Source organism: Xiphophorus maculatus, chromosome 7 (assembly GCF_002775205.1).
Source record: "Xiphophorus maculatus strain JP 163 A chromosome 7, X_maculatus-5.0-male, whole genome shotgun sequence".
Classification (NCBI taxonomy): Eukaryota; Metazoa; Chordata; class Actinopteri; order Cyprinodontiformes; family Poeciliidae; genus Xiphophorus; species Xiphophorus maculatus.
In genome coordinates this window covers 8,655,100-8,881,389 of record NC_036449.1, presented here as the reverse complement: position 1 = coordinate 8,881,389, position 226,290 = coordinate 8,655,100, and the positions used below count along the sequence as shown (strand labels likewise).

At 38.7% G+C, this 226,290-nt stretch overlaps 9 protein-coding genes and 4 long non-coding RNA genes across 21 annotated transcripts; 5 read left to right on the top strand and 8 right to left on the bottom strand.

Moving 5' to 3' along the window:
- The first annotated feature begins 11,480 nt into the window (after positions 1–11,480).
- On the top strand, positions 11,481–14,833 carry LOC111609244 (oxidized low-density lipoprotein receptor 1-like). Its single transcript, XM_023336528.1, has 5 exons — positions 11,481–11,533; positions 12,207–12,281; positions 12,693–12,791; positions 14,256–14,426; positions 14,651–14,833. Exons 2-5 carry the CDS (start codon positions 12,224–12,226, stop codon positions 14,800–14,802), a joined length of 480 nt encoding a protein of 159 aa, XP_023192296.1. The 5' UTR covers positions 11,481–11,533; positions 12,207–12,223; the 3' UTR covers positions 14,803–14,833.
- Positions 14,834–16,831: 1,998 nt separating this feature from the next.
- On the top strand, positions 16,832–17,552 carry LOC111609245. Its single transcript, XR_002753004.1, has 2 exons — positions 16,832–17,362; positions 17,453–17,552. It is a non-coding gene; the product is annotated as an uncharacterized LOC111609245 (long non-coding RNA).
- A 4,198-nt stretch (positions 17,553–21,750) lies between these two features.
- LOC111609246 lies at positions 21,751–22,519 on the top strand. Its single transcript, XR_002753005.1, has 2 exons — positions 21,751–22,329; positions 22,420–22,519. It is a non-coding gene; the product is annotated as an uncharacterized LOC111609246 (long non-coding RNA).
- A 10,300-nt stretch (positions 22,520–32,819) lies between these two features.
- On the bottom strand, positions 32,820–40,860 carry LOC111609355 (CD209 antigen-like protein E). Of its 2 annotated transcripts, XM_023337454.1 has the most exons (7): positions 40,678–40,860; positions 39,451–39,525; positions 38,935–39,033; positions 37,907–38,044; positions 37,545–37,693; positions 35,276–35,376; positions 32,820–33,855 (listed from the first exon to the last, which is right to left on the bottom strand). In XM_023337454.1, the coding sequence occupies exons 2-7, from the start codon at positions 39,506–39,508 to the stop codon at positions 33,711–33,713; spliced, it is 690 nt and encodes a 229-aa protein (XP_023193222.1). In that variant the 5' UTR covers positions 39,509–39,525; positions 40,678–40,860; the 3' UTR covers positions 32,820–33,710. The 2 variants fall into 2 exon arrangements, with proteins under 2 accessions (XP_023193222.1, XP_023193223.1); XM_023337455.1 differs by lacking the exon at positions 40,678–40,860 and having other exon boundaries at positions 39,451–39,546.
- A 1,503-nt stretch (positions 40,861–42,363) lies between these two features.
- LOC111609263 (CD209 antigen-like protein C) lies at positions 42,364–47,513 on the bottom strand. The gene is made up of 6 exons (XM_023336578.1): positions 47,332–47,513; positions 47,137–47,238; positions 46,800–46,931; positions 46,360–46,502; positions 45,485–45,588; positions 42,364–43,453 (listed from the first exon to the last, which is right to left on the bottom strand). The coding sequence occupies exons 1-6, from the start codon at positions 47,399–47,401 to the stop codon at positions 43,297–43,299; spliced, it is 708 nt and encodes a 235-aa protein (XP_023192346.1). The 5' UTR covers positions 47,402–47,513; the 3' UTR covers positions 42,364–43,296.
- A 5,511-nt stretch (positions 47,514–53,024) lies between these two features.
- On the bottom strand, positions 53,025–64,157 carry LOC111609262 (CD209 antigen-like protein C). The gene is made up of 7 exons (XM_023336577.1): positions 63,950–64,157; positions 58,165–58,273; positions 57,970–58,071; positions 57,614–57,790; positions 57,174–57,316; positions 56,306–56,409; positions 53,025–54,261 (listed from the first exon to the last, which is right to left on the bottom strand). Exons 2-7 carry the CDS (start codon positions 58,232–58,234, stop codon positions 54,105–54,107), a joined length of 753 nt encoding a protein of 250 aa, XP_023192345.1. The 5' UTR covers positions 58,235–58,273; positions 63,950–64,157; the 3' UTR covers positions 53,025–54,104.
- Positions 64,158–75,440: 11,283 nt separating this feature from the next.
- Positions 75,441–76,689, bottom strand: LOC111609209. Its single transcript, XR_002752984.1, has 3 exons — positions 76,551–76,689; positions 76,366–76,458; positions 75,441–75,588 (listed from the first exon to the last, which is right to left on the bottom strand). It is a non-coding gene; the product is annotated as an uncharacterized LOC111609209 (long non-coding RNA).
- A 6,259-nt stretch (positions 76,690–82,948) lies between these two features.
- Positions 82,949–84,011, bottom strand: LOC111609357. Its single transcript, XR_002753084.1, has 4 exons — positions 83,912–84,011; positions 83,717–83,818; positions 83,383–83,514; positions 82,949–83,004 (listed from the first exon to the last, which is right to left on the bottom strand). It is a non-coding gene; the product is annotated as an uncharacterized LOC111609357 (long non-coding RNA).
- A 3,753-nt stretch (positions 84,012–87,764) lies between these two features.
- LOC111609356 (C-type lectin domain family 17, member A-like) lies at positions 87,765–92,001 on the bottom strand. 2 transcript variants are annotated; one of them, XM_023337466.1, is made up of 7 exons: positions 91,874–92,001; positions 91,683–91,784; positions 91,025–91,183; positions 89,602–89,744; positions 88,630–88,733; positions 88,296–88,466; positions 87,765–87,821 (listed from the first exon to the last, which is right to left on the bottom strand). In XM_023337466.1, exons 1-6 carry the CDS (start codon positions 91,941–91,943, stop codon positions 88,304–88,306), a joined length of 741 nt encoding a protein of 246 aa, XP_023193234.1. In that variant the 5' UTR covers positions 91,944–92,001; the 3' UTR covers positions 87,765–87,821; positions 88,296–88,303. The 2 variants fall into 2 exon arrangements, with proteins under 2 accessions (XP_023193234.1, XP_023193232.1); XM_023337464.1 differs by lacking the exon at positions 87,765–87,821 and having other exon boundaries at positions 88,155–88,466.
- Positions 92,002–109,516: 17,515 nt separating this feature from the next.
- plekhm3 (pleckstrin homology domain containing M3) lies at positions 109,517–152,796 on the top strand. Of its 7 annotated transcripts, none has more exons than XR_002753060.1 (9): positions 109,517–109,576; positions 112,593–113,500; positions 118,492–119,589; positions 129,566–129,711; positions 129,971–130,164; positions 135,989–136,052; positions 146,375–146,532; positions 148,131–148,368; positions 148,453–152,796. XR_002753060.1 is itself a non-coding variant. In XM_023336965.1 (9 exons), the coding sequence occupies exons 3-9, from the start codon at positions 112,978–112,980 to the stop codon at positions 148,291–148,293; spliced, it is 2,346 nt and encodes a 781-aa protein (XP_023192733.1). In that variant the 5' UTR covers positions 109,517–109,576; positions 112,593–112,671; positions 112,976–112,977; the 3' UTR covers positions 148,294–152,796. The 7 variants fall into 7 exon arrangements, 6 of the variants coding, with proteins under 6 accessions (XP_023192733.1, XP_023192730.1, XP_023192736.1 ...); XM_023336965.1 differs by having other exon boundaries at positions 112,593–112,671; positions 112,976–113,500; positions 148,131–152,796; XM_023336967.1 differs by lacking the exon at positions 109,517–109,576 and adding an exon at positions 112,288–112,369 and having other exon boundaries at positions 112,593–112,671; positions 112,976–113,500; positions 148,131–152,796.
- A 4,926-nt stretch (positions 152,797–157,722) lies between these two features.
- Positions 157,723–163,084, top strand: LOC102227689 (frizzled-5-like). The gene has a single exon (XM_005802981.3). It carries the CDS (start codon positions 161,199–161,201, stop codon positions 162,924–162,926), a length of 1,728 nt encoding a protein of 575 aa, XP_005803038.3. The 5' UTR covers positions 157,723–161,198; the 3' UTR covers positions 162,927–163,084.
- Positions 163,085–164,978: 1,894 nt separating this feature from the next.
- On the bottom strand, positions 164,979–177,325 carry LOC102227430 (cyclin-Y-like protein 1). The gene is made up of 10 exons (XM_005802980.2): positions 176,338–177,325; positions 174,008–174,082; positions 173,660–173,703; positions 173,146–173,246; positions 172,821–172,856; positions 172,691–172,742; positions 171,065–171,184; positions 170,572–170,738; positions 168,561–168,723; positions 164,979–167,869 (listed from the first exon to the last, which is right to left on the bottom strand). The coding sequence occupies exons 1-10, from the start codon at positions 176,495–176,497 to the stop codon at positions 167,753–167,755; spliced, it is 1,035 nt and encodes a 344-aa protein (XP_005803037.1). The 5' UTR covers positions 176,498–177,325; the 3' UTR covers positions 164,979–167,752.
- Positions 177,326–178,257: 932 nt separating this feature from the next.
- Positions 178,258–187,686, bottom strand: creb1 (cAMP responsive element binding protein 1). The gene is made up of 8 exons (XM_005802979.2): positions 187,538–187,686; positions 185,352–185,458; positions 185,033–185,179; positions 184,848–184,948; positions 184,485–184,639; positions 183,513–183,701; positions 183,199–183,352; positions 178,258–182,414 (listed from the first exon to the last, which is right to left on the bottom strand). Exons 2-8 carry the CDS (start codon positions 185,448–185,450, stop codon positions 182,270–182,272), a joined length of 990 nt encoding a protein of 329 aa, XP_005803036.1. The 5' UTR covers positions 185,451–185,458; positions 187,538–187,686; the 3' UTR covers positions 178,258–182,269.
- Positions 187,687–226,290: the final 38,604 nt, after the last annotated feature.

Here is a 226,290-nt window from a genome sequence, read left to right as displayed (position 1 = left end):
CTTGTATGTCAAACATATTGATACCATATTAGGATAAACTGGGTAGATACAAATCTTAGCATTTCTGACTTCATTTATTGTGCGTTGTGTCGTGTTTGGGTTTGAATTATTTAGCCCACACACTGAAACACACTGGAAGAAGATGAATGTTTAGCTGTGTGCTTATATTCTTATTTTTCCCTTAAAATAAAGAAGTGTGGAACTGACTCAAAAGAAAAGGAATCCTTCAGATTAAAGTATAGTTAAAGTTTAAGAGGGATTCATTTTTTTATGTAGACAATTAGAAAAATGTTACTGTTTAATTTTTTAGGTGGATAAATTCTAAAACCTTTAATAGAAATGTTCTTTACCTTGGTTTTTGTCATGGCATGTTATAACATAAAACAGATAACTGCTGTACTGAAACCTTAATATTTTTTCTATAATATTGACAGAATTTTCTTTCTGCAATCATCAATGAAGAAACATGGATTGGTTTGAATGATATAGAAACTGAGGGATCCTGGAAGTGGGTTGATGACACTCCGCTGACTCAACTGTGAGTTTTCCACTTTATTTCTCATTCATTGCTAAGAAAAAAAAAACTGGTTTTACCATTCAAAATCTCACTGAAGTGTAAAAGATTAGACAGGACTTACAGTGATTAGTGGCAGCTTTGAGACATAAAATTTCACTCAAACAATATGTAAGAGTTATTATTTCTCACATTAGGAAAATGAGTAAAACATTTGTTCTTCTGAAAAGCTCATCTTATCTAATAAGCATTTGATCCACGACTGACTTTAAAACATTTTATACAAAAAAATAAATGAAACGTCTCATAACTTTATGCCAGATTTATTTTAACAATGACGCATAGAATATCAAAGAAAAACTGAGAAAATTACTTGAGAAAAAATATATAATTTGCATTTTATTGAAGGAAATAAGTATTTGACCCCCCCAGTGAAACATCAATTAATATTTGGTGACAAAACCCTTGTTGGGAAGCACAGCAGTCAGACATTTCTCGTAGTTTTTATAATGTATGCAGAACCTTCAGGAGTAATTTTGACCCTCTCTGCAGATCATCTCCAAGTTCTTGAGGTTTTAAGGTGTGTGTTTGGAAATGTGAAGCCTCAGCTCTCTCCATAGATTTTCATTTGGATTGAGGTCAGGAACTGGCTGGGTCATTCCTTGACTTTGATATGCTTCTTCTGGAGCCACGTCTTTGTTTCCTTGGCTGTATGTTTGGGTCATTGCCGCGCTGGAAGACCCATCAATGACCCATTTTCAGTGACCTGGTAGAGGCAAAGAGGTTGTCACCCAGGATTTTGCGATACATGGCAATGTTTAACTTCCTGTCGATGCGGTGACGTTGGCCTGTGCCCTTAGAAGAAAAACACTGTCTAAACATAATACTTCCACCACCATGCTTAACAGTGGGGATGGTGTTCTTAGGGTCATATTCTGTATTTTCCTTCCTCAAAACACGTGGAGTTGAGTTGTGGCCAAAGAGCTCAATCTTGGTCTCATCTGACCACAGTACTTTCTCCCAATCTCTCTCAGAGTCATTAATAGGTTCATTGACAAACTTGTGGTGGGCCTGGACGTGAGGCTTCATGAACAGAGAAACCTTGTGTGCACTGCAGGATTTCTCAGTGTATTACCAATGGTTTTTTTGGAGACTGTGGTCCAAGCTGTCTTGAGATCATTAATCAGCTTCTCCCATATAGTTCTTGGCTGATGTTAATTTTTCTCATGATCAATGAGACTCCATGAGGTGATATCTTGCATGGAGCTCCAGGTCTGGGCCGATTGACAGTAATGTATTTCTTCCACTTCCGAATATTTCCCCCAACAGTTGTCACCTCCTCAGCCATCTTCTTACTTATGGCTCTATAGCTCATCCCAGCCTTGAGTAGGTCAACAATTTTGTCCCTGACATCTTTAGTCAGCTCTTTAGTTTTGCCCATGGTGGATATGTTGGGGTGTCACTGAGTCTGTTGGCGGGTGACCTTTTATACAGGTGACAATTTGGGCAGATGATTCTAATGCAGGAAACAACTTCACCGAGATCAGGTGGTCTGTGGGAGCCAACATTAGTCATCAAATACTTATTTCCCTCAATGAAATGGTAATTATATTTTTTATTTAAATATTACTTCGTTTTCTACATTATTTTTTATATCCTATCTCTCACTGCTAAAATTGAGCTACCATAAAAATCATAGACTGTTAAATTATTTGTCACAATACAAACTTTCAACATCTGAGGGGGATCAAATAATTATTTCCTCCACAAGAAACACACCAATTAATAAAAAGAATATATGAAAAAACAGCATTTTATAACAACTGAAAGCAGCATTGTGTGTGGGATTGATTATGCTGTCAATGGCACAGTTTGTAAAATACACAATACCGTCCATTTAATGGACACAAAGAGAGACTTCACCAAATGGCTCTATATGGCCTCCTAAAGAGCTTAAAATGTCAGATTTCTTATTTCATAACATTGTTATAACTAAGCTGTGAAATGATTTTTTTTGTTTGCAGACTTACCAAACACTGGGCAAAAAAACAGCCTGATAATGGTGGTGGAGACCCACATTGGGGGGAAGAGGACTGTGCACATATCAACACTGAAAAGTTGTGGAATGATCTTAAATGTTCTGATTCTATGCAGTGGATCTGTGAAAAGGATCCAGTCTAAATTGGGAGTGTGTTAGGAATTGCTTTACAGTTGAGACTAAGTTTAGCTTGCTCTGCTTTATGCTTGACTGCATTATTGTCTGTGACTGGCCTCTGTGGTCTCTGTGAACGTCGACATGAAGGCCTGATTGTAGTGACTGCAACAACTGTGTGCACCAACACTGAAACTTCAAAGGGTGGTGCTAAACACCAAATTGATGTTTAATAATAATGATGAAAATCAGTGAACTCATGAACGGAAGAAAAGAAAATACCACAAGACTAGTTTTAAGTATAACTGTGGGGAGATTGTATTGTTGACCCATTTGGATTATTTCTCAGGAACCACAAGGACAAAAAACTGCACTGTGTGTTTATTGACAAATCATGTTATTATATTCTTCTTCTTTTGTAACAAGACTGTGAGGATTTGGGTTTTTCTCTGTGTTAATTTAGGTTTTTGTGTCATTTTCATTTAATTCAGTCTCCGTGTTGTCCTGTCCACCTCTTGATTGTCCCCAGCTGTCCCTTGTTTCTCCTTATTGTCTCCCTGTGTATTTAATCCCACCTGTGTTCCTGGTTATTGTTGGGTTCTCGTCTTGTCTGCTGTCAAGTCTGTCATTTTGGTTTAATTATCCCAGTTGCTACCAGCTCTGAGCTTTGTTGTGTCTGCTTTTCTGTGCTGCCTGGATTTCTGGACTTTGGAATTGCATTTTCACCATTAAATCATCTTTAATTCACTCCAACATGGGTCCTCTGCGTCTGCCTCACCACCTCTCTACCACAATTCATGACAAAGACAGTAAACAAACTATATCATTCTCACCATAAGACTCATCTCTGAGTGGAGCTCAGCAGTTCATCTTAGTGAATATGAACACATTCCTGTCCACACAGTCTGAGTGACTCATATAATTTCAGGTCTCAACATTTGATCATGTGATCAATTTTCATTAACTAATGTGTGTTCAGTGAACTTACAACCAGCAGAACAGCAGGTACTAAAAGCCTCTTTTGGTTACTTGACAGAGCAAAAGCTTCTATCTGCTACGTTTACTGTACTGGTTACTGTCCATGGTGATGATGGTGTTGGAAAGTGTTGTAATGGATGATATTATCTTTAAAAGTTGGACCTGTATGTTGTATTTTATTTTCTCTTTTGTAGCTTTTTAAGGCAATTAAATAGTAAGCTTTCAGATTCTGGAGGTGTCTTTTTTTGTACTCTTCAAGTTCTGGTGATAATTCAGACTTCCAAAAGAATTACAAATTTTACTGGTGAGAAAAGGTTTTTGAACCACTGAGCAGCATTGAAGTTTGTTCATTCATTCGATTTTTTTCTGTTTCAGTCGATCATTTGTTAACTCGTTTCTTTCTTCTTTCTTTCTCCATTTCCTTTGCCTGTTTATACTCAACCTATTATTCCATTTTTAGAGAACGTCTCAGAGCATCAGACAGGAAATCTATTCATTAATGAAGTTTTACTGTTAAACTTTCAACATATATACACTGTTTCATTTATCTGTCTAATTATATTCCATTAGGAAATTACACCAAACTGTCTGAAGCAAAAGGTGGCAGTAAATAAAGTAACAAAATAAATAAACACACATAGATTTGCCAGTTCAAGGTTAGTTGCCAATCTTGATATTTTAGATGAGAGGGAATGTTTATCTGGTTTATGTTTATTTCCTGTGTCTAGTTATTCTTAGTTACTCTAGTTTAATCAGTGAGAATGCATTGTTGCATTCTCACTGATTAAGATCCTGCTCACATTTTTCAATCATTAACTTTTTCAGCTATATCAGGTTTTATACTAATTTCTGCTTCTGCTAATTTATGCTATTTCTTTTACTATGTTTTAGTTTTCAGCTTTTTCAACTTTTTCAGGTTCTTAGGTTTTGTTCTGCTTTTTCTTGCATATTCTGCAGCAATCATTCTGCAGATATGCATTTTCACGGCTGTTTTGCTAGGAACAGTAATTTTTCTAGTCTAATCAAACTTTTTACGGATCCTTACGTGAAACTCAGAGAGGTTCCATCAACTCACCACCAAGATCCCTCAGTTTCTCTCAAACTAATCCAGGCGTCCTTCTTAAATTCAGAAAGAAAATTCTGTAAAATGTTGACATAAACAGGTTTCCTTTTTGTTGTTAAACAATGCAATGTGTGTTTTTTAAAATCAGTTTAATCTTAAATTGGTTTCCTAATTTGTTTGCTCCATTATCTAATTTTAAAAATTGTACCACTGATTACCCCACATATTATAACTAAATACTCATTTAAATGCTTCAGAAGAAACTTTCACAACAAAAAAAGCAGGCTGCCTTTTTGTCAGTGGAATATCTGGTGGTTGATGGTTTTAAGTTTACATAATACTATGCAGAAAATACAAGACAACATGCCTGTTGACTGTATTAATATGTAATAAGCATAATTTCAATTTTTCTTAGCGGTGTCCCTCTAAAATCTCTCATCACCTGCTCCTCAGGATTATTTATTACCACCAGATCTCCTCCTTCTCTTTTGCAGTCCGCTCTGCCTTCATCCCAGGAGCCATTACCTGAGATTTGTTAGAACAATTGAACTTCAGCCACCCAACAGGACACGTTGTGTCTGAAAGGAAAGAATCAAGTTCAGATGTTCTTAAATTTATATGAAGATCAATTTTTAATTTTTCTGCAAAATATTCAAACTGTTTATATTCGGACCATAATGGCTCCACCAATAGCAAACCAATAACAATTGTGTTGAAATAGATTAAATGAGATCTGTTAAAATGTTGAGCAAAAGAGAAATATAATATGAAAAGGTTATTGACAAACAATATGTTTGTCATGTTTTTATATTAAACATATCGTCTTATTGTGATGCACATATTTCTCACATGATAAAGAAAATCTTTGCATGTTAGTATATTTATATTGAAGCAACTTGATCATTTATTGAGCAAACATCAAAAGGATGTAAGTTTTTTAAATGTAAAACATCTCTTGTATAGGAATGCCATAAATTCCTCCATACAAACACATTTTAAAGTGATTACATTTATCTTATGTGTGAGCATGCCACATAATTTGGGCAAATTTATCTTTAGATGTGTCATAGTACAACATAAAAACATAAATTCCCTATATATAATATATGTAGGGAATATACTGTATATAGGGGATATAATCCAAGAAAGAAAGTCTTCTCGTGAGATAACTGAGTCCTTTGACATGGCCTGTTGCAGGTTTTTCAAGACAGACATTGCTTCATCGATATGGGTTTCATTGGCATCAGAAATATAAGTACAACATCATGTTCCTATCATTACACACACACCACCCTGGCTAGCTGTCAGTATGTCCAACACCATTCTGTTTTGAAGAACCATCAAATGCATTTCACTGAGTTGTTTGTTCTGTCCTTCCTCAATGTCCATGGTAAGATTTAGCAGGGTCTTTATCCTGTGTCTCAATCATCAATGTGGATTTTGCTACTCCAACCCATGGAAAAAGGGACAGTCCCCATTTTTCTGCAGTACTCCAATGTTTGTGTTCCCTGGGAACATTGGAAACCCAGATAGGATCGTGTGGTTGGAAAACAATTCCTGTACTTGTCCTCCGTTGCATGTGGTGGGAGTGTACTGCTGTAGTAGAGATGATGATGGTGTGATCAGAAATGAACACGGGAGCACAAGTACCTGACCAGTTCATAGGCAGCGAAGGATAGATATTGCGTCCTCCACACAGGAACCAGCTGCCCTCAGTGGATCAGCGAGGTTGGACCGAAAAAACAGAACACACACGCAGCAGCCGCAGAGCAAAAGAGGTCCCATCTCCATGGGGACCCCATTTTCGTTGGTTACAGAGATATCAGAATTTACTCAGGTCTCTATGGAACAGGGGTTAGATGGTTTCTTCACCGACATTGAGACGAGTGGTCCTATAAAACCAAACCCCTTTGTAGCCGGACTTCGCCTCTTCCACAGAAGAGGGGAGAGAGGCCAGACACGGAGAACAGCAGTCAAACAACTGTCTGGGATTAACTCCACCGACTCTCACCTCTCAGCTGCTTTTTATTATCATAACAAGGAAAAGAGGGTTGGGTTTGTTCACATAGTCACACAGATAGTTTCGTCAGAGAATTCTGATGTTCTAGGACGCTCTTACAAGGCACAAAGCTGTCTCGTCTATGACAGGCAGTTTGATAAAACCAGAAGAGTGAGTAAGCATTTCTAATCTCCAAGCAAACATTGATAAAACAAGAAGAGTGTGTAGCGTTTCTAATCTTCAAGCAAACATCCAAAGAACATTTAATAATGTACCATAAAAGAAAAGGGGCCAAAGAAAAAACAAAAAAAAAATAATAATATGAAAACATATAAACTCATAATTTAAATGAACTTGAATAATAATTTTTCCAACAGCATGACATAAGAAAGATCATATCAGGAGAGCTTTAAATTTCACATTAAAAATGCCTCACAAAGACAAAACTGACACTTTTATGTCTTCAAACTACACCCAAAGAATAATGGCAAAGCCATTTCAACGAGCAGCAATATTTAGTATTTAAAGAAGAAGAGCGTTGATCATGGAAGAGGTTTAGATTGTGAGGGTTCACTCTGTGCAGACATGCTTTGCTTTGTAGATTTCTCCTCCATCTTTATTGTCAGCTGATCTTTTTCTGAAATTGTGGAGGCATGAGTCTTTTTCAAGGCCTGGAGATCCTCAGTCAGTCGACGTTTGGCGTCATTGTCTGCAATACATCAACATATCCAGACAGTTTTAGTTTTACTGTATATGTTGAGTGTATTTGTTTTTCAATATTGATTGTAAAAGAAAAAAAGGAAACAAAGGCACTAAACTAATAAGGGCCGTAGTTAAGTACACAAAACCGTTGTGATAGTTTTAGGTTTCTAAGCAGACTCACACTGAGCGTTGGTGAGCAGGCAGATGCTGGACACTCCGAAAAACAGAATAACGCTCAGATGGAAACGACTCTCCAAACCTAAACAGAAGGAAGATTACAGGCAAGACACCAGACAACAGAAACATCAGGTTGTTGGTCTGAACTAAACTCACCTCTGCAGTTCATTAAATAAACAGAATTGGAAAGTCTGCATGAATGTGTTGAACATGAATGTGCTTTTTCTCCATTGTGACACGTTGGTTGCAGGCTGTGCAGCACCAACAAATAATGTAATATGCAGGATTGGTTGCAAAGTGTCTTATTGTGCATACAACACCTCCCCTCAGACATGATAACTTGCCTAACCAGACAGAAATCAAATGGACTTTTTGGTTTGCACTTTCATATGCAAAACAGTTATTTTTTTGCATGTTGGTTTCTTCAAGAACCCCCCCATAAAAAGTCAACATCCTGCTTTCTCTGAGATTTGGTAAAACCACTGTATACAAGCTATTTCACTAAAGTCCCAAAGCCTGATAGATGTTCAATGATTTTTATTTACATTATCTTCTGTCATTAAATTTTTTTCAGATCACGTCAGAAAGTGTTGCTTTTGAGATTTTGCAGCCAACCTCACTTTGGTTTGGATATATTCTTCCCTTCAAGTTGAAAACATCACCTCAAAACTGCTTGTCATATTTGCGTATTCATATCAGACAAGTTATCTTTGTCTGATATCAAAATTACATCGAAGATTTGAAAGACTGATTATGACAAAAAACAGTTAATTCAGAAGAAATCAGTGAGGGGGGGGAAGTACTCAAAATAATGCACAAAAACTATGAACAAAATGATAAGTCTGCAAAAATTTATTGAATTTTTTACCTGAAAAAGTAGGTTATAATTTGCAAGTCTGGTGACATGGGGGGAAAAAATGTGGCCTTGAGTTATTAATTCATTATCACAAAGTGTCAGAATATTGTTTTATATTTATAACTTTGTTGTTGCAACTTTTCTAAAAATATCAGCAATTTCAGCTAACGAATAATTCATGCACAAAATTGACAACCAGACTTAGTTTTTGGTTATATATTTACAATTTTCAATATTACACCATGAGATGGCTTGCTCTCAGTGTTTGGATTTCTTCAAGATGCTGTTTTCTTTAAAAGAATAAAATCTGCTCTGGGATTTATAGGTGTTTCATAATCCTGTTAGGTGTGAGTGTCTTCTTTTCTTTCTCCACTGACCCCTTGATGGACCGCTGACCCCTGTCTCTCATTTGTTTGTATTAGTCCAGCTTATCCCTTAAATGTTCACTTTAAATTTTATTCTTGAAGGCTTATTACTACAGCAATAATAGATGGTCTTGCTCACAACTACTTCATAAAAAATGCCTCCTGGAGTAAAGAATAACTTCAATATTCATGAATAAAATTCTTTCCTACAGTGTTGCAAACAAAAAAAGAGAGAATGTTTTATCTAACAACCACTGTAATTGCAAATGCAGATGTCAGAAAAATGTTTCTTATCGTCTAATTTCTTTGTTTTCATTGTTTGTGCAAAGTTTATGATGGTTCACATAAACAAGAAAACCAAACTATGAACCAACAGGAAACATTGCTGCTTGTCCATTTGTTTGTCTTTGCAAAAATCTGCCACAAACTTTTAAAATTCTTAGAGTGCTGTGAAAAGAAACACATAGGCTTAGACCAATTTTCCATTTTCTTTTCTGCTCTACAATGATTACTGCCCCCAGTTTCTTGTGTTCACGGAAAAACAGCATTTCATCAGTTACATGAATTAACATTTAGCTCTGTTACTGAAAGGTAAGTGAACTGCTGAACTCTTTATGTTTGAACCTCTGAGAGGATTTTTCAACATGTTTATGGTCAAAATAGCTTAATTTACCCATTGCTTGTTCAAATACAAGAAAGAAGTGCAAACTGAGGCTGGTCTGTGCCTCACCTCTGCCAGTGTTGTGTCACACAGTAAACGTTGCAAGCGGTTCATGGCCATTGCTGTCTCTTTATTTCACACAAAAAAAACATGTCTGACCGTACATGTACTCCACATACTGACGTTTCACTGTCTGTTTGACATATTTAGTGTGTCTGCTTGGCCATAAATGTGCAGTGAAAATGACGCAGAAGGTATTGGTACACACTGATCTCATTAAAGCAGCCAGACTTTTAAAAATGAAAACAAGCAAGGATGACTTGCAAAAATGTTGCCCATTTCAGCTTCATCTTTTTATTTTTTGTTTTGTTTTTTTGAGTAGTTTTGCTTGCCAGCGATTAGCATTTATTGTGTTTCACACTTAACTCAAGAGCACGTCAGTGGGATTTTGTGGGGTCATCTGTGTAGATTGTTTTACATAGACCCCTAGTCTGTTCTTGCAGACTAGCGGTCAGCTTCATAAATTTTCAATAGTTATGTAATTCAGTGGGTACTGTGGTTTACCTTTTTGTTTCCACATATCTGAGTCAGCATTTTGCCTCAGTAGTTGCGGTAGTGTATTGTTAGAGGCGGGTACGGCTTCTTCCTCTGAGTATTTTGGCTCTCCCTCAGAGGAGTTTTTCAATAACCGAATTAAAAGTCAATTAGAAATATGTGAACATAGAATTGGAAAGTCTGTGTTTCCATATTTCCATATTTCAAGAAAAAATATGAAGGCTATTTTGGTCACAAATTTTGAAAAAGAGATTTTAAAATGACCAGTGAACGATGTCCACTTTAACCTGTGACTTTACAGGCTTTGACCAATTTTTATTACAATTTGAAGATGACAAATTCAGAATAAATCTTTTCATTTATTTCTACTGAAACCGTCAAATGTAGTAGTTTTCTCATTCTCTGTAAACAAATGTTAAATTCTAGATCTATGGTCTGTGTTATAAATCAAAGATTTATGGGTCAGGAGACTGACTGAGTCTCAGTTTGTGCAGTGAGCCAAAACAGGAACCTCCGGTCGCCGATCATGTCTTCCACAGAAGAAGGTCCAGGCCTTACATCTGTGAACCGCAAACCATGTCCACTCATAATCAGTAAAAAGACCTCTACAAAACAAAATCCATGTTTCCTGCAGATAAAACAGAAAGTCATTACAGCCAGGCAGACGCCGACCTGACAAAGTGAAGCTATTCTGACTGAAAACCCAGTACAGGTGCCTCACAGCTGCACCAATCGCATGCAGACAGTGAATTGATAAGATGATCAACTGTCCAGCACACAGCTGCTTTCAAAGAGAGGTTCAGCTCTATCCTTCAATCACTGATGCAAATTAAGACTCCTGCAGCAAAGGTCACCTTGACAAAAGGCCATGTCTTCCTGTGTGTGTGCAGATCTTCGTTCTTCAAGCTGGGTCGTAACTCAGTTTTCTTTTCTTTTTTTTTTTAACAATTTTTTTTCTTGCAGAGAGAAGAGGGAAAATACATAAAGCAAAGGTACAGAGGACAGGATTTGACGAACGGGCTGCTCGCTCTAACCATTGTACCAAGCCTACTGAGACTGCTGTGTGCTTGATCAACATAGATATTCCAAGGGTTTATCCGGCGGCCAAGAGATTCTCAAAGGTTCCTCCGATCGTTCATGGGTACCAAGACCACTCTCCAGGACTTCTCTTTGTGTTCCAGTGTCCAGACCCAGTCTCTGGAGCTTTGCAGTTAATCTCCTGACAAGTTTTTCTGTAGATTCTCTGTGCCTTGGAGTTGACCACCGGACAAGTTTCTCCTCAAGTTCTTCTCCTGGGTCTCCAGGGTTCCCCTGTTGGGAATATCAGTTCCTCAGTTTACCCAATCTCCATTCTGCAACAGTTGTTCCTCTTTTGTTTCTGATTAGCTCATCTGATTATTCTGCCAGTTCCACCTCTACCTCGGTATATAAGTTCATTCGTTGTCATTATTCTTGACTTTACTCTTCTGCTTTCTGCCTGCCTCCTTTGACTTGACCTGCGTTAATTTATTGTAAGTAATTCATTATTTTATTAAAGTATTAAATTTTGCCACAGTCAATCTCTACACTTGGGTACTCTGCAAACTGAAATCTAACAATAACAGCTGTGTGACAGTCAGACAGTGTAATCCAGAGAGAAATTTAAGCTATGATGTCAGAAATACGTCCTAAGTGTCTCTTCCATAGGACTCATATGTCATTTACTGGAAGGAGCAGCCTGGATAAAAAAACATTTCTTAATTGGTTCAAGAACTGGAATAAACTGTTTTATATCAATCTATTTTTATTATAAGAGGAATGGCCTTAAACTTCTACATGTGAACTGAAAAAGAAGTTATTTAAAGAAATGCTAAATTGACAAGCTTATTTTGCAATGTTGCTAGAAAATTACTTTACAGAAAATGTAGTGTACATTGTGTTTGGAAGCAAATGATGTTTCCATGATGTGTTAATTAAATATAAATTTAGTCTACAGTTTGAGATATCTAATTTAGAAGCCCCCCTCGGTGTTTTCTCTGTAATTTAAGCATTAAACTTCTAATTTATGTTTAAGGTTGTAAGAAGATTAAGTTGTCTCTCTCAAAAATAACATTTGGTTTTAACTGTTCAGCATGCTTAAAACCTGCAACTTCCTCATGAAAAACCAATTCTCACAGTTTTCATGTAGTTCTGTTTTGGCTGCAGATAAGACAGACAAACCAATGGAGGAAATCTATGCTAATGGTTCTTTCAGCAACCTTTCCATTTCAAATGACAGAGGTAAGAATGATCTCTGAGAAAAAAGCACAAACATATGTTTTTAATATTATCCAGGAAAAAATTAATGGTTTTGAAGCTATTCTTTATTTTTCATCAATTTGAATTATGTTAGTTTACTTTATTTTTTCTTGTATTATTTACAGAGTTTATTTGTTGGTTAATAGTTATTAATTATATTTATTTTTTGTTTAATTATTTTTGTTATTTGCTTTCCTAAGCAAGACAGAACTGTGGGTCCATTTTCTATCAGTACAGGGAAAAAAATGAACCATAAAGACGTTTTGGACTTTTGCCTATGAAACTTCACCCCAGTGCAGCAGCAACGGCTCATGGATTGAACTTTTATAGGATGTTTGGTTTGACAAACAATCACCTTTACAAATGGTATTGAAATAAATTGTCCTTGTTAAGGTTCTAGCAGCTCTAAGAAGTGGCTCATTGTGGGTCTTATCTCTTTGGGGATCCTGAGTGTTGGCCTCCTTATTGGACTCATCAGACTTGGTGTTCACGGTGAGTTTTGTTATTTATTTATCTCCCATCATCCTGCTCTGCTACATTGTTTAAGGCACGAAACATGGCTTGAAATAAGCTTATTTAAAGAGAAGGAATAATTTCATGAATGAATACCATCACAACAATACAGTGGCTTATGAAAGAATTAATGTATCTTGAATTTTTCCATATAATAATACATTCAAATTAATATGTTTCATTGGAATTTTATGTGAAAGAACATTTTTTATTTTTATCAAATAATAATTTTATTTAAAATTATTTATGATTCAAAACATTTTTTACAGATAAAAAAAACTGAAAGGTGTGGTGTGCAAAACTATTCAGCTCCACTGGGACAATACTTTGTGGAACCACTTTTTTCTGCAAGTCTTTTAGGGTTTGTCTCTACCAGCTTTGGCATTAGAGTGATGTGAAGTGATGGTTCTTCACCACACATTGTTTTGCATTTTGGCTAAAAAGGTACATTTTGGTCTCATCTGACCAAAACACAGATGAGCAAAACAACCATAAGAAGCGGTACTTCTCATAGTTTTCTTTTTGCCACTCTTCCATAAGAACCACATTTGTGCAGTGATGGCTACTAGTTGTCCTGTGGACGGATTCCCCAACATGATGTGTGGATCTCTGCATTTCACCAGAGTCACCATGGGCCTGTTGGCTGCATCTCTGATCAGTACTCTCCTGCTCTGCTAGTTCGGCCTGTAAGTTTAGGTGGACGGCCTTGTCTTGGTAAGTTTTCAGTTCTGCCATACTTTCTCCATTTCCAGATGATGGATTGAACAGTGCTCTGTTCAAAACTTGAGAAATATTTTATAGTGTAAATCAGCTTTAAACTTCTCCACAACTTTCTCCCTGACCTGTCCTGTGTGTTCCTTGGACTTCATGATGCCGTTTGCTCCCCAATATTCTCTTAACCTCTAAGGCGTCACAGAGCAGCTGGATTTAGTCCTGAGATCAGATCAGATTACACACATGGACTCTAGTCAGTCATTAGGAGTCATCAGGCAACTTCTGAAGGCAATTAGTTGCACTCAGAAAAAAATGGGGTTGAATACTTTTGCATGTCGCACTATTCAGTTTATTATTTGTTAAAAATGTTTTGAATTGTTTACAATGTTCTTTCTACTTTACAGTTATATACCACTTTTGTGGTTGTAATGTGACAAAATATAGAAAAGTTCAAAAGGTATGGATACTTTTGAAAGTCACAGTATTTCCTTGGAATTAAATAAAAGTTTTAGCAGAGTCTCTGTTTCATTTTTTTTCTGTGACAAACCCTTTGAAAAGGATTGCCTTGCCTATAAATCGGGAAAAAAAATATATTAATGTCATCAAAATCCAGAGTAGCAGAGGTTTTCTCAGTTTGTTGAAAATTTTTTTAAACAAGTAAACATATTTTATCACGCTCAAATAGACATGTTTTGCATTTCTGATATATTTTACCTTAAATTATTTCAGCTCATGCATTATCCAGCTTGGCAGCAGGTCTCTCTGATACGAAAGACAATCTGACTGATCGTCTCCAGTCCAGCAAAGACCAGCTTTCTGCCATGACTAAAGAAAGAGACCAACTGAACGCAACACTCTTGCAACGGTCTAATGAAGTGACCAGGCTACAAAGTTTGTCAAGTAAGTTGTGAGAACAGTTTATTTATAGAAAGTTAAAAAACCAATGCAGGCTTTGCTTTAAGTTGGTTTTAAATTATCTACTTATAGTTCATATCTTAATGACTGACGAAGCAAAACTTCAGTAAAAAATTTAACTGAATTTGACAACACTTTTTTTAACAATAACAAACATAATAACAAATATAAAAAAATATATACTGTATATTTTTTTTTTGTTGCTTTAGAGAAAACCTGTCCTGACGGATGGAGGATGTTCAGCTTTTCTTGTTATCTCCTCATTACTGAATCTGGTCCTTGGAAGAAAGCCAGAGAAGACTGCAGCAACAGAGGAGGCTATCTGGTGGTGATAAACGACGATGATGAACAGGTGATGTGATCTTTCAGTGTGAAATTCATTTATGTTCAGATTAACAGATTCATGCTTTCCTATTTGCTTTAAGAGAAACATTGTGCTACAAAATGTTTCCATAATGTTTCTAGAATTTGAATACAATCTACAGACATTTCCAATAATTGCACATTTAAAATATATAGCAGTAGTTCTGTCTACAATGCCTATTGCTGCTTTGAATTTGTTCACGTTTTTCTGTTTTGATTACTTGCCAAAACAATAATATCAAAGATAAAGTGAGTAGATACAAACTTTCTTAATTTATGAAGAGACAAAGCTGTGTAAACACATATTGCCCTGTGTGAGAAAACAGTGAGTTTTTAAAGTTAAAAACTGGTTGTGCAATTTTCTGCAAATTAATTCAACCACAATGTGTTATGTTGAGGTTGGGTTTTCTTAGCCAACACTGAAAGCAGATAAAGGTTTAACTTTCATTTTTTATTTCTTGTAAAGCACAGAAGTGTGGAAATTGCTTGCCGGAGAGGGGATGTGTAAAATACCAGTTTAGTTAAAATGGTTGCTTTTAATTTAAATAGGATTTTGATTATTTTTAAAAAGACATATTAAAATTTGATTTTTTTATTTACTGATTGAATACTTTTATGCTGCTTTCTTTTTATTCCTAGAAAATGTTTCTTTTCTTTGGCTTTTTATTGTAATATGTTGTAAGACAAAACACATAACTGCTTTGCTGAAACTCATAGCTTAATAGTTTTCAGTCTCAGTTATTGATTATGAATACCTGCCTACTAAGGCTTATGTATTGCATATAATACATGAATGATTAGAGTTCTGCATTGGAACAGCATGATTCTTCACATGTATAGAATAAACACAAACAACTTTTCTCCAAAATGTAAGAGTTTATTTAACAAAAATATTTCAACCTTAAAATCCCTTAATCAACAAAATCATTAAGTTAGAATCATTCACCCCAAATACAAAGTACAAAATTTACTTTTGGCCAATAAAGTCATGCAATGATGTCATAGTTCAATGTGAACTGTGAATGTTTCAGCTAAGTTTTGAAGTACTGGAGCATGGAGCTACCTTTGTATAACTAGCATATAATCATTTCACCTTTAGAATTACAGTAACACTGCAACGGACTGGCGACCTCTCCAGGGTGAACCCAGCCTCTCGCCCAGAACGTTAGCTGGAGACAGACACCAGCACCTCCTCCTGACCCACTAGGGACAAGGTTGTGAAAACATTAATGGATGGATGGATGGAATTACAGTAACAGACTTTAGTACTTTTTACTAATTAATTTTACAGGTTAGCGAGATGAGATGAAAGAAAAAATACCAATAGAACAGACAACAAGGGTTACTTTGAAGTTGCAATGCCTTCATTTTCAAAGCGATTGGATCTAGGCATGCAGTCGTGTCCAATGTAACCTGTAACAGCTGCAGAAAGGGAAGGAAATGTAGGAAGTGGGCCACTAGGCCGTGTTTGTAATGACACATTGATCAATCTGTCACACTTCTCCTTTTCCTCATTAGACTGAAAGTGAGTTCCATCCATCCATCCATCCATCCATCCATCCACTTTCTAACACCCTTGTCTCTAGTGGGCTTGTGATGTGCTGGTGCCTATCTCCAGCTAACGTTCCAGGCGAGAGGCGGGGTCGTGGCGGGTCAGTGTTGTACTGGGTGTACGCACCCAGTACAACACTTTCATTCTATTGGCTGAGAGGTTGCCAGGCGACAGTGCCAAAAGGCAGTTTTATGTTTCGTAAGTGAGCAGAGTTAATGCAGTTCATTTTGGGTTTAGTAGTTTTTTTATACCAGTGTGTTTGTTAACTCTATGGCTGGGTCCCAACATGGCTGATCTGAAACATTTAAACAAAAAATTTAAAAACAATTACTTTTAAATAGTACTTTACAATAGAACATTTCTTGATGTTTGAGACAGTGTTCTTCATTTTTTCACATATAACACGTTTATATGTGGAATTAAACACTTACACTAAAGTCTCCAACATATAAATTGATATAGTGCGACTGGAGTGTAAGCATTTAGAAATATTGATCTCAAATAGAAACCTGCAAAATAATTCAATTACATTTCTTTGACAAATGAGTCTGCATGGAAATGGTTTCTTTTGGAAGGGGAAGGACAGGAAATATTTGTTGTGTTCCGGGGCTCTCTGTCCTATTGGTGGGGTTGCCTGCGCGCCGTTCTACATATTACCACCAGAAGGCGACAGGTTTCGGATGGAGCGCGGTGACGTCATCATTTTCCCCAGCTGTTCCCGATCACCTTCATCAGCGGAGCAGTCATAGGAGTGGGCCGTCAGTCCAACGTCGCCTGAGTGTTGTGCCAGTCACGGTTGCCCGAGTTCCCAGACTCACCTCTCTGCTGTTTGCAAATCTCCTCTGGACTCCACGGCTGGCGGCCGTTCCACTCCTCCGTGTCTCCGTTTCACCCGAGCCTACCTGTCCGCTCCCCGCCGCACTCCTCCGCTGTCCCTGGATCCATTAGGGACCGAGACCCCGGACAAACCCAGTTTCCCTCCACAACTCTGCTCCAACAACCACAAGTAAGATCTACCCGTTTTTTCCCCCCCAAGAGTTTTCCATTCTCCCACGACCCCTGAACTAACCACCCTGCCTTTTTTTTTCCCTCCCAGTGAACTGTTGCTACCATTACTGTTTATTCCCCTGGACCAGACCACCCCGACTCTCTCTCTTTGATTATTGTGTGATCTTTAATAAATCATTTAAAACTGATTTCACTTCTCCTGTGGTTGTGTTCTGCATTTGGGCTAACATTCAAACCCAACATGACAGAACACTCAGGCCAACCACTTAGCCCAGCAGACGCAATACGGAGAACCCTGTCTGAACAACAATCACTTTTACAAACGCACGATACTGCACTAAGGGAACTAAACAAATTGCAAACAGAAACTAATCAACAATTAACGGAGTTAAAAGACTTCCTCCAGCGCGCCTTTCCTCAGATTCAGTCTCCAGCTCCCGCACCTGTTCCAGCTCCAGTCCTCGCAGTCCAGCCTACGTTTTCCGATGTCCGACCTCCAACTCCAGAAAGATTTTCAGGTGATCTAAATAAATGTAATGGATTTCTGCTTCAATGCTCAATAATCTTCAACCATTCTCCACAAAGTTTCTCCCATGACAGCGCAAAGATTGCGTATGTTATATCCTTGTTGTCTGAACGAGCGTTATTATGGGCAGAAGCCCGTTTCCCGGACCCCGCACGGTACGGGTGCTCGTTTAATGATTTTTTAAAGGAGTTTAGACAAGTTTTCAGCCACGAATCAGACAACTCCTTTAATTCTAGGGAGTTATGGAATCTCAAGCAGGGCCACCGAACGGTAGCTGACTTTGCAGTGGATTTCCGCATCAAAGCCGCGGCAACCGGCTGGAACGCCGAGGCGTTAAAGAGTGCATACTTTAATGCTCTGAACGAATCTTTAAAAGATGAACTCGCTACTCTCGACGAGCCTAAGACGTTAGAGGAACTGATAAATCTCACCATTCGTCTTGACAGTAGAATCCGGTCTCGTGCTAGAGAAAGAAGCCGAAGAAATCAGCCGGCAGAACGCCTGACTCCCACTCCGAGGGTTTCTCCTCCGCGAGCTTCCCCGGAACCCGAACCCATGCAGGTGGGACGGACTCGGTTAACTCCGGAGGAACGGCAGCGGCGCATCACTGCCCGCCTATGTATTTACTGCGGTGCCCCTGGTCATTTTCTCGCTCGTTGCCCGATCCGTTTAAACCCCCAGGTCCGCCTTTAGAGGCGAGGAGGTTGGCGGACCATTTATTAAGTAAAGATGCTCCTCGATTATTACTGCCTGCTACTTTGAACTATCAGAATTATTCAATCCCGTTGTCCGCCCTTGTGGATTCTGGCTGCGAACAGAACCTTATAGATGAATCCTTGGTAACACAAATGGCCATAGAAATCGAGCCGTTACCAGTTCCATTGCGAGTAACTGCCTTAGATGGAAAGACTCTTCCACAAATCTCCCACCAAACCAAACCGCTTCACCTAATAATCTCCGGTAATCACAGGGAGTCCATTTCATTCTTTGTGTTTCCCACCTCTAACTCACCTATAATCCTCGGTTTTCGGTGGCTGCAACAGCACAATCCACAAATCAATTGGTCAGACAGGCATGTCGAATCTTGGTCCACTTCTTGCCACTCATCATGTCTCCGTTCAGCTGTCCCCCCAGGTGTCCCGCCGGCTGAACTTAAGGAGGCTGACCCCGTCGACTTGTCAATGATTCCTCATGAATACCATGATCTAGCTCCTGTTTTTAGTAAATCAAAGGCCCAGTCTCTACCTCCTTCTCGTCCCTACGATTGCTCCATAGACCTTCTACCCGGTGCTCCATTACCTTCCAGCCGTTTGTATAACATCTCCCGTCCCGAAAGAAAGACCTTGGAGAAATACATTAATGAATCCTTAGCCGCTGGCATCATCCGCCCATCTTCGTCACCGCTGGGAGCAGGGTTTTTCTTCGTGGGAAAGAAAGATGGGTCATTACGTCCCTGCATCGATTACAGGGGTCTAAATAACATTACAGTTAAAAATAAATATCCTCTGCCACTATTATCAGCGGCATTCGAACCAGTTCATGGAGCAACTGTATTCTCCAAATTGGATCTAAGAAACGCTTACCACCTCCTGCGCATCCGTAAAGGGGATGAGTGGAAGACTGCTTTTAAAACGCCCATTGGACATTTTGAGTATCTTGTAATGCCATTTGGATTATCGAATGCTCCTGCCTTTTTCCAGGCGCTAATAAACGACGTTCTAAGAGACTTCTTAAACATTTTTGTGTTCGTTTATCTCGACGACATCCTGATTTTCTCTAAATCCTTAGATGAACACAAGTATCATGTCCGTCAGGTTCTACAAAGACTCCTAGAGAACAAACTATATGTGAAGGCAGAGAAGTGTGAATTCCACAAATCATCCGTGTCATTTCTGGGTTTCATTCTAGGGGGCGGACAGGTAAGGCCGACCGAGGAGAAGATTCGTGCTGTCCTAGATTGGCCAAGACCAGAGACCCGCAAACAGCTGCAACGTTTCCTAGGATTTGCCAATTTCTACCGTCGTTTCATTCGCAATTACAGTCAGACAGCCTTGCCCCTTACCGCTCTAACCTCTTCAAAGATTCCTTTCAGTTGGACCCCGAAAGCTGAAGCCGCTTTCTCTCGCCTCAAGAACCTCTTCGCTAACGCACCCATCCTCATCCAACCGGACCCCTCAAAGCAGTTCATCGTGGAGGTGGACGCCTCTGATTCAGGAGTTGGAGCAGTACTGTCCCAAATTTCATCCCAAGACAATAAGACTCACCCTTGTGCCTTTTTTTCACGCAGGTTAACACCACCCGAAAGGAACTATGATGTTGGGGACAGGGAACTACTAGCCATAAAATTAGCCCTGGAGGAGTGGAGACACTGGCTGGAGGGGGCAGAGCACCCAGTGTTGGTCTGGACCGACCATAAGAATTTGTCCTATCTACGTTCCGCAAAGAGGCTAAACCCACGACAATCACGCTGGTCACTATTCTTCTCACGATTCAACCTTTCTATCTCTTATAGACCAGGGTCTCGCAACGTAAAACCTGATGCCCTCTCCCGTCTTTACTCGCAAGACGACTCCGAGAGAGACCCCGACCATATCCTCCCTCCCAGCTGCACGGTTGCAGTGATAACCTGGGAGATGGAAGACATTATAAAACAAGCACAGCTTTCCGATCCAGCCCCTGACTCCTGTCCACCCGATAAGATCTTTGTTCCTTCCTCCGTCCGAGCCCGGTTTCTTCAGTGGATCCACGCATCCAAGTTTTCCGGTCACCCTGGCATCAGTCGCACCATCGCCCTAGTAAACCGAAAGTTCTGGTGGCCATCCGTTCACAAAGACGTCCGGGATTATGTTCAGGCGTGCACTGTTTGTTCCCGAAATAAGTCCTCCCATCAACCTCCATCTGGTCTTCTTCAACCACTTCCCATTCCGAAACGCCCATGGTCTCACATAGCTATAGACTTTGTCACCGGATTGCCACCCTCTAAAGGCATGACCACCATCCTCTCCATTGTTGACCGCTTCTCCAAAGCCTGCCATTTTATTCCCCTGCGCAAACTACCCACTGCCTTCCAAACAGCCCAACTTCTGGTTAAACATGTTTTCCGGCTCCATGGCATTCCGCAGGACATCGTATCAGACCGAGGACCACAATTCATTTCCCAGGTTTGGAAAGCTTTCTGTTCTGCATTAAATGCCAATGTCTCGTTAACATCTGGTTTTCATCCGCAGTCTAATGGTCAAACCGAACGTCTCAACCAAGATCTCGAAACCACCCTCCGCTGTTTCACATCCTCCAACCCTTGTGACTGGTCCCAGTTCCTCCCATGGGTGGAGTATGCCCACAACAGCCACGTATCCACTGCTACTGGTCTGTCCCCTTTCGAGGCTTCCCTCGGCTACCAACCACCCTTACTCTCTTCCGAAGAAAAGAATATTTCTGTCACCTCAGTCCACCACCACATACGTCGCTGTCAGAAGGTATGGAGGACGACCGTACACAATCTCAACCGCACCGCAGAACAGATTAAACGTCTGGCTGATCGCAGGAGGATTCCTGCTCCTACTTACACACCCGGTCAACAGGTATGGCTCTCTGCACGTGACATTCCTCTCAAATCTATGACTAGAAAACTCTCTCCCCACTATATTGGTCCGTTTACCATTGAATCCATAATCAATCCTTCTGCCGTTCGTCTCCATCTGCCTGCCTCCCTCCGCGTCCATCCCACCTTCCACGTGTCCCAGATTAAGCCCGTCCAGACCAGCACGCTCTGCCCTCCAGCCGAACCCCCTCCACCCCCCCGTGTTATTGATGGCCATCCGGCCTACACTGTCCACCGGATCGTGGACTCCCGTCGGCGAGGTCGCGGCTGGCAGTACCTCGTCGACTGGGAGGGCTACGGTCCGGAGGAACGTTCGTGGATATCTGGTTCATCTGTCTTAGATCCGTCCCTCATTTCAGACTATCGCTCCTCATTGCCATCTACCTCTTCTAGGCCGCCAGGTGGCGACCATTGAGGGGGGGGTACTGTTGTGTTCCGGGGCTCTCTGTCCTATTGGTGGGGTTGCCTGCGCGCCGTTCTACATATTACCACCAGAAGGCGACAGGTTTCGGATGGAGCGCGGTGACGTCATCATTTTCCCCAGCTGTTCCCGATCACCTTCATCAGCGGAGCAGTCATAGGAGTGGGCCGTCAGTCCAACGTCGCCTGAGTGTTGTGCCAGTCACGGTTGCCCGAGTTCCCAGACTCACCTCTCTGCTGTTTGCAAATCTCCTCTGGACTCCACGGCTGGCGGCCGTTCCACTCCTCCGTGTCTCCGTTTCACCCGAGCCTACCTGTCCGCTCCCCGCCGCACTCCTCCGCTGTCCCTGGATCCATTAGGGACCGAGACCCCGGACAAACCCAGTTTCCCTCCACAACTCTGCTCCAACAACCACAAGTAAGATCTACCCGTTTTTTCCCCCCCAAGAGTTTTCCATTCTCCCACGACCCCTGAACTAACCACCCTGCCTTTTTTTTTCCCTCCCAGTGAACTGTTGCTACCATTACTGTTTATTCCCCTGGACCAGACCACCCCGACTCTCTCTCTTTGATTATTGTGTGATCTTTAATAAATCATTTAAAACTGATTTCACTTCTCCTGTGGTTGTGTTCTGCATTTGGGCTAACATTCAAACCCAACATGACAATATTTTAGTATAGTATAATTTTCAAAGTGACCAATATATCTGGATTACAATTATAATATGCACACACTGTGTTGTGATTCAACTCTAAAAGCAATATTTTCTATGCTGTTTCGCAGAAATTTGTTTTTGCCTTATCTGACAAGTCACCATGGATTGGTTTGAGTGAGTTGGTTGATGGCACTGCTGTGAGTTCTGAGTAAGCTTTTCCTTCTTTTATATTAATCCTGACTATGAACCAGAATGGGATCGCTTTACTTTAGTTTGTACCAAGATTGGTGTTTTATTCTGTATAAAAAACATTTGTGTTCAAAATAATAACAGTCCAATATTACAAATCAGACCAATCATGGGTTTGATGGAAACTTATATTTAATTTATAATTTTTCTACATGATAAGTAAAGTAGAGTACATCCTATATCCAGTGGGTGGCGCATGTTGCTACAATCGATAGTAGTCACACAGGCACACCAGCAAGAAGGAAACAAACACACCCAGTACAACAGTTTCATTCTATTGGCTGAGAGGTTGCCAGGCGACTGTGCCAAAAGGCAGTTTTATGTTTCATAAGCGAGCAGAGACTATATCTGAGCTCGAGGAGAAGTTTTGAGAAGTACAAGCGTTACAGGTTTTGAGAAGAAAGACGTGAAATCCTGCTTTCAAAATAAAAATGTAGGCAAAATTCTTAAAAGTTTTGAGAACAAAAGACAAACAAAACAAAACAGAACAAAATCTTGTTTTCAGATTGAAAATGTGTGCTCTTGGATTATGGCAAGAAAATTCCCCCTATTTTATTACAGAAATAAGGTTTTACAAACAAAACAATACAACATTACCCATATAAATAGAATATTTGGTTATTAGCAGCAATAGCTTGGCTGATGGTCAATTCAGGAAGGTGTCACAGCTAAACAGAAACACCAGGCCAAATAAAATGTGTTTGTAAAGGAAAAAAGCCTGAAACAATCAAGAAAATTTAAAATTGTGATAATAAACAGTTTTTGGAAACACTGCATTTATTTTGAACACAACTTTGTTTCTCTTTCAAAAGTAAAGAAATTGAATCCTTAAAATATGGGAAGTTGTTGTGCTAATGCAAACCATTAATGTAAATAATTTATTATCTTCTATGCTCCAAAACAACTGCAATGTAGAACATCACAACTTATGAGCTGACATTTCGTTTCTGATTGTTGTGAAATATAATCTGTGAAATAACTCTCTTGTTTACAGGCTTAAAAAGTTCTGGGGACATGGCAAGCCTCATAATTCTCATGGAAGTGAGGATTGTGCACAGATCGGGAGAAACCACAAGACATGGAATGATAATAAATGTGATCATTCTTTCCCGTGGATCTGTGAAAAAGCTCCAGTGTAATGATGGGTATATATTAGCGGTTGCTTTCCAATTGAGGCTAAATTTAAGCTTTACGTTTTGTACTGCAGATACCTGAAAATGTTCTAACTTTACATATTATAGATACAGTGCAGTAGCACCATTTCTAAAGTGCTCTTTTTAAAAAACACAAATTATCCATTTGCAGATTAGATTTAACTGTAATTTCTTTCACATAAAAGCTTCTCAAATATGGATCTGCAGCCTATTGTTGCTGCCACTCTGCTGTCTGCTTCATTGTTGAAATTAATCCTGTCATCTGTGACATCTAGCAGTTTGTGGAGGTCCACAAAAAGGCCTGATTTTTGTGACTGCAACAAATGTTCACATCAATACTGAAAGTACAGCTACCATTTAAATGGTGGCGATAGAAGAGAAAATAAAGAAAAACAACTGAACATGAGCAGAGAAACAACAAGACAATTGTTTTTAAGAAATACAGTGTGGAGAGATTATATAGGACAAAAAACTGCATTGTGTGTTTAGTGAGAAATTATGTCATTTTCTTCTTCTCTTGTAATTAGACAGCATACAAACTGCATCAATGCCCACAATAAGACTCATCTCTGAGTGGAGCGCAGCAGTTCATCTTAGTGAATATGAACACATTCCTGTCCACGCAGTCTGAGTGACAGATTGCGATCATATGATCAATTATCATTAACTAATGTGTGTTCAGTAAACTTACAACCAGCAGGTACTAAAGGCCACTTTTTGTTACTTGACAGAACAAAAGCTCCTATCTGCTACATTTACTGTACTGTGGCATTGGAAAGTGTTGTATGGACGACGTTATCTTGAAAAGCTTTACCTGTATGTTGTAATTCCTTGTGGCTTTAAAAGACAATTAAATAAAAAACTTGCAGACTCTGGAAGCGTCATTTTTGGGTATATTTCAGGTTTTCTGGCTCCCTCCCACAATATAAAAGTTTGCATGTTTTTATTTTATTTCTTTATTTAAATGGGTCAATTTTTCTGAGGGATACACTGTGAGAATATTGTGATTTTGGTAATTACTTGTTTATAAGAGAGATATTCTGTTGTCCTACCATGGACACTTGCAGCATCCAAACTAACATTAAAACACTTTCAACACAGGTTGCTGCTTTGACACGACTCCCAAGACATATGTATAAAGCATATGTATAAAACCCCACAAGAGAACATAAAATATTTGAAAACCAGACACCTATGACCTGACAAGTGAATCACAGCAACTTACTTGAACTTTACAGAAGTTCCATCGACCCACTTCCAGGAACCCTCAGTTTCTTTGTCGTTCAAACCAATCCAAGCTGATTTGTTAGTAAATTTAGACACACGTCTGATACGTTTAAATTAATTACAAATATAAATACTCTATGTCTGTTTGCTTCTGTAATGTCTGCCTTGTGAGAGATGCTTGCAGGAAGACATCTAAGAGTGTCAAATTGGAAGCTGATACCAGATGGTCTGCAGCAAGAGTGATAACTGACGTGGCAGAATAAACAATGGACGATTAAGGGTCGAAGTTTATGAACCAGAGACAGAGGAACTGTACATGAGACCACGGATGTACAAGACACCTCATTGTTCTGTGGGTTCATCAGTTCCTGCATCGTTTCTACAGAAGGAAGTAAACAAGAACTCTGAACTTTGCATTCTACATTACGGCAGCTTGTAGGTGCAACACACCTGTGACTCAAGAGAACAGAAGAAGCAGCTATGCTATGTGATTAACTCAAGATAATTAAATAGGCTATGTAACTAGGACAACCCTAAGGAAATAAAAAGAAAGGGAGACTGTAACTAAAGCACGCTCCTGTCCGTTCTCCTTGCAAGTAAATCTAAAACTCATTTGTCTCTCTCTTCCTTTTCAGTTTGAGAATGCTTAGGTAGATGAACCTGACAACGTCTCTGTCAAATATCAACACAAAAAACATGTTTTGAAATTATGAATCACAACACAGGAGATGCAGATTATTAGTTTCATGTTTTCAGCATTTCTATTGACATTAACATCTAAAAAGTAGAGGGATCACCAAAACACTGTTGTAACATTTTAAAAATGTTTTTTTTTTTGTCACATTTCTTTTTAAATACAACTCAGTATTTTTCACACATTACACACCACATCACCTGTTCATCAATGTCATCTGACACCACCAGATCTCCTCTGTTCCTGCAGTTCGCTCTGCTTTTATCCAATGGGGTCAAAATCCTTAGAGATCAAATGACAAGAACCGCTGAACATCCTCCACCCTGCATATCATGTTTTTTCTAAAAGGAAAAAGAATATTTATGTCATGATTTTAGTCGTCGAGAACAATGTAGCCACTCAGAAAGACGGTAGAGGTGAGAAACCGCTTCTTTAATTTCTTCAAGTGGGATCACAAACTGACACAGACTCCTGAACTGGTAGCTCAGGGAAACTCAAATCACAGACTGAATAGACAACGAACTATCAACACAGTAAACAAGACGAAAGACTAATTACATGCGGAACATAAACGGAGAACGAGACGCAGCTGGGTACAATCATCGAGACTACAGGGGAACTGATTAACTAATAAATTGGGAAAAGCAACACAACAGCAATACAAAATCCAAAATCCCTACAATTTAGCTATTCTTAAGCTTGGTTACTAATTATTACTGTAATAAGAAATCAATGGGTCAATTAATCACCCATTTGTCGAGTCATTACAATTTGAAATATAAACAGATTCTTTTGAGGATCCAGGGTCTTTAGTAACAGTTAAAAAAACATAAAATACCCACAGATGGAGGAGGATGCAATAAGTGAAACTCTGCAGGAAGGAACTTAAACCAAAGCTGGTATCAAAAGAATCTTCTGTCTTTTAGAAAATAAGGTTTTCTCACAAACACCTGAAGACTTACTTTTCTTCAACAAACTCTGAAGCCTGATCATCTCGTTAGACATTTCTGTGAGGGTTGCATTCAGACAATCTCTTTCTTCAATCATTACAGAAAGCTGGTTATTGGTGTCCTGGAGACGATCAGTCAGATTGTCTTTGGTGTCGGTGATTAAAGTATATTATTAGAGAAAAGCAGAAAAGTTTAATAAGATAAATTCATTTAACTTTAGCTTAAAAAGTTGGTTTTAATGCTGAGAATAATTAAACCACTCTGGATTATGATGATAGAATAATTTTTATTTTCTACCTTTAAAAATAAAGAACAGACTCATGAGAATTAAAAAAAAAAAAAACTCACAGAAAACACCAAGGCTGATGAGCCCAATCAGCAGGAAAACATTCAGAAGCCCCAGAGTGATGATAGCACCCACATAGAGCCTCTTCTTAGAGCTGCCAGGACCTAATCAAAGGAAATATACTGCTCAAAAAAATAAAGGGAACACTTTAAGTGTTAAACACCTGTTTAAGTGTTCCCTTTATTTTTTTGAGCAGTGTACATTTCAAAAATAATTTCTACTGCATAATAATGACAAATTATATGCATGCTTATCTTTCTTGTGTTGTTCTTACCTTCATTTTTTCTAACAGGAATTTGACAGACAGTTTTCACAGGATCAGCATTCATATAGATTTCCTCCATTGCTTTGACAGATGCTGAACGTTTTGTAGACTCTCTGATCTGCAGCAAAACCAGAAGTATATGAGAAATGCAAAACTGAGTTTGACATGAGGAAGCTGCAAGTTTTGAAAAAGATAAATATTATTCAGACAAAAACTTGTTTTGAGAGTGAAAAACCAAAAATCAAAAATGTGCAACCTATATTTATATTACCTAAATGATTGTGGTATTAATTCTAACGATGCTTTAAAATTAGTCATAAGAAACTCTAGACTAGTGTGAGAGATTTACACAGGCCAACCAGAGAGAAACTGAGTAGTTTCAAAACTGGCCAAACCTTTATGCAAACTACAATCTGGCTTAGACTGAATAAGAGCATATTATTTATACATGAACATATTTTTATGATCTACTTCCATAACAGTAATAATGTTTTTTTGAAATCAGTGAGGTAATCTTCAAATATTAATAAATTAGTTAATATTACAACTACTAAACCACCAACTGACACAGTCTGAATACATTTTTCTGCATAAAGTCATAATTTTCTTTAGGTTTATTTACATCTCCAGTAGCATCAAGCCATGCATCAGTTTTCATGTCACGTCCTCGGTGCAGTCACTACAGTCTCCAGCAGATGGCAGTCTCTGCTCTCTGTCAAACTGTGAAGTAATTTGAATACTTCCTCTGCGATGTTGCTTTACCTTGCAAATTACACTCACTTGATTTCACATAAAGCTGTCTAGCTGACACATTCAATCACACACAGACACCAGTTAATACTGCAGGTGGGTTACTGTGTACGAATCGCCTCTTTATTTTTGACATTGGAAATTGTAATAAACAGTGACCAGGCAGAAAGCAGAAAATAGAGTTTATTGTAATATTTAAATTCAGTGTAACTAGAAGCAGGACTATTAAAGCACTTTATAAAAGATTTGTTTTTAGAGATGGAATACTTAAAACTCAAGAATAAAATATAAAACATTATATTTAGAGACCTTTTTTTCAAACACCCAATTTCAGCACTTTTTCACAGATCCAGTGTTTATCACCATCACATGAAAAATCATTCCAAGTCGCTTTGTCGTTGTTATTGACATGTGCACAGTCCTCCTCGCCCCATCTTCCGCTTGTTCCACCATTATCAGGCTGAGAGTCATGCTAGTTCCTGTTAAATTTGTGACAGAATTAGATCACGTTTCATACGGCGCAACAATAGACACAAACATACAGCTGAGATTGTGCTTTAAAGCACAGAAATAAAACCACATGTTATACAGTCAACAGGCATGTTGTCTTGTATTTTCTGTATAGTATTATGTAAATGTAAAACCATCAACCATCAGATATTCCACTGACAAAAAGGCAGCCTGCTTTTTTTGTTGTGAAAGTTTCTTCTGAAGCATTTAAATGAGTATTTAGTTATAATATGTTTTTTTATGTCAACATTTTGCAGAATTTTCTTTCTGAATTTAAGAAGGACGCCTGGATTAGTTTGAGAGAAACTGAGGGATCTTGGTGGTGAGCTGATGGAACCTCTCTGAGTTTCACGTAAGGATCTGTAAAAAGTTTGATTGGACTAGAAAAATTGCTGATCCTAGCAAAACAGCCGTGAGAATGCATATCTGCAGAATGATTGCTGCAGAAAATGCAAGAAAAAGCAGAACAAAACCTAAGAACCTGAAAAAGTTGAAAAAGCTGAAAACTAAAACATAGTAAAAGAAATAGCATAAATTAGCAGAAGCAGAAATTAGTATAAAACCTGAAATAGTTGAAAAAGTTAATGATTGAAAAATGTGAGCAGGATCTTAATCAGTGAGAATGCAACAATGCATTCTCACTGATTAAACTAGAGTAACTAAGAATAACTAGACACAGGAAATAAACATAAACCAGATAAACATTCCCTCTTATGTAAAATATCAGATGGAATAAAGATTGGCAACTAACCTTGACCTGACAATTCAATCTGGAGAGACTCAGACGGAGATGAGAAGACAATTAGAAGAGTTTATTGACAAACAGAATTTAAAGTCTTTGGCGCTCGGGCCCCGGCTGGGGATAACGGTTATCGCAGCGTTAGCGATAGGCTTCAGATGAGCATCCTGATGCTGTTAGGAACGTCACACCCCAGGGCCCGGCACTAGTGGTGGAGGTTGAAGAAGGGTGCGGGCCTCAGGACCGGGCGAATGGAGGAGAAGGGGTGGTGGTGGGTTGAGCTCGGCTGGATAGCGAAGGATGCCATGAATGAAGGTCCTTATCAGCTGGGACTTGGTCGATGATTGGACGTGACGTGGCTTGGTCCAGCGTTGATAGGTCGACGATTGTGGGCAGGTCGCTTCAATTAACGGGTCCCGGTGGGGATAAAAGAGTCTTCCAGTTTGAATTTGCGCCTAGGCTTCATATCTATGTGTATTTGTGTGTTTATTTATTTTTGTTACTTTATTTACTGCCACCTTTTGCTTCAGACAATTTGGTGTAATTTTCAAATGGAATATAATTAGACAGATAAATGAAACAGTGTATATATGTTGAATGTCTAATAGTAAAACTTCTTCATTAATGAATGGATTTCCTGTCTGATGCTCTGAGACGTTCTCTAAAAATGGAATAATAGGTTGAGTATAAACAGGCAAAGGAAATGGAGAAATAAAGAAAGAAACGAGTGAACAAATGATCGACTGAAACAGAAAAAAATCGAATGAATGAACAAACTTCAATGCTGCTCAGTGGTTCAAAAATCTTTTCTCACCAGTAAAATTTGCAATTGTTTTGGAAATCTAAATGATCACCAGAACTTGAAGAGTACAAAAAAAACTGTTGGATTCCGGGGTTTTTATTTTTCTTTCTTTGTTTTTGTTTTCTCTTGCTGTTTCACCGTTCGTCCACCAGATAGCGACAGAGGCTGCTTTTCTGGAGGGGCAGCACATGGACCTTACCGCAGGGGCCGCTTTTCATTGGCTGATGCCCATTCTACGTAGTAGCGCGGCTACCACGTCTCACAAACACACTTAGCTTCCTGTTAGCTAAGAACAGCATAATGGCAGCACTGATACAAGTTCTACACCTTGAAGCCTGTCTGCTACACAGTCTTACGTTAGCTAAACAGATCAATATGCAATGTGTCTGTATCTGACATACACTAAAGATTTTATTTTAGCAGAAAAGGCTTTGGACTAAACTGTTACTCGTGTTAGCCACTCTAGCACCAACTACAGTGTATCAGGTCTCGGCACACTCAAACATTTGCCAACAAACCACAGGAATCACCCACTGATGTCAAAAGTAAAGTACAAAACGATGAATGCCCGACTTACCCAGCCTTGCAAGAGCAATAGGCATCAGTGATCTTGTCCACAGCTATATTGATGTAGAGGGTGTGTGGATCTGCAGTTTTCCTCATCAAGCGAAAGCGTTTTCCTGTGAAGTGCACAATGTTGGAGGCATCGCGTGACTCAAACACCTTGATCTCATCCAAAAAAGATGACATCAACTTCTTAGTTCCTCTGTCCATTGTAGTAGCTGATATATTGTGAAAATCCGGTAGAAATGATGCACTAATCGAGTCAGAAATACACTGCAGAGAAACAGTCAAAGTGGAAGACGCCTTGTTTGTGAGACTTGCGACCACGTGGGATTCTTTAGGTCGGTTGTGGGCGGAGCTTGGTAAGGTCCATGGTTCAATGCATCTGTCTTTGATCATCTCATTATTTATCCTGGAGCTTATGAGGAGCTGTTATTGGTTTTCTCAATGGTTGATTATGGTATATTTTGTTACTTTTTATTATTTGTGTTTTTTATTATGTAAAGCACTTTGAAACTACATTGTTGCCGAAATGTCCTTCACAAATAAACCTGATTGAAATGGAGCCAGCAAGAGGAAAAAAATCAGACATCTGGGAATAGTTGAGATGATCGTTCACAAGATTCTTAAATAAACACAATTTACCCCTTCACCTCCAAAATTCTCACCTTCTTGAAATTTCCACTATTTCTTTGTTCTGCAAAGATATACTAGTTTTGCACAGCAGAAACAGACTTAAAGCTGTTGGAAGAATAAAATTCTGGCCTGATGAGAAAAAATATAAGGGATCAGATCAGAGAGCCAATAGGAATCCAAGAAAAAGAGAATTTTTGAAGAATTTTAGTTTTTCAGGAGGCAAATCAAAACTCAAAGAATACTGTCTGCCCCAAGAAGCACTGCACTCCAAATACACTAAAACAAATTGTCTATTGTCAAATCAGTCGATGACAAAAGAAAACAGCCAACAGTCAACATATACCAGGATTAGCTACAAATAATTGTAATAACTAAAAAAGATTAGTTAAATAGGGTTTAATTGACTCTCCTGTTACTAAACATGAGTTTGACAAAAACTCATGATATTTAACATTAGTATGTTTAAAAAAACATACTAATTTTTTTAAGTATGTCTATCTGAGTGACAAGGCTGCCACAGTTTCAACAGCAGATGTCACTAGTGAGAAATGAATGAACCACCGAGTAATGAACCTCTGGGCAAAACTAATGGTCTGGGAAGCTTCACTGCTTCACGAGGCTTCATTTGGCCATCACTACTCTCTGTGTTTTTCTCTTGAGAAATATTCTGAGTAATTCCTCTCGTTGTCCTCTCTCTTCAGGTGTTTCTTCATGATGCCGTGGATCCTCGCAGAGAAGATCTTGTCCTTGTTTTTTTGGATTTCACTCTCCTCGTGACGCCGTGGATATTACCCACTGGTTGCCCGAGTTTCACCCTCACCTCTTCAGTCTGATCACAAGCATTTCCTGGTTTCTCTGACTGGCAGTCGGACCGATCCTCTGTCTCCCTCCACGCCAGAACTTACCTGTCCGCCCTCCACCGCAGCCTCCACGTCTTCTTCCGGATCCCGCTCAGCTTCCCCTCCCCTCTGGAACCTGGACCTGATTAAGGATTTTCATAAGAAGACCAAAGCCCTGTCCCCCGCAGTCAAACCCCTCCCAGACCGAGATCATCATTTCTACAAGTAAGATCAGTCCAATTCATCTCACAACTCCCGTTTCCAAATACCCTAAACTCACCATTTCTTTTTGCTGTCCCGTAGTGTGCTGATGACTCCGTGAATCTTCCCGAGGAACCATACCCTCTCCACTTCTCTTATCTCTGTATTTCAATAAACAATCTTTAGCTGATTTTCTGTTCTGCATGTGAGCAAAGAAAATGGATCCCAACATGACAAAAAGACACCTCCAGATTCTGAAAGCTTACCATTTAATTGCCTTTAAAAGCTACAAAAAATAAAAATAATACAACATACAGGTCCAACTTTTCAAGATAATGTCATCTATTACAACACTTTCCAACGCCATCATCACCATGGACAGTAACCAGTACAGTCAATGTAGCAGATAGAAGCTTTTGTTCTGTCAAGTAACAAAAAGTGACCTTTAGTACCTGCTGTTCTGCTGGTTCTAAGTTCACTGAACACACATTCATGATCAAATGTTCAGGCCTGAACGTATGTAAATGTGAGTCACTCAGACTGTGTGGACAGGAATGTGTTCATATTCACTAAGATGAACTGCTGCGCTCCACTCAGAGATGAGTCTTATTGTGGGCATTGATGCAGTTTGTATGCTGTCTAATTACAAGAGAAGAAGAAAATGACATAATTTCTCACTAAACACACAATGCAGTTTTTTGTCCTCATGGTTCCTGAGAAATAATCCAAAGGGGTTAATAATATAATCTCTCCACACTGTATTCCTTAAAAACAATTGTCTTGTTGTTTCTCTGCTCATGTTCGGTTGTTTTTCTTTATTTTCTCTTCTATCGCCACCATTTAAATGGTAGCTGTACTTTCAGTATTGATGTGAACATTTGTTGCAGTCACAAAAATCAGGCCTTTTTGTGGACGTCCACAAACTGCTAGATGTCACAGATGACAGGATTAATTTCAACAATGAAGCAGACAGCAGAGTGGCAGCAACAATAGGCTGCAGATCCATATTTAAGAAGCTTTTATGTGAAAGAAATTACAGTTAAATCTAATCTGCAAATGGATAATTTGTGTTTTTTTAAAAAGAGCACTTTAGAAATGGTGCTACTGCACTGTATCTATAATATGTAAAGTTAAAACATTTTCAGGTATCTGCAGTACAAAACGTAAAGCTTAAATTTAGCCTCAATTGGAAAGCAACCGCTAATATATACCCATCATTACACTGGAGCTTTTTCACAGATCCACGGGAAAGAATTATCACATTTATTATCATTCCATGTCTTGTTGACTTCCAAGATCTGTGCACAATCCTCACTTCCATTAACATTATCAGGCTGGCCCTGTCCCCAGAACTTTTTAAGCCTGTAAACAAGAGAGTTATTTCACAGATTATATTTCACAACAATCAGAAACGAAATGTCAGCTCATAAGTTGTGATGTTCTACATTGCAGTTGTTTTGGAGCATAGAAGATAATAAATGATTTACATTAATGGTTTGCATTAGCACAACAACTTCCCATATTTTAAGGATTCAATTTCTTTACTTTTGAAAGAGAAACAAAGTTGTGTTCAAAATAACTGCAGTGTTTCCAAAAAGTGTGTTTATTATCACAATTTAAAATTTTCTTGATTATTTCAGGCTTTTTTCCTTTACAAACACATTTTATTTGGCCTGGTGTTTCTGTTTAGCTGTGACACCTTCCTGAATTGACCATCAGCCAAGCTATTGCTGCTAATAACCAAATATTCTATTTATATGGGTAATGTTGTACTTGTCGATATCAAATTTGTATTTCTGGGTTTAACCCTTACAGTAGAATTTTAGTCCCAGGTTAGGAATAAAGTCATAATATTACAAGAATACAGTCATACTAATAAAGTCGTAATATTATCAGAAGAAAGTCGTAGTTACTCGAGAATAAAGTTGTAATATTATGGTAACATTTAAAGCCCTTATGGCCTTTTGTTCTGCCTCACAGTCTGACTCTGCTCTTGATTGGCTCTAATCAATCTAGATTGACTTCTTTGGTTATTTTTGTTTACTTACTGGGGCGGCACTTAGCCAGCTCTAGTCATTTTATTTTTGAGTGTTAATTGGATTAACGTGTAATATGTTTTGTTTATAAAACCTTATTTCTGTAATAAACTATGGGGGAATTTCCATGCCATAATCCAAGAGCACACATTTTCAGTCTGAAAACAGGATTTTGTTCTGTTTTTGTTTTGTTTGTCTTTTGTTCTCAAAACTTTTAATAATTTTGCCTACATTTTTATTTTGAAAGCAGGATTTCATGTCTTTCCTCTCAAAACCTGTAACGCTTGTACTTCTCAAAACTTCTCCTCGAGCTCAGATATAGTCTCTGCTCGCTTATGAAACATAAAACTGCCTTTTGGCACAGTCGCCTGGCAACCTCTCAGCCAATAGAATGAAAGTGTTGTACTGGGTGCGTTTGTTTTCTTCTTGCTGGTGTGCCTGTGTGACTACTATCGATTGTAGCAACATGCGCCACCCACTGGATATAGGGAGAAACAACGACGTCTTGACAGTTGGGTCTGTATATTTTCTGTTACTCTACTTTACTTATCATGTAGAAAAATTATAAATTAAATATAAGTTTCCATCAAACCCATGATTGATCTGATTTGTAATATTGGACAGCTATTATTTTGAACACAAATGTTTTTTATACAGAATAAAACACCAATCTTGGTACAAACTAAAGTAAAGCGATCCCATTCTGGTTCATAGTCAGAATTAATATAAAAGAAGGAAAAACTTACTCAGAACTCAGAGCAGTGCCATCAACCCACTTCCAGGATCCCTCCGTTTCTTCACTCAAACCAATCCATGGTGACTTGTCAGATAAGGCAAAAACAAATTTCTGTGAAACGGCATAGAAAATATTGCTTTTAGACTTGAATCCCAACACAGTGTGTGCATATTATAATTGTAATCCAGATATATTGGTCACTTTGAAAATTATACTATACTAAAATATTTCCTGTCCTTCCCCTTCCAAAAGAAACCATTTCCAGGAAGATTCATTTGTCAAAAATGCAATTGAATTATTTTGCAGGTTTCTATTTGAGATAAATATTTCTAAATGCTTACACTCCAGTCGCACTATATCAATTTATATGTTGGAGACTTTAGTGTAAGTGTTTAATTCCACATATAAATGTGTTATATGTGGAAAAATGAAGCACACTGTCTCAAACATCAAGAAAATCTCAAAGTACTATTAAAAAGTAATTTTTTGTTTCAATATTTCAGATCAGCCATGTTGGGACCCAGCCATAGAGTTAACAAACACACTGGTATAAAAAACAACTAAACCCCAAATTAACTGCATTAACTCACTATCAGCACCCGCCTCTCACCTGGAACGTTAGCTGGAGATAGGCACCAGCACATCACAAGCCCACTAGAGACAAGGGTGTTAGAAAGTGGATGGATGGATGGATGGATGGATGGATGGATGGATGGATGGATGGATGGATGGATGGAACTCACTTTCAGTCTGATGAGGAAAAGGAGAAGTGTGACAGATTGATCAATGTGTCATTACAAACACCGGCTAGTGGCCCACTTCCTAAATTTCCTTCCCTTTCTGCAGCTGTTACAGGTTACATTGGACACGACTGCATGCCTAGATCCAATCGCTCTGAAAATGAAGGCATTGCAACTTCAAAGTAACCCTTGTTGTCTGTTCTATTGGTATTTTTTCTTTCATCTCATCTCGCTAACCTGTAAAATTAATTAGTAAAAAGTACTAAAGTCTGTTACTGTAATTCCATCCATCCATCCATCAATGTTTTCACAACCTTGTCCCTAGTGGGTCAGGAGGAGGTGCTGGTGTCTGTCTCCAGCTAACGTTCTGGGCGAGAGGCTGGGTTCACCCTGGACAGGTCGCCAGTCCGTTGCAGTGTTACTGTAATTCTAAAGGTGAAATGATTATATGCTAGTTATACAAAGGTAGCTCCATGCTCCAGTACTTCAAAACTTAGCTGAAACATTCACAGTTCACATTGAACTATGACATCATTGCATGACTTTATTGGCCAAAAGTAAATTTTGTACTTTGTATTTGGGGTGAATGATTCTAACTTAATGATTTTGTTGATTAAGGGATTTTAAGGTTGAAATATTTTTGTTAAATAAACTCTTACATTTTGGAGAAAAGTTGTTTGTGTTTATTCTATACATGTGAAGAATCATGCTGTTCCAATGCAGAACTCTAATCATTCATGTATTATATGCAATACATAAGCCTTAGTAGGCAGGTATTCATAATCAATAACTGAGACTGAAAACTATTAAGCTATGAGTTTCAGCAAAGCAGTTATGTGTTTTGTCTTACAACATATTACAATAAAAAGCCAAAGAAAAGAAACATTTTCTAGGAATAAAAAGAAAGCAGCATAAAAGTATTCAATCAGTAAATAAAAAAATCTAATTTTAATATGTCTTTTTAAAAATAATCAAAATCCTATTTAAATTAAAAGCAACCATTTTAACTAAACTGGTATTTTACACATCCCCTCTCCGGCAAGCAATTTCCACACTTCTGTGCTTTACAAGAAATAAAAAATGAAAGTTAAACCTTTATCTGCTTTCAGTGTTGGCTAAGAAAACCCAACCTCAACATAACACATTGTGGTTGAATTAATTTGCAGAAAATTGCACAACCAGTTTTTAGCTTTAAAAACTCACTGTTTTCTCACACAGGGCAATATGTGTTTACACAGCTTTGTCTCTTCATAAATTAAAAAAGTTTGTATCTACTCACTTTATCTTTGATATTATTGTTTTGGCAAGTAATCAAAACAGAAAAACGTGAACAAATTCAAAGCATCAATAGGCATTGTAGACAGAACTACTGCTATATATTTTAAATGTGCAATTATTGGAAATGTCTGTAGATTGTATTCAAATTCTAGAAACATTATGGAAACATTTTGTAGCACAATGTTTCTCTTAAAGCAAATAGGAAAGCATGAATCTGTTAATCTGAACATAAATGAATTTCACACTGAAAGATCACATCACCTGTTCATCATCGTCGTTTATCACCACCAGATAGCCTCCTCTCTTCCTGCAGTCTTCTCTGGCTTTCTTCCAAGGACCAGATTCAGTAATGAGGAGATAACAAGAAAAGCTGAACATCCTCCATACATCAGGACAGGTCACATATTTTTCTAAAGTAACAAAAAATATATATTTATATATATTTTTTATTTTTATTATCGTTAAAAGAAAACAGTGTTATCAAAATCAGTTAGATTTTATAATGTAGTTTTGCTTCATCAGTCATTAAGATATGAACTATAAGTAGATAATTTAAAACCAACTTAAACCAAAGACTGCATTGGTTTTTAACTTTCTATAAATAAACTGTTCTCACAACTTACTTAACAAACTTTGTAGCCTGGTCACTTCATTAGACCGTTGCAAGAGTGTTGCATTCAGTTGGTCTCTTTCTTTAGTCATGGCAGAAAGCTGGTCTTTCGTATCAGAGAGACCAGCTGCTGAGCTGGATAATGCATGAGCTGAAATAATGTAAGGTAAAATATATCAGAAATGCAAAACATGTTTGTTTAAGCCTGATAAAATATGTTCAATTGTTAAAAAAAAAAAAGGTCATCAGACTGAGAAGACTTTTGACACTCTGAATTTTGATGACATTAGTATTTTATTTATTTATTTATTTTTCGATTTATAGGCAAGGCAATCATTTTCAAAGGGTTTGTCACATCGGTACCACTATATGATAGGGGTGTGCATAAGACTGACATGAGACTGTTGTGACTGTTATGTCATAAACATGACATAACAGCTGTCATGAATATAAAGGAGTCTTTATGTATGTTTATGACTGTTGTCATGAAGTGTCATTCGGTAAATAATGACATTTTTAATACAAAGTTAACACTTGTAATTGACTTTTTGTATAACTTTTAGTGCATCTTTGCGTTAAAATTGTTGCTATTTGCCGAGTGACACTTGATGACAAGAGTCGTAAGCATTTGTGAAGACTCCTTCATATTTATGACAGTCTTATGTCAGTCTTATGCACACCGTTATTTACACTGTTATATAAGCTACACCTATGTAGCTTATATAACAGTGTAAATTTATTATTACTCAAAATAATTATACAGCCATTAATGTCTAAACTACCAGCAACAAAAGTGAGTACACCCCTTAGTGAAAGTTCCTTAAGTGTCAATATTTTGTGTGGCCAGCATTATTTACCAAATCTGCCTTAACTCTCTCTGTAATTCACAGTAGTATTGGAGTTTACGAAATGTAATTCCCCAACACCTGCTGCACTCATGCAGCCCCAGACCATGGCATTGCCATGGCAAATAAGCTTATTTCAAGCCATGAAAGTGAAGCAGAGCAGGATGATGGGAGATAAATAAATAACAAAACTCACTGTGAAAACCAAGTCTGATGAGTCCAATAAGGAGGCCAACACTCAGGATCCCCAAAGAGATAAGACCCACAATGAGCCACTTCTTAGAGCTGCTAGAACCTTAACAAGGACAATTTATTTCAATGCCATTTGTAAAGGTGATTGTTTGTCAAACCAAACATCCTATAAAAGTTCAATCCATGAGCCGTTGCTGCTGCACTGGGGTGAAGTTTCATAGGCAAAAGTCCAAAACGTCTTTATGGTTCATTTTTTTCCCTGTACTGATAGAAAATGGACCCACAGTTCTGTCTTGCTTAGGAAAGCAAATAACAAAAATAATTAAACAAAAAATAAATATAATTAATAGGCTAACTATTAACCAACAAATAGTAATCGGTAAATAATCACAAAAAAAATAAAATAAACTACCATAATTCAAATTGATGAAAAATAAAGAATAGCTTCAAAACCATTAATTTTTTCCTGGATAATATTAAAAACATATGTTTGTGCTTTTCACTCAGAGATTATTCTTACCTCTGTCATTTGAAATGGAAAGGTTGCTGAAAGAACCATTAGCATAGATTTCCTCCATTGGTTTGACTGTCTTATCTGCAGCAAAAACAGAACTACATGAAAACTGTGAGAATTGGTTTTTCATGAGGAAGTTGCAGGTTTTAAGCATGCTGAACAGTTAAAACCAAATGTTATTTTTGAGAGAGACAACTTAATCTTCTTACAACCTTATACATAATTTAGAAGTTTAATGCTTAAATTACAGAGAAAACACCGAGCGGTGCCTTTAAATTAGATATCTCAAACTATAGACTAAATTTATATTTAATTAACACATCATGAAAACATCATTTGCTTCCCATCACCATGTACACTACATTTTCTGTAAAGTAATTTTCTAGCAACATTGCAAAATAAGCTTGTCAATTTAGCATTTCTTTAAATACCATTTGAGGTGTACGGAGCCCCGTGCTGGAAGAAAAACGGCGAGTGACTGAGGGTCATTGCGCATAACACAAACCCTGTAAATTCTAGACACTAACAGGTACCATAGAATTGCACAAAAATCCATGAGGGACGGCGGAGTCCCAGCTCGAAATTCTGTGAAAGACGTGTACGGAGCCTTGTGCCATAAGCCCATTAAAATGCTGTCTGCATCATTTTAAACTGTGATTGTGAGCGTGAGTGGGAATAAAAATAGCAACAGGTATTTTGTTCCATATAACACAGTAGGAGTGTAACAGGTAAACCTTCTATGGATGCAAACTCGACTAAAAACACACCTGTTTAGGATTGTATTTGAAACGCAATCAATTACAAATTTATTGATGGAACCTGAATTAATGTCGTGTTTTGATTGTTGATTCTATATTGCATTGTGTTTCTGTGTTGGTAATAATGTAAAGCACTTTGAAATGCTTTGCTGCTGAAATGTGCTATACAAATAAAATTTGATTGATTGATTGAAATAACTTCTTTTTCAGTTCACATGTAGAAGTTTAAGGCCATTCCTCTTATAATAAAAATAGATTGATATAAAACAGTTTATTCCAGTTCTTGAACCAATTAAGAGATTTTTTTTTATCCAGGCTGCTCCTTCCAGTAAATGACATATGAGTCCTATGGAAGAGACACTTAGGATTTATTTCTGACATCATAGCTTGAAATTCTTTCAGTTTGCAGAGTACCCAAGTGCAAAGATTGACTGTGGCAAAATTTAATACTTTAATAAAATAATGAATTACTTACAATAAATTAACGCAGGTCAAGTCAAAGGAGGCAGGCAGAAAGCAGAAGAGTCCAGTGGAGAATAATGACAACGAATGAACTTATATACCGAGGTAGAGGTGGAACTGGCAGAGTAATCAGATGAGCTAATCAGAAACAAAAGAGGAACAACTGTTGCAGAATGCAGATTGGGTAAACTGAGGAACGGATATTTCCATCAGAGGAACCCTGGAGACGCAACAGAAGAATTTGTGGAGAAACTTGTCCGGTGGTCAACTCCAAGGCACAGAGAATCTACAGAGGAGCTTGTCAGGAGATTAACTGCAAAGCTCTAGATGCTGAGGATCTAGAGACTGGAACACAAAGAGAAGTTCTGGAGAGTGATCTTGGTACCACTAAATGGTCGGAGGAACCTTTGAGAAACTCTGGGATGCCAGATGAACCCTTGGAAGATCCATGTTGATCAAGCACAAATCAGTCGTAAAATGTTTGTATATACAATTATTTTCCACCTTTTTTTTTTTTAAAAAAAACATGGCGCACCACATGGCACAGTGGTTAGAGTGAGCGCCCTGTACTTTGAATCCTGTCCTTGGTTCCTTCGCTGCATGTGTTTCACCTCTTCTTTCTGCACTCTGTTAGCTTGCTCGCAAATGAAGGCCACTAGAGGCAAAAAAATAATAATTCTTGGGGAAAAATAAAAAATCATGTAAGATGATCAACTGTCCTGCTCTTTGAAAGCAGCTGTGCGCTGGACAGTTGATCATCTTATCAATTCACTGTCTGCATGCGATTGGTGCAGCTGTGAGGCACCTGTACTGGGTTTTCAGTCAGAATAGCTTCACTTTGTCAGGTCGGCGTCTGCCTGGCTGTAATGACTTTCTGTTTTATCTGCAGGAAACATGGATTTTGTTTTGTAGAGGTCTTTTTACTGATTATGAGTGGACATGGTTTGCGGTTCACAGATGTAAGGCCTGGACCTTCTTCTGTGGAAGACATGATCGGCGACCGGAGGCTCCTGTTTTGGTTCCTGGCATTGAGACTCAGTCAGTTTCAATGCCATAAATACCTGATTTATATCACAGACCATAGATCTAGAATTTAACATTTGTTTACTGAGAATGAGAAAACTTCTACATTTCACGGTTCCAGTAGAAATAAATGAAAAGATTTATTCTGAATTTGTCATCTTCAAATTGTAATAAAAATTGGTCAAAGCCTGTAAAGTCACAGGTTAAAGTGGACATCGTTCACTGGTCATTTCAAAATCTCTTTTTCAAAATTTGTGACCAAAATAGCCTTCATATTTTTTCTTGAAATATGGAAACACAGACTTTCCAATTCTATGTTCACATATTTCTAATTGACTTTTAATTCAGTTATTGAAAAACTCCTCTGAGGGAGAGCCAAAATACTCAGAGGAAGAAGCCGTACCCGCCTCTAACAATACACTACCGCAACTACTGAGGCAAAATGCTGACTCAGTAGTTGCTGACTCAGTGAAAATAAAATACAACATACAGATCCAACTTTTCAAGATAATATCATCCATTACAACACTTTCCAACACCATCATCACCATGGACAGTAACCAGTTCAGTAAATGTAGCAGATAGAAGCTTTTGTTCTGTCAAGTAACCAAAAGAGGCTTTTAGTACCTGCTGTTCTGCTGGTTGTAAGTTCACTGAACACACATTAGTTAATGAAAATTGATCACATGATCAAATGTTGAGACCTGAAATTATATGAGTCACTCAGACTGTGTGGACAGGAATGTGTTCATATTCACTAAGATGAACTGCTGAGCTCCACTCAGAGATGAGTCTTATGGTGAGAATGATATAGTTTGTTTACTGTCTTTGTCATGAATTGTGGTAGAGAGGTGGTGAGGCAGACGCAGAGGACCCATGTTGGAGTGAATTAAAGATGATTTAATGGTGAAAATGCAATTATAAAGTCCAGAAATCCAGGCAGCACAGAAAAGCAGACACAACAAAGCTCAGAGCTGGTAGCAACTGGGATAATTAAACCAAAATGACAGACTTGACAGCAGACAAGACGAGAACCCAACAAGAACCAGGAACACAGGTGGGATTAAATACACAGGGAGACAATAAGGAGAAACAAGGGACAGCTGGGGACAATCAAGAGGTGGACAGGACAACAAAGAGACTGAATTATATGAAAACGACACAAAAACCTAAATTAACACAGAGAAAAACCCAAATCCTCACAGTCTTGTTACAAAACAAGAAGAATATAATAACATGATTTGTCAATAAACACACAGTGCAGTTTTTTGTCCTTGTGGTTCCTGAGAAATAATCCAAATGGGTCAACAATAGAATCTCCCCACAGTTATACTTAAAACTAGTCTTGTGGTATTTTCTTTTCTTCTGTTCATGAGTTCACTGAATTTCATCATTATTATTATTATTAAACATCAATTTGGTGTTTAGCGCCACCCTTTGAAGTTTCAGTGTTGGTGCACACAGTTGTTGCAGTCACTACAATCAGGCCTTCATGTCGACGTTCACAGAGACCACAGAGGCCAGTCACAGACAATAATGCAGTCAAGCATAAAGCAGAGCAGGCTAAACTTAGTCTCAACTGTAAAGCAATTCCTAACACACTCCCAATTTAGACTGGATCCTTTTCACAGATCCACTGCATAGAAGAAGAACATTTACAATCATTCCACAACTTATAAGTCAGGATTTGTGCACAGTCCTCTTCCCCCCACTGTGGGTCTCCACCACCATTATCAGGCTGTTTTTTTGCCCAGTGTTTGGTAAGTCTGCAAACAAGAAAATCATTTCACAGCTTATTTATAACAATGTTATGAAATAAGAAATCTGACATTTTAAGCTCTTTAGGAGGCCATGTAGAGCCATTTGGTGAAGTCCATTAAATGGACGGTATTGTGTATTTTACAAACTGTGCCATTGACAGCATAATCAATCCCACACACAATGCTGCTTTCAGTTGTTATAAAATGCTGTTTTTTTATATTCTTTTTAATAATGGTTGTGTTTCTTAGTTTGTTTTCCAGTTTCTAAATAAATATGAAGATACAGTGGAGGAAATAATTATTTAATCCCCCACTGATGTTGAAAGTTTGTACTGTGACAAATAATTTAACAGTCTATGATTTTTATGGTAGCTCAATTTTAGCAGTGAGAGACAGGATATAAAAAAATCTAGAAAACTAAGTAATATTTAAATAAAAAATATAATTACCATTTCATTGAGGGAAATAAGTATTTGATGACTAATGTTGGCTCCCACAGACCACCTGATCTCGGTGAAGTTGTTTCCTGCATTAGAATCATCTGCCCAAATTGTCACCCGTATAAAAGGTCACCCGCCAACAGACTCAGTGACACCCCAACATATCCACCATGGGCAAAACTAAAGAGCTGTCTAAAGATGTCAGGGACAAAATTGTTGACCTACTCAAGGCTGGGATGAGCTATAGAGCCATAAGTAAGAAGATGGCTGAGGAGGTGACAACTGTTGGGGCAAATATTCGGAAGTGGAAGAAGTACAACATTACTGTCAATCGGCCCAGACCTGGAGCTCCATGCAAGATATCACCTCATGGAGTCTCATTGATCATGAGAAAAATTAAAAATCAGCCAAGAACTATATGGGAGAAGCTGATTAATGATCTCAAGACAGCTTGGACCACAGTCTCCAAAAAAACCATTGGTAATACACTGAGAAATCCTGCAGTGCACGCAAGGTTTCTCTGTTCATGAAGCCTCACGTCCAGGCCCACCACAAGTTTGTCAATGAACCTATTAATGACTCTGAGAGAGATTGGGAGAAGGTACTCTGGTCAGCTGAGACCAAGATTGAGCTCTTTGGCCACAACTCAACTCCACTTGTTTTGAGGAAGAAAAATGCAGAATATGACCCTAAGAACACCATCCCCACTGTTAAGCATGAAAGTGGAAGTATTATGTTTGGGCAGTGTTTTTCTTCTAAGGGCACAGGCCAACTTCACCGCATCGACAGGAAGTTAAACATTGCCATGTATTGCAAAATCCTGGGTGACAACCTCCTTGCCTCTGCCAGGTCACTGAAAATGGGTCATTGATGGGTCTTCCAGCACGGCAATGACCCAAACATACAGCCAAGGAAACAAAGACGTGGCTCCAGAAGAAGCATATCAAACTCAAGGAATGACCCAGCCAGTTCCTGACCTCAATCCAAATGAAAATCTATGGAGAGAGCTGAGGCTTCACGTTTCCAAACACACACCTTAAAACCTCAAGAACTTGGAGATGATCTGCAGAGAGGGTCAAAATTACTCCTGAAGGTTCTGCACACATTATAAAAACTACGAGAAATGTCTGACTGCTGTGCTTCCCAACAAGGGTTTTGTCACCAAATATTAATTAATGTTTCACTGGGGGGGTCAAATACTTATTTCCTTCAATAAAATGCAAATTATTATTTTTTTTCTCATTTTATGTAATTTTCTCAGTTTTTTTTTTGATATTCTATGCGTCATTGTTAAAATAAATCTGGCATAAAGTTATGAGACGTTTCATTTATTTTTTTGTATAAAATGTTTTAAAGTCAGTCGTGGATCAAATGCTTATTGGATAAGATGAGCTTTTCAGAAGAACAAATGTTTTACTCATTTTCCTAATGTGAGAAATAATAACTCTTACATATTGTTTGAGTGAAATTTTATGTCTCAAAGCTGCCACTAATCATTGTAAGTCCTGTCTAATCTTTTACACTTCAGTGAGATTTTGAATGGTAAAACCAGTTTTTTTTTCTTAGCAATGAATGAGAAATAAAGTGGAAAACTCACAGTTGAGTCAGCGGAGTGTCATCAACCCACTTCCAGGATCCCTCAGTTTCTATATCATTCAAACCAATCCATGGTTCTTTATTGATGATTGTAGAAAGAAAATTCTGTCAATGTTATAGAAAAAATATTAGGGTTTCAGTACAGCAGTTATCTGTTTTATGTTATAACATGCCATGACAAAAACCAAGGTAAAGAACATTTCTATTAAAGGTTTTAGAATTTATCCACCTAAAATATTAAACAGTAACATTTTTCTAATTGTCTACATAAAAAAATGAATCCCTCTTAAACTTTAACTATACTTTAATCTGAAGGATTCCTTTTCTTTTGAGTCAGTTCCACACTTCTTTATTTTAAGGGAAAAATAAGAATATAAGCACACAGCTAAACATTCATCTTCTTCCAGTGTGTTTCAGTGTGTGGGCTAAATAATTCAAACCCAAACACGACACAACGCACAATAAATGAAGTCAGAAATGCTAAGATTTGTATCTACTCAGTTTATCCTAATATGGTATCAATATGTTTGACATACAAGCAAAAAAAGAAGAAGTCTGATGGACGACAGTGCCGTTTAAAATTAAAATGTTCACATTAAGGTATTTGAATTTTTTGGGTGTATTTTCATTGTATTAAAAATTTATTTAAAAAATGTAAACTGAACCTATTCAAACAGCAATATGCATGAAATAGGCAGCGGTATTGTTGTATATATAATACTATAACACAATGGTGATGTCTGTGGATTGTACTAAAATAATAGAGGCAATATGGAAACATCTTGTTACACAATATTTACATTAAACTATGAAAGAAAGATATGAATCTCATTTGCAAACATAAATGAATAATCTCACACTGAGGGACCACATCACCTGTTCATCATCGTCATTTATCACCACCAGATCTCCTCCTCTGTTCCTGCAGTCTTCTCTGGCTTTATTCCAGGAGCCAGACGATGTAGAGAGGAAATAACAAGAAGAGTTGAACATCATCCATCCTGCAGGACAGATTTTCTCTAAAAGATAAATTAATATTTAGCTTTTTTTAAACACTGCTTATTAATTTTGACAGTAACAGGAAGTCAATGTTTATTAATCACCCATTTGTAAAGTCATTAAGGTTTGAAATATAAACAGATTATTTTGAGGATCCAGGGTCTTTAGTAACAGTTAAAAAAACATAAAATACCCACAGATGGAGGAGGATGCAATAAGTGAAACTCTGCAGGAAGGAACTTAAACCAAAGTTGGTATCAAAAGGATCTTCTGTCTTTTAGAAAATAAGGTTTTCTCACAAACACCTGAAGGCTTACTTTTCTTCAACAAACTCTGAAGCCTGATCATCTCGTTAGACATTTCTGTGAGGGTTGCATTCAGACGATCTCTTTCTTCAATCATTGCAGAAAGTTGGTTATTGCTGTCCTGGAGGCGATCAGTCAGATTGTCTTTGGTGTCGGTGATTAAAGTATATTATTAGAGAAAAGCAGAAAAACTTAAGATATACTCATTTAACTTTAGCTTAGAAAGTTGTTTGCAAAGCTGAGAATAATTAAACCATTTTGGATTTTGATGATAGAAATTTTTTTATTTTCTGCCTTTAAAAATAAAGAACAGACTCATGCAAGTTAAATATGCAACAACAAAACTCACAGAAAACACCAAGGCTGATGAGTCTAATCAGCAGGAAAACATTCAGAAGCCCCAGAGAGATGATAGCACCCACATAGAGCCTCTTCTTAGAGCTGCCAGGACCTAATCAAAGGAAATACATTTCAATAACATTAATTTCTGCTTCATAATAATGATAAAATATAGACCTGCTTCTCTTTCTTGTGTTGTTCTTACCTTCATTTTTTCTAACAGGAATTTGACAGACAGTTTTCACAGGATCAGCATTCATATAGATTTCCTCCATTGCTTTGACAGATGCTGAACGTTTTGTAGACTCTCTGATCTGCAGCAAAACCAGAAGTATATGAGAAATGCCAAACTGAGTTTGACATGAGGAAGTTGCCAGTTCAGAGACAGATACATATTTTTAGAGTTAAAATTAGTCATGCGAAAGTATGACTAGTGTGAGGGATTAACACCTACCAGCCAGAGAGATACTGAATCGTTTTAAAAAGATCCTTAATTTATATACAGTATATTAAAAAAAGGTTAAAAAACAATATTTCAAAAAATGATGAATTGGGCCAACATAAAAACAGAAGACAACATATCGGACTTCAACTCGGGTAGAAACTCAAAGAACTCGAGCACAAATTGACCTAACAAACAAGACAGAAAACACAACTTATTTGCATCTTTACAAACCATGTGGTAATGAAAGAGACCAAAATTAATGTTCTAACTAAACTGTAAAAAACAGTTAGAACTTGTTGTTACATTTAATATTTTTTTCAAAATATCTCCTGTTGAAATCTAGAAATGTCAGGTCATTCCTCCTGTCATAAATTATATTGAATGAAAGTGTTTAGTCCAGGAGAAAAGCTGAGAAAATGCATGTTTAACAGTTTTCTGAAGCAACTCAGCATTTTATTTCTATCCAGGCCTCAACTTTCACTTAATGTCTGATGTGGGGTGAGAAGTGTCACATGAAACTTCTTTTAATATCTTTATCAAAGAAAGTAAGTGAGACTTGTTAGACTCTCCCATTGTTTCTCTCTGTTGATTATAGCGTTTGCCTGTCAGCTGTACTACAACAGTTTGACCAAAATGTGGGTCAGCCTGGTGTGATGGTTTGAAAGGAAACCATCATGAAGGTCATCATGATGGTTCATGATGGTTCAAAAGCACTAACAAAAAAAAATCAAATCAAAAGCACACAAAACAACAACAACTAAAAAAAGACTCAAAAATACACCCTTACACACACTTTACACATTTTTTAAATGTGGTTCTCAGCCGGGTGAGAAAGTTCATCCTCTGCAGATAGTTGTTGAATTAACACTGCATAAACTGTTCTTACTTATTAACAGTTGAGCCAAATCCACAATCAAAGTGTGTTGATGATAAGTAGCATATTGTTTACGCCACATCAGCTAAACACATTTCCATCATTATTTCTCATGAGTCCCACTCCTGTCGAATTGTTAATGAAGTTCAGGAGTTGTTGATTGCTGAGTTTGGCAACGCATCATGTGGAGTAGATGAAGTACATTAAAGAGCAAAGGACTGAGCACACGTCCCTGAAGAACCTCCAAACTGAAAGTAACACTTCAATCACACAGCTTCCTTAAAATACATTGCCACAGACATAGATAAGATTGTGTGAAGTACATTTATAACACATAAATGTACTTCACACAGTCACGTCATTTCCATGATGCACCATCAGAATTTTATTTATAGAAATTTTAGTTAATCTTTTTCTCACAGAAAGCAGAGGTGTGCTGCAGCATAAAAGCGTAAAGACACAAACGATATACTGTGATGTCACAGGACGGCAGTGATGGAGTTTGAATGCAAAACATTTTCCACCTTGAGGTTTGGAGAATCGCTCTGCTCAGTAAAATATTCCAGACCATCTCAGATTAACCTTCCCTGATGAGAAAATCATATATTTTTAAACTGAATAACACATTAACAAAGAAACTATAGCTTCATAATTATTTCTGTGTTTCATGTGTTTATGATTGTCAGTCTTTGACATCCATAATGTGAGACTCTGAGTTGTGTTTGTGTTCACCGTTTTTACTTTGAACACCTCTATCAAAAGTAGATAAACTGTATTTAAAATATGGGAAGTTGTTGTGTTTATGGTAAACGTCAAAAACCATTTCTGTCTTCTAGGGTCCAAAACCAACTACATCCTTTTCTATTGTGGTATATTTTGGCTGTCTATAATTTGGCTGTGTGTATTTTTTTGTGTGTAATTTCTGTGCCTAGATCCCTAACTTAGACCTGACCATCAAAAGAGCTGTCTGCGTCTCTGCTGAGCAGGTGTAGTGTGTGATTTTTAAGAAGGATGATGTGTGTAAGCAGGAACTACAATGACGACCCGTCCAGTATGGATTCCATTTATTTAGCAAGTCTTTAGGTGAACTGTTCAAACTGCACATGTACTTTTGGTGTGAATGAGGAGTGTTGTGGATCTGCATCCAAAGTTCATTCTGACCTGACCAGAGAAAGTAATGTGTCACTATGTAGACACAACCCACACATCATGGAGGACAATGATTCAACAACAACTGAGTCGTTGGACGTAGTGCATCCAACAACCTGCTCCCAAGACTCGTCTTTGTGTCCCCTGCCTTTGGGAGGCCTTTCAGTCAACAAGCCCTCTAAGGAGGCAGAAAGACACAGCAACATATGAGAAGAGTTGGCAAATCACCCCAATCCAGACCCCACGTCTTAAGCTGAAGAATGGAAGCTGCAGACGAGGATATTGGGGTTTCCCCTATAAAACTAGCTAAGCCTGGTGGTAATGAAGCTAGGGCATTCGTCCCGAGTTTTTGAATTAAAAAATGTTTAAAGTTGAGAGGAAATTTGAAAATATCACTAAGTGATATGTGCTATTGGAAGACATTATCAACTATCCCTAAACACCAACAATAAAGTCTTAAAAGCCATTACATTAAATAAAACTAACAATGCTTAGCCTGGTGGAGGCGCAAGTAAAACCTGGTGGCCCACCAGACTTATAATACACTGAGGAAAGTCCTGGTAAAATATTAATTTATCCTAAAGTACTAAATGCAGATATACTGTCAGGAATTTCCTGTCTACCAAAGTCCAACTCTATTTTTGTATGTCATAAAAATATATATTAGAATTGGTATTTCAACTCCTAAAAATGTTCTTATTCATTTGCCGCTTAAGTCATGTTTGGGTTTTTTTCTAGACTTTTAAAGAGTATGAAGTCATAAGCAAGAATTTTGTACTTCATTTACTGAGTTAATCTAGATACAGGGCATGTTAAGACAAACTACAGTCTGGGTTAGACAGAATAAGAGCGCATTATCTACACAAAAACATGTTTATGTTTCACTTCCTTAACAGCAATACTGTTAAGGAAATCAAATCTTTGAAAACAGTGAGGTAATCCTCAAATATTAATACATTAGTTAATATTACAACTACTAAACCACCAACTGACACAATCTGAATACATTTTTCTGCATAATGTCATAATTTTCTTTAGGTTTATTTACATCTCCAGTAGCATCAAGCCATGCATCAGTTTTCATGTCACTTCCTCGGTGCAGTCACTACAGTCTCCAGCAGATGGCAGTCTCTGCTCTCTGTCAAACTGTGAAATAATTTGAATACTTCCTCTGCGATGTTGCTTTACCTTGCAAATTACACTCACTTAATTTCACATAAAGCTGTCTAGCTGACGCATTCAATCACACACAGACACCAGCTAATACTGCAGGTGGGTTACTGTGTACGAATCGCCTCTTTATTTTTGACATTGGAAATTGTAATAAACAGTGACCAGGCAGAAAGCAGAAAATAGAGTTTATTGTAATATTTAAATTAATTGTAACTAGAAGCAGGACTATTAACCCTCTATGGCATGGCGTTGCCCTCAGGCAACAAACCACATAGCTGTACCTCACATTGCTCCTTTATTTTATTTTTTGGGGGGCATGATTTTTGACATATTTTTGTCCAAAAAATAGTTCTTTTATGAATATAGTTTTTGTTTGATTTGTATTTCATTTCTCATAATCAGTGTAGACAATCTTGGTGTTCTAGACCAATGTTACCCTGAGGCAACAAACCCAAATCTGGTTCCAGGAGGTGTCAGAGTCCGATTTTATGATTGACATGTAATTAGGGACCACCAAGCTCCCAAAGAATGCAGGAAAATATTTCTTCCCCACAAAAATAAAAAGTCATGCCATAGAGGGTTAAAGCACTTTATAAAATATTTGTTTTTAGAGATGGAATACTTAAAACTCAAGAATAAAATATAAAACATAGAGAACTTTTTTCAAACACCCAATTGCAGCACTTTTTCACAGATCCAATGTTTAGCACCATCACATGAAAAATCATTCCAAGACGCCTTGTCGTTTCATACGGCGCAACAACAGACACAAACATACAGCTGAGATTGTGTTTTTTTTTTTTTACCCCTCCAAGGGGTCTTTTGTGGGCTCTAGTGTCCCTTATATGACAGTGGGCTGACAGGAAACGGGGAAGGAGACGGTGAAAGACATGCGGCAAATGTCGTCGGGTCCGGGAGTCGAACCCGCGACGGCCACGTCGAGGACTCAAGGCCTCCAAATACGGGTCGCGCTACGCCCTACGCCACCACGACACGCCCGAGATTGTGCTTTAAAGCACAGAAATAAAACCACATGTTATACAGTCAACAGGCATGTTGTCTTGTATTTTCTGTATAGTATTATGTCAATGTAAAACCATCAACCACCAGATATTCCACTGACAAAAAGGCAGCCTGCTTTTTTTGTTGTGAAAGTTTCTTCTGAAGCATTTAAATGAGTATTTAGTTACAATATGTTTTTTTATGTCAGCATTTTGCAGAATTTTCTTTCTGAATTTAAGAAGGACGCCTGGATTAGTTTGAGAGAAACTGAGGGATCTTAGTGGTGAGTTGATGGAACCTCTCTGAGTTTCATGTAAGGATCCGTGAAAAGTTTGATTAGACTAGAAAAATTGCTGATCCTAGCAAAACAGCTGTGAAAATGCATATCTGCAGAATGATTGCTGCAAAATATGCAAGAAAAAGCAGAACAAAACCTAAGAACCTGAAAAAGTTGAAAAAGCTGAAAACTAAAACATAGTAAAAGAAATAGCATAAATTAGCAGAAGCAGAAATTAGTATAAAACCTGAAATAGTTGAAAAAGTTAATGATTGAAAAATGTGAGCAGGATCTTAATCAGTGATAATGCAACAATGCATTATCACTGATTAAACTAGAGTAACTAAGAATAACTAGACACAGGAAATAAACATAAACCAGATAAACATTCAATCTTATGTAAAATATCAGAGGGAATAAAGATTGGCAACTAACCTTGAACTGACAAATCTATGTTTGTTTATTTATTTATTTTGTTACTTTATTTACTGCCACCTTTTGCTTCAGACAGTTTGGTGTAATTTCCAAATGGAGTATAATTAGACAGACAAATGAAACAGTGTATATATGTTGAATGTTTAACAGTAAAACTTCATTAATGAATAGATTTCCTGTCTGATGCTCTGAGACGTTCTCTAAAAATGGAATAATAGGTTGAGTATAAACAGGCAAAGGAAATGGAGAAAGAAAGAAGAAAAGAAAGAAACGAGTGAACAAATGATCGACTGAAACAGAAAAAGATCGAATGAATGAACAAACTTCAATGCTGCTCAGTGGTTCAAAAATCTTTTCTCACCAGTAAAATTTGTAATTCTATTGGAAGTCTGAATGATCACCAGAACTTGAAGAGTCCAAAAAAAGACACCTCCAGAATCTGAAAGCTTGCTATTTAATTGCCTTAAAAAGCTACAAAAGAGAAAATAAAATACAACATACAGGTCCAACTTTTCAAGATAATATCATCCATTACAACACTTTCCAACACCATCATCACCATGGACAGTAACCAGTTCAGTAAACGTAGCAGATAGAAGCTTTTGTTCTGTCAAGTAACCAAAAGAGGCTTTTAGTACCTGCTGTTCTGCTGGTTGTAAGTTCACTGAACACACATTAGTTAATGATAATTGATCACATGATCAAATGTAGAGACCTGAAATTATATGAGTCACTCAGACTGTGTGGACAGGAATGTGTTCATATTCACTAAGATGAACTGCTGAGCTCCACTCAGAGATGAGTCTTATGGTGAGAATGATATAGTTTGTTTACTGTCTTTGTCATGAATTGTGGTAGAGAGGTGGTGAGGCAGACGCAGAGGACCCATGTTGGAGTGAATTAAAGATGATTTAATGGTGAAAATGCAATTCCAAAGTCCAGAAATCCAGGCAGCACAGATGAGCAGACACAGCAAAGTTCAGAGCTGGTAGCAACTGGGATAATTAAACCTTAACAACAGACTTGACAGCAGACAAGACGAGAACCCAACAAGAACCAGGAACACAGGTGGGATTAAATACACAGGGAGACAATAAGGAGAAACAAGGGACAGCTGGGGACAATCAAGAGGTGGACAGGACAACAAAGAGACTGAATTATATGAAAACGACACAAAAACCTAAATTAACACAGAGAAAAACCCAAATCCTCACAGTCTTGTTACAAAACAAGAAGAATTGAATAACATGATTTGTCAATAAACACACAGTGCAGTTTTTTGTCCTTGTGGTTCCTGAGAAATAATCCAAATGGGTCAACAATAGAATCTCCCCACAGTTATACTTAAAACTAGTCTTGTGGTATTTTTTTTTCTTCTGTTCATGAGTTCACTGATTTTCATCATCATTATTATTATTATAAAACATCAATTTGGTGTTTAGCACCACCCTTTGAAGTGTCAGTGTTGGTGCACACAGTTGTTGCAGTCACTACAATCAGGCCTTCATGTTGACGTTCACAGAGACCACAGAGGCCAGTCACAGACAACAATGCAGTCAAGCATAAAGCAGAGCAAGCTAAACTTAGTCTCAACTGTAAAGCAATTCCTAACACACTCCCAATTTAGACTGGATCCTTTTCACAGATCCACTGCAGAGAAGCAGAACATTTACGATCATTCCATAACTTATAAATCGTGATATGTGCACAGTCCTCTTCCCCCCACTTTGGGTCTCCACCACCATTATCAGGCTGGGGTTGTTCCCAGTGTTTGGTAAGCCTGCAAACAAGAAAATCATTTCACAGCTTATATATAACAATGTTATGAAATAAGAAATCTGACATTTTAAGCTCTTTAGGAGGCCATGTAGAGCCATTTGGTGAAGTCTCTCTTTGAGTCCATTAAATGGACGGTATTGTGTATTTTACAAACTGTGCCATTGACAGCATAATCAATCCCACACACAATGCTGCTTTCAGTTGTTATAAAATGCGGTTTTTTCATATATTCTTTTTATTAATGGTTGTGTTTCTTAGTTTGTTTTCCAGTTTCTAAATAAATATGAAGATACAGTGGAGGAAATAAATATTTGATCCACCTCTGATGTTGAAAGTTTGTACTGTGACAAATAATTTAACAGTCTATGATTTTTATGGTAGCTCAATTTGAACAGTGAGAGACAGGATATAAAAAAAGTCTAGAAAACTAAGTGATATTTAAATAAAAAATATAATTACCATTTCATTGAGGGAAATAGGAATTTGATGACTAATGTTGGCTCCCACAGACCAACTGATCTCGGTGAAGTTGTTTCCTGCATTAGAATCATCTGCCCAAATTGTCACCTGTATAAAAGGTCACCTGCCAACAGACTCAGTGACACCCCAACATATCCACCATGGGCAAAACTAAAGAGCTGTCTAAAGATGTCAGGGACAAAATTGTTGACCTACACAAGGCTGGGATGGGCTATAGAGACATAAGTCAGAAGATGGCTGAGGAGGTGACAACTGTTGGGGCAAATATTCAGAAGTGGAAGAAGTACAACATTACTGTCAATCGGCCCAGACCTGGAGCTCCATGCAAGATATCACCTCATGGAGTCTCATTGATCATGAGAAAAATTTAACATCAGCCAAGAACTATATGGGAGAAGCTGATTAATGATCTCAAGACAGCTTGGACCACAGTCTCCAAAAAAACCATTGGTAATACACTGAGAAATCCTGCAGTGCACGCAAGGTTTCTCTGTTCATGAAGCCTCATGTCCAGGCCCACCACAAGTTTGTCAATGAACCTATTAATGACTCTGAGAGAGATTGGGAGAAGGTACTGTGGTCAGATGAGACCAAGATTGAGCTCTTTGGCCACAACTCAACTCCACGTGTTTTGAGGAAGAAAAATGCAGAATATGACCCTAAGAACACCATCCCCACTGTTAAGCATGGTGGTGGAAGTATTATGTTTGGGCAGTGTTTTTCTTCTAAGGGCACAGGCCAACTTCACCGCATCGACAGGAAGTTAAGCATTGCCATGTATTGCAAAGTCCTGGGTGACAACCTCCTTGCCTCTGCTAGGTCACTGAAAATGGGTCATTGATGGGTCTTCCAGCGCGGCAATGACCCAAACATAAAGCCAAGGAAACAAAGACGTGGCTCCAGAAGAAGCATATCAAAGTCAAAGAATGACCCAGCCAGTCTCCTGACCTCAATCCAAATGAAAATCTATGGAGAGAGCTGAGGCTTCGCGTTTCCAAACACACACCTTAAAACCTCAAGAACTTGGAGATGATCTGCAGAGAGGGTCAAAATTACTCCTGAAGGTTCTGCACACATTATAAAAACTACGAGAAATGTCTGACTGCTGTGCTTCCCAACAAGGGTTTTGTCACCAAAAATTAATTGATGTTTCACTGGGGGGGTCAAATACTTATTTCCTTCAATAAAATGCTAATTATTATTTTTTTCTCATTTTATATAATTTTCTCAGTTTTTCTTTGAAATTCTATGCGTCATTGTTAAAATAAATCTGGCATAAAGTTATGAGACGTTTCATTTATTTTTTTGTATAAAATGTTTTAAAGTCAGTGGTGGATCAAATGCTTATTGGATAAGATGAACTTTTCAGAAGAACAAATGTTTTACTCATTTTCCTAATGTGAGAAATAATAACTCTTACATATTGTTTGAGTGAAATTTTATGTCTCAAAGCTGCCACTAATCACTGTAAGTCCTGTCTAATCTTTTACACTTCAGTGAGATTTTGAATGGTAAACCCAGTTTTTTTTCTTAGCAATGAATGAGAAATAAAGTGGAAAACTCACAGTTGAGTCAGCGGAGTGTCATCAACCCACTTCCAGGATCCCTCAGTTTCCATATCATTCAAACCAATCCATGTTTCTTTATTGGTGATTGTAGAAAGAAAATTCTGTCAATATTATAGAAAAAATATTAAGGTTTCAGTACAGCAGTTATCTGTTTTATGTTATAACATGCCATGACAAAAACCAAGGTAAAGAACATTTCTATTAAAGGTTTTAGAATTTATCCACCTAAAATATTAAAAAGTAAAATTTTTCTAATTGTCTTCATAAAAAAATTAATCCCTCTTAAACTTTAACTATACTTTAATCTGAAGGATTCCTTTTCTTTTGAGTCAGTTCCACACTTCTTTATTTTACAGGAAAAATAAAAACATAAGCACACAGCTAAACATTCATCTTCTTCCAGTGTGTTTCAGTGTGTGGGCTAAATAATTCAAACCCAAACACGACACAACGCACAATAAATGAAGTCAGAAATGCTAAGATTTGTATCTACCCAGTTTTTCCTAATATGGTATCAATATGTTTGACATACAAGCAAAAAAAGTCTGATGGACGACAGTGCCGTTTAAAATTAAAATGTTCACTTTAACATATTTGAATTTTTTGGGTGTATTTTCATTGTATTAAAAATTTATTTAAAAAATATAAACTGAACCTATTCAAACAGCAATATGCATGAAATAGGCAGATGTATTGTTGATATGTAATACTATAACACAATGGTGATGTCTGTGGATTGTACTAAAATAATAGAGGCAAAATGGAAACATCTTGTTACACAATATTTACATTAAACTATGAAAGAAAGATATGAATCTCATTTGCAGACATAAATGAATAATCTCACACTGAGGGACCACATCACCTGTTCATCATCGTCATTTATCACCACCAGATCTCCTCCTCTGTTCCTGCAGTCTTCTCTGGTTTTATTCCAGGAGCCAGACGATGTAGAGAAGAAATAACAAGAAGAGCTGAACGTCCTCCATCCTGCAGGACAGGTTTTCTCTAAAAGATAAATTAATATTTAGCTTTTTTTAAACACTGCTTACTAAGTATGACAGTAACAGGAAGTCAATGTTGCTTTATCACCCATTTGTAAAGTCACTAAGATTTGAACTATAAACAGATTATTTTGAGGATCCAGGGTCTTTAGTAACAGTTAAAAAAACATAAAATACCCACAGATGGAGGAGGATGCAATAAGTGAAACTCTGCAGGAAGGAACTTAAACCAAAGCTGGTATCAAAAGGATTTTCTGTCTTTTAGAAAATAAGTTTTTCTCACAAACACCTGAAGACTTACTTTTCTTCAACAAACTCTGAAGCCTGATCATCTCATTAGACATTTCTGTGAGGGTTGCATTCAGACGATCTCTTTCTTCAATCATTACAGAAAGCTGGTTATTGCTGTCCTGGAGACGATCAGTCAGATTGTCTTTGATGTCGGTGAGATCTGCTGCCAAGTTGCCTGCATCATGAACTAAAAGTAATTAAAGTATATTATTAGAGAAAAGCAGAAAAACTTAATAAGATATATTCATTTAACTTTAGCTTAGAAAGTTGGTTTTAATGCTGAGAATAATTAAACCACTCTATTTTTTATTTTCTGCCTTTAAAAATAAAGAACAGACTCATGCAAGTTAAACAAACAAAACTCACAGAAAACACCAAGGCTGATGAGTCTAATCAGCAGGAAAACGTTCAGAAGCCCCAGAGAGATGATAGCACCCACATAGAGCCTCTTCTTAGAGCTGCCAGGACCTAATCAAAGGAAATACATTTCAATAACATTAATTTCTGCTGCATAATAATGATAAAATATAGACCTGCTTCTCTTTCTCGTGTTGTTCTTACCTTCATTTTTTCTAACAGGAATTTGACAGACAGTATTCACAGGATCATCATTCATATAGATTTCCTCCATTGCTTTGACAGATGCTGAACGTTTTGTTGACTCTCTGATCTGCAGCAAAACCAGAAGTATGAGAAATGTGAAACTGAGTTTGACCTGGAAGGAAGTTGCAAGTTCTGAGAAAGATAAATATTTGTAGAGTTAAAATTAGTCATGCAAAAGTATGACTAGTGTGAGGGATTAACACCTACCTGCCAGAGAGATACTGAATAGGTTTAAGAAGATCCTTAATTTATATACAGTATATTAAAAAAAGGTTAAAAAACAATATTTCAAAAAATGATGAATTGGGCCAACATAAAAACAGAAGACAACATATCGGACTTCAACTCAGGTAGAAACTCAAAGAACTCGAGCACAAATTGACCTAACAAGACAGAAAACACAACTTATTTGCATCTTTACAAACCATGTGGTAATGAAAGAGGCCAAAATTAATGTTCTAACTAAACTGTAAAAAACAGTTACAACTTGTTGTTACATTTAATATTTTTTCAAAATATCTCCTGTTGAAATCTAGAAATGTCAGGTCATTCCTCCTGTCATAAAATATATTGAATGAAAGTGTTTAGTCCAGGAGAAAAGCTGAGAAAATGCATGTTTAACAGTTTTCTGAAGCAACTCAGCATTTTATTTGTATCCAGGCCTCAACTTTCACTTAATGTCTTATGTGGGGTGAGAAGTGTCACATGAAACTTCTTTTAATATCTTTATCAAAGAAAGTAAGTGAGACTTGTTAGACTCTCCCATTGTTTCTCTCTGTTGATTACAGTGTTTGCCTGTCAGCTGTACTACAACAGTTTGACCAAAATGTGGGTCAGCCTGGTGTGATGGTTTGAATCATGAAGGTGGTTCATGATGGTTCATGATGGTTCAAAAGCACTAACAAAAAAAAAATCAAATCAAAAGCACACAAAACAACAACTAAAAAAAGACTCAAAAATATACCCTTACACACACTTTACACATTTTCTAAATGTGGTTCTCAGCCGGCTGAGAAAGTTCATCCTCTACAGATAGTTGTTGAATTAACACTGCATAAACTGTTCTTTCTTATTCAAAGTTGAGCCAAATCCACAATCAAAGTGTGTTGATGATAAGTAGCATATTGCTTACGCCACATCAGCTAAACACATTTCCATCATTACTTCTCATGAGTCCCACTCCTGTCGAATTGCTGATGAAGTTCAGGAGTTGTTGATTGCTGAGTTTAGCAACGCATCATGTGGAGTAGATGAAGTACATTAAAGAGCAAAGGACTGAGCACAAGTCCCTGAAGAACCTCCATACTGAAAGTAACACTTCAATCACACAGCTTCCTTAAAACACATTGCCACATAGATATTTTCAAGCTGAAGACCTAACTGTTGCAGGATTGGCAGATATAGTTTAGATTGTGTGAAGTACATTTATAACACATAAATGTACTTCACACAATCACGTCATTTCCATGATGCACCATCAGAATTTTATTTAGAGAAATTTTAGTTAATCATTTTCTCACAGAAAGCAGAGGTGTGCTGCAGCATAAAAGCGTAAAAACACAAACGATATACTGTGATGTCACAGGACGGCAGTGATGGAGTTTGAATGCAAAACATTTTCCACCTTGAGGTTTGGAGAATCGCTCTGCTCAGTAAAATATTCCAGACCATCTCAGATTAACCTTCCCTGATGAGAAAATCATATATTTTTAAACTGAATAACACATTAACAAAGAAACTATAGCTTCATAATTATTTCTGTGTTTCATGTGTTTATGATTGTCAGTCTTTGACATCCATAATGTGAGACTCTGAGTTGTGTTTGTGTTCACCGTTTTTACTTTGAACACCTCTATCAAAAGTAGAGAAACTGTATTTAAAATATGGGAAGTTGTTGTGTTTATGGTAAACGTCAAAAACCATTTCTGTCTTCTAGGGTCCAAAACCAACAACATCCTTTTCTATTGTGGTATATTTTGGCTGTCTATAATTTGGCTGTGTGTATTTTTTTGTGTGTAATTTCTGTGCCTAGATCCCTAACTTAGACCTGACCATTAAAAGAGCGTCTGCGTCTCTGCTGAGCAGGTGTAGTGTGTGATTTTTAAGAAGGATGATGTGTGTAAGCAGGAACTACAATGACGACCCGTCCAGTATGGATTCCATTTATTTAGCAAGTCTTTAGGTGAACTGTTCAAACTGCACATGTACTTTTGGTGCGAATGAGGAGTGTTGTGGATCTGCATCCAAAGTTCATTATGACCTGACCAGAGAAAGTAATGTGTCACTATGTAGACACAACTCACACATCATGGAGGACAATGATTCAACAACAAATGAGTCGTTGGACGTAGTGCATCCAACAACCTGCTCCCAAGACTCGTCTTTGTGTCCCCTGCCTTTGGGAGGCCTTTCAGTCAACAAGCCCTCTAAGGAGGCAGAAAGACATAGTAACATATGAGAAGAGTTGCCAAATCACCCCAATCCAGACCCCACGTCTTAAGCTGAAGAATGGAAGCTGCAGACGAGGATATTGGGGTTTCCCCTATAAAACTAGCTAAGCCTGGTGGTAATGAAGCTAGGGCATTCGTCCCGTGTTTTTGAATTAAAAAATGTTTAAAGTTGAGAGGAAATTTGAAAATATCACTAAGTGATATGTGCTATTGGAAGACATTATCAACAATCCCTAAACACCAACAATAAAGTCTTAAAAACCCTTGCAATAAATAAAACTAACAATGCTTAGCCTGGTGGAGGCACAAGTAAAACCTGGTGGCCCACCAGGCTTATAATACACTGAGGAAAGTCTTGATAAAATATTAATTTATCCTAAAGTACTAAATGCAGATATACTGTCAGGAATTTCCTGTCTACCAAAGTCCAACTCTATTTTTGTATGTCATAAAAATATATATTAGAATTGGTATTTCAACTCCTAAAAATGTTCTTATTCATTTGCCGCTTAAATCATGTTTGGGTTTTTGTTCTAGACTTTTAAAGAGTATGAAGTCATAAGCAAGAATTTTGTACTTCATTTACTGAGTTAATCTAGATACAGGGCATGTTAAGACAAACTACAGTCTGGGTTAGACAGAATAAGAGCGCATTATCTACACAAAAACATGTTTATGTTTCACTTCCTTAACAGCAATACTGTTAAGGAAATCAAATCTTTGAAATCAGTGAGGTAATCCTCAAATATTAATAAATTAGTTAATATTACAACTACTAAACCACCAACTGATACAATCTGAATAAATTTTTCTGCATAAAGTCATAATTTTCTTTAGGTTTATTTACATCTCCAGTAGCATCAAGCCATGCATCAGTTTTCATGTCACTTCCTCGGTGCAGTCACTACAGTCTCCAGCAGATGGCAGTCTCTGATCTCTGTCAAACTGTGAAATAATTTGAATACTTCCTCTGCGATGTTGCTTTACCTTGCAAATTACACTCACTTAATTTCACATAAAGCTGTCTAGCTGACGCATTCAATCACACAGAGACACCAGTTAATACTGCAGGTGGGTTACTGTGTACGAATCGCCTCTTTATTTTTGACATTGGAAATTGTAATAAACAGTGACCAGGCAGAAAGCAGAAAATAGAGTTTATTGTAATATTTAAATTCATTGTAACTAGAAGCAGGACTATTAAAGCACTTTATAAAATATTTGTCTTTAGAGATGGAATACTTAAAACTCAAGAATAAAATATAAAACATTATATTTAGAGACCTTTTTTTTCAAACACCCAATTTCAGCACTTTTTCACAGAACCAGTGTTTATCACCATCACATGAAAAATCATTCCAAGACGCCTTGTCGTTATTGACATGTACACAGTCCTCCTCGCCCATCTTCCACTTGTCCCACCATTATCAGGGTGAGAGTCATGCCAGTTCCTGTTAAATTTGTGACAGAATTAGACCACGTTTCATACGGCGCAACAACAGACACAAACATACAGCTGAGATTGTGCTTTAAAGCACAGAAATAAAACCACATGTTATACAGTCAACAGGCATGTTGTCTTGTATTTTCTGTATAGTATTATGTCAATGTAAAACCATCAACCACCAGATATTCCACTGACAAAAAGGCAGCCTGCTTTTTTTGTTGTGAAAGTTTCTTCTGAAGCATTTAAATGAGTATTTAGTTATAATATGTGGGGCTGTCAGTGGTACAATTTTTAAAATTAGATAATGGAGCAAACAAATTAGAAAAACAATTTAAGATTAAACTGATTTTTTTTTAAAACACATTGCATTGTTTAACAAAACATAATAAAGGAAACCTTTTTATGTCAACATTTTACAGAATTTTCTTTCTGAATTTAAGAAGGACGCCTGGATTAGTTTGAGAGAAACTGAGGGATCTTGGTGGTGAGTTGATGGAACCTCTCTGAGTTTCATGTAAGGATCTGTAAAAAGTTTGATTAGACTAGAAAAATTGCTGATCCTAGCAAAAAAGCAGTGAGAATGCATATCTGCAGAATGATTGCTGCAGAAAATGCAAGAAAAAGCAGAACAAAGCCTAAGAACCTGAAAAATTTGAAAAACCTGAAAACTAAAACATAACAAAAGAAATAGCATAAATTAGCAGAAGCAGAAATTAGTATAGAATCTTAAATAGTTGAAAAAGTTAATGATTGAAAAATGTGAGCAGGATCTTCATCAGTGAGAATGCAACAAAGCATTATCACTGATTAAACTAGAGTAACTAAGAATAACTAGACACAGGAAATAAACATAAACCAGATAAACATTCAATCTTATGTAAAATATCAGATGGAATAAAGATTGGCAACTAACCTTGAACTGACAAATCTATGTGTGTTTCTTTATTTATTTTTGTTACTTTATTTACTGCCACCTTTTGCTTCAGACAGTTTGGTGTAATTTCCAAATGGAGTATAATTAGACAGACAAATGAAACAGTGTATATATATTGAATGTTAAACAGTAAAACTTCATTAATGAATAGATTTCCTGTCTGATGCTCTGAGACGTTCTCTAAAAATGGAATAATAGGATGAGTATAAACAGGCAAAGGAAATGGAGAAAGAAAGAAGAAAAGAAAGAAACGAGTGAACAAATGATCGACTGAAACAGAAAAAAATCGAATGAATGAACAAACTTCAATGCTGCTCAGTGGTCCAAAAATCTTTTCTCACCAGTAAAATTTGCAATTGTTTTGGAAGTCTAAATGATCACCAGAACCTGAAGAGTACAAAAAAAAAACTGTTGGGTTCCGGGATTTTTATTGTTCTTTGTGGGTTTGTTTTTGTTTTCTCTTGCTGTTTCACCGTTCGTCCACCAGATAGCGACAAAGGCTGCTTTTCTGGAGGGGCAGCACATGGACCTTACCGCAGGGGCCGCTTTTCATTGGCTGATGCCCATTCTACGTAGTAGCGCGGCTACCACGTCTCACAAACACACTTAGCTTCCTGTTAGCTAAGAACAGCATAATGGCAGAACTGATACAACTTCTACACCTTGAAGCCATTCTGCTACACAGTCTTACTTTAGCTAAACAGATCAATATGCAATGTGTCTGTATCTGACATACACTAAAGATTTTATTTTAGCTGGAAAGGCTTTGGACTAAACTGTTACCCATGTTAGCCACGCTAGCACCAAGTACAGTGTATCAGGCCTCGACACACTCAAACATTTGCCAACAAACCACAGGAATCACCCACTGATGTCAAAAGTAATGTACAAAACGATGAATGCCCGACTTACCCAGCCTTGCAAGAGCAATAGGCATCAGTGATCTTGTCCACAGCTATATTGATGTAGAGGGTGTGTGGATCTGCCGTTTTCCTCATCAAGCGAAAGCATTTTCCTGTGAAGTGCACAATGTTGGAGGCATCGCGTGACTCAAACACCTTGATCTCATCCAAAAAAGATGACATGAACTTCTTAGTTCCTCTGTCCATTGTAGTAGCTGATATATTGTGAAAATCCGGTAGAAATGATGCACTAATCGAGTCAGAAATACACTGCAGAGAAACAGTCAAAGTGGAAGACGCCATGTTTGTGAGACTTGCGGCCACTTGGGATTTTTTAGGTCGGTTGTGGGCGGAGCTTGGTAAGGTCCATGGTTCAATGCATCTGTCTTTGATCATCTCATTATTTCCTGGAGCTTATGAGGAGCTGTTATTGGTTTTCTCAATGGTTGATTATGGTATATTTTGTTACTTTTTATTTGTGTGTTTTTTATTATGTAAAGCACTTTGAAATTACATTGTTGCTGAAATGTCCTACACAAATAAACCTGATTGAAATGGAGCCAGCAAGAGGAAAAAAATCAGACATCTGGGAATAGTTGAGATGATCGCTCACAAGATTCTTAAATAAAAACAATTAACCCCTTCACCTCCAAAATTCTCACCTTCTTGAAATTTCCACTATTTCTTTGTTCTGCAAAGATATACTAGTCTTGCACAGCAGAAACAGACTTAAAGCTGTTGGAAGAATAAAATTCTGGCCTGATGAGAAAAAATATAAGGGATCAGATCAGAGAGCCAACTAGAAAACCAAGAAAAAGAGAATTTTTGAAGAATTTTATTTTTTCAGGAGGCAAATCAAAACTCAAAGAATACTGTCTGCCCTAAGAAGCACCGCACTCCAAATACACTAAAACAAATGTCTATTGTCAAATCAGTCAATGACAAAAGAAAACAGCCAACAGTCAACATATACCAGGATTGGCTACAAATAATTTTAATAACTAAAAAAGATTAGTTAAATAGGGTTTAATTGACTCTCCTGTTACTAAACATGGGTTTGACAAAAACTCATGATATTTAACATTAGTATGTTTAAAAAAACATACTAATTTTTTTAAGTATGTCTATCTGAGTGACAAGGCTGCCACAGTTTCAACAGCAGATGTCACTAGTGAGAAATGAATGAACCACCGAGTAATGAACCTCTGGGCAAAGCAATGGTCTGGGAAGCTTCATTGCTTCACGAGGCTTCATTTGGCCATCACTACTCTCTGTTTTTCTCTTGAGAAATATTCTGAGTAATTCCTCTCATTGTCCTCCCTCTTCAGGTGTTTCTTCGTGATGCCGTGGATCCTCCCAGAGAAGATCTTGTCCTGGTTTTTTTGGATTTCACTCTCCTCGTGACACCGTGGATATTACCCACTGGTTGCCCGAGTTTCACCCTCACCTCTTCAGTCTGATCACAAGCATTTCCTGGTTTCTCTGACTGGCAGTCGGACCGATCCTCTGTCTCCCTCCACGCCAGAACTTACCTGTCCGCCCTCCACCGCAGCCCCCACGTCTTCTTCCGGACCCCGCTCAGCCGAGCCTCCCCTCTGGAACCTGGACCTGCTTAAGGATTTTCATAAGAAGACCAAAGCCCTGTCCCCCGCAGTCAAACCCCTCCCAGACCGAGATCATCATTTCTACAAGTAAGATCAGTCCAATTCATCTCACAACTCCCGTTTCCAATTACCCTAAACTCACCATCTCTTTTTGCTGTCCCATAGTGTGCTGACGACTCCGTGAATCTTCCCGAGGAACCATACCCTCTCCACCTCTCTTATCTATGTATTTCAATAAACAATCTTTAGCTGATTTTCTGTTCTGCATGTGAGCAAAGAAAATGGATCCCAACATGACAAAAAGACACCTCCAGAATCTGAAAGCTTACCATTTAATTGCCTTTAAAAGCTACAAAAAATAAAAATAATACAACATACAGGTCCAACTTTTCAAGATAATGTCATCTATTACAACACTTTCCAACGCCATCATCACCATGGACAGTAACCAGTACAGTCAATGTAGCAGATAGAAGCTTTTGTTCTGTCAAGTAACCAAAAGTGACCTTTAGTACCTGCTGTTCTGCTGGTTCTAAGTTCACTGAACAGACATTCATGATCAAATGTTGAGGCCTGAACGTATGTAAATGTGAGTCACTCAGACTGTGTGGACAGGAATGTGTTCATATTCACTAAGATGAACTGCTGCGCTCCACTCAGAGATGAGTCTTATTGTGGGCATTGATGCAGTTTGTATGCTGTCTAATTACAAGAGAAGAAGAAAATGACATAATTTATCACTAAACACACAATGCAGTTTTTTGTCCTCATGGTTCCTGAGAAATAATCCAAAGGGGTTAACAATATAATCTATCCACACTGTATTCCTTAAAAACAATTGTCTTGTTGTTCCTCTGCTCATGTTCAGTTGTTTTTCTTTATTTTCTCTTCTATCGCCACCATTTAAATGGTAGCTGTACTTTCAGTATTGATGTGAACATTTGTTGCAGTCACAAAAATCAGGCCTTTTTGTGGACGTCCACAAACTGCTAGATGTCACAGATGACAGGATTAATTTCAACAATGAAGCAGACAGCAGACTGGCAGCAACAATAGGCTGCAGATCCATATTTGAGAAGCTTTTATGTGAAAGAAATTACAGTTAAATCTAATCTGCAAATGGATAATTTGTGTTTTTTTAAGAAGGGCACTTTAAAATGGTGCTACTGCACTGTATCTATAATATGTAAAGTTAAAACATTTTCAGGTATCTGCAGTACAAAACTTAAAGCTTAAATTTAGCCTCAATTGGAAAGCAACCGCTAATATTTACCCATCATTACACTGGAGCTTTTTCACAGATCCACGGGAAAGAATCACCACAATTATTATCATTCCATGTCTTGTTGACTTCCAAGATCTGTGCACAATCCTCACTTCCATTAACATTATCAGGCTGGCCATGTCCCCAGAACTTTTTAAGCCTGTAAACAAGAGAGTTATTTCACAGATTATATTTCACAACAATCAGAAACAAAATGTCAGCTTATAAGTTGTGATGTTCTACATTGCAGTTGGATTTGGAGTATAGAAGATAAATAAATGATTTACATTAATGGTTTGTATTAGCACAACAACTTCCCATATTTTAAGGATTCAATTTCTTTACTTTTGAAAGAGAAACAAAGTTGTATTCAAAATAACTGCAGTGTTTCCAAAAAGTGTGTTTATTATCAAAATTTTAAATTTTTTTGATTATTTCAGGGTTTTTTTTTCTTTACAAAGAAATTTTATTTGGCCTGGTGTTTCTGTTTAGCTGTGACACCTTCCTGAATTGACCATCAGCCAAGCTATTGCTGCTAATAACCAAATATTCTATTTATATGGGTAATGTTGTATTTGTCGATATCAAATTTGTATTTCTGGGTTTAACCCTTACAGTAGTAGTACAGTAATTTTAGGCCCAGGTTAAGAATAAAGTCATAATATTACAAGAATACAGTCATACTAATAAAGTCGTAATATTATCAGAAGAAAGTCGTAGTTACTCGAGAATAAAGTTGTAATATTATGGTAACATTTAAAGCCCTTATGGCCTTTTGAACTGCCTCACAGTCTGACTCTGCTCTTGATTGGCTCTAACCAATCTAGATTGACTTGTTTGGTTATTTTTGTTTACTTGCTGGGGCGGCACTTAGCCAGCTCTAGTCATTTTATTTTGAGTGTTAATTGGATTAACGTGTAATATGTTTTGTTTGTAAAACCTTATTTCTGTAATAAACTATGGGGAAATTTTCCTGCCATAATCCAAGAGCACACATTTTCAGTCTGAAAACAGGATTTTGTTCTGTTTTTGTTTTGTTTGTCTTTTGTTCTCAAAACTTTTAATAATTTTGCCTACATTTTTTTTTGAAAGCAGGATTTCATGTCTTTCCTCTCAAAACCTGTAACGCTTGTACTTCTCAAAACTTCTCCTCGAGCGCAGATATAGTCTCTGCTCGCTTATGAAACATAAAACTGCCTTTTGGCACAGTCGCCTGGCAACCTCTCAGCCAATAGAATGAAAGTGTTGTACTGGGTGCGTTTGTTTTCTTCTTGCTGGTGTGCCTGTGTGACTACTATCGATTGTAGCAACATGCGCCACCCACTGGATGTAGGGAGAAACAATGACGTCTTGACAGTTGGGACTGTATATTTTCTGTTACTCTACTTTACTTATCATGTAGAAAAATTATAAATTAAATACTAGAAAATTTCAGAAGAAATTTAGCCGGGGCCTGCCAAGGCGCGCCCGTCGGGTTTGGGCCCGGCGTTGTCACGCTAGAAATTGGCATCGACGCTAAAGAACGCCGCAACGTAATCAATAGCATGCGAAGAACCACAAGAACGTTAAGTAAGGCGGACGTGCACCATTCAGTATGATTTAAAATTTTCTCAAGGCTTTTATTTTGGAATTTTTGTTAAACTTCATTTCAAAGGGCCAAACTAATCCCATGTGTAATAGTCATTGGGTTAAATCAATTAGATAATGCTCAAAACAGCAATAATCTCATGTAAAAATTCTCAAGGCTTTTATTTTGAAATTTTCAAATAGTAATAGGTTCCTGCCAGGCCCCAATTATGTGATTGGGTTTCATTGAAGTTATGAGGAGTGAAATGGGGAATCGGACACAATGTCCTTCCCCAGTAGGTGGCAGTAAAATCCCTTTAAGTTGGTTGCCGTCAGTCTTAAGACAGGAGAAGAAGAAGAGGTTGAACTTTCTCAGAACTCCGGTCCAAGTTACAGTGAGCAAGGAGAAGAGGTTGAACTTTCCCAGAACTCCGGTCCAAGTGACGCTGAGCAGCAAGCAGAGAAATCCTGTTCTGTTGCTTCCAAATGTGTCATAATCGGTCGGTTTATATCAAACCAAATCAATATTGATTATTTATGTGGTTTGTGATTAATTTAAGAGGTTTTATGTGGGTCACTTTGCTATACTAGACGATACCAATGCACGCTAGCATCACAGCTAACAAACTAGCTACTTGACGCCATCTTGGCTAGTTTGGTAATGCAGCTTGATACTGGGTTAAATTAACCCTTTGCAGTTGGTTTTCATGCCGGTTAAAATAACTAGTAGCGTCAGTAGCTAAGCAAGGCATTTAGCTTTACCTTAGTTCACAACATTTAGCATATTCATTTAATAATAAGCTATGTGGGAGGTTCCTGTTTCTGTATAATATATTTTTAGGTGGTATTTTGTTAACTGCATTTTTTCTGGCATGTGAAAGGCTTCATCAGGAAAATATCAGCCTGCAGTTTCCCTGGAAATCCCTCCATATTAAGGAGCACAAAGCCCAACTAGAAAATTTCGGAAGAAATTTAGCCGGGGCCTGCCAAGGCGTGCCCGTCGGTCTGGGCCCGGCGTTGTCACGCTACAAATTGGCATCGAGGCTAAAGAACGCTGCAACGTAATCTATAGCATGTGGAGAATCACAAGAACGTTAAGTAAGGTGGACGTGAACCATTCAGTATGATTTAAAATGTTGTCAAGGCTTTTATTTTGGAAGTTTTGTTAAACTTCATTTCAAAGGGCCAAACTAATCCCATGCGTAATAGTCATTGGGTTAAAATAGTTATATAATGCTCAAAACACAAGTAGTTGATGTAAAAATATTAAAGGCTTTTATTTTGAAATGTTTGTTAAGCTTCATTTCAAAGCGCCAAACTAATCCTATGTTTATCAGTGCTTTGGATAAAAAAATCACATAATGCCCAAAAGAGCAAATACCGATGTGAAATTGTCAAGGCTTTTAATTTGAAATTTTCAGTATGCTTCATTTCAAAGGGCCAAACTAATACCATGTGTAACAGTGCTTTGGATGAAAAAGTCAAATAAAGCCAAAAAGAGCAATTACATGATGTAAAAATATTATAGGCTTTTATTTTGGAATTTTTGTTAAACTTCATTTCAAAGGGCCAAACTAATTAAATGTATAACAGTCATTGGGTTAAATCAGTTATGTAATGCTCAACAGAGCAATTATCTGATTTAAAAATATTCAAGGCTTTTATTTTGAAATTTTCAGTATGCTTCATTTTAAAGTTCCGAACTAATACCATGTGTAACAGTGCTTTGGATGAAAAAGTCAAATAAAGCCAAAAAGAGCAATGACGTCATATAAAAATATTCAAGGCTTTTATTTTGAAATTTTCAGTATGCTTCATTTTAAAGTTCCGAACTAATACCATGTGTAACAGTGCTTTGGATGAAAAAGTCAAATAAAGCCAAAAAGAGCAATGACGTCATATAAAAATATTCAAGGCTTTTATTTTGAAATTTTCAGTATGCTTCATTTTAAAGTTCCGAACTAATACCATGTGTAACAGTGCTTTGGATGAAAAAGTCAAATAAAGCCAAAAAGAGCAATTACATGATGTAAAAATATTCAAGGCTTTTATTTTGAAATTTTTGTTAAGCTTCATTTCAAAGGGCCAAACTAATACCATGTGTAACAGTGCTTTGGATGAAAAAGTCAAATAAAGGCAAAAAGAGCAATTACGTCATGTAAAAATATTCAAGGCTTTTATTTTGAAATTTTCAGTATGCTTCGTTTTAAAGTTCCAAACTAATCCCATGTGTAACAGTTACTGAGTTAAATCAGTTATATACAGCCCATAGCAGCAAGTAGTTCTAAAGGCCAGTTCAGTCCTGATCTGTTTCAACTGAGGGTTCCACTATAGATAGAACTACAGTGATGCGTATTTGTAGTCCTAACCACCAGTCAATAGCCTCTTGAGTTCCGTTGCTATGTTAAATAAGTTTCTCACCAAGGTGTGAAGTGTTAGTGACAGAGCCTGAGACAGCCTAGAAAATCCTGTCACATGACTTTGCTCTGAAGCACTGTGACAGAAAACCGTACGGTCTAGATACATTTCAAAAACATTTTACCGGAGTAGACATGCGTATCAATGTGAGGACCGATTTTGATACCAATCGTGCGATATTTGTGGGCGTGATGGCGATTTCAAAATTATTTTGGGGTCAAAAAATCTCTTCATTTCTCACTCTAGCAGAGGGGCACTCAGACAGAGAGACACTCTAATTTTAGGAAAAATGAGAAACTTTGGGTCGCTTGAAGACAAATCGTGGACAAACCGTAACTGGTATCGACGAGCCGTCTTCACTTTCGAAGAGATCACAGACGTGTCTACAAAATTAAATTTGAATGGCATTTCTACGTGAATTCGTGACGACACAGAAAATCCTCAAAAATAGGGTATTTCTAGGATTTTTCCCATTGACTTATAATGGGGTTTTTTTCGTAGTTTTTTGCGAATTATGTCGCCATGTTAACCCCGAATCCCACCAAAAGTAATAGCTCCAATGGCGTGAATTTTCTGCACGTTTTGATACCTCATTTGTAGGTGTGCACGCAGCGGTATGAGCCGCATTAACGGTTACGGATGAAAAATAAAGAATTGGGAGAATAGCAATAGGTTCCTGCCATTGCTTTGCATGGCAGGCCCCAATAAGTTTCCATCAAACCCATGATTAATCTGATTTGTAATATTGGACTGCTATTATTTTGAACACAAATGTTTTTATACAGAATAAAACACCAATCTTGGTACAAACTAAAGTAAAGTGATCCCATTCTGGTTCATAGTCAGACTTAATATAAAAGAAGGAAAAACTTACTCAGAACTCAGAGCAGTGCCATCAACCCACTTCCAGGATCCCTCCGTTTCTTCACTCAAACCAATCCATGGTGACTTGTCAGATAAGGCAAAAACAAATTTCTGTGAAACAGCATAGAAAATATTGCTTTTAGACTTGAATCCCAACACAGTGTGTGCATATTATAATTGTAACCCAGATATATTGGTCACTTTGAAAATTATACTATTCTAAAATATTTCCTGTCCTTCCCCTTCCAAAAGAAACCATTTCCATGCAGACTCATTTGTCAAAGAAATGTAATTGAATTATTTTGCAGGTTTCTATTTGAGATAAATATTTCTAAATGCTTACACTCCAGTCGCACTATATCAATTTATATGTTGGAGACTTTAGTGTAAGTGTTTAATTCCACATATAAACGTGTTATATGTGGAAAAATGAAGCACACTGTCTCAAACATCAAGAAAATCTCAAAGTACTATTAAAAAGTAATTTTTTGTTTCAATATTTCAGATCAGCCATGTTGGGACCCAGCCATAGCGTTAACAAACACACTGGTATAAAAAACTACTAAACCCCAAATTAACTGCATTAACTCACTATCAGCACCCAACCTCTCCCCTGGAACGTTAGCTGGAGATAGGCACCAGCACATCACAAGCCCACTAGAGACAAGGGTGTAAAAAAATGGATGGATGGATGGAACTCACTTTCAGTCTGATGAGGAAAAGGAGAAGTGTGACAGATTGATCAATGTGTCATTACAAACACGGCCTAGTGGTCCACTTCCTACATTTCCTTCCCTTTCTGCAGCTGTTACAGGTTACATTGGACACGACTGCATGCCTAGATCCAATCGCTCTGGAAAAGAAGGCATTGCAACTTCAAAGTAACCCTTGTTGTTTGTTCTATTGGTATTTTTTCTTTCATCTCATCTCGCTAACCTGTAAAATTAATTAGTAAAAAGTACTAAAGTCTGTTACTGTAATTCCATCCATCCATTAATGTTTTTACAACCTTGTCCCTAGTGGGTCAGGAGGAGGTGCTGGTGTCTGTCTCCAGCTAACGTTCTGGGCGAGAGGCTGGGTTCACCCTGGACAGGTCGCCAGTTATGTGTTTTGTCTTACAACATATTACAATAAAAAGCCAAAGAAAAGAAACATTTTCTATTAATAAAAAGAAAGCAGCATAAAACATATTCAATTAATAAATAAAAAATCAAATCTTAATATGTCTTTTTAAAAATAATCAAAATCCTATTTAAATTAAAAGCAACCATTTTAACTAAACTGGTATTTTACACATCCCCTCTCCGGCAAGCAATTTCCACACTTCTGTGCTTTACAAGAAATAAAAAATGAAAGTTAAACCTTTATCTGCTTTCAGTGTTGGCTAAGAAAACCCAACCTCAACATGACACATTGTGGTTGAATTAATTTGCAGAAAATTGCACAACCAGTTTTTAACTTTAAAGTCTAATTTCTCACACAGGGCAAGATGTGTTTACACAGCTTTGTCTCTTCATAAATTAAAAAAGTTTGCATCTACTCACTTTATCTTTGATATTATTGTTTTGGCAAGTAATCAAAACAGAAAAACGTGAACAAATTCAAAGCAGCAATAGGCATTGTAGACAGAACTACACTGTAAAAATAATTAGGGTGGTTAAACTTAAAAACTTGAGTTCAACAGCTGCCTTAAAAACACAAGTTAACACAACTTGAAATAATGTTTTTTTCCAACTTAGGATGGCAAGCTAGAAAACTAGACCAATTGCTGATAATTCATTGATTAAATATGATACCATAAGTTGAAATGACTAACTATAGAACATTATTCATTCTCAAAAAATTGAGTACTCTTGTCAAGTAAATTTACAATCATATTCTATTTGAACTCAAATAATTAAGTTATGCCATTTGTCTAACTAATGAATACTAGTTGTATGAACTTCATACTCCGAGTTTAAATAACTTGCAAAGTTACATTAACCATTCAAAAAAACTTGTTTTATTTTGTTAAAGTAGCAAGCAATTATATATACTTTCAACTCTCATTTTAAAGTTAAACTGACTAACTGTATTCATATCAATTCCCTTTCTGAGTTAATTTAACTCAAGAGTTTAAGGCAGCTACTGAACTTCAAATTGCAATTTAAGTAAACTAACATTTCCAAATATTGCTCACCTTCTCCACTAATAATGCCAAGTTTATCAGTTTCCTAAAAATAATTACACAAAATGCGGTTCCATTTCAAATATTATACATTTATTTTTATTTTTCTCTATCAAAAAAAGAGACGAGCCTTAAATCAAGCGTAAAAGAAAACGTTTGTTCAAGACAATCAGAAGTGTTGACATTTATTGAAGGACCAAAACTGACAAAAACAGAAATTAATTTTTTGACAAATAACAGAAATATATATTTTTTTATATAAATCTCAAATAAATGCACTTAAAAGGCACCAATTAAGAACTTTACCTAATGTTTTATTGTAAAAATTTTGTTTTTACCCTTTGTAGATTCATTTATGACTCTTAAATGTTTATTTTTATCCTTTTTCCCCCCCAAAACTTTTTTTTCCATAAGCTGCTTTTACATGTCTCATGTTTTTACTTTACCTTATGCATTTCTGCTTTATTATGCAAATAAGGTGGGCAGTGACATTTTTCTAAAGTCAGCTGGCTGTAAGGTCGACGCCCGCCCTGTGGCGGGCATGACGTCATGTTTCTGTGTGTGTTTTTTGCTCCAATGTGATAATAAATTTTGTCAAAATGAAACAAACACTGTAAAATCACAAAGTTTAGGATGTTCTGAAAATAATGATACCAAACAAGGTAAGGTAAATACTTTTTATGGTGAAAATATAAGGGTAAATTCAAAATTAGACCAAAACGGCCATTTAGACCCAAGACTCCAAAGGGTTACTAAGGGGGGCTGTCCTTCTTGGGTAAGTTCAACTATTGGTCAAAAGATCTGCACATGGATTCTGCTCCTTCTTGTCTGTTGACCAATAGTGAAGGAGCTGACCCAAGAAAGGCAGTACAACTTATTTGCAAAATGAGGCATAATACAAGACAGAGATATGTAAAAATAACAATTAAAAAGACTTGAGGGAAGGGGACACACACACAGACTTAAGACATGAATGCATCTACAAGTAAAGGGCAAACACACATATATATTAAATTATGTGCTACAAAAATATTGTTTGTAGGAACTAAGCTGGAAAAATATCAAGGTAAATTATAATATATGAGGTGAAGTTTTCTTATTTATTTAATTGGTGCATTTTAAGTGTATTTTATTGGTGAGTTTCAGTCCTCCATTTAAATCAGACCATTATTTTAAAAAACATTCTAACCACGTTGAACAGTGGCAGTGCAAAGTCAATACAACTAGCTAGCTCTCTCAAAAACAGTCCAAAAAGTGCAAAACGATCAGAATTTTAACAAACTCACAAAAACCCTGAGAGGTTTTTCCACAAATTCAGCACAATGCTAAATGTTTTAGTGCATAACCATTAGTATTAACATTTAGTGCATAGAACAAACTGAACAAATTCTTACAGGAACTCTTATTTAAGAAAACAAAACTGTAAACATACCAGATGTTACAGTTTGTACCTCAAGATTTTGTTTCTCAAACCATGTACTCGAGCTGAGGCCTGGTCTGGTCTGATCTTCATCACCACTCTCTGAAGAAACTGAAACGAATACTTCATGTCATTTGGATACTTGAGATTGATACAGTAGATGACACCCATAAGCATAGCAAAGCCAAGGGTCATCTTTAATGTTGTGAAGCACAATGGTCTCCTCCACCACAACTGCCACGTCGAAGACCTCGTGTGGGATGGCCCCCAGTTCACTACCTTCACAGGCAATCAGGAGGCCAACCTGCATCCCCTTCATGGCATCATCCAGAATATCAGCATGAGCCTTAAAAATAGAAAAGAAATAATGACATTTGTGTGCAAGTAAAGAATGCAAATACTCAGTTATTTTTAAACTGCAAGGTTTTGTGCTATTGTGAAGTTTAACAATCCGCATGTTTTGACACTTGTGGGGTTGTATGATGCACTTCTGTTTAGTCAGAGAATAACCTGACACACACTCCCAGTTTGACAAAGCATAGAGCATAATGGCAATGAAACAGGCCACTGTTGTGGATGAGGCCAACATCAAGAAGCATTAGACATTGAAAATAAGTCCCACCTGAAAAAAAGCCAGTTTATGTGTGCATATTCAACATATTTTCAGCACTTTACTTTGTCATCAGGTGGTCCTCCTTTTTGACAAACTTTTTTCATCCACAGAACTTGTATTTTCATGCACATGAGCACAGTGTATGGCAGATTAAAAACCACCATTGTGAAGCGCTGAAATTATTCTAAAAATGTAGGACACTAGAAATGTTTCCATTTAATGCATTTTTTAAATCATCAAATTCTTCAAATGTCAAAAGAAATGAAAGAAAATGCAAATCAGGCATGTTTCCATCAACTGGCTTTGAGCAAAATCAATCAGGACAGACGGAGTAATTACATCAGAATTTGATGTTATGCATGACTGTAGTAAACAGGAAGTAATGTCTCTTAAGGACTAAAAATAAATTTTTGCAAACACAAATACTACAAAAAGATTAAGAAATTATAGCAAGAAAGAGAAATAGGTCAATATGTAAATAGTCTTTGTAATAACATGTCTTAGTCTTACATCACACATCCTGATGACAGTTGATGGATCTTCCCCAGATATGTAGCGTGGCAAATCAAGCAGAGCAGCAACCCTTCTACTTTCATTCGTGTCCTGCAAGAGATGAGACATGCAGTAAGACGAATATATTTTAACAAAAATAACAAATTATGCCTAGTTTTCTAGCCATCTTCAGTTCTGCTCACATCTTTTGCAAGGCAGTCCAGAATGTCTTTGAGTGGCTGCTTCTTTCCAGATTTGGTTGCTGCTTTGTAGACCTCCAGCAGTCTCAGATCCAGGCCACTGACAGCTCCACTTCATCCACAGTTTTTGCCAAACTTTAAATAATGGACCACCTGCACAAAAAAACCCATACATTTCAGATTATGGTATTTAAAAAAAAAGTATTAATACATACGAATGCCAGTTTTGCCACTTAGTTAAAATAACTTGTCTAAATTGTTATCTTCACCAGCTTCATTGTCCAAACTAGAGGTTCCAAAGTTTTCAGAATTTGACCCGCACAATAACAGTAACATAGACTGTCCCCAATTTATTTTAAATGATATATACCTCGATATTGGGTCAAATGAACAAGAACAGAATTCATCATGCAAGTTTAATTCATTTTAAGGTGACCTAAGCACACTCTTTAGTAACAACTAAAGTAAATTAGTAGTCATCTTTAAAATGTAATAAAATTTAAAAAAGATTTTTCAGGACCTACAGTGGGGTCCTGACTATCTGGAAGCCACCGCAGCTCCCTGATATGCTATACTCTTAGGCGCGCCCAGACTGAGCAAAGACAAACGCTTGATAAATAATTACTGTAAAATTCAGAATACAGTTTAATCTGCAATTGCCGCTGGAGGTAGTTTCCTCTCTTTAACAGTGAAATTGCATTTGTCACCGGCAACCAGAAACGGGACACAGGTGCGCACCAACACATGAAACAAAGGACACGGCTAATTACTGACAAGAAACACGGCTAATTACTGACGCAAAGCCTTTCCCGAAGCCGCTAACTTACCTGCAGTCAGCACGTTAAGCCCGTCAAGATAACATGTGTTTAGTTAGTGATTGTCATTAGCACTGCAACTAAAATTCTTTGTCCCCAACCCTTTAGAGGTGCAGTGCTCTCTGTGATAGGGACTCTGAAAGTAATAAAAAGAGAGGAGCGGACAAATGTGTTTCAGAGCGGTTGGAGATTTGTAACTGTAAACACATCTCTGTCCGTTCTCCTCGCGAGTACAAAAGAATCTAACTCTCTTGTCTTTTCTGTGTTGTTCAACTTGTCTTTAATAGGTGTCAAACCTGACAAAATGGAATGATAGGATGAGTATAAACAGGCAAAGGAAATGGAGAAAGAAAGAAGAAAAGAAAGAAACGAGTGAACAAATGATCGACTGAAACAGAAAAAGATCGAATGAATGAACAAACTTCAATGCTGCTCAGTGGTTCAAAAATCTTTTCTCACCAGTAAAACTTGTAATTCTTTTGGAAGTCTGAATGATCACCAGAACTTGAAGAGTACAAAAAAAGACACCTCCAGAATCTGAAAGTTTACTATTTAATTGCCTTAAAAAGCTACAAAAGAGAGAATAAAATACAACATACAGAGCCAACTTTTAAAGATAATATCATCCATTACAACACTTTCCAACACCATCATCACCATGGACAGTAACCAGTTCAGTAAATGTAGCAGATAGAAGCTTTTGTTGTCAAGTAACCAAAAGAGGCTTTTAGTACCTGCTGTTCTGCTGGTTGTAAGTTCACTGAACACACATTAGTTAATGATAATTGATCACATGATCAAATGTAGAGACCTGAAATTATATGAGTCACTCAGACTGTGTGGACAGGAATGTGTTCATATTCACCAATATGAACTGCTGAGCTCCACTCAGAGATGAGTCTTATGGTGAGAATGATATAGTTTGTTTACTGTCTTTGTCATGAATTGTGGTAGAGAGGTGGTGAGGCAGACGCAGAGGACCCATGTTGGAGTGAATTGAAGATGATTTAATGGTGAAAATGCAATTATAAAGTCCAGATATCCAGGCAGCACAGAAAAGCAGACACAACAAAGTTCAGAGCTGGTAGCAACTGGGATAATTAAACCAAAACGACAGACTTGACAGCAGACAATACGAGAACCCAACAAGAACCAGGAACACAGGTGGGATTAAATACACAGGGAGACAATAAGGAGAAACAAGGGACAGCTGGGGACAATCAAGGGGTGGACAGGACAACACGGAGACTGAATTAAATGAAAACAAAACAAAAACCTAAATTAACACAGAGAAAAACCCAAATCCTCACAGTCTTGTTACAAAACAAGAAGAATTGAATAACATGATTTGTCAATAAACACACAGTGCAGTTTTTTGTCCTTGTGGTTCCCGAGAAATAATCCAAATGGGTCAACAATCCGAATCCAAATCCGAGGCCATGGTCTTGAGCCGGAAAAGGGTAGAGTGCCTTCTCCGGGTTGGGGGGGGGTCCTGCCCCAAGTGGAGGAGTTTAAGTATCTCGGGATCTTGTTCACGAATGGGGGAAGAAGGGAGCGGGAGATCGACAGGCGGATTGGTGCAGCGTCTGCTGTCAAGCGGGCGCTGTACCGGTCCGTCGTGGTGAAGAGAGAGCTGAGCCAAAAAGCGAAGCTCTCGATTTACCGGTCGATCTACGTTCCCACCCTCATCTATGGTCATGAGCTTTGGGTCATGACCGAAAGAACGAGATCGCGGATACAAGCGGCCGAAATGGGTTTTCTCCGTAGGGTGGCTGGGCTCTCCCTTAGAGATAGGGTGAGAAGCTCAGTCATCCGGGAGGGACTCAGAGTAGAGCCGCTGCTCCTTCACATCGAGAGGAGCCAGTTGAGGTGGCTCGGGCATCTGGTCAGGATGCCTCCTGGACGCCTCCCTGGTGAGGTGTTCCGGGCACGTCCCACCGGGAGGAGGCCCCGGGGAAGACCCAGGACACGCTGGAGAGACTATGTCTCTCGGCTGGCCTGGGAACACCTCGGGATTCCCCCGGAGGAGCTAGAAGAAGTGGCTGGGGAGAGGGAAGTCTGGGCCTCCCTTCTGAAGCTGCTACCCCCGCGACCCGACCTCGGATAAGCGGAAGAAGATGGATGGATGGATGGATGGATGGATGGATGGATGGATGGATGGATGGATGGATGGATGGATGGATGGATGGATGGATGGATGGATGGATGGATGGATGGATGGATGGATGGATGGGTCAACAATAGAATCTCCCCACAGTTATACTTAAAACTAGACTTGTGGTATTTTTTGTTATTCTGTTCATGAGTTCACTGATTTTCATCATTATTATTATAATAAAACATCAATTTGATGTTTAGCGCCACCCTTTGAAGTGTCAGTGTTGGTGCACACAATCAGGCCTTCATGTCGACGTTCACAGAGACCACAGAGGCCAGTCACAGACAACAATGCAGTCAAGCATAAAGCAGAGCAAGCTAAACTTAGTCTCAACTGTAAAGCAATTCCTAACACACTCCCAATTTAGACTGGATCCTTTTCACAGATCCACTGCATAGAATCAGAACATTTACGATCATTCCAAAACTTATCAGTCTGGATATGTGCACAGTCCTCTTCCCCCCACTGTGGGTCTCCACCACCATTATCAGGCTGGGGTTGTTCCCAGTGTTTGGTAAGCCTGCAAACAAAAAAAATCATTTCACAGCTTATATATAACAATGTTATGAAATAAGAAATCTGACATTTTAAGCTCTTTAGGAGGCCATGTAGAGCCATTTGGTGAAGTCTCTCTTTGAGTCCATTAAATGGACGGTATTGTGTATTTTACAAACTGTGCCATTGACAGCATAATCAATCCCACACACAATGCTGCTTTCAATTGTTATAAAATGCTGTTTCTTTCATATATTCTTTTATTAATGGTTGTGTTTCTTAGTTTGTTTTCCAGTTTCTAAATAAATATGAAGAAACAGTGGAGGAAATAATTATTTGATCCCCCTCAGATGTTGAAAGTTTGTACTGTGACAAATAATTTAACAGTCTATGATTTTTATGGTAGCTCAATTTGAACAGTGAGAGACAGGATATAAAAAAAAGTCTAGAAAACTAAGTGATATTTAAATAAAAAATATAATTACCATTTCATTGAGGGAAATAAGTATTTGATGACTAATGTTGGCTCCCACAGACCACCTGATCTCGGTGAAGTTGTTTCCTGCATTAGAATCATCTGCCCAAATTGTCACCCGTATAAAAGGTCACCTGCCAACAGACTCAGTGACACCCCAACATATCCACCATGGGCAAAACTAAAGAGCTGTCTAAAGATGTCAGGGATAAAATTGTTGACCTACACAAGGCTGGGATGGGCTATAGAGCCATAAGTAAGAAGATGGCTGAGGAGGTGACAACTGTTGGGGCAAATATTCGGAAGTGGAAGAAATACAACATTACTGTCAATCGGCCCAGACCTGGAGCTCCATGCAAGATATCACCTCATGGAGTCTCATTGATCATGAGAAAAATTAAAAAATCAGCCAAGAACTATATGGGAGAAGCTGATTAATGATCTCAAGACAGCTTGGACCACAGTCTCCAAAAAAACCATTGGTAATACACTGAGAAATCCTGCAGTGCACACAAGGTTTCTCTGTTCATGAAGCCTCACGTCCAGGCCCACCACAAGTTTGTCAATGAACCTATTAATGACTCTGAGAGAGATTGGGAGAAGGTACTAGATGAGCTCTTTGGCCACAACTCAACTCCACGTGTTTTGAGGAAGAAAAATACAGAATATGACCCTAAGAACACCATCCCCACTGTTAAGCATGGTGGTGGAAGTATTATGTTTAGACAGTGTTTTTCTTCTAAGGGCACAGGCCAACTTCACCGCATCGACAGGAAGTTAAGCATTGCCATGTATCGCAAAATCCTGGGTGACAACCTCCTTGCCTCTGCCAGGTCACTGAAAATGGGTCATTGATGGGTCTTCCAGCACGGCAATGACCCAAACATACAGCCAAGGAAACAAAGACGTGGCTCCAGAAGAAGCATATCAAAGTCAAGGAATGACCCAGCCAGTCTCCTGACCTCAATCCAAATGAAAATCTATGGAGAGAGCTGAGGCTTCGCGTTTCCAAACACACACCTTAAAACCTCAAGAACTTGGAGATGATCTGCAGAGAGGGTCAAAATTACTCCTGAAGGTTCTGCACACATTATAAAAACTACGAGAAATGTCTGACTGCTGTGCTTCCCAACAAGGGTTTTGTCACCAAAAATTAATTGATGTTTCACTGGGGGGTCAAATACTTATTTCCTTCAATAAAATGCAAATTATTATTTTTTTCTCATTTTATATAATTTTGTCAGTTTTTCTTTGATATTCTATGCGTAGCGTCATTGTTAAAATAAATCTGGCATAAAGTTATGAGACGTTTCATTTATTTTTTTGTGTAAAATGTTTTAAAGTCAGTGGTGGATGAAATGCTTATTGGATAAGATGAGCTTTTCAGAAGAACAAATGTTTTACTCATTTTCCTAATGTGAGAAATAATAACTCTTACATATTGTTTGAGTGAAATTTTATGTCTCAAAGCTGCCACTAATCACTGTAAGTCCTGTCTAATCTTTTACACTTCAGTGAGATTTTGAATGGTAAACCCAGTTTTTTTTTCTTAGCAATGAATGAGAAATAAAGTGGAAAACTCACAGTTGATTCAGCGGAGTGTCATCAACCCACTTCCAGGATCCCTCAGTTTCTATATCATTCAAACCAATCCATGTTTCTTTATTGATGATTGTAGAAAGAAAATTCTGTCAAAATTATAGAAAAAATATTAAGGTTTCAGTACAGCAGTTATCTGTTTTATGTTATGACATGCAATGACAAAAACCAAGGTAAAGAACATTTCTATTAAAGGTTTTAGAATTTATCCACCTAAAAAATTAACAGTAACATTTTTCTAATTGTCTTCATAAAAAAATGAATCCCTCTTAAACTTTAACTATACTTTAATCTGAAGGATTCCTTTTCTTTTGAGTCAGTTCCACACTTCTTTGTTTTACAGGAAAAATAAAAACATAAGCACACAGCTAAACATTCATCTTCTTCCAGTGTGTTTCAGTGTGTGGGCTAAATAATTCAAACCCAAACACGACACAACGCACAATAAATGAAGTCAGAAATGCTAAGATTTGTATCTACCCAGTTTTTCCTAATATGGTATCAATATGTTTGACATACAAGCAAAAAAAGTCTGATGGACGACAGTGCCGTTTAAAATTAAAATGTTCACTTTAACATATTTGAATTTTTTGGGTGTATTTTCATTGTATTAAAAATGTATTTAAAAAATATAAACTGAACCTATTCAAACAGCAATATGTATGAAATAGGCAGCGGTATTGTTGTATATGTAATACTATAACACAATGGTGATGTCTGTGGATTGTACTAAAATAATAGAGGCAATATGGAAACATCTTGTTACACAATATTTACATTAAACTATGAAAGAAAGATATGAATCTCATTCGCAAACATAAATGAATAATCTCACACTGAGGGACCACATCACCTGTTCATCATCGTCATTTATCACCACCAGATCTCCTCCTCTGTTCCTGCAGTCTTCTCTGGCTTTATTCCAGGAGTCAGACGATGTAGAGAGGAAATAACAAGAAGAGTTGAACATCATCCATCCTGCAGGACAGATTTTCTCTAAAAGATAAATTAATATTTAGCTTTTTTTAAACACTCCTTATTAATTTTGAAAGTAACAGGAAGTCAATGTTTCTTAATCACCCATTTGTAAAGTCACTAAGATTTGAACTATAAACAGATTATTTTGAGGATCCAGGGTCTTTAGTAACAGTTAAAAAAACATAAAATACCCACAGATGGAGGAGGATGCAATAAGTGAAACTCTGCAGGAAGGAACTTAAACCAAAGCTGGTATGAAAAGAATCTTCTGTCTTTTAGAAAATAAGTTTTTCTCACAAACACCTGAAGACTTACTTTTCTTCAACAAACTCTGAAGCCTGATCATCTCGTTAGACATTTCTGTGAGGGTTGCATTCAGACGATCTCTTTCTTCAATCATTGCAGAAAGCTGGTTATTGCTGTCCTGGAGACGATCAGTCAGATTGTCTTTGGTGTCGGTGATTAAAGTATATTATTAGAGAAAAGCAGAAAAACTTAATAAAATATATTCATTTAACTTTAGCTTAGAAAGTTGTTTGCAAAGCTGAGAATAATTAAACCATTTTGGATTTTGATGATAGAATTTTTTTTATTTTCGGCCCTTAAAAATAAAAAACAGACTCATGAAAGTTAAACAAACAAAACTCACAGAAAACACCAAGGCTGATGAGTCCAATCAGCAGGAAAACATTCAGAAGCCCCAGAGAGATGATAACACCCACATAGAGCCTCTTCTTAGAGCTGCCAGAACCTAATCAAAGGAAATACATTTCAATAACATTAATTTCTGCTTCATAATAATGATAAAATATAGACCTGCTTCTCTTTCTTGTGTTGTTCTTACCTTCATTTTTTCTAACAGGAATTTGACAGACAGCTTTCACAGGATGAACATTCATATAGATTTTCTCCATTGCTTTGACAGATGCTGAACGTTTTGTAGACTCTCTGATCTGCAGCAAAACCAGAAGTATATGAGAAATGTGAAACTGAGTTTGACATGAGGAAGTTGCCAGTTCTGAGAAAGATAAATATTTTTAGAGTTAAAATTAGTCCTGCGAAAGTATAGACTAGTGTGAGGGATTAACACCTACCAGCCAGAGAGATACTGAATAGTTTTTAAAAGATCCTTAATTTATATACAGTATATTAAAAAAAGGTTAAAAAACAATATTTCAAAAAATGATGAATTGGGCCAACATAAAAACAGAAGACAACGTATCGGACTTCAACTGGGGTAGTAACTCAAAGAACTCGAGCACAAATTGACCTAACAAACAAGACAGAAAACACAACTTATTTGCATCTTTACAAACCATGTGGTATTGAAAGAGACCAAAATTAATGTTCTAACTAAACTGTAAAAAACAGTTACAACTTGTTGTTACATTTAATATTTTTTCAAAATATCTCCTGTTGAAATCTAGAAATGTCAGGTCATTCCTCCTGTCATAAATTATATTGAATGAAAGTGTTTAGTCCAGGAGAAAAGCTGAGAAAATGCATGTTTAACAGTTTTCTGAAGCAACTCAGCATTTTATTTGTATCCAGGCCTCAACTTTCATTTAATGTCTGATGTGGGGTGAGAAGTGTCACATGAAACTTCTTTTAATATCTTTATCAAAGAAAGTAAGTGAGACTTGTTAGACTCGCCCATTGTTTCTCTCTGTTGATTATAATGTTTGCCTGTCAGCTGTACTACAACAGTTTGACCAAAATGTGGGTCAGCCTGGTGTGATGGTTTGAAAGGAAACCATCATGAAGGTGGAGGGAGAAGTTAAACAGTTCTTACTTATTCACAGTTGAGCCAAATCCACAATCAAAATGTGTTGATAAGTAGCATATTGTTTGCGCCACATCAGCTAAACACATTTCCATCATTATTTCTCACGAGTCCCACTCCTGTCGAATTGCTGATGAAGTTCAGGAGTTGTTGATTGCTGAGTTTGGCAACGCATCATGTGGAGTAGATGAAGTACATTAAAGAGCAAAGGACTGAGCACACGTCCCTGAAGAACCTCCAAACTGAAAGTAACACTTCAGTCACACATCTTCCTTAAAATACATTGCCACATATATAGACAAGATTGTGTGTGTGGCGACCACAAAAGTGTGACATTTGTGTTTATGACTTGAAATTGTTAATACAAGTTCTGTACTTTATTTTGGAGAAGAGTTTTTCTATATTTTTTTAATGTGCTCTGTAACATTTACTCCACGCCAGCAGGGGGCGGGTGGCGGTTTTGGTGTCCTGCTTGTATTTTCCCTCATTGCTGCATGACACTTGAGGTTAACAAGCCGTTTCCTCGTCTTTCTCCTGTTCTTCAGGTGGGTAAATATGTGAATAGGTTTTTAATCCAGTAATTAGACATGCTGGAACGTATTTGGAATATTTGTGAACGTATCTGGAATAGTTATGTACTGTATTAGTTATTCAGTTTTTGACTTTGTGTCGTTATGTTCGAAGAAAGTAACTACGCACGGTGTACATGCTAATATTAGCCATTAGCCAAGTCTGTTTAATACATGCGCTTCACCCACTTCAGGTTATGCTGGAATAACCGTTAGAAACTGAAGAACTCTATGTCTATTTTTCTGTTTTGGCTCTTGTAAGGTCCCCACCACCAGAGTTAAAATAGTTCTTTTACCATTAGGATTCAGGATGGAAAAAAAGCGACTTTAAAAATGATGTTTGGTTCTATTAAGGACTTTAGTGCTTAATACGGGTACCGTAGCGACAGCACCGCTGTTGACAGATATACTCCTGAAGAACAGGAGAAAGACGAGGAAACGGCTTGTTAACCTCAAGTGTCATGCAGCAATTTATTCAAGTTTCACATCCAAACATACTTGTTGTATTGAGTTTCTTTCTTTACAGTTTATATATTCAAAGTTCAACCTTTTTAATACATTTCAGTGTCCATAAGTGACAAAAACAAACATCTTTTAGCGACAAAACAAACATCTCTTTCCACTTTCCACATATCCACTCATTCTTCTTCTTAGCTTTCTAGCTGTTTATCCCAAATGAAACGCATTAGACAGTGGTTACATTAACCAGCTACTTTTTAACTTAAGACAGTACTGCATTTGACCTTCAATAAACTAACGTCCTTAATAGAACCAAACATCATTTTTAAAGTCGCTTTTTTTCCATCCTGAATCCTAATGGTAAAAGAACTATTTTAACTCTGGTGGTGGGGACCTTACAAGAGCCAAAACAGAAAAATAGACATAGAGTTCTTCAGTTTCTAACGGTTATTCCAGCATAACCTGAAGTGGGTGAAGCGCATGTATTAAACAGACTTGGCTAATGGCTAATATTAGCATGTACACCGTGCGTAGTTACTTTCTTCGAACATAACGACACAAAGTCAAAAACTGAATAACTAATACAGTACATAACTATTCCAGATACGTTCACAAATATTCCAAATACGTTCCAGCATGTCTAATTACTGGATTAAAAACCTATTCACATATTTACCCACCTGAAGAACAGGAGAAAGACGAGGAAACGGCTTGTTAACCTCAAGTGTCATGCAGCAATGAGGGAAAATACAAGCAGGACACCAAAACCGCCACCCGCCCCCTGCTGGCGTGGAGTAAATGTTACAGAGCACATTAAAAAAATATAGAAAAACTCTTCTCCAAAATAAAGTACAGAACTTGTATTAACAATTTCAAGTCATAAACACAAATGTCACACTTTTGTGGTCGCCACATGTGAAGTACATTTATAACTCACAAATGTACTTCACACAATCACGTCATTTCCATGATGCACCATCGGAATTTTATTTATAGAAATTTTAGTTAATCTTTTTCTCGTTGAAAGCAGAGGTGTGCTGCAGCATAAAAGCATAAAAACACAAACGATATACTGTGATGTCACAGGACGGCAGTGATGGAGTTTGTATGCAAAACATTTTCCACCTTGAGGTTTGGAGAATCGCTCTGCTCAGTAAAATATACCAGACCATCTCAGATTAACCTTCCCTGATGAGAAAATCATATATTTTTAAACTGAATAACACATTAACAAAGAAACTATAGCTTCATAATTATTTCTGTGTTTCATGTGTTTATGATTGTCAGTCTTTGACATCCATAATGTGAGACTCTGAGTTGTGTTTGTGTTCACCGTTTTTACTTTGAACACCTCTATCAAAAGTAGAGAAACTGTATTTAAAATGTGGGAAGTTGTTGTGTTTATGGTAAACATCAAAAACCATTTCTGTCTTCTAGGGTCCAAAACCAACTACATCCTTTTCTATTGTGGTATATTTTGGCTGTCTATAATTTGGCTGTCTATAATTTTGCTGTGTGTATTTTTTTGTGTGTAATTTCTGTGCCTAGATCCCTAACTTAGACCTGACCATTAAAAGAGCGTCTGCGTCTCTGCTGAGCAGGTGTAGTGTGTGATTTTTGAGAAGGGTGATGTGTGTAAGCAGGAACTACAATGACGACCCGTCCAGTAGGGATTCCATTTATTTAGCAAGTCTTTAGGTGAACTGTTCAAACTGCACATGTACTTTTGGTGCAAATGAGGAGTGTTGTGGATCTGCATCCAAAGTTCATTCTGACCTGACCAGAGAAAGTAATGTGTCACTATGTAGACACAACCCACAAATCATGGAGGACAATGATTCAACAACAAATGAGTCGTTGGACGTAGTGCATCCAACAACCTGCTCCCAAGACGCATCTTTGTGTTTCCCTGCCTTTGGGAGGCCGTTCAGTCAACAAGCCCTCTAAGGAGGCAGAAAGACACAGCAACATATGAGAAGAGTTGGCAAATCACCCCAATCCAGACCCCACGTCTTAAGCTGAAGAATGGAAGCAGCAGACGAGGATATTGGGGTTTCCCCTATAAAACTAGCTAAGCCTGGTGGTAATGAAGCTAGGGCATTCGTCCCGTATTTTCTAATTAAAAAATGTTTAAAGTTGAGAGGAAATTTGAAAATATCACTAAGTGATATGTGCTATTGGAAGACATTATCAACAATCCCTAGGTGGGTTACTGTGTACGAATCGCCTCTTTATTTTTGACATTGGAAATTGTAATAAACAGTGACCAGGCAGAAAGCAGAAAATAGAGTTTATTGTAATATTTAAATTCAGTGTATCTAGAAGCAGGACTACTAAAGCACTTTATAAAAGCTTTGTTTTTAGAGATGGAATACTTAAAACTCAAGAATAAAATATAAAACATTATATTTAGAGACCTTTTTTTTCAAACACCCAATTTCAGCACTTTTTCACAGATCCAGTGTTTAGCACCATCACATGAAAAATCATTCCAAGACGCTTTGTCGTTGTTATAGACATGTGCACAGTCCTCCTCGCCCCATCTTCCACTGGTCCCACCATTATTAGGCTGAGAGTCATGCCAGTTCCTGTTAAATTTGTGACAGAATTAGACCACGTTTCATACGGCGCAACAACAGACACAAACATACAGCTGAGACTGTGCTTTAAAGCACAGAAATAAAACCACATGTCAAACCACATGTCTCTGTTTGTGCCTCTCAGCACTGAATCAAATAACTAATCACTTACTTGAACTCCGGGGAGGTTCCATCAACCCATTTCCAGGAACCCTCAGTTTCTTTATCATTTAAACCAATCCAAGCTTCCTTCTTGAAGAGTGCAGCAAGGAATGTCTGTCAAATAAGGCACAAAACTATGTAATGTGTATAAAGCTTTTATAAATTGTATGCTAAATACTGCCTATGAATAAGTCTATGTAAAACATATGAGCAAAAAATCAATCATTTCAACAACAAAAAAAATGTGAATTTTTTATCACATTTTCCCCCCTTTTATTTATTTAGTTTTACTCATTTTTAAAAATTAGCCTTAGTTTCTGGTCTTGCCAAGTTTCACTGTATTTCACAGGGTTGTCGTGTGATACACAAACACAATGTACTGTGAAGTAAAAGGGAAATGACACTTGGTTGTCAAAGATTAAAAAAAAAAAAACAACTAAACAGTTTAGCCCCATTTAATCTCATAACCCTCAGCCTTTGTGTAATTCAATCTCAGTAGTTTTTAGGACATTTAGTAAACAAACAAGGAACAGAGCAGACTGGTCAGCAATACACTTGTGTAGTTTTCTGTCTATAATTGTCTAAATCTGATAGACGTACCTCAAAAGACCTGCAGCTGTAATTGGAGCAAACGATTGGCTCTACAAAGTATCAACTCAGAATACAAACGTAGCTATGCTGCTCTTTTAAGATTTTAGTTGCAAAGAAATGAGCGAACCATGCATCACTTCTCTAACACCTCACAGTCATGTGCTACTTCTTGTAAGTGTCAATGACCCTAACGCCCCAAACTCTGATATTTATGCTCTAACAGGACAAAAGTGTTGAACATTTCAAGAGGTGTGAATGCTTGCTTGAATGCTTGCATTACTTTTTTTTGCTAATATAAAAGCGTATAACATAACATTAAAGATTTAAGAAACTTATGGACTTATTTTGCACACAAATAAAATCCATCTGACTAATAAAGAGAACGCAGCACCTTCTCCTCAGCATTGTTCATCACTAGCAGATCTGCTCCTCTGTGAATGCAGTCGCTCCTGGCTTCATCCCAGGAACCGGCTTCGTTAGAGAAATAGTAACAGGAAACGTTGAGTGTTATCCATCCTTTAGGACATGTTGATTCTACAAGAATAAAAGAACAAACAGAGTTTTCTCTTGTATCGAAAGAGCTGACAGTCTTTCAATAACATGAATGGCTAAAATTTCATAATATGCTAAAAAAAAATCTGTATTTAGTGTCCATTCTATTAAATACTGACTAAATCAGCAGAAAATATGGTTTTGTCACCTTTCTAAACTTAGACATAAAATATTACAAAACAAGAAGCTACGTATTAGGGCGCTGAACAGAAATGGAAAGTTAACTCAAATTTCTTAACAGAATTGACTCTTCACAGTCATGCAGTTCGGCTGAATGAAGGTGTTTGAAGGAGTTTGTTGGGTGTTTATATTTCAAAACAGAACCGCATTTTGCATCCCACACCGGACTTTGTTTGGACCGTTTCTCTTTCCCGTTCTGGTGTGACTCCGAAATCTTCATTCCTGCGTCATCTGGCTCTGCTTCAGGGTGACCAGACTACCAGTGACGTCGGACCACTTTTTCCAGTAAAGAGTAATCTACCGCGTTACTATTTCAAATCCAGTAATCATTCACTTACCCAAATCACCTTGCGTTACTATTTTCTTTTGGAATTTAATTTGGTTTCCTCTACGCGTCTTTGGGGAGTGATCGCCGTTTCAATGCAATGGCAGCATATGATCACTGCGACATAAATGTAAACAATGGAGGGAGGAGAGCGATGCGCATTTGTTTTTCTATTTTTCTGCTTAAAACGCAGGAGCTATTTTGAGCTTCTGTCGCCAAGGCCGACTATTATAAACAACTTTGGGCTTGCTTTTTCTAAAGTGATCTGAGTTGTGGAGCGGCAAGAGGAGCTCTGTGCGCTGGGCTCTGACAGCAAACGCAGGGCCGTAGCGCAGAACCTGACTATTATAACCATTAAACAATCTACCATACAGTTCAACCTTGTAAGTGGAGATACATAGTTTATGTTAGCATTATGAAATAACTTGCAATTGAGTACTGACAAAGCTCAATGTAATTTTCACAGGTGGTGGAACATTATTGTCAACAGTTGCTGAAAGTTACTTGTAACCTAACTAAGTTACTTTCCAAACCAAGTAATCAGTAATCTGATTAAAGTTACTTTTTCAAAGTAACTATACTATCACTGCAGACTTCAACACTAAAAGATTGTCTAAGCAGACGTCGATTGGAACTCAATTTAATCTAATAAAACATTAATCGACAATTCCTCATTAGTCAAAAAATTGTTTGCATCACCGTCGCCGTCCAGTACCAGAACACGACTCATAAAAGAAATGAAGCTGTCTGGACAAACCTCGAAGCTTCATCAGCTCTTTAGTAACTGCAGTGAGGTTGGCATTCAGCAGGTCTCGTTCCTCAATCAGAGATGACATCTTGTTATTTCCATCCTGTTGACATCCAGTCAGATTGCCGCTGGCGCTGAGACCTGCGGCCATTTCATCTGTTTTATGATCTGTTAACAGCAGAATATGTTGTTAAAAAAACATGTAGTAAATTTGAGCTTATAATATTTAAGCTAAAGTCCCACATTATGTCATTCTGGAAGATAGTTTCAGAAAATTAGCACACAACCAGTACAAAGAAAGAAATGCAGCATACCATAGATTGAGTTTGGTATGAGATTCGCCTCTTTTAAAACAAAAACAATTAAGCTTCTGCTACCGAGGCGATGCTTTCTAACAGACTATTTCCAAGAAGGTTTTGCAGCGTGTCCTTTCAGCTCTTACTTATCAGAAATGTTCAAACTGGAAACAACCTGTTCTTCCGTTGTTAACTTTCACATCTTAGTTTTCACCTCTGAATTGGTGAAACACACCATTTCAAGCAGTAGTTATTTTGACTAGTTTTAATCAAGAGGCTGAAGAAATCCAAAAGACAGCAGCAAAAATTTCACTTTGTCCATAATTAGGCTAAAGACAGTGGGAGGGTAAACTAAAGGCAGTTGGACTCACAGTAGACACCAAGGACGACCAGTCCAGCCAGGAGGGAAACATTAAGGAGCCCGAAAGCAATAATAATACCTAAATAGAGCCTCTTCTCAGAGCTGCTTGAACCTTAGCAAAGATTAAAAACAAATACATGTGAATTCTACTGAAAAATAATGACGAAACACATTTATATCTGTATGTTGTGTCATTCTTACCTCGGTAATTTCGTGCAGAAATTTGGGGAATAAGTTTGACAGGTTGAACATTAGCATATATATCCTCCATTGCTTGAAAGGGGAGCTGAATATTTTCTTTCCAGCCAGATCTGCAACCAGCAGCTAAACTGAACACTATGAAAGCGTGGTCGGAGCGGTGAGGGGTAACACGGTGTTTGGATCAAAGTTTGAGGAAGGAAGTCGCACAGAATAAAAGTTTGAACCAAAACTTTAGCACCTATTTTAGGCGGGTCTAAGCTGTTCACCAACCAACACAGCAGATTTTACTGACAAGACCAAAGTGCATCTGCACAAAGAGTGTGTGCGTCTGGTTTTGCTTATGTGAACAGATGAAGAAACTCTCCCGAGGCTTTACCACCATTATCAGGCTGATTCTCCTCCCAGAACATTAAAGAAATGAGAATCACCGTAATCACCTTATGTTACAACAGAATAAAAAAACAAACAAAAAAGGAACTACTTTAGTGACTCAGCATAAATAACAAAATACCTTTGTGGACAGAGTCCAAGTCTTGGATGCGGTTGCTCGGCCGCAGAGACCCATTTCATGAAGTTGCATGTTTCTGAGCTAATCTGCAGCTAATCTACATTGTCTTATTAAAAAGATGTGTGTCCCCCTGGTGTAGTACATTAGCTCATTCATGTTGATTGTTGAACTTTCTACAGGGGTTAATTCCTGGCTTTGCTAAAACGCTTGCTCAAGAGTACGATTTAAAGCTCTCAGCCTTAAACAGCATGCTTGATCTGAAGCATATTTCTATCTTAGTCCACTCTATTCTTATGGACTAAGCAAAATAAAGAAAAATAAAGAATCCGAAAAATAAATATTTATTAAAAATTTACACATTTTTTATTGTCCTCACACGTCAAATATTCCTCAAAACACAAGTCAAAGTGTAAACTAAGAAGAATCCACATTTTTAACATGTAACGGTCAACACTGAACAACAAAAGAAATAAAGGAATAAAACTTACGTGAGAGCCGGAGAAGATCCATCAACCCACTTCCAGGTGCCCTCAGTTTGTTTGTCATTCAAACCAATCCAAACTGAATCCTCAGCATACGAAGCCACAAACCTCTGCCAAATGTGCAAAAAATAAAATTTGTTTGAACTACATTTCATTACATGCAGTTTAGTGGTGAGCGTTTGATGCATTAATGTTACCTTTTTCCATCCTTTCATTTATAAATATTACCAATTATACTACCTATGCAAATATTTAGTTGGTATTTATAGTTTTTTTTTACCTCAGTCAATCTTATCTGCTTCTAAAACTAAAAAAGATGCTGAAAATGTTATGTTTTTGTATTTTTACATATAATATATAGGTTTTATTCTTCTCTAAATGTGTTTCAACAAATCTTAGATCATTGTGGATTAATCATGTCCACCTTAGATTAGGCTATGTATTTTAGATTTTTAGCTGCACTTGATCAAAATTATTTTAAAAAATGTGAATCACAGGAAGAGACAATTACTCGACAACTAAAACAGGAAGTAGTAAAATAAAAAACAAAAAAACAGGCACAACCCAAGTTACGTTTTTGTAGCACTCATGCCGCTTCCTGACAGATGGACACCCTGAGCGGAGAGCCATGTTGTTCAATTTAAAACAAACTAAAAAAAATTAGCAAGTTAAATAAATGTACTGTCCATCAGAAATCTATTTGACAAATGTTAATTAATGAGATTTTTATGCAATTTAATATTTCCACAGACTGAGGTAATATTAAATTACCAAGTTAAATGTTAATTCAAATGATCTTAATATTAATTACATTAAATAATCTTAAAACCTTTCTCCAGCTTACGTGTTGGGTCTTTGGATCGAGGAACATCATTAATTGTTACATTGGGTAAGCCCTGCAAGCACCTAGTGTAAAATGCCATTTTCAATAGACCGGAAACGACAGAGCCGCTTTTCCCCGAACGCGGAAGCTGACGTGCAAAGAGCCCTAAACAGGCATTCTCACAAGCAGCTGAGGACTTACTTTGTCTAAGCCTGCTCAGCTCTTCATGCATGTCAGTGAGGTTGGCATTCAGTCGCTCTTTCTCTTGAGTCACCAAAGAAAGCTTGATGGTGAAATCCGCTAACAAATTGCCAGTTTGATCACCTAAAATGAAAAAACATTCATAATAAACTCGAAGATTCAACATACGTAAGTGATATGGTGCTGTGTTTTCTTGTTCAGTACTCATGTTCACAATGAATCACACTTCGCTTTGTCAGATAGCTGTATTCAAGAACTCGCTCTCAGTGCCCCCAGTGGACAACTGCAGTACAACATGTACATGCATAATATTAAACGGAACAAGGATACAGAAATTGCAGCTGTGCCTTTCAAAACAAATCAGAAAACATGAACACATAGCGCAAAACAACTCAAAGGCAAGTTAAGATGAGAACACATATGGTTATGCGTAACGAAGCCAAAAATGGAGATATGTTCGTGTGACAATGATTAGTTCTTGGGGGGAAACTTTTCTATTGGCTTTGATTGCCTGGGATCATCCAAGTCTGTGTCTTCACTACCTCATCTAGCTTGAGGCAAATTATAAAACTTTCAAAACACCTGAGCATCATTATGGGAATCTCATACTGGTCTATGCTTCCTGTAGGCTATCCCTGTTGGTGGGGTCTGCAGCTTGGAATCAGCACATCACGCTTTTGGCTTTAAAAATAGGTTAGCATTATTATGTTTGAGGAAGAAGAGTTTGATATGAAAGGGAAGCAGCACAGAGTTTATTCTGTTTATGTGAAAACAGTTAAGAATGAAAGCACTGATTTTGGAGAACCAGACTCACAGTGGAAAAGAACATAGATCAGTCCAACCAGCAGGAAAGTAGTCAGGAGCCCCAGTAGGATGATAACACCGACATAAACTCTTGTTTTAGAGTTTTCTAAACCTTAACAAAAAAGAAATGGGAATCAAACACAATTTGACATTTAACAATGGCTAAAAATACAAAAACATATATCCACCTTGCTCTTTTCTCCACTCATTCTTTCCTCCCAGGGTTATTTAGAGACAAATTCGATGGGTTCGTTCTCTCCATTGTCTGGACAGATGTTGCTCCTGTGCTTGATTGTCAGATCTGCAGAAATAGCATTCAGGAAAAAGGCATCCAGTTCGACCTCTTACCATTTGAGGAAGTCAGACGTCAGAGGTGACCATATCTTTCCTCAAGTAAAGTTTCACATTTTGTAAACATTAATTATGTTTCCTTGAAGGAAATGTATCACATTTTGTAAAAACAAGATGCATATTGTGAATGTCACAGTTGAAATGGTGACATAAAATTATAAACAGGAATCCCCACACATCTAATGTTTAATTTTTTTATTATTATTATTTAGAGTCTAATTAAATATTTTTATAAATGCCTCCCATCAATCCTGAAAAAATGCAGCGAATATGGAAAAAAAAAAAATCAAACGTAAACACATTTTGCTTAGCAATTTATTTTTGCATCTTCCTTACATTTATAGTGTCAATATGCAGCAGTTGAGCACATTGTTAAAAATGTCCTGCCTGAAAAACTCACAAGTGCCAGTTTGACAGTCAAACGTTTGCGCAAACACTAACTTGATAACTTTTGCACAAAGGTTTGCTGCTTCTGTATTTCTATTTCTGGCCTTCTCGCTGCTGTTGATGACAGAGGAAGTGCAACACTGCCACTAATTAATCCACTAATTATACTCTGAACCTGCACTCTCAGTTCCTTTCAGAATTTGATGATTGTTTTATTTTTCATTTTTTTAAGAAGATGAACATGTGCTTCCTCTTCTGATTTATTTTGGGCCCCGCAGCCGCAGATCCTGGGAAAGTCATAAACATATTTTCAAATGTTACAACTACTTTTGGCTTTCATGCTTTGCTTCTTTTCATGCAGTTAAAGTTTCAAAATACTTTTTTTTTCTTTCTTACACATTCTATATAGTTCCATTGGATTTAATTTAATGGATAATTTGTGTCAGCTTCATTATTTAGTTGAATTATTTTCTATTCCAATGTGACACTGTGGTTGCCTTTACCAGACTCTTTTTGTTGCAGGTACATTTGGCCACTGCTGCTTCTTTTCTTGTGGTTTTCCAAGAATACCGCAAGAAAACATCCTCATAGCAATCCTCACTCATATATGCTCATATTGTCTCAGTCATGGCCACTGCAACTTTTAAAATATTAATATGTTGAAATATGTGTCATCTAAGTGTGTATTTTCAATAAAGATTGTCAAAATAGAAACTTTACAGACAAACAATTGTTTTTATTTGCTTTTGTTTCACAAATAACAATATAACCTTTCCCAAAATCAACTGAAAAGGTTTTTCTAAAGGATTCAGACCCTTTATATAATAGCTCACTTATCAATAAAAAAAAACAAAAACAACAACCATCAAGCCAGAAAACATAACACTGTATCCTGCTGAATGTTTTTAGGTAGATGGTCCTGATACTCTTGAACGTTTCTCTGCCCTGCCAGCTTGTGGAGCTGTTGTTGCGCAGTTGCCACGACAACAGATGCATGTATGTTGATGGCACAGAGATTACTTAGACCGCTGTGTGATAACAGGGTGATGACAGTAAAACGTATCACAGATTTATGTTTGTGGTTTTAAAAAAAAAGAGAGAAACTTGTCTTGGGTTTCAGCATATTATGAAAAAATAATCAGATAATTCTCACAAAGATCAAGTTCATTTACAATACAATTGTAAATGAAGTCAGAGGAGCCTGGATCTTCTGGATCAGAAGTAATCTAATTTTCTCCACTGCTGGGTGAGCTGGATCAGGGAGAGCGATGAAGGCAGATGTGAAACGACCGTCGTTTTTAAAATTAAAGTGCCTGAAGGAATGGAACAGCTTTTGTCCCTCTCTGTTCACCAACCGACCCACTAGTAGGACATAATCACTAAAACATTTGTCACAAAAAGTGCTATATTTTTTAGATTACATTTATAGACCAAACATTCGGACACACCTTTTAATTCAATGAGTTTCCTTTATTTTCATGACTATTGACATTGTAGATTCACACTGCAGGCATCAAAACTATGAATAACACATGTGGAAATATGCACTAAACAAAAAAGTGTAAAACAACTGAAAATACCCATTATATTCCAGTTTCTTCAAAGTAGCAACCTTTTGCTGTGATTACTGCTTTGCACACACTCTGCATTTTCTTGATGAGCTTCAAGAGGTAGACACCTGAAATGGTTTTCACTTCATAGGTCAACCTGCCCTGTCAGGTTAATAAGTGGGATTTCTTGCCTTATAAATAGTCATGAAAATAAAGAAAACCCATTGAATTAGAAGGTGTGTCCAAACGTTTGGTCTGTACTGTATATATATATATATATATATGCAGGGCCGCAACTACATATTTTTGAGGTGGATGCGAACATCATCATTGTAGGCTAGCTTAAGCTAACCTGAATATTTACAACTCTCTTGTTGATACACTGACATTTCTTACCTTCTGTCTTTCAACCACTTTGAAAAGCTTTTCTTCGTCTCTCCAACATCTTTATCCTTCCCCCTCTTCCGTTCACCTGCAAGTTGCCGGGAGGTTCGGCGTGCAAGCCAGCATGTGGAGGGGTTTAAATAAATTAGAAGATTGTCTAAAAGTTTTATTTGAATACTTGAGTTAGAAAAAGTAAACTCATTTATATATTTGATTTATGTAATACGTTATTTTTATTATCTTGACAAAATGTTGAAGGGTTCGCCACAAAGCTCTATATGCAAGCGTGTTAATGGAAAGTTGAGTGGAAGAAAGAAAGTGTGGTAGGACAATGTGCACATCTGTCTAGGACAATCACAGTTTTGTCAGGATTGTGAAACGAAGCCCAATAAAGAATTTGGGAGAGATTCAGATGGTGTAGACAACCACTGGAGTCTCAAGAGACATACAAAGTTAAATTCAATTTGAATTCAAGAATACATTATTGATCCTAAAATTAAGTAAAATATGGTTCAATATCATGTTATTCAAGGTTCTTCAAGTGGTTGTTAGGAAGGATCTCTTGTACCAGTCTGCATTACAGCAAACTTGATGAAGCCTCTGACTGAAGACTCTTAGTCGTAAAGTAATCTGACAGCATCATGAGCGTCATACTTGGGATATAAAGTTGCCCAGTTGTCTTTATAGATGAAAATACATTTTGACTTTAATTTGGGAATTAAGGTCCCAGAACCTAAAGGAAAAGTGTGGAGGCACAGAATCGACCGTGCTTGAAGTCCAGTGTGAAGTTTATTCCACAGTCAGAGAGGATTTGGACAGCAACGCCATCTGCTGTTCATGTCCACTTTGTTTTTATCAAATATAAAGTCAGCAAAGCCATCTACCAGGGAATTTACTGCACTGCTGTCAGCTTAGTCCACTTTATAATTCAACCAGGTCAAATTCATCCAAACCAGTTTTTGTCTGGTTTGGTCTAAATTCAGTTTAAATCAATTCAATTCATTTGAACAAAAAATACTTAGATTCAGATCCAGTCACAATTTTAGTTCATCACTGTTACAAACTGATTACTGGATATAATTTAAGCCCATCTGATTGTTGATTTACCAACAATTTCTACATCTAAAGCACGGGGCGACTGTGGTGGAGAACAACTCCCTTTCAACAGGAAGGAACAGCAGTATGAGCGTTGTGACTGTACTGTGATCGGCTGAGGGTTGAGAGGACAGAGCAGACAGAAGCACAGGTCCAGGATTACAGTCAGAGCCGTAGGCGTAGGAACCGGGGAGAACTGGAGGGGACATTATAGTACCCTAGACCGTTACTTGGTCTCTGACACTAACGACAATAAACGCAGGTAATATACTTGAAAAAAGGTAAAACATTGTCCGTTAGAATGGATGAAAAATGTTTAGATACTTAAATAGCACATTTTTACAAGACAAATGTCTAGCATAAGCTAAAGCTAATGTTAGCCACAAAGTTTAAAGAAAGTAAAACTCACCTTTGTATCTGTGTATAACGAGGCGAACATCTTGAAACCTTTCTCCAGCTTATTGTCGGGGCTTCGGATCGATGTACATCATTAATTGTTACCTTGGACAAGCCCAGCAGACGCCCAGTGTAAAGAGCCTTTTTCAATAGATCGGAAACGATTGAGCCGCTTTGCCCCGAACGCGGAAGCTGAGGTGCAAAGAGCCCAACAGTTCAGAGTTTCTCATAAATCCTTTATTGTCACTATTTAAATATCATATTCATTGTTCCAGGTAGGGGAAGCCATGCTTTGCTGCATTTTACAATGAACTTAAGTTTTATATCCAGACTATCAAAGACAGAAAATAGCTATTAAAACAATTGAACTCTGTACTGCTTTGAATGAACAGTTGGGAACCGAAGCCCCGTAGCTTTTTCTTCATCTTGAATATATTTATCTGTATTTGTTTTTGTTCTGGAGGCAGAACAAATGTTTCACTCTGTCGTTGTACAGTATGTCTGTGAATAAAGTTTTAAAAAAAAACATCTCCCCCCTCCCCCACACCCAACAGACTTCTTGTGGCTTTGATGTCACAGTGATGTCACTCATCCTGTCTATGACATCACTGGCGGCTGCCTTTGTATTGCCAGATTCCACAGAGAAATTCATTTGCAGTCTGAACCAGAGAGCAAAGATGGAAGAAGAACATTTTTTGTTGGCGAAAATTAACAATTTACAGAAGAACCGCAGCAAGCTGCAGGAGGAGAACCAAGAGCTTCAGAAAACCGTAGAAAGTCTGAAGATTAAACTAGAGAGACTAAACAGAACGGACAAGACACACAACTGGCATGAGGAAAATTGCTTACTTCTAAAATCAAATGCATTTTACAAAAAACAAATCAGAAAAATTAATCTAGACCTGGAGGAAGAAAATGCAAATATAGGCCAACTAAGATGTGATAATGAAGCCAAATTAAGAATTAAACATAAACTGGAAGAGGACCGGAAAAAACAGAGAAACACTGCAGCGGACAAATTAAGAGCAAAAACAGAAAAACTCGAGTGGCTAGAGAGAGAAAATGAAGAGTTAAATAAAGAGATTGTATCGCTGAAGATTAAAAATGACAGGATCGAATCCAGGCTGGCGGAAAAAAGCAAAGATGTCCAGCAAAGGGAAGAACCAGTGAGGGTAAATATCCAGGAAGAGGAACTATCAGTATGTCAGAAAGTAGGGAGAATTTTTATGCATATGTACGATTCAACGGTGGCGTATTGGGTGCCACCCTGGGTTTTTTTTTAACAGAAAAGGATATTTTGGGTTGCTGGAAACAGGATGTTTGTGGGATAGTGATGTGTTTAAATTAATTACAAATATAAATACTCTTGTTTGCTTTTGGAATTTGTGCCTAGTGAGAGATGCTTGCAGGAAGACATCTAAACGGGTCAAACTGGAAGCTGACACCAGATGGTCTGCAGCAAGAGTGATGACTGACGGATGATTAAGGGTTGAAGTTTATGGACCAGAAACAGAGGAACTGTACATGAGACAGGGATGCACAAGACACCTCCTTGTTCTGTGGGTTCATCAGTTCCTGCACCGTTTCTACAGAAGGAAATAAACAAGAACTCTGAATTTTGCATTCTACATTACGGCAGCTTGCAGGTGCAACACACCTGTGACTCAAGAGAACAGAAGAAGCAGCTGCTATGTGATTAACTCAAGATAACCAAATCCAGGGGTCTCAAACTCCAGGCCTCGAGGGCCGCAGTCCTGCAGTTTTTAGATGTGCCACATGTACAAAACACTGGATTGAAATGACTTGATGACCTCCTCCTTGTGTAGATCAGTTCTCCAGAGCCTTAATGACCTAATTATTCTGTTCAGGTGTGGTGCAGCAGAGGCACATCTAAAAGTTGCAGGACTGCGGCCCTCGAGGACTGGAGTTTGAGACCCCTGAATAGGCTCTGTAACTAGGACCGCCCTAAGGAAATAAAAAGAAAGTCTCTGGGAGGAGCTGTTTTAGAGCGGGTAGATTGTAACTAAAGCACGCTGCTGTCCGTTCTCCTTGCTAGTAAATCTAAAACTCACTTGTCTCTCTCTTCTTTTTCAGTTTGAGAATGCTTAGGTAGATGAACCTGACATTAATTTGGTCCTTCCAAGCCGGATCCCAGGATCCTGAAGGATTCCAGCGGGTGAGACCGAATCCAGAAGGACCGTGCGCACGGCTAAACTCTTCAGAATGAGTTTAGATCCTTTTCCGGGACTGGTATTTGGTTTACCAGCTGGAATCTGACGCTTGACGGGACTCCGTTTACTGAGAGTAAATTCTCTTTTAAAAGAAAAGCGTGAATGAGTTGATGGCGTTCGCGTTAAAAGAAATCCTGTGTAAGAAACGCTGTGAATCCTGGGCTCTGAAACTAAACGGCTTTAACTTTATGCTGTTGTGGTGATAATTGGATGGCGGAGTCCAGCGAGTAGCCGCTTAAATCCGTCTTAAAAGTTTCATTCCGTAAAAAAAAAAAAAGTGCGGCGGAGTCCTGCGTGAAGACGCTTCAGCTCCGGAACTGAAGTGTGATTGGAGGTATAAACACCTTTAGGTATTTTATCTCATTTAAAGTAGCGGGTTTGGAAGGAGCAAACCAATTGTGGATGCAGAGGCAAGAATCTTCCACTCGTAAATGTCCAAGAAAGGATTACCACAATTGGTATTTTTAATTGTTACCCACTATAAAAAAAGAAACCAGTTTTTAGAACAGCCTAGGTGTTGACAAACTGGTCTAAATTGTTTAAAATGGGTAAAAATAGCAGGAAGTGGAGAGAAGTGTTTCAATATGTGTTCGTTTAATTTCTTTTATAAATGAATTCATTTAAATTGTCCGGAATGGTAGAAAAATAACTGCAGTACTGGAGAATACACAGCAGATGGCGGCATAGCAACCTCGCCATTAACAACCATTGAACGAATTACTGCTTTATATTTCAACAGTAAATGTAAATCAAAAGATTAACAGCAGTGAAAATATTGGGAGTGTGTTGAAGGGCAGGTCCCTGATAAAATACAAAATATCTGAATAAATGGATAGTAAATTACAGGTTAAAAGGTTAATTAAATACTAAAATAGAACTAGAACTATAGAATAAAATTAAAAACTAAAGAAAGAGCCAAGAAATTAAGGAAACAGAAGATTGTGATAACAGTGTGTTGGCAAATAAATAGATGACTAAATGAAACACTAACTAAATAAATAAATACAGGAATAAGTAGATGAATATAATAAATAAAAAAATATCTGAAAACTGGAACAAAAGTCATAAAGGAAAACAAGTAACAGACAGGAATGTGAAACACAAGAAAGGGGAATATGAAAGTTTTTTAAGAAGGAAAAGGATGAGGAAACTTTAAACAGTTAAAGTTTCATAGAAAGAAAAATAATGATGAAAACTACTAGCTCATGGTTTGCAGGAATTAATAAACTGAGTAGTAGGTTTGGTAAATAGGCATATCTGGTGATTTAGAAATAAGGAGAAAGGCAAGGAGCAAGTGAGTCAAAGTAAGAGAATGGAAAGATGATTTGAACAAATATCAAATTAAAATGATCGTTGTGTTCAAGTTGCTCTCATAGCAGTTTGGAAGAATGTAATAACTGGAAATAGAAAATAGATCTTATAGAGAAACAGCTAAAATGCTTTGCATGGTCCAAAGGATGTTTATAAAAATCTGAGTAATAATTATGTAGAATTATAAGAATTAAAATATTAGATAAGAATGTTAATTATTCTTTGCGCAGATTAAAAAAAAACAAGCTGCAGCTGATTCTGGACATCTTAACATTCTTTTAATAATGAACAAAACTTTATTAAGATAGAGAAATATTAAATCTACAGGACTTACTTTTAATTGATTCAGTGAAACTAAAACTAACTCTCTTATTAAATATTAATTGATCAAACAGAGGAACACATAGCCTTCATGGATTTCAAATGCACCATTAGCTCTGCTCCTAAAACCTTTATTTTTATTGCCAATATAAAACAAAAACAAATGTTTGCAGTCCAGTTTAAAGAATCCAAAACAGATTACAGTTTCTCTGGCTACAAGATCAATGTACCAATGGGCTCTTTGCACCTGCTGCGCTGACGTCACATCCTCATTCATCCGACACATTATGAGAGTCAAACTGTGTTTGCTGCAGCCAGGGCCGCAACTACATATTTTTGAGGTGGATGCGAACATCATCATTTTAGCCTAGCTTAAGCTAACCTGAATATTTACAACTCTCTTGTTGATACACTGACATTTCTTACCTTCTGTCTTTCAACCACTTTGAAAAGCTTTTCTTCGTCTCTCCAACATCTTTATCCTTCCCCCTCTTCCGTTTTCTGTTTTGGGCCCCGGAGTTTTTTCTGCGCCCCATCTTTAGCTCCTTGTTGTTGAGGCATTACTACAAATTTAAAAGAAAACAAAACGCGCCTCAGCCGCTGCCCAAGCTGCCTGTATGGGATGGGGGCGCCTAATCAGTGCTGTTCCTCTGTTATTGATCATTTCATACACGAACAGCTGTTAAGTACATAAAATGCTGACTATATAAAAAATAAATTCCCCACATCGTTTTTGCGCCCCGTCTACTGCAGCGCCCCTATGCGTTGCATACGCTGCATAGCCACCTTTTGCGCCACTGTATATATGTTCTAAATTATGTTAACGTGGTGAGAAGTTATGCTTATAAACCAGTAGCCATGCAAAAAGGATGTTCTCATGGAAGGATGAAGGTTTTAAAAGGATTTTATTGACATTATAATTACAATTTTTTAACAAAAATTTAAGCCGCCAAAAAGGGCAAATACATAAATTAAAAGAAAGTTCCAGATAGATTTAGGGTTTTTGAGAAAAAGGTTAGTCTAGTTAATTTCATGAATCATTTAAAGTGGTGAAATGCCGAAAGCTTTGGCCGCTTGATTCATAACAATAGTAGAAAGTGCAACAGTTGTAGTCGTATAGTTACAGAAATCAGCAACCCTGTTAGAAAATTGCAGTAAAGTGAAAAGTCTTAGCTGGAAATGATTGCTTATATCACTCTGGAGCAAATTTGACCCTCTCCTTAGAGTGTTATGTATTATTGTGATATTAAAAAATAAACTAAAAACCCTAATATACAGAGTACTTATGAAAGAAAACAAATGCTTTTGCATTTTTTAAAAACTGAAAAAATATATATATTACTAATTTCATTTCCTTCTGCTATTGAAATGAATAAAATTGTGGCTTTTCTTTACCATCTTCCTCTTTTCTTTTCCTCTTTCTAATTTTGCTTTGTAGAAACTATCTAAACGAAGAGTGCTTTCTTTATATTTTAATACTTTCTGACCTATTGTTTATGAGGGGCAACTTTAATAACGCACTTCTGAACTTAAGATTCAGAAGTAAATTATTATTTCCGCAAACAAAGACTCGTTAACTTAGTATTTGTTTTGCATTGTACCTTTCATATTTCAGCATACACAGTCATACTGAGGTTGCATTTTTACTGCATTTCTTTTCAATGAGCTTCATGAATTATGTGCTGTATACTCTGTGAAGTGCAAGCAGTTGAGCAGAAATAAAACATTTAATGACCAACATCACAAGCAAAAGTGTCAATTGAGCAAGCAGATAAATTTAACCTTACAAACGTGATTAAAATAACAGAAGGGAAATTATAATATTTATGTATATAAATGAAGGGTGTTTGAACAGAGCGAGCTCTTAGGTCTGTCGGCCAGCAGGGGGCCCTCAAGAGTGAAGAATGAATTCTCACAAGGGAGAAGATGGCATACAAAAGAGCATTTTCAATTGAATATGTAAATGTCATCTTTCAGACAATCTATTAATATAATGTATTAAAAATTATATATTTTTAAAATGGGATTACATTTCAAGGTCTCTGTAACTGCAAAACAATAAAAATAAAAGATTTCTGGGATTGCCGGTAAACCTTTTACAAAATGTGTTTTCTCACTGTCTCTCTCTCTCTCTGTGTCTCTCTCTCTTTCTCCCCCTCTCTCTCTGTCTCTCTTTCTCTCTCTCTCTCTGTGTGTCTCTCTCTTTTTCTCCCTCTCTCCCTCTCTTTCTTTTGTGTTATCTGCTTTTCACTCTTTACTGTATCTGCAGGAAGAAAAACAAACTACTTTTAACTGTGGAGACAGCAATTAAAAGTTCAGGAAAGCAAATTAAGATATATTTAGAATATGTTCCTAGGTTTGGCCAGAAGGGGTCAGTGTTTATGTGGCTCACCAAGCTGGTTCACCGTTTTGGTTACTCAAGTAGAAGTCAGCCTGTTGCTGTACATTGCTTTTTTAAATTCATTACATATGTATTTTATATTGGGTTTTATATTTATGTCTTAATTGAGGAAGGTGACTAATGGTTTGTTTGAACTGAAGTGATTTAAAGGGAGTGGCCAACTCTCTGGTCATGTCTTGGAGGCCACTGAGTTTAGGAAATTTATTATTACCTCAAATAAACTATAATCAAATGGTCATAAAAATGAACAATGCAGAAATGTTTGATTACAGATATTTCATTTTGATATTTTGATTACATTTCTTTCTCTTTCTTTTTGATGCATGCCTGAATCTCATTCAGGTGTGTTTGGGAATGGATGCATCAAAAAGTTGCAGGATTGTAGCTCTTGAGGACTGGACTTTGGCAGCCCTGATCTCTAAACCAGTCCAATGTAGCCGTTCATGTAAGTTTAGGGTTGGCATGTTAAAGATCTTTCGACGCAATTAGAAGACTTCTGGGGTGGATCGTTCACACAGAATCTTATCTAGGGGTATGAAAGTAAAGACTGATGAATGCAAAGTCACACTTTTCAGACTTTTTTCAAAACAATGAAAAGAATAAGTGACTTTTCTTTCACTTCACAATTACGCCCTACTTTGATAATGTAGCTGCAGACTGGTTGCGTCATAGGTGAGCAGATCATTTACATGTAAAGCATCGGTCTATGTGTCTCAATCAGACTTGTTCTGTTTTGTGTCAGCGAAGGGGAAACATTCACTAAACACACACACCCACACACACACATACACGTTTCCATGGGGACCAAGCGGCCACTCTGCTGTTCAATTGCCGGTGAGTGAGTTGATGTAGACATCTATTGTGCTGTGTGTGTTTGGGGGGTCAGGGAGCTGGCTTGAGGAGGGTTAGAGGGGAGCGGCATTGAACAACACAGTAGACAGATGAAAGCACTGCATATCCTTAAATCTAATCATAATTTAGTCCTCAGCAGCAGAAGATGGTTTGATTAAAATAAAGAGGGAAAGAGGCAAGACCGAGGACAGAGAGGGACCCAAGTGCACTAGTCAAGGGACGAGGGGTTGGTGGGTAGGGGGAGGACGTGAGATCGCTCTGAAATGGGAAATGATAGATCAGAGACAGCCTGATTCCTAAAGCTGATGCTTATTTCTTGCATCAGTCTTGATTTCCAGGCACGGGCACTTACCCTAAAAGGATTTCTAAAGCGCAGACGGAGCAATGCTCCACAGATGTCTGGACCGTCAATCTGACAATGTCAAATTATGACAGATGACATGACAAAACCTGGACGGAAACCGCAAACCGAGAAGGATGGAATGGTGATAAAGTTTCCAACGATTTATAAAGCTGTTTCTCTGAAAGCAAATAATGATGAGGTTGTCAAAGACATGTTACAAACAAGGTTTTAATATGGTTTTAAATCAATCAGATGCTTTACACAGAGTAAAAGGGGAATTTGCAATCTGTAAAGGAACCCCAATAATAAAACAATTACCTGGATGGACAGGTGGATGGACCTGTCCCATCAAATATGACTTCCAAAGAATTTTACTTCATAAATGAATACCTTAAAATTAGACCCCTGTCTCTTTAAGAAAGTCCTGTTCTTTCCAACTTTCCGCCTTCAGGAAGTCATCAAACAGCGCTCATCCACCAGCATTGCAGTGAGAAGTCACTCGTATTTAATGAGCTCAGCAGATGCTCAGCTCCACCAGGTGTTTGCTAATTGCTGCTAGCTAGTCTGAAGGAGCTGAGTGGGGAAGTCGTGGGATCGCTGCTCTGTGAGGCAGAAGCTTGAAAACTTGAAACTGGAAGCTCATAGGAGGAGCTTCATCCTCGAAGGCGGAGCTAGGTCTACCCAGGTGTTTTGGACAGCTGAATGGTTGCCATGGGAGAATCCAGGATTTCTCCAACATGCATTAAAGAATCAAAGCAACACACCAGGTATGTTTTTGATGAGGGAATACTATTATAACATGATGTGAAGCTCAAAAAAGTCGATTTTACATAAACCTGCTACTTTAATTGAGGCAACTTAGATCGTTAGGTGATCTGGGTTCCTTTCTTCCTCCTAGATGAGTTGTTAATTTGATCCTGGATTGCACTGATTGGCTCTCCATTCATGGGAAAGCTTACCCAGGAGTAAACTGGGTACTCCTGTACACTGGTCCATGTCTCCTCCATTTGTGGTTCACTGGAGTCCCAAAGCATTAGAAGTGACTGATAGCAGCCACTTTCTGTGTTTTTCATTTACTCTTAACTTGTTTTTAGATTGGAAAATGATGCAACGGTTATTCAGATCTTTTACCTCAGAACAAATTTCAAATAAAAACGTTAAACCGGAGAATTTATTCTCATTTTCTGCTAACAGAAAATGAGAAAAGGCCAAAATAACCAGTATTACATGCATGGCTTTCTGATCTCAGATAGTGCAAAGAAATCAGGTTTTAAATGACACGACACTTATTCTTTACCTTACTTACACTAAACTTTACCTTTTAATATCCTAACATAAATCTATGTTTAAATAATACTGATTTATCTTCTTTTAATCACAGCTTTCACATGTCTTAACATCTGTTTTCACAATGCTGCCGGGATCAGGTGATCACCTGATCTGTTCCTCATGAAATGAACTGGTGTGTGCAGGTATGGAATTCAATAGACGCTGGAAGCAAAGGATTATAGTGCATCTTGATACAGATTTTAAAAAAATACACATAAGTCTGACAATATTTTCTGGACTCTTATTTTTTGTATAAGATATGGCTATTTGCATTCATCTTTCCACATCAGTAAAACATAAGAATGGGTACATAATGCACTAAAATAACGACAATAACCATCACAAAGGAAACCAGAGCAGTGCTTGTGGGGCTAAAGGAGACTGGTTCTCCAAATATTTTTAACAATGAGAAGTACTCCATGGGCGCCTCACATCGTTTCAGCCCTCGTGAGAACTCTGTTTGGAGGAGAATTATGTGTTTTACCACGTTAGACGGATACTTTGGGTGGCAGGTCAGCTTCAAGGAGCCCATTAGCAGACGCCCGTTCTCCACCTCTGCTGTGTCCTCCTTTCTTCTGGCCCCTTTTCATTTTGGTCTGAATTTGTCAGTGCAGACGTATTTCATGACCTTTCTTTCTGAGACTAAGTAAATATACTACATCCTGCCTGCCGTCCTTGGTATTGATCATGCTTTTTAGAGATTTTCATCCCATTTCATGGTAATGACAATAATGGAAATGCACTATGTGTTTCAGAATTGGTTTGATGCAAAACACATCAGAGCACGGTTCTTGAAAAATCTGAAGGGTTTTATAAGATTTCGGAAAATAACTTTGATCCTCATTTCTAAAATGAAGAATGGAAACAGAAAAAAAAAGTGCTATGGTGTGATGTTTTTCCAACGTGTCCTATTTCGACATGAAAATTGCCAGCAAAGAGTTAAAACAAAATCAATTACAATAAATATAGGTGTAAAACAATACTGTGAAAAATTTAACAAAATAACAGCAACAACAATGATGATGATGTCTGCTTCATTTACTTAATTGTAACTAGTTTTTTTGGGGGGAGGAGTTATTGTACAGTAAGTCAAATAAGGTTTTCTGTTCCTCAGTCGGACAGATAGTTTTTTGTGTTTTCTAATGTATTTAGTTGGATTATTATATCTCACAGCTTACTTTATGAGCTTATGGAAACCTATTAAGTTGTGTGGATAATAAATAAATTAATAAAATGTTTATGTTTTTCACAAAAATGTTTAATCTTTGTTAATAAAATGACTAAACATATTGGGAAACTGCTGAACATGTCTATCTGAATAAAACAATGTTGAAAAATTCAGCCAAGTAAATTGTGCCTTACTAACTTCTCATTTCTTGAGAAAGAAAAACTGACTATATTTACTTTGAATGCATACAGATTGTCTTGCAAAACTATTTACACTAGAAAAATATTTTTACATTTTGTCACATTTCAACCAAAATGTTCAGAGCATTTACTATGATTTTAACTGACAGATGAACCCACAGTACAGCTAATTTTAAAGAGGACGGAAAAGCATACATTTCAAAATATTTTCACATCTTTACTCTGATGCCCCTAAATACAATACACTGTAAACAATTGTCCTCATAGGTCACATAATTAGAAAATAGAGTTAATAAGAATTAATTTACTATTACATTATATTCTTGGGTAAAGACAGAGCTGTAAACAAGTCACTTGCTAATTTTTTGTTTTAAAAAAGTACTACGTGTCTGTTTATTTATGTATTTTTTATCCAATGCATCGGATTTTGGTCAATGTTTTTCTGGGTATCTGCCTTTTTTTATTTCCATGGGAACGTTTTGTGGAACCTATTTCTCCAGTCTGAGTTTCACGCCGAGGACTTCCGCTCCGACGGACTGGAATGACATAATGGTAAACAGAGTAAGGTGAGTCTTATTTACCTTTACCGGTTGGAGCGTGACGGCAGTTTTACCGCCAGATAATCCAGCATCGGTCCAGTAAAACATGGTGGATGTATTCGGAGTGAGTGAGACCTTATCGGTGATGTTAAAGTCACATTCATCCATGATGGAGAGCGGCTACCGTTAGCTGTTAGCTCACATTAGCAAAGGATAAATAGGCCTAACTCAAGCAGATTTGCCGGTCAAATATGAGATTAATGAAATTAGTTATGTCGTTTGCAAGTGGTAATTGTAAAGAGAAGAGTATGCGGTACATTGTCAATTACTAAAACTACATAGAAGGTGGCTTCAATTCTGTCTCTACAAAGATGCTGAGTCTTAATGGACTCGGAGGCAAACACTTGAGTGGGACTGGATGGTGAACGCTGCTGCTTATTGATTTCTGACAGCGACTTTACACTGAGGTGAAATCTTCCTGTAGAGATTTTTTTTTCAACAAAACTCGTTAATTAGCGGATAATGTGGTGGATATCAATTTGATGTCTCTCTCTTAGATTATTTTAATTTTTTGTAGGTTCAGCTTTAACATGAACTTATTGAGTTAAATATGAACAAAGACGATTTTACTGGAGAAAAAAAATAATTAAGAAAAGAAAACTTTGTACTCTGAGAAAGCTTTGGTTTTCTCAGAGTACATGGTGTACGAGTCACCTCTGTTGAAATTAAACATGTAACTTCCAGCCTGAGAGAAAATTTTTCTATTAAAATTTAGTATTAAAACGCAACATCCACCTGATCAGACATTTTAAAGAAACCACTCCTCACATGTATTTTATTTTTGCTGAAAATAAGTAAACAATTTGTCAAGAATTTGATAAGCAAGCTCATTATGGAGTGTATATTTGCCTTTTTGTTTTACACATGAACATTTCTGAGTTTTTACAGAAACATGAATGAAATTGTCCTGGACAAACATTAGCTGTAGGAAAATAAAACTCGTAAACTTATGTGTAATCTTATATGGAGGACATGTAATAATCTTCAAATTAATATTGCAAGAATGCAATATTTGCTGTGTCGTGAATTTAAGCTCTGCTTATCAATAATGTATTTGGTCTGTTGGATGGAGTCCGGCTGCAGTAAATGATCAGAGACCATTCTAGAAGCATCTTGATTCATAAGATATCATCACAACAAAAATGAAATAATATTGCGATCTCTTTAATGTCTACTATTGCATAGTTTTAGTTCTATTAAGCCCAGTGTTTTTGGTGCGCTGTATGATCCTGATATAAAAGACATTACATTACATTTTAGTGTAATGTGAAAGAATTATAGAACCCTTCACAGATTATGTTGTTTAACATTTTGGGACAATACTGAGACACCAGATAATTTCAACAACAACATACTTTTCAAGATTATGTAATTAAAACATTAAAAGAATGTCGTCTTTTTCATTTAAACTGGCTAAAATCATACACAGGCGTATCGAATCAGTCTCTCTGGGACCTAGAGAAAGTGAACTGGAGTAGCGTGAAAGTGTTGGGTGATTTAAAGAGGTGCTTCTTTCCACTGAGAAGGACATTCAAAACAAAACATGCCAACATGGCCATACAAGATGGTTCACCCTGAAAGCAGACCGCATGATGCTAAAAGAAGCAACAAAAAAAAAAGTCTCTATAGCAGGTTTTAGAGCAACAGATGATATGAAAGTATATACCTCTACAATCAGAAGTTGATGGAAGATATTTAACTTTCATGGGAGTTGTGCAGGGAGAAAACATTTGATCTCTTAAAGAAAAAAAAACATGGATTCCACACAGTTTGTCAGAGAGAATATAGACAAATATCTGAACTTGTGGAATAAAGTCATTTGGACAAACAAGCCTAAGCTTTGACACAAGAACAAAGGACGCATTCAGTATTTCAGGTGAGTAACCCATTGTAGCATTTCCCCGTATTACTCAAACCATTGGTGACAGATATTACCCCATTTGTTTGCATATGTTAATCATATCTGGTCAGTTGAAGGTGGTGATTACGCAGCTTGTCATCAAAAGTACTCCTTCAGAAATATAGCATGGAAAAAAGCAAAAAGTTACCCGAGTGGTAAAAACAACAAAGTAGTACCTGGAAACAATTGGAGCATTTAGATTGTGATTCATGTGCAATATTTATAGAAGTGATATTTTCCAGCATCCCTGTTAGTTGGTTGGTAGAAGATGGATTTGGCAGCTGGTCTGTTTTTTTGTGATTCATCTGGAGGTCAGGAGGAAGTTTGATGAGTAACTGATGACGATGAACTCAAAGCTGAGTCTGCAGGCACATGATGTCACTCTAAATATGGTGGGTGTGCGTGGTAAAATGTTAATTACTACAAACTTTACAATACTAATAATTTGCTCCAAAGTGATGAAGCTACAAATCTTTTGAATTTAGACAATCATATCAATGATTATCTAAATCCTACAAAAGGGAATTTTTCCCCTTTTGTAGTCTTGAATGGTTTGTACATATTTTAACCCACCAGACATTGCATTCTAGTGATGTAATGTCCATTTAACAATTAATATATGAAGGGGGAGGGAAAAAAATCAATAGGAGCACAAATGACCCAGCGTATACAAACAGTATATAGAGGGAGGAGGATGAGGACGGATGAGCATGTCAGGCAGATGGATGATAACCCCACCCTGGCCTGATTCCTCGCTGCTCATTCTGCCGATAAGCAGCAGAGGAGGAAGTCCATCATTATTTTACTGGGACATAAAAGGCAGGATGACCAACTCTATTCAGCTAATCGAGATACCGCTGGTATGTTTGAAGTCGAATCTTTATTACTATCTGTTTGCTTCAACAAACGCTTGGTTTAAATGAACAAAATCAACTGTAACATGAAGTAGTTTTGTTGCTTCTTTGAAAAAAAAAAGCAAAAACCAAGACAAAGCTTTCTTCCTGTCAGTTGTGCATCTGTTCTTGGTATTGGTTTTGCACATCTTGTCTTCACTTCCTCTTTCTCGCTTCTCTTTTGTTACAGAGAACGACCCAGACACTCTCCGCCAGCTGACCTCACAGCCACCTAACAACCAAAAGCAGAGCATTGATTTCAGTGTCAGGTTAGTGAATTTCTAATCAGGCATCTTTGCATGTTCACGGAAGAAAAAAGCAAACTTTTGGAACTGGAAAAGGAAAAGTGGAAGACGTCTTCAGTCAGACTTCAAGCAACTATTTGAGAAATTCTCAGACATCCTGAAGATGGTTCTCCTATTCATACCTGACTCTCATGCCCAGAAGACTCCATTATGTCCTTGTAAATGTTAGTTTTGCTTAGTGGTCATGATTGCAGGGCTTTTGTTCCTGTTCTGGAAAACTGTCTTGCTACAAGATTAGTTACTCAGGGGAAGTCCTGTCCTTTCACAGCCATGGAGGGCCTTGAGCAGCTTGATGTGGTGGGTGACATCAGCCCAGCTCTGGAAGCAACCGAGGACTTCATCCACTCCATGGCTGGGATCCAGAGTCAAGGCCCAAGTCCCGCTCAATCGAGCAACCGCCAGCCTGCGAGGGCGCACAAGCAGCTGCAGGATGTGTCCAGCTCCGCTCTGGGCAAGCTGAGCTCCAGCGGCGTGTGGAACCTGCTGGCCGGAGAGCAGCCGGAGGTGGGGCCCCTCGGCTTGGCCTGGGCCGACAACTTCAGCGTTCTGGGCCTGGGCATGGGTCTGAGGCACGGGAAGAGGAGCCGAGCGCGCTCCACCAACGACCTGGTGGCCCACATGCAGGAGTGCGCCAACAACGCCGGAAGCGCCTCGTCGAAGTCGGTGTTTAAGAAAGGACACAATCGGTCCAGGTCAGACGTCAACTACCGTCCGTCTGCTTACACGGACAATGGGCTGCCCGCGGTGGACTGCGACACGCTGAAGAACATGATCTTCAACCAGCAGCAGGACGGTGAGTGCATGGACAAGATCGTCCTTCATTTGATGATAAACCTTAAAAAGAAATGATGACAAAACGGATTGAAGGTAATTCCTATTTTAGATGTTATCCAGTTTGTATCATGAAAATTTATCTTCAATTACAGTATACTAAGATTTTAGTTTCCAGTTTGTAGTTTTTTACCCACTTTTGTCTCTGACCCCTGGTCTGTGGCCCCATGTCTGCTTGTTGATATTTTGACCAGGCTGCTTGGAATCCACCAGAATTATAATGCACACTTTCACCGCACATGTACACTTAGCAGTAGTTCTTAAACCAGAGTAGTTGTTAAGAAATGCATTATCTAATGAACACTGTCCTTCATTTTCATGCTGAGGCCTTTGTCTGTGTCCAGTATTATTGAGTTCTGTTTAAATCATCATTCATAGCTCTGTGTGATAAGAAATGTATTCACAAGTGGAGGAAAACATTTTAAAGAGATGTCTCCTAAAAGCTGAATGTGTCTCAGGTGGTGATGAGAGCCATGTTCCGAAAAAGCAAGCTGTAAAAATTTCAGCCCATAATAAGCATATTGTAGTTCCTTTATTGCATAATTGGAAATTCTGTTGTTCCCTACTCTTGGTTTCACAATAACTTCAAGAAAAATCTTCAATTTAGCAACGTGCTCTCATTGTTGAATATTGGTGATTGAGAAGCGACCCTGCAGAAGCCTTTATTTTTGTCTATCTTTTTGCTTTATTTCTTGCTTTCCCTAGTAGGCTGTAGTAAAGCTCTTGCAACTAATATATTCTTCACCCAGCACATGTACTAATAACCTGGCAACGTTTATGAGGTGGCCATTGTTACTTCATCTGTGTGTGTGTGTGTGTGTGTGTGCGTGCGTGTGTGTGTGTGTGGTTTTACAGTTTTGACCCCTGGTGTAATTTCTCTTATTTGGGTGAACTGACCCTTTAATGACATAGCATTTGCCTAATTGGACATTCATGGTGCAAATTGTTGCTTTTGCTCTTTGAAGATGATGTCATGCCCTCTGTTGACCAAATCATTGAACCTGAAGTATTCTTGATTCTCACCAGAAGGCTGGCCCTTACCTGAGAGAGCCTTCCTTCCCCTTCCCCAATCTGATCGGCAGTCCATTCAATGAAAAGCTTTCTCAGGTTTTGAGAGGATTATGGAGGACAGAAGTCCCCGACTATTTGCACTGCAGATCGGGGCGTGTGCTGCACTTAGGTTGAAGCATCCCCAGAGAAAGCAATAATGATAGAAGATGATGATAACTTAAAATGACACAGCTGTGGCTTGACCGTCCATATTCAGACTGAGAGCGCTACACACACACACACACACACACACACACACACACACACACACACACACACACACACTCGCGGAGAGCTCATTTGTTTGTGTGTTTTGGCTATCCGAAGACCTGAGGAGATCCGAAGGGATCCTGAGGGATAATAGCCCGTAATCCTGTCAGCAAATGGACTCAAATGAGGCGAGAGAAGAGGAAACCCAATTACCCAGCCGCTGATACTGGCAGGATTATTTAGTATTAGCATATGTGTGAAAAGGTATCAGGCTGTTTAGACTGGCGAGATGTGCATTGAAAGAAGAGAAGTAGGAAAAAGACGGTAATAAGCAGAAGCCAAAGTGATTTACTGGGCCTCGCTGTGCCTCTTTATTCACATAAATAACAAAAAGGGGGCCTGTTTGCCTTTCCATTAGTGACAGCTGGGGATGTTTAGATGGTAAAAAGAAATGAGTAGCACAGTTTTATGTAAACAATATGCATACTGTATATGCATTTAGACAAACAAAGTCAATGTGAAATTTCTTTAGGGTTCCTTTTGGTCTTGATTAGAGAAGATACTTCTTGCTTCTCAAAATTGTGGCATTTGTTTTCCAGGATATATTTTAAAAACTAAACTGTTGATACTTAGTTTGTGACGTAAGATAATCTGTGGCACGTTACGTCATTGAGACAGATCATACACAGAAGCCTTACTCGTCTTAGAAAAACTGCGAGTAGCTCTGGTCCGCCAGTGTACCGTTCATTTAGATCATTCAAGAATATCAATATTCATCAGCATTTTGCTTTTTATTTGATAATATGTTATTGAAATATTACTGCTGAAAATTTTGGTGACATTATCAATAGCAATAATAAAATTACTATCTTTTTAAAACTCTTTTCCTCTTTTACCCTTAAGCAGTCTCCCAACTACACTTGGTGAGCTTTCACCACCAAAAATATAACTTGGGTGCAGACAATAAGGTCTTGTTAGAATCCATGCAGCTTTCAATAAATATTCTCATTCTCAATACTCCAGACATCAATGTAGGACTCTTGAAAAATACAGCATCATACCAAATATTGCGTTCAAGCAGTGGCAGCAATGCTCACACTGATTTTGCAATGACAGTTCTGATTCAGTATATCGTGCAACATGGGAATGAAATTTCTACTCTTTTACTCTTTTACCATCGGAAAAGAAAAATGGTAAACAATTAGTGACGACTCAGAGAAGAACACTGTGCGTTCACACCCTTAATCCTAATATCCACAAATCATTCAGACCAGATTAGCTTCTACAGCAACTCACTGTACATGATGCGGAGACACAACAGGACTTCAAAATCACTTTTTGCCTCCCCATATTTAGTGTGTTTATCAGTGTGACTGTAGCTTTACACAAATGTCTGCTTAATGTCTTCTCACGATAAAAATCTGGGTTTTCATATATTTTTAAATCTTTTTTTATTACCATTGCACAAAGGCATTGTGCATCTGAAAATGTGCGATGACTTGCGTGACAAAAAAGGACTTTGATTTAGAGAATAGTTGTGTGTATTAATTTGTACCAGCAAGTCAAGCTGGAAATTAGTGTGTTTTATATATCAGAGGTCTGCAGCATGATTGGGTGAAACACTGGAGAGTTATTTGGTGTTGAGTGTGAAGTATTAGCTATGATTGAAAGCCTGTGCGCATGTATGTTGGACTATTATTAGAGTGTGGTGTAAAAACCCAGCAGGTAGCCATGAAGGCTAATTAAATAAAGCAGTTTTCCTCTCCACAGTTCCTAATTCTCATCTCGACTCTCCCAAGCGTAAAGTCTGCCAATCAGTTAGACCCGATTCCAGTTAATCCTATTTGCATATTTATTTGATCCCTTTAACAAAATCTTTGTTAACATGCAAGGTCCGTGATCCTGAGTGACTCCATGTCTGCCACCGGTTTGATAAGATTGATGACAGCCTGCACTCGCCACCCTGAGGCTAACCAGAGCTGTGAATTATTTCCCCTTTACGGCTTTCTAGATGAGTGATCCGGTGCATTAAAGAAACAAAATGCATTTTTGCCTGTTTAGACTACATATTGTGCTTTACAACTAAATGAAATTGTGAAGCTGGTTTTGAAGCTTATTGTGATTGCTGCTATTTTAATTAAATCTCTTAACCCAGTAAGAACAACTTTTCAGATTAAACCAGTTTCAAAGCTTAAACAATCATGTTTTAAAGCTGAAAATGTATATTTTGTTTTTTTTTGATAAAAGTTAAAGGATTAGGGCTACACAATATATAGAAATCTTGCAGCGGGGATAAAGGTAGTATACGTATATTGTAATGACAATATCACTTGCCATATAAGTCCAATTCTTTCCTCTTTTTGTCATTTGTTGCAGTTATAATCCAGGGCTTCATTTTAATTAAATAATTTTGGGAGATCTACGATCGATACCTACATGAGAAATCAATCATATCTATCGCCACAAAAGTCTGAAAGCCAGCCACTGTCCCCTTTCTCTCTGCTGTGAGATAGGGCTGATTGACGGACCCACCCAAAATGTCACGTCTTCACATCTGTGGTCAACAGTGGTCACCCCACTAGAAGAAGAAAAAAAATCGGCAGCTCAGATTTTTTTAAACATCAGATCAGCCAGAAAATTGCAAATTGGTGCACCTCTAACTTTGAGTAATGTCTTTAGTGTCAGGTGGGAGCATCAGTGCAATTGACAAAATATTACGTTTGCATAAAAAATGCAAGTTCATTACACTTGGAATATAAGAATAAGAAAGTAACTATAGTTGTCTGATAGCACATCACCTCAAACATGCATTTCTTATACTTTTGTTTTTGGCTCGATGCGTACAGTATTTACAGTCTTCAGTGAGCTCTTGTCCTGCTCCTGCTCACTGTGTTTTCTTAGAAACAGGGATCAGGACTTCAGTGGCCAGGATGCATCATGTTTCTATTTTAGATATTATGAAGCCTGCTTTGCTTTCTTCCCGTTTTTAAGTGGTGTACATTGTTCCATTTTTCTTTAGTTCCACTCAATACTTTTGCTATTTGTGTGAAAGCTGAATCACCTTGTTCTGCAGGTGGCTCTTTTTCTTCCTCTTTTTATTGGTTTCAGTATTTGTATTGCATTAAAACATTTTTCAGTATTTCATAGGGCCTACGACAGCATTATATTGATTGATTAAGTAGATTTACTGTCATTGCACAGAACACAGATTAATAGTCAAACAGACAAGGCACATAAGACTTGACACAAGTATGATCTGGGAAAGACAAAAAACTTGTTTTTCAGTCTTGTTGTCTTTGCTTTTATATTCTTTTACCATCTCCCCAACAGCAGTAGTGTGAACAGATGGTGACTGACAGACGTTGTCTTTTGTCTGACAGCATTGTGAAAGTGATTCCAAGTCAAATTTTAGGAAAACTTGATGGACAGTCCTGTAGGCAGACGAAGTCCCTCTAGAACTGATGATGAGAAAAATGATCATTTTCAGAACAAAACAAAGAAAAAATAAGTGAAAGAAACTTTTTTTTTTAATCACTTTTGGAAATTCTGAAAAACAGCTCTTGTAACCCCTTGTTTGGGTGCGCAGAAGCACCAGCTGGATGATCAGTGGGTTTTTTTTCTATATGTTGAATGAACTGATTCCAAACATGCAAATATAAGTCATTTATCTCGTTTCTCCTTTTCTGTTTCCAGTTGACAAGAGCAGCAGCAGCAGCAGCGTTGTGAAGCAGGGTGAGATGGAGCAGCGCGAGGGCCCACGGGGCCGTTGGACATCCTGCTACGTTGAGCTGACTCCCTGTGAGCTGCGGCTCTATACTCTTGATAGCAGTGCCAATCGCCAACTGGGCACTGCCTACTCTCTGTCGCACTGCCAGAGCGTCATCGCCCCGGCACCCTGCAGCCAGACCAGTCAGATGAGCCAGCCTGGCGAGAAGCGCACACTCCAGGCCTTGTTCTTCAACAGCACACGTCTCCAACTGAGGGCGGCCAACCAGTGGGAAGCGATGGAGTGGCGGCGGCTGATGTGGGAGAAGGTTCAGGCAGCGAGGCCCGCGAGGCAGGACAACCGCAAGCATAAGAACAGCGTGGAAATTAAGCAGACGTTTCCTGTACCCATGTCACCTTCCTCTTTGCCCTCTCCCTCTGGGCTCGACACCCGACCCGACGGGGATAGCGACACCCCAACTTCATCTGAGGCGTCGCTTTCTGTGAACTCTGAAGTGTTGAGTCGGCCAACCACCCTCCCTCTGTTTAACCAGCGCTTCCAGGATGTGCTGAAAGCTGGACTTCTCCACCTGCTGATGGATCAAAACAACTGGCGGGCCTTCACTTTCGTCTTGACAAGATCTGCTCTCCAAGCTTTTCCGACTGAAGGCAGGGGGTCTGTGTCCCAACCGGTCCTCCACTTCTCCCTAGCGTCCTGCTCGTCAGTACAACAGGATCTTGTACCAGAGACCGGAGAGTCATGGGCGGATAAAGGGCGGTGTTTCCAAGCCACTTTCCCCAAAGAGCTCCTCAAGCTCAAGGCGGATGATCACCTGAAAGCCCAGGAATGGGTGGAGGCGCTGCGGCAGGCAGTGGACGCGCAGAAGCCCACGCAAGAAGACAAGAGAGAATCAGACGGACCTCCTGGTCTCCAAGAAGTGTTGTTGAGGTCCAAACCACCAAGGGACAGGAAGCAGAGGGAGGCCCAGAGAACAAAGCGGCAGTCTGTCACCACCAGTTTCCTCAGTATTCTCACCTGTCTGGCTGTGGAGAAGGGGCTCACCGCTCAGAGCTTTAGGTGTGCAGGTAAGTGACATTTACAGACACTACCAGATTCCTAGTGAGATCATTTCACAGCAGAAAGTATAACAGCATAAAGGTTTGCCTACCTTTCTGTTTCTTAAAACGATAGACGAGCATCATATCTCCATATGCATTACCAATACTTCAGATCTGCATCGTGTCAAGCACAATCATGACTACAGCATTTCCTCAGCTGCAACAAACTGTGGCCCAAAAGTGTGAAGCCGTCCTCGTAAAGATGTTTATTGACATTGAAATGGGCTAACCAAGCCTGGCTTTAAATGTCTTTGGTTAGTTTAAATGTCCACAGGACCCACAGGTTAAAAGAGTCACATTTACAGCCCTAAAAACGAGGACTGGTCGACCTGAACTTGCAGTTAGAAATGGTTTCATTGTACATGCGATACTTTGAACCTCCTTACGTGAAACATTTTTAGCACTCCCCTGGCTAATCATCTGCTTGTCTAGCCTCTTATCGTCAACATGAGACTTCCTCATCCAGTTCTAAGAGAAGCTACTCTAGACACAAATTAAATATCATATTTATAAGGCCTAACAAGGAGGTGTGTAGCCTTTTATCTCTACTTAGCAGTTAGATCAAAACTGGTAGGAGATTCCTTCATGATGTTCCCTCGGTCTAAAACCCCTTAACGAGATGAGCTGCAGGCAGCGGTGCTCTCCCTAACCCACCTGCTGCTGTGCTCTGCTGATCACCTAGTTGGAAAATTATGTCCCCAATGCTTTTCCTCTGCCTATGCGAAAGACATATTCAGCTGAAAGTAGCTCATCTTGAAAGACTGCTGCTGTGTGAAAACTAAAGCAGCTCCATCCATCACTGATATTCATGTTAATGCCGTTTTGAAGCTGCTGTTAGATTGAAAAAAGCAGCATGTTTGTTAAAAAGTCTGCTGCAGGTTCGGCTACCTGAGCAGATAGCTCGTCTAACTACCCACCAACTTGTGCAGTGATATTGTGTGGAGTAAGAAATGTAGCTTAAGAACTACTTTTAAATGTAGCAAATGATTAGTTCATGATAAATTCATCATGTACAGAAGGTATACTTCACATTTTTTTAACGGTAATTCAGAGCTGCAACTAACAATTGTTTTAGTTATCGATTAATCTGTTGATTATTCAAACAATCAGTTAATCGGGTAAACCAAACCTGGCACATTCTGTAGATTTTTAATTTAAGTTTTTCTTATATAATCTTAGAAATGCATTAAAAAATGTCAATAAACAAACAATTCAGTTCCTTTTGTAAGTAGGAAAATAAGCATTTTATTGCTTAAAATGAGTAATGCAGCCTTTCTTTACTTGAGCATTTGTAACAAAGCCTGTAGCTAAAAGAATAACATTGACTTAAAATCAATACAGTGTAGAATGATTATATGCCAACCATATTTACAGACAAAGGTGTTTCCTTTTCACCCTAAATGCAAAACATATATTTTACAGTTTTGTCTTAACTATTGCTCTGAGGGTGTTGTTCCTTCAGCAAATGGCCATCTTTCAGTTTTTACGCTCCAATTTACCATTAATCGATTACCAAATTAGGTGACAATTATTTGGACAATCGATTAATCACTATTAATCCGATTAATTGTTTCAGCCACACAGTAATTATCAGTGTGTCACGTTCCAGTAGTGGCAGGAATAAAAGCAATTAGATTATGTCATGCCTTGTTGCTTTTACTTTTTTCTTTAAACGTCTTTACTCAACGTCACATTAAAGCTATCTTTTTATAGCTTTGTTATTCATCTCCTCTCAGTCCCATATTTACTTTTAACTTGTACATTAATAATGTGGACTTGGAGTAAAACATGGAGGTCCCCCCAGTCTTTCATCAAGAATCCCAAACCACTCCATGACCTCGGTTAACATCAGTTTTATTAGATTTATTTTTCTACTTAATGTACTCTTAAATCCCTTCTTCAGATTAGGACTATTAAAGTACCCGCCTTCTCTATTAATATTCCAGTTAGTCCTCATACCAGACCCTTGGACAACCCCGCAAATGGCAGGCGGTGCTTTTCCTCCCCCTGGGTGTGAAACGTGGGCTTCCTCTCGCTCTCTCTTTTGGAGGGCTTTGAATAATCGCCGCTCACCTCCCTTTTTATTTGTAACCACTGGCTTTATTAATGCAGGGCTGTTTGAAAGGACAGCTGAAACGGGAACAAGGATGGGGGGCCGTCCGGGGCCAACTGATGATAATTGGCGGGCTTAAAGCGTTGGTGGGGAGGAAAAATGGATGAATGAATGAACCTGTGAGTGAATGAGAGCAAATGAAAGCTGCCTGGGGACGCTACAGTGGACAGCTGTGAGCGGAGGGGTTTGTTGGAGGGGTTTCAGGTCAGAGCTGGATGGACGGGACAGCTGGATACGTCTGTTTTCTATAGAGCGCGCACCTTGGCTCCTTCAGCCCGTTTATTACTCTCCTCTTCTACCTTTTCATTCTGTTTGCTTTCACCAGTTCATTCATGTTCATAGCCATGTCCTGTTTTTGTCTCCATTTCTCCCGCTGTCCACCCGTTCAAAAGGGACAGTATCCCTTCTTACTCTCCTGCTGTGTTAATTAGCAGAAACCTGAAACTCTGTTTTAAAAATTTTTATTTAAAAAAATAATAATTTTAGATTTTTACAGGCAGTTTATTTTCTCTTTTACTGCTTTTCATCCTTTTTCACTCATCCAGCATGTGCTACTTTAGTATTGGAGCATAAAAAGGACATGAAGCTACTTCAGTTGGGGTCTTAAACCTGCGGCTCCAGAGTCCCATTTGGCTCTTTGGGTTCGCCACTGTGGCTCTTAAAAAAAGAAAAAATATATATATTTTTTCCTATTAGTTCTAATACATGCAGGTTGCAGGTTCACCTACTTTAAAACCTATCTACAGTAAAGCATTTATAGAAATATTCCTGTAGAAAAGAGGGATATTTATCTCAGATTAGCTGAGACAGCTGAGGTACTATAATGAAATTTTAGATGAGATTTATAATAATGATCTAAAATGTCTTAAATTCTTTAAGTAAAATGTAAGTTGGCCTTAAATGTGTCACAGATCTTAGATATTTAATCTCATATGAATCTGTGACGTTTTTTCCTCTCAGGACTTTTCTGTCAGGCAAAAGTTTGCGTTGTGTGCAGACATCTTCACTGACTTGACGGTGGTTAAGGCGACGAGTAGCAAGCTGCTAAAACAAACAAGTCATTAGCTGTTACACCCATCTTCATTTTCCACGCTTATTTTCTTAATCTTTCTTAATCTGATTTTCCAGTCTAATCCACCTTTTGCATTTGCATATGCTGCTTCCATCCACATACGTAACAAATGACTAGTTGCTTAGCATCAAAATGTACTCAGCTAGCTACTGTAGATAAAGCTAGCTACTTTTTACATTTATAGGAAGTGCTTTACGTTTGAAGACTGACTCCCCGTCAACCCCTTAACCTTTCCCCACATGTGCGATTTACACACACACACACACACACACACACACACACACACACACACACACACACACACATCGCCTCCTGATTTGGTGGCCCCTGTTGTTGCACTGGAGCATGTTCTCAGGCCCCTGATTTACTATGTCAGTCCATTAGATTCGAAAGGGGGGTGTGGCGGGGTGTTTCGAGTGAAGTGGGAATCGGTAAATTCAAGGGAACTGCGGAAGTTGGAGGTTCACTTCAAAAGATTGACAGTCTCAGACGCGCGCGCACACACACACACACACAATCTTAGACTCTCCATTTGTTCACATTTTCATTTGAGTGTTTGGTCACTATGAATGAGGAACATCAAAGCTCATGCTTCTCGTCTTTTCAGTTTTAATTCACACATGTACAGACCAAACACACGTACACACACAGCAGTGTCCTGTCAGAGGTGTGGTGGTTTGAACCAGCGGCGGGCAGATGAAAGCAGGAGTCCTCTTCTTGCCCTGATGTCATCTTTCTCTCTCTTTCTCTCTCTCTCTCTTTCTCTCTCTCTCTCTCTCCTGGTGTGAACAGGTCAAAGTGACCCTCTCTCACTACAGAGAGCCGCAGTACAATCGGTGGACCTTTGAGCCACGTTTGAATTCCCATTCATCTTTCCCTCTGTCCCTCTTCCTCTTCATCCCAGAAAGACGCATAAAAGATCAGAGACGAGCAGAAAATTCAGTTGTTGCTCTGCTGGTTGAACTGTTATTTGTTACTCGAACATTCAAGAAGAAAAAAAAGGTAGATTCATTTTGCTTGTTTAAGGTAGAAATTTGACTTTGTACGATCTTAAAAATCCAAACTGAAGTTGAAGTTTTTGTGTTTTGACAACTTGAAGGCCATGACGGTTCCTCTTGATGACTGTCTCCATCTGATCAACAAACCATTTTACCACCGGCATTGCCAAAAAAGGACAATTTTGTAATGCCATTGACAATAGTAATGTATACTTCTTTGTCAATTAAGTACCCTAGAATCAGAAGAGACCCTACATAACACCCAGAAATCATGGAGTTCATAAATCCCCAGTACTGAGTAATTATTTTCTAACATTTTTTAAGGTGTTCCAGCTATTTTAAGGGAACAGTTGATGCAGATAAATTGACAGAGATAATTTATCTGTGTTAGTTTAGCAGTTTGAATACAATCTGTCCTGGGATCCACTGTGGGATCACAGATTCCCCTCAAGCACCAGACGTGACAAGGTAAGGAAAGGTCATTGAGGTGAATTATGAGATTGCATTGGACAACATCTGTGGTTAAGTTTTGAGGATTAAAATCACACATCTTTCAAATCCAGAGCATTTATACTCTTTTTTTTTTTTTTTTTAAATCACTTTCTGTTAGACTCATCTAGAGCTTATAAACTCCTCTGGTTTTTATGGAGTTATTAGGCTACAAAACTCTTAAAGAAACTGAAGCAAATGTGAGCAAAGTATTTTATTTGTGTTTATATATGGCAGGATACCAAGATTGAGATCGGTCAGGGAGGATTTTAATGCCAGACTGGAAAAAAAAATCGTGCTTGGATCTCTCCACTTCTGAATTAAGCAGGAGTGGACAGATGAAAACTCATTAAACCAGGGACTGTGCTGTGTTTTATTTTGGTAAATGCAAGTATGTCATCTTTGTCAGCTCATCAAGCTACTGTTTATAGTACTGAGGCCATTTTAAATGGGCAAATTATAGCTGTGTGATCACATTTATTGAATTATTTTTTTTAAGGCAAAAAGAGGCTGCATCAGTTCAAAAAAAAAAAATAATTGTTTAGTTTACGTAGTCCCTTAATTTTCTCTGGTTAATTCACTATTGGTAAGCAGAGACCAAACAATTTCAGTCTGACTCACAAAGTCCTCAAGTTAGATTTTATATGCATATAATATAAACACTCCTTATTTCATAATAACAGCTCAGTGATCTGAGATGTTACAGCTATTTGCTTATTGTCAGTGTTCCACAATGCAGTTTATGTTTTCTGTCAAACTTGTCCTCTTCTGCAGAGCGCAGTTGGACAAACGTTTGGCTCTGTGCGTTTGTTTGTGTGGGTGTGTTCAACCTCTTGTGCTCATGATATAGAATTTGAGGTAAAGGCTTTCTGGTTTTTGGGCCTTTTTACGTGTGCCTCTTTGTTCCCGCGGTCCCGGCAGAGCCAGACTAAATCTGAGGCCACATATGGCCAGCGAACTGCTCTGGTGGTTTGCTACTTCCTCGAAGTGACACAGTGTTTCCCTGACTGCTAACCATGGCCCCAGCGTGCTGGCTCGCAACCGGTGGACTGCGGTTTACTGCTAGAGCATCCACCCCAAACACCAGCATGAGCTCACCTCTATAATTAGCCCAACTTTATCGAAGCTAAAAGTATGCACTGTGGATGTTGTTTTGTTTTTCTTTATAGTATCTGCAAGAAATCATATGTAGGTGAGTCTCGGTACATTAGAATGTCATTGAAGAGTAATTTTGTCTCACTAATTCAAGTCAAAATGTGAAACTCATGAATTCATTACACACTGGTTGGTGGTTTTCTAGCTTTCATTTCTGTCAATTTTGATTTACAAATTACAGTTCCTCAGTTAATTTCAATACTACATCAGACAAACAAGAAAAAACATGATGAAAACTTACCAGTTCTCATATTAACAGGTTTCTTTCTTTATTAAACCAGTACAGGTTTCGTAGAGACTGAAAGGATCAACGGCAAGCCAGCCAACATGGTGTGACTGATGTGTTGCCGAGTTACACTTACACTCACGGATGTGAATCATTCGTACCAAAGCTTTACGAGACCAAACGGCCGGGTCTCTGTGTTGGGATCGTAGCTGGCAGTGCAAAGACCTTTGCTCTCGTGTCGACGCGAAACGGATTTTACGGCTGCAAAATAGGTTTCTCTTACGGCGAATAAACTTTGTAGTGACCCATTGAGACAGGCAGCTGTTATATAAGAAACTTATTTGGCATTGAAGCAAATTTGAATTTATTACGTAGCTTACTTCAAATTCGACCGTTTTCAGTTACACTTTTGTCAAAGTACAAGAGAAACACAGTACAAAAGTGAGTCTTTGCACCCAGTTTCTTTTACCAGATTATCGATATGTGTTTTGGGGCATTTTTTTAACATAAAATCCATGCAGTATCTTTTTAACGCTAGCACTCAGCAAACTCTTTGAAAAATAAAATTTTATACACATATGCTCAATTTCCCTCCTATTTCTTACTAGTATTGTAAGAAATTAACCATTTATGAGGAGTCATCTTAAAGTAATTTTTGTTACACACTTTTGCTTTACTCACCCTGGCTATTAAAACACGATTTTGTAAAAATACAATGATAAATCCAACAGTGCTTCACCATTTCCAGTCCATAAATCATGAATGTCAGTATATGGTTGGTTCATCTTTAATTTTATTAGGCTTGTGTCAATTTTTAGACATAGTTTTAAATCATAACTGTTGATTCTTGGTGTTTTCATTACCACAGAAAATATATATTTCTTTAATTTTGATTTGATATCTGTTAGAAATACATAGAATTCAAGTTTTGTTGGTTTGTTTCTTGTTTAAATTGAGTGAATTTCATTACGTATTAGTTAGAAAACATGAAATGCCAATAGAAGAAGTTTTTAACTTTTCATCTTCAAAGCACAGTAAACATAATTTTATATTAAATTTATGTGATAAATATGGAGTGGATTACTTCCACTCTAAGCTAAATGGAGATGGACGTTTTCTCTTAAAAATGAACTTCTGTAAAGTTATCATGCGTAACTTTTCTCTTACCTATAGTTGACCAAGAGGGAGAACGCGACCCCGTAACACCTAATTATTGCGATGATTGAGATGATCTTCCATTTTAGCAATTTTAAAGATCCAACACAAAAAAAGGTATTTCCTTAAAATACAGAGCCCTATGTGTTATGTTTGTCACTGTTTTCTTGGGCAAATAAATTCCAGGTGCAGCTTTTGAAAACACAACTTGCGCGTTGTAACATAGAAGTTTGGGTGAGATCATGATGATGCTGTCATACAGCTACAGTATCTTCAATCAGAGGCGTCTTTAGGTCTGTTGCAAGACTGACTGCTACAGGAGATCCTTTCTGGCCACAGCATCACCATATGATAACTTATTCCCTTTGGGGAAAGTGAAGTATTTTTGAACTGAATTGATGTTGAAAACACTGACGAACATAATGAAGCTCTTTTGGTGAAGTTTAGATCTTTAACATTAGCATAGCATTATATCCCCCTGATATCAACAGCTTGAATTAGAGTTGCGTTAAACAGCTAAAATCAGCTAAAACAAGAGGCTAGCTGTTAGCCTTTAACGTCTCTGACGACTTACAACTTTTCTATAAACTCGCAGCAATATGACTGTCTGTTATTAAACGTCAGAAACCAAAACTGATAATGATTTTATGGGACCTCTCTCAAAAATAGGAGTAGTTTGGCTAGTCCATACACAGGAGTAGTCTGCTCTGTTTTAGGCTAAAGCGTTAAACATGAAACAACAGCTGACATGCTGGTTGTCAAACACCCAGAAGACGCCCAAAAGTCTAATATTTGTTCTGACGTTTAGCATGCATATTGCGTTATATTATAATTTTAACGGTTTGGCTTGTTGGTGTGTTTATACGGGATCCAGTGACACACCTGATTTAGAAGAAAACACTGCAAAGAAAGTAACCTCACCAATAAATAACTGAGGATAACATTTTACAGCTTCAGAGCGTCTCTGAGTTACAACATGGGTATCGTTTTTTTCTTTTATCAGATAAAGGATGAATATAGCTTTCAATGTTGATTACAGCATTGTTTGTGCTGATCAGAGATAACAGAAAGCTAGCTGAGCTACCTGAGCCGTGTTGGCTCCCTTCATCTGTCTTAATCTGTTCGTGTTGTTGTCTCTCCTTCGTTCTTTCCGCTCATCTCTCAATAGTCCATTCCTTCTTTTTATTCCAGCTTTTGTTGGAGCACCGTGGGCATGCCGACACATGTTCAGCTACTTCCGTCTTTCTTTTTTTTGTTGTTGTTTTTTTTAGGTAAGGTTCTACTTTTGTTTAAAAATAACCGATAAGAATCTCCCATTTCTTTTCTTCCGAATCTTTCTATTTCCCTCCTTTGCTGTTTTCCTCCCGGCTTTATATCCTCTAAGATGGTGTGGATAAGGGACACCTGTTGTAGCCCTTCAGCACTCCGATGTTTGGGTGTTCCTGATCACAGAGCGGACCCGGGTGTTTGGGTGAAGCACAAACTTTAAAGGGTTGAGAAGACAAAGCAGGTCAGGGAAGCTATCAGGCTGAATAGTAAAACAAAACAAAACAAAAAGGATCTGTAGGAGTTGCTGGTGTACAGAGATCTTGCTTAGTTAGGGTTCTTGTGTTGCGGCTACAAAAAGAAAGAAGCACAGACTCTGTTGTCTAAGGATTCCTGGACAGGGAGAATGTTTTTGCACATTTTGAAGCTCTAAGCATGAACTTTTACATAGTCTACTTTTAGCTTGGGTATGTTTTTTCGTTTAGCTTTAATAATTTTATCACTGAAAGCGAAAGCTAAACGATTTCACAGCTTCAAACGAATCATTATTCTTAATTATTCTTCATTTCTTTGTTTTGCTTTGAAGGAGCTCAGATGTTCTTTAAAGGGGCTTTACGTGGAAATACTCAGTGTGGGTTAGGTGAAAATAATGCCATTGAGATATTTATTAAACAATTAGGCAAAAATGTTGGTTGTGTTTAACCAATATTTTCTTCGTATGTTTTTTATGGGCTGAGAAATTAATCGGATTCATCATGATGAATCGATTATTCAAATAATTATCAACTAGTCTAGTAATCGATTATGCAGAATCAAAAAGGGCCATTTGTTGAAAGAACAACATACTCAGAGCGATACGTACGCCAAAACTGTACTATAATCATATACATTTTTCAAAACCTTTACCTGTTAATGTGTTCTACCTTGAACTCCTCAAGTGGCCGCTTTAGCTTGACCCCGTTCAAAATGCTACACTGTAATGATGTTCAGTCAAGCAGAAAGAGCTGAGCTTTTCACGTGTTGATGTCAGGACTGTTTTTTTTTAGCTGCACATGCATCCTTTGCTAAACATGACCAAGCATTCACTAAAACATTTTTTTATTCTATTTTGGGCAATAAAGTGTTTATTTTCTCATTTACAAGAAGCTAATAGATTGGTATTAGCATCTGTTCCTAATATTTAATAAAAAATGTTTTAAGTGGTTAAATAAAAAGATCTTCAGAATGTGCCCATTTTTTCTATATGATTAATCAAATGATTGTTAGTTTAATCGATTACTAAAATAATCATGAGTTGCATCCCTACTTCTTTCTTCTTAAGCATCATAACGTTCTCCCTTAGCATCATAGTCTTGCCGCCCTTTCTTTACAGTTTTTAGTTTTTGCGCTTTCCATAAATAAAGTCTGACTACCCAAACCATAAGCAGTATCTGCCCCCATGCATACTGATACTCTCTGTCTCTCCTCAGGCTGTCAGCGTCCGGTCGGTCTGTCCAAAGGAAAGGCAAAAGTTTGCTACTACAGCGGCTGGTACTACTGCCAGAGCTGCCATCAGGATAACTCCTTCCTCATCCCTGCGCGGCTGCTGCACAACTGGGACACCAGTAAACACAAGGTGGGGAAAACACACACAGCCAGCCTGGCCTTGTCTGACAGGCAAAGAAAATCACAAGGCATGTCTGAAGCTCGCAAACGAGCGTGTTGCATCCCGCCTTTTTAATCTGCGCAAACCGCAGCCTTTATGTCGGGCTTTTCTTTAAGCCCACTTCATCCAAAACATGCATGAAAAGTACCGCGTGCTTGGGATTATGTGTAATGTATTGGCAGTGCTCGGTGCCCACAACCAAAAATAAGCTCTTAACGTGCTCCTCCAGGTGTCCAAACAGGCCAAGGAGTTCCTGGAGTTTGTGTACGAGGAGCCGTTGCTGGACATCCAGCAGCTCAACCCCTGCCTGTACGAACACTGCGAAGCGTTGAGCTCAGTGCTGCGCCTCCGTCAGCAGCTCCAGTCGCTCAGGGCCTACCTGTTCAGCTGCAGGGCGACCGTCGCCGAAGACCTGAGGCGACGGTAGGTCGCCTGAAATCTCACTTCTGCTTTTTGAGCCCTCATCGATCACGCCACTCTCTTATTTCAAAAGCAATTGAGAGTGAAAGCAAACTCTTCTGTGCCCTAAAACACAGAGTCGGCACCTGGATTTAACTAAACAACCAGGTGAGAGGCTCCATTTGGAAAAGTACCGGTGAATATGTGTCAGCCGGTAAAAGGTTAGTTAATCCTGAATGATGCAGCGAGCAGCTGCTCTTTTCTTAAACAACCTGAAGTAAACATCCTGAGGCTCTGGAAACGATACAACTCTGTCCAGAACCATCTAAGCAACAGAAATTAGATCCTTCATGAAGGGGGAATAATAAGAGAAGATGGTTGAGTTTACTTAATCTAGTTCTTGTCTCATATGAAATTCGGTCGCAATTTGTTGAGCATTTTCATGTGAGCGCTGCGGAGGGATACTCAATGTGTTTGAACTAGACAGCTGCCTTATAAAAAACCCTTAAAAAAAACTTCTGTTTTAAGGTGAAAGGTTGGACTGCAAACCTGGGGGAGCCTCTCAGAGACGGCAAACTGGCTTTGTTACCTCTAGAAACAATTTCAACCCGTCTGCCATGTTACGGCAGGTTGGAAACTAAAATAAAACTATTATTTTAATGAAAAGAAACCCTGAAGATGAAATTCCACCAATTACTGCAGCTGTACCTTCTTGTACAGCTTTTGACAACAAGGCACCTTGAACAGTACGACTGCATTGCAGAAGCTTAAGCTACTGCAATGCAGCTAAATGTATAAACAGCTAAATATTGTTAAATGTGGCTCACAAGTTATTTGGTTGTTTTGGTTATACGTTCACTGTCTAATTTGAAAAACACAAAAACAACAACAACAAAAAAAAACTTCAGTTCCTATACAATAATCTAAAAAAAAACTTTTAAACAAGAATGTATGTACTCACAGCAGTTTACATAGATTTATTTCATGATTTAAATTAGCAATAAAAGCCTTAAAAATATATTTTAAATATAGCATTTAAAACAAAAATGGCAAGTCCGATTACTTTATTTCTTCTTAAGGCCATTTGGAGGCACAGTTGAAACTGATCAAGAAGGAAGGAGAACATATAGAGAAATCAGTGAAAACATGTTGCCTTTATAGGTCAGTTGAACTGGTCCCACGTTTTTTTTGTTTTTTTTCTTACTAATACAAAGAAAAGTTAAAATAACAGCTCCATTGCCTCCACCAATAGTATATGGTGATATTTTCACAAGCTGTGTTTCATATATTTAAATATTTGTAAGGATGCAAACCTCTATCATCTCCTCAGATGATCTGAGTGTGATTAATCTGCTAACATTTTTTTAATCAAGTGATAGCACTAGTAGATACACATAAAATATTAATATTTGCAATAATAAGATTGCAAAGGACTGCTTGGATGCAAAATTTAATAGGCCAAGTTTTCATGACTTCTGTGCATGTCATGTATTCGGCTGGATTTCCTTTGATGCCTTAATGGCATCTGCAATCTTTACTCTCACAGGAAGAGGTGGGGGCATTTTGATTATGGAGGAAAAATAGAGGAAAGAGTCAACATGTGGGCTAATCATAACTGTCATCACAATATTTTACAGTCTTACTCCAACGGTGTATTTGCACAGAATACCAAAAACCTTATTTTTACCATTTTTGTGATTGGTATATTGAAGGCATTTTGGCTTTACGTAAAACTTCGACATTAATGATTCACTGAATGAACCGAGACGCATACGGACTCGTATGTTTACTTTTTTTTTAACAACTTATCACTAGGTTGGCCATAATTTGAGTATGCAGTAGTGTAAACCAACCCCCTCTGTATGTGACGTTTCGTCTCCTTTTGAATGACAGCTGCAGTGAGAATCCTGAAACATTACTTTTACATTTTCATCAGTAAATTTCAAATATTTTCATGTTACTTTGCTCGACCAAGATCAGCTAAATAAAGCGAGTTGCTGCTCAGAGAAGCGTTGTGGCTTTCTGTGTTTACTTCTGTCCCATTAGCCGATGCCGGCCAGCGGCCCACCACTTCTAAACACTCCAGGATTGATGAGGTCTGTGGCGCTAAAACCTTCCTGATGTCATCTGTCTACATGGGGACGGGGGTCTGAAAAGAGAAACCTGTGGGCACACACACACACAGTTTAACTTTTACAACAAACTGTTGAGGCGGTGCTAGTGCTAACTGCGTTCCAGTTCGTTGTGTTTCCACAAAACACACCAGCTAAGCCAGCACCAGCTTCCTGCTGGACCAGAGGAATGAACCGCTTTCGTCAGGTGCCGGGGGCGGGCTCCTGGGGAACAGCAGCCAATCAAAACGTCGTGAGTGGCTGGAGCTTAATAAATCTTCTTCTAAAAGCTGTTTACTCCTGCTTTCCAGCCGGTGTGGATTAAAAAAAATAAAAAATCAGCGGATTAAAACCGTAAACTTTCACAAGCACAGCTGGTTGTTCAAAAGCTGTTAGTAAACCACGGTTGGAATGATAGGGCCTCTGTTTCCAGGGATTCTGGGATAAATAATGCTGTGTGGTCAAGTTGACTCCATGTCCTACAGTCAGTTCACAAAAAATACAGAAAGTAGACAAGCCGATCTGTTTTGAGGGGGTTTGGTGCAGTCTTTTTTGAAAGTAAATAATGGTACACAGTAAGTTCTGCTGTTGTCCATTTGATTATGAAGTGATATAGTTTTACGACCTTAATCAAACCTGAGGATTCCTACTTGTGTCTAAAACCTGAGTGTACATTCCTGTAGCTGAACTTTGTCACATTTTATCACATTACAACCTTAGATAACTGTTTTAGTGTGATTTTATGGGACAGAGTAAGTCACAGTACTGCATAACCTTGAAGTGGAAGGAGTGTGTAGTGAAATGTTGGGTTGGTGTTTAGTAACCCAACATTGACTAAACATGTTGGGTTTAGTCAACCCAACATGTTGACTAAACCCAACATGTTTAAACATGTTTATACAGAGTTTTCTGTTTAAAACTCTGTTTTAAACCCTCATTTTCATCTCCAATTGTCTGGCGTGTTTTCTCCGTTTACTAATAAGGATGTTTCCTGAACTCTCTGGGCTAAAGAGAATTTCATATAGGTTTATTGGAGTAAAACCTGTCAGCTTTAACAGCATAAAACAAGTATGATTTTTGTTTAGATGAAGGTTTATTCATACAGCAGGCAAATGCAACCCAAATCTAAATTGTTTTTAATTTTTTTGCCTATATGCGACTCGTATCCAACTTTTTCATGGCAATCTGAATGGCCCAATTCTGACATTTTTAACCCACAACCCTAAAAATTCACATTTTTTCCACTACCATGTGTGACATTAAATCAGATATATGTATATCTGGTAGTTTTCAAAACGTGGGCGTTTTGAACAATCATGTTGTTTTCTATCTGACTTTTATGTCATTGACAGGAAACGTGTCATAGTTTTGACAATGGCTGAAAAGTACAATTCTGAAAATTATGAAAGGACTCTGTGTCACTGGAGCGCATCACATCTCAATCCCAGCAGATCTCACTGCACATCCACACTGACTTCTCTACAGAAGTTGCAGTCGATGCTCTGTTGCTTTTAGTTGTGCTTTCTGTTTTATTGCTTTCTTTGTCAACAATACTCTTGGCTCTCATTGCTCAACAACTGGAAACAGGTACATAGACGGCAGCTTAATTGGTAGTATGAACGACCACCCAAGAAAAATCACATTTCAGTAAAAAATCATTTTCCTTACCTTTGACAATTAAGCACTACATTTTGTTTGGCTAAAATCATAATAAAATGCTTAAAAGTTTCCACTTTTAGGTCCAGCTTTATTATTTGTGTAGTAGGGAATTGGTCAAATAAAAGTTTGAATTACACAACAAACTTGCATCCTGACAGCTTTCCTGACACTTCTCAATGATTGCTGAAAATTCAAGTAGGGTGAGATAACTTGGTGATAGAAAGCCTTGATTTGCCACCTTCGTACACACACCTTGACACTTACCACATACTTTGTACTGCACACACTTAGCGAAGTCAGACCTTCCTTTGGTAAACCATCATAATCCCAGAGTGATAACAGTTTTAATAAAAGGCGTGTCTCGTGCAATGGAAAAATCCTTCAGGATACTGCTGTAAAATGTAGACTTGAGGGTTATTAGGTCTTGCAAACATTAACATTTAAGTAGTTGCTATTTGTGTACGTTCACAATTCTGTGTGAGGCCTTTCTAATCTAATCTTCTGATGTGTTAGCTCTCAAGTGTTTCTAATCAAGATCAACACACGCGGCACAATCTCAGTTTTTGTGTCTCTGTGTGTTTGTTGTCGTGAATGCTGATGAGGTAACCGTTAGTAACCTGCCAAACATCAGATTATCGGTGGTGTCTATCGCCATGGTGTGTTTTTTATCACACACGTCCATGTACAATAGCCACACTCATCACAGCTTTAGATGGGATTTGACGCGGTGCCGTCTATCTTGGTTGTCTGAGAGGAGGCCCCAGTCTACACACACCGAAGACAGTTTTTTATTCTTTATTATTTACCATCTCGAACCTTATTCTGACCTTGAAGTATTACTGCTGCAGGAACATGCAAAATTATTTGTATTCCTTTCACATTTTTCACATTTTATGTTGCAACAACAAACTTCGGTGTGTTTTACTAGGATTTTATGTGATAGACCAACACCAAGCGACTTGTGATCAATTTTAAACAAGACTCCTGATGAATTCTTTCAACAGTGGCTTTTCCTCTTGCCACTCTGCTCCCGTCAGCAGATTCTCCCACCCATGCTTTCATGGGTCTCCAGGTTGTTTCTCTGGTTACTGCTCTCTTGCAGTTTAGGGGGATAGTCATGACTCTGTGGATTTGAAGTTACCCCATTCTCTTTCCATTTCCAGAACATTGAACATTGCGCCATGGGATGTTCAAAGGTTGGGATGATGGTTTAAACCCTGACCCTTAATCCTCAGCTTGTTGGCTGTGTTTCTTGGTCTTCTTGATATTCGCTTAAACCTCTCAGGTTTCCTCAATTTATGCTGATTGATGGCTTTATACACACAAATAGATATTTTACTAATTAGATAGCCTGATAAAACCGAGTCCCTTGTTCTAATCTTTTCTTCATGCAGAAGGTCTGCACCCTCAAAGTTTTACATTTTATCCAATCGCTAACGTTTGAGCTGTTTGACCCCATGAAGCTAACTAGATATTGTTTGCACTGAGGATAATCATCCTCTGCTGAGAAGATAGCAGTGCTGGCTGTTAATGTTAATTCAGTTTTTGGAAACGTGGCCAACACAGACTGAACGACTTCCTTCACTTCTTCCCCCGCCGTTGCTGAAACTGCAGGCGGACTGCAAATCTAAAACAGCGCAGAAAATTGTCGTCATCATTCACAACTTCTCCTCTTTGCTGATTGGCCCGGTTGAAATTCTACTGTAGGAATCCACTTCAGTGGGAGAAAGCCCAGACGGAGCACTGAAGGGAGATGAGAATTGAGCGTAATGGCGTGGCAAGGAGATGGCCAAGTAACTAATTAGGTTACTTCTGAAAGGAATCCTGAAGTTTTATTTAGAGGTAGCAGGGTCTCAGATATTTGCATGCTAAGATCATTTAAATTTATCATTTTCCTTCCACCTAACAATTATGTGCCTCTTTGTGGCACATAATAAACTATACTGGGGTCAATCTCCATTTTATCTGATGGGAAAGGAAAGATTTAGATGTTTTCATCAGCATAAAATTACAGCATATTAACCAGTTGATCTGATTTGTGGAAAATGATGCAGTAAATGTTTTTGTGTCTCTAACAGGATTTTTCCCAGGGAATACCTTCTACAGCACATTCACCTGTACTCTCTGGCTGACCTGCAGCAGGTACACATTTACTCACTCAAACACACATGGGAGTTGCAGTCGTGTACAACAGAAATAATGTACTTTAGTCACTGATTAAAGACACATACACTGTTTTTCTTACTCTGTTTATCAAGGTAATCCTTCCTACTAAATGTCTTTTAGCTTTACCAAAGTTATGTCACTTAGATAGTTTCATAATATTAAAAGAGAGAATATTCTAGATGCAATTTCATTCTCCAAAATCAGAAATTTACATCGATTGAGATGAACATGCCTATAAACAGTTTGAGAAAGCTAAAATAATAAGCTTGTGGCATTTGTAGCCTTCTGATTTCACAACGTTTGAGATAATTGGAGACAAATTTAACTCAAATTATCTGTTTAGTATGTTCATTGATAACCATCGTTTGGATAATTTCACTATTCCATCTTTTTTTTTTTTGGTCTAACCAAAGTTTAAACAATGACTAAGATTCAGTTTTAAGAAGGATCTCCACATTTAACAGATGGGTTTCTCTGATACAAACAAAGTAATGCCTTGCAAAATATTTAATATGATGCTAAGTTTCAATTCGCTTAATTTATTTTGGTAACATATGGCCAGTTGAATGGACTCTAGCTTATTTATGCCCACACCGGGTTTATGTTTCTAATAGCTGAGATACTAGCGTATGTGAAGAGTTTTGGGGACATTGTTTAATGATTCAGAGATGAATCTAAAAAGATATTTATGATATACATGGGGGTTCACTGATAAATCGCAACGACAATAAATCGACCTCAATTTTCTTAATTTTGGGAGATTTACGATTAGTCAATATCTTTACTAATAGTCACCCCAATGTTGCAAATCTAGCACCTTTGTCACTATATTTAGCAACTTTTCAGAAAAAATATGCATATTTATAATTGAAATTGGCAGATCAGGCCTTTTAAAGATTGGTGATCAGCCAAAAAGCTGCAGTCAGTGCACTCCTGTATATAACCAACATCATTGCCCCAATTTTCTACAATAGCAGTGCAATATGTTCTCAATATCATGCAGCTCTGATAAAGCGCTTAGAAAAATGGGATATTCAAGTAACTGTTCATCTTTTATTAACAGCTAATTAACCTTTTGTTGCTATTTTTGATGTGGAAAAAGCACGTCAAAAATAGCAACAACAAAAAAAATGTAGTCCTCATTGATAATTAGCTTGTTGAATTAATTCACATCCAAGTTTCTGAAAACTTGTCTTTCAGCTCTGAAACAGTCAAAACACCTCAAAGGATTATTTGCCTAATGATTGTTTTCCCGGCTGACCGTCCTCTGATTTTGTATCTCCTCGCCTTTGTCTCCAGTTTGTTTTAAACGATGTCATTGTTTTCGGCTTCATATGGAAGACTCACATTTTTGTAGCAAAAAAAAAAAAAACGAACTAAAAGAAAACTCGCCTTGGCCTCCCCGCAGTTCAGCACCGAGCCGTCAAACTGAGTTGGGGGTCTGAGGAAAAGCGAGCAGAAATGACTGAAAAGTCCTTTTGTTTGTCATTATGTTCATTATGTAGTAGCTTGCCCCCGTTTTTTCCTTTTCTTTTTTTTCTTCTCTTCCCCTCTGCTTTCATCCCGCCCTGACTCAGAGATCGGCCTCAGACTCTCACGGGGAAAGAGATTGGACCCCCTCCTCCTCCACTCCCACACTCTGTGTCTCTCTGCTTCACTAATTGGTCACATTCAGAATCAACAGGCAGGAAAACAAAGCGTGACATCCCTCCATTCTTCCCAACATCCCCTCAGCCTCACACACACGCTCGCCGCACATGTGCGCTCCCTTGCTAAAGCTTGGCGAGTCGCTCAGAAAACCCCCCAAAGCAGACATTTGCTACTAATTCCAACAAGAGTCTTTGATAGAGTCTGCCCTCTCCTCTTTGCCTCCCCCCCACCACTTCTCTCTCTTTCTCTGTCGGAGATTCTCGAGCACTCTGCCTCTTAATTGGTTTTCCATATTAACAAGCCTGTTTCTTTTGATTCTCCTCCTGAATAAAATGACGCACTTGATCAACGTGGCTTTTTTTGTTCCAGCTCAGAGGTCAGCGAAGGCTGAGCTTCTCCGGCTAAAGCTTGGACCACATTAGTCTTTTCACCTCCTGACAAACAGCCTCCACCCTAAACCCCCACCCCACCCTCCTCAATAAGGACCCAGTTGGTTTTCTAGAAGCCATATGTGTTTGTCTAGGGACACTCATCGCAGTTCCTCGGCCGGCTTTAGGGGCGGTTTCTGTGGTTTTGTGCGAAGACTAAAGTAGCAGGAAGAAAATGTTTGTGTGTACGCATGCAGCCTGCTTCCCACAGTGACACCCTGGCATTCCCTGTATGCCTGGCATGCCTCTCCACTCACACTTGACCAGACACACAGAGGCCTCTTAAGTAAACGCTAGGTGTTCTCAGAAAGATTTCCACCTTCTCCTCATGGGATCAGCCGCAGGCGGAGCAAAACATAGATGGGAAAAGTATCAGGTGACCTAAACTTTACGGTCATTTGAGATTTCAAAGTTGTCGTTTTATTGTCTAAATAACAGCATGCAGCAAAACGAAGTAGTTTTTTTTATGTTACTGTGAAAAATGATTAAGATAATTAGCTAAATGTTGCAGTGGTGCAGCAGGGGTCGTGCATAAATCACCAATCAGGTCAGTGGCTCAATAATGTTCCAAGAACCTAAACATAGACGGCATAAAGACAGCTTAGCAGTTTTTATCGGTCTTCAAGCATCACCTCTTCAAGACAAAGTCCAATTCTGTCTTGGAGAGAAGCGATTTGTTTCCCATCGTTACTGTGACATATATGATGTACTTTTCAACTCAAAAAACCACTGAGAGTTGGTGAAAATATGACAAAAAGGCAACAGTAGCTTGACTTCATAGGCTGTCCACCTTTAAACTTAGAAATCCTTAAAGCAACTCCTGATTCAAAAACAATATTTAGTCTTCCTAAGTAATAGTCTATCAATATTAACCCACTCTCACTTGGAGACTTCGCCACATCTGTCCATTTTAAGTGTTGCATCACGTTTTAGACTTTGACTAGGACATTCCAAAGCTTTCAATTTGTTCAGGTGAACCCTGTAGTGTTGCATGATGAATGCTTGGACCCATTGTGACGCTGAAAACGTAAACCTCTGGTCATCTTCTGCTTTTTAGTAAACAAATAAAAACACAAGGTAAAACTGGCTGGCATCTTGAACTGGTGATAATTTAGTTTCACACTGGCAAAAATAAAAAAACAAGCCTCATAATACAGCCACCACTATGGGTCAAGATTGTCTTTTGCATCTATTGCTGTAATTGTTGGCACTTTCTCAACACTTTCCCTCAGTTTTTGCATTTTGCTAATATCACATTGTTATATTTCAATTACTCCAGAAAGAGCAGAATAGAAAATATTCAGATTAATAAGCGCTTTAAAAACTGTGGATCTGCTTATTTATTCTATCTTATTGGTTAAGTTCATTTGAATTAAATGTCATGGATGGCAATATTATATCAGGTTTCTGTTTTAAATAAGAGCCAACATGTTAATAAAACAATGATGTGAGGCTGTGAAGACATTGTAGTTTTACTGAAGACCAATTTGAGCAACTCCTGCAATCAACAGAGGGACAGTTTCCACTTTATGCACAACATCATCCATCAAGTTTTGTGTATTTTCCCTTTAATGGAGGAGAGCGCGTTATCCAAACAGAGTTCACCCCGGTTCCTCCCAGCCTCGTTATCCCAGCTGGCTGTCCAGTTTCTCAATGGAGCTTTAGTGTGCGTGCGTGTGCAGGGGTGTGTGTGTGTGTGTGTGAGGGAACGAGGAGGGCACGCTAACGGCTGTTAAACAGCAGTTTTAGGGGATTAGGAGGTTTTGGAGCACAAAGACTCTGCGTGCAGCAGAGAAAGAGTTTGAACTGGAGGAGGAGGGGCGGAGAGAGAGAAGCTGAAAAGTGGGTGTTTGTTATTGGGGTTTTTTGTGGGAGCTTTTTTTAGAAGGGGAAAAGGTCAAAGATAATCCAGGTGCAGAGATTTTTCCAGATAAAATCAATAATTCGGTTGGTAGTTTAGGTTCTGTCTGAACAGTAATATTAGATGGCATGGACTTTTGCCGTACTCTGGCAATTACCAAAAATTTGCGCGTACCTTTTCAATAAATTACTTGAAAGCACATGAATTACGCCTCATGTTGCCATTTAATCCCGTTCTGTATCCCTTAGCAAAGCATGTTGTAGCCGTGTACGTAAAGCATTCGTTTATTTTTATTTGTAATTAAGGATTTTCATAAATATTGCTCATATTATCTACGTAAACTATTAAAACCACATAATTGTATTTAAGTTTTAGAAATCTTTTCACTCATTATTAAGACATATAATTTTTTTTAAATCGGCCTCAATGAATAATTTATCTGATTCAACATTATTTTGCTTAGTCAGTAAGCCATTGAATTACAAATGTCAAATTAGTTTTATTTATTATGAAATTGTTTTGCTGACAATCATCATCTAAATGATGATTGTCAGCAAATCATCTAAAATTGAATGATTTTATTGATTACATGTCAGAGTATTGTCATCTGACTTTAGGTCTGACTTCGTCCAACGTTTTTCTGAAATATAAAAGCAAATGTTTCCCATAATTTTGAGTTCTGTCGTAATGACAGCTGAAACTTCAAGTATTAGTGAGCAAAACCAATTTTTGAGCAAACATCAGGCTCTCTTCTGTGTCTTTCTCTTAGTCTGTGTAAGCCCATCACTTTCTGGCTCTCTTCTTATTTAGCATAACTCACACAGAAGCAACTAAAGAAAGCAGGCATATTTTATGAAAAAATAGACTACCACTCTTTCAAAAACAGTTTTTAAACAAATAAGATTTTCCACTGACTGAAAGCAAAAGTATAATTCAAGGTTTTGGTGCAAACTCTTTTCAAAAACGTGCTTAATTCAGAACTATCTCACTAACCTCCTTCACTTCAAACAACAGTAAGTATTAGATTCATATCTGATCAGGGTCTTATACGTTGCATTTAGCTTGTCCTTTCCGGCCGTACAGGACTCAAAATTGAGAAAAGGAACAAGAAAAAAAGCAAGAAATGAAGAGAGGTGGGGCAAAAAGTTCAAATTTAAAGGAAATAAGAATAGAGGAGAGAAAAAATGTAAGAAAGAGAATAAAAAACAACACCTTAGAAGTCTGCAGAAAGAGATAAAAAACAGCTCTGAGAAACCACAACGATAAACATTTGCACATGGTAATAATTACTACAAGATATTCTTGGTAGCAACCGCAGCCCAATATGGAGTGTATCTGTAAACACTTGAGTTCAAACACCTGTGTGTGGGTGTGTGTGATAAAAATAATCCCAGGTTCATCCTCTTCAGCATTTAACCATATTACAGTTTAGTCTTATGTCATCAGAAAGGCCTTTGCACAAGTCTCAGTCACGTCTGCCGATATGTTAGCTCCTGGGATGTCCATTAAATTTCAACATAAATTGTACAAAATAATTTAACTTAATTGTGCATTATTCTCTAGAGGCTTTAGACTACATAATACTTCTGCTTATTTTTATTCTTTTCCACATATACAGCAGTTGACCTCTGATCATTCTTAAATTCTATGACCTCATACTTTAAAAAAAATCTCTAATCTGGTAACATAACTTTAATTTCTACCAAAACAAAATGTTAGGGGACGAAACAACCGAAGCTACGAAGGTATGCAAAGAGACCAAAATGATCAGCTATTTATCTTTAGCCGTCTGAGGCCATGACATGCCCTGTAGATCTCAGCAGTAACTATAGAAACAGGCTAGCTACATGCTAGCTGCAGAATGTTTAGCTTAGCGCCTAGCGTTACATGCTATTTACACTCAGCAGGACTCCACTTGATGCTGCTCTTCTTCACTCCTGACATTTCACAAGGGCAACGCTTTTTAGCTTTGCGTCTCAACTGTAAAAAAAAAAAAAAAAAACCAGTCACAGGAAGTGGTTAGACTGGATTTGAGCTTAAAGTGGTTGGAATATCTGCCGAAGACATTCACTTTCTACCTTGTGCAGTCCAAAGAGGACGGGTCAATGAGTCAAGCCATGCAGTGCAGACCTCATTATAGCTTGGAAAACTCTAGTTAATATACATTCCCTAAACTGAAGGCTAATCACAATCAGTGACTTATCTGGCTTTTCTGGATTTGTTCCTTAGACAAGAAAAATTGTGCGATTATCTGTTAGCTGAATATTTGGTCTTAATTATCTGGTCAGTGAGACGGGTTCATTTAGCTCTTTCAGGATCTGCCTACAGCAAACGTCAGGCAGTGTGGCTGTTAATCAGATAAAAGTAATGGCACATTTTGCAGGTATATCATTTAGCCATTTATGCCTTTTTTATATTAGATATGCATTAAAAGATCCAAATAAAATGTATATATGGTGTTTTTGTACAGTTTTCACTCAATTTCTGCTCTGAGTGTGTTGCTTTTTTCAAAAAATTGCCTTTTTCTTAATCCAGTTATCGATGAGTCAATTACTAAATTAGTTGACGATTTTTTTCAATAATGTTTTTATCACAATTAACCCAATTCATCGTTTCATCCCTAAAATGCTCTTCTTTTATCTTTTTATATCATTGTTCTTGAAGACAAAGATTCAGCTAGAATCTGCATATGCAAATGAAAGATTTGCAAGATTTGGAGATCAGATATTGGCCACCAAATTCTGATCGCAGGATCTCTAAATGATCTTAAATCACAATGCATGTCCAGCTCTGAAACCTGCAGAGGTCTGAATTCCTCGACTCTGAACTGCAGCTGATTTATTGTTGTCTCCAAGGACAACTGCAACTTTTTTATATGTTTATATGTTCTTATTAAATTTCACAGTCTGAATTATTGTCCCGGTGTGATACCAGCAGCCAGTGGCACTTTGATGTAGCTAATAAAACGGTCAGTGATTATTTACTGCGGCAGTAACAGCTGACGTATGGGCATTTAAGGAAAATGAAAGCCAATTTTGACCTCAGCCAACTAGTTTTGATAAAAACAAGCTGGTGCCAGCTTCTGGGATTGGATGTTTTAATGAAAAGCACCCAGGCTTTATCCACACGGAGGAAGCTGGATTTGATTTACTAGTTTTCTGTTTGTCAAGTTTTCGCTCTTTCACAGAGTTACTCCCAAGCCTCTCCGTCAGACCAGCCACCTTCCTGTTCTTTTCCCCGCCGTTCCCCTTGGAGAGCCAGTCAGTCACCAGAGCTCTGCTGCCTTTCGCTTGACTCTGCCCAGCCCAATAATAGGGGGCCTTAATTACCAAGCCTGTCAGCCTCCATCAGCAGATCCATTCGTCATGTGGACTGGGCAGGACCGGACTGAGCAGGCCTGCTTTACTTTGGATTTGGTTTGGCTCGGTGTGGGTGGAGGGGGACACGCACGTCTCTTTGCCTCCCTCGGGATCGGCCCGATCCGTCTGGCTGCCGTTAGAACTTCATTATCTGGACTCAACTGAGCACGTTCCTACATTTTAAATACGTAACACTTGTGAGTAGGTTTACAGCATTTCCGTTTGGGTGTAAAAGCATTTCCTACCCGTGGAAACAAAGTCAATTCAGCTCTTCTCATGGTGCTTTCCAAGTCAAACCATTCAATGCAAGTACAGAAATATGTAATCAAATTAATCCAGTCATACAGAAACATTCAGATACAAATGCATGCATTTTAATATGGACCGAATATTGAATAGGGTGTAGAGGTGGGCATTTATCGTATGGTGTGGCTGAACTCACACACTGTAACTGTGTGTAACTGAATCACACAGTTAAAGTTAAAGTCCCATTAGACTCCACAAGTTTGTTGTTGTAATGCAAGGCCAGAAAGTACGTTTTTCTCCGGACATCAATCAGAAAACAAACTGTCGTCGAGTAGATAGCATCTAACGGTCGTCATGGAGACTTGGGGAACGCAAGATGAACAGTGAACTTGAGCAAGTAGTTTGTTTATTTCTGTCTTTACACGTTGCTCGCACTGTAGATGGGTTAGCTATTTCCTGAGTACACAGAAGTTTACCTCTTTAAAGAAAAACATTACCTTTGTGTCGCATCATAATTATACCCCAGGCACATTATTTATTCATTTAAAGTTCCTATACACTTTGACAACTTGAGAAACAAAAGCATAAATACTGAAAAAGTGCTTTATTTGCATTTATTTTACAGAAATGATTGGGTAGGACCAATTAAAACGATACATTTGAATCTTTTTCTACCTGTTATTAAGGCCATATTTATCAGTGTCTTGCTATGAGCTGCATAGACTCCGTTTGGGTTGCTGCCGAAGACCATTTCATTTCAATTTGAAGTGTTGCAGCTCTGTACTTGGCTCTATCTGATCCAGGGGAAACAGGATGAGTACATCTTAGTGTTTCATGTTTCATCTGTGTGCGTGTGTGGTTTCTTCCTCCACTCGCTGCCTCAAGTCCTCCTCTTGTCCTCTCGTCGTCTGAAAAACAGCGTGAAGGAGCTTATAATTGGGAGGTCCAGAGCTCTGCCAGGTGGAACCACTCATATCTGAATGCAGGCTCTCTCTTCTCTCTCAAGATCTCATGTTTATTATACCTCTGCCACTCTCTCCTACTTCCTCCTTTGTTTTTTCTGCTACTTTTCCCCCTGTCTCTGTCAGACATGCGCAGGTCTCCATATCCTCATGAACCCGTCTGCTTCGCTAGCCCGGCCGGCATGATGAAGCTTTTGGAAACATGTTGGGTTTTTATGCTCTCTGCTCACTTGTACACAGAAGAAACGCAACAATACAGCTCCTCCTTCCCCCTTCAGCCCACCACCGTCCCGCCCCACCGCCGCTCCTTTTAGGAACTCGCTAAGCGTTAAAAGACGATCTCAAAAAACAAGATGGCCGTCCTGTTACCTGTTGTCCTCTCTTCCTTCTGCTTCCCCTCCTCTTCTTTTTTCTTCTCCATCAAAACCAACTACAGTCTTGGTGTCATTTACCAGTTGTTGTAATTTAAGTTTAATCTGCTTCATTGTGTGTGTCGTACGCCTCTTTAGCACTATTTTTCTGTCACCTTTGTGTTTATTTTCATTTAAACAGTCCCACCAGAATATTATTTTTGTGACTGTTGCAACCTCAAATTACAGATTCTTTTGTTTTTCTTTAAAGTTGCAAAGTTTGCCATATTTGCCATAATATCGTCATGGCAAAAAAAAAAAAAAAAAGACAGGACTTTAGTATAGTTAATATTTAAAGTGTTCAAGTACCCTCTTGATATAGCACCCTTTGTACAAATAAAACTAGAAAATTAGCGTTTCCATGCAAAAATGAAGTGTGAATGCTGTAGGCTGAGGGTTATTACTGAAAACCGCAGAGCTATTTGTAGTTAACAGGACAATTGCTGAAATGTAACAAGCAGAAGCCGGAGAACAAAGTAAAAACAGTCGTCTTCAAAAGCAAAACATTTCTGCTTAAAAGCTTTAAGTTAAAGCTAAAACTCGAGTTTAGCGGTTTAAAAATCCCACGTTATTAATCTGTTGAATAATTTGAACAGTGAAGAGATTGAGTCTCTCTGGTGCAGTAGAAACACTGTGTAGCTATTTAGTTGACATTTAGCCGACACTTGGCTAATATTAGCTATTTAGCTAGCGTTAGTTGTGAAAAGCTCATGTAATCTTAAATGTTGTGAGACGTCATAAAACAGGAAGTTAAATTAGAAGGCAGCTAACGGGATTGGTCAAACTTCAGCTGCTTTTCTGAATGTCAGAGAAGAAGGAAATCCAGAAAACGTTCAGGTGATTGGTCAGATTTGCGGAAAAGCTGTGATGACGACCCAAAATTTGCAAATTGGGAATGAGTTTGCATTAACAGGTGTGATCACAATTTCCTGCAGGGACTGTTTAAGGTATTTTCCCTGATTAGTTTGTGAGTTGTGGTAGAGACATAGTGTTAGTTGGTGACTTTTGATGACATGTAGGTCATCAGTCAGGTTTTCAGCAGAAAACTTTGCTCTCTAGCTGGGCACACAAAGGACGATTTATGGACACCGCAGATCTTTTTTTGGTCTGATGAGTGATACGGTTTGCTTCTTATCTCGATGTTTAGTCTGCCTCATTGCACAACAGCAATCAAAGATTTTTTCTAAAGAAAGCAGAAGATCACAGCATTGTTCTCCCTGCTGTTGTTCTTCAAAGCATATTCCCCAACCGGGCTTTTTGACTTCAAGCCCAGAGCTGTTGTCATAATGATATAGTGAGCCGATGGACGATTAGAAGGCTTTTAACATTTATCGGCGTTACATATCTCTCACCCCTCTCCTCCATTCCCCCTCTTCCTCCAGGTGATCGACGGGAAACTGGCCCCCTTCCTGTCCAAGGTGATCAAATTCGCCAGCTCCCACGTGTTCGGCTGCAGCCTGTGTCGAGAGAAGGGCTTCATCTGCGAGCTGTGCCAGAACGGACAGGTCATCTACCCCTTTCAGGAGAACGTCACGCGAAGGTACCGCATCCTCACGCCGGCTCCAGAGCCCTCGACTAACCCGGAGAGGTCGTGTTCAATCACGGTTTAGACTTGATATAAGAGGTGTTGATAGATCCCACATAAACAGTTTCATCGTTACTGCGAGCTAAAATAAGAACGGACTTGATTTCACTGATTATTTATCATCATAAACCTCCTATTTCACTGTTTTATACTGAAAAAAACAAGCAGGACTTTTTCCTCTGGCCGTTAAGATGTGATAATCAGCGTGGACGTGTCGCTCCTAAGCTTTCGCTCTGCGTTTTGTTCATAACACCGGCTGAGTCAGAGGGAGAAGGGATTTTCCTCGACACAGTCCAGAGCCTCGTCTTCATCACCGAGAGTCAAGAGAGAGACAGATAAGACCTGAACAGGAGCAATTCCTGAAAGACGCTGAGCCGTGGCATGGCACACACACACGCGCACACACACACCCCTTCACACCCAGCTGTTGAGCTGAGTGTTAAAGTGTGAACTGATAACAGCTGGGTCTGCTGGCCAGTAAGACTCAGACAGCGGAGATCGGGGCAACAACTAGACCCAGGTGGTCTAACTTCATCTATTTACTTTAGTTGTGTTTAAATAGGAAGCCATATTTGTAGTTTTGACCGTGTCATAAGATCACGTCCAAAAAAGATTGCCACGAAACCTAAATAGAAACCTTGGAGTCATTCATACTGATATTCATTTTGTAAAAAAAAAATTGCAGAAATGGCATAAAAGTTTTTAACTTGAATTGATTTGATTAGACAGTGGAACTGATCAACATTACTACAATTCATAGCAGTGCAAGTATGCAGGAATTAGCACAATATTAAGATTTCAGTCTTTGTCCTAAGACTGGGAAGCACAAAATGCAGTGTATAGGCATGGATGTATAGATGTATATATTTAGACATATGTAAATGGAAAATTAATTAACCTATGTTTATTTTCGATTTAATAATGAGGGTCCAACTGAAAATATGCTATGAATTTATGGGGCAGAAGTTCATAAGTTTCTTGCATCTTCCTACTCCTTTTCAAACTTGTTACGATTATTGTACAAAAATAATCTTTGTCTTTTGCATTCATTGTAAATGGGTACACAACTGGTTGGCTTTCAACCAATTGTTGAGAATCTTTTTAAAGAATTTAAAATATGATTAATTGTGATGAATCAGTTGTTGAATTCACCATGATTAATTGCTATTAATCTGATTCATCTGATTAATCCGAGTAATTGTTATTAATCACAATTAATTTGGTTAATTGTGAGCAACCGTGATTAATCAGATCAATTGTGATTAATTGGATCAGTCGTGATGAATCGATTGTTGAAATAATTGATTTCTAATTATTCTGATTATTTGATTACTAAATTAGTAATCAAATAATTACTAATGTATTAGTACTTATTAAGTACAGCATCCTGACTAAGACATGCAATTTGCCACAACAGCACAATCAGAGCAGTAATTAGCCTGAAACGATACAAAAAAATATATACAAATATAATCATGATTAATCGGATTTATCATGATTAATCGGATTATTTGTTTCGGCCCTGATTGACCTCAGTGTTTCCCGGCTGACAGGTGTGACGGCTGTGGCGCTGTTTTCCACGCGGAGTGTCGACAGAAAGCCCAGCCGTGTCCCCGCTGCGTCCGCAGAGAGCTCCACCACAAGCGGCCGTCGTCCTTCTGGTCGCCCGACGACGACAGCCCCGGATGCTTTCACCTGCCGTACCAAGACACCTGAGGTCCGCCGCCGCGAGCGCAGAGGCCAGGAGCAAACGTGCCGGCATGCAGCCGCCACACAGGACAAAGGGCCTGTGTGTGTGTTTTTTTTTTTTGTTTGTTTGTTTATTACTATTCCTGCATCTGCAGCTTGGAGCTCACTGCAGCTTTTTGACCACAGGACGGATGCAGCCGCGGAGCTTCTTGCGTCGTTCTGTACGGAGGGAGAAAAGAACTGAATGCTGCGTAAGGCTCTACAGGCCCGAGTTCTCGTCACTCTGTAGTCACATCCTCTACTCCCCATCTTCACTTACCTCCTGCTCCAGGTTAAACAACAAATCGCAGCCGATGACACCAGGAAGTGGAAGCGCAGAAACCTGGCTGCTTGTCGTAACCTCTTAGAGACGAAACTGTTAGTCAGCACACAGGACGACAAAGCAAAGCACAAAATCCGCTGCTTTTCTTTTCCCCGACATGAGGAGCCTGCTGACGCTTTTTGATTAATTTATTTTTCATCCTAGATTAAAAAATAACAGAGGAAAATGGATTAATCTATCATGGATTAAAAAGAGAAACAAAATATATCTGCTCTTAAGGGCTATAAGCCTTCCGAGAATATTGTTGCACTCTGTAGCCTCTAAATTACGCAGAGAATTAGCCATTAGAAATCACATAGTGGGGGCGTTTTGTCTGTCTCTGGTGCTTTTAGGTATCATGAAGGTTGCCTGGCAGTAATATTCCTCCTCCTCATTCCCGGCGTTAAACGGGTCATAAGCCGTCCTGCTGAAAAAGTATGAAATATGGTGTAGAAAATATCTTCTTTTTTTTTTTTACATTGAATTCTACTTAGCAATAGAGTTTATCTTTTGATTTGCCACATCGGAACTTGTGTTTTTGTCAAATTTTGAATTCATTTTATTTTAAATATCCCATTTTCCTTTGTGAATTACCAACAGGATCCCACAGAGAAACGCAACTCATTCCGAAATGCAGAATTTGTTCTTACGGCCACCAGACGGCTCCATCAAGGTTCAAAACTGGTCCTATGGGACCTTTAACTGGGTACGGCTTAGAAACCACAACAATCATTAAAACCTCTTTGTTTTTTTTCAATTTCTACAAATAAATATGTTCAACTTTAACAAGTCTAAGTTGGTCAAGTTGCCAAAAAACGGAGCGAAGTTACCTATAGCGCACTGTGTTTTGTGCGCAAATGTCCAGAATGTCATAAAAGCTGCAGGAAAAATAAGGAGATGTTTGGCCAAGAACAGAATTTATCTAGAAATCTTGTTTTCACAAAAAAAAAAAACATTTACGCTTTTGGGAGAAAAGACGGTTTGTTTCTAATATTACATTTCAACTTAGACATTCATTGACTAGAATGTTGTGGCTGATTCCTTAACTTTAGTTTTCACTCAAAATGTTTCTTCCAACCCTTGATTAGCTTGGTTAGCTGAGCTAGCTTCACCATAAGGCACGAGTTTCTGTATGTAGATCGTAGTAAATGATGATCCTTACCTTCACTCTGAGCCAAAATGCTATCAACATTTCTGACTCCATGACAAATAGAGGAATTTTGCGGTAACATATTCATCCTTCCTGTTATCTGCTGAAAGTATCGCTCTCTCCCGCAGCCTGAATTGAAAGCAGATGTGTGTCGACTTGTTTTTGAAAAGGGCAATTTGCTTTTCAATAGCCAAGTTAGCAGCCTGGACTCACTGATTGGGGGAAAAAATAAATACATTTTTCATATTTTTTAAGTCGGCATTGAAGCATGATTGATCTGAAAATTGTTTGAGTCCGATCTCCGGCTGATTTGTTGGTCCACAAGCTACACTTATTTATTAATAAGTCAAAGTTTAAAAACAAAACACTGTGTTTAACAACAATGTTCAGAAAATGTCCCGATGATTTCTGGCTGAACTGAAACTTCGTTAAAAGCGACCGGAGAGCGGAATTGAATTATTTTCTAATTCAAACAATTAACATCAAACTTCTAAAATGTGTCTGTTAGATGTCTTAAACCTGCAAAGCAACTTAAATGAATTTCTAAAATGCCTTTGTTAAAGACCTTTATTTATGGACTTTGAGGATTAAATCGTTTGACTAAATCTCATTTGAAAAACTTTTGACAACAAAATTTGATGAATCTGCGACCTTAAATCATTAAAACGGAAATTGATCGATTCTTTAGTCAGGAAGAGGTCTGCGTATTTAAATAAAAACAAATTAAGGAACTTCTTTTGGGATTTCTTAAGGAGAAGCTGGGAGAAAACAACCATAATGTTTATATAAATGTATTAAATGATTTATAATTGTCACACATGCAGGTGACAGTAACCAGATTTGGACTTCTTTGGATTTCCTCTCCTTTTGTTTCAACCAACCTTTCTTGAATCTTCCTGATTTATTGCTTAGATTTTTAACAAAATATTTTTTTTTTCACTCCCTCTCCTCCTGTAAATGTAAAAGCACAACGACTTGATTATAAAATCCACTGACTGCGCGTTTTGTCCCGACTGGAAGACAAAAGGTCAATAATTTACTGGAGCTCCTCTCACGGCTGCCTCTGCCTTCCTGCTTCCTCCTCTGTGATTCTGCTTCCTGTTGTGCTTTGCTCATGCGTAGCCTCTCAGACCTGACGGCGGCTTTAGCTTTTAGCATCTCTATGCAACCTGGATGGCCTTTCATTGCCCACCTTTTCCTTTTTTTCACATAACCCAGCAGCTGTGACTCATGCGGTTTTGACCCAGATTTGGTGAAAGCTTGAGCAGTTTACGTCCAGATTTATTTTTAACGCCGCATTTCTTTCGGTTGATTAATTCCTTGACAATGGAAGAACATTATTTTAACGACCCAGCTCCGGTCAGAGAGGCAGGAACAACGTTGGATTTTTTTTATTGCAGTAACAATTCCTGTGAATCCACAACTTGTAGGAAGAGATGGCTGGACTTCTGCTGCTCTCAGGCTGATACAAATAAAAACTTAACTGCTGGTACCACTGCTCCACTGAGTCTTTAGTGCTGATCTCTCTGCCGTTGTTTCGTCTTGTTTCAGTTGAGCCATAGCAACTTGTCAGCTCGAAGCTCGCTGATGGGAAAATCCTATTTTTTGTGGCTGGCGAGAGGACGCTGCGCGTTTTGCCGTTTTGTATCTTTGAAGTTTATGACACTTCCAACCCGACTTGCTTTATTTCGACTCCGGCAACCAATATTAGGGTCGTTTTCATGATTCCAGTGAAAAATAATTACCTGACAGAAGTCACTTTGTTAATTTAGTTTGATCAGGAATTCATAATCGGCCTTATTTTATTAGTCATTTGGCCCAAATGGGGATCGGAAGAGGGAATAGTGGGTAGTACAAGATTTTATAAACTCTAGAAATAGTTAAGTTATACATCCGATTTATGAATTTATTGATAAATGATCACTGTAATCCATGACAGGAAATCCCTGCAATGATTAATAAACTGCTGCCCTGAAGGTTTGGGACGTAGACTTGAAATTGTGGGTTGCCAGGTGCAAAATGGAAGAAGCTAGGGACAAAATGACAATAACTGCAAAATGGCCGACATGCTTATTTTTCCTTGAGGTTTATGCTTTTTTTTCGTAGTTTATTTGTTGTTTTGAAAATAAAGTGTTTGTTCCTCGCTGAATGTTCATGCTACAAACTTAAAAACCTTGTTTAGATTTTTTTGACTACATTGTTCCTAGTGTTAAGTTGTGTTAATTTAGTGCTCGGCAGCCTGACAGGTTTCAGGGAAGCTCATTGGGTGTCTGTGTATTTATTTACACCAATTGAATGGAGCATCAAAACTTAAACCATCAGCACCAAACTCTAGTTTTACTGGCCGGAGCTCATTATTCACAGCGTTATGGAAATCATCAGTATTCCAGCGAAATACGTGTTTGTGGTGCATTTAAATCGCCACGTTTCAGTTTTATCCAGAACAAACAGGCTGTCTTTAAAAGACCAGGGTGTGTTTTTTTTTGTTTTCCGGGTTTTTAGATCTCAGTGGAACCTCACATGGACGGAGTTATTGTAAAAAAACACAATGTTACAAACTAATCCTGTGTATTTCCCAGGACGGTAAAGCTGAAGGACCTGCAGTTCCTCCACACTAAAGTTGTGCATCAGATCACTTTATAAGTTATTTCATTTGTACTTGTTGGCACATGTTTTGTGTTTTTCTTGCCATTTCTTTAACGTGCGTTTGCTTGATAGTCTGTCCAACTGGAAATTGTATTTGATTCCAATTTTTACGGATAAAAACTACATTGTTTTCAGTTTGCAGCTGAAGATGTTTCAGGCGCATCTTTACAAACGTTATGATACAGTATTTAAGGAAAGTAGACGGACTGAACCTCTGAACTTTTTTTTAGGTGGTTATTGTTTTTGTTTTGTTTTGTTTTTGCAGCCAAACTCTTATGCAAGCACAAGGAGTTGTTTTTTGATCGAAGCAGCTCGCCCTCATGTCTGGTTCTGTGTGAATTGACCCACTGATGCCAATAAAAACTAACTTATTAATAGCAACTGATTTTTCTGTGTTTTAATTCTGATTTGTCGCTTTAGCTTCTGAGATCCCAATACGTTGTTGGTTTATTTTTAATAATAAGTGAGTTAACAGCAATGCTATTTAGATCATCTGACTGTATTTAAGCAAGTTGCCTCAAAGATTTTAGATTTGCGAATAACGAGGTCAAATTTTCAGTGTTGCAGCTGAATACAAAGGTCAAGTTTAGAAACAAGTGAAATGTCCTGTTTTAGAATAAAAATGTCTGTCTCTGATGGCAACAACTGAGAAAGGTAAGTTTTACGCCTTTATTTTCTTTATTTGCTTGTTTGTGTCAAACATTGGTGCAATCTTTCTATGACGATGCAGCTAAAATCACAATGTTTTCCCATGGAAGTTAACAATTTTCAGGCCAAGATTTACCTTAAGATAATTTCTGCATGAATAACACAACGAACAAATGTGTAATGTATATTGATTTTCGTGGCTTCTCTGTGTTTTACGGACAGTCGAGTCGATGCACACAGTTGTTGTCAGAAAACACGTACTGGTAATACCACTTACGGCCACTAGGGGCAGTGACTCGAAACATTAAACAGTCTGTTCTTTCTTCTACGGTTCATTACAATGAAATTGGGACACTTGGAGTGCAACAATTAAGAACCAAGTTTCAATGAGATAGTTAAAATTCCTCTACTGTAGCTGTTGATTAAACTCACAATGAAAAAAAATCAACATTAAGAAATAATAGTTTAAAAAAAACTCAGCTGTGCCTCTATTCCAACAGGAAAAACGCAACTCAGCCTTGTTTGTTTAATGCAAACTTTGTTTCTTTTTGTTTTATTTCTTTTTTTAATAGTCAAAGTGTGTAGAAACTATTCATTGTTAACCCAAAATGTGTTTTTTTCCTCTGGAATAAATATGATAGACAGGAATCCATTAACCCCAGAAGCTGTTCAAAGCGGCATTTAGAGACGGAGTTGCCCTGGATTAGCAGTAAATGGATCATTGATCGACAAATTTGGTGCGTATTGATGATTTTTGATTATGGCACTTCTTGACAAAATGTAGAGTTTACTGCTTGTTTCACAATTGGTGACTGTATAATGTGAAGCCCTTTAAACGGCCTTGTTGCTGAATTCAAACGGTGACTGAACGAGGATTCAAGTCATAACACACACTCTGAAATCACTCTGACTGGTCGTTATTGTTGATTTGGATAGTATTGGGCGTGTATTAGACAGTGAGAGACCATTTTACCTCAAAAACGATATGTCAGAAGCAGGAAGAAAATGGGCATTTATAAGGACTGGAGCCAGATGGTGATGCTGGATAGTTGGGTCAGAGGTTAAACCAAAGCTGAAGGTTTTTAGGTGCGTTCCCAGTGGTCAGTATCTGGTCCAAGGGAGGAAATGTTCATTGGTGGCCAAGGCTCATTCCCAGTTCGGATAGAAAGAATACACTTCACTATTGGTTGCATTTGGAGCTGAGAAACATTAAGGATGTCCATGGTGAGTCTGTCCACTGCCAAAACCGCCAACAAACGATTGTGTCATTTACCTGAGGAACACGAGGTACCGCTATGGGGAGAGGGCAAATCAGGTGGAAACAGTGTGGCTGTTTGTGCGACTGAAGCGTTTTGTCAGATTACAGGTATGCTGTGATGGGGGAAAAAGCCTTCCCTGATGACGGTGGCTTCCTACAGCAGAATAAGACGCCCGCCACCAGAGCAGCAAGGATGTGGAGCATAAGTTTAAGTTGGTGACTTTCCCTCCAAATTTCCCTGATCTTAATCCAATCAACTGTCTGTGGAATGTGTTGGATAAACATGTCCAAACCATTGAGACCCCGTATCGGTACTTCCAGGACTTTAAGGATCTGCTGCCAGCGTGTTGGCGCTAGACACTACACCCCGACTAACAGACCCGGAAGGAGTCCATGCCTTGATGGGTCAAGACTGTTTTGGTAGCAAAAGAGGCGCCAACACACTATTAGACACGTGAGCATGATGCTATGCACTTTTGTAGGTGTAGAAATGTAAACGCCATTAGTTCTTTAAACGGAAAAAGTCCAACATGTGTATATTAAAAGACAGGATGCGATTTAAATGCCCTCGTCTGTGAAGCCCAGACTCCAAGGTCACTGTTTGCTCACGTTAGCGCGCGTTTGCCTGCCGTCTTATGAGCTCATCTGGCTCAGCTGAGGGCGGAAACATACATCTATGTATATATGTGGGCGTGTGTGTGTGTGTGTGTGCACGTTTTCCCAAGGGAGTCTGGACATTTTCTGAGAGAGCGGCGGGCTCAAGAGGCCGAACTGTTCGCCTTTTATGTACGTCGGGCAGCAGCCGCAAATTGAAGCTGAGTGTCGACCGCGCTTAATTGTCATCGCCAATTAGTGCATTGTGGGACGGCCACAATGGATCAACTGTAGCGAGCAGAGCGAAGTCCTTTGTGCTTCTCCAGTGGCCTGCGAGCCAGTCAAGACTCATTTGAGGGGCCCGGTCGACGGCGGAGCAGAAATGCCACCCTAAATGAAAACAAAAGACAGTTTAAGGAGGAAAAAGGGGGGATGAAGGGAGGAAAACGAAGGCTTTGGGGGCGGGGGTGGATGGATGTGGACAGCGGTTACAGAGGAGGGAAGAACGGGACCAACACACACACACATACACACACACACACAATGTACCCCCTCGCTACATTTTAGTGAGCTTCTGCACAAAAGCTGGCAGGGCCCCAGTGACCTGGTTATTCAGGAGCTTCATCAGCCGAATCGAAGCTTTCAGCAGGTTGCCGCAGAGCAGACTGGTTTCAGCCATTGCTACAATGTATTTATTCTTAAGTACAAATCCACTATTTCGTCTGCTTTTACTTTGAAAAACCAAATCTTTGCCATGGAGGGGTATCTCAGGCCGTCACCAAAGACTCGACGTTTGTTTTGTTTGCTTCACTCAAACAAGTTCCAGGTCTCTGCATGTCGCCGACGCGAGTGTGGGAGGGGGAGACAAAACCCACTCGGCACACTGGAGCTCAGCTCTGATGTTCAGACTGCTGAAGGTGCGTTCAGGTCACACAGGGTGTGAACCGAAATCCACAACGTGGGGCCTTATATTTGTGTTCAGCTGAGTCTTTGTCTGAAATAAAGCCCGTGACTTTGTTGACTACAGCTGCTGCATGCTGTGGAGTTCGCCGCCACCACCTTACCATACGTAATACACGTTGTTTTCTTCTTCTGACTCACTGTTCACTGCAAAAACATAAAACCTTATCAAGTATTTTTGGTCTAGTATCTAGTACCAATACTTTAGCACATTTGAAATAAGACAAATCTAACTTAAAAGTAACTTTTTAGCAAGACGTAGGCGCTTGTTTTAAGTAAATAATTAATTAATATTGATGAAAAAAATATTTGTTCCATTGGCAGATTATTTCACTTGTACCAAGACATGTTTCCATGTTAGAAGTTAACATGGGGAAGTCCTTTTTCATCAATATTAAGGAACTAGTTATTTAAAACAAGCACCTATTTCTTGCTGAAAAGCTACTTTTAAGTTAGTTTACGTTACGTCAAGTGTGCGAAGATATCTGCACAGGAAACTGGAAACTTACTTTACTCGGTAAGATTTTGTGGTTTTGCAGTATTCTTTGATAAAATAGTCCGATCTAGATCTGACTCTAACATGTTTTAATCTTCCATGTAGCTCTGGCTGTGTGTTTAGGGTTGTTGTCGCCTTGAATGGGACTTTTCATGGGTTTATTTCAGCAAACGATTCATTCTTGACACTTTTCCATTAGGACCAGTTTTCTCAGTGGTCTTCATGATGTTGTTTCTTCTCTAATAATCCTCGAAGGGACTTACAGAAAAAAAAACACACAAAAAAAACAAACCACTCATCCTGGGATTAAATTGCACAAAAGTAAAATTTACTTTTCATATTTTTATTCCTTAAACAAATATTTTAAAGCCTTCTTAGTGACTATTGTTGGCACAGAATATGTGGATGTGTTAAAAATGTTCAAGACTGAAAAAAGCAAAACGATCGATTGTCTTGGCTTAAATGTTTCAAATTAAATGTGAAGGATTAAAATAGGGTTTAGCTCAGATGTAGCAAGTGGAGACGTGCGTGTACGATAGGGCTGAAACAGTTAATCATCATGAAATTATCATTTTGTGATCGATTAATCGTTAATTGGGGTGTGCAGACTCTTAAAAAAAAGTCAATTTCCTGAAAAACAACACAGTCAGGGCAGCAATTAAGTCAAAACTGTCCAACAAAGTATGCACTTAAAATAAAAAAATAAAACATCTTTTTCTGTAAATCTGTTCTATTCAGAACTCATGTGGCATGTACCGTAGTTTTATCTCCATCTTGTTCAATTCTGTAAGAAAATCTCATATCAAGCACATTTTGCCATCAAATTACAAATCAGTTAATCCAAAAAAAGGTATCATCGGATCAGTCGTACGCTGTACTGATGCTAAGTCAGGCAGAAATGTCTGAGCTTTTCACATGTTGATGTTGGAAGTGCTGTTTTAGATGCAGCTGCGTCCTTTGCTACAAAAGATCGACTGTTCCCTGCAGGAATGCTACGCTGTTGTGTTTTAGGCAACAAAATGTTCAAATCTAATGAGATCTTACATAAAAAATCTGCAGAACATGCCAATTTTTAAAAATCCGATTAATCGATTAACCGTCTGAATAATTGATAGATTAATCGATAACTGCTGTTCCCTAACCCGTTTTAGTCAATCAATCAATCAATCAAATTTTATTTGTATAGCACATTTCAGCAGCAAGACATTTCAAAGTGCTTTACATCATTACAAACACAGAATCACAATGCAATATAGAATCAATCATTAAGTCAAGTTACATCAATAAATTTGTAATTGATTACATTTCAAACACAATTCTAAACAGGTGGGTTTTCAGTTGAGATTTAAAAGAAGTCAGTGTTTCAGCTGTTTTACAGTTTTCTGGAAGTTTGTTCCAAATTTGTGGTGCATAGTCAAACAAACCTGGCACTTGAGAGAATCCCTACATTATAATCACACGTATGTTCACACACATCCTTGTCTGTACGGGTGTGTGTGTGTGTGTGTGTGTGCGTGTGTGTGTGGGTGTGTGTGTGTGTGTGTGTGTGTGCGTGTTTGTGATTCCGTTCAGTGTTTAAACACAGAACTCTCCACTGTTTACGTTTATCTGTCAGACTGACCTGAGCGAAGGTAGTTCAGGTCTAGCCTCCTCCTAGTTGATACGCTGAGCACACACACCCTCACTGCTCAAACACACACCAACACACCTTCGGAGACCTTTGTCCCCAAGAGAGCGTTGCGACCTTTGTCTCATGCGGCGGCGAGAGACGCAGAGAGCAGAGGTTCGGTTACTGAGCGCCACAGATTTAGTTTTCTTTCAGTTTGCCTGGTTGAGAATCACAGATAAATCCTCTGTAATCTGTGTTAGAATACAGAGGATTGTATGAGAATAAACCCGTTTGTTTCCTGCCGGTTTATTTAGACCAAACGGAGACGAAATAGGACAATATTTCAAATGTGTTTCTTTAAAAAAAGTGGAAGATTTTTGTCTTTCCCCTGATTTTTGTACATTTTCTGTGATTGTACATTATCTCTATAATGAAGCTGAATCCCTGATCAGCAAATGCTTCATTTTTTCCCCCCCTTTCTTTTCATATAAAACATGATTGACTGGGAAATAATCTGGCTTTCATGTCTTATCTTAAATCCATGCAACTTTGTAACATCTAATAAAAATACCAAAGGACCAGTAAAGTCACAAACAGCTGCTTCATCTATTTAAAAAATAAATAAACAAATAAGTGGTTTCACCTGAGTGAAGAGCTGTAGATATGAGTTTTGTAGAGTTTCAAAAGTGTCTTTTGCTCTTTTAAAAGGTGAAAAATGACGCTGAGTTTACGGTACTCTAACAATGCATTAATTACGATTGCAACACAAAGTCTGTGTGTTGCAGTTGGTTTTGCTTTTCTGACGGGAAATTACCAAAAAAAAAACATTAAAAGACCTTTGAGCAGCTTAAAGAAGAATGATGTGGTTATAAGACAATAAGGACTGTGTATTAAATATATATCATAAACATAACAACCCTAAACACATCTCCGTATGGTCAATTTATAAAATCCCACTTTGCAAAAAAATAAAATAAAAAGATTTTGAATTATAGTCTCTAGATGTGCACAGTTGTTCACATATAGGAATAATGGTTTATTCAAATGGTTCTTTTGATTTTACCAACATGTTTTTTTGTTTTTTGTTCTGATTGGAAGCAAGGCTGACATTTTGGAGTCCCGATTTGAACCTGAGGGCTCGCGAGATTAGGGTGATGGTAAGAGACCTTCCAGCTTTAAACATTTACCTCCACAGATAAACTGAACAAAATACCAGTGGAATCACACCAAAACATGTTTCCCATTTGAATTTAAATGTTATCGTCCTGCTCTATGAGTAACTTTGGGGCCTAATTGTATATTAGGTAGTAAGACTTTCTCAAATATAGCATGTAGCATCTATTTACTGACTTCAAAGCACCATGCTAACGCAGCTAGCACAGCAATGATTGACAGGGGTGAACTGGCTAGCAACATATATCTTCAAAGTGTGACAACCATCTATGTGCTACAACTAAGAACACTTTCCTGGTTCAGGAAACTCGTGTTTCAGAACAAATACTTTGGCAAAGTCTGCATTAGAATACATTTAAAAAAAATAAGGCCACATTCTTCTGTCAGGAAAAAAAAAAATGCAGGACCAAACTACAAATAATAGCGTCCTTTTCCGTCTTATGTTTGTGAAGGTGTCAGACACTCTCGTCAGGTGCCTTTAGGCTCCTCTGGGAACTCCCACCTCCTAAAGCAGGAAGTCCTATAATATAAAATTGCTCTCTGATGTGTTCACGGACCGCTAGGTATTTGAAATTTGATTTAAGCCTCACAGCAAGTGGTTGCGGACATCATTCTTTTCTAACGATACAAAAAGAGGAACATTCAGGATTTTTGTGGGACGAAAAGCTGAAAGCACAACATATAAACTCCGCTAACAATATTAGCAGATCTATTTTTGTTGAACTTCTGATTCTGTCGTTAGCAAGGTCTATAAGTTAATGCTTTTTTTTAATGTCTGAAAAATCAACTTACTTGATTTTTTTTTGCAAATAAATTAGACCTGCCAGCCCTTATTCTTACATAACTCATCAATATAGCTACACATCAACCTTTTTAAAAAAATATATATCTGCTCTGCTTCGAATATTAATAGGCTATGTAAAAATTGCTGATTAATTTCAGTTTGAAGCAATTAGGTCGACTGAATAGCGTTTACTTATCTGACATAATGTCAACAAGTTATTTTATATCAATCAGTCAAATTTACAGAACGTCGATCATACATTTGAATGCAACACAAAGTGCAGTGCAAAAGTTAAAAAAGGGACCAGGCATGCAGACAGCGATCGATACTGACACCACATAAAAACTAAAGCTAAGTCCAACTAGACTAAAACGTCAAGTGACATTCAGAAGCGGGAGCGCGCTCCCAGCTGAGTTTTGACATTTCCGACAGCCGTGAACGCAGCAGAGCCTGTGTTTGATGAGAAGGTGCCGCAGCTTCAGACGGACTTCACTTCGTCCTCGGGCGCAGGGAGCGCAGCGATCCGCGCGTGGCCGCAAACCCGACGGCACGGGATTAAGTTTTTGCCCCGAGGGACTCTTCTTCTTCTTCTTCTTCTTCTTCTTCTTCTTCTTCTTCTTCTGCTGCTGCTGCTCACTTCTGCTCTGGCTGTTTTCACTCAGGAGAATCAGAAAGTTCACTTTTCAGAAGTTGTTCAAGTCGCGGGGCGGATTAAATCCATCGAGGGAAACGCATCAAGTGGATTTTACTCACCTGGTTCCTCGTGGCACAGAAAGAGGAGACTTCTGGATATTTATATTGCTCACATTTACCAGCTGTTCAATCCGTCTTACCACCCTTTTCTTTATTTCTTATTTAGTTTTTTTTTGTTGTTTTTTTTTTTAACTCTACAGCACTGATGATGCGACTCTTTCCGGCATACAGTGCATGTTTGGAGGACGTGCAGAGGGTTGAAATGCTACAGGGTCGTTAAATTTATTGGAACGTGACTGCCGGATATGAACTTTCTCCGTAATGATTGCAGGAGCGCTGGTGAATGATTGACAGCGTGCTGGCACAACTGGTTTCCCCATCAGATATCCATTTTACCCTTCAACAGGCTGATTTGTGTCTTTTCTCTCAGAACAGAACTTTCTTCTGTTGACTCGTCTAAAACATAAAGTTTCCGCCATAAACTTGGGTAAAATGAGCCCTTCTTTATTTCAGTTGGTGTAAAGACTCTGCCATAACCGGATAACAGACTTACTTCATCCATGGCATCAGCAGTGAGACTCATGCCGTACAGCCTGATGCTGTACCTGCTTTTCGTTTTCTGGTCTCTCGGTTTCACATCAGGAGCCTCCAAGGTCTTGGTTTGTGAGCCCATTACAGTGCCCATGTGTAAGGGCATTGGTTACAACTTGACATACATGCCCAATCAATTCAATCATGACACCCAGGAGGAAGTGGGGCTGGAGGTGCACCAGTTCTGGCCCCTGGTCCGCATCCGCTGCTCCCCAGACCTGCTGTTCTTCCTCTGCAGCATGTACACTCCAATCTGCTTGCCGGACTACAGGAAGCCGCTGCCCCCCTGCCGCTCCGTGTGCGAGCGGGCCAAGCGAGGCTGCTCCCCCCTCATGAGCCAATATGGCTTTGAGTGGCCTGAGAGGATGAGCTGTGAGCAGCTGCCCCAGCTCGGCGATGAGACCCTGTGCATGGACCAGAACAGCAGTGAGACCACCACTCTGGCGCCTTCGTTCCCGAAGTCCACCCCCAAAGTCAGAACCAGACCTCCCAGCCCACCGCAGTGTGACAGGGAGTGCCGTTGCAGAGAACCCCTGGTCCCCATCAAGCGGGAGTCCCACGCTCTCTACGGCAGAGTCCAGACCGGCCCTTTGCCCAACTGCGCCCAGCCCTGCCACCTGCCCTACTTCTCAGCGGACGAACGCGCCTTCACCAGCTTCTGGGTCGGGCTCTGGTCCGTGCTGTGCTTCATCTCCACGCTGACCACCGTGGCCACTTTCCTCATTGACATGGAGCGGTTCAAGTACCCAGAGAGGCCCATCATCTTCCTGGCTGCCTGCTACCTCTTCGTCTCCTTGGGATTCATCATACGTCTGGTTGCTGGTCATGAGCGAGTGGCTTGTGGCTACAGCGGCCTCGGCGGAAGCCAGCTGCACATCCTGTATGACGCTTCCGGCCCCGCTCTCTGCACCCTAGTCTTCCTGCTGGTGTACTTCTTCGGGATGGCCAGCTCCATCTGGTGGGTGGTGTTGTCCTTCACGTGGTTTCTCGCGGCGGGAATGAAGTGGGGTAGCGAGGCCATTGCTGGATACTCGCAGTACTTCCACCTGGCTGCATGGCTCATCCCGAGTGTCAAGTCCATCGTGGTCCTCGCTCTCAGTTCCGTGGACGGGGATCCCGTGGCTGGAATCTGCTACGTCGGGAACCAGAGTCTGGAGAATCTGAGGGGGTTTGTGCTGGCCCCTCTTGTGGTCTACCTCTTCACAGGCTCGCTGTTCTTACTGGCTGGGTTTGTCTCTTTGTTCCGCATCAGGAGCATCATCAAACAAGGTGGCACCAAGACGGACAAACTGGAGCGGCTGATGATCCGAATTGGGCTTTTCACAGTGCTGTACACAGTCCCCGCCACCATCGTGGTGGCATGCCTGGTCTACGAGCAGCACTACCGACCCGGCTGGGAGCGAGCCCTGGCCTGCTCCTGCCTGTCGGAGCGCCAGCGCTCGGGCCCGGACTACGCCATCTTCATGCTCAAGTACTTCATGTGCTTGGTGGTGGGCATCACATCCGGAGTTTGGATTTGGTCGGGAAAAACTCTGGAGTCGTGGAGGAGATTCGTGGCCAGATGCTGCCCCTGCTGGCCACAGAAGGTCACTGCACCGCCTTCCATGTACAGCGAAGCTAGCACAGCCTTAACGGGACACACTCGAACTGGGTTGTCGTCGGGGATCTATCAGAAGGTCCCTCCGTCCCATATATGAACTGTGTGGCAACACGAAACATTTTAGAGAACCTGTGATTGTGGACAAGAAACCAGAACTATAAGTTTGTGTCATTTTACCCTAAATATAAACTATAAACATTAAATACTGAACGAAAAGATTCAGAGCGTAAATAAGGTAAAAAGTATATATATATATATATATATATATATATATATATATATATATATATATATATATATATATATATATATATATATAAGCATACTTTATGGGAAATAAGTTAAAACAAAAGCAAAACATACGTTTGAGACTCTGAATCTCGACAAAATCTCTTAAGTGATTTTTTTTTTTTTTTTTTTTTGCACTGCAGCTGAGACACTTGACCAAATCTGACTCTCACTTAAAACAAGCAATCCTCCCCTGAGGTAATCGGATATTCCTGAGCACTGGAAAAATAAAAATATATATTTATTGTTGTACATACTGCAAATATTTGTTGTAAAGAAAAGGAAAAAACAACGTAATGTTTCTGTAAAAAAAAAAAAAAAAAATCCCAACATACTGCCAAGCTATGTATAAGAGGCCACAGAAACAAATAATTGTCCATAAATGTGATGTTGTAGCTCGATGTTAGAGTGGTGGTGCTCCGTGTGAATCCAAACTGAATATGCTCTTGGAAATTTATTACTGTGACTAGGAACTTCCTTTGTTTCGTCTGTATAGTGCGCTCTAACACGACCTCTTTAGTTCTGTGAACTCATTAAAGTGTCTTTGTGAAAGGAGAGCCAGTTCTGTCTGTGTTGTGTGAAGAAACGCACAATAATGATCAAAGGCAACGAGATTTTAAATAAAAGGAACTCGGTCTTTAGCCCCCCCTACTGGTTCACAACGGAGCTGCTCGCTTCGTGTTTTCTCTAGACGAGGAACACGACCTCAAACCTCCGCAGCCTGCCTGCTCTCACTGTCACCCGGACAGGCTTGCAGTGATTCAACAAGACGTGTTAAAATTTTAGACACAAGTCTACAATTTACAATAAAGCTCAAAAGTATTCATACGCATGGTAGATGTGGGTTTTACATTGTACTTTTAATTCAGCCAAGTATTTTTGTTTCTGATAATGAAACAATGTAAACAGAAAAAAAGATCAGGTTTGAAAAAAGAAATGGTTTATTTCATTTTTTTTCCCACACTTTTAAACAATGGAAAAGTCTGCATAAAAAACGTTCCTATAATTGTTAACAAACAAGTTGGTAAAATCCATGAGGGGTGTGAATATTTTTGGGCTTAGCTGAATATTTAAATTTGAATATTTTTTTTTTCTGCCAAACCAACAACACTGATTTATTTTTAATATGATAACGAGCATAGAAAAATGACAACTGCAATCCCCTAACATCGGCAAAAATCTTTGAGTAGTGAATCGATGGCTATTTCAGAGAAGCCGGTTTAAAAATTTCTGAAATACTTTGGACACCATTAACACAGCTGATGCTGTCATATTACTCAGCTGATAAATTTCAAGAGTTTGAAAATGTTCCTCACATCACTCACTGCCGCTCAAGAACCACAAAATCTTTTTCCGAGTGCTCCCAGTCTATGAAGTGAAGAACTAAAAGGTATTTTAAAAGGAAAAAAATACAACACGTAGTGTGGATAAAATTGATTAATGTCTTTATGTGGGCCGAAGTCTTTATGACTGGTTTATTATGTTTCACAGCCTGCAGTGTGAGGCCGCTGCTCTGTCTGGTGTGTGAAAGAACGCAATGTGAATAGAGGGCAGCAGGTGTTTGGGTTCAGTTAGCTTACCGTACCTCCGCTTTCAACGTCAGATATTTTCAAGGGAAATTATAAACTTAACTGTAGATCTGAAATTCTTGTTGTGGAATTAAAAACAGTTGGCTTTGAGTTGTGCCACATTGTGTGATTTTTTCCCCCTGAGATTATTACATTCACAAGAGCAAAGAACACATACCAGCTCTGCTGTTGTTGTGACTGGGACCAGATGTTTTATACCAGTTATTAATCCCACATAGCTTTAGTCTCTTTTTTTTTTGACATCTTAGAGTAAAAATAACCAGCACCGCATGTATTTGTCACATGATTAGTGTTTATTTAAAATACTCCATTTGCAAATTCTTCTTTCCATTAAAAAGAATAATTTCACAGCTAGTAGCCTACATAGTAAGCAAAAAGGAGAGGGTTGTCCATCAGTCTTTTGTTCCCTCTGTATCTATGTCGTGTTTTTGAACAAAGGGTTGGGAGGTTTCTGTCGATGGTGAGATCTGAGGGGCTTTGAAACAAAAGCTGGATTGGGGGTGAGGAACGGGAGATACCCCCCCCCCCCTCCAGTCAGTAGCAGTACTGATCTATAATCAGTAGCATTTGATCATCCAAAAAGGTACAGATGTATAGATGGCATTACAACAAATTCCGCAATTGGCAGTTCTGATTTCTGACGCACAACAGCTGACTGAAGCTTTGATCATTCCAACTATCTGGAGTGGAGTGTTACCAGTAAGATCCTGTCATAAGACATGTTCAGTTCAGATTACCTAAAACATTTAAAATTTCAGCTCAAATGTACTGTACTGTAGTCTTGAGTTATCCCTAATAGCTCTGTATGTTATATTTATCTTTGAGAATGATTTTAAAGTGGTCTTGATCACAGTTCATGGGTCTTTCTGAAAGCCCTACAGTATTTTGGAGGTCTTGCTTTAGTCCAGACTATTTTCCCAGCAACGTCAATTATTTTTTAAGCCACATAACGTTGACCAGGGCATGGGCTGGAATCACACTCTCCTACCCTAGGATGATAAACTTTCAAAGTGTTACAGTATAAGACAGCTTTAACAGTAGTGCACAACATGACGCAATTATTCCAAATAGAAACGCAACAGTTATTTCCACATTGATAAAATAATCAAGCTGCATAATATCTGGAGCAAATTAAAATGCGATACAGCATCTGAATATTGTGACAGCAATTTCCAACAATGATTAACTCACATTTTCCCCAGACTCTTCCTTGATCCCCCATACAGCCTCCACCAGTCTCTGGGAGCTTTAGGATCGCAGCTGCTGAAGAGCTGCATCATATGTTTTATATGTAATCAATAATCAGAGGATGAATGTCTTGGAATATAAAAGCCTATCAAATATGCATCCAACCAGTTGTTTGTGAAAACACTGATATTGTGATGTCAATGTTGCATTATTTTCATACATAGATAAGAAATACATACCTAGCTAACTAGCCACCTAGCAAGTAAGCTAGATAACATGATAGCTAGACAGCTATCATCTTTTTAGCTAATTGGCTAGAAAGATAACTAGTAAGCTAGCTATCATGTTATCTTTCCAACATGATAACTAGTAAGCTCGCTATCATGTTATCTTTCTAGCTAGGTGGCAAGTTTATCTTGATTTAGCTACTTAGCTAGCTATTTAGTACTTTAAGTTAGCTAGTTAAGGCCTTCAGCTATCCAGCTAACATTCTAGCTAGCTGATGGACTTCTAACCTCTTCAGTTCCCTGAAAGTGGTCAAATAAATTTAAAGGATGTTTTGAAAGGTCAATGATTACTCTTCTGAACAGAAGTTCAAAGTTCAAAAGTGAAAAACTGATATCTGACTTGTGAGCAAGAGATGTATCTAGGAATGACCAGTCAGTTTCAGTAGTTTGGAAGTACTAACTTCTGAAAGCCTAGACACACCTTGATACTAGTAACTAATCCAGCTGACCAGTAAACTATTCGGCGAACTTATCAAATTCGTTTAAGCTCTTTTTATCTTAAGGTTCTCAGTGTTACGTGGCTTAAGAAATGAAATCCTGCTACTCTTCTAACAAGAGGACTGAAAATGTCAAGGCCTTTAGAAAGCCAGGAGAACTTTTGATCACGACCACCAAAAGACATAAATACATAAAATATTAATTATGAATAATTCAACACTTTTTTTTACAAGTACTGTATAATACAAAATACATCTTTAGCTATCCCAATTAAAATGATAAGATGAGCATTTTCAGAAAAAGTTAAAACTAACATCAAATTATTCCAAAAAACATTCACATCTGATATTTCTCAGTGCTGTGCAGCTATTCTCAATACCCATACCTGAGGATCAATGGTACAATAAATAGTCTGTGAATATATTTGGATACAATTAAGATATGAATTTTACCTTCCAAGTGGTGCCAAACAGGTAAAATCGGTTTGTAAAAACGTAGTAACAAACCAAAAAGAAAATATTTCCAACACTAATTTGATATGATTCTGAAAAAAGTAGGCCGTAAAATAAAATAAAAGATAGAGAGATGGGGTTTTCTTACTCACCAAGGAAATTTTGTATCTCCTGTTGAGATATTACGGGGTTTGTTGTACAGACTTTGCTGTTGCAGATATAAGTTTTCTGAAGGCTGAATAACCTCACCGGTTGACCTAAGCAAGTACAAATACCTTCTAGAGGTTTGTTCACAGAAACCAAAATATTAAAAATCAACCAAAACCTCGTCTGTCGAGACAGAACAGACTGAACTTTTCTTTTTCTACTGATGCTGTTTTTGTGACAAATTAAAAATCTAGCGCTCCTTCTGTTTTGTTTTTTTTGTCTTTTAAACACTGTTTCTGGGGAAAAGAGAGTTTTGTTGAGAAATAAATAATAGATCTGTGAAAAGGATGGCTTTACTCTGGTTTACTCTGGAGCCATAATTTCAGCTTCATCGGAGACGCAGCTGTGAAGCGGCAGCGAACCACCACCATGCTAAGGCGTTTGCAGGCAGAACCCCGTCTGATGCGGCTGCGAGGACTCTGTGGGTTTGTCCGGTGTCGGCTGTGCTGCAGGTGGATGGGCTGGGGGGCGGGGCTACGAGAGTACGGCGTTTGAGTGCCGCACACCTATCAGGTTGTCTACGCTGATGGAGCGTCTCAGCGCTGCTTTACTCAGATCCTTGTACTTGTCTTCACACAGTCTTGAAATGGCCTGAGCAAACAATCGCACAAAAAAAAAGAGTTAAAGAAGGTCAACTGTAGGTTCTTGTTACAGATGTGCACAAAGAGCTGTGGAGTCAACATGCTCGAATAACACACAACTTTTTATGAACTGTGCGATGCTGTCGTCTTCTTTGTGGTTTTTGCCAGTAGCGACATCCGGGGGTAGATCACGTGACCCGTGTGATACAAAAAAAGTGTTTGTAGTTCACGTAGTTCTGCGAAATACATCTATTATTATGTGGCTGAGAAACCACCTCATCCCAGCCCACAAACTTTTTTAATCAAAAAACGTGAGTTTTTCTTTTTTTTTTTTTTAATTGGCTAAATTCATTTACGTAATATCATTTTGTGCAATTCTATGGTTACTGGAAATGCAGCTACTGTCACAAATCTCAAGCAGAAAATCAGCAACTCTATACAAAAATAAAGTGATATGATACATTTTTAAAATGTTAAAAATCTACTTAAATCTTCAAATTACTAAAATTGTTGCAGATGTAAATGTTTTCTCAAGAGATTTTTCAACAGGAAGTGTGAAGGCCTTGGTGAAGAGCAAGATTCTCTTTTATATTAAAGCATCTCGTCTCTACAGATACAGCTCAACTACATCATTAATAAGTTATTAATGACAACAAACACCACAAATGAGCTTTTTAATAGGTGTTTAGAGGTCGACCCACCTCTAGTTTCTGAGCGCGCTGGTTGTTGAGGGGCTCCAGCGGGAAGTTGAGGTTGTTGTCGTCGGCCAGCTGCCGCAGGTCAAAGTAATACTTGGCGTAAACACTGGCTGGCACGTTGATATTAAACTGGAGAAGTTCCAGGAACTGGCGCTCCATTTCATTCCTGGAGGGGAAGGAGACGCCCGAGGGTCAACCAGAGGGTGAATGGTTTAATTATTTGCAGGAAAACACAAGAACTAGTTTGGTGGAGTGAGTTAAGTTAAGAGATTTAATATTTGTTTTCATTCACTTCCAGACAGGCAACCGCCTTCATGGTTCCTCATCATCGCAGTCACGAGTAAACCTAAGGGAGGTGGTCTCCACGGAGACAACATCCAGGCGGCTTTGTTGGTCAGCAAAAGGTGGCGAGAGTACATACGAGCGAGTGTGTGTGTGTGATGTCTGGTTTCCCAGGGCAACTAATGGAGCGGACGAGAGCCGGGGCCATTATGTAGAAGCAGTGAGAGCACTTGAGACCCTCCCTTCCATTTTTCTCTGTTTCCCTCTCTCCTATTCTTCCCATCCCTCGGCCCAGACTCCGACCAGCTCACAAAGACACTTCAGTGGCAGCAATGAAAACAGAGCAGAGAGTGTGCGGGTCAGACGGACACAGGAGGGAACGGAGAGAGGAGACAGGAGAGGATGGCGAGGGGTAAGAGAGGGGACACGGGCAGCAAACACACACATGCGGGCGGAGAGAGCGCTTCTGACCAAATCATAAAAAACAAGCCAGCACTCTCAACCTCTTTCACACACAGACACGGGAAAAGCAATTGCAGGAAATAAAGCCGTGGCTCTCCGAGTGCAGCCCCCCCTGGCCTCTTCAGCGGCTCGCAGCCTGACGGCAGAGATGCTGCAGCTTCCATTTATTCCAGCACTTTTTTTTTTTTTTCCTGCCAGCTTTAAGTGCATCTTATTAGATTGCTTTTATTAGAGGGGCAAGCATGTTTGTTGCTTTCTGTGTACAACTTATGTGGCACCGAGAAAGCAAAAATAAACAAAACAAGAGGAATTGCGGCGCTGAGGAATAAACTGAACGGAAACCTGATCCCGATTTAACTGAATGTTTTGGGTCAAAAACTGAATCAGTTTGTGTATTTGTCAGATGGTTGTCCTATTTTCAGTTGCTGGAGTTTTTTTGGGGTTTTTTAAGAACGTTTATGAGGATGACTCACTTCTTCTACCTTTTCCTTGAACAAGACTCACTTTGTCTACGTGTCTCACAAAAAAGTTCAGTGATATGAACTTGACGTCTTACACTTTCAGTTAAAGATACTAATGTTTGCTATGAATCTATTGCCGAAATGTTTGCAGTGTGAAGGCAGTGAGGAAAGTGAAAAAAAGAAAGAAACAAAGGAAGAAGGAAAGAATGAGTTCTATGATAGTTCCAGTTTTATATGGAGAGACAGACTAACAACAAAACCAAAGGAAAATTTCCAGAGAAACGTTTCCACCAGAATCATTTATCCACATTTGAGTCAGTAACACCGTGCTGAAGACTGTACGTTTGTCATGATTTTGCTGTTTAAAATAAATAAATAAATGGATCACAAATTGGCAAGAAACTGGTTAAACTGCAGTAAAAGGTCCTGATGTTGGGAGTCAAGTCCTGGGCGGCCACAATGAGAACAAAAAGCCTCCTGATATGAAACTGATCCAACGGTCTTTAGTAGAGCTAAGAGTTACAAAGACAACTAAAGACTTTCTATAAAACTTTATAGAATTTATCGCATTTGAAAAAAAAGCAAACTATCTTGTCTCAGTTTGCTGTTCCACCTCAAGAAAACAGATATATACATGTTTCATTTTCCTCGAATACTCTAGCAACAAGAACACACATTAGATTCAGTTTGATTTTGGGTTATTTAGGAACTCCTCTTCCAACAGGAAGAGTTGCTTCCTTTCCTTAAATTCCCCATCCGTTCAGGCTAAATGTGGGATAAAATTGCATCCATTCCAGCAGGCGACTTACATGTCCTCCACGGTGATGTCTTTAAGGATCTGGCAGTAGTCGACGTTCCACACCGCCTGGTCGTCCCAGACTTTGGAGGCCAACAGGATAGCTCCCAGGACGATCCGCTTCCAGTTGGCCGGACAAATGTCCAGCTCTGCGTACGTCAGCAAACGTTCTAAGTAGACCTGAACAAAAAAACAACATTAATAAGTATTATTTAGAAAAATTTACAATAGTTCAGTATCCCCTAATGTCTTTTATTATACACTGAACACAATCAATACTTTATTTAGCAAAAAGCATTACTTTAAAAAAACCCCAAAATATTGTTCCTGCCATTCCAATCACAATGTCTCATGGGTCCATCCTGCACTTTACAATGTGAAGAGCCGTATGTCTTGTCACTGGACTTTACTGCCCTCTGGTGACTAAATAAGGAGCTACAGCCGAAAACTAATGTGCCCAAAAATAAAGAAATGCAAATTTCCTACTGTGCACGCTAGCGACTTACGAGTGTGACGATGGCACATTCAGCGGTGAGCTGTGCAGCGCTGAAGAGCGTCCTGACGAAGCGATAGATGAGTTTGTGCTCTGGGTCGACGTACGCGTAGTCGTCTGGGACCGGCTCCTTCTGTGTGGGACGGAAAGGTTCGCACATGACTGAAGGGAGGAAGTAGGATATGACCATGATTCTGGTCTGGAGAGTGGTTGGTAGTGAAAACAGCTGGAGGTCGGCAGTCTACGTATTTCTGTTTGAAGCTTGAAGCACCGTTTAAAACCACAAATACGCCGCTGGTTAGAAATAACCAAGAAAATCCCAGTTCCTTTTTCGGTGAGGTACATGTTACGACTTTCATGGTGAGTACCAGTTAAATGAAAAATTTGTATTTGTTAAATTTTGAACAAATACAGATTTAAGGTTGTGCTTTCTTATTTGCCATTATATTAACTTTAAGCAGAACCTTCAAAATAAGTAGCCATTAAACTGTTTTAGGCCGAACTTTATAATAGTGGTGAGTTTTTTCATCTGCCCAACTCAACCAGACAGAAAAAAAAGGTCAACTTTCAATACATCTTTGATGTTTTATGGGTCGATTGTTTTTTTTCCCCCTCAAGCAAATCAAGTAAAAATGACACTTTCTCAAAACAATAAAGTCCCCTTTCTTAAAAACAGTAAAACAAAATGCAAGATGGTCTTACATGTTATAAAGTTAATTTGTGTAAAGAAAACCCCACAAATGCATAAAGACCTCAAAATTTAGGGTTGTATCCGCTGCTAGCAATCAGTTTTCTATGTTATTGAAGATTTGTAGACTGAAAAAAGACAACTTCTCAGCATTTCAAGTACTTAAGTTCACTTTGTAGATTTTCTGAGATTCACACTCTCCTTTTGTGCCAACCAGAAGGAGAGAGTGGAGCAGGTTCTTGTGATATTAGCTTGCAGTGGATCTATTATACAGAAACTCTCCCCTCCCGTCTTGATTTAAGGCGACGCCTCTCTCAGGTCGGGAAACACTGAGGAAGTACACGTCTTCCCTCCATGCCGCTTGTTCATGAAACTCTCTGTGCTTTCAACCTGGAAACACTGATGTGTTTGTTTGTTGGTTGTGCAACATGGAAACAAGCCTGATTTTCAACTTTAAAAGAGCAGAGTTAGTTAGTTCCACCACTAAAAGATAAAAAATACCAAGAAAAGTTTTTTTGTCTAATCAGGGCTTCCTACAAGTTTCAATGAAAACCAGTTTCGAACTTTCCACATTGGTCTTCTGCAAGCCAGATGCATCCATCATTTAGTTAAGAAACAATACTATGCAGAATAGCTTTACAGTGTTTAAGTAATACGGTATTTGCTTAAGAGAAGGACGTTCCTTTCACTGCGTTTCACATCCATTTGAACTAAAAAGCCAGGCGACTGGGTGGGACCTCTGCAACACAAAGCTGAGTTTCGGATTGCAAAACCAAAGCATTTCATCGGGCGTTTCTAATCCCCAAAAGTTGAAAGGCGACAAAAGCAAAACAAACGAGAGAACTGGCATTCGGATCCCGTCTACAGGCCGCATCCTTTCGGATACGATAGACAAATGAAGAGTCAAAGGACTGAAAGTTAACGGTTGCTTAGGAACATCCAGACACTTACTGATAAAGGGTGCAACTTCTCATCAAAGATGTCCAGTGACCTGTCAGAGTCCCTAAAAATCAAGCAGAACATCCGTCACTACCACACAACCAAGTCACCTGTAAAATAATAATACAAGCTTCAAACTGACCTGTTTTTGATGTGGTAGTATATTGCTAAAGTGACGCTGCGGACAAGACAATAAAGATACAATTTTTGTTAATTGTGCTATTTATTGAGCTTAAAGTGACAAAACGTTTAAGTCAACAGGATTAAACTTGTTATCACTAAAACAACGTCACAACATCAACATTAGGTGAAATGAGGCAAGATGACATCTGTTTGAGTCAAACATCTGTCAGGATTACCACAGTGTGATGTAACACGATGTTCTCATGAGAAATAAGGGTTTTCTCATCGGCGCGTCAAAGAGTACGAGTGTGTGTGGGTGTGTGTTTCTGTGTGAGAAGTCTCACCATTTAATTGTGCTTTTGAGGTTTGGCTGGCTCACGGTGCTATCGTCTATGAAGATGGTAGAACAGGAGCTGTACTTCTTCAACAGCGGACCGGGAGAAACCTGGAGACAGAAATCCAAGTTCACGCAAAGACGAAATAAAACGCCTTCAACTGAATAAAATTACATTCATTTATTCATTATAGCTTAAAATGATGTCGTCTGGTTTACGGTCAATCTTATTTGACATCCAGAACCATTTTTCTTTACAAAACAAGTAGATGGCCCACAGTGCAGACTGAATAGACCTCACAGACGTCATCTTTTAAAATATTTTTAATTCCACCCACAGTCTACAGTGTCATTTATTAGGCTTACTATAAATTATGAAAAGGTTGTCTGATCAAATGATTACTCAATTATAAATCGTTACTTAAGGGTCAGAATCCTACTTGATCCAAACTACGTGTAGATGAGGGAGACTCGGAAATTTCAGCACCTCTTCTAAGAAACGGGGCAGAAAATAAAAAACTTACACGATTGATATGGTTTATGTGGTTGCTTTTTCTCTTGTCGCACACTGCGAAGATTAAAAAAAAAAGAGAAGAAGAAGTGAAACAGGAAACAGAACCCACAACCAAACAATTAAACATGTATGCACGCTTCATTTCAAAGAACTTAAATTTGATGCGGAAGAGCGGGGAAACTTCCAAGTACACATTTAAAAAAAAAAATAAATAAAAGGATCAGAAATAAGATCCCAGTGATGACTGTTTCAGACATACAGTATATGCTGACTGTTCACATAAAATGAGATTTAGCTTTTCTGTGTGTGTGTATATATATATATATATGCATCAGTGTGATATACCAGGTTCACTGACCGTCTGTCTGGGACTTGCTGAGGAAGATGGTGCTCGCTCGGGCGTGGTCCGATGGATTAAATTCCAAGGCCAGCTCTGCGAAAACATTAAGCGTATCAGTGCTTAAAAGCGGGACTGGGAGTGTCTGTTTGCTTCTCGTTTGTGGGCAGAGATGAGCCCGGCGCGCACAACTAAGGCCATGAATAAACAGACTCTGCAAAACTATATCCTCTTGACTCAGCTATCTGCTTCTATGAATTGTGGCTAAATCCCAAAATAACAACATAAAAAAAATAAATAAAATAATCCCTCTACGAGCATGACATGACAGTCTTCTTTCTCCAAATCCTCGCAGAAGGCACGTTACATAAAAGAGAGGGGATTAGGATATGGGGGGTGTTTGTGAAGCGAGGACTGGGAGGAATGCATGAAGGACCGCTGGACGGATTTTGACCCTCGTCTGACCGACAGCTGGTGTCTCCGGACCGACTGCACAGTTAACACGAATGCCACGAATACTTTGCATGTCTGGAAATCAGGGCGAAGAGGGGAGACGAGTCCTGATGCTACAAAAGTGAGCTCGGGCGGCAACTAGAGACAAATATTTGAGATGCCTTAACTGATCGGGGGTCTGCAGGACAATGGGAGGAGGGGGGGGGGCTTGGCTGGAACTTTTGAACATCGAGTTTTGCAATTTCGACACTCCTAACAGCGGACATAGAGCAACAGACATACAAGACTTAAGATGTTTTCTTTTATATAGATGTTGAAAGACCTATTTGCAATAGTTTACGAAAATAGGAGTATAAATTGCTAATGTGTCGAAGATGGAGGTTACATATTGTTGTTTTACAAGACCTTAAACTGCCTATTTTGTCACATTAAACTGCAAACATCGATGCATTTTATTGTGTTTTCTACACGTTGGACCAGTAAAGTAGTGCTACACTGCAGAGACAAAAAAATAATAAAAAAGTGTGAGTTACATTGTAGAATACATTGTAGAATCACCTTGTGACAATTTTAGTTTTATTTGTCTACTACAGTTTTTGCCAGATCTCTGCAAAAGTAGCTAAAGCTCAGTCTGATTGGATAGAGAGAATCTGCTGAGACAAACCTTCAAGTTTTGCCAAGGATTCTCAGTGGAATTTAGGCTTGAACTTTGACTAGGCCATGCTAAAAACACAAATCAGCTTTGATCTAAACTATTCCACCGCAGCTCTGCTTGTATACTTAGGACAGCTGTCCTGCTGGATGGTGGACATCTGCAACCGTCTCAAGTCTTTTGTTTCCTTTTAGGATTCTCCTGTATGTAGGTCCTATCCTACATATCCTCCTATCAACTCTCACAAACTCTCCATTCACTGCAGAAAATAGTTAAACCCCCCAAAGATTAATGTCAACACAACAGTCTTTCGGTGTGGGCAAATGTGGGAATTTGAATCTCCTTTGACCAGAGCACATTCTTCCACATGGCCTGTAGCAAACAGGATTTCTCATGGCTTCCTGTCCAGACTTGTCGACAATCTTTCATTCAGGCCAGATTGATGAAGTCCAGCGCCATCGCGCTAACCTAAGCTTCAGATCTCTGCAGCTCCTCCAAAGCTACCACAGGAAGTTCGACCGCTTCTCTGATTACCGTCTTCCTCGCCACGCCTCTTGGTTTGTGTCAAACTGTTCTGGAAGTTTTGTGATTGTGCCGCACATTTTTAAGTGATGAACTGTACATTACTCTGTGTGATGTTCAAAGCTTGGTTTTATAACTTCTCCACAACCATATCGCTGACCTGTCCGACTTGTTCCTTGGTGGTTGTTGTTTTTTTATGATGCTATATCAAATTTCTTTCAATTCACAATCATGCACTGCTTTTTGTTGGTGTATCATATAAAACTCCTTCATATAAAAGGTGATGGTTGTAGTTGTAATGTGACAAGATGTGGAAAACTGTAAGGAACATAAATACTTTTCTTTTTTACAAAGCACTGCATTTTCTTTAATAAAATCTAAGAATTAGTTTTTAATGTTAATGTGGAACTCCATCATTTGACGCCAGTGGGATCAATATGATGCAGTGGGTATCTAAACGCTGCCAAGAATGCTTTCATCCTGCCAGTGGGTTGGCAAAGAAAAAAAAAAAAAAACACTTAGAGCAACTTGGCCAGTAATCTCTATCTGAATACTTTCACTATTATGGTGAAACATCTTGGTGTTCGTACATGGGGGCGAATATTTTTCTTCCATTTAAGTCACTGCTTAGTTGGGTAAGAAAAGAAAAAAAAATAAACGCTGGGAACTACAAATTATCACAAGATGTCACAAGTTTGTGAGTAATAATCGGATAAGCACCTACCATCAGGGACCTCCCTGTCGCTGATGTGCTGCAGATAGGGCCCGGTGTTGTCGTCGCTCACTTCGGTGCTGGTGAACTCCTCCAGCCGCTCCGCGGGTTGCCTCGAAGGGAGTTTGGGACTCGACTCCGGAGAGACGCAGCATGACACCGTGTTCCCCATTCCCAACTCTGGGCGTAAGCTCCACACTTATCGCTGACAAGTCCGAGTAGTGCATATATATATATTCGTAGCTAGCTAAAGCTGACCTCGCCCTTCCTAATAAACATCAGGAGACGTAGCACCGACACAGCGCTATCTTCGCGTGCTACACTGCCGCTGCCCATCCACTCCCAAGCCAAGCATTCCTGTTCATTTGTGGGGAAACCGGTGAAACAGTCGAGGAACACTTGCCCATAAATGCTCTCCCGAGTAAAGAAAATCAGTGGCGCCTTGTAGGAAAACGTGACATAAACTTGTAGTGATACTGAACTCGGTTTCTCCTTTTAAATCCAGGCAGTTGCGAAGCTGCTTCATTCATTCATCCAGTTCGTTGCTATGTAGCTAAACAGTTAGCTTGTCTCCTTAACTTAAAAATTTACTCCGCATTAATTCCACCTTTTGCTGTGACGCGAACACAACCAACTTTATAAAGCGAAACCGTAACACCTAAAAACAACACAAATGGTCAAACACATTTTTTTAGGAAACTTTACGAGCAATACTGCAGACGTCTCCTGATGCCGGACTCCTTGGATCGCCAAATCTACTCCGAGGCTTTTGAGGCCTCCAGCAGAAATCTGAACTAAAACCGAATTTTAAAAAAACAACTCTAAAGAGGAAATAACATGTAAAAATCGGATGTCTAGGTTATTATCCAAATCCAAATCCTTTAGGAACCAAAAGTCAGGAAGTAGGTCGGGACTCTGCCATCAGAACCTCCACCCTGACAGATTTGAACCGCGGCTAAACGCTCCTGCCGTCGCCATCTGTTGCTGAAGCTCACAATGATACTACTTGGCACCGGGATATAGTAGTCCCACCTACCTTGGAATTCTCTTCACTCCTATTGGCTGTGAGGAATCAAAACAATGACTTTTGGGAACTACCCATTGGTCAAACGACCTGTCACTGAAAGGTGGTTTAAATCACCGAACTGCATTTACGATGCTGCTATTTTTGTAGCGCCACTGATCCGCACCCTTTATCGACAGTGAAACCGAAATCGCCTCTGTAATTTAAATCAGTCGAAGTCTTCACAGATACATTTCTTGTAATTAATGCATTTTATATTTTTAACTCACGTCTTTCTGAGCCGACAAAATAATCCTAATAAAAAAAACTAATTATCAACACCTTTGAAAAGTAAATCCCTCTTACTCGTGCTGCTTATGTGAAAGTATTTAAAATTAAAGCTGCAAGCAGCCTCGAACGGCCCTCGCAGCTCCTGGCGGCCACTGCAGACGCTTCCGCGCAGTTCCCGCTCCCGTCCACCAGGCGATACGCACCGATTCGTGCGGCAGCGCTATCTGACGACGCACCCCAAATCTGACGGAGATCGACTGATGCAGTGAGGAGATACAGCTGATGGAATAACGTAGGGGGCGCAGTGGAGTCAAATTACTTAATTTCTGTTAGACAAAATTAAATATTTGGGTCTATTTCGGTTCATCAGAACCAGAACTTCAAGGTTCTCATTGTTGAATGTGCCTTGCGGCTGTGGTCAACTGTTGACTGCAGATCCCCCCAGTCGTACCCAGAACATAACCAGCATTCTTTATCAGGTCGTAAAGTCCTTTTAACAGTGAGTTGGAGATGTTTTCTTGTTTTCAGTGTAGACTAATATTGCAACATAATCCAGTTAATCAAACATAATTATATCTGTGGTAATGTGTAGTTGTTCACTGCCATGGAATAAATACATAAAGAAAAATACAATGGACTACTTTTTAAGCAGTTTATTAAGATGTAGTTTACAAAAGAGTGATGTATATCAGAGTAACAGCACTTCGAAATTTTGGGCAGGTACGATGTTATAATGTGTCTGTGTTAAAACAAACTACATGAAAAGTGACATTTTGTAACCTTGTCTTTAGCGGACACTGTACAACAAATGAGATTTATGTTCAGACGTTGCGAAAGTAACAATCATTACATTGATCACAATGGAAATGATGCATTTTATATTTATATGGCAAATAGGTATAAACAATTCTGGCACTGAGTTCCACACAATGTCAGTCTGTAAGTAAAAATAACACATAATCATGCCACAAGGTCTTATTTAGCACCAGCACTGGATGTGTGAATCACAAAGGGGGGTGGCAATTATTTTTATTTTCCCTTCAAGAGTACACTTTTTAAAGTAACTCAAATATCGTTCAGTGAAAATAAGTCCTGAACACAACGTATACATATTATGATACTGATTTTGACACTGTATGAATTATCAAAACTCGTGTGTGTGTATATATAAAGTTCACCTCATTCCCATAGATCCAAAAAGGACAGTAAACATAATGAATATGTCTTGTCTTTACATTGATCCATTTCACCACACTGTACAGCAAAACGGGAACAAAATGTAAAAGCTATGTTACATGCTAATCTGATGATTAAAGTTACTGCTAGTGCTTTCACATGTCCAGAACCCTTTTAAATGCCTTGAAACTAATTTGAGAAACATTTACAGTAAACAAAGATGATATAACTTTGATAAGTTATAGATAAAAAAAAGTAACTTGGCTGAATTGTTATTTTATATCTACGTTATCACAGGACTTATGTACCATTGTCAGATAATTTCAAATCAAACCACAGTGTCTGTTTATCAAAACGGAGATTTTTTTTTTTTTTAATAAACGAATCAATTTAAATGGCCAAATTTTTTTTTAGGTCAACACAGAAGGTTGAGACTTAACAATATAATGTTGTGATGTTTTTAGACCAAACTAAAAATCACTTCTTTATTTTTTTTGTTATTTTCATTTAGCTCAGAGTTAGTTTCTGGATGGAGTGATTTTCATATATTCCTGAAAGCTGATTCCTAGTCATTTTCTATTCAAGTGCAAACAAAATCAATGACAAAATTAATCAGAAACATTGAACCGAAATAAAAGCAGATAAAATCAAATTAAGAAAACATAAAGGCTTAAAGGGTTGGGGCGGAGCATTGTGCTTTCATTTGATAAGTTTGTAATCTATATATAAAAAGATTTGGTGTTGGAGGAGTTTACATTTAAAAGATAGTATATTTATATATAAATATTGAAACAGAAACATTCACAGATTGACAAGAAAAGATCCGATTGACTTCTGTGTTGTGGCCAGACGTCTTTCAAACACATTTACTCTTTTTTTCTACAAACACCGCTGATCCGAAACAGATTAAAACACTCCAAAAATCAAACACCTCCAACACAGGCCGTTCCTTATTCACTAGCTGCCATATCGCTGGTTGGCCAGGAGGGACACGTCAATGCACACATACAATAATACATTGCTTTGAATTATATACTAATGTATATTACAAATATGCAAAGTTTTCTTTTTTTGTCTCTCCATACAAGTCATAAAAACATTTGTCAAATAAACTGAAATATATGAGGTCTACACATGCTGTAGAGTTTATGTACAGTAATATAAAATATAGACAATCACATAAGAGTTTCTTCTCAACGCACGCACGCACGCACACACACACACACACACACCCACACTCAGACACACACAAGGGTTCTCATTCCAACAGGATGCAATATACAACTTGTGTTATTTTCAAGAAATTGTAACAGATTGCATTTCTAGATTCAATTTGCTACAAAATAAAATAACACACCAATTTACTACATTTACATGACTATTAGACTAAAATAAAAAAAAGTCAAAATAGTACGAAATGGAGAAATAAAAAGGAATTCATAAAATAATTTTGTACAGTTATCTGAAATGACAACAGGTTATAGATCTCAAATTTGCAAACCTATTTTTTTGAAACCGTTCTAGGTTGTGCTGTTCCGCATTAAAAGGCATCGTTTCACCTGGAGATGTAACAAGTAACATAAGAGGTTAACATGAAGAAACAGCCACTTCAACCATAAGATCACTAAATTTCCCCCAGAAAACTTGTTTGGGTGCCAATTACCAATGAGCAGTCCAAATGGACTATTGTTCACTTTTCTATTTTTCATGCGAAAAATAGAAAATTGAACAAAAATATTGTTCTTTTTATATGAGTTCCCAAATGATTGTTAATCTAACACCTTCTATCTCATGACTAAACTCAGGATGCCTGTGTTTTCTGTACCGTTTTTAAATGTTCTAACCAGCACTGCCACCACAGCGTACGACATGAAAGCTGAAAAGGGAGTAAAGCCGTCCTGGGAGAGGCGCGCAGAGAGCAGCTGAAACATTACTCACTAAATGTTATGACGCTCAAAGAACAGCACAACATTTTGTCCGCACCCGATTATTTGGAACTAGACTGATATCCTTTACCGCCAGATTCAGCAAGTCACGTGTAAATAGAAAATGCTAGCATTAGCAAACACTGTCAGCAGAAGAAATGTGTGGGCTTATGAGGCTGTTTATGAAGACATACGTTTATAAACAAATGATAAAGTTGGTGCAGTTTTAAAACATTGTATTAGCTTTCCAAACCTAGCTAACTGGTTGGAGGACCAAATTGAGGCTGGTTAGTTTCTCCAGTTGGCAAAAAAAAAAAAAAAGAAAGAAAAAGAAAATCTATCAAAATGAACATCAATTGTGAGTTAAATGCTCCTCAGTCAATGATGTTGACGATGTAATTCTTATGAAATGCAGTGATTTATTTTACTGCACATGGCACCAATTTTTTATTAAGTATCAAACGCTGTGTAAATATTGCCAAATGCCTGTATTTAAATGACTCAGATCAGTTTTGCAGGCAAAAAACCTTGACTGGCATATTCCTAGTAATTACAGGTAGCAAGGTTAATAAATATATACAATACACAACAGAACAGACACTTGTTTTGTTACACCACACCTGTCCTACAGTATTGGGTATTGGTAGCAAATCTCAATTAGTTTTCCCCAGTTAGTTGGAGAGTGATCTGTAAGGCATAATTCTCATCATGGTTAGATTCACCAAGAGTCCCAGCTTAGATACACCCTAACTAGTAAAACATTTTATACTGGAACTGTTTCATACATCGTAAAATGTTGATAAACAAATAAAAAAAATTACATAAATCATAAATATATTTTCCAGCTGAATAAAAAGGCGGCGTCTTGGAGGAGTTTCTAACAATGTTGGAAACTGAACATAGGGATAAACGGCGATAAACTTCAAAAGACATTATTGCTTGCACAGTAAACACAAACTTTCCTCGAGTCCGGTGAAGCCAAGCGATGATGAGCAGCTCAGAAACATTTAGAAGACATGATCTGAATCCAACCCCCCGAACAACGGCAAAACATAGGAATCAAACGCCAGTGTCGAAAACAAATCTACAGCTTGCATTCCCATGGCATCGTTTGACTCAGGCACCTTTTTCAACACGACAGAGAAGAATCACAACGAAGCGCGCAAATACAATGACGCACAAACGAATGCGGGGCGGTGGCTTGAAACTATGACGTCATGCTGATCTCAGCAGCATCAAGCACCAAATTAAATAATGTTCGACAGGATTCTGGCTATCAGTTTAGAGTGCCTCGTCTTAGATGGCACTTTTCTCATGCTTTCCCTACTGATCCCGATGACAGCACACTACTTTATGTTATCAAAATTTATTGTACTGTTGAAGAGAAAGTCATAGGGGCGGACCTTATTGGGTAAAAAAAATAGCAAAGAAAAATAAATAAAAAATAACAGGCCAGCCATGAGCAGATTGGAAGGCCAGAATCAAACAGTCAAAGCATTTGACAGAAACCAGAAAACTACTTGGCCCGGCTCTGTGCTCAGGACACGAGCTACTCGGATTTATGACAGTAAAGATCCTTAAGTGCTTTCAGTTCTTCGATTAGCGTCTTGTTTTGGTTCTCCAGGACGGCGACTCTGTTCTCCAGACATTTAACATACTCCTTCTTCTTCCTGCGACATTCCCGGGCTGCCTCTCTGTAGGAAGGACGAGACACAGTTTTGTTTCTTTCGTGCGTTTGGTATGAAAAGGTTTTGATGGGATGACAGCAACAATAAAGATGGGACCTATTTTTAAATCTGCAGTGAATCTTAATCAAGAGCCTGTTATAAATTTAGTACCTTCCAGTCTACTATTGTGGCCCATTTTCCCGTTAAAACAACTCTGGGTTTTTTTCTTAAAGGGGCAGTATTTTGTGTTGTCCAGGCACAAAAGGCACTACCAAGTAACTATGTTAACTTTAGTTGTTTAAAAAAATGCTGTACGTATCAAATATCACTTAGAAGAAATTTGACTTTGTAATTTAACGCCTTGAAATTGGGCCTCTGTCACTTTAAGAATTCTGGAGCTTTCTAAAACTTCGCGTTCAAGAAGTCACCATAACATCGTCCTCTATTAACCCTTTAGCAACGTTTTTACCAGCGCTGCACTGAGACGTGGCTCGTATATTGAGCTCAGCAGTTCCACCAGGTGTTTGCTAATTTCTGCTGGCTAGTCTGAAGGAGCTGAGTGGAGGGGAGGAAAGGCTCTGTGAGGTGGAAGTTTGGAGCTGGGTCTCAAAAACGGTGCTATGTCCAACCAGGCGTTTTTTACAGCTGAACGATTGACATGGGAGATTAAAGGATTTCTCAAATATGCATCAAAGAATCAAGGACACCCTCCGGGTATGAATTTGATGAGCGAATGAGTCGATTTTACATAATACTGCCGCTTTAAGGCATTACTCCAACGCAAAGATGGCCGTCCGTCCCCTGCTCATACCTGTTCTTCATGAGTCGGACTTCCCGTTTTCTGGTGACTTCTTCTGTGGCTCCTTGTGTCGGGAGGGCGGGAGAGGACGCCATGACAACACCAGAGGTGATGGTGTTGGCTGGAGCTGCTCGGATTTGATAGGCCTGAACATCCCCTGAGGTGGCTATGTGTGTTGAGTTAAAAAAAAAAGAAAAGGCGTTTTACACCCTGTTTTGTAGTAAATCACCTAAGGGATTACTTGAATCTAACAACAGAAAATATCAAAGGTTCCTCAGCAATTAAAAAAAAAAATAAATAAAGATAAGAAAGGATCCAGCACTCACCTTGGACCACCACCTGGTTACTGGGAACCAGTATCTGCTGGCCGTCGCTGGTCTGTGCGTACTGCAGGATGGTGGTTCCCGGCTGGGCGGCTGCTGCAGCAGCGTTGGTCATGGTCAGAGTCTGAAGGCCCTGAACTCCATCTGTGCCGTTATTGGCCAACTGAATGGCTCCGCCCTGCGTGATCGCAACTGTACGACAAATGGCAGAAAAAAACATAAAGAGCAAATGAGAAATAAGAAAGGGTATTTCTATCTCTGAGATAAGTGGCCTGGTCATTCTGATTCTCATTAGATTTTTATTATTATTTCTGTTTTATCTCTAGTTTTACTTTATTTTTAATTTTTATTTTATATAAATAATATTGGCACGTAAAAGTGGACATCAGTCATAACACTCAGGCTGTGCATCTTTAATTTCATTCACAACATTTTTTCCTTTTTTTTACCTCAATCACCTTATTTGGTCTTGACCGGAAGTAGTTTTTTCTCTTAAGTCACTTGTGTGTGCTTAATGGCGTATTGTTTATGCAGGCAGATGATCATTTTTGTTCTAACAGAAATGAAGCCTAAAGTACATCAGGTAATGGAAATTGTACCCAAGTTCAAGATGACGGCTTTAAAAGACAAAGAAAGTTTGCAGCAGTAACATTTGACATGTGATTTGGGATGCAGCGATATATAAAATTGTGGACTGATTTTAATATCTGATAATATCACTGTTATGGCCAATAACCGATATTTGCAGACTCCCCATACGGACAAAATGGAAACAAGATAAAAATTAATATTGGTTGTCAATATCAGGCCAAGACCGATAAGTTAAAAAAATTACTAATATCGGCCGATACTGACATTAGTGCCAATATATCGTGCACGCCTAGGTGCGAGTCTATTTTGGCAAAAAAGACAATTTGCTTTCTCGTTTCCTGTTTAGAGACAAACTGTACACACGTGAAGCCAGCTGACACTTACTGTACTGTCCGCTGCTGGTCTGGTAGATGGGTGTCGGCACGGTAACGGTGGTGATGGCGGGCGTAGCTGCGGCAGCAGACGAGTCCTCTTCAGCCTTTTCCTCCTCGATCCGAGGGACTGCTGGCGCGTCGGACGAAAGGTCGTTCAGGATTTTCCTTTTGAGACAGGAAACAGTTGTGAATTCTCACAACTGCAGGCTTCTTGGTGGAGATTAAAACAATAAGAGGTAAGTTAGAGTTATTGCAGCAAGTTCATTGACCAGTACGAGAAGCTAAATAGTAAAAGACGTAAAAAGCTAAACCTGAGCCGATCCTGGAAAACATGGAAGCATTATTCTGAGCCATCCTGGCCAGGCCGGGTTACCTGTATGATGGACGCCGCGATAGAATCTCTCTGCGCTTCTGGGAGTCCGTCACGCTGTCGACTGACTCCTGAGAGTCTTCACTTTCAGCTATGGTGGAGATCTAAATCCAACAAATAAACAAAGCGTGGTGCATGGATTAAACTTAAAGTATGTTATTACCCACTTCAACTCAAGCGTGTTTTACCTGCACGGCCTGGACCTGCGGGGACTGGATAACAGACGGCTGTGCGGCCTGAATGACTCCGTGGACCTGGACCGTCTGTCCGTTGGGAAGCTGCACCAGTGTTACGGTGGGACCCGTTGCTGAGGCGTGTCCTGCTGCCATGGATACCTTAAACGCAGAGGTGAGACAACATTCTGTTCTATGGGAGCCGGTGTGAAATTTGCAAAAGTCCAAATCAGTGTCCGTCAACAACCTCCCATCACTCGATACATAATCCAACCTTAAGGAATACAGACTCTGCACTCCAAACAGAAGAAAGCGTCCGACTATCTTGTGTTACCTGTGCTAAAGTGGCGATCTGTGCCTGGGTGATCTGCTGGCTCTCAGTCACAGCAGTGTCTGCCGCCTGCTGAGCCTCGGCTGCTGGTTCCATCTTCATTGGCGAAGCTGAGGATGGGAAATCAGAGCCAAAGTGGGTGAAAACTGAGCTTTTGAGGGGGATCTCTTGGGCTATCTACATTTATTGGCATCTTTGGGAGAAAAATGTTCAAAATAAGAAATAATACTTCTTTTTTTTCCTTCCCCAAAATGTCACTACTCTTTCAAATAGGTTTTTATGAAGCAACTCCACTTTAATACGGTCAAAGTGTCAAGAGACCTTTAAATACTACACCAGTTTGTGTAGTACGGTGTAGGCGGGTCTGTGATGCAACCTTTTTAACTACATGGATAATCATAGATTGGCCCATCGCTGGGTTTCTCAGACACATAATGAGCCAAAAGACTAATTTATTTTAATGAGTATTACATTTCTTCACCATCTATGGATGGTTTTAATAGAAAAATAATTAAGCGCATTCATCAGGGGCGTCACTAGGCTTTAAAGAGGCAGTATCAAGTAAAATCAACTTTGTTGAGCTTTACAGAAAGAGCAAGAGGTTTTAAAGACAGATGTGCAATTTTGAGGAATTAAATCAGGAAGTAAAAATCTCTTTTATGTCATATTTGTTTTGTTATATATATATATGCTTTGTTTTATATATATATATATTTATAGCGTTTTATAACAACTGAAGATAATATAGTTACTTGATTGTGCTATGAAATGGCACTGTGTGCCCAGAAAACACATAATACTGCCCTTTTATGGACAGGTTGGGCTTAACCCTCAGCTAACAAAAGCTGAGAAGTTGCTTTTTCACTTTTGAGGAAAGATTTAATAGAGATACTTTACTGTGTTTTAAGCAACCATTGCATATAACCAGAGCACTGTGTTGTCACACAGTTTATTGACAGCTTTGTAAAATAATGGGGGGGGGGGACTAGAAGGAAAAAAACAACAACATTATTTTGGAGGGCTTCAGCCCCCCTAAAATAGGCTTAGTGACACCCCTGTCATCCAGGATTATGGTAAAAAAAAAAAAGGCAATTTAGATTTTTTAAATTGATCATGACTACATAGTAGGTATTTTTATTAGCATAGAAGGACATAGAAATGTCAAATATTTACATATCGGTGTTAGGATTAGAATCTGTTAGAAGAATTTAAATTATCCGCATATGGACTCTATTTTATTTATTTTTTACTAGGTACTGAAATCTAAAACATAAGAACCCTCTGACAAGCTGAGCCAGATCCGAGGTCTTTGTTTCGAAATAATACCAATCAGAAGCAGCCTTTCGATGATGGTGACCTGTAGGTGTGCTGAGGCCGCTGCTGATCCGGAACGTGTTGTTCCCTGTTGTCGGTGATCTCACACTGTGCGTAGCGTCTCTCCGCCGCATGATTGGCTTTACACATTTCTCCCTCTGCTTTTCAAAAATCACTTGGACGCTCTGCGAGTGACAGCCCAGCCACATGGCCGGGCAACGCCCCCCCACCCAAGGCGAACGGTTTACTCCCAGGAGATGTTTTTTTACAACAACAACAACAACAACAACAACAACAAAAACACACAATAAAAACACTATGCGGCCGAGAAAACGATTAAGCGTAAAAATTTTTTTTTTTACAAATCTTCATGTTTTCAGAGTCGGCCAAACAGGAGGGATCTAACGGAGAAAACTTCATGGATGGAAAATAATAATAATAATAATAACAGAGCTGTTCTAAGACGTGACGTGGTGGAGACGTTTTTAGAGGGCAATAAAATAAACGGTTAAAAGTTGGAGGAAACAAACTGAGCATACCGAGCGATTTTCAGGGCACCTTTTTAGAAAACGGCGCAAAAATTGGCGCATTTAGCGGCTTTTGCACTGTGGCAGCCTTTGGCAGTTGAGCGCGATAATAACGCTTTAACAGTTTATAATGTGTTAACAAACAAAGCGGCCGCCTCGCTTCACTGTCAAAGCGGCGCGGGTCCTCGGGTTCTCCCAAACAGCCGCAGCCTCCCCTCCCTCCATCCTGCTACAAACACACCGCGGCGCCATGATCTCTTTGTTTCCTTCGGACCGAACCCGACTAAACCGACACTTTCAGCGGCCACCTCCCGTCCCTCTGAACCCCGGACGTCCCTTCCTCCTTACCGATACAGACACCCTTTCGTCACTCCCGGGTCTCCGGAGCTCCACTTTTATTCTGGCCGACACGTAAGAGCCCGCGTCAGGCTACACCTCCGCCGCGTCACCGGGAACAACAACACGGAGATTGGAGAAGAACGAGAAAGCAGATGGCGACGCTGACCGGAAACCAACGAAGCATCGGCGAAGATGCCCGGGAAATCCCGAGGACATCCGAATCATGACGACACTCGATGGCGCTTCAGGAATATTTTGATTTTAGTTTAACATGAAGGGGGAAAAAACAAAACACAAAATCATACACATATACATCTAAAAAAACACAACATCACGGTGAAGTTAAAGTACGCTATTATTATTATTATTATTATTATTATTATTATTATTATTATTATTATTATTATTATTATTATTATTATATTGTAATAACTTAATTTTATAATAATATTACTTCTTCTTATTATTATTATTATAAGATTATTTATTAAGATATAAGAGTATTGCTGACAGTGATCTTTAGGTATCCTAGCAACATTTCAAGAGTTGTATGTCAACAAAGAATAAATGTAATCTAAATAAAACGCCATAAAGTAAAATTTTGATAATACCAAGTCCATGAATGTAATATCGTGGATATTACATTCAAAATAATCATTATTTCAACCAATCAAAAGTTTTGAAATTTTGGGTTTATTCGTGTTTCTTAAACATACATGCTAATTAATGGTTGTGATCCTAAGCAATCTACTTTTTGAAGCTATTCACTTAAAATGTTCAAAGATCTTTTACGTTCTCCCTGATTAGTAGAAAAATGTGCTGGTTAGTAGTAGACGTTTTTCTAATCATACAAGAGATCATATTTATAACAGCAGAACAGAATAAAAACACTAGCAAATATATTTGGCTTTGAGACAAAACAACATTCTGCTCATGTTTTTTTTTATTTTATTTAATTTTTTATTTTTGTATTTGCCTGTATCATCTTTTGAAATCATCTTTTTCTTTTTATTTATTTTTTGCAAAAGTCACTTTTGCCACAAAATGACATAGGCTTTTATTTTAGGTAGGTGACGATTTCTATGAAATTGAATACTTTATGCAACCATAATTACTTCCACTAGGTGGCAGCATAAGACCAACATACTTCAACAATATGTATTTAAAATAGAAAACAAAAACTTTCTTAGTAGATAAGCTTAATTTGTGGATCAGCTCTGAAAATTTTAGCCAAAATTCATTCAATAACCTGCATATATATATATATATATATATATATACATATATACTTCCTGCTTCACCTTTTTTAAATTAGAATGTCAACAAAAAGTTAATATGTTTCCGTAGATTAATTCAAAAAGTGAGTCATATGTAATATAGACTAAATACACACGTTGAAGTGTCTTTTAATTGTTTATTTCTCTTCATTTTGACACATATAGATTACAATGAAATCTATTTGGCTAATGAAAATCCGAAATTCAGCTTTTTTCAGAAACTGAAGAACAAAAAAAACATGCATAAATGCTATGCTACGCCATGAAAGGAGAATGCTTTCTAACGAGTGCTGTAGTAGAGTTTATTCTAGGAAAGTTAATTGGCAAAAAAAAAAAAAAAAAAAAAGGTACACCAGCAAAAGGGTTCACCACAGAATTGAGAGGTATGTGAAGCGAAGCAGTTTGGGAGAGAAGAGTGAAGACACGCAGACGCTAAGCAGGCTGAGATAGCACATTTTAGAGCACTCCCCTCAGCTCACAAGGTTTCTGGAGTTGATTTCATTTTCTAGGATATCTTGGCACCTCTGCAGAGCTAAAAGTACCAGCACCTGATTCAATGACTCTCACATCAACGTATTTGATTGGTTAGGAATCTCCCATGATGTAATCCCTATAGAGACACCGATGCAGACAAGCTGAAGGCTCCCTTAAAGGCAAGCGAAGCTTCCTTAACAACTCAGCAGGGCCGCAGGCCTCCATGCAGCTCTCCAACGATCATTCATGCAAAATGAGCGCCTACTGAGTAATGAATGAATGTGCTGCAGAAGATATGGAGATTCTTTTCAGCAGGCTGATATTTCTGTGAAATACTGAGCTGACAGTGGTCATCGTCTCTGATCGGGTTAGCCTGAAGCTATGTTTATGGTTCGTTTTATTTTGCCTTTAATGGACACCAGGGAATCAGCCAGTAAAGCTACACACCAACCTTTTCAGGAAATAAATAGAACTCATCTTATATAATTTTGGCTACAGGCTGGGTACAGTTTTTTTTTTGTTTTTTTTTCCAGTTTTGTTTCAAGTTGCTATTTAAGCAAGATCAAAACTCCCTGAAAGCTTCCTCTCACACATGCCTATGGTGACATCATAAAAGGCATTCATTTGGCAACGGATCACAGTCCTTTTGAGTACTTAAGTTTGTATATATCTTACATATATTTTACTCTTTATTTAAAAAGTTTGAATACAGGTCCTTCCTTAAAGGTGTTCAGTTGTACGGCTGCATAAATGTGAGCAGAATATTAGAATTATCCATGCATTTTGAGACATTTTTGTAAACACGAAGACACACGAAAGTGGAACGGCAAGGTTCTGAGTTTGGACGGTCTTAGGTTATTCAGTGACAAATAAAAAAAGAAAACAAAGAACAGAAAGATCTCAGCTTTGAGTCAGATAGCACCCAGCGAACAGGCTTTACGCGAGTTGCTTCCACCGGAGCGAATATGTTGTGTGTTCATGTTTGCCATGCAATTTTTATCCATAACGCAAGCAGAAGTGACATCAGATTGATGCACACAATATCACACATTCAAATCTTTTTAGTTTTATTGTGTTTTCCTGCATTATTGTATGATTTATAGATTTCATGTAACTGACAGTATGCGATATACTGTATATGTCTAACATACATTAGGTCCATCCTTTCCTGTGTTCACATGTGACATGTATGTAACATCTAACATAGACATGTCTATCACAGAGAACATAGTGATTTCCATAGTGTGGGTGTTTGGCTCTTGTGACGTCACTAACCTTAACATACACGAAGTATTAGCCAATATTTTTTACTGTGCACTTTAGATACTCCACCATATTTTGACTGTTAGTGTACATCTAGTGTTAAAGAACACACCACTGGATTTAGCTTTAATAATGTCCCCTTTTTGACACATCTCGCTGCTTGCAACGCCTCCTGTGTAGAAACATTCCTTCTCAGCGTGGCTGCCCGGTCCTCCACGTCTGCTCACATGGTGGCGCTGCAGAGTCACGCAGGCCCGTCTTCTCCATGTGCTCAGCAGCACATGCAATCCCCCCCCCCCCCCCCCCCCCCCCCAGTCCTCCAACCCCCGGCCGCGAAGGCAAGAACTGCCTGTGTGCCATCTCGCAGATACGTGGAGTTTATCAAGGCAATTCTTTTTATAATCCTCCTGATGCTCGTTGCAGGTGTTTTATCTGTTTAATAGCATTTTACCGCTACATGCCGTAAAAAACACCCTTTTTATGGTGGCACCAAACACATTGTTTGGGGAATTGACCCTGCCTCTGTAATGACCAGCAGTAAATTTGTAGTCAGTTATAAAAGAAGAAGAAGGAGGGGGGAGTAAGGAAAAAACAAACAAACATGAGAGTAAGAGGAGGGTGGAGGGGGTGCAGGAGACAATTTTAGTCTGAAAAGGAGAGGCTGGATGTGTTAGAGGAAGCTCTCCGATTAAAGCTTTTTAACACTTCGGATCTTTTCTCCTGCTCAACAATATCTTAATTTAATAGCTGTATTTGTAAAAGCTATGTCCTAATGCTAAAACATAATGTCTCATGTCTTGAAATAAAGTTGAAATCAGATATTAAGGCATGCAAAATAAAAGAAAAGAAGAAATCCTCACTGTCTCACATGATCAGATTAAACTTCTCCTGTTTTAAGACCGTATAAGATAACAAGAGGTATTTCTAGTTGCTAAATGCCAGATTTCATAAGAAAGGATTTTCAAAGATAAATTGCTTCATGTCCCTGCAAAGTCAGACTTCTGTAATATTTGGTAGGATTGCCTTTTAAACTGTATGTCTTGGATGAAATTCCACACAGTTTGCTGGGATTTTGGCCTATTCCTCCTACACAGCTGGTGAACTTTACAGTTTGTACAGGTGGATGCGGCACCTTCAGGTAGGTGGAAATTGCTCCCAGGGATCAACCAAACATGCGAAGGTCCATTCATCTCCTTCTGATATCTCGGCTGATTTCTCCATGATGTAATTCAGAGTAGCGGTATGCTTGAAGCGTTGACTTACAAAATACATCCACAGGTCTGTCTCCACTTAACTCAAGTATTGTGAATTAACCTTTCAGAACTGTAAAGCCATAAAGTTATTAGATATTTGTTTTGGCAGTACTGACTTAGAAAAAGTTTAATGTGATTTCATGAGAGACAGTAAAGGGAAGACAAGTTTTGCAGCATTTTATATATATTACGATACCATGATCCGATGGTAAAATAACAACCAAAAACGCCAATCTATTTTAAGTGTGTTAGCGTCTGACTGGCCTTCCCCTCTTTTAGCCTCCAGAGGAACTACGACCCGGGAGGCTTCAGCTACAGAACCACGCCTTTCTGCAGGACATGCGAGACGAAACTGGACACACTTTTCTTTTTTTTTCATGTGTTGTCAAAACATGCAAACGTCATTGGAAGTGAAAGGAAAGTTAGTCACAGCTTTCATATTTTTTCCAGGCTGGACAAGGAGAGCCTTACTCTGAAAAGCAGCTAAGAGGCCATTGGCAACTTTGGAGGAGCTGCAGAGAGCCACAGCTCATGTGGGAAAATACCAAGACAACTGTTAGCCCCCCGTCCATACGGGGAACCCCAACTCACTCTGTCTCAGTTGTCAGATGAACGACTGTTGTCGTGTAAAGTGCTATGGAGTCCTCTGGATTAGATAATGCTCTGTATACATACAAAGCAAAACATCCACATGGAGACGCCGTTTTAGGGGAGCCAAAACATTCCAGAGTGAATGTATTCGCGTGGACAGTGAAAAACATCTCTTTTGTGAAAACGCCAACATATTTTCCCAACCCCTGACCTGACCTGTAACCCCAAATGGGTCATATGCGTCATATAAAACAACAATAATGGTAGATTGTATTTTCTTAGTGGTGCTGCAGCTGTTGGAGAATCTCATTAACATTTCTGTAAAAAGTAATACAAAAGACCCTACTCTGACTTTTCTTGTTTTCTTGTGTTGTGTTCACCGCTAAACTCATGTGGAGGCTTTACTCACATGCCGCGTGCGCCGTGTTTAGCGCCGCCAACAGGCCTGGAGGTGTAAAAAATAGCATTTTGGGCCTCGTGTCTCAGTGTTTCCATGTGGCCGGAAACGCTTCTGAAAACAGTCAAGTGTGGAGGTGTTTTTAAAAACGACGAGCCTTTCCAGAAAAAAAACAACATTCCGGTGTTGACGGGGTCTTCATCTTGATGTCCAAAAAAACCCCCAGATCTTTCTGGAAAAGAGGAAAGGGAAGGGAAAGATCACAAAAAGAAAGAAAGCCACAAAAAAAACCCTTCCTTTAGAAGTTTGGCACAAACCTTGTAGGGAACATGTGTAAGAAGGCATTCAGGTCAGATTGAGATAAAAACTGAAGTGAGTGAGAAATGAGTGAGGTTTTGTTTTGAGGGATAAAACATCCAGCCTGGTACTTACATCATGTCCGCGTTTGACATTTTCTGGGAGCAGTCTCTGTTTTTGTTTGTTTTGTGCCATGTCTCAATATTCGCTCCTTTTAAAGCCCCAGCTGCTGCTCGGTTTCAGCAACACAGGAGGTGTGGTGACACGTTCACAGGAAACAGGGACAAGCAACGGCTTTACCTGTCTAGCCAGATTTTCTATGTGTTTGAATCATTTTCTGTTCAGAATAAAAGTGTTTCACCAGTCAGTAACTAATTTTGCGGAAAAAAAGGAAAAAAAGCTAGATGAATAGACGGAGGAATACTTATGCGACATTGCTGATTTAAAGTGACATACTGTATCTTACTAGTATAAGACACAGTAATAGAAACTAAATGTCCATTGAACAGATATTAAATGGAGTAAAGATCTAAATGAAGATCTTTTACCACTAAATACAACAATACTTAAACATAGCGGTGTTCTGGACTTTATACCATTTCAGATAGAAATGAGAAATGACACAGGAAGTGATGTCACCTTGTGCTGATTAACCTGAATGTTGTTGTTCAGAATATAAATTTAAATGACTAAGATTAAAGACGCAAGACTTTTTTTATTTGTCATTGTGTTTCTAGAACATAACAAAGTTGGAGAAACATAACGAAACTGAAATATGGACAGATGTCAATTGTATTATTCCATAGAACATATAGATACAAAAATATCATTACTACTCTTGCAACTACTACCCCTTAGGCTAGCAGCAACTGCAGTGACAATATGGATAACATTTGGCATATTTTCAATTAATACCATTAAGATTGTGATAAAATTGATAGCCGCGATAAATTTGCACAGCATATTTGGGATGCCAAATTGTTCATAGCTCTAACTTGGAGCTTAGTGGCAAATGTATATTTTAAGGTAAGAAAGGAAAAGTGTTCTTCATGTAGAAGTGATAAGAACTGATTTCACATGCACACACACATGCAGATGCAGAGAGACGCAGGAAGAGAAAGAATCAATAGAGGCATTTGGGCTATTATCATAAACACACACTTCATATGTGTGCGTGTATGTGTGTGTGTGTGTACGGGAGGAATGTTTTTTTTTATCTCCAGATGGTTGACTGAGACTTGGCTGCTTGGTACACAGAGTCAGAGAGAAAAAGGCAGGCAGAAGGCGTCTTTTCTACTTGAGCTCCACTGGGTGTGTGTGTGTGTGTGTGTACTGGTGTGTACCATGTCTGCCAGAACTGCTTGCCTCTGTGCATGTGTGTGTGTGTGTCTGACCTTGAAGAAGGAGGCTCAGTTGGGGGAGAGAGGGATGAGGAGCCCATCTCCCCCCCGTACGCCCCTCCATCCCCCGCTGTGCCTCCCCCTGGGTAAAGAACGACTGGTTTCTCATCCTCCTCCTGTCCTCTCTCTTTTCTTCTTCTTCTTCTTCTCCCCCTCCACCCGCCACCCCATTCTGGTCTGGTATACACTCTTCTCACTTTTCACAGGCATGTTTCTGTTTTTTTTTTTTCCCTCCTTCCCTTTTATGTTCTCCTCCCTGAACTCATCTTCTTCGTCTCCCTGTTATCCCATCACCTTGTTTCCTCGGATCTCTCAGTTCGTTTTTCCACGCTGCAGGTTCTCTTACTTCTTGTCTATTTAATGTCCTTTTGTCCTCTAGTCCTGTTGTTTTATTTATTTTTTGTCTGTGTGTTTTTATTTCATCATGTTTCTTCTTCTTTTCCTCTCTCTTCCTCTCTGTTGTCTCTTTCCTTTTTCTCTCACCTTCTTTCTCCTCTCATCTCCACCGTTTTCCTCTCTCCCCTGCTTCTTTCATCTTCTCTTTTTGTCCCTTTCCATCTTCTGCCTCTTACCTTTGCTTTCCCTGTCTCCTCATGTCTGCTTGTTTCATTTTCATTGCATGTCCTCTCTTCTCCATGTCATCCGGCTTCACATTCAATAACCGCGGACCCCTCCAACACTCCCTTTCAGTGGCCAAGGTGCTCTGCATGAAAGAGAAGAAAAGAAGGGGGAAAAAAAAAAACAGCCCGACACATTCGGGGGGGGGGGAAGAAAAAAGGAGAGCAGAGAATCAAATGCCAAACTAAAAGCTTTTTGAAAAGCTTTAGAGACAGCAGGGAACTCAGGGGGGATGGAGGGGCGAGGTGGAGAGGAGGGAGGGTTAGTTAAAGAAAAAAAAGTCATAAAAAAACAGTCGCGCAGAGCGTCTGCGATATGCTTCATATTCAAAAAGCAGCGCTTTGATTCCCCTGCAACACTTGTATCGGCACGTTTCAGCTAATTTCGTCTCACACAGTTTGATTTTGTTCTGTCATCCTTTCAAATAGCACCATATGTCCATTCCTCATGCTCTCCCTGCTTTGTGCTGTCTGTTTTGAAAAAGAAAAGAGACTAGAGACTAAAGCATGCACATTTCATTTCAGTTCTGACTCCTTCCTGAATAAACCGGTAGGTGAAAAAAAAAAAGAAAAAGAAAGATGTCTGCACACTGATTTGCAGATAAACGATGCATAATGATGATCAACAGAATATGTGTGACCTGAACACATCAGCACTGAGGAACCTGGGCTTTACATCTCGGGTCCCCAACCACTGGAGCGTGGGCCGGAAATGGTACAGGAGTCACTAAGCAACGGGCTGCAGAGAAATAAACATAGACGGAGTTTATTGTCATTCAATTGTACATTTAAAAAAGGTACGAATTGAAAGAAATGTTGTTGCAAGGCTCCAATAATAATAAATAAATAAATAAGTAATAATAAAAGTAATGTAAATATAAATAAGAAAAGATTAAACTAATGGGACTTTAGCATCCATGAGGGATGCAGCTGTTGTGGAATCTGGTTGTTCTGCTTTTGAAACTGCTGAGCCTTGTTGTTAATGATCACTATAAGATTATTTAAAAAAACAACAACAACATAGGTTTGTTTCTGGGAACGTGCACAAGGCTTGTTGCTATGGCCCTGTCTGCACTATTTTTAATAAGAATCTAACAATATTTACAAACAATTCGACATGCAAAATGAGCCAATGACCTTAATATGAGGCGCAATGTTTGTAGAACATAAACACTACATGTAAAAACAATTTTTTTGAGTCACCCCCAAAATTCGGGGCCCTGGGCTACTGCCCCTTTAAGACCATTCTAAAGTCTGGCCCAGGTCTTTTACTGTCACCTTTATAGTCCAGGTTTTGAATGTTTTTGCTCAAAAATACAGGCTGCATATTTACATACTAAATTAATCAGTTTAAAAAAAAAAAACGTCTGTTCACTAAATAAAACTTCATGCAACTCGAGCAACTGAAATCCCATCTCCCGTCCGCCGTCATTCTCGCGTTCACGTTACGATTTGGGACGACGCTGCTGCTTCGCATCTGCAGGGAAGGTGCAGGCATCTCATTTCGCTGCCTGTGTCCTCGTTTGTACGGTTAGCGTCTTAAAAGGAGAGCTCCTCGTTCCTCCCCTCCTCCCCGAGCTGAGCCTGAGTGCATGCAGAGGAGGAGTGGGAGGCTCGTGGAAGCGAGAACAAGAGGCCTTCGCAGGGCTATTTTTGTGAGACGCGGCTATAAAGATATGGAGATGAAGCATCTATATGCTACCTGAGGACCTCCCCTCCTCTCCCGGCCTGGCCAGGCAAAACCCGTCTGCCTCGTCTCTGCTCGCTGGTTCCTGTGGAGGATAGAGAAGGGGAGCAGGCTGAGATGAATGAGACTAATAATCCCACTGTCAGGAGAAAAAGCAGTGGGGAGGGTCATGATGGTGTAAACACCGGAGTGAAAGCTTGCAGGTCTACGGTTCTATTTTTACGACAGCACAGGAGCAGGAGGAGGAGGAGGAGGAAAGGGGATGCGAAGTGGCATGAAAATGGGAGTTCTGCATTATTCATGGACCTGGCGGAGGAGGATGGACGGCTACTGGGACACGCTTCTCTGCCTGTACATGCATGTTTGTACTTTATATGAAGGAGCCCATTGTACTAATCAGATACAGGAACTTTACTTTGATGAAAATCCTTTTACAGGGAATTTATCATATTGTTTATCATTTATTGTGATAAATGTTTTGTCATACGAATTTGGATTTATCGTTGTCACAATAAATTCCCCATTAATGATATTTAAAACCTCTCCATATTGTTGGGATTGTTAGTTTTTGCTATTTTCTCCACTATTTGTTCAATGACATTACCAATAAACGTTAAACATTTTTGAATATGCGACTAAATGCAGTTACTTAGTAATACAAATCAAACTTCTTCTTTTCCATAAAGTTACAAAAACATGAAGTGAATCATTTTTATCACCACTTTTATGGTTATCACAATATCACCACAAAATGTGAAAAGACTTGAAGTCCGTATCGTCTACCTCTAATTTATAAATGTACATATTCGATGTTGGTTTTCACAAAAAAAAGAGGAAAGAGAACAAAAGCTAAATATACAGACAGTGTTTCTGCATCTGGATCAATGGAAATAAAAGTAAATGAAAGCTGACGCACAAACAAAGTGGGTTTCGAGTTGTTTGTTTTTGTAAATGCCACGTCAGAGCAGCGACTTTGAGTAGATTCCAACATGCAACAAAAGCCGTTTCTGTCCAGAAAGACAGATGTTTAACCCGGGGAACGCTGTGCAGACGGAGCGTCCCAGCTGCATGCAGCTCAGCCTCATACGTCTGAGTCACAGCATGACTCAGACAATCCACAGGTCATGATGGATGCCAAGTCGGGACGCCGACGTAACGTTGAAGGAACGCCACGGCGATCGTTTCCAGGATTTAAACCAGTGTGAATGCATCTAGATTACTGTTTTAAGATTTTTGTTGGATTGTTTTCGGTGCGCGTTTCCCCTCTGGCAAACGTCATATTCTGCAAAGGTTGCCGTGGTTACCTGGCATGTCAGCACAGACGTCATGCAGATGACACATTCGCCCGTTGTTAAATGTTCAACAAGCTACGATGTGGAATTAAACGTGTAGCTTAAGCATAGCTGGATGTCAAAGTTGTCATTATAAACACACCCTTAAATTGTGTCAATGGGACAAGCAGCAAATTGTGACATTTATTTACTCTAAGAAAATAAAAGACATCTTAATGTAACATTGGTTTCCTACTGAATAAAGTTTAAAGATATACTTCTACTGCAATAAACAATTTATGTTGAGATTTTCACGCTTCTTTACCAGAGGCACCAAATGTATCTTTGGCTTTTAAGATTACTTCGCTTTAGGATGAACTTTGATGTTCTGAGTAATGATGTCTGATATTCTGACATTTGTACCCATTATCATTATTATTAGTTGTTGGAAAAATAATTCACACGTTGCTGTATTTGCACAGCGACAATTAGTTCACCAGTGAAGCGCACTAAAGTAAGATCCAGCGATCCAGTACCTGAGATTGAACCAAAAATGGAAGAAACAAAGGCGCACGCGAGTTTGCGCAGCTCCTATCTGTTCCCTCAGCAGTACATTAGCAGCAGCTGTCAGATCAGCATCAGGCCGGGCCTGTCAGATTAGGGTTGTCGAAGCAGCAGCAGCCCGTCCAGCAGCAGATAGATTACATGCTACCTCTGTTTATCTCCCCTCTGTCTCCTCGTCAGTCTCAACCCCTTCGTCTCTCCTGCTCTACCGATTTATGTCCGGCGGCGCGAATGCAGGCGAGAGGAGAGTGAAGATGTCGTGGGACGTAGCGACACAATTCTACAGTTTCATGTAAACAAATAAAAAATTATTTTTTTTAAAAATCACCTCCATAAACTGTAACTAGGCAAGATGCAGAGTAAACCGAAAGACTGTTAAGATAAATTTGACAGAGTGCATGAGAAGGAAAAAAAACAATATATATATATATATATGCATATTTTCCTGGTCTATCACCACTTATAAAAATTAAGGAACTGCCTCATTAAGTTGGAGATTAATTACCCACTTACCCTCTGCCAGGTGCACTGATGGCGTCCTATTCCACATGCAACAGTCCAGACCCACAGGACAGGAGATAAGACCATAAATCATTGACAACGATGAGGGCCAGCTCCCATTCAGTACAGCTGTACTTATTCAAGTACAACAATGTACTATGTTTCCCATTTGCATTGTTTTTTGTTTTTTCTCCCCCCCCCCTTTAACTTTCCAAGAGAAGATTTTAGCTACTGCGCTGAAATGTCATTCAGCGGCGCCACTTGAACTGGATTCTTCTGGAGAAGTGGTAAGCTAATGAGCTGCGGAGCAAATGGAGGTCAGGACAAGGAGGTAATGGTGGAGGTGGACCATCTGATCACATAAAGCCGGTGAAATGGAAACAGACCAGACTCACTACTCGCTCAAGTGGTTCTGCACCACAAAACAGTAAAAAAAAAAAAAACAACAACAAACAAAACAGTCGATTAGAGTCCAGTTTTATATATTCATGCATAGATTGACGAAGGAAGTTAACAGTAGAGGCTGTCAGTGTGTTTTTAGGTGTTTTTCCACTTGAACAAACCCGATTTAGCACTTTGAAAGCCTTTCTGGTCTTTTTTCATTGCTAGCTCCACTTCAGCTCCTTGTCTCTGACTTTTGAGATGACGTTCATGGACATCATCTCAAAGCGTACTCAGGAAAAGAGGAGAGTTTGGTTTCATCGCATCATCTTTTAGCAGATGACGTGACTCTGTTAGCACCTTCAAGCAACAGCCTTCAGAGTGTGAAGTAACCAGCGTAAGATTCAACTTCTCCAAATTCAGTCCAATCTAGTTTATTTATAACAGCAATGTGATTTACAAGAGAGAGAGAGTTGTACAGTATAGTTGAAGGCCTTATCTCGTCACCATGCGCCTGCTTGCAATGTTTCTTGTGTTTCAGCCAAAAAAAGAAAGTGTTGATTCGGGGGCACCCGTTGTGAAAAAACAGAACAAAAATAGGTCTTGGATCTAGAAATAACCAAAGACTAACCTGAGGTTACAGACAGAGGCAGCATAGCGAGTTGAAGACAATACAGCTGGAAGACCTTTAAGTGATAAAATAGGAAAAGACGTACGGTGAGAATGCAGACAGACAAGGGCATGCAATGGTAAATGTATGAACCACAAACTAGGAACATTAGGCTGACCGAGCAGCCGACACCTGGGCTGCTCTTTAACGTGTTGTGTGATTTAGGCTTGTCACAATAAACAATAAATCAATCGAATGATAAAGTAAAAGAAACTCAGTAATTTTCATTTGCTTGATTTATCGTTTTTCTCTCTTTTTTTCTATTTTTACCAAAAACTGAATGATAAAAGTCTTCAACCTGGTGTTTTGGTCTCAACTATCCCCCTTTTTTTTGAAAGACAATTTCTTTTAACAGAGGCTTCATAATTTATTTTATTTGTTGTTTTCTTGATCTATTTTGGATATTTAAAATGTCTTCCAGTTCTAGTGTTTAAATGTTCGTGTTCTTGCTCTTCTATGCCATTATTACTATTTTATTACTTGAAATTGGTCTCAAAACAACAACGTTATCGTTTATCGCAATACTCGTCTGGGACAATTTATCTTCCAGCAAAGTTTGCTATTGTGACATTGTTGTAACAATGTCATTAGTTGTGACCTTTGCTCTTAATATGAGACAGGATAAGCAGATACATTAATTTTTTGCTTTGATACTTCATCATTATATTAATTGATCTTTTTTAATGACGCCTGCAAAAGTAAACAAACAGCATGGAGTTACGTTTACAGCACGCTCCTGAACTCTGTCTGCTTGGCTACAAACGAGCCAAGAATGATTGCTGTCTGTAATCGTTTATCTACAGGACTAAATGTAGTGACCGGAAAAGTCAACTCAGAGCTGCTGCCCCTTTGTCCATTCCTACTTAATGTTCGGTCAGAGGATAACAGGACAGATTGTTTGTGGCCGAAATGGATTTGTGAACAGACTCTGGCGGCAGAGGAGAAGGCCTGTTCCTGCGTCAGGAGACGTGACGGATGCTTATTGGCTCAAACTGTTCTTTAATGTTCACTCAAACACTTCCAAGCAAGCAAACAAAGAAACAAGACTCAAGTGACTAATAAGTACTCAAAAAAATAAAAAATAAAAATCAATAATAATAAAAAAAAAAAAAAATCACGATTTAAAAAACAAAATTACATTTAAAACGATGTAGCTGTAAAAGTGAGTAAACAGATTCATGTGGACAGGCAGACACTCACAGACGCCCCTGGGACTGCTTCCTCTTTTGGGGGAGGAGCATTTGTTTGTAGTAAGGATGAAAATTTGATGGGGGAAAAAAAAAAGTCACAAAAGAGGGTTTTTTTAAATTATTTTTTATTTCTTAAAGGCACCTTCAGCTCTCCAACCTTTAGGGCTCCACTGGGAGCTGTGTATAATGTGAATAATGACAACAGTTTGATGTCAAGGTGACACGTACAGTTGAGCGTCTAACAGCTGTTTTGCAGCTGCTCGTCTGTGACGGTGATACCGGTCTAGGAAGACGCAGTGGAGTCGATCATCCAATACTGAAGTTCTGTGTGTTTTTTTTTATTTTATTTCGTTGACATTAACGGCACAAGACTGACTTTGACCTGGCTCACTAAATGCATGCGAATACAGACTGTGAAACTGAGCTTTATTAGTTGTTTTCAGACACTAGTGTATTGGGATGTGACGGGAGAGACTAAATGAAATGTTTTGTTTTTAAAATACAAATCAGCAGCGATATACCTTTTCATTTTTGTTTCAAAGTTTCCCATAGAAGAAAACCACAACCATGTGAAACAACATTTACTTTCACGGGTAAGAGTTCCACAAACCAAAGCCTTTAAAAAAATGACGTATAATCAGTAGTGACAGTCTCACAACCCCTCTGATCGCAGTTCTGGCCTGGGTATGTGCATCTGTGCATCTGTGTGTGTGCGTGTGTGTGTAACAGAAATAGCAGGTGACTTGTTTTGGTGCTGAGCCCCATATGTGCCACGTAGAAGGGTCCGCATATGCGTGTGTGAGTGTGTGTTTGTCTAGCTAATCATGTGTGGCTGAATGCACTCAAAAACAACAACACCCCTTCACCAGACAGACAGGCTGGCCGGCAGGGACCCCTGTCCACCATCTGTGTGTGTGGGGGTGCGTGTGCGTGTGTGTGTTTGTGACTCAGGCAAACACACAGAGACTGGTGGTAGCGGTGGTCTGGTCTCCACCTGTCCCCCCGTCATTACCCAGGAGGTGATGAAGGGGGGGGGGAAACAAATCCGAGAGAAAGATGATGAAGACGGATGAAGAGCGAGGAAGGAGCGGGAAGGAAGAAAGGGTTAAAAACAGAAAAAAAGAAAAGAAACATTAGAAATGAGGTGCTAAGAGACTGCAAAGCTCTCATGACGTAGCTGTGACGTGGAGACAAGTTGCAGACGTTCAATCAGAGACAGAGATCAAGACAGAGACGAGTGGTCAAGGCAAGGCGAAGACGCACACCGCACGTGGCAACAATTTTCTCTAAACTTAAAAACTGAAACCTCACAAAGTCCAACATTTAGACACGAGAAATCGTACAAGTCTACTAGCTTTACACATCTTCATGCACAATCTTCATAGCTCAAGTCTTCGAGGATTGGATGATTGTTGTTCTACAGGAAAGGTGAAACTTCAGCCCAGCATTAAATGGCTTTTTTTGCAGCAGCAGCAGTTATTAGTTTAAATAACTAAAAATATAAATACAAACACCATGAGACTACCTTCGGATCTCTCCTCTGTAAGAGGACGGCATCCAGCTCCAACAGCAATAATATGACTAATAATTAGTTTTAAGTGTTTTACTGGAAATTAGTGCTGTCACACTCAGTACTCCCAACATCTTTGCAGGAAGGAAAACATTGCAGCAGTAAATATGGTTCTTACATATTAGCGCGATGAAGCAGTTCATTGTCCATCTGTCTTCTGTTTAACTCCATCTGTTGTAGCTTTGTGCTTACAGAACAGCTAATTCACCATTCCACTTTTCTTAATGTAGCCCAGCTCCTTGACATTTACACAGATTTGAAATATGCAATCATTTTCAGTACGTTTCTTTACGCTTAGCTTGAGAGTTTGGATTTATCATCTCGGTGACTTGACGTCCCGATACATCTGGGAACATCTGGACCGATTTCCACGTCGTCGTGCTTTGGCATCGGATCATTTTTAGGCTTCAAAATACACAGACACACCCCTGCACGCATTCGGAGACTATAATTTTCCAGGAATCATCCCATTCCTCCGGCTTACTCCCCGCCCCCCATGAAATCAGATGTAGCATGTGTGTTCTCCCCGGATCAAAGGGAGGTCATGTTAATTAGCCAATTTCACAGTCGTCTGCCAGCACGTGCACCTAACACACACACACGCACGCACTGTCACGCAGATATGTTAATTAAAGACTTTGTGCCCCTCGTACGCCGAGGCAACGTTAAGAATGAGCGGTGACAACCGGCCTCGCTGCTGCGGAGCCTCACATCTGCCGTGTCTGGAGAAATACGAAGAAATCTGCAGGAAAACACTGCAGCCAAATGTCAGCTTGGACTACAGCTGCACAACTGGATCTGACTGTCGAGAGAAAAATTTGGCAGTAATATGTCAATTAAAAAAATGAAACAAAAAGAACTTTTTTTTTAGTTTTTTTTTTTTTACTGTGTAGAGTTGGTGCCCTTTGAATGTCCTTAATAAATTGATCGGATTTCAGGATTTCTGCAGCTGCGTTTCCATTGACCGTATAATTGAGCAATTTGACTTTTCGGAAAATAAATGAGCTTTTCGGAAACATGCCGATTTAAAAAAAGAAAAACTCTGAAATCACGATTAAAAGTTTTGGGGCTAGGAAGAAGTGGTTTTTCGGCTGCATCGAAATGTTTTCATTTAAAAAAAATTGCAGTGGAAACAATTTTTAGATGTTGCCACTTGTGCAAACATAAAGAAGACAATATGAAGTAGTAGGAGGACTATAATGCAGTATATTTTTAATGGCTTACTGCGTGAATAAAACCTATTCACGTCTAATTTTAATTGCGTTTCTTATTCAATGGAAACAAAATTGTGTTTTTTCAAAGGTTCTCAGCACATTTGAAATGGAAGCGCAGCAATTCACTTCTTCCAACAAAGGTTGCTGGTTTTGAACAACAAAACAAGTCAACAATTATTTTCCTTTTGGGTTTATTTTGTTTGGTCTCTGTTATTTTGGTTATCCAGGTGTTAAGTTATAAAAACTATGTTGCTGTTCTTCATTTTATGCTTTTCTATGCACTTGAATACGGACACCCATGCTAATTGTCACTATCCTCACACTTTCAGCATTTTTAAGAGGGCAAACTTATCAGGAAAATGTAGCCACTAGAGGGCAGATCTGAGTTAGCTTCCGAATTTAGAGAAATATAAATATGAAGAGAACGCAGGAAATTTCCAAGATGTACGTTCATAGAACATGACATAATAAGACACACCGCAAGAGCCAAATGCATCACAATACCTGGGTGTAAAACCTCAGTCCTGTTGTCGTCGTCTTCTTCGTTCACTTCGCTGTTTGTAAGAAAACAATACTGCGACACTCTAGCACATGATTGTCTGCGGCATTGCTCCGTTTGTTATATTTGGCTACATATTTGCAATCTTTCTGTAACAATAGTATACATGAAATTAACAGAATACCATGTTAATATTTATCGGCTGCATTGTTGTTACTTTGAAAGTCCATCTGGCTGACAGATCGACCCAATCTAGATTCCTCATGTTGAAGTGATTTTTCAACAGTACCAAAAACTAAGGAAAAAGGAAAGACATAGCGCAGGGACTCCTAAGGGCTGATTGTCAGATTGAACTGGAAGGAATCTCAATGATCAAAGCAGTGAAAGGACATCTTATCCATGCATGGGGCTTTGCGTCGTTTTCTCCGGTGGTATTTTGGGAATTAGGCGGGATACACCCCGGACCGCTTGTCAGTCTATCACAGGGCAACATGACGACACATAAGCTAGACAACCACACGTGCAAACACTCACACATAAGGACAATTTACAGTTTCTAATTATCTTAATGTGTACAACAAAGGAGCACTGGAGAACATACCAACACATTCAGAGGGGAAAATATACAGCTTTCAGGACAGTGCATATCACGTCTCTTTTAAATACTTCCTCCATTCTCCCTATTTTAACAGTATAAGTTTGAATTTATAGATATATTTTACATCATTTTGTTTGAAGGAAGAATCTTGGTGTTTCATGAGTGAGTTAAAGAAGGTTTACCTCAGAAGAAATACAAGGTCTATAGCAAAATCTTGCTATAAAACTTGTCGCCTAACACAAGCTGGTAAAGAAGCCAATTAATTATCACAAAACATTAAACATCGCTTTTCATACCTAGTATTTTTTCATATCTTGGTCTTTCTGTCTACGAATACTGACAACTAGTAGGGGACAAAAAATTAAACAAAAAAATAATTTGACGGATTTTTAACGTGATTGTAGTCCCAAAATCTTTATCTTTGAGATGATCTCAAGAATCTTTTTTCATACAAAACATGTCAAAAGTAAACTATAGATGTACCTTTACAAGTCAGCAAAGTATAGCAGTGATTTGCCAAGTGGCAGTAAAAGAAGCAATGGAGTTTTTCATACATTTTTAGAAAAATAAGCTAGAAATTTACCCACATTTGTTTCGCTCTCTTAGCTCTAACTCTAGTTCATTAAAGCTAAGGTCCTGTAACCTTTAGATGCATTTTAGTTCCAACACACCTGATTCACAATGTTTAATTACATCCTCAACATGTTACCAGTTCATTCAAGTGCGTTGGAGCAAACCTTCAGCCATAGACTTACCTTCTGTTTTAACCCTTACTCTAACTGTAACAAATTACTTTCTAGGGCGTTCAGATGTAATAAATGGTTTTTGACCTTCTCTATCTCCTAGGGATTCAGAATAAAATATGTTACATTATCTTTAACAACAACAACAAACAAACAATCACTGGAGAAGTTAAAGTATTCCTTGATTTCTAGTCTTTTCCACTGCAGTGTTTCTTCTGCGTGTGACTGTTTATGCATGTGCATGTGCAAGACTCTGGAGATTTTAGCCATCTGTTTTTTTTCCCTTTCTTTCATGATCCACACCGGGTAACCATCCGCCCACTAACACTCATCCACACACACGCCCACACACACACACACACACCCACAAACATAGTGCTAGTGGACATGAGAAAATGCACCTGTGCATGCAGATGCGGTCATCTGCATACAGGAGGAGGAAAAAATAAACACGACTTACGAGCAGATGCTTATTTAAATTGCGGTATTAATTCGAGTTATTCCATGTTAACATCCTAGATCTAATATTTTTGTGTCCCAGTGAAGTTTCTGTTACCTCATACTAAACCAATACCTGCACACTTTCTACCAGTCCAAATGTCGTGACCCTGTTTGGGTTCATAGTCCAATGCTAACATCTCTTTGCTGGTACATTCAACACACACTCTCTCACTGAGCTCTTCTGCAATCTCCCCGTGCTCTTTTATTGATATTTGAGTGGTAAATTGACAATGAAGAGATAGAAAAAAATAATAAATACGAGAAGTCAAACTCAGGCCTGATGATGGAGACCCCAGGCACATTTCCACTACAGGGATCTTCTGCAGCTCCCAGGGTGACAAATTAGGGAGGAAGTACATTTTACATTATCCTGAACCTTTGAGGTGGAGCTTTGTGCAGAGAGGATGTCAAACGTCTTGAATTGGTTGAATTTTCTCAGCTTCGCATCTCAGATTCATCTCTTCTCTGCAGCAAATGTTGCAAAGGAAGAAGGTGAAATACAGAGGAGCGGTATCAGCTTAACTCGTTGAATAACGGAGAGCTTCTCTAAAAATGCTCATAACTGTATTCTTTAATAGCTCAAGCACCAACTATATCTTAATATGTATTAACATGTACAGTGCAACCCGTCATAACGCATTGTCTTCCTTGTTTCCACTAGTGGGGAAAGTGCTTAATTTGCTGCGTTGCTAGGGCTAGCAGTGGCATTGCGCCTAGCTATTTCAGCTTCCATAGCTACATTTTCTTTCAAACATTTTACATGTTCTCTACAACAACAACAAAAGAAATCACTGATTTTTCTGAGAATAATCTGGAATTACTTTCCACAGAAAAATCCATGAAAAAGTGAATCTGAACACTGAACAGCAAATAGACAGGGGCTCAACAAAACAGCTGCTGCTTCGCACAGCACTTCGAGAGACTTCACATAAATCAGAGAGAAGGTGCTGTGGTGGAATCATCAGCTTTATTTCTGACAAACACAGTTTTGTTTTGTTGTGTTTGTTCCCTTTTCTTCCTCACAATCATAGCAACATTACACCAAGCGGTAGGCTACCAGGGAGCGTTGCAACTTTTTAATATGTCCACCATTTGGCTGACATGACGCATAAATTTGGATGTGTAGGCATAAACACAATAAAAATGACGATTTTGTGTCAAATCCAACAATGCCTCACCGTTTTAGAAGATCAACTTACAGCAGGGCTGTCAAACTAATTTTCATTTTGGGCCATATCACAAATCTGAATGTTCTTAAAGGGCCGGTCGTTCCATAATATATTTATAAAATCCATTAAATTGTTAAAATAGCAATAAATAGCTGTTTCAGCATTCAATACATGTTTCTTAAATAATTTTGAACATACTTTCAAACTGATCAGCCCATCCAAGATTTTGTGTTTTTTTTGTTTGTTTTTTTCTTTTTGCAATCAAAATCACAGATTTTGTGCTGCTAATTTAGAAATATTGTTAGGACTTTTTACGATATTTGCACTAATGTATGATGTTAAATGTGACTTTTCATTAATCGCCGTATCGATGACGAACTATAACTTGACATCAAGTAAGGCTGAGGCAGCAGTCAGTTAACTCAATGTTTTTGGCTAATTTTGAGAAAAATTTGCAGTAAAATCTGAAAAAAAAATGTAAGAATCTGTTGATTTTGTGTGAATTTTGCAGATCTGTGAAAAACTGGAGGGACTTATTGATGTAATTTGGAGTCTAGAGGGCCATATAAAAAGCTACAGCGGGCCAGATTTGGCCCCCGGGCCTTGAGTTTGACACATGTGCCTTAAAGGTTTTTCAGTCTATTTTGAGGTGGGAAAATGAGTGAAGTTCCCTGCAGTGTTGAAGGCGTACTTATGCTGCCCTGTAACTGTGGGGTGAAAAAGGAAAACGCATAATGAAATATACAAAGGAACAAATAAATGTGGAAATGACTGAATGATGCAAACTTGGCATCTGAATGTGGGGATGAAGTAGTTTTAAAAGTCTTTCAGCTAAAATTCTTCTGAAATGTTGTACAGCTTGGTGTACTGGAATGAAAACCGTTGCGTACGAACTGCAAAATCTTTTATAAAAACGTGGGGCTTTTCATTCGTCGTCACCCACACTAATTGAATTTCTAGCTTCCCGAACAAACAGCAGAAAAAGAGAGGAGAAAAGACGCCGATAATACGTCAGCAGTTTACCTTCAACCACCCATAAAACTGTGACCTTGGGCGCGCAACAACACGGATCCTTTTAAAAGCATTCTTAACTCTCTTGTTTGAACCTTCAGCAGAAAGATTTCACGCTCATCTTTTCAAAAAAAGTGCTCGTCACGTTGATTACCTGGAGGATGCTGGCCTTGCCTTTCAACGTAGCCTGGGCAACACGTTTTAGAATCCCTCTTTGGAAATCATAGAAAAGAATTCATTGTCGAAGGCAAAGCTGTCAGAGAGGGAAGGTAAGAGCAGAATAGAAAAAGCGGAGGGGAGTTGCGTTCTTATAAAAGCAATTGCACAAATCCTTAACAGTCTGTAATAAACTATCAGGATTTCTGTCTGCATAAGAAGCAAAATGTATCTACAGGTTCTTCCTACAAAAGTACACTGTAATGTCAGAGGTTCAATTCAGAAACTCTTTTCTTTATTATGACTGACAGGTGACGAAAACCCAAAATTGATGGATTACCTAGAAAATTACAATCAACATTAAATAACACCAACAAATTAACATAATTTTGATTGAAAAATTGTTTTAAAAATGGTTATGGATTTGGGCACCCATGTGTTAAGCCAATCCTGTCTGTAAAAGGAAGGGCTGGATTTCCCTTCAACAGTGGTCCAATGTCCTCTATTCAGTTGGAAGTAAATTTTGCACGTCTATTTTGAATCAAATTTCAAGCGATAAAGAGGAGAAACACAGGATGGATGTTACTTGAGATCCAGCGTGACGTTTAGGAGCCATTAAATATGATGGTGTTGGTCCAGAGTGTTCAAAGTCCAAAATCATAGCAGAAAAAAAAGCAACAATTATGTGCTCTCCAGCAATGACTTAAGTTCTCAATCAATTTACCTGGTTAAATAAATAAAAAACACATATTAAGACAGCCCCACTGCACTAGGGCCACCTTCTGGCTTAGATTTCTACCCTAATAATTACTTTAACCCTACAACATGAAGTGGAAATGGAGAGAGGCAAATAATGGCCCCCTAATAATTATGGGTAACACTTTATTCGAAGAGGTCTGCATAAGACTGACATGACACTGTCATAAACATCACATGACACCTGTTATGAACATGAAGGAGTCTTCATGAATGTTTATGACTGTTGTCATGAGGTGTCATTTGGTAAATAATGACACTTTTAATGCAAAGTTGCTTTAAAAGTTGTATTAAAAGTGTCATTACTTACCAAATAACACCTCGTGACAACAGTCATAAACATTCATGAAGACTCCTTCATGTTCATAACAGGTGTCATGTGATGTTTATGACAGTGTCATGTCAGTCTTATGAACACCTTCGAATAAAGTGTTACCAAATTGGGTTCATTTTAGAACCGGTTATTTTAGTTAATACATGTTAAATATTTCTAAAATATTACAAAGAAGTCATGTCAGGGTCGGTTCGTGCTGTAATTTGCTGTAAAATATTTACTCTTCTTTGTTTACCTTGCTCCACACTTTCCATGCATTTATTGAAGAAAGTTGCGCTCCTGGACTTTATTTGTCAAGTCAGTTACCGGGAGGACATTGTTCCGTCGCCCCCGGAGTTTTAAACTTAACCAAGCAGCTTCGGCGCCACGGTGAACGAAGGCGATTGCGACGCCTGAACCCAACCAATTAGTGATGACAAAAAACAAACCAAACAGCGGCGGGGAAGGCATAAGCATTCTCGAATGTCAATCCAACACCCCTGCCGCCCCACTTTCCTCTATAACGTATCAAAGTGATCAGGGAGTTACACGGCTCCATTTACCCTTTAAACAGCAGAACTCGCCGTCAGTGTAAGGTAGGGAGTCAGAATACACCACAAGGTTACTGAGACGCAGTCAGTATCGGTGCGGTAATATCGCAAACACATGGGCACCCCCGCACACACACACGCACGCACACACCCTCCATGTACACACTCAGACATCTGCAGGCAACTGGTGCCATGGCAGCTAGCAGCTAATTGGATCACTGTCTGTAAAGGAGGGAGGAGAAACGAGGGATGAGGGAGGAAAAAATGGAGAGGAAAGCAGGCAGAAGGGAGAAAATTAGATTAATGAGACCAAAAGCTCTCAGAAGAGCGCCGGACAAGGTGAAACTCAGCGGGGAGAAGTGCTGTAGATTCATCGGTATTCAAAACAAGCCATGCAGCATTGATATAAACTGTATATATATATATATGCATGTACCGTGAGCAAAACTAGTTTCTGTTTGCATTCGAGAAAAGTCGGTTAGCACGTTAGATGCTGTTGATGCAAACTAAAAAAAGTGTGGCTCTTGACTGATTGGGATACATACAACCAGCTTTTCCCTAGAACATGTCAATCATCTTTAAATGCAATGAACATAGAGGGCTACATAAAATATTTTTAGTTAGTTGGCCCACCTCATGTCTCTTGACAATGTCGTTTAGCTTCATATCATAAAAACTGACAGAACTCGCTCAGAAACCTTGTGAGTGCCTCATACAGTGACCTGCCAAGGTATAACACTCCATTTTACACAGTTAGTCATTTTTTAACTTGTTCAACCTCTAAAATTATTCTTTTAAGTCTGTTTTAAGTGACAGACCAACACAAAGTGGTGCACAAGTTGGAAATACAAAGAAATGGATAGATAATTTTTTTTTTAATTATCGTGACATAAAAAGTTTTTGTAGTAGTTCACACATTTGTGAGAATTAATGGATTAAAGATCACCTTTTTCTGGAAGTGCAGCTGTCTTTTGGCCACATTTTCAATGTTTTTACCAGCTTTACACTGTTATAGACTGATATTTTTTCCTATTTACAAAACAGCTCAAGCTCTTTTGTGACAATCTTGTAAGCCATGTATGATTTTGCTTTCATTTCAATATTATGTGCTCCTATTGTATTGGTCTGTTACATAACGTTGGCGTAAAACACAATATGTGTATATTGTACTGTGACTTTATTTGCAATTAATCCTATATTGTTTAAGCAATCATTTGCTGCAGTACTTTTTAGTTTTTGGTACAAAAACAATTTCCATATTCAACTTCTATTAATTGTATTTTGTCAAAAACGTGGCAAAATCATACATTAAAAACAAATGTAATTGGCAGCAGTTCGCCACGCTGAATGAAAATTTGCAACACAAGTTAATTTATTAATCTTTTCCTGCAGAAGTCACGCACGACTGACTTGATCTTCGCTCCCAGCTTTATCGTCAGGCTATTCGGGGGGCTGACCAATCAGAGTGTTGCAGTGTGACCTAGTCAGACGTGGCATTATGTACAGATGTGAGAAATGAGAAACCACAATGTTAGGGAACGGGGCCAGCCAGCCGCACAACAAATTAAGGAAAGTCTTAATCCAAATATGAATAAGGTCACACCAGAGTGAATTAAAGGCCATGGCAGATTTTTTCGTTGTTTATTGGTGGCCCCAAAATAATCCCTGAAACTGTCAGCTGGTTACAAAGATTATTATTATTATTTTTTTAAATTAGTGATGTAAAACAATCTCTGTTTAATTGGATTTGATTTCTCCACAGATTTAAAGGGTGACTGCAGCAATAGGTGCCGTGTCATGTTCCAAAGCTGTTTTCATGTGTGTTTGTGTTTTATCAGTTTAGTGTTATTAGTGTCCCTCTGTTAGTGAACCAAGAGCGCAAGTCCAGAGGATGATGATTACTCACACAAGAAACAGGTGAGTCTAATTACACTGACATGTGACAGCTGTGAGGGGGGGCAGGAAGATAAAGGGCTAACATGAGGCAGTATTGCAGGGAAACACAGGGATAAATGAAACTATGACAAAATACAATGATCACAAAAAAAGTACTGACAATGAAGAAACAGCTGTAGTCATTTAGGGATTTGAAGGACAGAAACCGCTTTGAATGTTGCAAAGCATACAAATAATTGATTTAGACTAAAACTGCATGTTTCACTGAATCGTCTAGCAGAATACTGTGAATATATTTGGCATCAATGTGAACAAAAATCAGTAATATTAGTAACAGAAAGTTCATAGTATCTGGTTTAAAACACAAAGCAGTAACAGAAGTAGCGGAGACTGCCACCACTCGCTAGTCACTGCTAGTCACTGCACTACCCATGTAGTGTTGGGTTACTGTGGAGACGGAGCGCAGGCTGGTGGACAGACGTTATCTGCCAAGGAGTTGCACAGATTCTTTTGGGAAGATCTTCGTTTGGTGTTAGGAAATGTAAGAAGTGCCACTCTGCTCCCAAGGTCTCTGTGGTGTTCTACATCTGACAACGCTTCATCAATATCCTCCACAGGAGGAATATATTTTTGTTTCATTTAGGGCTACAACGATTCCTCGAATGATTCGAGTACCACGATTATTAAAATTCGAGGAAAATGTATCTGCTTGAAAGCTTCATTAAATTTTGTTTTATTATTTAGCACACCGTGTTCCGGCCAGATTGGTATTTGTGTTGGGCAGCGCGCTGACTTCCCCCTATCAGTTGTTGCTAAATGCTAGCAGCGTAATGTACAATTTTCTCGGTTTTTGTTGTTTTTTTGGGGGGGGGGGCTATAAATGTTCCTTAATTGAGTGGCACGATGCTTAGAGTACGACAGTCTTTGTCGTCCTGGAACTGTGCAGTGAACGTTTCAAGGTGAATGGTGAGAAGAGCGCTGCTGGTGTATTTATACAAGAGAAAGAGATCTTCCGATTACTCAATTAATTGTAAAAATAATCGATTGGGGACCCGATTACTAAAATGTTCTTTCTTTTACAACAGCATGGTTTCATTGCTTGCTCAGTGCTGTGAGGAAAGGTTTGTCTGCTTTTTTTGTCAAACAAGATTTTTTTAAGATAAACAGATTTCATTATCAGTCAAAGATAAATTGGCAACATTAAAGTATTTGCAAGAACTGCCAAAGTGTCTTTCACACTGCTTAGCAACAACTTCGGCCCACTCTTCTTTGCCGAATTTCTGCATGTAAGTATGGATGACACCTTGAAGAACATGCAGTTTAAGAACTGCTAGTGAGTAAAATCAATGGTTTCCATCAATTACAGCAATTTGTCCTGAATCAGCAAATCAGACCCACACCATCATAGTAAAGCTACCATGTTTGACTGCTGAAAAAACTCTTGTAATGTTGTTAGGCCGCCTGCCCAGGAATGTTCACCTCTGCCCCCTGTTTTCTCCATTAGAGGATAATGGCTCCCTCTATGGTTCCCCGGAGTCCCAAAACCTTAAAAATGGATTTGAAGCTTTAGCAGACTGATAAGAGGTCAATGACTTTGTTAGATTGGGGCATGATGTGTCGCTTTCTGAGATTTTTTAGCCTACTTCATCTTGTCAGGGCCTGTTTAGGTGACTTCTTGATTCTACACATAAAACCGTTTGAAGACCTGGTTGTGGATCGTGAACAAAAACAACAAAATTGTGGTTAATTACAGTTAGGTCGAAATTTAAGAAGATGGGGAGGATTTCTATTTTTTTTTTTACAAAGGGTCGTGTTGGGTTGGATAGCTTTTCTCTCTTTACTCACTTAAAACATAGTTTTACTTGTGAAGCTGGGACATCCATTCCAGAGGACAGGCTGGAGAAGTTTAAATTGCTGTAACAAATGAGGTGTAACTTTTCAGATTAGGGTGAAACACTTTATTTGTCTTTAAATGAATGAATCCATTTAAAACCGTGGAGCTCAGGGCATACAGAAAAGAAATGAGGGCAGAGTGTAGAAAGTATTCTCAAAAAGTTCACAGCAGCGAAACTCATTCAGTACAAAGTGAATGAAGGCAAAAACAAATATATAAAAAAACGTCTTTATTTGACCCATAGCTGGAAAGAAAAGGCTGCATTAGGTTGTCTGTGTTTGTTTTACTGTAGGGAAGGAACGACTCATATGGATAGTCTAGTGAGACAATGAGGGCCGCTGGAGGATACTGGTCTGTGTGTGTGGAGAGAGCATGTGTGTGTTATCGAGAGCTGACTGAGGGAATGTAACAGAGCGGCGAGGAGGAACCAGGCCAACTGCCACCAGAGTGCTGGCGGTAAATTTGGACGGACTGTCACAGCAGCTAGACTCATGTCCGTGTCGCCTCCTCCTTCCCCCTGTTGCTCTCCAAGCACAAACAGTCTGGATGATCAGTGTGTAAGCAACTGTACGTGCGGGCGCGCGCCTTTGTGTGTGTTCAGTGGCCTGTCTGTGACATCGGTGTAGCCTTATAGCCAGATGGTAATAATGCCCCAATACCCTCCATGTGGAACAGGAACACTGACATGTTGTGAGCGCTGTGGATGCGGAGCAGCGGTGAGCAGTGACACGGCCAAAGCTTTCCGCTGTCACCGCTGGACAACGGCACGGACAGCCCGACACCCTCCACCTCGGACCTCTTCCGCACTTCTCTGAGTCTCTTATTCCGATTGCTGACACCATGTTAGGCAGATATCTTGAGACGATTGATGAATTAACTCCCTCGCTTGCGATTCGTCTGCTACCGAGGCTTTTCCATTCAACTCACGTCACATCTCAAATGTTCATGACTCGGTCTCAAGTCTTTCAAGTCCATGGTTCCTGACCTTTAAGATGAAATGTTATTCAACCGTTTTCCCCTTTTAAAGCTTAGCCACTGGCATTCTTTCTTCCGAGGCCTTACCAGGTCAAAAGCATAAATGTTTCTTCTTTTGAGTCAGATTCTTGATGCTAACTTGATGTTCTCCTGTTAAAGGCATGGCTCCACTCACGACAATCCTCGCTTTCGTAAAGTATAGCCTACAGATTCAATCTGCCACTTCAACATCTTAACCCTCGCCCTGCGACCTAAGTCGATTAACACTAAATATGATCACATATAGTGCTGTGAAAGGCATTTCCCTCTTTATGTAGTTCTACAGTTTCCTTTCTTCAGTCGTTTAAAGGTTTTAGATCACGAAACCCTATTTCAGAAGAAAACACAAATGTACCCCCCCAAAAAAAATCTGTTTCCAAAAGATGATTTAAAGTATCAAAGGGAAAACGTCATCCAAACCAATCTGCTGTCACAATATGTGAAAATATAAATGCCTCCCAAACCCATGAACTCGTTGTGCCCGTCGCAGTGGCAACAACTGCCAGACATTTCCAGTTTTGCCCCTCTCGTCTTTGCAGAGTTTTTTCAAATTCAAGCCCGTTGGATGGTTTTCAAGAATGCGCGTTCTGTTGAAGGTCGTGCCACATCATTTCAATCAGTTTAAGTCCAGACTTTCACGAGGATGTTCCAATTTTTTTCTGTTCTGCTGCACAAAGTGCATTTGGGCTTCAGCTGAAAGCAAAGGATCACGCTCCAAACTTCAAGGGATCAAAAATCCTTTTTTTTTTCACTATGTTTCAGTAGTTTGTAGTAACAAACATGTTGGATCCACCAATTTTGTGAGTCATTAATTTTAAGGATTTTTCATTTATTTGTTTTCTACTGTAAGATAACATGCTAATGTGAGTGTAATACATAATAAAGTCTGAGTTTTATTGAAATGATCAGGACTTATAACACTGAAATGGTCTACATTGTGATCAGAACCCCATTAAATAAAAATAGGGAGTAGAGTGAACCCCCCGTATTCACAGAAGTTAGGGAAAATCCACAAATACTTGAGAACCCTCTAAAAACCCTTAAAACCACCAATTGTAATACTTCTAACACGAAATATACCCTAATATTTTTCTTTGCAAAACAGCCAAATAAGTATCAAGTAGCATTGATCCTTGGTATTTCAATTTTCCAAGCTGCATTTTCTTTCCAGTATTTTCGATATCCTTTAAAAACATATCTGTGAACTGTGAATTTTCTGCAAATAATTTGGAATGATCCACGAACAGGTGGGGATCCACTATGACATAAACTATATGAAAAATTATAAACAAGACTACCAAGAGAAGTACAACGGCATGCAAAAGTTGAGATACGTGGTTGTAAAATGCTATGAGGAGGGTAAGAAATTGGGGGGAACAAATTGGAGAAGTGGAGAATTTACCCTCAGTCACATACAACATAAATGCTACGAAAGTTTCTGATTTGTTTCATAGAAACTGATAATGACTTAACATTTTCTTTAGAAGAATTTGATCAGATGTTCCTCTGGCTCGTAGAATGTGAGACACAAACATGGCCAACATATTTTGACCACTCTTTGCTTGTTGAAGATTTTACATTCATATTTTACCCCTGATGTGCCTTTAAGGGCGCTGGCACTAGAAAACAATTGTGTATGGAATGCTCATTCCTCTTTGGCAGTGACTGCCAAAACAAATGGATGTATTTCTGTATTGTATCGAGTCTTGGGTTACTTCTTGTTTCAGGTCCATTAAAGCAAACGCTGCAGCAACAACACGAGAGCTTGACTCGTAAGAAAAGGTTTGAACTGAAAGTCGTGTGTGTTAAATTAAGTGAGCATGTGAACTTCAGGATTCTGTAGTGAGTTAAATGTGGTTTTGCTGAATAAAGCTAAAGCTTTCGTGCAGCAATTTATCTACTGTTGGCGACATAGTCTCTGCAAGAATGCAGCGAGAAAGGAGGACAGACTTTGCGCTGGTTAACACTGAACTGATGTGTGGCGAGACAGAAGTAGAGAAAATAGAGGTTGCTTTCTAAGACAATATATCTCCCCTCCATTGGTCCTGTTTTTCTCTAAATCTGAGCAGGCTCTAAATAATTTAAGGGGTTGTACAGTGCAGCCGGTGATAAAGTCAACCAAACAGCAGAAGCTCTGACGGAGACAGGAGGAGAGGGTGGAGGTACCCTCATTCAATATTTGACTCTCGGTGATAAGAGAGACACACTGTGCTCATATTCTGCCAAAGTGGGAGATTTTCACAAGATTTGTTTGCCAGAAAAGGCAATTTTCCTGCACAACATCTACTATCTTAGAGAGGATGTTGATGTGAATGCCCCCCTAGTTTCTCATGGACGATTATGCTGTAATACTTCCTAGACCATTCTGAACATCATTTGCATTTTGCTGTATGAGGTTAAATAGTCATAGCAATTTCTTGTCAACTGTTTGTCATAATTTGAAGATTTGTACACTAATCCCAATCTGAGAAGAAAACATGAAAACAAAAAATGTATGATAATGTTTGAGAAGCAAAGAAAATGACAGCCTGGCTTGGATTGTTACAGTGGACCCTTAGTATTCAAGGGATTTAGCGACCACAACCATCTGCTAATAATTAATAGTTAAAACTTGAAACCCTCCTTTAAAAACGAGCATAGTCACATATCTTAATAGTTCAAACACCAAACATACCTGAGTATCAATTAATATGCAAAGTGGACACCATATTAACTCTACTGACAAAGCAAACATCTAAGGTCTACCATATTTCGGCTCTTGGGGATACAACCAATCAGTGCAAAACATCATAAGAATTACCATTGTACAATGGTATTGGTCAGGAAAAGGGTCCGAAGAGAACATCCGCGACATGTGTGTGTGTGTGTCGTGACAGTCACCAGTAACTTGAGGAAACACAGGGATATTACATGAACTCCAAAATAAATGTCTGAAACTGGTCTGAGAGGCTGCCAGCAACACCAAAAGGGTTTAGATAATTGATAGATGGATGGACAGACAAACACCCAAAAGCTAACTAGTTTTGTTTTTTTCCAAATAAAAGCTATATGCTTTCTGTGAAGGCACAAGCCAAACCTGCTAAGATGAGGTGCATGAGGTAAGAGAGGCTGACAGGGAAACAGAGATTAACTCTGATAGCAGGCTAACATGTGTTTGACCTCCTCAGTGGCTGTAAGCAGCAGATAAGCTAAAGACTTGATTGTCTGCTGCCCTCCGCAGACTCTGGCTGTAATTAGTTCATTTATCAGAACATGTAAAGATAGACTTCACACAAACCACTTCTCTCTGCTCCGGTGACCCCCTCCCCATCGTAGTGTGGACTCTTGACCAGTAATCTCCGCGCAATTATCGGGGGCCAGCTTTTAAATTTCTCTCCACTTGTACTGCACGCCGCACATTAAAAAAACGCGCGTCTGCTGAGAAGACTTTTGAATGAATAAAGTCAGGAGACGAGCAGTTAAACGCCAAGACTGAGCGTCAATACTGACACTGCGGTGAAGCTCGTGTTTTAAACTCAGGAAGACAGAGTCACAGCTAATCAGGGTTCCCACCTTCAGCAGCTGGCAGGAGCTGCATTGAGTTTGGCAGCCTGAAACGAAGCAGAGCACCAGGAAGCCAGTGGTAGAGAAACACGGCTGCCCAAGAGCAACTCGGCGGGAGCTCCTGCTTCATTTATATCCTGCAAACACATCAAAAAAATAAGGGCCTCACACTCCTCTGTAGGCTTCAAAGCGGCTCTGATTTTTCACTGTAATGAGAATAAAAAAGAACACAAAGATGAGCTTCTTTACACGGATTAAAAACGGTATGTAATAACACATTCAGACTGTCCTCATTGATCTCTGGGTTGTCTGTTCACTCTGAGCTTATTAAGGGAGAATCTTGAGTGTTGCGGCTACTGTTGACAGTGTGTTCTTTGTGGTTTATTTATTGCATTTTCACCTGGAGTGTAACCGCTAAAGCATGCTTGAGGTGTTCCATGAGATCTCAAAACCTGAAGATGCCACTATTTTCTCCTCAACGTGAAGCTTGTCTTGAGAGAGAGAGAGAGGGATTCTAGTTTATGTCTAAGCAATCATGAGCCCCCTTTAGGGTTGACACCTCATAAGTAGTGTTGGAGCATCCTTGGCTGAATAATGTCAAGGATATTATCGGTCCTTTACAAGTGCTGGGAAGTCGAGACTCTTAGAAGACTCACAATGAAAAGTTTTTCTCTAAAACGGGTTGTCGCTTTCAAAAATAACTGCATTGAGAAATGTTGTTATCCACATGGAAGCACTGAGAACAGCCTAAAACACAAGCATTCACACCTCCAAACCTGTAGGTGGTGCTAAACATGAACTATGCTTCATGTTTAGCAGTAAACATGAAAACAAGAATGCCAAACAACAAAGCACAACTGGAGTGTTTTGAGTGGAATGATGACAAAATTGCGCTTCTGCTCATTGGATTTTAGGATTAATAAACTATAAGATGGCGTCACCTGTCATGTCTGCCGTTGTTTTTGCTAAGTATGATGCATTTGAGGTTATAGGTCAGATTGGCAGTTGGGCTAAAATGTTTTCCACTGTTCACATGAATACGCAAGGACAAGGTTTACACTCAGGAACCTGTTTCAGAAAAAAAAAAGAAAAACGTTTAGGGTCCCCTAAAACACCACTTTCAATCATTCCCATTTTCAAAAGTCAATCCCATTTTCTAAAAAATTAAATAAATAAAAAATCCTAATGAACTGGGCCTTATTTTTGAAGTAAGACAGGAAGTACACTTGAGTTTGTGTCTTGGGTTATGATGGATTCACATAATAAAAGCCTGTTTTATATAATTCCTTAAATCTGTTTTCTTTGCTCACTGCTTCAGCTTGGGAGAACTTTCAGCTTCTTTGTGACACATCAGAAGGGAAAACCTTCTTCTTGTGTTGTTTTTTGAACAACCATCGTTAACTGGTTAGAAATCTGAACACTGTTAACATTTAAAAGTGGGGGAGCGATGCTTAATTTTTTTTCACTCCAAAATATCTGAGTATGCCATCTGTAGTCTTCATCAATTTGTATTGTGTTTGATATTTTACTCCCTTGTTTAACGCCATTTCTCATTTTATTGCGCCGCCATGATCACGGCTGTAAAAAGGTTTGTTTTTTCCAAGAGGCTTTGAGTTTCTTTAAAACTTGATTTTAGGCTATAGGTTAAACCCATCCTCTAAGTCAAGGAAATCAAAATGAGTTTGACTTCACACCCATCTCACCAAGATTATTTTTCCACAATTACAGCTGCTTTTCTTTTATAACAAATGGTAAAACAGTCCATTGATTTCCAGTCAGAGAAAAAAATAAGCTCCTGAATAGGCAGATTAAAACCGATAAGATGCATCTTACCTCCCACCATACCCACCCACACGCCCGCTCTGTTAAATTTCACGCCCGGCCGATTCTTGTTGTGATTGGATATGTAAGACAAAGAAGATATGAAGTTCACGGCTAAAGCGATATTTAGGAAGACAAGCAGGTAATGAGCAATAGAAACATGGCCGCTGCCTCCTGGGACACGCTTGTTGCTGCAGTACCTCAGGGCAGAAGAAAGGGAAAGGAAGACAGTTGGAGGTGTGTTATTTTTAGATCAGTGTGGTAGGTAAAAGTCCCAGAGGACGGCTCGGCGTATTTACAGAACTCAAACTGATGAAGAACTTCGCAAAAGTCCTACATATGACATTAAGGACCGACTTAATGTCTATTTTAGATCATAGCAACTCCATGTAGCAACAAAAACAGCCAATCAGTAGTCACTTCAAGCCCATTTACTAGCAATTTGAACAAACCATTTTGGAAAAGGTATTTCCAAGACTTTATCCCAAGATGAACACTTATTTATTTGTGTGATTATCTTGAAATAACCCACTTTTCTTACGATATTTGCTTTGTTTAATTGTTTTTGATAAACTTGTTATCTCGTGGTAATTCTAAAATATTTTGAAATCACAATAAAACAAAAAAAGGTGTCTGCTTTTGGTAGAGATCTAGACAATCGCACGAAGGATGAAAATATCAAATTAAACTGACAGCCTTTGAGTTTATTCTCATTTTGTCACATTATGCCACAAACTACAGTGGTATGTGAGAGATGAACACAAAACAGGATGTGATTGGGTAGCGGAAAGAGAAAACTAAAGTATTTTTTGTCCTACTTAAATAACATTTTACATTGTTGACCAAAAACTTACATTTTTGTTTCACCTGACCAGAGAACATACGTCCTTCCATGCAATTGCTGGCTTGTGGCAACTGCAAATACATTTTTTTAATGCTTTTTTTAAAGTTCAACAATAGTTTTTCTTAAATTGTCAATCTCCCATGAAGACTGGCGATATTATCATGGCGAATATTACCCCTGGCTGCGTCTTTGATTAACGTTTTCCTTTCTTGACCCATCATTTTCAGTCGACAACCATGTCTTGGTAGGTTTGCGACTTTACAAAAGAAAAGATTTCTCTGGGAAATCACATGAAGCTAGACTAAATGTCTGGGGATCACTTGAAAATTGACAACTTAAGGCGTTCTCATTTTCTGCTTCCATAGATGGGAGAAATTACTTTTCAAAGCGTAAAAAACCCCATTTTGATCTGGACGCTTGAACTCAGTGAACCATAGCTGCAACATGAGCTTTGTATACAAAATTACCTCAAAAGGACCGCGGCCATGTTGTTTGAGGATAAACATCCTACAAACAGCCCATACTTTAAATGTACTTCAGGGGAAAAAAAGTAAGTAAAGCATCAGCAGCTTTTAATTTACATTAAATTAGCTGGACTGTGCTGATTTCTTCTCATTCCCCCCATTGCTATCAGGAACAACTTTAGAGCTGCATCTGCTTTTTGACCAGATGTCCTCGGGATAGTTTTCGCTTTCGCGCCACAATGTGATTACAGACCACATCTCACAAACGAGCTGATGTGGTCCTTCCCGGAGATAAGCGTCGGTGGGGGCGAACATGCGCCGCGTTTCTGCTCTGTCGTGCTGTTAAAGAAAGCTGACCACTGTCCCGCAAACACTCGCCAACAACGCCACACACTAGTGCTTGCCGAATAAGATTATAAAGAGCTCCCTCGCCTGCCTCTCTGCCGCTGAATACGTGTGCAAAACTTCCACCAGGCCGCACTAACCAGCTTTGCGAGTTCCCGTCGTCGCCGAGCCAATGCGACCCGCTGCCGGGGAAACGATGATAATCCTCTGTGCTGGCCTCGCTGAGATGTCTTCATCTTAAAATGCCTGGTAAGCAAAGAAAACATAAAACAAATGTAAAAATAATAATAATACTAATTTTAAAAAAAGCTAAGTTAGAATTTACAGACAGGCTTCACACAGGCCTACTAAATCAGGTCAACGGCTATCAGTTCTGTCCTTCCAGATAAAAACAGTTCTGCCTCTTTAAATTAATTAATTAGCTTTTTTTCCCACCATACGAGAACAAACTTACAGCAGGCCATAAACTATATATGAGCTCCCATCATCTGCTTAATTGATCCCCAATTAGCCATCAGTTATTTGATCGTCTCATCTAGTCTGCATGACACTGGTTTGTGTGTCAACTCGCTGAATGACAAGTAAGCGCTAATTAAAGACTGCGAAGCCATTTTCGAGGGAGGGGGGAGCCATATATATTCATGAGGCTGGATTAATTTGTAATAAAGACGTAATTTACCACCAGTGTGGAGAATATGACCTGTTCCCACGCGAAGCGGCGTCTCCCCGCAGTACGTGGCTGCGCTCTTCGCCTTCTGGCGGACAGGACGGATCCATCTGCCGTAAACGGCCGGAACGGAGGAGCAATGAGAACCCCGTCCAACTCATTATTACCTCTGGATGACCACACAACGGTGATTTCGGTCCTGGTCCAGAAGATTTTTTTATTTATTTATTTTTTTTAACTCAGATGGCCCCTGCGTATCTGAACCAGAAGCTGATTTTTTTTTTTTTTTTTGTCGTCTCTCACAAGGACATGATCTTTGTTTTGTTTTGTTTTTTTTCTTTTAAAAAGATGAAAATCAAAAACTGTGCAGAGAAAAAGCCTTATTTTAAAGTGGAGGTAAATTATCCAAAACGTGCACTCAAAAAAAGTCTAATTGGATTTTTAGGAAAGTAATGGGGTTTCCTTTCTTGTTTAAATCCAATTTGGAGTCGTTAAGACTGTGACTGTTTAGAAAGCACACTGAGGCGAACAAAGAGGAATCCCATCCCCGAGGATATTGTGCGTGTCTGATTTATTTAGAGACTTTAATTGCTGCTTGTTCAACTACAGCAGCAGCATGATGTTCAGGTAAATTTATAGGAAAGTGTGATGAACAAGAAGGTTGTTTTGTGGAGTACTGAGTCATCACTTCCTTGCAATGTTTTTTTTTTTGTTTTTTTTTTTTTTCTACGTTTAACCAAACACAGATTAATGATGAAAGTAAAGATGTCTCACAGCAAATGCAAATGTGAATAAAAGCAAACGTTCTTCTTTTTCACACTGGGGTGTTTCAGACCATGAAGCAAATTTAAATAGAGAAAGATAAAGTAAGTAAACACAAAGTGCAGTGTTCCAATTATATTTTTATTTATAAAAGGGAGAGAAAGATATCCAAAACAACCTGACCCTGTGAGAGAAGTAAAAACGGCCAGTTACACGTTTTGCCTCTGGAGTTACAACCCTCGTTTCTTTGGGGAATTGATTGAACTTTGCCACATTGGAGGATTTTTGAGCCTGCACACCATGCCCAGACTGACAAGAAAACTACAAAATATGTTTGTTTTTTTTTTATTATGATTATTCAGAGGTAGACTTGTTAATTTGATGTGGATTGTCCTGCTGCTGTATAGTTAAAGTGACATTCAGCTTAGGGCCAAACAATGATGGCTGGACTTTCTCCTTTAGGATTTTCTTACAGACAACATCATTCATGGTTCCATTCAGAGTTCACATCCTAGTGAAGCAAAATTACCCAAATTCTTTATCAACTAGAGTTAGATCGGGCCTAAAAATACCAACCCGACCCCAAATGCATTGTGTTTGACCTCGATCCGACCCGACTGATTTACTTTAGAGGCTTGAGCCCAAAGTATACCTGACATATCTTTACTGCTTTTGTTTTTAAACCATTATTTAAGTAAGCAAGTGTAACTTCTTCCATTTTTAGCTTTTGTTTATCATCACCCTGTAACCACAGGGTGAGTGTCAAGCGCAAACCATCTGAGATATCTGATTGAAAGGATTCTAAATGGCTACTTTTCCTCAAAGCATGTGGTTATTTAGTTTAATTAAGTATATTTGATAGGGACAGACACACATCTACATAGAAAAACTGAACAGAACAGCAGTCCCATGTTTGCGTCATAGTGCAATAGCAACAGCTAATTCACAGCCCTTGTCCCTAGATGGGCTTTTTAAACAGCACATCTTAAAACTAATAAAAATTGAAGTAATAATCGTTTAAAATAGCACAACATACTGTTGACAACATATACACAAACAGTGAAACATAAAACGTTAAGTATTTACTATTTACGTTAGTCTGCGTATGTGTCTTTTTATATTCCGGTACGAATTGTCTTGTCAAAGACAACTTGTGTGTTACAGCGCCACACTGCATGTGCATTATATGTTGGAAGTCAAATGCGGGAACATCCCCCCTGATTTTATCTGTGTTTGGTTGCAGAGCAGAGTCACTAGCTGTTGTGCTATGGGATCAGACTAACCACTGGTAGCAGAGGAACGTATAACAATGAGTGTGCTCATCTGCGTTTCATTCAGTACCAAAATAACGTGTTCAAAACATCACTTTCTGTGTGACTGATTAAACTAAATACAAGTTGTGAGTACAACTTTCATATGTGGCAGCCATATTGAATTAAAACTTGGCTCAGGAATCTCAGATGTTCCAAACTGGGATTAAGATTCTCTGGGAGTAATCTTCCTAATCCAGAGTTCAGAGGTTCCAGCTCTAGAACAAACTATAAAGATTGAGATGTTGTTGTTTTTTTTTAATTAAATCTGAGTGCCTTATAATTAAAACAAACACACCACTAGGAGCCATAACCAGAGTCTACCATTTATTACACATATTACATTCTTAAATAAAAATGCTCCACTTAACAGTTCTTGCATAGATATCTTACAATACCAATTTAGAAAAGAATTATGAAACAGACCGGTAACAAAAATAAATTTTCTTCTTCCTTAATAAAGAACATTACCATACTAACATCATATAATACAAATAATATTTTAAACACTTTGTACAGCAAAAAATTGCAAGTAAAACAAACGAATTAGAAATAAGAGAAACTGAACAGAGGTGGTGGTGAGGGGAGTGGGATGTAGGGTGAAGGTTTATGATTATGATGTTGATATGAACCACATGAGTCAAGGAGCCCCTGTTGGTCAGCCTAACGGATATGCTTGTATTTTATTTTATTTTTTAAGTTAATTTATGATGACGATGTAATTTTAAATCACTTAATAGATTAAAAAAAAAAACACTTTGAAAAAGGACAACATTGAACTAGTGGTATATATGGTGGAAGCCATGATTGGCTCATTATTCTTTTTAGAGTTTTGTTTTCTTGCTATACCGGAAGGAACATTTTAATTATTCTGAGAGACGATTAGCAACGTCTTGTTGCAACCCAGCAGCTTTTAACCGTACATGCTACAAATTATAGTGGAACGTAACCAGATCTTAACGCATTTATCCGTTTGTTTGTGACCTTTTCAGTCATTGTAAATTTTATTCAGTCAGTATTTCAAGGACATTTAGTAGAAATAAATAAATAAATAAAAAAACTGCGGATTTGGAGGATGTTTTAAAATGTATGTCCACAATCAGCAATAGCATTAGGATCAAAAGTGTGTTTGGACATTCTTTGTTTTTTTATGACAATGTTGCTTTTTTACACAGCTGACTTTCACATTACAATATTAAATGCAGAAGAAACTTCCTTATACACCTTTCAATTGCAACACAAGTTGCTTTTTGTACTCTGTCGTGAAGAAGCACTTGTCCCTCTCCAG

What these genes read in the sequence shown, in the direction of transcription:
- LOC102227689 (XM_005802981.3), top strand. Translation starts at nt 161,199, where the DNA reads ATGGCATCAGCAGTGAGACTCATGCCGTACAGCCTGATGCTGTACCTG.
- LOC111609356 (XM_023337466.1), bottom strand. Translation starts at nt 91,943, where the DNA reads ATGGAGGATATATATGCTAATGTTCAACCTGTCAAACTTATTCCCCAA. An exon ending in TTCTGCACGAAATTACCGAG is followed by an intron (nt 91,785 to 91,873) that starts GTAAGAATGACA and finishes ATCTTTGCTAAG; the next exon opens with GTTCAAGCAGCTCTGAGAAG. An exon ending in AGAGCTGATGAAGCTTCGAG is followed by an intron (nt 89,745 to 91,024) that starts GTTTGTCCAGAC and finishes TTATTCTTGTAG; the next exon opens with AATCAACATGTCCTAAAGGA.
- LOC111609355 (XM_023337454.1), bottom strand. Translation starts at nt 39,508, where the DNA reads ATGGAGGAAATCTATGCTAATGGTTCTTTCAGCAACCTTTCCATTTCA. An exon ending in TTCCATTTCAAATGACAGAG is followed by an intron (nt 39,034 to 39,450) that starts GTAAGAATAATC and finishes GTCCTTGTTAAG; the next exon opens with GTTCTAGCAGCTCTAAGAAG. An exon ending in GGCACTGCTCTGAGTTCTGA is followed by an intron (nt 33,856 to 35,275) that starts GTAAGTTTTTCC and finishes TCTTGTTTACAG; the next exon opens with GCTTAAAAAGTTCTGGGGAC.
- plekhm3 (XM_023336962.1), top strand. Translation starts at nt 112,870, where the DNA reads ATGTTAGTTTTGCTTAGTGGTCATGATTGCAGGGCTTTTGTTCCTGTT. An exon ending in GCCGAAGACCTGAGGCGACG is followed by an intron (nt 130,165 to 135,988) that starts GTAGGTCGCCTG and finishes TGTCTCTAACAG; the next exon opens with GATTTTTCCCAGGGAATACC. An exon ending in CAGGAGAACGTCACGCGAAG is followed by an intron (nt 146,533 to 148,130) that starts GTACCGCATCCT and finishes CCCGGCTGACAG; the next exon opens with GTGTGACGGCTGTGGCGCTG.
- LOC102227430 (XM_005802980.2), bottom strand. Translation starts at nt 176,497, where the DNA reads ATGGGGAACACGGTGTCATGCTGCGTCTCTCCGGAGTCGAGTCCCAAA. An exon ending in ACATAAACCATATCAATCGT is followed by an intron (nt 173,247 to 173,659) that starts GTAAGTTTTTTA and finishes TTCTGTCTCCAG; the next exon opens with GTTTCTCCCGGTCCGCTGTT. An exon ending in TACTACCACATCAAAAACAG is followed by an intron (nt 172,743 to 172,820) that starts GTCAGTTTGAAG and finishes CTTGATTTTTAG; the next exon opens with GGACTCTGACAGGTCACTGG.
- creb1 (XM_005802979.2), bottom strand. Translation starts at nt 185,450, where the DNA reads ATGAAGATGGAACCAGCAGCCGAGGCTCAGCAGGCGGCAGACACTGCT. An exon ending in AGATCGCCACTTTAGCACAG is followed by an intron (nt 185,180 to 185,351) that starts GTAACACAAGAT and finishes TCTGCGTTTAAG; the next exon opens with GTATCCATGGCAGCAGGACA. An exon ending in GACCAGCAGCGGACAGTACA is followed by an intron (nt 183,702 to 184,484) that starts GTAAGTGTCAGC and finishes TTTGTCGTACAG; the next exon opens with TTGCGATCACGCAGGGCGGA.
- LOC111609244 (XM_023336528.1), top strand. Translation starts at nt 12,224, where the DNA reads ATGGAGGAAATCTATGCTAATGGTTCTTTCAGCAACCTTTCCATTTCA. An exon ending in TTCCATTTCAAATGACAGAG is followed by an intron (nt 12,282 to 12,692) that starts GTAAGAATGATC and finishes GTCCTTGTTAAG; the next exon opens with GTTCTAGCAGCTCTAAGAAG. An exon ending in CAGGCTACAAAGTTTGTCAA is followed by an intron (nt 14,427 to 14,650) that starts GTAAGTTGTGAG and finishes TTGTTGCTTTAG; the next exon opens with AGAAAACCTGTCCTGACGGA.
- LOC111609263 (XM_023336578.1), bottom strand. Translation starts at nt 47,401, where the DNA reads ATGGAGGAAATCTATATGAATGCTGATCCTGTGAAAACTGTCTGTCAA. An exon ending in TCCTGTTAGAAAAAATGAAG is followed by an intron (nt 47,239 to 47,331) that starts GTAAGAACAACA and finishes TCCTTTGATTAG; the next exon opens with GTCCTGGCAGCTCTAAGAAG. An exon ending in GACACTCCGCTGACTCAACT is followed by an intron (nt 43,454 to 45,484) that starts GTGAGTTTTCCA and finishes TCTTGTTTGCAG; the next exon opens with ACTTACCAAACACTGGGCAA.
- LOC111609262 (XM_023336577.1), bottom strand. Translation starts at nt 58,234, where the DNA reads ATGGAGGAAATCTATATGAATGATGATCCTGTGAATACTGTCTGTCAA. An exon ending in TCAGAGTTTGTTGAAGAAAA is followed by an intron (nt 57,317 to 57,613) that starts GTAAGTCTTCAG and finishes TTTATCTTTTAG; the next exon opens with AGAAAACCTGTCCTGCAGGA. An exon ending in GACACTCCGCTGACTCAACT is followed by an intron (nt 54,262 to 56,305) that starts GTGAGTTTTCCA and finishes TCTTGTTTGCAG; the next exon opens with GCTTACCAAACACTGGGAAC.